This window comes from Scyliorhinus canicula, chromosome 12, assembly GCF_902713615.1.
Source record: "Scyliorhinus canicula chromosome 12, sScyCan1.1, whole genome shotgun sequence".
In the NCBI taxonomy this organism is placed as follows: domain Eukaryota; kingdom Metazoa; phylum Chordata; class Chondrichthyes; order Carcharhiniformes; family Scyliorhinidae; genus Scyliorhinus; species Scyliorhinus canicula.
In genome coordinates, this window is record NC_052157.1 from 146,081,383 (window position 1) to 146,369,740 (window position 288,358).

A 288,358-nucleotide genomic window follows, 5' to 3' on the forward strand; every position below is an offset into this window, starting at 1 on the left:
ACCCCGCCCCTTTCCACAGACCAACATCGACAGAGTGAGGCAGGGCGTATCCTCAGCATCACACCCCAGCACGTGGCTTAGAGCAAGGCTGGTTCAGTTAGACTGAGTTACTACATTTAGATTAGCAGAGAGTCAAACTCATTGAGAACTGTGCTAATAGTTCAATAAAACACATTGAACTCACTTCAAGGTCTGGAGCATCTTTTACTCAAAACTGCATCAAGTGGCAGCTTGTGTTATTCCAAATTACATAACACAACACCATTGACAGCAAAAAACAGATGAATGACTAGTTAAACCAAACAAAAAAACATAAACACTACATCAAAGCAGAAATCAGAAATGGACAAACTAGAAACGCGAAGGTCAGTCAGAAATTTAAGTTAATGAGCGGGATTTTCCGCACCTGCCTACGGCATGATTTACAGGGTCTTCCAGTCCCACCGTTGTCAATAGGGTTTCCCATTGTTCACGCCATCCGCCACTGGGGAATCCGCCACAGAAGCTGTGTGTTCACCGTCAGCAGGATTGGAAGATCCTGCACAGCCCTAGATTCTTGGTCAGAAACGCGAGACCGCGGTCGAGGTGAAGAGTATAGATGCATTTAGAGAGAAACTAGATAAGGAAGATTGAAACTGGGGTTATGCTGGTAACAGTTAGATGGGGAAGGATTGCTGAATACTCGAGTGGAGCATAAACATCAACTCAGACCGATTGGCCCAATTTCCACTGAGTTAGCGAGTGATAATTATTGCATGTTTATAATTAATAGATATAAAATGATGTGATACAACATTCCAACCACCAAACTTTTGTTAGAGATACAAGACAATATTGAAATACAAAGATGAAAAGTAATCATTTATTTAATGCTCAGTATTTATACGGTTAGCTCAGTTGGTTAGGATGGCTGACTTGTGATGTGGGTTCAATTCCTGTACCGGCTGAGGTTATCCATAAAGGCCCCGCCTTCTCAACTTTGCCCTTTACCTGAGGTGTGGTGACCCTCAGGTTAAATCACCACCAGTCAGCTCTGCCCCCATCAAAAAAGGGAGAGCAGCCTCTGGTCCTCGAGAACTATGGCGACTTTAATTTCATTTATATTTGGAGCCACAATTTATAAACACCAAAAAAAAGACAGATCAAAACTTTAAAAGGGAGCTCGTATTTAACTTAACAGCCAAGGGGCAGCACGGTGGCTCAGTAGTTAGCACTGCTGCCTCACATGCTGACGTCCCAGGTTCGATCCCGGCTCTGGGTCACTGTCCGTGTGGAGTTTGCACATTCTCCCCATGTCTGCGTGGGTCTCACCCCCACAACCCAAAGATGTGCAGGGCAGGTGGATAGGCCACGCTAAATGCCCCTTAATTGGAAAAAATGAATTGAGCACACTGAATTTATTAAAAAGAAAACTTAAAAGCCATCGGGTATTGCTGCTTCCATGATAATATGATCATTGAATAAATTATGGGTTATAATTTTCACCCCTTATAAACCATTTGTCACAAAAAAAATCAAACGATCTACTAACTTTCGTGAGAATCTTACATTTCAAGATGCTCAATTAGGCAAGAAAGCCAGTTATTTCCTGCACTTCTTAGCCTGACCTCTTCTCAAGGCCAACAGCCAGGGACTTACTAACACCTGCCACTCTATAGCAGCCTCGCTCAGCATTGAACCACTTTCCGCCCTCACAATATGTGCCTATTTAGTCCACAACCCAAGAGGGAACACCTCAACAGTGACTTTAACGGAACAGTTAGGCAGTGCATGGGGATTGGGTAACGCATTAACAAAATTAATTTCTGAATTTTGACTTACTCTCTGAATGTTTCCAAGTGCCTTTATTAATTAGGGATCACTGGCCTGTAATCTTGGAGTTTTAGTCAAGCGTTTACTTATTGGTTATCACTTTAAATTCAACTATGATTGACCACATAAATTAAGTCTGGCACACATGAGTTCTACTCTCTCCCTCAAAACTGTTTTGTTTTAATCCTTCACCTGGGACTGCAGCAGGTGGTGAGGAAACCAACTCGAGGGAAGAACGTACTTGACCTCATCCTCAACAACTTGCCGGACGCAGGTGGCCATGTCAAGTGAGCAGAAGTGACCACTGCACAGATCTTGTGGAGGCAAAGTCCCATCTTCACATTGAGGATACCCTCCACTGTGTTGTGTTGCACTATCACTGTCCAAAATAGGATAGAATTTGCACTGATCTAACGACTCAAAGCTGGGCATCCATGAGGTGCTGTGGGCCATCAGCAGCAGCAGAATTGTGCTCAACCACAATCTGTAACCTCATGGCTCGGCATATCCTCCACTACACCATTACCAACAAAACAAAAGATCAATCTTGGTTCGTTGAAGAATGCAGGAGGGCATGCCAGGAGCAACATCAGGTATACATAAAAATGAGGTGTCAACTTGTTAAAGCTACGACACAAGACTACATGCATGCGACACAGAACTACATGTGTGTCAAATAGTACGAGCAGCAAGTAATAGGTAGAGCTGAGCGATTCCACAACCAACAGATCAGATCTAAGCTCTGCAGTCCTGCCATTTTCAGCCCTGAATGATGGTAGCCAATTAAACAACTCACTGGAGGAGGAGGCTCCACAAGTATCTCCATCCTCAATGATGGAGGAGCCCAGCACATCTGTGCAAGAGATAACGCTGAAGCATTTGCAATAATCTTCCACCAGAGGTGTCGAGTGGACGATCCGCCTTGGTCTCCTCCAGAGGTCCCCAGCATCACAGATACCAGTCTTCAGCCAATTCGATTCACTCATATCAAGAAATGGCTGAAGGCACTGGTACTGCAAGGGCCCTGACAATATTCCGGCATTAGGCCTGAAGACTTGTGCTCCAGAACTTCTCAATGGGAATCGGGGGGAAACTCCACTGGTTGGAGTCATACCTGGCATCAAGAAAGATAGTTGGGTTGTTGGAGGTCAGTCATCTCAGCTCCAGGACGTCACTGCAGGAGTTCCTTGACGCAGTTTCCTAGGCCCAACCATCTTCAGCTGCTTCATCAATGACTTTCTTTCGATCATAAGGCCAGAAGTGGGGATATTCGTGGATGACTGCACAATGTTCAGCACCAAGTCAGAAGTATCTGACTTCTCAGATACTGAAGCAGTTCCTGTCCAAATGCAGCAAGACCTGGACAATATCCAGGCTTGGGCTAACAAGTAGCAAGTAATATCCATGCCACACAAGTGCCAGGCAATGACCATCTCCAACAAAAGAGGATCTAACCATTGCTCCTTGACATTCAATGGCATTGCCATCGCTGAATTCTCCATTATCCATTGACCAGAAACTGAACGGAACTAGCCATATAAATACTGTGGCGACCAGAGCAGGTCAAAGGTAAGGAATCCTGTGGTGAGTAACTCACTTCCTGAGAACCTCCTCCCGCCCCAAAGCCTGCCCACCATCTCTAAGGCACAAGCCAAGTGTAATGGAATACTCTCCACACTTGGCTGGGTGAGTGCAGCTCCAACAACACTCAAGAAGCTCAACACCATCCAGGACAAAGCAGCCCCGCCTGATTGCTCCTCTTTCCACAAACATTCAATCCTTCCACCACCGATGAACAGTGGCAGCCGTGTGTTCCATCTCGAAGGTGCCCTGCAAAAAATGTTCCCCTGCAGGTCCTTCACCCCACTGACTTGGAAATATATCACCGGTTCTTCACAGTGGCTGGGTCAGGATCGTGCAATTCCCTTCCTAACAGCGCTGTGGGTCTACCTACCCCTCATGGACTGGAGCGGTTCAAGAAGGCAGCTCGCCACCACCTTCTGAAGAAGCATCGAGGGATGGACAATAAATAATGGCCCAACCAGTGAAGCCCACAACCCATAAATTAATTTTTAAAAATGATTGAATTGAATACCGGAAGAGCCTTGAGGAACTGATTGGCCTATTCGTGTTTCTGTGTGGTATGTTCACTACTATCTGAGGCGAGGGGTTTGAGCTCTTCATTCTCTCATGACTGATTTCCCTCTTTGCCACCCCAGCAAGGGGGAGGGGCACAACCCTTTTGGTGGTCACCATTCATTTAGAAGAGAACACAATACCCCACTGGATAGAAACATTGGCACTGCCAACCTTCTCCCAGTGTGAGGAGGGGGGAAATTAATGGAATGCTGGTGGAAGGGTGTGGGGGGGGGGGGGGGGGGGGGGGGGGGGGGGGGGTAGTATTTTCCATTTCACACATATGTTTAAAATCTGCACTGTTCTAAATAAGCTCCCGGTGAAGAGGTCCAGCAAGTTTATGGCGGAGAAAAGGACGGATGATTAATTAAAGGCTGGGGTGAGAGTAGACTGGTTTTAATTAGCCTGTGGTGCCTCCATTCTCACAGAACCTGTTGAATCATTGACTCACTACAACCATTAATACATAGTTGAGGATGAGCAATTTTTACGTTTCATTTCAAGTGAAACATTTTGTTCTCCCCTTTGTCTGCTGACGGTCAAGAACTGTGAGCCTGCTTTTGGCGTCTTGTTTTTTTTTTAATAAACGTTCTGTCGCCTATTGTTTGGGATGAGGAATTTAAGAGGTACGTTCCCCTGGCACTCTCGTTTCCTGGTGCGGAGAGCGTTTCGGTTACCGGCCACTGGGTCCGCTGACTCGGAGTGTCACGTGCCCCGTGGACTAATGTTTATTTAAACCTCAACGACCTGGCCAACAAAGTTGCATCTTTAGAAGCTGAAAAGCGTCAGACACTTCTCCGCCGCCATGGACTACAGACTGCCAAGTTAAGAAATATAATTGAAGGTTAGAGAATCGGTGACCTGATCCAAAACTGTCAGATTTGATGGCATGACAGGGCTAAGACTTTGTGGCACTGCATAACAAGCACGGACACACTGTGTGATCCGGACCTTGCTCTGTTTCCACACACGGAGAGCGAGCCAGCTAATTGACTTCCTTCGATAATGCCTGCTGCTCCACCTCCCCTCCACTGCTGCCTTTCAGCTCCTCTGGTTGGCTGCCTGTTGTCTCGATTGGCCTTTTCCCATCACTATCCCTCACGCTCCATTAATTTCTTCGCAGCGGATGGTCAGGATGCTTCGGTCAGGAAACTGGACAGCTGCCTTGAGGGAGCTAATGGATACACATTTTCCCAGAAGCTCCTTTCACGGGATGTGATCCCAAGGTGAAACCTTTGGCAGCAGGGACGGTCTTTAAAAAAAAACACACACACACACACACACACAGAAGGTATTAACCTTTGACTCGAAATGCTGATGGGACAGAAAGCCATCGTAATAACTGCTTACTCAGTTCTAAAGGTGGTGTAACTCCCAGTGCAGACAGATCAGGGGGTAATTTTTTGGGGAGAATTAGGCTCAAATTGATTGCTTGACGTTGACAGCTTCTGGTGGGCCACACTCATTAGGCCGAAATTTCCTTTACCTTTACCCCAGGCAAGTGCTTCCTTACTCTGCCTTCACGCCAGTGCATCGCTCTGCTTCCTTCAGCGCTTTGCCCAAGGGGCCATACCTCACGTGTGAGCGGAGAACTTGTGGGTGGGATACTTGGCGACGAGCTTCTTGGATAAGGGCCTGGAGTGGTCAAGGTTGAATCCCACCCCACCCTCCTCCCGGGCACACTGTCCAGCAATAGTCACCACACAGTAAACATGAGCAAAAACTCAATGGCAAAGACCTTCCTTCATATCAGAAGATCTGTTAGGCATTTTAAAGTTAGATACTGTTAACAATTAATGGGCTTCCAAATATCCATTAATAAAAATGATGCATCTGAAGTCTCTGGTGGTTTATTCCGGAAACACTGTCTTCAAGGCACCTGATAGTTCTGAATATTTAAATACATATACCTATGCGTACAATGTATGATTACCTACATTACAATAGTGACTAAACTTCAAAAGTAATTCATTGGCCCTAAAGTGCTTTGGCATGTCTGGTGGGGTGGGATGGGGCCGGGGGGGGGGGGGGGGGGGGGGGGGGGCTGTCAAAGGTGTGATATGAATGCAATATCTGTCGGAATAAGTGAGGGAGAGTTTTTTTTTTGTCTTTGATGGATTTTAATTCTGCTTGATACAGATCAAAAGGAAAGGATGTTGGACGGAACTTTTCCCATATCTTTTCAAAGTTTTGGTCCTGGCTGGGGGGGGGGGGGGGGGGGGCAGGAGGGGGCAGGGGGGGGGAACTCGCCATATATTCAGCCTCTTCATCAAAAACCAATGGACTCCATAAGGGTGACTGCCCAAAGAAGATGAATAACCTTCTTCGTGCAGAGTCAGGGTAAGTCTGCCTCCTCATATCTCCCGATGCACCTCCTAACACACCGATCTCACTCCCCGCCACCTCATGGGGTCCCAACACTTGTCCTACTGCTCTCCCCTCTCCCACTCTCCATGTTCCCTCCAGTAGATAATCTGCTCCTCATATCCCTGCTCCCACTCACTTCCCACACATGCCAGACTTCATTAATCATCTCAGCTGGCAGGACTCCAGCCTACACTCTCCCCGCCTGTCTCATTGCAGGACAAGCTCGAGCACAGCCGGTGGAGCGAGCACAGCCGGCTGGAGTCATGACTGAGCTGAGATGCCTCACACCCTTTGAGGAGGGAGCCCTTAGGCAGTGAGGAGCAGGACTACACCGGTGCAGAGGGCGAGGTGGGGGGCACCAGACAAAACTGAGAACCCCTCAACACATGCAGCCATGGTGCAAGCCTCACGCGAGGTCATTTACTCCCATCAGTCTGCCCCGCGATACACTAATGCCATCTCGCTTCCCTTGCAGGCCAATCAGTAGACAGCCCGCACCACCCTCACGCCGTCTGGAGACCACAGACCCGAGCAGCTCCCAGGGTGACATCTCGGAGGCAAGCTTGAGGAGGCGTCACAGCTGTCATCCGCACCCTCCACCAGTGCAGAGACTCACAGTCGGTGGGATTGACGAGTAGGCAGGTTTCAGGGTCACTGACTGGTCAGCACCTCACAGCTGAAGACCCACAGCAAATGGAGGAAGGAATGTCCTCGTGGTCCGGTACTGGGAGGGATACCGGAGCGCAGGATTCTGCTGAGCCCCTGGTTGATGATGAATCCTGGGCCTTGTTGTTCCAGAGATGCTGGAGCTAAAAAGGCAGAGTCGCGAGCATCAGAAGGGGATTTCATAGCATTTACAGTGCAGAAGGAGGCCATTCGGCCCATCGAGTTTACACCGGCTCTTGGAATGAGCACCCTACCCAAGCCCATACCTCCACCCTATCCCCATAACCCAGTAACCCCACCCAACACTAAGGGCAATTTAGCACGGCCAATCCACCTAACCTGCACATCTTTGGACTGTGGGAGGAAACCGGAGCACCCGGAGGAAACCCACGCACACACGGGGAGAACGTGCAGACTCCACACAGACAGTGACCCAAGCCTGGATTCGAACCTGGGACCCTGGAGCTGTGAAGCATTTGTGCAATCCACTATGCTACCGTGCTGCCCTCCTTGGACAGCATCCCTCCTTGGACTGCAAGGCCGACTGGGAGATTCCCATTGCCTTCTGTCCGAGAAGGTGGGGCCGTCACTCCCGCACAACAAGGCCAACACTGCGAAGGTGGCAGCTGCAGTGGCGATCTTGGAGCAGGACGTGCACTCCATGGCAGGGGATGTCCGTTCCACGGTTCAGCTCATGACCTCCATGGCCGAGGGCTACAACTGCAGGGTGCAATCACTTGTGGGAATCCACGAGTCTCAGTGCCAGAGGACAGCGGAGCTTCGGATCTAACTCTAGCTGCCCCTCTACCCACGGAGGAGCCCTGCGGATATCGGGCACCTGGAGGGAGGAGGATTGGCAGGAGCGCAGCCTGGGGCCTTACCCCCCAGGAGACTCGGTAGGTGTCCGGTCCATCTGACAACACCCCCCCTCCCTCTGAGCGACACAGGTCCAGCCCTGCACACCGAAGAAGGCAGCCCTACAACACCCATGCTGCTCGAAGGTAGGCCCCAACCCTCCAGGTCCAGGTCCCCTGAGGGACGGAGCAGGAGGAAGAGTAAGAAACAATAGGCACCTAATGGGCACAGGTGAACGTAGGCAATGGTAGAGGTAAGCCACCATTGTAAAAGCGCATTTAGATTAAAAATCACTTTGTTCTCCCATACAGATCCTCCATGATGCCCTGTCATGGCTCCGCAAACTCCGGGCAAACACAGCACTTCCTCCCCGTGCAGTGTGCCTGTGTCCTCTCCGGTGCCCCCTCTGCAATTGACATCCTGGAATTATGAGCGTTCACCTCCCACCTCCCCTTCGGAGGTGAGGGCGCCAGGGTCTCGCTTTTACACAGCTGTTGGAATTCACGTCGGCGACTGATCAATATTCAGTGAAGGGAGAAAGTCCAGTCGGGCGGGGGGTGGGGGGCGGGGGGGAGGGGGGGGGGGGGGGGTTGTCAATAATGAGGTGCTAATGTAATTAAATCAGGTTCACAACCTCCCGTTATGTCACCGGCGAGGGGCTCAGAAAACAGGATCTCGCCAGCGAGAATGGGGAAACACGGCTAACGCAGGCTGGAATCGCCCCCGTTGTATATTTTGTTGCATCTTTGGTTTATTGGCTTCTCCATGAGTGGTGGTGCTCTTCAATATTCAGCCAGCAGGAGGCAGAGTTCAGGTAAAACTGCGATTCAGCATGTGTTTCGCTTCTTTGCTCTGTTTCAGAGCAGAGTTTGCAAGGGTCATCCCGATCTACCCCGGGGACCAGGGCATTATTACCCCCATCCCGCCCACTTCCTCTTGCACTAGATCATTTCCAATAAAGTATCAAATGCTATCAGGTGTATTAGATTTTAAGCAACAATGATATATGGCTCAACAAACAGTAGCAACCCAGCACGGTAGCAGGTTTAATACCTGCTCTTTAATAACTTGATTTGGTAAGTGTTAAAGACACTACAATTGACTTTGCTGTCTCTGAGCACCAATTGGCCAGAAATTCTGCTCAGGGGCGCTATCTTTGCTGGCGGTAGCTGCGTTATGTAGGGACGTTGGAAGCGGAGAGGCTATGACAGCTCTGTGATTGAATGGCCTCTACACTGACGATTAAAACTCACCCAGCAGTGATGCTCGCCAGGGCTAGGTGCCAACCAGGGCCCATGAAAGAGAATTTTAAAGTTATGAAAGGCTTTACAGAGTCAATACAGAATAACACTTCCTCTCATGAGGAAAAGCATAACTTGAGTCCATCAAGAAATGATAGTGAGCAAGAGATCTGATAGGGAATTCTCAAGAAACTTCCTTCCCCAGAGAATGGTGAGAATGTAGAACTCAGAACCACAGCGAGTGGCCGAAGTGTATAATATGGATGCATTGAAGGGGAAACTGGACAAGCACATGAGGGAGAAGGGAATCAATGGTCACAATGATAAATTTAGACCAGAGGCTTGAGTGGAAGGCCAGCAGGGACCGGTCGGGCCGAATGGCTTGTTTCTGTTCCCATATTCTATGGAATCCTTTGTGAAAAATATCCCAGAAAGGAATCATCACGTTTGGGAAAGAAAGGGAGAAAGATAAAAAAGAAAACAATATACAATAATTTTGAAAGGCTTCGATTGAATTTGGCAGCACAGAAGCAGGCAAGTTGGCCAATAGGTGTTTGCTGGTGAACTCAGACGGTACTCAATACATATTATGTTCAAGTGACCTACTAACATTTCATGAGTTGCATATAGAATCACAGAATCCCTACAAGTGCAGAAGGAGGCCATTTGGCCCATCTAGTCAGCACAAACCCTCCGAAACAGAGCCTGACCTAGGCCAACCATAACTCCACTTAACCTTTGGTTGTGAAGGGTCAATTGAGCAGTGGCCAACCCTCCTAGCCTGCACATCTTTGGATTGTGGGAGGGAATCGGAGCAGCCGGCGGAAACCCACGTAGTCACGGGGAGAATGTGCAAACTCCACGCAGACAGTCACCCAAGGCCGGAATCGAACCCGGGGCCCTGGCGCTGTGAGGCAGGAGTGCTAGCCACTGTGCCATCGGGCTGCCCCATATGGCCCACCCGTGACTGGCGTGAGGCCATTGACTGCTTTGTTCAATTGTCGCTTTCTGATGCCCCACCTTCATGTCAGAGATACGGAATAACAGAGGATGTGACCAGCTAGAACAATATCAGGCAGTCTTCCCTTCATACTGACCTGTATGATTGACACATTTTTCATTTATTATACTTCATTAAGCATATAAAAATAAATTAGCAATTTTTAAAAATATAAATTTAGAGTACCCAATTATTATTTTTTCCAATTAAGGGGCAATATAGTGTTGCCAATCCACCACCCTACACATCTTTGTGTTGCGGGGGTGAGACCCACACAGACACGGGGAGAATGTGCAAACTCCACACGGACAGTGACCGGAGCCGGGATTGAACCTGGGACCTCGGCGGCATGAGGCAGCAGAGTTAACCACTGCGCCACCGAGCTGCCCCACATTTGCAATTATATGACATCTTTGACAGTCTCAGGGGTTTTACAGGTAGTGAAATACTTTAAAATGCAGTCACTGTGGGAATGTGGGAAACACAGCAACAAGATCCCGCCAATAGCAACGGTCAAATTATCAGGTTTTTAATTTGTGATGTCGGTTGAGGGATACATGTTGGCCAGAGCACTGGGGGGAACTGCCCTGCTCTTCTACAAAATCACGGGCACCATCTTCCGGTCCGGCCAATGGTACATCCCCACCTTGGGTTTCCCGGCAACGTGGGCTGGATTCGATGGGAAATCCGATTGACAACGAAGGGACCAGGAGATCCTGCTATCAGCCAATGGGCGAGCTGCCTCCCACCGCGAAGAAGCACGCCGTGGGGACACCAGAGAATCTCAGCCCACATCTGGAGACCGTTAACATTCACCAAAGGAGCCCGACCTTGGCCTGATATCTCATCTGAAAGATGGCGAGCGACATTCTATGTTTGAGAGACTAAGTGTTGACGCCGGGACTGAAGGGCCATTTGGGGTGCTATTTCTCGAGCAATTCATGACACGTTAATGGGCCAAAACTCTGCCCACATGAATCGAGAACAATTCTCATTCCCGCCAATGTCAGATTCGCTGGGGCCGGAATTGGCGCTGGAGAGCTTGACAAACTGTAGCTGCTTATATGCACTCACTCCACTTCCCACACACTCTCATTCCAGCCAAGAGAAGATGGCTCCACGAAGAGCTGCCCCCGCCTCCCCCCCCCCCCCCCCCCCCCCCCCCCCCCCCCCCCCCCCCCCCCCCCCCCCCCCCACCACCCCGATTTGTGGACGCGGAGCTTGACCGAATGTTGGATGCAGTGGAGGAGAGGCGGGACACCCTCTGTCCCAGGGTGGGTCGGAGGCGCCCGCCCGCGGTCATCAACCCAGCCTGTTCGGACGTGTCCGAGGCGCACAGCATGGTGAGCCCCACCAGGCAGACTGGCGCGCAGTCCCGCAGGAAGATGGATGACCTCCTTAGGGCAGCACGGGTGAGTCACCACTTCTGTTCTCCTGACATCACTCTCATCCCTCACTTCAAGGGCAGCATGGTAGCATTGTGGATAGCACAATTGCTTCACAGCTCCAGGGTCCCAGGTTCGATTCCCGGCTTGGGTCACTGTCTGTGCTGAGCCTGCACATCCTTCCAGTGTCTGCGTGGGTTTCCTCCGGGTGCCCCGGTTTCTCCCACAGTCCAAAGATGTGCAGGTAAGGTGGATTGGCCATGATAAATTGCCCTCAGTGTCCAAAATTGCCCTTAGTGTTGAGTGGGGTTACTGGGTTATGGGGATAGGGTGGAGGTGTTGACCTTGGGTAGGGTGCTCTTTCCAAGAGCCGGTGCAGACTCAATGGGCCGAATGGCCTCCTTCTGCACTGTAAATTCCATGAAACCACACCACCATTCCCTCCCCAGAGGCCAATCAAAACCCATATGCCCGCATCTTCCTCACATCACTCCCTGCACCAAACCCCAACAGCTGTATTGTCCTCCTTGGTCACGTGTCTTGCCCAGACATGCCACCAGCTACAGACCGCTCTCTGAAACTACCCAGTGTAACTTGCCTCCCTGCATCTCACCTTGTCCTATATGTGTCCCTGAGGAAAAAACAGTCCATAATAGAAGGGAGCAGGAAAAAAACCCAGAGGGGGCATGCTGGACCTCCGGGCCCTCAGCCCCACTCAGCAGAGGGTGAGGGCATTATCCAGGGAGGAGCAGGAGAGGGCTATTCCCAAGGCGGAGGTCGGTATGCGACAACCAAGTGAGTCCCTAATTCAAAATGATATCCCTATAGCAAGTGAGTCACCCATCTCCCCTTAACCACTCCTTCCCAAGATCTCACCATGTGTCTTGTCTTTCGTCTTGCAGAATCACCATCAGACCAGGCCGACCCACCCAGGCTACCTCACCCCCAGCCAGATCCCCAGCACACCCTGGAAGACGAGTTCGGGGATGACACCGACTTCCCTGCTCTGCATTCACCTGCACCCTCCACGATCGGAGAGACAACCACCTCAGTGGGGCATTTTAGTGAAGAGGTTCCTGGGTCACCTTCTGGTGCGCACATCACACATGTTGGAGCCCATCAGGTGGAGGTAGGGACTCCTGAGGGAGCGGGTGGTTGGATGGCTGCCCGATCCCAGGTACCAGCTGTAATCCGGACAGATATTGTGCTTCTCGGAAGTATCATTGGTGGAGAAGCAGACAAAGAGCCAGGATCTGCAGGAGGGATTGTCAGCGATGTTCCAGGATCTGCAGGTTCAGTTGGAGGATCCAACTGCCTTCAAGTGCAGGAGATGGTGCCGACAATGCGTGGTTCCCAGGTCAACACTGATCAGGTGACATCCACCGTGGAAGTCTTGGGTCAAAAATGTCAGCCATGGGTCAAGATGCCCGAGGCTTGGGGCACACTGTGCGATCGATGGCTGAGGCTCAGGACAGGGGAGTGCAGCCACAGGGAGACATGTACCAGGCCCACATGGCACCCTAGAGCTTTCCCAGTCACAAAGAGTCATGGCTGAGGGTGTCACTGACTGACCTGGGCCAGTCACAGAGGGACATGACTGAGATCCAGAGGGACATGACTCACTCGCTGAGGGACGTGGCCCAATCTCTATGCTCCATGGTTGAGGGCATCGAGACCCTGGTTGAGACGAGAGCGAGCCTCCAAGGACTGGCAGTGCCAGGTGATGGTGGAGCCTCTAGAGCTCACTCCAGCCTCACCATCATGGAGCAGTCTGGGGGCCATTGAGCACCCCGAGGGAGAATGAAGTGATAGAGCCTCTGCCAGTGCCTCCCGCAGGGGAGATGCTGGAATAACTCAACTCTTCTGAATTCCCCCCCCCCCCCCCAACCCCCCACCTGACACTGGCGCATCTCATGGGCAGCAGGCAGCACAAGGTGGCACCTTCTCACCAGTTACACCTGAAAGTCGGCCGGGCCCATCCAGGCCCAGGGCCCTCCAGAGAATGACTGCCAAAGACACCTCAGGTCAGAGGGTAACATACGCCCTCTGCACGTCCTCCCCGTGTGTGCGTGGGTTTCCTCCGGGTGCTCCGGTTTCCTCCCACAGTCCAAAGATGTGCGGGTTAGGTGGATTGGCCATGCTAAATTGCCCGTAGTGTAAGGTTAATGGGGGGATTGTTGGGTTACGGGTATACGGGTTACGTGGGTTTAAGTAGGGTGATCATTGCTCGGCACAACATCGAGGGCCGAAGGGCCTGTTCTGTGCTGTACTGTTCTATGTTCTATACGCAGGGGGCCACCTCGATATCTGATGTGCATCTGGGATCACACCTAGAAGGAACGATACATCAAGTAAAATAAGAAAGTTAGGCACCAGTTAAGTTTGCATAGATTAGAGTTAGGGGGTCAGGGCACAATAATGTATATGGTCACTATTAAACCAACCTTTTACCAACATTCCATCCTGCTTCAACCCTCTGTCTGATGGGTTTGAGGGATGGGGTGGGTCCAGCATGGCATGGGGCTATTGAACATTCCACCTGGGGTCACCTGCAGAGACGGCAGGGAATGGGGCCAGATGTGTGAGGCTGCCTGGTAGAACAACTTACCCAGTGAGTCTTTGGCGACACACATGGTCTGGCATGTCCTCGAAGGACAGGCACTGAGGGTATACACGCGGCCTGAAGCAGCGCCTCTCCTTGGCAAGTTGGACGGCTGGGCCCTCTAGCGTCACCGGGTTTCCAGAGGGACGGCCTGGGTGGGCTTGCAAATGATCAGAGGCTCTGTGAATATTTACAGAACACAGTGAGCAGCCAGCATAGTGGGCGGCAAGGGGCCTGTAACCCTTAACTTGTACCAAATGGGTGCGTTTAAAACAAATAACGCGGTAATGGCGGTCTGAGCCAGGCCATCTTGATCCGAGGGAGACACCCAAATCCACAGACCAATCACCAAGTTGTTCTCCGCTACTCCCCCCCCCCTCCCATCACCCTGGCTCTTGCCCTCTCTTCCCCCCCCCCCCCCGCCCGCCAAACTTTGTTGACCTTCTTTCTCCCCCTCAGCTGCCTTGGGCCCAGTCCCCATTTGTAAATACCTGTAGTAAACCGTGCCAGCGTGACCTCTTGCCTGAGAGGGGTGGATCATTGCCGAGGCCCAGAGCATCGTGGGTCAAACCCGCTAATTACATTCAAATGAATGCAAATGCCGGGTTTTGCGTGCCGCCGCTGGCGGGGGGGGGGGGGGGGGGGGGGCACAAACCCTGGTATCGCCACCAGCGAGGGACCAGAGCGTGACGGCCGCTGGGTGCAGACCTCGATTTTCGGTGCACGCCCGATTGCCCGCCCAAGCGCGGTTCACGTTTGCTGTGTTGCGAGGCGGTGAATTTCGCACATCACCCCATGGCGGCGGTAATCCTTCAGAACTGCACTGAATTGTCAGCCCGGGTTTTGTGCTCAAGGCTCTTAAACGAGAAATGAACCCACAGCCTTCTCCATCAGAGGGGAGATTGTAAACACAGAGCTGGGGCTGACATCACAACCAGATACACATGGGTTTTGGCACCTACTTAAATAAATGAGCATGGATACATTTATAACATCCGGTGTACAGTTATTAAACTTTTAATGTTCCAGGGGAGACGGTGGCATAGTGATATTATCCCTGGACTAGTAAACCAGAAATCCAGCGGAATGCTCGAAGAACCCGGGTTCGAATCCCACTCTGGCAGGTGGTGACATTTGAATTCAGTAGAAATCTGGAATCAAAAGTCTAATGATGATCATGAAACCATTGTCGATTGTCATAGAAACCCATCTGGTTCATTAATATCCTTTAGGGAAGGAAATCTGCCATCCTTACCTGGTCTGGCCTACATGTCATATAGAACAGTACAGCACAGAACAGGCCCTTCGGCCCTCGATGTTGTGCCGAGCAATGATCACCTACTCAAACCCACGTATCCACCCTATACCCATAACCCAACAACCCCCCCCCCCTTAACCTTACTTATTAGGACACTACGGGCAATTTAGCATGGCCAATCCACCTAACCCGCACATCTTTGGACTGTGGGAGGAAACCGGAGCACCCGGAGGAAACCCACGCACACACGGGGAGGACGTGCAGACTCCGCACAGACAGTGACCCAGCCGGGAATCGAACCTGGGACCTCCCCGAACAGGTGCCAGAATGTGATGACTAGGGGCTTTTCACAGTAACTTCATTGAAGCCTACTTGTGACAATAAGCGATTATTATTAGTATTATCAAGTTGCTGACTCACAAACAGGCCTTGATGTTTTGTTTTCCTATTGATCTATCAGCGAGGCAGTAGCGTTACAAATGACCCTCGTAAAAACTCAAAATGGGACAAATCAGAATGCAATGTAAGTAATCAGAAAGAATTCATTTAGTTAGCGCCTGTCACAACCTCAGGGCAGCCCAAAGTGCTTTTTAGCCAATTAAGTGTTTCTGAACCGCAATCCTGTGGGAAAGATAAACAAAATAGGAACTGGCTGAAGTTCTAAACAATTGTATGGATAAATATGTGCATTGGGGGAATTGGAGATTCTCCCAGAGAAATGGGACTCTCTCAAACGTCCGTTCTTGTGACAGATCGTAGGACCAGTTTTGATAACAGATGAGGACAAATGGGCTTTTGTCGAGGGAGCATCATTCAGAATTCAACATCCACCACCCCTGATAGCTGGAACCAGAACAATTTACCAATGCTCGCAGTTTTATTTTTTTAACTACAGTAGCGATTGTGGAATGGACCCGTCACTGGGTAAACTAGTTAATCTGTCTGTAATTGATTCATCTGTTTTTTGTCTAAACCCACTAGCATATGATGGAACCTGCGCTTCATGCTCAAATGAAACAGTTAATGGATCAGCAACCCCGCTCAAGAAGTAAACGGACTACAGCCACTGCCACAGTGTTTCAATACTTCCGGATTCTGCAATTGAAAGAAACGTGATGATGTTATTTAGATTTATGAGCCCAAGAGATGCTGCTGATAACTTGCAGGAGAATTTCTCGAGATGGGAAAAGGTGAAAAAAAAGATAGAGGCAAGAAGAGATCGAATGAGATTGATTGAGAGGGACTAAGAGATGGAATTAAGCAGAGCGAAGTGAGAGAAAAGAGAAAGAGGAAACAAGAAAAAAGCAAGTTAACTAAAGAGGGAGAAAGAAAGAATGGGGAATGGAGAGATAATGAGCAAAGCCAACTGAGGCAGACGGACAGAGGAAATGAGAAAAAGAAAATTGAGACAAGGAGGGAGGAAATGAGAGAGAGAGATTGGCACAGAGAGAAAGAAAGCTCGTCAAGAATTGGGGGAAACAAATATATGGGTAGCTAGGATTTAGGGCGGGGGGGGGGAAGTTGGGCATGTTACTGTGGCATTTTGTGTGTGTTGGCCCGTTCTGTTATTTAGAATGTTAATATGTGAAAATGTTAAAATTATAAATGCCTCAATAAAATGTTTCCCAAAAAAAAATGAATTGAGGCAAGCGGCAGACAGTCCGAGTCTAAAACAAGTATGGAATTAAACATATTTAGACAGGTATCGATTGAGATTACGAAAGAAATGGCGATTCTGAGGTAGAGGAAATGAAAGTAAGGGAAGGAATGAAAAGCAGAATGGGAGGCAGGGGGGACTACAAGGACCAATCAAAGCGGGGATAGGGAGTGGTCCTGGGTAGGGTTCTCCTTCAGAGGGTCGGTGCAGACTCGATGGGCCGAATGGCCCTTTTCTGCACTGTTTGAATTCTATGGTTCTATGGTAAAATGTCGACGCTGTCACTAGTAATCTCAGTGTTAACATAATGGTCGAATGGCTACGAGCCTTCTCCGTGTTTATAAGAAAATACACTTTTGGAAGGATGCAAAGGCATTGCAAGAGGGTGTAGCAAGGATGGTTTGAGAAGCACAGAGCACTGATTCTGGTAAGAGAACCAATGGCCATATGGGGAAACATTTTTCTGGCATGCACTGCCTGGGAGTGTGGTGGAGGCAGATTCAATCATGGCATCCAAAAGAGAATTGGGTCATTATCTGAAAAGGAAAAGATTGCAGGGTGACAGGGCAAAGGTAGGGGCATTGCTCAGGGTGAATTTCTCTTGCAGAGGGCCAGCATGGACATGGGCTTAATGGCCTCCTTCTGTGCTGTAACCATTCTTTGACTCAATGAACCTTTCAATCAATTCAATTTAGATCCACCTTTCCTGCTAATTTCAAAAGAGTTGACTCCTGATATTAGAATGACACAGTGGGCCATCCATCTGCGCATACAACCTGGCCCAACTAACATTTCCTCTTCCTCATAGTTTCACAAGATTCTTTCACAAGAGCCCAGACTCGGCACAGCCGGCTGTAAAGGGAGTGGAAGATGCACAAGAGGCAAATATTGGAGGAGCACAGAGTTCCCAGTTGGCTGAAGGGCTGGGGAAGATTGCAGAAATAGGGATGGGCGAGGCTATAAAGGGATTTAAGCCTGGGATGAGAAATCCAAATTACGCTTGAAGTGCAATGATTGTTCTGACATAAGCAAAAACAGTGGCCAATTTACCCGTAGGAAGATGTCACAACAGCAGTGAGATTATAGCCAGCGAATCTATTTTTTGATGATTTTCATTGAGGGATTGAGTACTCTGTGTTCCACGGGAGCCATGGGATCCTTAAATCCACTCAAGAGGTAGGCAGAACCATGGATTTAACGATTTACCTGAAAGGCAGCCCAGCTGAGACATGCAGCACTCCCCCTGTATACCAGCCAAGGTATGTGTTCAAGTCCTGGAGTGGGTCTTGAAGTCACATGTGCGATCATGAAGCCAGGCTGATACTAAGCAGTAAAGTTATATTCAACTTCACGAGTAGTAATGAAATTATATCTTGAGGCTGATTAAGCTACTCTCTCATAACGCCTAATTAAGGTTAGCTTTCAAAACGTTGGGAGAAAATCATTAATTGTAATAGGAACTGTTATAGAAATTGAGGGGCACTTGCTCCTGTGAGCCTTGATGCTTCTGTTGTAAGATGTGAATAGCTCAGAGGGCTGATGAACAGGTTCTGAGTTTGGTAGAGTTTAGCAGTGAGACTGGGATTTTCTGGCCCACTGTGGCGAGATTCCCCATCGGGAATGTGGGAAGCCAGCCGAAACTCCATTGATTTTCAGCATGGCCGGATGATCCCAACGGCAGGTGGGAGCTGGAAAATCCCACCTTCAGTGTTTATTAACTACTTCTAATTAAGTGCATATGTACAGTGTACGGTCTAAGCATGGAGCTGTGTCCGTGCTTGCCTCTACACATGTCTCTGTCCAGTAGAAGACTGCCCTCTAGACCCGGGTCATGTGTTCCTTTACATCACACTGTGGGTGGTACTGTACCCAGTGAAGTGTTGGGCAGTGTAGACTTGTGAAGCAGACATATGCCACCAACACTGAAGAAGGTTCAACTCTATTTTTATTAACTACTTATAAAATAATAGACATACGAGAACTGTGGGTTTAAACGATGCTAGTTTAACTAGAGACCTGTGCCTGTCCGAACCAGTTGAATCTCTCAGCACGTGGTGAGAGTCTGTACTGTACTTGATGAGCTCTTGTGCTTCTGAGAGGCAGCACCCAGAATGAGCGGGAAAAGTGATGCCCTCTGCCTGTATAGTGTGTGTGTTCTAACTGGTGATTGGCTGCGGTGTTTGTGCATGTTGATTGGTCCTAGTGTATGTCCCTCAGTATGTGTCTGCACCATGATATACTGGTGTATATTATGACACCCAGTCCCACGTTAACCCTTTCTACACCAGACCCTCATACCACAGCTGCCACCCTAGCTAACCAGATCACCACATTAAGAATGGCTATTCTCAAGCAGATTCAGGAGAGAAGTGCAAGGACAAAAAAACATTGAAAAGCTTACAGGAGAAGAATTCTGACTGGCCTTAGAAGCTAACTGATGAACGGATAGTGACCCCCCCCCCCCCCCCATCCCCCCCCCCCCCCCCCCCCCCCACCACCACCTCCATCACCAACACCTGTAGAATGATGTTACCAATTGCCTCCCTGGAGCAAACTACCCAAATGTTTGGTGAGTTATTTACAGACGTGCCTCTCGGACCCCGCAACTGTGACCTTATAATTGGCCGGGACTGACTCAAGATAACAAGCTGCATACCAGCTGCCTTCCTCACCAAGCCTGGCCATCTGACTGTGAAATGTGACTCAGGTGACGTAATATTGGCCAACACCTTTATCAAATATGACCTGCGTTTGATCTCTAGTTTTGCACAAGGGAAACAGTGGATGGAAAAAAAAAAGAGAACCTCACACGAATGGAGTCTGCCAAGTCTCGGTGTGAGGCTGGTAAACATTCAGTCAGCCAGGTTGATGCGTCCCTGACCCCTTGGTATTGTCAGGTGTTTACTTAAACATACATGCCCCACACATTTTTTGTCACACGGCTTTGAGCGCTGTTGAGACAGGAGCAGCCGGCAAGAAAGAATAACACAGTAAAAGAGAAAGTATTTTCCTTCAACTGAAACACTCCCTCCTGTCAAGCTGGTGCTGTTTGCAGCCTGGGCCCAGGTTACAGTCTTGCTTGGAAACATAAAACAAAAGCACTGCCCCCCCTGTTGGCCGCCGAGCAGACTACACTGTACAATGGAGCCCTACAGACAGCAAAGACACCTTTATGACTGAAACACATCACCTGACTTTGGTTTCGGACAATGCTCGGCGCAGCATCGAGGGCTGAAGGGCCTGTTCTGTGCTGTACTGTTCTATGTTCTATGGTCATTATCATATTGCTTGTGGGATCCTGCCCTGTGCCAATTGGCTGTCACGTTTACCACATTGCAACAGCAACGCCACTTCAACGAGTATTTGATTGGCTGTCAGGAGCTTTCGGAGATCACAAGGTCACAGTAGGGCGCTATATAAATGGAAGTCAGTTTCTTTTTCTTCAATGTAGCCAAACGGTCCCGGTTTGATCTCAACCTTCTGCAGGTGCTGGAAATCTAAAATAAAAGTCAAACCTGTTGGATGCCACTCAGTCCGTCAGGCAGCATCTGTGGAGAGAGAATTAGAGTTATTATTTCAGGTCTGTTACCTTTCATTTAAACCAGACCTGAAATGCTAACTCTCGCCACAGATGTTGCCTGACCTGCTGAGTATTTCCGGCATTTTCTATTTTTATTTGACCTGTACTGAAAGGCGAATAAAAATACGAATAGGCCATTCAGCCCCTTCAACCTGTTGTGCTAGCCATTCTATGGCTAAGCTGTTACCTAGCTCCCCACGCCTAGCCCTGCTGCAAATCCTTCGATGCCTTTCGCGAACAAAATCTATTTTTTTAAATTGCTGATGCGTCGATCGCCGTTTGTGGAACAGTTTCAACCTTCTACCACCCTTCGTGTGAAGAAGTTTAATCATTTCACTCCTGAAAGGTCTCGCTCTACATTTTTGATTATGCCCCGAGACTCCCCAACCAATGGAATCAACTTCTCACCCAATCTGTTTCCCTTAATACATTGAAAACCTTGATTAAATCATACCTCAAACTTCGAAATTGCAGGGAACACAACCCTAGTTTGTGAAAAGGCACCTCATAATTTAACACTTGCTGGCAGCACGGTGGCACAGTGGTTAGCATTGCTGCCTACGGCGCTGAGGACCCAGGTTCGATCCTGGCCCTGGGTCACTGTCCGTGTGGAGTTTGCACATTCTCCCCGTGTCTGCGTGGGTTTCACCCCCACAACCCAAAGATGTGCAGGTTAGGTGGATTGGCCATGTTAAAATTACCCCTTAATTGGAAAAAATGAATTGGATATTCTAAATTTATTTATTTTTTAAAAATAATAATTTAACACTTGCCGAGTCCAGGTATCATTCTGCACTCCCTCCAATGCCGATGTTAGAATTTTGCCTTTAGTGCCCTGGGCTCCCAGATCTAATCAGTGAACACTGCGGGAAATTGGGTGACCAACGAAACTTTGCACTTGAAATGTTGCTATTGTTCGCCTATTTTGCAATGTGTTCCAAGGGGTTACAAAATTAAAACAGAACAGCAGAGAAAGGGTTAATCAAAAGGGGAGCAATCCCATATCATCATTTAGCGTTGGAGATCAGGGGCGGCATTCTCTGCTGTTCCGACACCAAAATGTTAGCGATCGGGCGGAGAATCCCAATTCCGACCGAATCGGGGTCGGCGCCGTTTTTCGGATGCTCCGCCCCCTCCAAATCGGCATCATCGAGGCGCGTGCCGCACGCCGTTGCAAGAGGCCCTTCCCCGATGCTCTGCCCCCAATGGGCCAAGTTCCTGACCGCGCGGGTCGCGTGTGGTCAGAGTTTTCAAAAGCCCAGTGTGGTGGCTGCAGACTGCGTCCAGCGCCGCCACAATCGGGAGGGGAGGGCAGGCTGCGGGCGGGGGAGGGGGGGGGGGGGTTTCGGCGAGGGCTGGGGGGTACTGGTGGGAGGTGTCCAGGAGGTGGCGAGGGGGTGTCCAGGGGGACACCATTTGGCCGGGTCCATGCGCGGCCGACGCCATGTTGTACGGCGCGACCGGTGCATGCGTGGCCAAGGACCCGGAAATTCTCCGGCCGTTTATGTCGGAAATATCGGGGGTTTTACGTGGTGTGGCTGCTCGGCCCCCCCGCTGGGCGGAGCATCGATCCCGGGGGGTGCTGCCGACATTTTCATTGAAAAACTAGACACTTCCTCCGGACATAGCCTCACAGCCGGAGAATCGGAGGATAAAGTGCAGTTGAACACGTGGCTAAAGAACTGGTGCAGGAGGCAGGGCTTCAGTTTCTTGGGTCACTGAGATGTCTTCCAGAGAATAGAACTCCTCAGGCTATTTGGCAGAATCTCTTTAGTATCCCTTACTTTTGCTGGAGTGACTTTGGTTTAAAAAAAAGGATACAAATTAGGTAAATTGTTTTTCCACATGATTTATGCATTTTGGCCCTAATAATGAAAACCCATTCCTTAAGCCAATGATAGAATGTCAATAGTGCAGAAGGCCATTCGGCCCATCGAGTCTCTGAAAGAGCACCCTACCTAGGCCCACTCCCCTGCACTATTCCCATAACCTCTCTAACCTGCATATTGTTGAACACTAAGGGTCATTTTAACATGGCCGATCCACCTAACCGGCATGTCTTCGGACTGTGGAAGGAAACTCACGCAGACACGGGGAGGACATGCAAACTCCACACAGACAGCCACCCAGTGCCAGAATGGAACCGAGACCCTGGTGCTGTGAGGCAGCAGTGCTAACTACTGTGACACCGTGCCACCTCTATAACATATTGTTCACTAGTTGTGGCTGGGGAAGTGTTGATCTGGCAGATATACATACCTAGTTGTGCCAAAGAGACGGAGTGAGAAAGTGATGCCTGTTCATGGAAAAAAACAGTAAGAAGTCTTACAACACCAGGTCAAAGTCCAACAGGTTTGCTTCCAATCACTAGCTTTCGGAGCGCAGCTCCTTCACGTTTTTAACAATCATTTTCAGGAGGACAAAAGACAACAGAACAAATAACACCCATCCAACCAACAACCAAACCTAGCCAATGTGCCTTACACACACAATTCCCCCGCCCCCTTACCCACTAACTATTTCCCACCTCAACCAACCCCACCTGCCTCCCTCTTTCCATTTACTCCACCGCCCCCCCCTCCCCGCTTACATCTGCTGCCAGCTTAATTTTCCCCAAAGAAATCGATAAACGGCTGCCACCTCCGGGCGAACCCTAACATCGATCCCCTCAGGGTGAACTTGATCTTCTCAAGCCTGAGAAACCCGGCCATGCCACTGACCCAAACCCTCAATATTAGAGGTTCCGAGTCCTTCCACACCAGTAAGATCCATCTCCGGGCTACCAGGGAGGCAAAGGCCAAAACGTCAGCCTCTCTCGCCCCCTGGACTCCAGGGTCTTCCGAAACACCAACAATTGCCACCTCTGGACTCGGAACCACCTGTACCTTCAATACCGTGGACATGACATCGGCAAATCCTTGCTAAAATCCCCTAATTTTCGGACACACCCAAAACATGGGGACCTGATTCGCGGGCCCTCCCGCACAGCGCCCACATCTATCCTCCACCCCTTCTAAGAACCTGCTCATTCGGGTCACAGTCATATGCGCCCTGTGGACCACCTTGAATTGTATCAGGCTGAGCCTGGCACATGGCGAGGGTGAGTTAACCCTACTCGAGGCATCCTCCCACAACCCTGCCTCTAATTCCTTGCCCAACTCTTCCTCCCATTTTAGCTTTACCTCCCCTATCGGGGTTACCTCCCATTCCATGAGTTCTTTATACATTTCTGAGACCTTCCCCTCCCCCACTCCCGTTTTCGACACTACCTTGTCCTGTATTCCCTGGGGCGGTAGGTGCGGAAAGGTCGCAAACTGCCTCCGTGCAAAGTCCCTCACCTGCCGGTAGCGGAACCCATTCCCACCTGGCAGCTCAAACCTCTCCTCCAAGCACGGAAAGCTGCCGTCAACAAACAGGTCCCCAAACCGCTCGATCCCAGCTCGCTGCCACCTCCGAAATCCTCCATCCAACCCCCCCCGGTACAAACCAGTGGTTGCCACAAATAGGTGTTCGTACCGACACCCCACCACTCCAATGTACTTCCGCCACTGTCCCCACACTCTCAAGGCCACCACTACCACTGGGCTTGTTGAGTATCGAGCCAGCAAGGACGCAGAGGTGCCATTACCAGTGCCCCTAAACCTGTGCCTCTATATGAGGCCGCCTCCACCGCTTTAAGTAATTTCTATCTGTATCGTGTGTGTTACAAATAAGATTAAGTTTAAATTTAAGCTCAAGCTCAATATTATGTTTCTGTATTTACGTGTTAAGAAAGTTAAAGACTCCAGGTTTAGTTTCACTTCTAACTTTGCCTGCATTCATAGAACTAAACCATCAAACCATAGAATCCCGACAGTGCAGGAGGCCATTCGGCCCACTGAGACTGCACTGACCCTCCGAAAGAGCATTCTACCTAGGTCCAATCTCTGTAACCCCACTAGGGGCAGCTTAACATAGCCAATCCACCTAACCTGCACATCTTTGGACTGTGGGAGGAAACCAGAGCACCCGGAGGAAACCCAGGCAGACAAGGAACGAATGCGAAAACTCCGCACAGACACCCATTCTGGCTCGGAATTGAACTCAGGTAAAACCCAGCTGAGAGACCCTCGTGTGAATGACAGAATTTCAGCTAGAGCAATTGGTTCAGAGTGTAACAAGATGAGGCGAATTGATGAGAAAATCAGAAACATTTAATTGGTTGACATCTGTCACATGGCTTCAAAGTGTCTGATTCTATTTCACCGATTGGTTGACATGGACTATGTATTAATGAGAACATTAGGATATAAGTTACATTTTGGAACGTATCCTTACAGACCTGTGTATATCTATAAAGGTACAGCTGGGATGAAGGAGCAGTGGGTATTATAGTTCACCTTTACTTCTTTAATATATCTTTTTATTCTTTTGATAAAAGTTCATTAACAGTCCCGTGACAGTTCATCCACGTATCTAAGCAAAAAATAAAAGTCAAGCTGCGGGATTCCCCGTCGGCGGGAACTTCTGCCTCGCTGGCATCGCACTCACGCCCGCAAATTTTTTGACAGCATGGGGTGGCCCACAATGGGAAACCTCATTGGCCGGCTGTGGGAATGGAGAATCCTGCTACCGGTGCGCCGTGCTGGAAAACGGGATTGGCGGGACGGAGAACCCCGCCCAGGATCTATCAAGCCAGGTTCCATCCTGGAATATGACTTGTCCGGTAGTAACATCAGCCGGGATCATAACAACAGACAAACACTAATCAACAGGATTCACTGAGGCCAATTTGATACGTCCCATTCACTGACCTGGCTAAGATCAGCAGAGGCAGTATTCAAATATAGAGCCTTCGCCGCCTCAATTGTGCTAACTCTCTCTTGTCCAGACGTTGATAAAATTAACATTTTGAAATGCATTCTTGAAACGCTCATTTAAATTCTTGTGGCTGATATGAGAGCATAATGTTGGTTGGTAGTGTGTAGTTGGTAGTTGGTAGACAGTTTGGTATTTGGAACGTTGAATCACCTTCTCTCTTCAAACCCACCTCACCTGCGACCCCTCACATAAGTAACATTTGTGTCATGCAAGTGCCAGGCAATGACCACTTCCAATTAGAAAGGATCTATCCGTCACCCTTTGATGTTACCGCCGCTGAATCCCCCACTATCACCATCCTGGGGGTTACCATTGACCAGAAACTGAAGTGGACTAGCCTTATCAATACTATGGCTACAAGAGCAGGTCAAAGACTAGAAATCTTGCAACGAGCAACCCTCCTCCTGACATCCCCAAAGCCTGTCTACCATCTACAAGGCACAAGTCAGGAGTGTGATGGAATACTCCCCACTTGCTGGATGAGTGTAGCTCCAACAACACTCAAGAAGCTCGACACCATCCCTTAAGGTAGCAGGGCAGCTGGATAAAGTGGTTAAGGAGGCATATGGTTGGCATCGCCACCTGGGGTAGTGGCTTGGTTGGGTGACCTGTACGACCTCCTCCGGTTGGAGAAGATAAAGTATGAATTAAGGGGCTCTGCAAAGGGGTTTGCGAAAAGGTGGGGGATGTTTATGACCGTGTCTGAGGAGCTGTTCGTCGCAGGGCGGCGTGAATCTCCGCACCCCACGCCGGGGGGGGGGGGAGAATCACGGGAGGGCCAGGGTAATCATGACACGCCACCCTGGCACCCCCCGCGATTCTCCCATCCCACCCAAAATGGCATGTCGCGTTTTTCGACAGGCCGCTCGGAGAATCGCCGCTTGCCGTTTCTCACGGCGATTCTCCAGCCCGGTTGGGCCGAGCGGCCTGCCGAACCCGACCGGTTCACGCCGGCGCCAACCACACCTGGTCGCTGCCGCGTGAACAGCGTGCGACCGGTGTTTGTGGGGCCTGTGGGGGGCGGAGGGAGGATCGAGTACCACGGGCATGCTCATGAGATGTCTGGCCCGCGATCGGTGCCCACCGATCGTCGGGCTGGCGTCTCTAAGAGACGCACTCTTTTCCCTCCGCCGCCCCGCAAGATCAAGCCGCCATGTCTTGCGGGGTAGCGGAGGGGAAGACGGCAACCCCGCATGCGCGGGTTGGCGCCGGCCAACCTGCGCATGCGCAGCTGACGTCACTTAGGCGCCGCCGGCCGCGTCATTCCCGGCACGCCGCTTTGACACAAGCGTCAAGGCCCGGTGCCCGAGATTCACGCGCCGCCGCTCCTAGCCCCCCCGGCGGGCAGGAGAATAGGCGGCAAGGAGCAGCCTCCGACGCCGGAGTGAAACACTCCGGGTTTCACTCCGGCGTCGGCTTTTTGTCTCCCTTTGGGAGAATCGCGACCATGGTATACTTGCCTTTATTAGCACAGTGAACCACGCCATCGGGAAGTCGGCCCACCGGAGGCGGAGCATCAAGGAGGCCCCGGAGAATACTGGGTCGGGCCTGCTAATGATATGCAAACGGTGTTTACTGTGCCTGCGTTCTGGGCCGCATTGACCCCACTGTCGGGAATTGCGATTTGGCGTCAAATGGGTGCTCACCACAATTTTAACGTCGGAAACTATTCCCCTCCCAAACGCGTTTCACGATTTTGCCGTCACCCAATGGAGAATCCCACTCATAGAACATAGAACAGTACAGCACAGAACAGGCCCTTCGGCCCTCGATGTTGTGCCGAGCATTGTCCGAAACCAAGATCAAGCTATCCCACTCCCTGTCATTCTGGTGTGCTCCATGTGCCTATCCAATAACCACTTGAAAGTTCCTAAAGTGTCCGACTCCACTATCACAGCAGGCAGTCCATTCCACACCCTAACCACTCTCTGAGTAAAGAACCTACCTCGGACATCCCTCCTATATCTCCCACCCTGAATCTTATAGTTATGCCCCCTTGTAACAGCTACATCCACCTGAGGAAATAGTCTCTGAACGTCCACTCTATCATTCCTTCACTATCGCTGGGTGAAAATCCTGGCATTCTCTCCCTAACAGGTCCCACCAAAAAAATAACTGTCTTTGAAATAAAAAGGTCTTGACGAGAACTATTCAACATCTTCCACTGTTATGTTTTTAACATTTGTCTTTTGGGTACAGTACTTTCACGGATTGCTCTATTGTTGTTCTTTTGTCAGTAATCAAATCTTCGACAGCCTTGGGCATCAGACTGGTTAAAGGTACCTGAGTTAAGCTGCAATGTTTCACATCAGTGTGCACCCGAAGTTACTGTACTTCATTGCCCAATGTTACTGAAGTGAAAGAGAATCTGTTCTTTCCAATATGCGCATCAGGGGGAGGGGGCAGGTTGCTCAGTTGGTGAGGTGGCGAGCATGTGAACCAGACTAATGCCAACAGCATGGGCTTCAATCTAGACAGAGGAGTCCCAGCTGGGACCTGTATTGTGACCTATACATAGTTTGCTTTAACAATAAATAGTTTTCATTATGCTCTCGTACCTGTACACCGCCCTCCCCTCCTTCTCCTGGATAGAGAGCTCAAACAGATGACGTATCTGGAAGAAGTATTAGAGTGTCACCTCTTCCCGTACATTTAGCCTGATCAAATGTATGACCTCCAATTTCCAATTAGACCCAGGCTTTGGTAGCTCCCCCACTGAGACCTATCCTCTCCACTGCACACAGTTGGGTTCTGCAGAAGCACTCCCTCCAAACATCCAGGCCAAAGAGTTTCAGTGCAATGTCAAGGTCAAGGAGATCTGGCACATGTGTGTGCTGGCCATTCCGACATGCCCTGTGGTGGACATAGACAAGAACAGCCGTGGATACCTGAGGCCTGAAAAGGAAATCTCGCGCCTCCAGTAAGAGAGTGTGCAATGCCTAATCAGGCCAGTATCACCGATCTGGAAAATTCAATAGTTTGGTGCGGAAACTCTTTAAGTTGACCAACCTGGTAAAGGAATGATGGCGCTGTTTGATTGGGTGGTGCGAGGGGACAGTGTCTCTCTCAGCATTAATACTGGGCAGCACGTTAGCACACTGGTTAGCACTGTTGCTTCACAGCACCAGGGTCCCAGGTTCGATTCCCAGCTTGGGTCACTGTCTGTGCGGAGTCTGCACGTTCTCCCCGTGCCTGCGTGGCTTTCCTCCGGGTGCTCCGGTTTCCTCCCACAAGTCTCGAAAGACGTGCTTGTTAGGTGAATTGGACATTCTGAATTCTCCCTCAGCGTACCCCAACAGGCGCCCAGAATGTGGCGACTAGGGGGTTTTCACAGTAACTTCATTGCAGTGCTAATGTGAGCCTACTTGTGACAATAATAAAGATTATTATTAAATCCCAGCTTTGTCAAAATGGCAGCAACATCACTGACACCATGTGCGCAGATTGGAGCAAAATGGTGCTTTTCCGAGTGGGAATCCGAGTGGGATAGTGACATTAGCTGTCTCACAAATATGCCCAAATAAGTCCAATCTAAAGTTCCACGGCTAATTGCTCCCAGGGACTGCCTGAGGGCAATTAGAGGGTACTTTCTTTCCATCGACTGGGGAATTTTCTCTGAAACTTGCAAGAAATGACTGGCTTATCCTTTATAATTTTTTCTGCTGTTGCATACTTTAAGTGGGAACCTGAAGTCTGAGTGTTTAACCATGCCATGTGTGTGGGATCAGAGTCACATGCAGGTCGTTTAGCAACTCATAAAATTGTCTCAGTGACCCTGGGTGGCAGCAATCGCCCCCGACTACAGTGGTGACTCACTAAAATACAACCAATTCATATGCAAGTGGCTGCACTCTTCACCAGTCAAGCCTGGTCAATGAAAAGCAGCAGTGAATATCTCGCCCAGATTTTATGTTCCTGTTCCTCACCGTTTCTCGATAGGGGAGCAGGCTAGGAGGGAACGGGATCGACGTACATCAACGTCTCTCTGCGCTAGTAACCTATGTTTCCCCTCAGTTTGACACACAAATTGGATCACAATTTCTACAGCCTTCCGGGGAAAACGTCGAGCGTCAATGCCACCGCGAAGATCAACGATACAATAAACAATGCAGAATGGGCCGCGCCCATCCGGGAACGGCCTCCCAGCCACCAGAGGGCGAAAACATACAACACCGCTTACACAGTGAATGCCCAGAAAAAAGGGGAAAGGCTGAATTTAATTAATTAAGCAGTTAACGTTGTTTAGCCTACATTACATCATTTTCCGTCACCAGCTATTCAGGCACAAAATATGTGGTACTTTCCTGCTCTGGCCCGCAGTACAGGAAATGACAAGTTCTTCTATTCCAGGAAATATTTAACATTTGCTAATTATTCAAAGCTTGTCTTTAATAAAATCAGTTATGGCGCACACTTTGCTGATGTGCTGTCCTGTTAAAACCATGGGAGGTTGAAACCAGGCAACACGTTTGATTGGATGGTACACATTGACTGTTTTTATCTCTTGGTGCCACTTTTGGGAGAGAATGCGGCCTTGAAACCTGGGAAAACAAAACGCAGGGATTGTTTAATCAATACACCATGCAGAGTTCCACCTGCGTTCCATCGCAACTGGACGCTTGAGCTCAATATTCCCACATAACTGAGGTTTATATATATTTTTTAATTGAGGCCAATTGAAAGCTCGATGCCTCTGGCAGATGCCACTAACTTTTGAAACGAGTTGGTGAGAATCAACAAGCTTGGATTTTAAAGCATTTAATCTCCACCCCCCCACCCCCTTACAATTCATGTGGCTATGTATTATAACCCAACATTTAATCTGGGTGTTCAGAGTCAACCACTGGCCTCGCGAGTAAACCAGGCCTGGTGTCCTTTGGTGAAGGACAATTTTTTTAAAATGTTAAGTTTGTACACCAATTCAATACCTTTCATGGTCACCTTAATTGGTGCCAGCCATGAAGTACTCAATATGCCATGGTGGTATTTTGAGGGCAGCACAGTAGCACAGTTCCTTCACAGCGCCAGGGCCCCAGGTTCGATTCCGGCTTGGGCCACTGTCTGTGCGGAGTCCGCACGTTCTCCCCGTGTCTGCGTGGGTTTCCTCCGGGTGCTCCAGTTTCCTCCCACAAGCCCCCGGAAGGCGTGCTTGTTGGGTGAATTGGACATTCTGAATTCTCCCTCTGTGTACCCGAACAGGTGCTGGAATGTGGCGACTCGCCGATTTTCACAGTAACCTAATTGCAGTGTTAATGTAAGCCCACTTGTGACAATAAAGATTATTATTATAAACTAGAGCCGTGAATCCAATATCATAACCATTCGGCTACCATACACAAGCTTGGATGCATAACAAAGTGTCCAGAATTTAGACTGATAATTTCCTTTAAATTGTAAAATATACAAATAGATATCCTGCTCATAGTAGATCAAACAGTGCCCTGTATCTAGTGACAGTGCATTATACCTTGTCACATACACTGCTGCTGGAGCGGCACGGTGGTGGTTGTAAGCACTGCTGCCCCCACACACCCCCTGGAAACAATGCCAGAGTGGAGCAGACATGCTCCACACCGACCCGCCCACAGCCAGAAAGAGCTGCGGGTCAGACTAATGAGGGCCGAGTGGGACCTCCGCCTCTTATTGGGCCAATCCAATAGGCCAACTGCTCCATCAGTCGCGGCAGCGCCAGCAAAGCATCAGTGGCCGCTGCCGGGACTACAGGAGAAGAAGATTAAGGTCCATAGATTCCAGAAGAGGGTAGAACATAAAACATAGAACATAGAACAGTACAGCACAGAACAGGTCCTTCGGCCCTCGATGTTGTGCCGAGCCATGATCACCCTACTCAAACCCACGTATCCACCCTATACCCGTAACCCAACAATCCCCCCCCCCCCCCCTTAACCTTACTTTTTAGGACACTACGGGCAATTTAGCATGGCCAATCCACCTAACCTGCACATCTTTGGACTGTGGGAGGAAACCGGAGCACCCGGAGGAAACCCACGCACACACGGGGAGGACGTGCAGACTCCGCACAGACAGTGACCCAGCCGGGAATCGAACCTGGGACCCTGGAGCTGTGAAGCATTTATGCTAACCACCATGCTACCGTGCTGCCCATCAGGGGTTTTAGGCCAGGAATGTTTGGGAAAGTTAGGGAGGGGGCAAGAGCAGATAGCAAGAAAGACAGGTTCAACCTAAGGGGGGGACGGGAGGAGGGGGCATCAGCAAACGGCAGCCCCCCCCCCCCCCCCCCCCCCCCCCCCCCCCTTCCTTGCTGCCCTTTAAGCATCTGAGTTCAATAAAGTTGGCTTCCTATTCCTGCCTGGCTACACAAGCCAACCACTTAACGGTGCGGGCATCGTATTATCAGGGTCAATTGACGTGATAACAAGTCTAATTGCCCCTTGATTATTCATTTCAATATGGTGGGCGGGCTGACAATTTCGGGCCCCACTTCCCCCATCCCCTCATATTGTAGGAGAGTTCTCAGGAGAGGACATGGAATCTGCAATTAGGGCTGAGGTTGATGCCTTCAGTTCATTTGTACACGTAATAGAGGTTTCCACACGGGTTTAGTGGAGCCGCTCCAAGGAAAGATCCTCGAACTCAGGACTCCTTCAGAGATGGGAGCCTACAATCCCAAATTAGTCTGGCCTACATATGACCCCGATCCCACACCACCTGGTTCATTCTTAATGTCCTCAGGCAACTGGGGATGGACAATAAATCCTGCCATTGTCGTGCACATCCCAGGACAGGTTTTGTTTTTTAACAAGTTTCCTTCGTCGGGGTTTCTTATTACAGATGAGATTCGCCAGAGCCACGAGATCCTTTTATTACTCGTAAAGTACAGTCATGTGCAAGGAATAAATCAGGCCTGCGTTAGTTATCACATTTTCACGGTGCAGTAATTGAACAATTTCGCAATCCTGCGAATCGGGTGGCGTGGGAAAAGTGTTTGTAGCAAAAACAAAATGGCTGCCAGTCAGGGACAGAGTCAAGTCTCACCGTCAAACAGTGACACAGGGTTTTGGGGGGCATTTTGTGCTGTAAAGGTATGTCTCGGTTGGAGCTGTATGTATACGCTCCCAAGCGAAGCACGTTGGGAGACATGGGGCAGCTATTCCTACCCGATGTGGGGGACAGGAATGGAGGCAGGTGGGTGCACCATTTCCCGCCGTGTCAAGCTTACCAATACCATCCCGCCACGGAGCTAATTTTGGGAAGGCCAGATGGAGTGGGGCATAGCCGTCCACCCTCAAGCAGCAGCTGTTTAAGATGATTAAAAAGCCGTTAATTATTAATCAAAGGCCCCTGTGGGAGCTCCTGGCAAGGACAACACGACTGCTGCCAGGAGAAGGTCTCCCATCTCCCACCTTTTCTGAGCGGTTTCCCCATTCCACAATGGTGGACCAGCAGCTGTGGCCATATTTTAGTTCACTTTTGTTTCAAGTGCTGGAGTGCATAAAGAACAAAGAACAGTACAGCACATGAACAGACCCTTCGACCCTCCAAGCCTGTAACGGTCATGATACCAATCTTTGCCAAAACCCTCAGCACTTCCTTGTGCCCTATCCCTCCAAACCCATCCTATCCATGTGTTCCTCAAGATGCCTTTTGAATACCGTTAATGTATTGATGTGACCATCAATTCACTAGAGACACGATTGGAAGTAAACTGTGGTTTTAATAGTCTTACAACTGAGCCTGCCTGCGACCAGAAGAACTGAGAGCAGGCTTACGGCTGCAGCACTTTATACTTCCGGTAGTGGGAGGGGCCATGGGCAGAGCCATGGGCGGAGCCAAGGGTAGAGCCCTGTACAAGCTCCTCATCTCCCCCTATGGGCAGAGCCGCGCAACGGCTCACAGACAGAGCCCACAAGGACACAATACAATGCAATGCAATTCAGTGTGAATTACAATACAGTATGAATTCACCACATTCACCCCCTGTAAAAAATCAAGGCCGGCGAGGGTGACGGGTCTACAGGTTGAGCCGGTCCGGTGGCCGAGTTGTCCTTTGGGATCGGCAGAGCACCGGGGTTGTAGCCTCTTCGGGTGGCTGGGTGGTGATGATCGGTGTGGGTATGAGGGTGGACTCCGGGGGTGTTTCGGCCCGAGCTTCATTCCTGATCGGTGCGACGGGTGACGGGTGGCGCAGGAAACCTATAGGTGCGGGGGCGCCAAGCGTGGGCAGGGAACCTATAGGCGCGGGGGCACAGGGCATGGGGGGTTGGGTGGGGTGTAGTGTGAGGGATACCTCGGCGGTGGTGGTGGTGGTGTATAAATAAAGGCATATCAATAAAGGCGTATTGGTGGTTCGAATGAAGCAGTAGCACTCTCTCCACTAGCAGGTCTGTTTTGTGTGTCCGAACGTGCTTCCGGAGGAGAACCAGGCCCAGTGTCCTCAACCAGGATGGGAGCGAAGCCCCCGTGGTAGTGCCCCTAGAGAAACAAATAGTCGTTCGTGAGGGGTCTGGTTGGTGGCTGTGCATAGGAGGGACGTAATAGCATGGAGCGCGTCGGGGAGGACCTCCTGCCAATGGGAGGTCGGGAGATTCCTGGACCGGAGGGTCAGTAGGACGGTCTTCCAGACCGTCGCATTCTCCCTCTCCCCTGCCCGTTCCCCCTGGGCTTGTAGCTGGTAGTCCTGCTCGAGGCAATGCCCTTGTCAAGCAGGTACTGACGCAGCTCGACTCTCATGAAGGACGAACCCCTGTCGCTGTGTACGTAGCTGGGGAAACCGAACAGGGTGAAGACACTGTGCAGGGCTCTGATGACTGTGTGGGAGGTCATATCGGGGCATGGGATAGCAAAGGGGAAGCGGGAGAATTCGTCGATGACGTTAAGAATGTACACATTTCGATTGGTCGAGGGGAGTGGCCCTTTGAAATCGATGCTCAAGCGTTCAAAGGGCCGGGAAGCCTTTACCAGGTGGGCCTTGTCTGGTCTAAAGAAGTGCGGTTTGCATTCTGCGCAGATCGGGCAATCCCTGGTGATGGCTTTTACCTCCTCGGTGGAGAAGGACAGATTTCGGGCTTTGACGTAGTGGGCGAGCCGGGTGACCCCCGGGTGGCAGAGGTCATTGTGGATAACCTTCAGGCGGTCGACTTGCGCGCTGGCGCACGTGCCGCGGGACAGGGCATTTGGGGACTCGTTGTGCTTCCCCGGTCTATATATGATATCGTAATTATAAGTGGAGAGTTCGATCCTCCACCACAAGATTTTATCATTTTTAATTTTGCCCCTTTGCGAGTTGTCAAACATGAAGGCAACCGATCTCTGGTCGGTGATGAGGGTAAACCTCCTACCTGCGAGGTAGTGCCTCCAGTGCCGTACGGCTTCCACAATGGCTTGAGGTCCCTTTTCGACTGAGGAGTGTCGAAGTTCCGAAGCGGAGAGGGTTCGGGAGAAAAAGGCGACTGGTCTCCCTGCCTGATTCAGAGTGGCGGCGAGAGCGACCTCTGAGGCATCGCTCTCCACCTGAAAGGGGATGGATTCATCCACCGCCAGCATGGCGGCTTTGGCGATGTCCTCCTTGATGCAGTTGAAGGCCTGGCGGGCCTCAGCTGACAGTGGGAAGAGTGTGGCCTTAAATAGTGGGCGGGCTTTGTCCGCATACTGGGGGACCCACTGGGCGTAATACGAGAGGAATCCCAGGCACATCTTGAGGGCCCTGGGACTATGAGGGAGAGGGAGTTGTAAGAGGGGGCGCATACGGTCCGGGTCGAGGCCCAGGACTCCGTTTTCCACGACATAGCCGAGGATGGCTAGTCTGGTAGTGCGGAAAACGCATTTCTCCGTATTGTAAGTGAGATTGAGTTTCTGGGCGGTTTGGAGAAATCGGTGGAGGTTGGTATCGTGGTCCTGCTGGTCATTGTCGCAGATGGTGACATTGTCCAAGTACGGGAACATGACCCGCAGCCCGTACTGGTCCACCATTCGGTCCATGGTTCGTTGGAACACCGAGACCCAATACGTGACGCCAAAGAGGACCCGGAGGAAGTGGAAGAGGCGGTCGTCTGCCTCGAACGCCTTGTAGTGCCGGTCCTCCGGGCGGATTGGGAGCTGGTGGTAAGCAGACTTCAGATCCACCGTGGAGAATATGCGGTACTGGGCGATCTGATTGACCATGTCTGCAATTCTGGGGAGGGGGTACGCATCGAGGTGCATGAACCGGTTAATGGTTTGGCTATAATCAACCATCATCCGGAACTTTTCCCTGGTCTTGACGACCACCATCTGAGCTCTCTAGGGGCTGTTACTGGCCTCTATGACTTCCTCACGTAGGTGCCGCACGTGTCGGGCGGAGGCGGAGTCGGCAGACACACTGCAACATTACGGGGCCTGCGGGCCTGCGAGTTTGGGAGGCGAGTGCTCTGGACTGCGGGGGAGTTAGAACGTTTCGATTTTGCCAATGTATCATGGCCAATTCACCTAACCTGCACATCTTTGGACTGTGGGAGGAAACTGGAGCACCCGGAGGAAACCCACGTAGACAGGGGGAGAAAGTACAAACTCCACACAGACAGTGACCTGAGGTCGGAATCGAACCCGGGCCCTGCTGCTGTGAGGCTGCAGTGCTAACCATTGTGCCACCGTGCCACCCCAAACATAAGGGGTGGGATTCTCCGTCCTGCCAGCCCCCTTTTCTCGCGTGGCATGCCCCCGCTGGGAGTGGGTTCCTCTGTTCCGCCAGCAGGCCAATGCGGTTTCCCATTGTGGCCATCCCGCTCCATCAGGAGGCCCACGGGTGTGGGTACACTGCCGGCGAGCCGGAGGGTCCTGCCGACCGAGAATCCCGCAGTGGGACTTTATCCCATAGCATTGCAGTGCTCACATGCAGTGGTCACATGAAGGGACCTCACAGTGGTTAGCACTGCTGCCTCACAGCTCCAGGGTCCCTGTTCAATTTCAGCCTCGGGTCACTGTCTGTGTGGAGTCTGCACGTTCTCCCCGTGTCTGCGTGGGTTTCCTCCGGGTGCTCCGGTTTCCTCCCACAGTCCAAAAGATGTGCGGGTTAGGTGGATTAGCCGTAATAAACTGTCCCTTAACATCCCGGGAAGTGTAAGTTAGGTTATGGGATTACAGGGATGATGGGGGAGCAGACGTGGGTCAGTGTTCATTCAAAGGGTCAGTGCATATTTGATGGGCCGAATGGCCTCCTTCTGCAATGAGGGGATTCTATGAGCCTATTCTATGATTCCAAGGTGCCTTTGAACTGTGGTTCTAATGAAGCAGACTGAAATTTAACATTCATTTTGTTAATTTTCCCTTCTCTGATGTTTGGGGCTGAGGGATTGTGCGTGACTTGTCAATGTGAGACCATCTACTTAACTGACGTGAGGTCGCGACCAAGTCAATATTTGCCTTCCCTGGAAGCAAAATACATTCTACTATTGTGAACATTTTAGTGGCGCAATATAGCCAACGACCAATTGAAAGTAGAAGGTAGACTGGGGAGACAACGTTCAAGAAAACTGAAGTCAACAAGGGGTGTGGTTGGGAAATCACTGATCTAATCGTGTAGTCCAATCTCACTTTTTCCTTTTTCCATCCACCCCTTCTCTGCTCCTCCATTCCGGTAGGCCGCCAAAGCCCGGGATAACTTTAAATCCAAGTAGACCCGTGCATGGTCAAGGTTTTATTTCCATGGTATGTGGCCGCTGACGGCATTCGTCGCCCGTCCCTAATTGCCCTCGACACCAGCTAAGGTTCAACTACACTGGGAGTCACATGTAGGCCAGACCAGGGAAGGACGGCAGATTTCCTTCCCTAAAGCGATGCCAGTGAACCAGACAGACGATTATAGTGGCATGGCCGCCATTACTGAGACGGGCCTTCAATTCCAGATGTTTTTTGAAAAGTTAATGGAGTTTAAATCCTACCAGTTGCCACGGTGGGATTTGAACCTGTTTCCTCAGAGCAGTGGCCTTGGTCAACTGGAACTGCCAGACCAGTGACACTACCACTACACCACCATCTTCTCGTGCAACATCCATATGAGTACCAAACAGTAAGGGTACTGGGCTACAACAAGGAGCAGGAACATAGGTTGAACTTGTTATTTGAACCTGGCGCTTTCAGAGTCTTCAGGCATCCTTGTGAGGCTGTATCACTTGGATTTTTAAAAAAAATTAAAAATACCACCAGGGGAGGGAGCTGATGAATTGACTTTTAAGTATGTTCACCCATGCAAGAAGGTTACTACCAACACTCCAGAGATACCTGCACGACGCGGGGAATATTCAGACAGGACAACACATTGGGGGTAGGGAGGGGGTGAGGGAGGGCAGAGAGGGGAGGGGAACTGCGAAAATAACTAACCCGCCCTCAATCCATCAAATTGATTTGTTTACCCAGCTCTAAGTGACATTGCTTCCCCTGTGCCTCCCCAGGGCAGTCAAACCCTGGCTCCATCTGCGGGAAGGGAGCAGGTGAACGTGAGCAGTTAGAGATAGAGAGTGGAGGCAGAGTGGTTAAAAAAAAAGGAGGCACGGAAACCGGGGAGTGGGGTGGGGGGGGGGGGGGGGGGGAATAAATCATCCATTTTCGCTCAAGAGTGTGCGGGCTGAAGCGAAATGGAGGCAGCAGACAGATCCACTCTCCCAGAACCTTGAGAAACAGGTGCACACTGCCACATTGAAACTTCCCAGCCCCAGCCGAAGGCCCCAAAAAACCAGTGAGGTCTCGGAGAGGCCACCAGAAAATTCAAAGGAAAATTGCAAAGATCAATGGCCTGGAACTAGACAGACTCAGCAACTCCAGTGTGACTTTGATTCCCTATCATAACTCTGAATTAAAAATTGAAACAATTATCTGCTTGGCTTCCTCCTGATTAGGCCGGGCAAGAACCTCATTAATGCGCAGGCACAGAACCCAGGCCATTCAAGCTTGTGAAATGGAATGTTTCACTGAGAAAGTTCCGCATGAGGGAGCAGCCCACACCAGTTACATTTAACACTGTTTTGGAGTTTTCCAGGCACAGGTTGGAAATACGAAGCGGACTAAAAAAGGGCAGAAATGCTTGTCACTCGTGGACTTTGCCCCATGGTGATCGATGACCGCCTCCAATTTGATTGATAAACAAAGCAAATAAATTTCGTGAAACCACTATCCCCTGCTACTTTTGAGATATTCTTTTTTTTTCCGAACGTGTGAAATAATTAAAGAAAAATAAGTCTGCCCGGGTGAATTTCCACCCCCTCCCCCCGCTATCACCTCCCCATCTCTCTCTCGCTCTCCCTTCCCCGTCCACATTAACATTCCTGACTCCTGCTGTTTTCATTCAGCTGGAGTACACAAGAGGGCACCAACACTCAGACTGATCCAAGATTGTCTAATGCTGTATAAGGTGAGGGTGGGGGGAGGGGGGGAGGGGGTCCCTAAAATCAACTATTGCTGGTGGGCGAGGTGCCAACATCAAATGCCTATTCCGACCCACTCTGCCCGCCTCTCCTCCGACCAGCTGGAGGCCGTCAGGCTACTGTAAAAAAAGCTGTCTTCCAAGTCCACCCAAATTGGGGTCATTGAGTTCAAATGCTGGTCGAGGCTGGAATTTGAACGCGGAGCTTCAGACTGGAGATGCAGCAGGAGAGGTTTATCCAAAAGACAATCTTACTGAATTTTGTGACCTGCAGAGTGTCAGTACATTTTATGGAAAATCCATACCGACTATGGGGTAGGCCTTTGGTCTCGGACGCTGAGGGAAAACAGGCAGTGTCGTGTTGGGGGCCCATTATACACCCCACTCACTATCCAATCCCATGGGTTTCAATAGAACTGGATTTCAGTCAGCGACCTTTGCAGGTAACTCATGCAATCCAGCTAATTTTATAATACTGCCCAAGATCAGTGTCTCACCCCAAATCTCTCCTTCAGTTAAATCTTGGTGGTGTAGACTTGTACGAGCACCACACATTTCCGCAATCTCGCCCAAATGGCACTACCTCAGGTGCGGGTCCACTGAGGTGAACGGTTGCCACTTCACGACCGCAGACCAAGGGTGACGTCGACAAGATGGAGGAGAGGGTGGCAAGGCAGGGCAGGATACCTGCTGTCTAAAAGGTCAACCAGAAAACAATTGTTGGGAGTTGTGGTGATGTGTGGCAGCTAGGCCCTGGTAGAGGAGAGTGGGGGGGGGGGGGGGGGGGGGGGGGGGGGTGTGCATGGAGAATGGGAAGTTATAGTTGGATTTTGACTGTTAGTGATGGGGGGCGATTAGGGGAGTGAGTGGGTGGTGGGTAATCAGTGTGGTTTGACACTCGGATACATCAGGTAATCTATGGTCCGTGCTTAATTACCGAAATTCAGCTGTGGAGTTTCAGCACCATTGGGGTATCAGTCAGAATCACCACCCTCCCCCCACCTCCCAAGCCCACGAAGTAGTGGCCCCATGCTGGGACTATAGCCCAGCAAGCATCAGTGCCTTAAGAGGGGTTCAATACCTGAAGGGAAATTTCTGTATTTCAAAGTTATATGAGCCAAACTAGAACTTAATTTTCTGATAATATAAAAACATAGCTCAAGTCCTGATTGAAAATTATGCACAATCTGGAGCAGGACTCCTGGTAACCTTTCCTTTTATATGACAGAGGTTCAATAACTCTCTCAAGCCGAGGCGGGTAAGTGCACCATTGAACATGGTACTGAATCGCACAGATCAAGAAACTTGTGTATTCAATCCTTACTTTGCAACGGGCGTTAATGGGGTTGCTACATAGAACATAGAACATAGAACAGTACAGCACAGAACAGGCCCTTCGGCCCTCGATGTTGTGCCGAGCAATGATCACCCTACTCAAACCCACGTATCCACCCTATACCCGTAACCCAAACAACCCCCCTTAACCTTACTTTTTAGGACACTACGGGCAATTTAGCATGGCCAATCCACCTAACCCGCACACCTTTGGACTGTGGGAGAAAACCGGAGCACCCGGAGGAAACACACGGGGAGGACGTGCAGATTCCGCACAGACAGTGACCCAGCCGGGAACCGAACCTGGGACCCTGGAGCTGTCCACTGAGGTAAGGAAGGGCTCATGGGTCAGTCTATTGTTAACACAGGGAGACGAGTAGGCCATTCAGCCCCTCGAGCCTGCTTTGCCGATTTTTTTTCGAACATGGCTGATTTATAGAATAGAATAGAACAGTACAGCACAGAACAGGCCCTTCGGCCCTCGATGTTGTGCCGAGCAATGATCACCCTACTTAAACCCACGTAACCCGTATACCCGTAACCCAACAATCCCCCATTAACCTTACACTACGGGCAATTTAGCATGGCCAATCCACCTAACCCGCACATCTTTTGGACTGTGGGAGGAAACCGGAGCACCCGGAGGAAACCCACGCACACACAGGGAGGACGTGCAGACTCCACACAGACAGTGACCCAGCCGGGAATCGAACCTGGGACCCTGGAGCTGTGAAGCATTGATGCTAACCACCATGCTACCGTGAAGTATCTCATCTTCGCTCATCTTCCTTGGCTCCTTATCCCTCGACGTCCTGAACAAAAATATCCTCTCGGAAGAGAAAATTCTCAGATTTCTACTCGAAGAAGCGCTTCCTGAATTCTCTCCTGATCAGTCTAGCTCTACTTTAAAAGGTTCCCCTCAGACTTGGATTTCCCCATCACTGGAAATGGCATCTCCATATCGACTTCAACGTTATAAAAAAAAATCACTGAATGGTTATTTGGCGTGTTGTGCCTGTTCCGGTTCTTTGGGAGAACCAGCCAATTGGTCATGTTTCTATGTTCATTCCGGATGGCGCGGCATGGTGGCACAGTGGTTGGCACTGCTGTCTCACAGTGACAGGGACCCGGGTTCAATTCCGGCCTTGGGGGACTGCTTGTGTGGAGTTTGCACATTCTTTCCGTGTCTGCGTGAGTTTCCTCCGGGTGTTCCGGTTTCCTCCCACAGTCCAAAAATGTGCAGTTTAGGTGGCTAAATTGCCCCTTAGTGTCCAAAAGGTTAGGTGGGGTTACGGGGATAGGGTTGGGCCGACCCTAGGTAGGGTACCTTTCAGAGGGTCGATGGGCTGAATGGCCTCCTTTGGCCCTATAGAGAATCTATGATTTTATACCCCTGTGTATTATGCCCTTTGAGTACTTAGCAAACGCCTTGTGAAAGTTATTATTGAACCTGCTTTCGCCAACCTGTCAGATTCTGCGTCATTTGGTAGTTGATCCTTCTGTCACGTTAGTCACTCTATCAAAACCATTCCTAATTTTGAACAGCTCCGACGAATCTCCCCTTAACCTTCTCTACTCCAAGGAGAACAAATCCAGCTTCTCTGGCCTGCCGAGGTATCTGATGGCTTTCATCACGGGTCCTGTGCCCCAGCCTGGCCAACGTCTGGGTGACATTCATTCCGGACGCCAGCGGGAAGCGCAGGGATGGTGTTGTTACGTAGAAAGATTCATCGCAGTTCAGGAGACAACTGGGGGGGGTGGGGGGGTTTGGAGGCTGTGTGGATGGAGAAAGGTATAAAAATCAACCTGTTCCTGTGTCCTAGTCTCTGAGGCTGCTGCAGGTGCTAAATGAAGCATAGGCCCCTGTTGGTACCTCACTGAGTTAAGTGTGCTCAGGAATATAAGACCAGGATACCCAGGTCCTGCCGACAGCGCACGCCTGCCAGTGGGTTTCCTGGGAATGTGGGGTGGTTTCAATGGGAAATGCTACTGACAAACGGCGGGAGTGCAGAAACCCGCCACCAACGAACGGCGTGCCGCCAAATTCTCCATCCTAGCTAGCGGCGGCAGCGGGGCGGACACAGCAGGCAAAACCCCACCTCAGATATAACCGCACAGATTGGCTACAATCTGGACTGTCTGGCCTTCCTCCCCATTCTAGCAAATCTCCTCTAAGCCCTTCCGCAAGCCATGCCATCCTTCCTAAAGTTGTGGTGCCCAGAATTGGATACAATATTGCAGCTGGGGCCTCGCCAGTGATTTCTCAAGGCCTCACCAAACTTCCTTGCTCGTCCAACCTCATCGCACCCATTTTACATTTTAAACAATCAGATTAGCCCTCAACCTTCGAAACTCAAAGTAATACAAGCCAAGCGGAGGCAACCTGTCCTCATAATTTAACCCCCGACGGGGCGCCCTCTTCCCACAGTACAAACCTCCTGATGACACAGGCGTGGCAGGAAATGTCTTCGCAGGGAAGGTCAGCAGTTAAAACCGGCCCTGATACCGACCCAGAGTCACAGGTTGGAAAATCTGAAATCAGGGAACTGGTGCCTCAATCGCTTAATACCAATGAGTGCTTAAGTGTTTTTTTTTCTCTCTCTCTCTCTCACTCTAGACGCTATTGAAACCACCTTTGTACCACAACAGCTCTTTGATCAAAGATCCTTTGAAGCATTTCATAAGGTAGAGGAAATGTTACAATATAAAGATGTGTGTGCCACTGGCATTAAATATGACAGGCCACTGAATACCACAGCGCTGATTTATCAGGTTCTCTTTGTGGTGGTATAATACCTGAGTAAACACACTCGAGGCCCTTCAGCTCTCACAGTCTTTAATGGCCGAACTTTGCCCCCGACAATCTGAAAACCGTATGCAGCCTCAAATTGCAAAACGTTGAAAAGTGCAGCAGGCAATTACAAAAAAAAAAAAAATGCCTCGAGCAAAAAGGGAAAAGACTGATAAACAAATCTTTGCCCGCACAAGGGCTCTCAATTTTGGCAAAAGCGAAGGTTGTGAAAATTTTGCAGGGTTGAGCTGATGATCTACACGCTTCCCAGCTCAGAAATGGGGTTCCGGAGTTTTGCTCAGAGTATTGACAGGTCAAGGGGCCATTTACAGCTTGAGACCTGCCTGAAGCTTTTCTCTCTCCACATCCAAAAGCGCGAGCCCCTCCTCTGGGGCAAGTTGGGGTCCTGGCCGGACGTCAGCATGAATTGGCACATCGGCCACAATTTTCCAATGGTGTGGACTGGGGAAAGTTACCCTCTTTGTTTTGTTTTTCGAACTTCCTTTATCGAAGGTGCCGGAGTACCACAGCTGCTGGAAGCTCTCCCAGGTATCCATTATTCCTCCCAAGAACACGTGGGTCTTAAAACTATTTCACCTCTTCAATCATCCTGAACTGGTTCTGCACACTCACCATTTCCAGAAGTCAGTCAGTGGATAGTGAACATGGAATTTAGAAGGATGAGGGGGGATCTTATAGAAACATTTAAAATTATGAAGGGAATAGATAGGATAGATGCGGGCAGGTTGTTTCCACTGGCGGATGACAGCAGAACTAGGGGACATAGCCTGAAAATAAGGGGAAGTAGATTTAGGACTGAGTTTAGGAGGAACTTCTTCACCCAAAGGGTTGTGAATCTATGGAATTCCTTGCCCAGTGAAGCAGTTGAGGCTCCTTCATTACATGTTTTTAAGGTAAAGATAGATAGTTTTTTGAAGAATAAAGGGATTAAGGGTTATGGTGTTCGGGCCGGAAAGTGGAGCTGAGTCCACAAAAGATCAGCCATGATCTAATTGAATGTCGGAGCAGGCTCGATGGGCCAGATGGCCTACTCCTGCTCCTAGTTCTTATGTTCTTATGTTCTTATAAGTGATATCCATTCCTGATTAACTCTACTCCAACTGTAGTCTCCCAAGTATTTTTTTAATATAAATTTAGAGTACCCTGTGGTGAATGTGATTCACACTATATATAGTTGCCAATATCACTCCATGTATACATGTTCGTTATCTACCCGTTGTAAGATCAATGCTGTATATATTTGCCAATATAACTCCGTGTATATATGTTCACTATCCACCATTCTAAGTGCAGTTGCACTATCCGACCACCAGGGGGAGTCGCTCTGGGAGTACGCGACAGTTTGTACTGGGCTCCTCCCTTGGCTCCGCCCAGGACTCCTCCCCCTGGGTCCGATGTATAAAGGTCAGTGCCTTAGAGCCAGCCTGGAGTCATCTGGAGTTCAACAACGAATAGGCTGGCTCTGTTGTAAGTGTATTAAAGCCTCTGTTCAGATCCAACTACACGTGTTCGCTGAATTGATGGTTCCATCATACCCAATTAATTTTTTCCAATTAAGGGCAATTTAGCGTGGCCAATCCACCTACCCTGCACATTTTTTTGGGTTGTGGGGGCGAAACCCATGCAAACACGGGGAGAATGTGCAAACTCCACCCAGACAGTGACCCAGAGCCGGGATCGAACATGGGACCTCGGCGCCGTGATGCAGCAGGGCTAACCCACTGCGCCACCGTGTTGCCCTATAGTCTCCCAAGTATTTGGATCAGCAACTCAACATTGACCAAGAAACAAGGCTGGGGCCTTCTAACATAGATGGTAGGGCAGGTGTGTCATTTCTGTGGCCTCCTGTGGCTTGTAACCAGCCCTTGGAACAAAGGTTCTTTCTGCACTTGTTGCTTTATGGGTTGTCCGCTTTGAAATGGAAATTTGAAATCCGATCTGCAGGTTGTAAAATGCTGGTGTTGTCTCAAACGTGGGCAAGCACAACACCAGAATGCCGTGATGTGTTAGCGTCAGCCTCTGGAGATCTCGGCACTCCTCTGATTCCGGCCCCTTGAACATCTGGGCCGGAATTCTCCGGCTGTTGGGAATCTCTCTCCCTGCTGTCAGCAGAACCCCGCCCACGGGTTTCCGGGCGGCGTGGGGTGGCTTCAACGGGAAATCCCATTGACAAGCGGTGGGAAGAGAGAATCCCGCCGTCAGCGAACGGCGCGCCGCCCAGAAACACAGGGGCTGGGGGACCGGAGGATCCCACTCCCTGATGTTAATCACTCCACCATTGGTGGTCGTGCCTACAGCTAGGCCCGACTACATCTCTCCGCCTCTCTACCTCGCATTCCTTCTTTAATACATTCCTTTAAACCCAGCCCTTTGACAAACTTGTGTTCCTCTCACCTCAGAGTGGCCGGTGAACAACGCAAAATGTCGTAGACATTGGCGGGAGCAGCAGAATATCCCACGGGGGGCTAATGGTGAGCTCCCTCCGCCACTAGGTAACATGCCACGTGGGTAGGCGGGGGGGGGGGGGGGGGGGGGGGGGGGAGGGAGGGGGTGCTCAGTCTCAAATTTAATTTTCTAATGTTCCTGTGGAACACTTTGAGACATTTCACTACGTTAACGGCGCAATATAAATGTAAGTTGGTCTCGTCATGCATGCAAATTAATGGTGACATGGATTTAAACTTGGCAGGTGGCCCTCAAATCTCCATGTTAGCCACAACTATTTCATTTAAGACCTTTTCATAGCTCCTTCTTGTATTTACTACACTGTTTGATTCCATATTAATCAGTCAGAATGATATTAAAAATGTACTGAACGCCCCCTGATATGCTCCAGGGATGAGGTATTATGGAGGTATTATGTTAGGTTTGTCAGCAGGGAGGAATAATTGGAGTGTTCAGAAAACGGTGGTGGGGGGGGGGGGAGAAGAGGGGTTGAAGGAGTAGCTGAGGAGCGCAAAGGCACTGTCATCAAGAACAACGCTTTCCCCCAGCAACGTAACGCAGTAAATGCTGTGAGGTGTTTCAAGAACGCGAGATGGTTAGTCAGAGAGCTGGGCAAACTGATGAAAACAGCCTAAGGGGTAGAGTCGAGGCTTTTACTAACAGGGGGAGAAGCTCCGATGTGAAGAGGTTTAGGGAGGTTTTCTCTAAACTTGTTCATGGGATGTGGGCTCGGCCCAGTGTTCATTGTCCAGTCCTGGTTGCCCTCGAGAAGGTGCTGGTGGTGGCCTTCTTGAACGGCTGCAGTCCCCGGGGTGTAGGTACACTCACTGTGTTTGTGTGACTTTCTGGGAGCAGTTTGAGACAATCGGATGGCTTGCAGTTAAAAATTCATTGCTGCGGACCTGGAGTTACGCGTAGGACAGACCAGGTGTAAAGTTGCAGGCGAGCCAACACACGGACTGTATTGTACCTGCTATGTTACAACCCCCACTCCTCGAAGGCTCTCCCATGCCCTGCCCACACTCGGGGCGGGGTATTTATGTCCCATGAGGCCCTTGGCTTCAGTATGTAGCTCCGCCCTTTCATCTCGGGGGAACCATACTCAGGTGTGGCCACAGCGACTCTGATGTTGCAGACCCCATGGCCAACGATCAGGTTTCAACACCAGGTAAAGAAGGATGTTAGTGAACCAGATGGGTTCTTATGACAATCTGGGATCTCCATAACCACCATTAATATTTCAGACTTCTTAACTGAGTTAATTTAAATTCCTCCAGATATCAAGGCAGGATTGAAACCCAATGTCTCCAGAGCATTAGTCCGGGCGTCTGGATTGCTATTCCAGTAACATTTTCATAATGCTCACTCTCTCCCCTCCATCTCGCCCCATAGAGAGCAACATGAGTGGGGCAGAGAGCAGGAGGAACATGCGTGTGACTATCAGGCGAGAGCGGGATTGGGCCTTCCCCCCACAGTCGAATATGATTCTTAAAGCTCTCGGCTTGTCAGTAACAGACATCAGAAAATAACCCTCAGTACCCAGGTTGTGTGCGGAGTGTGTCACGAGGAGCAGAAGCCAGACAAAAGGCCCATTAAGCCCACTTCTTAATAATAATCTTTATTAGTGTCACAAGTAGGCTTACATTAACACTGCAATGAAGTTGCTGTGAAAATCCCCTAGTCGCCACATTCTGGCACTTGTGGGTACATTGAGGGAGAATTCAGAATGTCCAATTCACCTAACAGCACTCCTTTCTGGACATGTGTGAGGAAACCGGAGCATCCGGAGGAAAGCCACGTAGACACGGGGAGAACGTGCAGACTCCGCACAGACAGTGACCCAAGCTGGGAATCGAACCTGGGATCCAGGCGCTGTGAAGCAACAGTGCTAACCACTGTGCTACCGTCTCCACAAAGTGTAACTGCCCCATCGCAAGCTCAATCCCTAACCTCCTGAGGGATTGTGAGGTCAATTTCTCCCAGGCACCAACATCAATCTGGCAAAACCTCTGAACAAGCACAGTGTGGGGGGGCTATCAGAACGAATGGCGGGGAAATGCAAAGTTAAAAGAAGCTGTTCACTACACGTCTTAATTTGATTTTTGCAAAGCCACCTCTTCCATCAGACAGTGATGCATGGAGAAGCTTGTTATCCACTGTGGCAACTGATTAGAGTATGGGAATATGAAAGGGAGACTTGCATTTATATAGCATCTTTTCTTACCTCAGGACATCCCATTGTGGTTTAAAGCCAATGAGCTGCTTTTCAAGGGCAATGCAGGAAATACAGTAATCAAAGGAGCCAATTGCTAATAGCAATTAAATAAATGAACTGATCATCTGCTTAAGCTGTCACCAAAGTAAACAAGAGTTTAGGTAGTTCATTAAATTAAATAAAAGAAGCTGAGAGTATAGGCTATTCGAACCAGGTTTACCAGTGAACCATCTCATTGAGAAGCGAAGGTCGGAGGAAAGTAGTCAGAACTAGTTTTATAAGCAGATGGACAGGGCCATCTAGTGGTGACATGGTTTGAGAAGGACAGCCAGTGGAGGACATCGGATACTGCAGTGGAAGCTATTTAAAACGCAGTTACTCCCTGCCTCAGGAAACCGATGGGAGAGCGCGCCAGGAATTTGAGGGGGAGGGTGGGAGATGTAGTGTTGCCTGGTCTAACACCGTGACATTCGTTCTGACACTAAGATCCTCCCGCCAGGGACCCGGGATCGATTTCCGGCTTGGGTCACTGTCTGTGCAGAGTCTGCACGTTCTCCCCGTGTCTGCGTGGGTTTCCTCTGGGTGCTCCGGTTTCTTCCCACATGTCCCGAAAGACGTGTTTGTTAGGTGAATTGGACATTCTGAATTTTCCCTCAGTGTATACGAACAGGCGTCGGAAGATGGCGACTAGGGGCTTTTCACAGTAACTTCATTGCAGTGTTAATGCAAGCCTATTTGTGACATTAATAAAAGATTGATGGTTTACAGGGCAGTCGTCCTCTCGACTCTTCTCTACAACTCAGAAACTTGGACTATGTACACCTCAGGGCCCTGGAGAGGTACGAGCAACGCTATCTGAGACGGATTCTCCAGATCAGCTGGGAGGACAGGTGTACAAACATCAACATCCCTGAAGGAGCCAAGAGCATCAATCATGGTCATAATCATCCAAAACCAACTCCGCTGGGCCAGTCATGTGCTTAGAATGTCAGAGTCCCGACTGCCGAGGCAAATCTTCTTCACCCAGCTCAAGGAAGGTTCCTGAACAAGAGCAGGACAAAGGAAGTGCTTCGAAGACACCCTGACAGCCGACTTCAAGCAATGCAACACAGACGGCAATGCCTCATTGCTCAGAAGAGACCTACTGGAAGAACATCCTGATTAAAGGAACACTATTCTTCGAGGACGGTAAGAGGAGGCCCAGAAAAGGAGCCTGGGAAAGGAATAACGGCAATCGAGAGTCCAAGGGCCGATGCCACCTCCTGGAAACACCTGCCAAGTGTGTGGTCTAAGGTGCGGCTCTGGGATCAGATGCATCAACCATGCAAGGACCCACAGAACCCAGTAACACGGAGTTTCTTAGGTGGACAGTCATACTCGTTAGCGAGTGATCACCAATGAAGAAGTTAGCAAACTATCTACCATTTTGTGCTTGTTTCTGATTATATGGGTGTTAATTGCAATACATCCAGATAGCGCCCTTTCTGGTATCAATATTATACATTTTGATCTGATATAAAATATGCCGTGTTGTGTGGTGGTATAACTAGGAGGTTTACGGTACCTATCTGCCATTGGTGCAGAGCACTCGCTGCCCATTGGCTCAGGACAGTCATGTGCCTCTCTGCTGATTGGTTGAGGCTAGTCATGTGACTGCTCACCCATTGGCCGAGAGGCAAGTAGACCCGCCTACGAGGCGGGGTATAAGAACCCGTAGGACCCGGCAGTCGGCCTTTCTCTGTAAGTCGACTGTCGGGCACACAACTAGTTGATTAAAGCCTGATATATGAAACTTTTTCACAACTCGAGTCCAATTGATGGTATAACATGTTGTTAATTATTCCTTCTCGCTGAATCTAAAACCAGACTCTCACATGTTTCCTTCACCTCTGTCAGTCATTGGTTTGTAAATTTTATTCTTTTGTTCCGAGAATAATATGTTAGCATTCAAATCCTTTTTAAAAACTGCATTTCCATTCAGGGAATTCTACTTGTTTCTTTTTCTGTTTCATTGAAGTTGCTGTGATCAGTACTTGAATGATTTTTTTCTTGCTCCTAGCTTACAGACATATCGTCCATTTTATGCATCTTCTCCTGCCTACACCTTCGCTTTGTTGAAACCAGAACTTGTTTTTATTCTGTACCCAGAACCTCAAAACATTGGCATGCACGATTTGCTTCAGTCTTCCCTTCCTCCAACTATCTTTAGCCTGCAAAACGAATACTGGAGATTACTTTATTCCAACATCGTCACCTCAGCAGAAACCCCTGTTATATTACCATTCGTGGTAATATGTTATGTTCTTTGTCTTTTGTTCCAGAATGATCCAATATGTTGTTGATAAAAAATTCACCAATCCAAAAATTGAAACAAAACTAATTTATTGTAACACTATTAATTAAATGTGGTTCGCACACTCTACTGAGCTACAGATAATAATTAAGTAATATTGAATCTGTCTCGCAGTACTCAATAATCTAAATAGTCACTAACTACACTATGATCTAACCTCTGTCTACTCTAATCTTCTTCTGATGCTTTCACCATGCTTTCTCCTTATGCTACTCCCAGAATTCCCTCAGGGTCTGACTTAAATAGAGAGATGTGGGGCAGCACGGTGGCCTAGTGGTTAGCACAACCGCCTCACGGCACTGAGGTCCCAGGTTTGATCCCGGCTCTGGGTCACTGTCCGTGTGGAGTTTGCACATTCTCCCCGTGTCTGCGTGGGTTTCGCCCCCACAACCCAAAAAAATGTGCAGAGTAGGTGGATTGGCCACGCTAAATTGCCCCTTAATTAGAAAAAATAATTGGGTAATCTAAATTTATTTTTAAAAAATAGAGAGATGTGGTAGCGCCCTCTAGTGTTTGATTTACACAGAGAAATAATTAAACCTTCACTAACCTGACTATATACATATCATTAAAACCCCCAGGTCAGATTTTTGTTTTGGGGTCAGCGGAGTATCCTGTCCCCAACATGATTTCTGTAGAGATGGCCAATCAGTGGCCAGGGAGTGTGCCCCCATCCCTCCCCACATCCAGTGAAGGGGAGTGGACGGACTCCTGAGGTTTGAGGGCCAATAGGAAGCCTCCAGCATTGGCTCACTGGCAGCTCCACTGTCTGAGGTGGGAACTACCCAGGTAGGTAAGAGAGAAAGAGAGAGAGTGGGTCTCTCGCAATCGAGGCAGCCACTGAAGAGAAGGTAACAATATTTCACTTAAGAAAGGCCACTGGGGCCAGGCCCGTCATTCCAATTGGGCAACGCCTTCATTGGACAGTTAGTCGCCACAGCTGTGGCCTGATGGCCATTGCAGGGGAGCGGGGGGGTGGGGGGTTGTTTGTCCTAGTGACGTCCACCCCAAATCACCGCACCCCCGGCCCCCCTGGTCTGTCACTCCCAGGTTCCCTCCGGATGTCCCCTGGCAGTGTTTCAGTTCCAGTGGGGAAACTGAGTGGGAAATTCCAGTCGGTTTCTGCTGAGTGGTCTTAATAAACACTCAAATTCCGTAATATGTTACACGCTACACGTGGGATATTATCCATCATCTTCCACGCCCCTACCCTGGGCATGCCAGCAATCCCGCATAGTGGCTCTCTCAGACGCCAATTGACAGGAATCCAGTCCTGCCTCGCAAGAAAATACTAAATTCTGATCCCCAGAATTGGGGCTTGCTTCAACATTACGGGAGCGCAGAAGGATTAGCAAGGTGGAGAATGTGGTGTCCGACCAGAGCGATTTGATCGAGGCCTTGGAGGTGGAGGTGGGGATCCTGGGATGATCTATGCAAGTCGTTGAGAGTGAACGTGGAGGAGCAGAAAATGGATCCAGGCAGCAGAACCTGCGAATTGTGGGGCTGCCAGAGGGCATGGGAGGAACGAGCGCCACAAAATATGTGTCGAGGGTGCTGGCCGGATTGGTGGAGAAGGGGGTGGTGGACAAGGCCCCAGGAGTGGACAAGGCCGCAGAGGTGTTTAAGACAGAGGCTGAGAGCGGGGCAGCCGCCACGGATGGTGATTGTATGCTCGCACAAATTTGTTGAGAAGGAGAAGATTCTACAATGGGCCAGGGAGAAGCAGGATTGTGAATAGGAAGGGAATCGTGTCCGAATATATCAAGATATCGGAGCTGGTGAAGAGGCGTGCAGGATTCAACAGGGCCAAGGCGGCATTGTACCCAATGAAGATTAGTTTTTTACGCACCTGAGTAGTTTGAAGGTGGAGGTGATCTTTTTACAGGAGACCCACCTCCGGGTGAAGGACCAGGTTAGGTTGAGGAAGGGATGGGTGGGACAAATATTTCACTTGGGGCTTGACTCAAAGTCGCGGGGGTTGGCCATTTTGTTCAACAAAATAACGGGGTGTGTGGGGGCTGAGGAAATGCGGACTGGGGGGGGGGGTAGATAAATGATACTGAGTGGGGTGCTGGAGAGGACGCCGGTGATGCTAGTCAATGTATATGTGCTGAATTGGGATATTGTGGATTTTATGAAAGGGTTTACTGGGAGCAATCCCAGACCTAGATACGCCCCAATTGATTATGTGCGGAGATTTTAACTGCTTGATGGAACCGAGGGTCAAGCCCCAAGTCAATGGGAAGAGTGAGGGTGTGAAGGAGTTGGGAGGGTATATGTAGAGCATATGGGAATGGTTGACCATGGAGATTTAAAGGGGGGGGGGGCGGGTTAGTATTCCTTCATCTCACAGTGCATAAGGTGTCCTCGAGAATTGATTTCTTTGTGGTGAGCCGAGTGCTGTTGTTAGGGGTAGTGGGGGCAGAGGATGCGGGGATTGTGATATGTGATCATGCTCCACATTGGCTGGAGGTGAGGCTCAATGCGGGACAGGTGCAGAGGCCAAGGTGGAGGCTAGATTCAGGTCTGTTGGCTGATAAGGGGTTTTGTGAAAAGGTGAGGTCGGGGATTGAGGATTATGTGGAGATTAACCTGAACGTGCAAGTGTTGGCGGCCACATTCTGGGAGGCTTTGAAGGCGGTGTGGTCGGAGGTGGGATTATCCCATTCGAGGTGCACAGGGACAGGAGGAGGAGGGAAGAGCATGGACGGTTGTTGGATGAGATAGTTTAGGTGGACAGGAGATAAGTGGGGGACCCCACTAAAGAGTTGTTGGCAGTTGGCACTGCGTCTGCTTTGTGTAGCCTGGTGACAATGGGAGGAGTTCACAGAATTTTGGGCTACATAGGAGAACGGGACAGGGGTGTCTGCTGTCGGCGTTGTTCACGCTGGCGATTGAGCCTTTGGCGATGGCCCTTAGGGGGGTCTGCGGAGTGGCAGGAGATCGTAAGGGAGAGCAGGGAGCACCGGGCGTCACTGTCCCTGGACTCGACCTGCGGTCGTTTGTGTCGGACCCGTTGCAGAGTATGGGTAAGAACGTTAGAGAGGTTTGGAGCCTTCTCTTGGTATAAACCGAATGCCGGGGAGAGCAAAATGTTTCCGGTGAATGCGGCGGAGTGGGGGGGCCAACTTGAGGATGTTGCTATGTAAGGTTGCTAGGGAAAGGTTCAGGTACTTGGGGATTCAGGTGACGAGGGAATGGGCTATGATGCACAGGTGGATTTTGACAACATTGATGGAGAAGATGTATGACATTCTTGTGGTGCCATCAATTTACATCACAGCTACAAAAAAAGACACGCCATTTTCTTGGACCGACCATTCATCCAATCAGAGCAGGGGCAATAATCATTGCGTCGAAATTTGCCCGGCTGTGATTCTGGGTGCGCATTGATGCCCTCTAGCTCTGGCCCTGCAGCCTTACATTCGTCCATATTAAAACCCACTTGTTACTCCTTAGTTTCTTTACGTAATTGGTCTAAATCCATCTGAACTTTTTATTAAATACGTCATTAGATACATAGCCAAGCATCATCAGTACATGATATGAGGAAGCCCTGTTAATAATAATCCAAAAATCTTTATTAGTGTCACAAGTAGGCTTACATTAACACTGCAATGAAGTTACTGTGAAAATCCCCTAGTCGCCACACTCCAGCGCCTGTTCAGGTACACAGAGGGAGAATTCAGAATGTCCAATTCACCTAACAACACGTCTTTCAGGACTTGTGGGAGGAAACCGGAGCGCCCGGAGGAAACCCACACAGACACGGGGAGAATGTGCAGACTCCGCACAGACAGTGACCTAAGCCGGAATCGAACCCGGGTCCCTGGTGCTGTGAAGCAACATTGCTAACCACTTTGCCACCATGCCGCCCACAGCACCTTTACTGCTAGAGTTATCCTCGGAAGGTATTATTGCAGGCTGGAAAGACGTATTTACCAGACGGACAGAATCAAAAAGTACATTACCTCAGGTTTCACTTTGATGTTTACTTGTTACTAAGAAGTGGAATCAATCACAAAAACAAACATATTAAACTTATACACGTAACATAATAAAAATAGTACAGTGATTTACTAGAGTAATGCCAGTTATAAACCACAGTGGTAGCAGAAATCCCGTGCTGATAGTGACTGAATTATTGCTATGGATGGGCACTTTAACTGTTAATAGGTAACTGAAATGGCAAACTGATTGGAAAGTTGCTAACTTGTACCCATGCTGTTAAAGGAACTTTTCACCATTAATACAGCTCACCTAATAATGTTTCTTGCAATAATGTTAAAAGGAGATTCGATGGAGCTGTTCAAACTCATGAAGGTTTCGACAGAGTAAATCAGGAGAAGCTGTTTCCGGCGACAGAAGAGGTCGGTCATCAGAGGGCACAGACCAAGCAGAATTGGCAAAAGATCTGGAAGCAACATTGAGGGGAAAAAAAGTAATTAAGCAGCGAATTTCTGTGATCTGGGATTGCCTGGGAGGAAGGTGGAAGGCAGATTCAGCGGTAACTTTCAAAAGGGATTTGGCTAAGGGCAGCATGGTGGCCTAGTGGTTAGCACAACCGCCTCACGGCGCTGAGGTCCCAGGTTCGATCCCGGCTCTGGGTCACTGTCCGTGTGGAGTTTGCACATTCTCCCCGTGTCTGCGTGGGTTTCGCCCCCACAACCCAAAAATGTGCAGAGTAGGTGGATTGGCCACGCTAAATTGCCCCTTAATAGAAAAAATAATTGGGTAATCTAAATTTTAAAAAAAAAAGGGATTTGGCTAAATACTTGCAAAGAAAAGCTTTGAAGGGTTACGACCCGAGAGCGGGCGAGGCGGGAAAATCTGGAAGCTCTTTCAAAGAGCAGGCAGAGAGACAATGGGCCGAATGGCTCTTTCGGCGCCGAATTGCTCAGTAATTTTGTGAATAGAAGCAGTACTTTGTGCGAAATAAGCCGCACTGTTCTAAAATCTCTCGCCGCATCAACTGCAAGTTTGCAAGCCGGAAAGTCGGGTGTTAGAAAAGGACTTGACAAGTTGGAAAGTGGCAGTGGTTGTCCAAGTCTGTCTTGGCTTGCAATGGGCGATGCTCCCGACCTGCTGCAATTAACGTCATCTGGTTCAGATCCTCGCTGGGCGTGAAGCAGTTTAGCATATTTAAATCAACATTTAAATGTGCTGGGACATGGAGGCCCACCCCCGCCAGATTATCCGGTCATTATCACATGGCTGTTTCTGGGAGCTTGCTGTGCACAAATAATTTCCTACATGACAACAGTGACAACGTTTCAAAAATACTTCACTGGCTGCAAAACAGTTTGTTGTGTCCTGGGGTCACGAATAACGTTACAGAAATACAAATCTTCCTTTTCTTTACCAGCTGTGAACAGATGCTGACTGCAGTGAAAATTGATGGGCTCTGTGTAGTGGCCTATTGCATAGCTGCGAGTTCTGATGGACCTGGCACGTATTACGGACGGTCAGTGCTGCTGGGAGCAGATAGAGGCCAAAGCTGGGATGGTGGAACTTTGCAAACAAAGACCTGAAAGAAGAGTAGATAGCTTGCGGGAATTGAAAGAGGGCAGCGTGCAGTGGTGAGGCACTGTGGTATTAACCATTAGTTATGATTATGACAATTCACTCTCTTGCTGGAGAGGACAGTTTTGACCAATTTTCACTCCCGGTTTTATTTCCTTGCATTGGATGTTGGCTGACCTTCGATAGCTTGTGTAGTTCATACAAACTCAACACTCAGGGGTTGAATTTCCACGGGGGATCTTCTCGTTTAAATTCAACCACTTCATGAGAATTAACCCTCAGTTTGAACATTGTCATTCATCAACAATACAGTAAATACTGGCTAAGGTTGTCCACCGGTGATAGGGCATTGACCCTGGTGATAGAGCGATGACCCTAGTAATAGAGCAATGACTCCCATTGACAGAGCGATGACCCCAGTGATAGAGCGGCGAACCAGTGATAGAGCGATGACCCCAGTGCTAAAGCGGTGACTCCCATTGATAGAGCGATGACTCCCATTGATAGAGCGATGACCCCAGTGATAGAGCGATAACACCAGTGATAGAGCAATGAATCTGATTATGGAGTGATGACCCCATTGATAGAGCGATGGCCCCAGTGATAGAGCAATGAATCTGATTATGGAGTGATGACCCCATTGATAGAGCGATGGCCCCAGTGATAGAGCAATGAATCTGATTATGGAGTGATGACCCCATTGATAGAGCGATGGCCCCATTGATAGAGCGATGACCCCAGTGATAGAGCAATGAATCTGATTATGGAGTGATGACCCCATTGATAGAGCGATGGCCCCATTGATAGAGCGATGACCCCAGTGGTAGAGCAATGAATCTGATTATGGAGTGATGACCCCAGTGATAGAGCGATGGCCCCATTGATAGAGCGATGACCCCAGTGATAGAGCAATGACCCTGATGGTGGAGTGATGACCCCAGTGATAGAGCGATGGCCCCATTGATAGAGCGATGACACGAATGATAGAGCAATGACCCCAGTGATATAGCGATGACCCCAGTGATAGAGCAATGACTCCCACTGATAGACCGGTGACCCTGATGATGGAGTGATGTCCTCAGTGATAGAGCAATGGTCGCAGTGGTATAGCGATGACCCCAGTGATAGAACGATGACCCCAGTAATAGAGCAATGACCCTGATGATAGAGCAATGACCCCATTGATAGAGCGATGACACCAGTGTTAGAGTGATGACCCTGATGATAGAGCAATGACCCCAGTGATAGAGCAATGACCCCAGTGATAGAGCGATGACCCCAGTGATAAAGCGATGACCCTGATGATGGAACGATGACCTCAGTGATAGAGTGGTGACCCCAGTGATAGAGCGATGACGAGGGGGTGACCCCAGTGATAGAGCGATGACCCCAGTGATAGAGCGATGACCCCAGTGATAGAGCGATGACCCCATTGATAGACCGATGACTCTGATGATGGAGTGATGACCCCAGTGATAGAACGATTACCCCAGTGATAGAACGATGACCCCAGTGATAGAGTGATGACCCCAGTGATAGGGCGATGACCCCAGTGATAGAGGGATGACCCCAGTGATATAGCAATTACCCCAGTCATAGAGCAATGACTCCCATTGATAGACCGGTGATCCTGATGATGGAGTGATGACCTCAGTGATAGAGCGATGAACCTGATGATACAGTGATGACACCAGTGATAGAGCGATGCCCCCAGTGATGGAGCGATGACTCCCATTGATAGAGCGATGACCCCAGTGACAGAGCGATAACCCCAGTGATAGAGAGATAACTCCAGTGATAGAGCAATGACTCCCATTGATAGAGCGATGAGCCTGATGCTGGAGTGATGACCCCAGTGCAAGAGCGATGACCCCAGTGATAGAGCCATGACCCCAGTGATAGAGCATTGACCCCAGTGATAGAGCCATGACCCCAGTGATAGAGCAATGACCCCAGTGATAGAACAATGAGCAATGTAGGAAATGAAATAAGGTGGGATTAATCAAGCTGGTGCAGCTGAGGCGTAGTGATATTGTTGCTCAATTAATAATCTAGCGACCCAGGGCCTCAAATACCTGGGCTTGTATCCACCGTGCCAGATGCCAATATTTGAATTAATTCAAAGTCTATTGATGCATTAAAAGTTTGTTGTAAGACCATAACTGGTTGACGAATGTCCTTCAGGGAAGGTAGTTTGCCGTCCTTACCTGCCTGGCCTACATGTGACTCCAAATCCACAACAATGCGGTTGACTCATAAATGGCTTTGCAACCAATTCAGTTGCATCAAACTGAGAAATTCAATCAGAAATGAAACGAGACAGACTACCCGGCATCGAGGTAAGCACTGGAAACAACAATGGCAAACTCAGCCATGTTGACCTTGCAAAGTTATCCTCACTAATATCTGGGGGCTTGTGTTAAATTTGGGAGAGCTGTCTCAAAGACTAGTCAAGCAACAGCCTGACATAGCCATACTCAGGGAATTATACCTTACAGATAATGTCCCAGACACCACCATCACCATCCCTGGGTATGTCCTATCTCATCAGACCCAGCAGAGGTGGCGGCACTGTGGTATACAGTCAGAAGAGTGTTACCCTGGGAGTCCTCAACATCAACTCCGGGCCCCATGAAGTCTTGAGGCATCAGGTCAAACATGGGCTATGAAACCTCCTGCTGATTTCCACTTAGCAAATCGCACCCTCCCCTAAACTGATCAATCAATGCTCCTTTATTGTAGCCAATGATGAGTCCCGAAAAGGTGAGTCAAAAGTAGTTTATTTCCTACTCACAGTTAAGAAATACAGCAACTAAGCAACAGTCCAAGTCCCAGCCGGGACCATCCTGAGATGCCGGCTCCTTTCTGGGCTGACCTTTCTCACGGGCCCGCTGTTGGTTCTCCACCCACTAGCGGGGGAGTTTGTATTCCACGGGGAGATCAATCGGACTGTCCCCATGCTGGAACTGTATAAAACCTTGGTTAGGTCACAGCTAGAGTATTGTGTGCAGTTCTGGAATCCGCATTACAGGAGGGATGTGATAGCACTGGAAAGGGTGCAGAGGAGACTTACCAGGATGTTGTCTGGGCTGAAGAGCTTTAGTTATGAAGGGAGATTGGATAGACTGGGGTTATTTTCCTTGGAATAGAGAAGAAGGGTCCCAGGTTCGATTCCCGGCTGGGTCACTGTCTGTGTGGAGTCTGCACGTCCTCCCGGTGTGTGCGTGGGTTTCCTCCGGGTACTCCGGTTTCCTCCCACAGTCCAAAGATGTGCGGGTTAGGTGGATTGGCCATGCTAAATTGCCCGTAGTGTAAGGTTAATGGGGGGATTGTTGGGTTACGGGTATACGGGTTACGTGGGTTTAAGTAGGGTGATCATTGCTCGGCACAACATCGAGGGCCGAAGGGCCTGTTCTGTGCTGTACTGTTCTATGTTCTAATGAGGGGGGGATATGATTGAGATGTATAAAATTATGAGTAGACAGGAAGAAACGTTTCCCCTTGGTGGAGGGATCAATGACCAGGGGGAAAAGATTTAGATTTAAGGTCAGGAGGTTTAGAGAGGATGTGTGGAAAAGCTTTTTCACCCAGAGGGTGGTGGGATTCTTGAACTCACCTCCTGAAAGGGTCGTGGAGGCAGAGACCCTCATAACATTCAAGAAGTATTTAGATGTGCACTTGCGATGCCCAGGCAGACAAGGCTACGGGCCAAGTGCTGTAAAATGGGATTAGAATAGTTAGGTGGTTGTTTTTGACCTGCGCAAATGTGATGGGCTGAAGGGTCTTTTCTGTGCTGTAGATCTCTATGACTCTATTCCCATCCTGGACAAAGCAGCTCACTTGTTTGCAGACCCATCTGCAAACGCCGCCGATGAACAGTGGCAGCAGTGTGAACCATCTACAAGATGTACTGCAGCAACTCATCAAGGCTCCCTAGGCAGCACCTTCCAATCTCATCAGGGCCGGTGCTAGGAATTGCTGGCCCAATTAGAAAAGTGATGGCGGGGCCCCTACTCTACAAAAGTAAAAATTTATGTATGTTCATATTTCGTGTAGTATGCTCATCTTTAACCAAAAAAAAACATTAAATGCTTGATATACTAAAATTTTGAAACTTACTTACCAGGGCGGAAGGATTTGGCGGCGCAGGGCTGAAGGATTTGTCGACGGTAATGCGGTGCGTTCCCCAAAAGTAAAAACTACCCTATAGTTCCTCTTAGAATACAGAAAAGGCTTCAAACGGTAACTCTGTTGCCGCTGGCGCGGGGCCCCCTTAAGGTGCGGGGCCCAATTTGATGAAATTGGTCAAATAGGCTTAAAACCGGCCCTGAATCTCATAAGACCATAAGACATAGGAGCAGAATTATACCACTTGGCCCATTGAATCTACTCCGCCATTCAATCATGGCTGATATTTTCTCATCCCCATTCTCCTGCCTACACCCTGTAACCCCGATCCCCTTATTGATCATGAACCTATCTATCTCTGTCTTAAAGACACTCAGTGAGTACACCCAACGAGTACAGACCCAGAGTCCTCAACTGTTCCTCATACAACAAGTTCTTCATTCCAGGGATCATTCTTGTGAACCTCCTCTAGACCCTTTCCAAGTCCAGCACATCCTTCCTTAGATATGGTGCCCAAAATTGCTCACAATACTCCAAATGGGGTCTGACCAGAGCCTTCTACAGCCTCAGAAGTACATCCCTCGTCTTGTATTCTAGCCCTCTTGAAATGAATGCTAACATTGCATTTACCTTCCTAACTGCCGACTGAACCTGCACATTATGACATGGGTTTACCGTCTAGAAGGGCAGCAGATACATGGGGACACCAGCATCTGGATGTTCTCCCCCAGGTCATTCACCATCCTGACTTGGAAATATATCGCTGCTCCTTCACTGTCGCTGGGTCAAAGTCCTGGAACTCCCTCCCTAACAGCACTGTGGGTGTACCTACACCTCAGGGACTGCAGCGGTTCAAGATGGTAGCTCACCTCCACCTCCTCGAGGGCAATTAGAAACGGGCAAAAATGATGCCCACATCCCTTGAATTCATTTAAAAATATTATCCAAACTTGAAAGGAGATGGATTGGGAGCGCATTTAACAAAGTAGAACTGAAAAAATTAACTTGCAACAATGCTTTCAAAATACACCAACACAATAGGACAAGAGTCCATAAGTTAAAGGTGGTGAAGGGTGCGTTTAGGATAATCGGCCAGCTTGTATACATTTGTAAAGAGGTCGGTCAGCTAACGGAAGCCAACATGCTGCTTCGTCAGAATTGCCAACAAACACTTTAAGGCATGGGAATGGGAGGTCATACTCAATTGCATTCCCTCTTATTCCAGCACAAACACATTCGGGGATGACTTTTGGTCAGTGACCATGACTCCCAGTGTATCGAAAATAGAGGACATAAACATTCTCCGGGGCTAATGTGGCTTTGCCCAAGCTGTAGCTTTTTGACATTTCCAGTTCAATGACTCTTGTCTACCCGCAGAATCACACTGTGCCAGGCAGCTCCTAGTTCACGGGTTTAGGTTGAATAGCTGCAGATGTTCAGCTGTGTGCAACTCAGCACATCCACATCAGACCCCCTCGGTGTTTGGACTCTGAAGCACACTAACAACCTCCATGCTTGATGATTACCCAGACATAATGCATTCTCCTGCTCATCTTAATGACTGCATTTATGATTAACTAAAATTTTCAGGTTTTATTTAAAGAGACAGTGCATTACTGACCACGTCTTAAAAGCTATCCAATGTTTTTAAAGCAGGAAATACTGCAAAATAATGAATTTGTGTTTTGTTTTGACAATCCATCAACGAATGAAGAACATCCAAGTTACAAAATATTAAATATCCCATATAATTTTCTGTTTCTGCTTTTTAAAATAATACTTTTTTGTAAATCCTGACCATTAAGTACAAAAGTGTCTGCCCGTGGCTCAGTTGGAGAATTCTTGCCTGAATCACTCGGGGCGCGATTCTCCACTGCCCACGACAGGTCGGAGAATAGCGGGAGGGCCTTCCCGACAATTTTCACGCCCTCCCGCTATTCTCCCCCCCCCCCCCCCCCCCCCCCCCCCACGACACGAATCGCTGCTCACCGTTTTTTACGGCCAACAGCGATTCTCCCCAGGACGATGGGCCGAGTTCCCAGGCCTTTACGGCCATTTTCATGAACGCGATCACACCTGCTCTCACCGTTCGTGAAAACGGCCGCAAAGTGCCTGTCCCGGACAACCATGGAACCGATTGGCACGGCTGCACCACGGCCATGCCAAGGGTGGCATGGGCCTGCGATCGGTGGGCACCGATCGCGGGCAGCGAGTCCGATACCCGCGCACTATTTGTTCTTCCGCTGCCCCGCAGGATCAGTCCGCGGGGCGGCTGAGGGGTATGACGGCCCGCGCATGCGCGAGTTTGACGCATCTGTGTGATGACATCATCCGCGCATGCGCGGGTTGGAGCCGTCCAACCCGCGCATGCGCGGCTGACGTCATCATGCGCGTCAGCCGGCATGACGCTTGGCGCATGGACTTAGCGACGGTCGCTTTGCCCGCGATGCCGTGCTTCACGGGGCCCCGCTGCTAGCCCCGCCCGGGTGGGAGAATCGGGGCTTGGGGGGGGGGGGGGGGGGCGGAGGCTGCCGTGAAACACGGCCAGTTTCACGGCAGCCTTTACGACTCACCGCATTTGCGGAGAATCGTGCCCAAGGTTCTGGGTTCAAGTCCAACTCCAGGGCATGCGCAGAAAAATCAAGGCCAGGGCAGGACGGTGGCGCAGTGGTTAGCACCGCTGCCTCACAGCGCTGGCCCGGGTTCGATCCTGGCCACGGGTCACTGTCCATGTGGAGTTTGCACATTCTTCCCGTGTCTGCGTGGGTCTCACCCCCACAATCCAAAAGATGTGCAGGGTAGGTGGATTGGCCGTGCTAAATTGCCTCTTAATTTGAAAAGAAAGAGAATTGGGTACTCTAAATTTATGAAGACAAATCAAGGCTAACACTCCAGTGCAGAGCTGGGGGCGTGCTGCACTGTCGGGGCGTATTTCTGACAAAATACTAAATGGAAGCCCCATATAACTGCTTGGGTGGCTGTAGAAGAACCAATGGAACTATTTTGTTATCCCGGTATCTTGGCCTATACAGCACGAAAAAACTTGATGATCTGGTCATTATCACTTTGATCGCTGCACCCCCAAATCAGCTTTTCTACATTACTGTCGTGTTAAGCACACTGAGATAACACGGGCTGCAACTGGATGCAGCTTTAACTGAAAGATACTCTGGACCTTGAAGTTAGTTCAATCTGATTTATTGAACGTGTCACACAGTTTGCACAGTTCTCTGTGAGTTTGACTCTCTGCTAGCCTAAATGTGATTACTCTGACGGAACCAGACTAGCTCTTAGCCACGTGCTGGAGGTGTTATGTGATATATACACCCTGACTCACTCTGTAGATGTCCCCAGTGGAAAGAGGCGGAGTGTGAGTACCTCGTGCCTTTTATAGTGGGAAACCACCCCCAAGTGTTCTGCCTGCTGATTGGTTATGTCCTGTTCTCTGTGTTCATTAGTTGCCTGTCTGTTTCTCATTATGTGCATGTCTGCATATCATGACAATTACTACAGTGACTACTCTTCAAAAAAGTACTTAATTGGCTGTAAAGCACTTTGAGATGCAAGGTGGTTATGAAAAGCACAAGATTTTCTTTCTTGCTTTCTTGTACAAGATTATGAAGGGGCATCGACAGGGCAGAACGGTAGCACAGTGGTTAGCACAGTCGCTTCACAGCTCCAGGGTCCCAAGTTTGATTCCCGCATGGGTCACAGTCTGTGCGGAGTCTGCACGTTCTCCCCGTGTCTGCGTGGGTTTCCTCCGGGTGCTCCGGTTTCCTTCCACAGTCCAAAGATGTGCAGGTTAAGTGGATTGGCTATACTAAATTGCCCCTTTGTGTCCAAAAAAGGGTAGGGGGGGTTACGGAGATAGGGTGAAGGTGTGGGGATAGGGTGGAGGTGTGGGTTTGGGTGGGGTCCTCTTTCCAAGGGCCGGTGCAGACTCACTGGGCAGAATGGCCTCCTTCTCCACTATAAATTCTATGATGTAATCTATGAGGATAGGGAGCAGCTGTTCCCCTGACGAGGGACACAAGTTCAAGGTGAGGGGCAAGAGGTTTAGCGGGGATTTGAGGAAAAACATTTTTACCCAGAGGGTGATGACGTTCTGGAATGCACTGCCTGGGAGGGTGGTAGAGGCAGGTTGCCTCACATCCTTTACAAAATACCTGGATGAGCATTTGGCACGTCTTAACATTCAAGGCTAAGTGCTGGCAAATGGGACTAGGTAGGCAGGTCAGGTGTTTTTCATGCATCGGTGCAGACTCGATGGGTCGAAGGGCCTCTCCTGTGTTGTATTATGCTGTTATTCTGTGATTCTTTCACTGTCCCTATCAAATATCTCATTTCGGGTGTTAAATCAACAGACACTTGAGATTGAAGATCGGTAAGGTTCCTATGCACAACTTGATGGAAACTGTGGTGGTTTTGAATGATCGACTGCAAGCTCCTTCCAGTCATTAATGTCAATGTTGTCGTGTTTCAAGGAGAGCTTCACACTATCTTTAAAGTGTTTTCTTTGACTAACCTTGAACGCTGGCCATTTGAGAGTTGAGAAAACGAGGACTTCGCTGGGGAGATGATTTGTGGCCATCCAGACAAAGTGTCCGGTCCATTGAGGTTGAATTTTCAAGGCTTGTGGAACCGACTTCAAGAAGGACACTGGCGTTTGTTCAATGGTTCTCCCATTAAATCTGGAGGATGCATGAAGGCAGCGTTGATGGAATTTCTCCAGTGCTCTGATACACAGTCCAGGTCTCGCTGCAGTATAGGAGTGTGGTAATGACAAGGGCTCTGCAGTCTAGGACTTTCATTGACTCGTGGAAGTCTTTGTTTCCAAACATTCACTGCCACATTTTGTAGAAGGCTGAACTGGCGAAGCTGATCCGGTGTTGATTCTCCTCGTTAGCGGTGGCCTTTTGAGAGAAGTGGCTGCCAATGTATGGGATGTGCTCTTATTCCAGAACTTGGAATGTTAGAACTCCTGGATAATTTCAAGAATGACTGTGCAGAGAGAAGAAAAGCAATCGCATCACGTGAGCTACTAAGATTCCAAATTGGCATCGCTGCGTTCAGTGAGACCTGTCTTCCTGGGGAGGGGCTGGTGAAAGAAGAAGTGAAAGGAAAGGTCAATGGCGACCCACATGTCCATGGAGTTGGTTTGCCATCCGGAGCAGGATCTTGGGTGCACTGTCAGGATCCCCCAGTTGTATAAATGAAATACTCATGACACTCCACCGACAGCTCAGCCACAACCAATATGCCACCATTTTCAGCGCTTACGTCCCCACCCTTGACTCCGACGAGGATGTTAAAGGAAAGTTTTACTCTTCTTGATGAAGTCCACACTGCCATCCCAAAAGTCGACAAAATCATCGCTATGGGGGGGGGTTTAATGTCCGAGTCGGCCAGGAGTCCAATGTCTGGAGTGGAACCATTGGGGAAAATGGGATGGGAAAACCAATAAAAATGGCGTCCTTCTGCTGACAAATGTGTAGGATTATAATAGATATCCTCTTCCACCAGGAAGACAGTGCAAAACCAGAAGGAGGCATCTTGGATTGTATCATTGGGTCTGTATCACTCAATCCATGTGGGGGACAGGCGTCTGCTGGACAGATCGTGGACTTGTTTGATCGGTGATGAACATGCACCTCATGCCAAGATATCGCAAGATCCAAAGGCCGAAGAGGAAGAAATGCCTCAGTTCTAAAGCACCCCCTGACTGAAGAGAAAAATTCCAAATGCAGCTCATGGCCAGTGTGGAAAACCTTCACACATCCAGCTGAGTTCCAGCACAGTGTGATCAAATAAAGTCCATTGTGCTAGACTCTTGCACCCAGACCAGCCTCCCCGAACAGGCGCCGGAATGTGGCGACTAGGGGCTTTTCACAGTATCTTCATTGAAGCCTACTCGTGACAATAAGCGATTTTCACTTCATGAGGTCTGGAATGTGCTCAGTGTTATGGAGACGGGTCAGTCCTCTACAGGAGAAAACATCTGAAATCGCACATGCAAGATGTGGGGAACGGTGAGCACGGCTTGGTGCCCCATCATTGCATGCGGCAGTCACGGGGAAACGTGTGAGGTGCACCGTTACGGCAGCCCAGGAATATAAATAAACAGGACCAAAAAAATACTCGGTAAAAAGTAACCAAAGCATAAATCTGCAACACTAATAAAGATGTCACCTTCCAGCATTTCTTTTTTCTAAAGCTTCCTTTGTTTGCCGAGGGCTTTCCAGTACTTTGCTGTCGGTGGTCGTTCTTTATACCGTGAACATTGATTAATAGTGGCAAACAGCAGTCTATTTAATAACAAGATGGGGCATCAGAGTGGAACCTAATCCGAGCCTCCCCCACGTTGTGCGCATTCAGAATGGGTCACTGGGTACAGTTCAGCAACGGAAATAGAATCCTGGGTATAATTTCCATCTGGGGTGGGAGGAATTCCAGGATCTCTACATTCCTCCAGGATTTCCGCCAAAGTTACAGCTGACGATCAGGAGAATTCCCACTGGAATTGTGGGCGCTCATGGGGTCCCTGTGCCACCCGGGTTAAGGCGGCCTAACCTGGGTCTTCCCTATTTTGCCTGGCTGAGCTCCACATGAGTCAGTGCATCAGCTCAGTGGGTGCCCCGGTCGCTTTGCTGCCTGAAGGTTGTGGACTCAGGTCTGGAGACGTGAGCACGAGCTAACATTCCAGTGGAATGCGGGACGGTCAGAGGCACTGATTAAACCAAGTTCCGGTTTTCCCTCTCAAGCGATTGGGGAAAGATCCCATGACTACTTTGAAGCGGGGCAGGGGAGTTCTCTCCACTATCCTGCTCAGAATCTTTGGTTTTCAACCAATATCACTGAAAATAAAACCCAGGTTAGCTGATCATTAGCGCTGTGCTGTCTATGGGATCTTGCTATGCACACATTCACAGAATCACACAATTGTTACGGCGCAGGGGGAGACCATTTGGCCCATCTTGTCTGCACTAAATCACCAAATGAGCATCATGTCTTAGAGCTGCTCCCCTGCCCTTTTCCCATATTCCTGCCCACTGTTTCTGTTCAAGTAATCATCTAATGGCCTCCCGAATGCCTCGATTGAACCTGCCTCCACCACACTTTTGGGGCTGTGTGTTCCAGACCACAACCACCTCACATTTGCTTCTTTTTGCAAATCACTTTAAATCTGTAATTTCCTCCGTTAGAACAGTGACATCATTGGCCCTAAAGCGCTTTGGGATGTGCTGAACTTGCAAAGTAATAAATGCAAGTTCTTTTAATGTTGCATTTGGCCACTGAGCAAATATTCCCGTATTAACAACGCTTTTGCTGAAACGTTCCATTGTGCTTGTGTTGAAATATCCTTCTTTAAAATAAAAACAACAGAAGAAAAAGCATTTAGCACACGTCAAACCGATAAGCCACTTTAAAACCCGAGGTCAGAGGGACACAGATGGGCAGCATGAAGAATTCGGCGCAGGTTCAATTCCCGTACCAGCCTCCCCGAACAGGCGGCGGAATGTGGCGACTAGGGGCTTTTCACAGTAACTTCATTTGAAGCCTACTCGTGACAATAAGCGATTTTCATTTCATTTTCATTTTCAATTGTGCTTCCGTCTCAATCAGAGGTGGTCAAACTGCGGCCCGGGGGCTACATGTAGCCTGTCAGGCTTCTGAGTGCGGCCCATGAGACGTTTTGTTGACTGTTCCCCACGCACAGGATTGTCACATTCCGCCGATTCCCGTCCACGTAGTTTATTTCCGGCGGTATGGCTGAATTGATACACACGTAAAGCGAGGGCGAGGGAAGTGAGGAGCGCGCGGATTGCTCACAACATCGACTGTGAGAGCCAAGCACTCCCTCTGCGTCCAATCGAAGCGCGAATACTCATTTTGTTTGCGCCATTTGAAGTTGATGATTGTTCTATTAACATATGAATAATTAAGCATTTTTTAATAACTTGTTATGAAATATTTGGCGCGTGTTAAACGTATTCAAGGGCCATAGTTGGCGAACATGTCCAATCTCAATCTTGCGGCCCACTGAGATGAAGGAGGGTCACTCATGTGGCCCCCTCACCAGCCGAGGTTGCCTATCACTGCTGGGCAGGTAATACAGGCAGCTCCTCCACAGAACGGAAAGAAAATCCAGACAAGAGGTCACTCCCAGGCACCATCCCCTGCCTTACTGCGATGGTGAGCCAACACTGAAGGAGATTATCTGTCTGCCCTCTTGACAAGGGACGTAAGTTTCAAGACTCAGTGCAGCTTCAGCTTGACATGCACTGGGGCACACATCCCAGAATGCAGTTGGCTTGCCTTCCAAGAACCATTCTGAGATTTTGCTATTGTAACCCCTACTGAACAGTGAACAAAGACTTGAGTCTGGGAGCCCCAGTCCTATTTCAAGTTCAAGCAATGGGGCAGTGCTGTAGTAAGGAATAGATTATTTTAGTCACAGCCATATCACTGTACGCTATATACATGGCTGCATGATGTTGTTCACTGTGTATTTGTTCTGCCTTTTTGATCTACAAATTGAACAACAGCTTCAAATAAATTACATTTTGAAACCCCAAAGTCCAGTTCTGTCCAGTAGATGTGCAAGTCACATGGTGTTGCCTTCTTCAGGCCCTCTCCCCCACCATGCTTGCTTGAATATAGGAACAGGGGATGGCCATTCCATCCGATCAAATCACGGTTGGTTTATCTGGACCTCAACTCCAGTGGGTTTCTGAGTGACTTCAGGGTATCAGGGGGCCTGATGGGCTGGTCACCAGTAATCAGGTAAATGGTTAGGGTTAGGAAGGGAGGTGTGGTAGTATGACTAGGGTTATTACGGTACCTGGAAGTGAGCTGCTATTGGTGCAGAGGACTCGCTGCCCATTGGCCCGGGTAAGTCATGTGCCTCTCAGCCGATTGGCTGAGAGGAAGGTAGCTCCGCCTATGAGGCGGGATATAAGAACCCGTGCTTCCCGGCAGTCGGCCTTTCTTCTGTACGTCTGCTGCCGGCCACACATCTTGTGCATTAAAGCCGATCGTTTGGGTTAGGGTGACGACTCGGAGTTCCTGCCACAACTCGCCTCAGTAACATTGGACCAGTCGCGGCCCCGCACGCTGTCCACGGCAACCACGAAGATCCTTCTCAACGGCCACGAGACGAGCTGCCTGCTGGACTCCGGGAGCACAGAGAGTCCCGTCCACCCCGCCACGGTAAGACGCTGCGCACTTCCCGTTTACCCGGTGAAACAAAGAATCGCTCTGGCCTCCGGTTCGCACTCGGTACAGATCACAGGGTGCTGCATAGCGGACCTCACGGTCCAGGAGAGGGAGTTTAAAAACTATAAGCTCTTTGTCCTTCCCCACCTGCGGCAGCATTCCTGGGGTTAGATTTCCAGTGCAACCTCCAGAGTTCAACGTTCAAATTCGGCAGCCCTATCCCCCTCTTATTGTCTGCCGCCTCGCGTCCCTCAATGTCGATCCCCCGTCCTTGTTTGCAAACCTCACCCCGGATTGCAAACCCGTCGCTACCAGGACCAGACGGTACAGTGCCCAGGACTGGACCTTTATCAGGTCCGAAGTCCAAAGGCTTCTGAAGGAAGGGGTTATTGAGGCTAGCAACAGCCCCTGGCGAGCACAAGTGCTGGTGGTTAAGACCGGGGAGAAAAACCGGATGGTCATAGACTACAGTCAGGCCATCAACAGGTTTACGCAGCTGGACGCGTATCCTCTCCCACGTATCTCCGACCTGGTCAACAGGATCGCGCAGTACAAGGTTTTTTCCACGGTGGACCTTAGGTCCGCCTACCACCAGCTCCCCATCCGCACGAGTGACCGAGAGTACAGAGCGTTCAAAGCGGATGGGCGACTCTACCACTTTTTAAGGGTTCCTTTCGGTGTCACAAACGGAGTCTCGGTCTTCCAAAGGGAGATGGACCAAATGGTCAACCAACACGGTTTACGGGCAACCTTCCCGTATCTCGATAATGTCACCATCTGTGGCCACGACCAGCAGGACCATGACGCCAACCTACGCAAATTCCTCCGTACCGCAAAACTCCTTAACCTGACCTACAATAAGGATAAGTGCATGTTTAGCACCGACCGTCTAGCCATCCTCGGCTACGTAGTGCGTAACAGAGTTATAGGCCCCGACCCCGAACGCATGCGCACCCTGATGGAGCTTCCCCTCCCCCACTCCCTCAAAGCCCTCAAGTGCTGTTTGGGCTTTTTTTCATATTACGCCCAGTGGGTCCCCAATTACGCCGACAAAGCCCACCCACTCATCCAGTCCACCACGTTTCCCCGCCAGGCCTTTAGTCGCATCAAAGCAGACATTGCAAAGGCCACGATGCGCGCTATCGACGAGTCCCTCCCCTTTCAAGTCGAGAGCGACGCATCTGATGTTGCTCTGGCGGCCACCCTCAATCAAGCGTGCAGACCCGTGGCCTTCTTTTCCCGTACCCTCCACGCTTCCGAAAACTGCCATTCCTCGGTCGAGAAGGAAGCACAGGCCATAGTCGAAGCTGTGCGACATTGGAGGCACTATCTGGCCGGCAGGAAGTTTACCCTCCTCACAGACCAACGGTCAGTGGCCTTCATGTTCGATAATGCACAGAGGGGCAAGATAAAGAACGATAAGATCTTGCGTTAGAGGATCGAGTTGTCTACGTACAACTACGACATCTTGTATCGTCCTGGGAAGCTAAACAAGCTTCCCGATGCCCTGTCCCGCGGCACCTGTGCCAACGCGCAAGTGGACCGCCTCCGAACCCTCCACGCAGACCTCTGTCACCCGGGAGTCACCCGCTTTTTCCATTTTATAAAGACCCGCAACCTGCCCTACTCCATCGAGGAGGTCAGGACAGCGACCAGGGAATGCCACATCTGCGCGGAGTGCAAGCCGCACTTCTACCTCCCTGAACAAGCGCATCTGATAAAGGCTCTCTGCCCCTTTGAACGTCTCAGCATGGACTTCAAAGGTCCCCTCCCCTCTACCAACCGCAACATGTACTTCCTCAACGTGATTGACGAGTACTCCCGCTTCCCGTTCGCCATCCCCTGCCCCGACATGACCACGACCACCATTATTAAAGCCCTACACACCATCTTCTCCCTGTTCGGTTACCCCACATACATCCATAGCGATCGGGGGTCCTCATTTATGAGTGACGAGCTGCGTCAATTCCTGCTCAGCAGGGGCATCGCCTCCAGCAGGACGACCAGTTACAACCCCAGGGGTAACAGACAGATCGAGAGGGTCTGTAAGACCGTCCTGCTGGCCCTACGGTCCAGAAATCTCCCAGTCTCCCACTGGCAAGAGGTCCTCCCAGACGCCCTCCACTCAATCCGGTCACTTCTCTCTACCTCCACTAACCAAACGCCTCACAAACGTCTTCTTGTTTTTCCTAGGAAGACTTCCTCAGGGACCCCGCTCCCGACCTGGCTGGCTACCCCGGCCCCATTCTGCTCCGGAAACACGTGCGGGTGCACAAGTCGGATCCGTTGGTCGAAAGAATCCAGCTACTCCACGCAAATCCGCAATACGCATATGTGGAGTAACCCGACGGCCGACAGGACACGGTCTCCCTCCGGGACCTGGCACCCGCTGGATCTTGGCCACGCCCCCCAGCACCAGCACACCCCCCTGCCGCAACTGCCGCCAGCAACCCCCCCCCCCCCCCCCCCCCCGGCCCCACCGACACCCCCATGGCCCAGCGGACAGAATGCCCCTCCTCCGGCCTGGCCCCCTCTAGCTCCGACCAGAGGTACGGACACCGGAACAGGATCATCGCTCCCGGAGTCACGGACGACCACCGATCCGACGTCGCCGGCACAGCTACGCAGGTCAAGCAGGACATCAAAGGCGCCCAATCGACTGATTGAATCGATGTGACCTACTGGTGGACTTCTGCCTGCCGATGGACTCTTGTTTCTTTTCCTTGCCTGTTCTCCATTCCCCCCCCCCCCCCCCCCAATTTTATACACTGTACATAGTTGCTGTATTTTGCACATAAGTTGCGGGCCAGTGGGCAGCCATCGATGCAATGGTACGACCTAAACATCTCTAGTCACACTACCAGTCTCACGTACTCACGGAAACGCCCCACCCCCCCGTGTCCGCGTTTCCCGTACCACCCCCCCGCTTATTTTTCAACAAGGGGTGAATGTGGTAGTATGACTAGGGGTATTACGGTACCTGGAAGTGAGCTGCTATTGGTGCAGAGGACTCGCTGCCCATTGGCCCGAGTAAGTCATGTGCCTCTCAGCCGATTGGCTGAGAGGTAGGTAGCTCCACCTACGAGGCGGGATATAAGAACCCGTGCTTCCCGGCAGTCGACCTTTCTTCTGTACGTCTGCTGCCGGGCACACAGCTTGTGCATTAAAGCCTATCGTTTGGATCTCATCTACGTTTCGTGTCCATTGATTGTGCATCAGGAGGATCATCGCAGCCTGCAAGAGGAGGAAAGGGAAAAAAACCTGGAGCAAAGGAGGCCCCAGGCTTCCGTTATGGAGATTGGTTGACCCCCTTTACTCCACAGGGAAATTTTAAAAAAATAAAACAAATAGTCTTATTTTACATGGTGTCTTATGGATTCACTCCTATTAGATGAACCAGCCAATGAAACTCTTACATTAAAGAAGGACCCATGCTGTCTTCTGGCAGGTGTCTTGCTCATTTGCCAAAAACGCAAATTAACTTTGCAATCTGGAGTTAGGCTGGGCAATGTCAGTGAACAAATTGACATGGCGAAGCAACTGTACAAATCCTCTGTAAAGTCACCAGTTCAGTGGGAAAGATTCCATAAATTGCTTCATTCCTTGCGGTTTTCATCACTCATCTATCCCAAAATTAGAGTTATTTCATATTAAAGATTTCATTAAAAGTACCGGCAAAAAACTTCTGAAAACTGGTAAGGTGTGTCTCGGTAACAATACTTGCGTCCATTACTTTGAGTTTTCTGTAGATCTAGAACATTCGCATGCTGTTTTATGTTAATATTAATTCGCATAAACATTTTCTTAAATTCAGTGGACTGGGTTGACTGCACGCTTTGTACATTGTCCAGATGTTGCACACACTTGTCAGCAGAGGGCTTTATGTGGAGTTACATTTTTCGGTTGGATTGTAAAAGAAAATTTTATTGCGAGTGAGACATTGCCATTGGATTGGGTTGGCCTCCATGCCTTGGATGTCTAGTTGGATGTCCGGTGAATCAATGCATCCCTCACGTCCCTGCTCGCCTGAATGTTCCCATCACCCACCTCAAAGTCCTCACCTTGTGTGTTATCCTCCAATCCATCGCTGGAACCATCCTCCCTGACCTGTGGTCCACCCTCACTTTCCTCAGCCTCCACTGCGTCCTCCCTTGAGTGTGCAGGGTGCAGCATGTGATGACCACGAGGGAGACACGCTCTAGTGGATACTGAACCCCCAGATTGGTCAAAGCATTGGAAATGCATCTTGAGCAGCCCGATGATTCTCTTCACCACCACTCTTGTGGGGTTTTAGCTCCTGTTATATTTCTCCTATCCTCAGTTCTTGGGTGATGGAGTAGGATCATCAGCCACCTCTTCAAGGGATAGCCCTCATCACCCAGGAGCCATCCATCCAATCGTGCAGGAGCCACAAACAGCCTTGGTAGTTGGCAGTGCCGCCAGATCGATGTTAGCATCGGGGGAGCTCCCAGTCTAACGGACACAAATCTGGAGAATCTGTGTCCGGAGTTCACAGACGGTCTGTCCATTCATTGCATGGTGCCCCTTTGTATGAAAGTTCCTGGCTCTCCGTCTAGCACCCTGATGGTCACATATGAGCAGACTAAGGCACCCTGCATGCAGGGAAACCCAGCCATTGCTACAAAGTCTCATGCTCTCTCTTGGTGATGAAAGTGCGGGCATGTCCGAAGCTGGCATCAGTCACGAGCTTAACACAACAGTGTGCGGCTAATTGACATGTGCTGCACAGATCCCCCACTGAGCCCTGAAATGAACCGGAGGCACAGAGGTTCAGGACAACTGTGACCATATGACCATAAAACGGTAAGATATAGGAGCAGAACTAGGTCATTTAGCCCATTGAGTGTTCTCCGCCATTCGATCATTGCTGATATGTTTCTCATCTCCATTCTCCTGCTTCTGCCTTCTCCCCATAACCCCTCATCCCCTTATTAATCAAGAACCTATCTACATCTGTATTAAAGACACTCTGTGATTTGGCCTCCACAGCCTTCTGCGGCAAAGAATTCCGGATTCCGCACCCTCTGGCTGAAGAAATTTCTCCTCATCTCAGTTTTAAAGGATCGTCCCTTCAGTCCAAGGCTGTGCCCTCGGGTTCTAAACTCTCATCCCAGTGGAAACATCTTCTCCACATCCACTGTATCTAGGCCTCCCAGTATCCTGTAAGTTTCAAGACATTTCCTCCTCATCCTTTTAAACTCCATCGAGTACAGACACAGAGTCCTCAACTGCTCGTCAGATGAGAAGATCTTCATTCCCAGGACCTCCTCTGCACCCCCTCCAAGGCCAGTGTCATTTAATGCCAGCAGCATGGGGTGGCCTCATGTCGCAAGGGGCTGTTACTCTGTCCCTGGAGATGCGGAGCCTCCTGCGGCACTCAGCCTGTGTACTCTAGCTGGTAGGTACTTGTGTCTGTGGCATCCCCTCCTGCCCTGGACCTGCACCAACTGAGCCTGTGCGTCTCCTCTTTGCTCACCTGGCCTCCCCTCTCTTCCTCTTCAGAGGAGGTCCCACCAGCAGGGTACCCTATCCCCATTGGAGCAGCTGCAGAGGACAGGGCCTTGCAAACGATGGAACGCTCTCCTCCAAAATCCTCAGGAAAACCTTCCAGGGAAATCCTGAAATGCTGAAAGTCAAGCTTCAAACGCTAAACAATAACTAGGGAGCTCTGGAAAACTCGACACTCACACGGCTACGACCTCTGTCACGGAGAAACTGCACCTGCTCCGGCCTTTTGTCCCGGCCTTGGTTGAGGAAATGAAAAAAACGTAATGAGCGCCCACCAGTTTTCCTCGTGCAACAAATAGAAATCGCAGGTGCAGGGTAAAATCCCTGTGAGTGGACTTTTAATGGACTTATTTGGTCCTTTAATTGTTGACGAACTCGCTTGCGCCTGCCGATCTCGAAATCATGCGATTGTACCCACGTCCAGGTTGGGCCCAGCCCAGACCACGTAAAACTCTGGTCTTAGATTCTAATCAACCCTATCTTTCTAATCCATGTTAAGAATGCTATTATTTTGAGTAAGAATGTATTTATGATCCGCAATGCCTGTGTCTCTGTGTACAATTAATCACGAAGAAAAACAATAAAATGTAATTGGTTCTGTCATATCTTTTACTTAAATAGGAAGTGTTAAAACACTGTTTGTTCTTCACTAATAACAGGACAGACCTTTGAACTGACCAAATGTTGGGACTCAGTGACCTTTTAACCCCCTCGAGGGCTGTCCAATGTCTCGGCCTGCCTGGGTTGCTGTGCACTAGCTTGGTTCTGAGTCAATATTTGAAACTCCGATGGCGTTTCAATGTGTGGAAGGTGGGGCTGGGAAACACTGCTCGGTCGGAACGAAACAAAGGCCAGCCCAATTGGTGCGAAAGTCATCGCTGTTCCTGACAACACCACATCAATATTGCAGTCTGAATTATTGAGTTGCCCGATTGCCTAATATTCTTGAGTTGGTGAAGGGGAACAGCGGCGGGGGGGGGGGGGGGGGGGGGGGGTTGGAGGGTTGTGCTGAGAGGGTGGGAGGGTGAAACAAGAAGCCATTTCAGCCAGATGCCCCCTTTTGATTGATGATCACAGAATCACAGAAAATACAGTGCAGATAAGGCCCTTCGGCCCATCGAGTCTGCACCGCCGACTCGGATGTTTCTGATAGATTCTGCCATCGCTTTGATAGATTCTGCCATTGCTTTAACAAGTGAGAGTTCAGCAAAAAGAATTGGTTCACATCTAGTTTGACGTCACCTCGTGTAGTGTTAAGAGTTGGATCAAGTCTCTATTTACTTACGAATATACAAATCAGGGGTAGGCCACTCAGCCCTTCGAGCCCTCTCCGCCACTCAATGAGATCATGGCTGATCTGATTGCGACCTCAAATCCACATTCCCCCCCCGACCCAAGATAACCTTTCACCCTGCCTGCTGACCAAGAATCGATCTAGAATACGCCAAGGTCAAAATTTTCCAGCCCTTCCCACCAGCGGGATCTTGCGAGCCACCTCCGCCGTCGGAAAATACGCATTGGAGGTGGGGTACCTGCAGGAAAATCCCGGCCAAAGATTCTGCTTCCACTGCCTTTTGTGGATGCAGAGTTCCAAAGACACTCGGGCGCGTGCCTGTCTGGGAATCATGGGAAACCGCGCGATAGGATGTCGGGCACGGACATCCTGACATCGACGTGCTCGTGTGCAGCATTATGGTTGGTGGCATCGGGAATCGGAAGCACACCCACCAACAATCAAGGGACAAGCAAAACCATTAAGGAGCCAATTGTCAGCGATTTTAAGTGGGCCGCTAAGCCTTCAACTTTTGCAACAAATTCCATTTCGGGCGGGAGAAAATGTCCAGAGTTAAATAGAATTTTAAGAGACATTTGAAGGTTGAGGTGCCGTGTGGCCTGCTGACGTGCGCTTGAATTTTGCAGAGTTTGCAGCATTTTATGGATCTTCTTTCACTTTTACAATAATGCAGCTCTCTGAGGCGCAGAACGGCTGTCAGCCTTCAGGCGATGCCTGCCTGTACCTTCACCTCTCTGCCTGTCCATCGGCCAACACCTCACCCCAACCCGCCCCCCCCACCAGCTGCCTTTATCAGCCCGCGTTTCACACTGGCTGTCGGTTAATTGGCCAGCCAGCATCGGGGAGGGGGGGGGGGGGGGGGGGGGGTCCTGGAGCTCCAATGTCCCGTGGGTGGGGGAGGGAGGGGACACCACCCCGACTCTGAGGGGGCCCTCGGAGTGAGGTGGCTCCCGCCTGCTTCTTGCCAAAGATGGGGGAATGTTCCTTTCCCACCCTCCCAGCCTCTGCTCCTCCCAGCCTAAACGTTGAGGCTGAGCGGGAAAAGGTCCTTAAATGGCTAATAAGTGGCCACTGAAGGGCCTACATATGTGAATGTGTGGGTTTGTAGCCCGAGGCCCTGGTTGCCCAAGCGTGAAATAGCATCTGGGTTTGGGAAGGGGCGGAATCACATCTGTTCAATTTTACACTCCCCCCCTCCCCCCACCTCCACCTCAGAATCTGCCTTGGGTGGGGGCGGGGGGGGGGGGGGGGGGGGGGGGGTAAAATTATGTCCAAGGGGTCATCCATTTAAGACAGGGATGAGGGCTTGAATCTTCAACTGGTCGGGTGTATGTGATTCGGGTCTGGAGGCGGACGTGTTATGCGCTTTTGGCCGGGATCAGCCCCTGACTCCACCTATGGACCATTGTAAGGGATTACCTGTGATGGATCATGTTGGTGCCTTTGTGGGCTCCTCCCCGGCTCCTCCCCTTGAGGGGAGGTATAAAGAGCAGTAGCCCTGTAGGCGGCTCCCAGTAACAGAGCAGTCACAGGCAGGCACTGTTCTAGTCGATTAAAGCCACAGTTTACTTCAACTCCTTGTTTCGTGTGAATTAATGGTCGCATCGATTTAATCGACTACAACACCACAATGGAATTGGCCCTCAAACCTGACGGACTGGAACTCAACCCACAAGCCGTGGAGGCGAAAGAGATCTTTTCGCACTGGCTCCGCTGTTTCGAGGCCTACATCGCAGCCTCCTCCTCGCCTTCCGTCTCCGACGATCAGAAGCTGAGCCTTCTCCACGCCCGGGTGAGCCATCAAATCTTTGTACAACTCGAGGAAGCTTCCACCTACGCAGACGCCCTCACGATGCTAGAGCGCCTATATGTAAGGCCAGTGAACGAGGTGTGCGCGCAGCATCTCCTCACTACGCGCCGCCAACGCCCCGGGGAATCGCTGGAGGAGTACCTAAGTGACCTCAAAGTCCTTGCGCGAAGTTGCAACTACCAGGCTGTTACGGCCACTCAACATATGGACCTCGCAGTCCGGGACACCTACGTGGCTGGAGTCAGGTCCAACTATGTGAGGCAGCGCCTACTCGAGAAGGGTGCCTTAGACCTGGAAGAGACGGTAAAGCTAGCCTCCTCCCTAGAAGTAGTGTTCCAAAGCCGCGACATGTTCCCGTCTGATCACGCGACCCCCTCGTGGACCCCCGACAAAAGAGTACCTCAGGCCTGTGCCGTGCGGCTGCCCGGCCAACACGGGGGGGGGGGGGGGGGGCTACCCTGCTATTTCTGCGGCCAGCATCAACACCCCAGGCAGCGCTGCCCGGCCCGGAACGCGAACTGCAGTTTGCCTTGCCAGGTCCAAACCCTGAAAATGTCTGGTCCGACCCTCAGACTCACAGGCCCGCAGATCCCACAGTGTAGCAGCTTGCCTGCCGGCTCCGCCCCCGGACGCATCATCGGCCTCGTGCTGTCCGTGGGGGCAGCCATCTTCAAGCCCGCACAACGTGTGCGACTCACGGGGGCCGCCATCTTGGCCATCCTCGCCCACGTGGCCTGGCTCGTGCGACTCGTGGGGGCTGCCATCTTGGACGCCATCTTACTCGCCGCCCGACACGTGTGACCGATGGAGGCCACCATCTTGCCCGCCATCTGCAACGCCGGCCGACACGTGCGACCGATGGGGGCAGCCATCTTGGGACCACCCCAGCACCTCCGACCACGCCGGCTACCCGCAACTCAGCGCGGTCACCCTGGACCAGTCGCGACCCAAACACCTCCGGAGCTCCATGCTGACCATCTGGGTAAATGGACACGAAACACCTTGCCAGTTCGACTTTGGGAGCACGAAGAGCTTTATTCATCCAGGCATGGTAAAACGCTGCTCGCTCCCAATCTTCCCGGCACACCAAACCATCTCCCTCGCTTCTGGGTCGCACTCGTTGCAGATCCGGGGGTGCACTACCGCAACCCTAGCAATACAGGGCGCCGAGTATGCCGATTTTAAGCTTCATGTACTCCCTGACCTCTGCGCTCCTCCCCTGTTGGGACTGGATTTCCAGTGTAACCTCAGGAGCCTAACTCTGAAATTCAGCGGGCCCCTACCCCCCACTTACAGTATGTAGCCTCGCGACACTGAAAGGCGACCCTCCCCCGCTCTTTGCAAATCTCACCGCCGACTGTAAGCCAGTCGTCACTAGAAGCAGGAGGTACAGCATTCAGGACAGGACTTTTATCAGGTCCGAGGTCCAGCGACTCTTGCGGAAGGGGATCATCGAGGCCAACAATATCGAGGTCGTCAGGACCGGGGAAAAGAACCGGATGGTTGGAGATTACAGCCAAACCATAAACCGGTACACGCAACGCGATGCGTACCCCCTTCCCCGGATCGCAGACATGGTTAACCAGATCGCACACTGGCGGGTGTTCTCCACGGTGGATCTGAAGTCTGCGTACCACCAGCTCCTAATCCGCCTGGAGAAACGCAACTACATGGCCTTTGAGGCAGACGGCTGCCTCTTCCACTTCCTCAGGGTCCCCATCAGCGTCACAAACGGAGTCTCGGTCTTTCAAAGAACCATGGACTGAATGGTGGACCAGTGCGGGCTGCGGGCCACATTTCCGTACTTGGACAACGTCACCATCTGCGGCCATGATCAGCAGGAACAAGATGCCAACCTCCAGAGATTTCTCCAAATCGCCCAAACCCTCAACCTCACTTACAACAAGGAGAAATGCGTTTTCCGCACGACCAGACTAGCCATCCTCGGCTACGTCGTGGAAAACGGGGCTCCCAGGACCCGACCCCGACCGTATGCGCCCCTCCTGCAACTCCCCCTCCCCCACTGCCCCAAGGCCATGAAAAGATGCCTCGGGTTCTTTTCCTATTATGCCCAGTGGGTCCCCAACTATGCGGACAAAGCCCGCCCACTGATCAAGGCCACCACCTTCCCGCTGGCGGCCAAGACCCGCCAGGCCTTCAGCTGCATCAAGGCGTACATCGCCAAAGCCGCGATGCACGCGGTGGACAAGTCCGTCCCTTTCCAGGTGGAGAGCGACGCGTCACCCTTACCGCTACCCTCAATCAGGCAGGCAGGCCAGTAGCATTTTTTTCACGTACCCTCACCGCCTCGGAAATTCGACACTCCTGGGTCGAAAACGAAGCCCAAGCCATCGTGGAAGCCGTACGGCACTGGAGGCACTACCTCGCTGGGAGGAGGTTTACCCTCATCACCGACCAACGATCGGTAGCCTTCGGTGCTATGTCTTTTCGTCCGACGTCATTTCGTCCAACGACACTTCGTCCACATCTTTTGGTCCAACGTCTTTTTGTCCGCCCGTCTTTTGGTCCAACGTCACTTCGTCCAATTATCCAATTACAAATAGTTTAATTTAGTTTTTCAATATTACTGCTCAAGGATCCTCTCCACCTATTTCGCCTCTTGAGGTTGAGTTCTGCATTTGTGCTGCTTGATCTCCAGACATTATTAAGATAAGCTGCAGGATATTCACCCATGTATGCTCCAGCGTGATGAGAGCCATTGTATCTGATGGAATATTTGATCATTTCAGACCTGTAATGTCAGAACCCACTGCCAACCAGAGGTTTTAATCACTCGACGGAAATCGAGTTTAAATCTGCTTCTTTCAGAACTGCACTCATTGTCTAAATCCAATTAGACTCCCACTTATATCTGTGCCTGTCGGAATTGTAGAATATCAAATCATCTTGTCCTCTCCCCATTATTCTCTCTCGGGTACAGTTCTGGAAATCTAACTTTTAGGGAATTTCGGGAATTTACAATTTACATCAATTTTAAGTAATTTCGGGAATTTTAAGTAATTAGTAAACTTTTAGATTTTTTAACTGCATTTTTAGATTTTTTAACTTTTTAACTGCATTTTTCAACTTGCATTTTACTTGCATTTTATCAATTACTTGCATTTTAGCAATTAAATTCACTTGCTGTATTGTACTTGCATTTTATCAATTAAATGGTTTTATACGGAGTTAATTTGTAATTGGATAATTGGACGAAGTGACGTTGGACCAAAAGACGGGCGGACAAAAAGACGTTGGACCAAAAGACGTGGACGAAGTGTCGTTGGACGAAGTGACGTCGGACGAAAAGGCGCGACACGGTAGCCTTCATGCTCGACAATACACAGCGGGGCAAAATCAAGAATGATAACATCTTGAGGTGGAGGATCAAACTCTCCATCTATAATTATGATATAGTATATCGCCCTGGGAAGCTCAACAAGCCCCCAGATGCCCTGTCCCGCGGCACATTCGCCAGCGCGCAAGGTGACCGACTACGGGCTATCCACGCTAACCTCTGCCACCCGGGGGTCACCCGGCTTCTCCACTATATTAAGGCCCGCAACCTGCCCCACTCCACCGAGGAGGTCAGAGCCATGACCAGGGACTGCCCAATCTGCAGGGAGTGTAAACCGCACTTCTATCGACCGGATAAGGCCCACCTGGTAAAGGCATCCCGGCCCTTTGACCGCCTCAGTATCGATTTCAAAGGGCCCCTCCCCTCCACCAACTGCAACACACATTTCCTCAATGTTGTTGACAGGTTCTCCTGCTTCCCCTTTGCAATCCCCTGCCCCGACATGACCGCCGCCACCGTCATTAAAGCCCTACATAGTGTCTTCACCTTGTTTGGTTTCCCCACGTATGTTCACAGTGACCGGGGCTCGACGTTCGTGAGCGACGAACTGCGTCAGTACCTGCTCAGTAAGGGCATCGCCTCGAGCAGGACTACCTGTTACAACCCCCAGGGAATCGGGCAGGTGGAGAGGGAAAACGCGAAGGTCCGGAAGGCCGTCCGGAAGGCCCTATGGTCTTGGAATATCCCAGTTTCCCACTGGCAGGAGGTCCTCCCCGATGCGCTCCACTCTATTAGGTCCCTCCTTTGCACGGCCACAAACGAGACCCCTCATGACCGCCTGTTTGATTTCCCCAAGAAATCCACCTCCAGGGCCTCGCTTCCGTCCTGGCTGAGGACACCAGGGCCCGTCCTACTCTGCAAACACGTCAGGAGCCATAAGTCCGACCCCCTGGTCGAGAGGGTCCAGCTCCTACACACCAACCCCCAGTATGCAATCATAGAACACCCCGATGGCCGACAGGATACAGTTTCCCTCTGGGACCTAGCGCCCGCAGGTTCCACTATCACTGCCACCCCAACTTACCCCGCCCAACCTATTCTGACCAGCGCCCCCGCCCCTACATGGCACCCGCACCCCCTCCCACCCCCCATTCCCCCTTCACCGACCCACAGGAACGAAGTTCCAGAAGACACGCTCCCAGAGTCCACGTCTGTACCCGCACGGGCAACTTCACTACCCATGCCCGCACGGATGAGTTTGACACCCGGGACAGCTGCGATACCCGAGCTTCGGCAATCACAGTGAACGATCCGGGCGCCGGACAGGCTGAACTTGTGAACCCTTCACCCCCGCCGGACTTCATTCTTTTAACAGGGGGTGAATGTGGTGAACGTATTGCATTAACCATTCACCATATATGTAACTGTACCACGCTGTTGCCCATGAGGGCTCCACCCCTTGAGGGGAGGTATAAAGAGCAGTAGCCCTGTAGGCGGCTCTCAGTAGCAGAGCAGTTGCAGGCAGGCACTGTTCTAGTCGATTAAAGCCACAGTTTACTTCAACTCCTTGTTTCGCGTGAATTGATGGTCGCATCAATTTACATCCTTCCTTAAATAAGCAGACCAATACCATACACAGTTCCCTAGGTGTGGTCTCACCAATGCCCTGCTTAAGTGAAGCATAGCCTCCCTACTCTTTTATTCAATTCCTCTCGCAATATTAGCTTCCCTAATTACTTGCTGTCCCTGCATTCTCGCCTTTTGTGATTCTTCAATTAGGACACCGAGATCCCTCTGCATCGTATTTGCATAATTGATTACACTTACTGCGTACAAAGTCAGTGCTGGAGGGAAGAATGGAGGCCTTTTGGCTCAGATGAGCGTGAGGCCAGGTGTAATGCCTGGATCTGGTACGTCTCTCTTGTGGGGACCATGAATTGGATTCAATTTGAATTGGTTTTTGGAGCAGGCGAGGAGCTGGATTAGGGGTTTGCCCCTGTCTACACTCTGAGCTCTGGCTTTGTAACTCTGATAAAGTAATTTTAAAAACGAATGGAGGCTTTGGATTTACTTGTACTGAAGGCCCTTGACTCTTTTATCCTCAAAAGTCAAAATTGCTTGTTGATAGAGATTTTGACCATTCCAAGGACAGCACGGTAGCACAGTGGTTAGCACAGTTGCTTCACAGCTCCAGGGTCCCGGGTTCAATTCCCGGCTTCTGCACTGTAAATTCTATGATGATTTTTCCCCACGTATTGGGATCCAGCTCGCAAGCCCCGAGGTTGGCTTTCAGATTGCCTTTATATTTACGTTTGGGACATTCTGTGGTGCGGGTTTGTGTGCTCAGCTGCCGATAGAGCATCATTGGCTTTGGTAAGCGGGAATCCTTCATGTGAACCACGTGTCTGATGTCTGACCCAGTGAATTCTGAGGAGCCCGCTTTCGAGGCCAGGTACACAGCACTTTGCAAGAACCTCAGTATTCGGGTTATTCTGAAATTCTGCTAGCTGGGGGAATGGGCAGAAACAAACACACAGTGAACACCAGGAATATACCTTGGTGGATGGAGGAATCTCTGCCGTTTCCTGAAGAGAATGCCACTGGCAAAACAACAAAATAAAATTGAGAGTTAACTCACCCTTCGTTTCTACTTTGTACGCAAGCGGAAGCTCACCACTACCGTCTCAAGGGCAATTAGGGTGGGAAACAAATGCTGGCCTCGTTAGTGGCACTCATGTCCTGTGACCAAATCTTTTATAAATCCTCGCCCCCCCCCCCCCCCCCGCTCGCTGGAATGGGATCCGCCCTACCCCACACCCGCCAAGGGATGGATGGTCTGCCTGTCCACTGGGAGGTGCACAGAACAACATGGCTGCACAGATAAAGTATTTGAACAAGCACCATCTTGTGAATTTGGACAAGGTTAGGGATGGAGGCAGTGGGCAGGCAGTAATCCTGTTCCGCCCTCCCCTCCTCCCTGGCCCACGTAATATTCACTGGCCCGAGGATTGCACTGCTGATGTTCCAAAGTCATGTTTTTGTATTCACGATTTATAAGACATTTACTCTCAAATAAAGAGTACCTTCAGTTTTCTTCCATCTTCTGTTACCCCATGTTCCTTCGCAGGTGTTGACAGGGAGGGTGAACAGCACCGTGCCAACTTCCTGGAATAATTTGGCCAGTTTAGAGGCACACTTCAAAAACCCAATAATTATTGAAAATGAAATGAAAATCGCTTATTGTCACGAGTAGGCTTCAAATGAAGTTACTGTGAAAAGCCCCTAGTCGCCACATTCTGCCGCCTGTTTGAGGAGGCTGGTACGGGAATCGAACCGTGCTGCTGGCCTGCCTTGGTCTGCTTTCAAAGCCAGCGATTTAGCCCTGTGCTGTTCCTTTCACCACTCTTCCTGCACAGGGATCCCCTAGCTTTCACTGGGCACCTTCCTAGTGAACACAACTCACTCCAGGAGCCAAGTAGTATTGATGAAGTAGAAATTCAGTTGTAACTGGTGAATCGCTCAGGGGAATCAAGTTGTCCCAGGTCCCCGCTGTTTCTGGATGTTTCCTGGTCGCCTGAAGTAGCAGAATCTGCATTCACCCCATACAAGGCAAAGGGAATGCAAGGGGGGGAGCATTCCTTCATCAGGAGGTTCTATCCTTAAACTAGACTGAAGATCCTACCAGGGATCAGGAGAAATTTAAATGATACGAGCTGCATACGAGTCCTCATGTGGGCCACTCCAACACTTAGAAAAATATTTTTTGTCGCAGTAAACGAGCATGCAAGTTTCAAAAGACGTCCAGTATTGAACAAGGTTGGTCTGCCTGGTTTAATTGGTGCAGGAATGGTGGCTGTGCCTTCAAACAGAAGTTTTATTTTAATGTACATCAGCCCCATTTTAAAAGGACCAAAGGGAACCATGGCGAGGATGGGTAGAGTGGCCTGGGTAGCCAGGTAGCCGAGGTAACACCCAGAATGGAGCCTGCACTCGCCAATCCTACGGTAATTATGCGTCTGCCCATTGACTCAATAGATTCCAGTGTTGGTGGGCACATTCAGCTCCATGCCACCTGCAACCCTCCACGAAAATATACATTGTCATGAATCGCAACGCTGTTTTTCAGGCGAGGAATTCTGCTTCACCCCAAAAAAAATTTAATCTTCTTCCTTTGTTGGCCAAATAGTTGAGACCATTATCCACTGCATAATCACAACAACCTAGGTTATCAAGAGATAACCAATCGTAGACTGAGTGATAGCTGTCTAGTCCAGCCTGATAGAATAAAACAGTAGCTTCATCGCTGAGATACTATAACAAGATCCTAGTCTGTACTATTCCCTTCTATATCGGCACCTCACGTGATTCCCAGAGTAATATGAAGTTAGCAGTTTTACAAGTTCAGAATAAAATTTGGCATCTTGCCAAGGTAGGTTGCCGTGCAAGTCACAGGTCGGATAGACGTGAGTCGGTTTAGTCTTCAATGTTATTTATTTGTGGTGGGTTTTGACTTATTTTTGGCTCCATTCTCGTAGAATCATGGAATGATTACAGCATGAGAGGCCATTCAGCCTGTCAGGGAGGGGGTGGTGTAATGGTATTTTCACTGGGCTAGTAATTCCTAGACCCAGGGTAATGCTCTGAGCAGCTGGGTCCGAATCCCACCATGGCAGATGGAGTTAATGACGACCATGAAATCATTGTTGATTGTCATAAAAACTCTTCTAGTTTGCTAATCCCCATCTGGTTGGGCCTATGTGTGACTTCAGATCCACAGCAATGTTGACTCTTTTTAAAAAAATTTAGAGTACCCAATTTTTTTCCAATTAAGGGGCAATTTAACGTTGCCAATCCACCTAGCCTGCACATCTTTGGGTTGTAGGGGCGAAACCCACACAAACATGGAGAGAATGTGCAAACTCCACATGGACAGTGACCCAGAGCCGGGATCGAACATGGGACCTCAGCGCCGTGAGGCAGCAGTGCTACCCACTGCGCCACCGTGCTGCCCAACGTTGACTCTTTACTGCCCTGTGAAATGGCCGAGCAAGCCACTCACTTCAATGGTAATGAAGGATGGACAATAAATGCTTCAATTAATCCCGCTTCAACCACACTTTCAGGCGGTGCATTCCAGATCCTAACTACTCACTGCATCAAAATGTTTTTCCTCGTGTCCCCTTTGATTATTTAGCCAAGCACTTTGTCCTCTGGTTCTTGACCCTCCCGTCAATGGAACCTGTTTTTTCCTACCTCTTCTGTCCAGGCCCCTCATGATTTTGAAGTCAAATCTCCTCTCAATCTTTTCTTCTCCCAGACCTCTCTGCCTCAGAAGGCAGCGGAGGTGGAGTTATTGAATATTGTTTAGATTCTAGTTGGTCAAGGGAATCTAAGTTTATCGAGGGTAGAAGGGAATGTGGAATTTGAAACACAAACAAATCAGTCATAATATTGCATGGCGGAGCAGGCTCGAGGGGCCGAATGGCCTACTTCTGCTCAGGTTTTTGTGAGTTCGCATGAGAGCAGTCGCAGCTTTGCCAACCTATCCATGTAATTGAAGTCTCTCATCCACAGAACCAGCCTCATACATCTTTTTTTCCCCTCTCCAATGCTTTCACATCCTTGCGAAAGTGTGGAGCCCAGAATTCAACACAATACTCCATCTGAAGTCAAACAAGTGTTTTATGAAGGTTCACCAAATTGCTTTTGTACTCTATGCCTCTATTTATAAAACCCTGGATTCCTAATGCTTTACTAATTGTATCTTTCCACCTCCCCTGCCACAGAGGCGCCTCTGCTCCTGCACCACCTTTAGAATTATACCCTTTGTTTTATCTCGCCTTCCCTTGTTCTTGCTGTCAAACGGTACCACTTCACCCTTCCCTGCATCAGGGTGACACTAACTGGTTGGATGCAATGCGGCGCTCCATTTTCCCAATGCCACAAGGATATTAACTTCTCCACTATTGTGTATTCTTCATCTTCTGCCCTGGAACAGTAGCGACTAATTTGTGTTGAAGTACAGGTAATTAAGTCCAGGCTACTACAGCTATAACAACAACTTGCTGGTACTGTATAGTGTTCCTTTAACGTAAGTAAACCTCCGACAGGCCCTTCACAAATAGACAGATAAGATAACAGCAATGATCCTGGGAGGAGAGTTTAGGAATGGTAACCAAGCGTTTGGGCGAGGAGACACAGTTTGAGAAGATTTCTAAAGACAGAGGGCATGATTTAACGGGAAGAAACTTGAGGCCCATTTTGGGCGGGTATAGCAGTGTGTTTCTCCGCACCCGCAGTGCCGAGAATGATCCCGCTATCTAACAGGATTTAGCCAGATTATTTTGCCTCTGTGGGGAACGCACCGCCGAGGTCGTATTTACCTCATTTCCTGCACTGGCAAGATCACCTCACCCGTGCAGGAGCGTGAATTGGGGTGCCAATTTTAAATGCCGCCCAATCTTTCGATCTCACCCCCACCACGCCCTGCAGACCCCCTCTTCCCACTGCCCCAACTTACGTCTTAGGGGGTCCTTGAGCCCCCCCCCCCCTTACCCCACCTCAAGGACAGGGCACCCCCAGGCCCGATCCCTTGCACGGGCAACCTAGCACTTTGGCACCTTGGCATTGCCATCCTGGCAGTGCCATTTAGGCAGACAGGCAGTGTCAGGGCAGCACTGCCATGGTGGCAAAGCCAAAGTGCCAGGTTGGCAGTGCCAAGGTGCCAGTGGGAGTGCCAGGATACCACCCTGCCCTGAGTCTGACCACCCTGGGGCCATTACTCCTGATCCATGTTTGTGTGGACCAGCGCTAAACGTTGCCATGGTGAGGTCTCTCAGGCCTCAGGAGAATTTGGCTCAGACATATTTCAATGGGCCTAATGACTCACATGACTATGTTGGGAGAGATCCAGATCACGACGTCTCGCAAGATCTCATTAGATCTTGTGAGGTGTTCGAGACAAGAGGCCTCTTGGAGATTAAATGGCCTCATCACATCCCCAAATCGGGAGCGACGAGGCCATTAAATCATTGCGCAGTCAAGGGAGGGGATTCCAGACAATAAAACCAAGGCTGTCAATACTTATAGCCGTCCTGTTGACTCTGTACCTCCTGTGACCTCTTTACTCATATAATCTGAATATACTATAAGGACATCTCCAATCCCTGCACCAATGGGAGTGGCCAGGCTGGCCAAGGGTGAAAGTGCACGTGGACTTAGCCGGGCTCTTTCTGGATTCTATGTTTGATACATCACATGGACACCACGACCTCCCACACTACGATTGGGAAACTACGGCAGAGCTATTGCACGCATGGCGTACCGGAAGTTCTGGTTTCCGACTGTCTTCACCAGCGGTGCGTTCCAAAGCTTCATGCTATCCAATGGCAGCAGGCACATTAGAACCGCAGCACACACCACCCATCGTCCAATGAGCTGGCAGAACGGGCGGTGAAGACATTGAAAATCAGTGTGAGAAACAACCGGCAGCATCCACAGCGACCAAATTAGCACGTTTTGTATTTGACTAGAGGACCACTCCTCGCACAGCAACAGGAATCGCCCCAGCGGAACTGTCAATGGGGCGGCGGTTTCCTAGGAGACTAAGCCGACTGTTCCCAAACCCGGGTTGTGGTGGCCACTAGGGACATGAAGGATCGTCAATAGTTCTCCCCGTGGGCTTTGTAGAATATGAATTCCCCTATTCAGCAGGCGGTAATTTTCCCAGTAGGAAATGTACGGCGGGAGTTTAAAAACTGCAGTTCCAACTCGGACCAGCATCTCTGTAGGTCCCTGGGTTTCGACACATGTGTTGTATGTTACTGTAGCAAAGGGATTTGTCGTCGAAAGATTGGCCTTGGAAAAGTTATTACTGTGTCAACCAAACTTTTATATTCTTTCATTCTGGTATGGTCCTCTTCACTCCCTCAAGTCCAAGGGTTACGAACCAAAGCGTATTTGGTGCGTTGCTGACTTATCGATCCCTTGCCAGATCTGGTTTGGCGATGTCAAATCTCCACTGGGCCTCGCCACTCCCAGGCACATCTAGACCCTCTTCCCTGCTCATCCCATCGACACCACTAACAAGGGCAAGGACCACGAGATGTCTTTCAACCCCCATCTGCTCAGCAGCCTTCTCCTGCTTAAGTAAAATAAAAACAATTTGCATTTATGTAGCGCCTTTCACAAATACCAAACATCCCAAAGCATTTTATAGTCAATGAAGTAATTTATGCAATGTCGTCATTGTTGTAACATCAGAAACAAGGCAGCCGTTTTGTATACAGCAAGCTCCCACAAGCGGCAATTCGATACTGGTCAGATAATCGGGTTACACCATGTTGATTGAGGGGTTAGTATTGGCTAGGACTATTGGACGGCATGGTGGCACAGTGGATCGCACAGTTGCTTCACAGCTCCACGGTCCCAGGTTCGATTCCTGGCTTGGGTCGTCTGCACGTTTTTCCCGTGTGTGCGTGGGTTTCCTCCGGGTGCTCCGGTTTCTTTCCACAGTCCAAAGGTTAGGTGGATTGGCCATGTTAAATTGCCCTTAGGTTCGGTGGGGTTACTGGGTTACGGGGATAGGGTGGAGGTGTGGGCTTAAATGGGGTGCTCTTTCCAAGAGCCGGTGCAGAGTCGATGGGCTGAATGGCCCCCTTCTGCACTGTACATATGATTCTAGGACACCAGGGATAACTCCCCTGCTCTTTGAAAGAGTGACATGGAATCTTTTACCTACACATGAGACATGATAAAAAATTGTCGGAGTAGGCCATTCAGCCCATCGAGCCTGCTCCGCCATTCAATAAGATCATTGCTGATCTGATTGTGGCCTTAACTCCACTTTCCTGCCTGCCCCGCCCCCAGAATCTCATGTTTAATTTTAGCGTGTGCTCATTTTATAACCCTGCCAAGATCATTTTAATTTTATTTGTTTTTGGGGCACGGGCAAGGTTGGAGTGGCTACATTTATTGCCATCTTTACTCCGCCCCGAGTAGGTGCTTGGCGTTATGGTAATGATGCTCTCACAAGGGTTTTAGTAGGGAATTGCAGACACCTGGCCTTAAAGTCAGGATGGTGTGACTTGGGAGATGATGATAGTCCAACGACAATGCTACTCTTGTTCCTCTTGCAGGTTCCGGGCGAGAAAAATGCCTTCAAGATAATCTTTGTGTTCTGCAGAATGCACATATTGCACTGCATTGATTATGATTGGTCCATTTTGGCTTCAAATTGATCGTGATATTCCAGGATATTGAGGAGGGGGGGGTGGTGAATTGGTGGTGGTGATAATATTGAATGTCAAAGGGAAATGGCTGAGTTTTCAGTGGTGGGCACCCCCCCTCTGTCATCTCAATGGGCATGCTCACTAACCATGAGGGGAGGCAGTGGTGTGGTAGCATTGTCGCTGGACTAATAATCCAGGGACCCAGGGTAATCCTCTGGGGACCCAGGTGCGAATCCCACTAAGGCAGATGGCCAAATCTGAATTCAATACAAAGATCTGGAACTAGAAGTCTAACGGTTGACCCTTCATTGCCCCTGTGGGCAATAAATGCTGGTCCAGCCAGTGATGCCCACATCTTACAAATGAATAAAGGTAAAATGATCCCATGAATCAGATGGAATACATTTAGCACATGCCAAATATTTCAGAAAGAGTTATAGAAAATGCTTAATCATTCATCTCTGAATAGAACTATCAGCTGCCTGGGCCCCTCCCTCAGGAATTCTTTTCCTCAACCCTTTGGGCTTGGGTTATGGATGAACCGGATTTGACATGTGATTGGGGGGGGGGGGGGGGGGCTGGATTCTTCGGTACCCCAGCCGCGTGTTTTCTGGCAGCGTGCCATTCACTGGTGGCGGGGTTCTATCTTCACGCCACTGGCGCGGCCGGCGGGAAAAGCGAATCGCAGCGGATGGTCAAAACCAACATTGTAAATTTGAAACTGGGTGTCAATTTATAAACGGTGTAAGTGCCGTTCCTCATTGGGGCGCGTTACGGTGGCGCAGTGGTGAGCACGGCGCTGAGGACCCGGGTTCAATGCCGGCCCCGGGTCACTGTCCGTGTGGAGTTTGCACATTCTCCCCGTGTCTGCCTGGGTCTCACCACCTGTGCTGAATCACATTCCTCGTAATTCACACTGTTATTATATGGTATGTGTTGTGTCTATGTAAGCTGGGTATACGAGCAGTTGCGCGGTTCTGCCCATAGGGGGAGATGAGGAGTTTATACTGGGCTCCACCCTTGGCTCCACCCTTGGCTCCGCCCATGGCTCCTCCCACTAACTGGAAGTATAAAGATCTGCGGTTGTGAGCCTGCTGCCAGTTCATCTCGTCGCAGGCAGGCTCTATCGTAAGACTATTAAAACCACGGTTCACTTCCAACCACGTGTCTTGTGAACTGATGGTCACATCACCACCCACAACCTAAAGATGTGCAGGGTAGGTGGATTGGCCATGCTAAATTGCCCTTTAATTGAAATAAAAATAATTGGTGCTCTAAATTTATTTTTTAAGAAGTACCACTCATCATAACTCGAACGTTGCAAAGTCGAGGACTGCTGCTATCCTGATTTACCTTTAGGATTTCCTCAGTCACCATTAGTGGATGCACGATAGAGCAGGTTGAATGTGGCCCGTGAAAGAAATAGCTTTGATGGGCCAAAGGGCCTTTCTTGTTCCACGCATTCTCTTGCCTGTAGCGTCCTATCATTGAGAAACCCGTAACCATTTGCTTTGATAAAGTGGATTTATGAAGAGCATACAGCGTTCAGCTCTGAACATTAGGTTGTAAATGTTGCATTGTAATTCAGATGATAGATGTTGGTATTCCTACAAGCATTAAATTAGTATTTTCTTCAAATCCCTATTTGCATCTTTTTGAACCACTCCTGCCTACATGTACCAGGTGCCGGCTCCCACCAACATTGTACACCTTAGTTCTCTTTTTGACGTGATATTTTGTGAATAGTCCTTGTGGTGCATGTGAGAGACGTGATATTTTGTGAATAGTCCTTGTGGTGCATGTGATTCACACCGGATTGTAATCTGTATATACATGTGCCTGTATTGTAAGTGCAGTTGCACTACCTGTCCTCCAGGGGGAGTAGCTCTGGGAATGCTCGAGTTGTATGGGGCTTCTCCCTTGGCTCTGCCCAGGACTCCTCCCCCGGAAGCTGCTGTATAAAAGGTCAGTGCCACATGGTCAGCCGGCCAGTTCACCAAACGTTCAGTGGCTAATAGGCTGGCTCTGTTGTGAGTATATTAAAACCGCTATTCTAATCCTACAAGCACGTGTCCGTAGAATTGTTGGTTCCAACAGTCCTTGAGCGTGCGATGAAGTGTAGATCAGCTGCTCAAGAAATTCAGCAAGAGGTGGATTATAGGCATGAAAACCCACGCCCAGTGTGACAAATAGAATGGGCTGGGTTTTTTCATGGGGCTTTGAAACCCCAAAGTCAGGAAGAAATAGGGGTCCCAACTCACGCTTGCCGGGAGAGAGACCAGCACAGCAATCTAGCCAGGGGCGGCCTCCGAGTTGGCCACCTCCGTACTCGATGTCCTAAGGGTGGCTGGACACATCCGCGGACAGGTAAAATTTAAATTTAAATTTCGGAGGAGCCCTCTAGGTGGAGGGGGCTACTCCTGTGGATGAGATGAGCCGCTGTTGTGGAATTTCCTGCTGGCTGTCCCCTCTTTGGAGCATGGAGGCTCTGAGGCCCGGAGCGGTGGGAAACTGCTTCCATTGAGCTGGTGGCCTCCGCACACGGTGGCAAAGTGCCAGCAGAGCTACATATCTTCCCCAAACTGGTGTAAATTGGCTACTCACCTCCATGGACAGGGGCTGGTTTAGCTCACTTGGCTAAATCGCTGGCTTTTAAAGCAGACCAAGGCAGGCCAGCAGCACGGTTCAATTCCCGTACCAGCCTCCCCGGACAGGCGCCGGAATGTGGCGACTAGGGGCTTTTCACTGTAACTTCATTGAAGCCTACTCGTGACAATAAGCGATTTTCATTTCATTTAATTTTCATGGACGGGGCAGCCGATGGATTTTGCAAGCTGCCCCTGGGAAAACTCCCCATGTGGCAGAATTGCGTCAGTGAGCCGTTCTCACATGGCTCTCCCAAATATTTCCAAGCCCACCTACGAGCCCACCACAATGGGCGATGGAACATTCCGCAATGTCACTTGTTTTCGGCCTAATTTCAGGCTTATTTCAACTTCACTGAAGCCTACTTGTGACAATAAGCAATTTTCATTTCATTTAATGTTGCCACTATTTACAGATGCAATACCCAAACAAGGGGTGGGTGAAGGCTCAAGTTCTGATGCCCTGTTTGTCGACTTTAAACATTCTTTGAAAATGTCAATAGTTAACGAGGCCATTAACACAGGCACAGAAGTGGGATGGGATGGGGGGTGGGGGGCAATGGGGGAAGAGTAGAGACATGCTTGTAGCTCAGTGCAGCCGTGTAGCTAGGCTATAAAGTGCAGCTTAAGTCTAAAGAGTACCCTGGCTCTCTTATCAGTTTATCAGCAATAAATCTGCTTTTTGATAAGATAATTATCTTCTCCTTGAACAGAACTACTACACAGAGCCGAATGGAATGTTTTACTTGGAAACAGTCCACAGAACTAGAGGATTGCGCTATAAAAGTTCCCCGATGGGTGTGGTGCTGCAGGCACGCATTTTCTGAAGGCTCTTTATCTTCTTGAATGCCATGTGACACTCGGGAATATCAAATGGTTGCTTTATATCTTGTTTTTTTAAAGTAACGCAGGATTTTGGTCAGGGAGACCTGGGATCAATCCTTGTATTGTCCTCTCTGTGCAGTTTAGGCCCACATTCAGCAGGCATCTTAAAACAATTGCAAATTGGATAAGACAGTTTTCCAACCCAGTTTTCCGACTGACTGCAGAGCCAAGAAGGAATGACAGAAGCTGCTCCTTATTCATCACTGCAGTGGCCAAAGTACAAACTGTTTTTAATTTATTCTTTTCATGGGATGTGAAATCACGGGATGGCAAAGCCGGTATTTGTTGCCCATCCCTAATTGCCCTTGAAGTCAATGGCTTGCGAGGGCACCTCAGAGGGCAGTTCAGAGTCAAACACATTGCTGTAGGTTGAGAGTCACATCTAGGTCAGACCGGGTAAGGACGGCAGATTTCCCTCCCGAGAGGGCCTTAGTGAACCAGTTGGGTTTTTAGAACAGTCATGGAGTCATGGTCACCATAACTGAGACTATCTTTCAAATCCAGAATTATCAAATCAAATTTAAATTCCACTGCAGTAACTCCCCAAGGTTCCTCAGACAGCACCTTCCAAACCCACGGCCACTACTATCTGGAAGGACTAAATCAGCAGATACCTAGGAACCCCAACACCTGGAGGTTCCTCTCCAAGCCACTCGTCATCTTGACTTGGAAATATATCGTCGTTCCTTCACTGCCGCTGGGGTATCATCCTGGAACTCCCTCCCTAACAGCACAGTGGGTGTACCTACACCTCAAGGACTGTAGCGATTCAAGAAGGCAACTCACCACCACCTTCTGAAGGGCACCTTAATCTTAATAATCTTTATTGTCACAAGTAGGCTTACATTAACACTGCAATGAAGTTACTGTGAAAAGCCCCTAGTCGCCACACTCCGGCACCTGTTCGGGTACACAGAGGGAGAATTCAGAATGTCCAATTCACCTAACAGCACATCTTTCAGGACTTGTGGGAGGAAACCGGAGCACCCGGAGGAAACCCACGCAGACACGGGGAGAACGTGCAGACTCTGCACAGACAGTGACCCAAGCCGGGAATCGAACCTGGGACTCTGGCTCTGTGAAGCAACTGTGCTAACCAGTGTGCTACCGTGCTGCATGTCGGGATGGGCAATAAATGCTGGCCTAACCAGCGACGCCCACATCCTGTCAAGTAATTTTGTTTAAAAACCACCTTGGTGGGATTTGAACCCGTGTTCCCTGCGCCTGAGCCCCTGCTTTACTAATCCAGCGACAAAAACATTACACCTCTATCTCCCCGTTTTGAACCACGAGTTGAAAAATGTCCATCTCTGAGGGATTTTTTTCCCCTTGTGCATGCATGCAAAAACAAGGGTGGGAGATGGTCATTCCAAGACTTCCTCTTCCCATCAACACATAGGCAATGGCCGCGATCTAACCAAACAAAATCAGAGGCACTGGTGGGGCAAGAACCGGGAATGACCCTGCTGTCGAGCTCTCTGTTGCTATTTTGGGCCCCTCCCACCGATCCCACACATAGTGTCATTTCCTGCATTGAGGAGCTCCAACGACAATAACTCCTCAGTGCAGGAAGAGATCAGGACGCCATTTGTAAATGGCACCCAATTTCTCGATTCCCCCACCCCCGACATGGCCCCAGAGCACCCCAACTCACCTGCTGGGGGGTCCTCGAGCCCCCCCCCCCCCTCACCCGCACCCCACCACATACCGGCAGGTCACCCCCAGGCCTGATTTCCGACCCGGGCAAAATGCCAGCTTGGCATTGCCAGCCTGGCACCCTGGCAGTGTCCCTGCCTGTCTGGCAGTGCCACCTGGCAGTGTTCATTTATGTTGGAAATCCATCAAAACTCAGGATAGCCAAATGGTTAATCAGCGAGTGGCTGGGAAACGCCAGCTCAGCAGATGTAAACTTTGAGGTGTGAACTCCACAGACAGCTGCTGGAATGGATCCATCTCCTTGCCAATTCACTGATCAGGGATATTGAGAGAATGTGCAGAGTACTGGTACGTCTGAGACAGGGGATGGAGAGAGGGTCTGAGTTTGAGGTTAAGACTCTTGAGATTTTCTGAGTTTCTAGAATCATGTGGCGTTTAATGACGCAGCCAGATTTACCATAATAATAATCTCTATTGTTACATTGGCACTGCAATGAAGTGACTGTGAAAAGCCCCTAGTCGCCACATTCCGGCGCCTGTTCGGGTACACGGAGGGAGAATTCAGAATGTCCAATTCACCTAACAGCACGCCTTTCGGGACTTGTGGGAGGAAACCGGAGCACCCGGAGGAAACCCACCCAGACACAGGGAGAACATGCAGACTCCGCACGGACAGTGACCCAAGCCGGGAATTGAACCCGGGACCCCGGAGCGGTGAAGTAACAGTGCTAACCACTGTGCCACCGTGCTGCCCACAAGCAGTTAGGCCAAACATTTATCTGAAGTTTAGGCTAAGATTCCCTGATTGCTTGTGCGTTGGGAAAATAACTTGAATATTAATCAAGGTCCAAAGGTACTAAGACATCTGCTGTCTGCAACTAATAGGGAAATCATGATAACGTATATCAGAAATGTTTGCAACACAGTCATGAATAGTGAAAATCTTCCTCCTTCTTAAGTAAGCTTGCCTCTGCTAATCGTTTGATATTGAATAAAGCAATGATGGCCCACCTATTACTTTAGCACATACTCTAATAATTTACTTCCTCTGTCTTAACCATCTGTTCCACAATACAAAGTGTCTGTTACTCCTACAGAGCCTAACAGTTGCATGCCCTGTACTAATGCACATAATAAAGGCACCTTACAATGCAATACGTTCGACATAAAACACTTTTGAATGCTTTTGAGAGATACTGGCGGCACAATGTCACAGTGGTTAGCACTTCTACTTCACAACGCCAGGGACCCGGGTCTAATTCTGGCCTTGAGTCATTGACTGTGTGGAGATTGTACATTCTCCTGGTGCCTGCGTGGGTTTCCTCCGGGTGCTCCGGTTTACTCCCACAGCCCAAAGATGTGCTGATTAGGTGGATCTGTCGTGCTAAATTGCCCCTTCGTGTCCAGGGATGTGCAGGTTAGGTGGGGTCACGGGGATAGGGAGGGGAACCCTTGGCAGGGTGCTCTTTCAGAGGCTTGGTGCAGACTTGATGGGCCAAAGGGCCTCCTTCTGCTCTGTCGGGATTCTATGTTCTACAAATTATATAAATCAAGTTGTTTCTTTCTCTTTCTTTAACAACTTTCCACCATCGACTGCGCATCAAGCCTTTAAGCTGGAAAATTCTAATCAGGAGACGCCACACAAAGCCAACTCCCCTTAAGCAAACTGATTGCTGACCCCACGAAGTAATGCCCAAACTTCCAATGCACTCCCCTTTTTATCCCACAGAGGCCAGGGCCCATTTGCAGAAGCCTTCTACGCAGCCAAAAGTTAAACTGTCCTGAACAGGACAGTGGAGTCAGACTGGACAGAGCAGTTCTATGCTGGGTAGCAATTGTTTGCTTTCTCTCATTCAGACCACTTGAGTACAGCGGGGAGAGATCAGGACGCCATTTGTAAATGGCACCCCAATGGCACTGGGGGAAATATTGAATCGGCAGCTCATTTTACATCTCTCCTGATTTTTATGTTTGTTGACTTCAGTCGGAAGGAAAGTTGAGATGATGTAAAAGGGGCCAGCAACTCACCATCTACTGTTTTACATCATTGAATAATCAAAATTATTCCCCCTCAACCTTCCCTGTGTGCAGCAATCGGGAATGTATGGGAACAAAGACTCTTGTGTAGCAGTGGCCCCTTTAAGATTGCACATGTGTGGCCATATGGCAATCTTAAAGGAACCGTGTAATGCAGCAATCAGGCTGCATACAGCAAAGAGAAATTAAAGGGACATTGTCTCCAGTACTGCCGTTTTTTTTCAGGATAAGGAAACCTAACCACGTCTATTCCCATGTCCAATGTCTATAATCTAATGAAAGAGTAGTTATCTCTCTGCATACTGAATGTTTCAAATAAAAGAATGGTCCTGAATGTACTTCTCACAGGATTCAAAGTTCGGTGATTCACATGGTCCACTGACAAATTATTGATGCCAATCCATCTCGGAGTTATTGCATGGGGTTTCTTTCTGTGTGAGCAGTTTCAAAAAACACCAAACAATCTGCGTACGGAGACCTTTGAGAGAAATACCCTATTGGATCACTGAGAAAGATTCAAATGCTTCACACAGAATGAATGATATTGTGCAATTACTACAGTATTATGAAGTAAGTAGGTGTGGTAATAAAAATAATAAAGTCTCAAAAAATGAATGAGATGCGACATCTAATTCTTTTTGGTGGCATTGGTTGAGGGAGAAATGTTGGTCAAGACACCAGAACTCCTTGCTCTTCTTCTGATAGTTGTCATGGAATCATTAACATCCATCCAAGCTTGCAAACAGGGGCTTGATTTAATGACTTAGCTAGAGGACAACATTTCCTCAGAACTGTCCTAACATGCCAGCCTTTAGGCGACTTGGTTTTACCCTGTAGGCGAGGCTTGAAGTCACAACCACCAACAACAATAATTCTTCTTGAATAGCTGGTTCTATTAACTGATCACCTCTAGTCGTTGGGGTGAGGGAGTGGTTGGAAACTTACCTCCCGGTCTTTTGTTCCCGGCTCCATGGAGAAAGCTAATTATGCCGTGTTTTGTTTCAACGCTGCTCAGCCCATACCTGAACGTGGGGAAGTCCTTGCTGAGTCTGTGCTCTTCATTGCCAATGGTAATTCGGCAATCCCTATGGAGAGCACTATAGGCTGCTCAAGAGGCAATGTCAGGGAGTATGATCTCTGCATTATACAACATCATCCTGCCTAGTTCCTCCCCAAGACGGCAACAGGTGAATCCTCACAATCAAGAACATTCAAGAATGTACAACTGTCGCATATCCATATTAATAGGATCTGCTCCTATAAATAGTTTGCAAACAAAATATACACCATGCTCAAAAATAACAGTCTAAGTATTGTTTTAAAAAATGCTGTAATAAAAATCTTTAAAAACAAGCTGCCTGGGAATATACTTCCTGGGATGATTTGACCTGTAAAGTTATTCAGGTGGATCATCCAATGAAGGTGTGAATGACTACATAGCCAATCAAAGGAAGAGTAGCAAGATTCCATCCTTCGATTGGCTGCTACGTTTTAAAATCTGATGGGATTCCTCTGCTGATAGGATTCTGAACTGAAGTTTAGTCAACAGCTTGCACTGATCCACGACCCAGGAATGGAAGGGAAACAAATTCAAAGATCCTTGGCGTCAGATTTTACCAGGTGGACTCCTGGGGTGAAATCATTTCTTTCTCATTGAATAGACTTTGATACAAAGTTAAGACTTAAAACAAAGTGCAGAAGCTTTAACAAAATGATGGTGAGTAAGGGCAAGGACTCAAGGCTCCCACAACAGTCTTGTCCAGCAGTTTGATTTTTCTGAACTATTCTGGATTCCCCTCTACCTTTTTACAATGTATATTGAAAGTTGACTATTGTCCCTTCACAAGCATCCATCCAGCAACTACCTCCCTCCTTCTCCTTTGAGAAACGGGTTACATTTCATTTATCCATAATTTTACTTTCAACCAGTTCTATAATTTATCAACTCGCCGTGCGAAAAACTACCAGAAGGGCTGCAACAAGGAGAACCTCTGCTACGTTTAGTAAGAAAATGCATGCCGAGAAAAGGCCATTCAGTCCATCAATAGCATCCTGGTCACTGGCATCATCACGGTTTCGACCCAACCCAACTCATTCGCTCGCCCGAGGAAGATGATTCACCGCAAGGAAAAATTCTAGGAAGATAAAAATGTCTCACTGACCCTCCAGAACGTCAAGGGATTAGACTAACCTGATAACCAACATTAGTCAACACTGACCTGTGGCATTCGACAGAAACCCAACAACCTGTTTCACAAAACGTAACATTGGCTAATACAGTACATTGGAAACCGGGAATCTCTATATTTTTATCTAAAAACTATCTAAGCATTCAAATATCGTTTAAACATCGTAAAGGTGAGCTAGATTTTCTACATTCCGTTGGTTTAGTCACACAAATCGAGAGTCATATACCTTACCTCTTATGAATCCAGAACCTACAGTATCCAGCGATTGCTACATGGAGTGAAGCCCTGGGCAGAGATTTTCTTCTAAACTTGTCACATGTCACTCACAAAGATTTCAAGACCTTGCCAGTGTAGAATCAATAAAAAAGTTTAAAGGTGTAATCACCTGGTTAACAAATAACAGCAACATCTACTCATTAGCTCATGCAAGCACAATATTAATCATTTGTAATTGCCCATTTCAGCTTCCCTTGTCTGCACAGCTGCTGGGCTGCATGCATCTGGAAGCTTGTTTTGCTTCAGGTAGTTTATTTTTATTTCTGTCCCTTCCAATAGGCTCACCGTTCACCAGGCATGCACCATGCTTCTACGCAGTGCCACCTTTTAAGGCGGCTAGTGATGGAGGTCACTTGGCTTGGGATCAAACCGGCTGTGAGAAAACCATAATCAAGCTATTAGCCTACTTTGTATCCTTGTTTTATTTCCCCATTTGTCTCGCCTTCGGCCCTGAATTTGTGCTGGGGGCACTGACCGTCCAATGGGCAGCAATGCAGCACAAGTGGATAGCACTGTGGCTTCACAGCGCCAAGGTCCCAGGTTCGATTCCCCACTGGGTCACTGTCTGTGCAGAGTCTGGACATTCTCCCCGTGTCTGCGTGGGTTTCTTCCGGGTGCTCCGGTTTCCTCCCACAGTCCAAAGACGTGCAGGTTAGGTGGATTGGCCATGATAAATTGCCCTTAGTGACCAAAAAGGTTAGGAGTGGTTACTGGGTTACGGGGATAGGGTGGAAGTGAGGGCATAAGTGGGTTGGTGCAGACTCGATGGGCCGATGCACTGTGTTCTATGTTCTATGTAAAACGCTATGTAATGCAAGGAGCCCCCTGACACCTCACCTGCGGCCATTCTTCATGTGGGATCCTGGTGAGTCTCAAAGGGGATATCCGAGCCAAAACTACGCTGGCCCCACATACTCAGACCTTCCAAAACAGGCCACCTCCATTTCAACATTTTACAAGTTTGGACGATGCTAAATTTAAGCATTTTTTTTTAACCTAGTTCAGATATTTATATAGAACTCGTGACCTGGATATCAATTCAGCACAGTTTGCTAAAATGAAAACTCTGTCCAGTGATCCCAGGTGAAATAACTTGGAACCAGTACGAATCAGCTCATAGCCAGCAAACCCCTATGCTATAAAGTACAAATAATTCAGCACTAATAACCTGCCTCACTTAGAGAAAGCATATAAACAGCTAAAGGCAGATAGAGGGATTCCTGCTGGCACCGGGGGGGGGAGGGGGGGGGGGGGGCTCAATCCACCTGGATTGGCCACGCTAAATTGGCCGCTTAATGTCCAAAGGTGTGCAGGTTACGGGGTTATGGGGATAGGGTGGGGTAGTGGGCCCAGGTAGAATGCTCTTTCAGAAGGTCAGTGCAAACCCAATGGGCTGAATGGCCTCCTCCTGCATTGTTGGGACTCTATGGATTCGGAATGCAAGATATTTTCATCTGTGGTTCAGTTAGTAACACTCTTGTCTCTCAGGTTCTGGGTTCAAGTTCAACTCCAGAGCTTGAGCGCACAGATCAAGATTGACATTGCAGTACAGTAATGAGGGAGTGCTGAAGTGCTGGAGGTGCCGTCTTTTGAGACATTAAACTGAAGCCCCATCAGCCTGCTCGAGTGGATGTAAAAGATCTTCATGGCATAATTTCAAATTATGGGCAGCAGGGTAGCATGCTGGTTAGCATAAATGCTTCACAGCTCCAGGGTCCCAGGTTCGATTCCCGGCTGGGTCACTGTCTGTGTGGAGTCTGCACGTCCTCCCCTGTGTGCGTGGGTTTCCTCCGGGTGCTCCGGTTTCCTCCCACAGTCCAAAGATGTGCGGGTTAGGTGGATTGGCCATGCTAAATTGCCCGTAGTGTCCTAATAAAAGTAGGTTAAGGGGGGGGTTGTTGGGTTACGGGTATAGGGTGGATACGTGGGTTTGAGTAGGGTGATCATGGCTCAGCACAACATTGAGGGCCGAAGGGTCTGTTCTGTGCTGTACTGTTCTATGTTCTATGTTCTAATACAAGAGTTGTGGGAGTCCTGGCCAACATTCGGCCCCCAATCAATATCGCAAAAACAAATTATCTGGTCATTTACCACCTTTCTGTTTATTGGAATTGGCAGATTGCAAATTGACCACCATGTTTCTTATATTACAACAGTCACTACCCGTCTGAAATACATTAGCAGCTGCTTTGGGACATCGTGAAAAGCTCCATATCAATGCAAATCGTTTCTTATCATTCTGCATCCAGCTGACCTCTGAATGCTCGATGCTGACGTTGGATGTCATTTTCATGTGCGTCAAAATATAAACAAACTGTAGAAAGACAGCAACAAATTATTTACTGAATTGAAAAAAAAGGTGTACGATTCCGCAAAGATTTGTGCTAGGTCAGAAAATTAGGAAAGATTTAAAAATTGGCAAAGGATTACAAAAATAAAGATGGAGAAATGTGAGTATGAGAGAAAGATGGCAAGAAATATAATAACAGACGGCAAACGTTTCTAAAAGGGGCGGCACATTGGCACATAATCTTTTGTAAATGAGAGGAATGGAAAGCTGGCGTAATGATGCACGTTCAAAGACTTCATGAGAAACACAAAAGGTATTTATTAATAAGAAAAAATGTACTGAGGACAGGAACCCCCCTTCCCTCCCCCCTCTTCGCCCCCCTCTTCGCCCCCCTCTTCGCCCCCCTCTTTGCCCCCCTCTTCGCCCCCCCTTTTCTCTCCCCCTCTTCTCTCCCCCCTCTTCTCCCTCCCGCTCTTCTCCCCCCCGCTCTTCTCCCCCCTTCCCTCCCCCCTCCCTCCCCCTCCCCCTCCACCCTTCCCTCCCCCTCTTCTCCCCCGCTCTTCTCCCCCCCGCTCTTCTCCCCCCGCTCTTCTCCCCCCCTCTTCTCCCCCCGCTCTTCTCCCCCTTCTTTCCCCCTTCCCCCCTCCCCCCCTTCTCCCCCCTCCTCCCCTTCTCCCCCCTTCTCCCCCCTCCTCCCCTTCTCCCCCCTCCTCCCCCCTCCTCCCCCTCCCCCTCCTCCCCCCTTCTCCTCGCCCCCTTCTCCTCCCCCACCTTCTCCCCCCTCCCCCCATCTCCACTTCCACCCCACCCCACCCCCTTCCCCACCCCACCCCCTTTCCCCCTTCTCCACCCCTTCTCCCCCCACCCCACCCCACCCCCTTTCCCCCTTCTCCGCCCCTTCTCCGCCCCTTCTCCCCCCCACCCCACCCCACCCCCTTTCCCCCTTCTCCGCCCCTTCTCCCCCCCCCCACCCCTTCCCCCACCCCCTTCCGCTTCATCCCCACCCACATCCCCCTTCTCCCCCCCCCTTCTCCCCCACCCCCTTCTCCCTCCCTCTTCCCACCCCCCTTTCCCACCCCCTTTCACCCCAACCCCCTTTCCCACCCCCTTTCACCCCAACCCCCCCTTCTCCCTTCCCCCTCCTCCCTTCCCCATCTCCCTTCCCCCTCCTCCCTTCTCCCCTCCTCCCTTCCCCCTCCTCCCTTCTCCCCTCCTCCCTTCCCCCCTCCTCCCTTCCCCCTCCTCCCTTCCCCCTCCTCCTTCCCCCTCCTGCCTTCCCCCCTCCTGCCTTCCCCCCTCCTGCCTTCCCCCCTCCTGCCTTCCCCCCTCCTGCCTTCCCCCCTCCTGCCTTCCCCCCTCTTCCTCCCCCTCTCCCTTCCCCTTCCTCCCTCCCTCCCTCTCCCTTCCCCCTCTCCCTTCCCCCTCTCCCTTCCCCTTCCTCCCTCCCTCCCTCCCTCCCTCTCCCTTCCCCTTCTCCCTCCCTCTCCCTTCCCCTTCTCCCGCCCTCCCTCTCCCTCCCTCCCCCTCCCCCTCCCCCTCCCCCTCCCCCTCCCCCTCTCTCCCTCCCTCCCCCTCTCCCTTCCCCTTCCCCCCCACTCCCTTCCCCTTCCCCCCCACTCCCTTCCCCTTCCCCCCCACTCCCTTCCCCTTCCCCCCCACTCCCTTCCCCTTCCCCCCCACTCCCTTCCCCTCCCCCCCTCACTCCCTTCCCCTTCCCCCCACTCCCTTCCCCCCCACTCCCTTCCCCTTCCCCCCCACTCCCTTCCCCTTCCCCCCCACTCCCTTCCCCTTCCCCCCACTCCCTTCCCCTTCCCCCTTCTCCCTTCCCCCTTCCCCCCCTTTTCCTTCCCCCTTTTCTCCCTTCTCCCCCTCTCCCTTCCCCCCTTCTCCCCCTCTCCCTACTCCTCCCCTCTTCTTTACCCCCTTCCCATCCTTCCCCCCTTTCCTTCCCCCCTTCCTTCCCCCCCTCTCTTCCCCCCTGCTCCCCCCTCCCCCCCTTCCTTCCCTTTCCTCCCCCCCCTCCCAAAAAAAGGTCGAGTGTATTTGCTCACCTTAACATGCTGATGTGGTGTTTCTGCAGGCGACTCAGAGAGCAGACAAGGTTGTGGAAGGGGCGGGTGGGACATGTTTTTCCATTCAGACTTTGATGGTCAGGCCCGGGCACGGCAACTTTAATCAATAACAGAATTCAATTTCCTGCCTCTAGGATCCTGGCAGACCCCAGTGGGAGACATCTTACTGTTCATGCGTCTCTGCCAGGCACCTCGGTGGTCCTAGTTATTGTCTACGCTCCAAACTGGGACAATACAGGTTTTATTAACAAGCTACTAGTCTCCATCCCTGATTTGGATTCACATCAGCTAACCTTGGTATCAATGGGTAACCTTGGTATCAATGGGTAAGGCTATTGGCCAGCTGCGACGTTCGAGGGTGGTATTTTGTGAACATGGGGGAGAAGGCCAGTCGCCTTTTAGCTCAACGGCTGAGGTGGCAGGCGGCTTCCCGGGAGATGGTGCAGATGGGTGGCAGACTGGTTTCCGTCCTGCTTAGGGTCAACGTGGCTTTTGTAATATTTTGGGCGGAATTCTCTGATCCTGAGGCTAAGTGTTGATGCCATCGTAAACGCCGTCGCGTTTTATGCCGGCGTCAACAGGCCCCCAGGAGCAGCGATTCTGAGCCCTACAGGAGGCCAGCACGGCACTGGAGTGACCCACGCCGCCCCAGCTGCCGATACCAGTCTGCGCATGCGCGGTGGCTTCCTTCTCCACGCCGGCCCCAACGCAACATGGCGTAGGGTTACAAGGGCCGGCGCGGACCAAAAGAGGCCTCCAGCTCGAGAGGCCGGCCCGCCGATCAGTAGGCCCTGATCGCAGGCCAGGCCACAGCGGAGACGCCCCTGGGGTCAGCCCCCCCATGCACGCTGAGGTCCCGCTGGGTAAGACCACACGTGGACGGTGCCAGCGGGACACGGATTTTTTTTGCGCCCACTCGGCCCATCCCGGGTGGAGAATCGCTGGGTTGGGGGGGGGGGGGGGCACGCCGGCACCAGCAGCGCCAATTCTCCGCTCACCAGAGATTCGGCGGACCGGCGTCAGGGTGGTATCACACGATTCGCGCCCAGACCGGCGATTCTCCGGCCCCGGCGTGGGCTGAGAGAATCCCGCCCTTTGTCTCTGTAGATTGGAGCCCCTGGCGGAGAGTTTGGCCATGGATTTTTTTGGATGGGTTGTCCGTCCCAGAGCTGGAGAGGGAGAGGCGGAGGAGTTGAAATCCCTGATGGGCTCAGAGGAAATTTGGAAATGTATTAGGTTGATGCAGATGGGTAAAGTTGCTGACCCTGATAGTTTCTCCATTGGGTTTTAGACGTTTGCGGAACAATTGATCCCTCTAGTTTTAGATATGTTTAATGAGTCCCTAGCCCGGGGTTCATTGCCCTTACCTTAGTCCTCTATTTCCCTGGTGCTTAAGTAGGACAAGGACCCTCCGGAATGTGGGTCATATTGACCTATTTCAATTTTGAACGTGGACGCTACGTTACTCGCAAAAGTGCTGGTTGGAGTCCTGCCTCCCAGAGGTGATCTCAAAAGACTATAGTAAGAAGTCTTACAACACCAGGTTAAAGTCCAACAGGTGTGTTTCAAACACGAGCTTTCGGAGCACTGTTCCTTCCTCTGTCCTTCCCCTGAGGAAGGAGCAGCGCTCCGAAAGCTCGTGTTTGAAACAAACCTGTTGGACTTTAACCTGGTGTTGTAAGACTTCTTACTGTGCTCACTCCAGCCCAACGCCGGCATCTCCACATCATCTCAAAAGACTAGACAGGCTTCATCAAGGGTCAGCAATTGTTGGGCAACATACGTCGGCTATTGAATGTTGTGTTCTCTCTCTCTTCAGTAACCAAACTGGACGCAGAAAGGCGTTTGATAGGATAGAGTGAGGATTTCTCTTTGAGATTCTTGGGAGATTTGGATTTGGGCAAAAGTGCTTACTTCAAAGGGCTCACTCTGCTAGTGTTCACACTACTGCGTTGAACCTGGAACTTCCAGTGGCGACCTGGTGCTAATCAGTCGCACACAGGTTGGCGCCTCCTTGAAGGTTTTGGCCCTTTCTGCCCAATTAATGGGTTCTTTGATCGTAAATTTATGGAACAAGTGGTGGGAATTGAATTCTCCTCCAAGGTGGAATGTTGACGGGTAACAATGACCGACAGTAGCCGAATAAGGCAATGGTTCTGCGTGGCGCAGTTACAGAAGACATGGCAGAGGCAGGGGCGTTGCCATCATCATCCACCCCACTCCAGTGGAGAAATTGATGGGGTTGATTCAGGGAAAGTTTCGGCAGCATCAGCTAGAGATGCAAGAAGATTGGTCAATGGCGATTGAGGGAGCGGCAGCCCCTCTTCACGGGACCATGGAGCAGATGGGGGAAGAGCCTGGAGTCACAAGGTGCGACGATCCAATAAGTGGAAAGGGCGGTCAAGGACCTCAGTGATTGACTTGTGGGGTTGGAGGCAGAGGTGACAATGTTGGGAGCGGTCTGCAAGGAGCTGAAAACAAAGGTGGACCACCAGGAGAATTGGCCCAGGCGACAGAATCTACGCAGTGTAGGCCTGTCGGAGGGGGTGGAGGGAACAAGTGCCACGTCCTACATCTCGAAGATGTTGGCGAAGCTGGTAGATGAGGGGGTCTGTGAGAAGCCCCCGGAGGTGAACTAGACACATCGATCATCAAGGCCGAGAGTGGGGGAACCACTGAGGGAGGTGATAGTGAGAATGCCTCGATTCCAGGTGAAGGAACAGATCTTGAGGTGGGCAAGGACAACGAGAGACTGTACTTGGGAGGGCCAGTGGATCCAAATATACCAGGAGCATAGGTTGGAGGAGGGATGATTGGGGGAATATACTTGATGTTGGGCAGGATTTACCGACCAAGCGGCCTGTGATTTTCGGTGCCAGTGGCGGCCCACCAGGGGGATTTACCGACCCCGCCATTGTCACCCGGGATTTCCCGGTGACTGCACTCCTCGTCGCCAGCATGGAACCGGAATATTCCGCTGGTATGAACCACCAGTAGGTCGCAGCCCCGGGTCACTGTCCATGTGGGATTTGCGCATTCTCCCAGTGCCTGCGCGAGTTTCATCCCCACAACCCAAAGATGTGCAAGTTAGGTGGATTGGCCACGCTAACCTGCCCCTTAATTGGAAAAAACGTAATTGGGTACTCGTATATATATTTTCTTAAATATATATTTAAGAAAAGAGGATAGTGAGTTGGAATTTGCGGGCCAGTGAAGCAATCTAAGGCGTTTGCGCATTTGCAAAGTTTGAATGCAGTGGTAGTGTTTCTTCAGGACACACACTTGCAGGTTATGGACCAGGTGAGGTTGAGAAAGGGGTGGGTGGGTCGGTCCGACGTTCCATTTGGGATTCGAAGTCGATTCCAAGTCGAAAGGGGTTGCTATTCTATTTAGTAAAAGGGTGACATTTGTGATGGTGAGGGAGGTGCGGGGTCGGTTTGTGATGGTCAGCGGGGTTTTGCAGGGGGCATCGGTAGTGCTTGTGAATGTTTAGGTGCTAATTGGGATGATGGGGAGTTTGTTAAGCGAATGGTGGCAGACATCCTGGATCTGGACTCGCATGAATTAATGTTGGGGCAATTCTAAATGCGTGTTGAATCCTCGGTTTGGACCGATTGAGCCCAAGATCACTAGTTAGGTCAGGAATGGCAAAGGAACTGGGGTGTTTATGGACCAGATTGGGGGGTGGGGGGGGCGCTGGATCCTTGAAGGTTTAGGCAGCTGGGTGGGAGTTTTCCTCCTTGCCCCATGCATCGGGGTATATTCCTGTATAGATTTATCGATTCTCCCGGGGATAGTGGGGTTAAATTACAGAGTGATCATGGTTTCGGACCACATGCCGCAGTTTATGGATGTGAGGTTCAGCGTAGGCCAGGCACAGTGGTCCTCATGGACGCTGGATTTGGCGTAACTGGCGGATGAAAGATTTTGTGGAAAGGTGACTTTGGTAATTAAGAATTAAATAGAATTCAATTAGAATGGGGAGATCTTGCACTCCACATTTTGGGAGGCGCTGAAGGTGGTGGTAGGGGTAGGTGATCGCGTAGAAGGTCGAGATGGAGGTTTTTCTTGTCCCTGTTTGCGGACTTGTTTCCAGCCGGTGGGGGAAGGGGGTGTTAAGGGGAGCAAACGGGGAAAAACTGTCAAACTGCGGCGATTGTATTCTGTTTGTTGAATGATTGTGTGTTTGTTTATGTGGGCTCTGGTATGAATAAAAATGTATTTTTTAAAAATCAAATGCATTGAATTCGGGCTACCCTCCGCTGAATTTCCGCCCCTATTTGCTTTATCAATATAACCGCTTGTCATTGTGCTGAGATCTTCCAGTAAGCGGGAAGGATGGAGCAGATGATGTCCTTGTACGCAGATGATCCGCTTCTTTATATTATACAACCAATTGTTTTGTTCAATTTTAGGCCCTCTGGGCCTCACCCTTCACATCCCTGCAACCCACCGCCCAAGCCCCCGGGCTCATATAGCCAACTTATGCCAACCTACGCTTTCCACCCATCCCTTGGGCCCCTTATTGCCCCCAACCAACTTAGTTCCCACTCATGTCAATCCCTGCATCACACTCACCACCCTTTGCAATACACTCTCCATGCCAACTCACCCATGACCTCAGGAGCCATGGTGAGATTACCCCCCCCCCAGTATCTATTTCAGACTTCGCTATAGAAAAGAAAACACTAATCCATGGAAGCCCATTCAATGCATTTAAATCCCTTCAAATATGTAATCCCTTATTATACCACACATCTGTATTCATGATCTCACATTATAGACAATCCTTTAATAGCCTCTTGGAGCTGTCAATCATACAGTAACTTCTAGCCCTCCACTGTGATGATAGCTTATGGAAAGCAGTCAAGCAGTAATAATACTATAATGAAAGCACTCGGGTTTATATCAACAAAGAGCTTTTGAAATTGCAAGCACTGATTTTTTTTTTCAACTCAGAAACAGGCAGTCTGTTTTTTGTCAATTTTTAAGGAACAGGCTATTTAAATAACTTGACAATTTTACGGTCCTACAGAGCTCATCTGCCCTATGAGCATTTACACCACCTGTAAAAATTCATAGCTTTCACACTGTGTGAGTCACAACTCATGCCTATTCCTCCCTCCATCTCCCCCTGCGAAAATGTGATCCATCAGAAATGGGGCAGGAATTCCAAATGCAGGTCCAATCAGCCATTTTTAAAGGTCCCCAGAGTCTCCACAATCTAGCTAAAATCCAAGCCTAAATGAAGGCCTTATCTGCCTGTTCAAGTGAATATTAAAAATTTAAAGATTATTTAAAGAAGATGTACAATAGTTCCTGGTCTCTGAGCCAGTACAGACAAAATTGTAGTTCAATTTGCCATTCAAGTCAGTGATGATTGTGGGATCTTACTGTGTATTCATCATCACAGCAACTGTGACTATAAACCCAAGTGATCCATGTAAAGTGGAAGTGAGGGTTTAAGTGGGTTGGTGCAGACTTGATGGCCCAAGAAGGATTGGGTGATAATTAAACGCAAGCTTTTTTGCCTTAATCTGAGATCTGAGCTAGTGTGTTCCCATTTTATATTTCACTTTGTTAATAAATGTGCTGCCGGTATTTGGTGTCTTTGATGCCGTACATGATACATGGTGGGGCACTGCGCAGCCACACTGCTGCAGAACAATACACAGCCTTCACAACATCATATCATTTCAGTTTTCCATTAACCTTATTGAGAAACATTGTGCAACCACAAATAAAAGCTCACACAAGGACAATTTCAAAGCTGGTAAAATAAGCAAAAATGAGCACAATTTATTGCCTTCACTCTACTTTGTCTCACTGATTAGATAAGATACGTTCCTAAGGTCAATTAAAGGCATTTCTACTAGGACCCTCATTGCCAATCAACTAATCTCGTTTCAATTGATTTCTTCCCTAGTTTTTTTTTAAAGAAGTGTCCTGGCTTTTCTTCCCCCTCTTCTCGTGGCATTGATTCCTCACCACCAGCAACCAACCCCAAGTGGCGTTCTTCATATGCGAGGCCGGGTGTTTCCCTGTGGAGCCTGATTTCATGCTAACCTGCTCACGAGCAATGTCCAGTGAGAGTCACTAGGTTTTTTTTTTCATTTAGAGTGCCCAATTCATTTTTTTCCAATTAAGGGGCAATTTAGCGTGGCCAATCCACCTAGACTGCACATCGAACACAGAACATTTCATAGAATTTACAGTGCAGAAGGAGGCCATTCGGCCCATCGAGTCTGCACCGGCTCTTGGAAAGAGCACCCTACCCAAGGTCAACACCTCCACCCTATCCCCATAACCCAGTAACCCCACCCAATACTAAGGACAATTTTGGACACTAAGGGCAATTTATCACGGCCAATCCACCTAACCTGCACATCTTTGGACTGTGGGAGGAAACCGGAGCACCCGGAGGAAACCCACGCACACACAGGGAGGATGTGCAGACTCCGCACAGACAGTGACCCAAGCCGGAATCGAACCGGGACCCTGGAGCCGTGAAGTGAATGTGCTATCCACAATGCTACCGTGCTGCCTGTACACACAAAGGGCAGCACAGTGGTGCAGTGGGTTAACCCCGCAGCCTCACAGCGCCGAGGTCCTAGGTTCGATCCCAGCTCTGGGTCATTGTCCGTGTGGAGTTTGCACATTCTCCCCGTGCTTGCATGGGTTTCGACCCTTCAACGCAAAAGATGTGCAGGCTGGGTGGATTGGCCACGCTAACTTGCCCCTTCATTGGAAAAAGTGAATTGGGTACTCTAAATTTATTAGAAAAAAAAAACATAGAACATACAGTGCTGAAGGAGGCCATTTGGCCCATCAAGTCTGCACCAACCCACTTAAACCCTCACTTCCACCCTATCCCTGTAACCCAATAACCCCTCCTAACCTTTTTCGTCACTGAGGCAATTTAACATGGCCAATCCACCTAACCTGCACGTATTTGGATTGTGTGAGGAAACCGGAGCACCCGGAGGAAACCCATAGACATGGGGAGAACGTGGAGACTCCGCACAGACAGCGACCCAGCGGGGAATCGAACCTGGGACCCTGGCGCTGTGAAGCCACAGTGTTATCCACTTGTGCTACTGTGCTGCCCTAATCTTTGGGTTGTGGGGGTGAAACCCACGCAAACACGGGGAGAATGTGCATACTCCACACGGTCAGTGACCCAGGGCCGGGATCGAAGCAGGGACCTGGCCGCCGTGAGGCAGCAGCGCTAACCACTGCGACACCATACTGCCCAAGAGTCACTAGTTAACAAGATTACCTAGATTATCAAATCCAGAGGGATGAAAAGGAAGCTAAACTTTGATGTTTTATTTAGTGTGTTGACGAGCTGATCAATGTTCATACTGGAGAATGGAACACCCTCCATTTTGAGCACCAGGTTCTAACGTGAAGCAGTCCCGCGCACACTCAAATGCAGAGTTATGCTCCATTTCACTGCCTACAGCGTAAACAGGGAGAAACTCTTCCCCCTCATAAATGGATCTAGAACAAGAGGGCACAGATTCAAAGTGATTTGAAAAAGAAGTAAATGTGATGTGAGAAAAAGCTTTTTTTGGGTTGGGTCTGGAACACACTGCCTGGAAATATGGTGGAAGCAGGTTCAATCGAGGCATTCAAGAGGGCATTAGGTGATTACTTGAATAGAAACAATGTGCGGGGTTATGGGGAAGAGGCAGGAGAATGGCACTAAGTCATGATGCTCATTTGCTGAGCCAGTGCAGACACAATGGGGCGAACGGCCTCCTTCTTATAGAATTTACAGTGCCGAAGGAGGCCATTTAGCACATCGAGTCTGCACTGGCCCTTGGAAAGAGCACCCTACTTAACCTCCATGCCTCCACCCTATCCCCTTTATCCCGGTAACCCCACCTAACCATTTTGGACACTAAGGGCAATTTATCATGGCCAATCCACCTAACCTGCACATCTTTGGACTGTGGGAGGAAACCGGAGCACCCGGAGAAAACTCACGCACACACGGGCAGCGTCGGCCCTAGGGTTGCTGGCGCCCCGGGCAAGCTGAACTTCGGCACCCTTCGGGGGGGGGGGGGGGGGGGGGGCAGTGGGGGGGCGGAGGAGGAGGGGCGGAGGAGGGGGGGGCGGAGGAGCGGAGGAGGGGCGGAGGAGGAGGGGGGGCAGAGGAGGAGGGGGGGCGGAGGAGGGGGGCAGAGGCGGGGGGGCGGCGGAGGAGGGGGGAGGGGGGCGGCGGAGGAGGGGGCGGAGGAGGGGGGGCCGGAGGTGGGCCGGAGGCAGAGGGGGGCCGGAGGCGGGGGGGGGGGGGGGGGGGCGGAGGGGGGGGGGGGGGAGGGGGCCCGAGGGGGGGGGCAGGGGGGGGGGCGGAGTGACCACCGGCGAGCCTGGATCCATCCGCCATGTTTGTGCGGGGAGCCTGAGGGAGGGCGGCCACCGCGCATGCGCTGGTTGGCACCGGCCCAACTGCGCATGCGCGGGACCCGCACTCCTTGATGGCGCCCCCTAGCACATGGCGCCCCGGGCGACTGCCCGCGTTGCCGGTACCTTGAGCCGGCCCTGCACACGGGGAGAACGTTCAGACTCCACACAGACAGTGGCCCAAGCCAGGAATCGAACCTGGGACCTATGAAGCAATTGTGCTAACCACTATGCTACAGTGCTGCGCCTTAACACTTGCAACATAACTTCTGTGTTTCAAACTCAGAAGAACAGTCCCCAACTGTCATATTATTTCTTAATCCCGCAAAATCCAGGAGGCAATGGAGACCCTTAGAACCAACACACAGAGGAAAATTTTCCATGAATCTGCCTCAAATTCACACCTTGGTTCCAAAGGTAGCCAAAGGCCAGGGCGGAATTTTGCCCATAGGCTTCACGACCTGAGAGTCAGGTTCAAAGTGAGGTTAGAAACCTACACTGTTTGGAAAGTATTTTCTCCAAATTGGCCAGCTAATAGCCAGAGGGCTGGATGAAGCTGGGGAACTGGCGCGCCCACCGGTGGCATGAAATGTCACAACCAACGATCTCTGTTACTGCCCCCAGTAGAAAATCCAATGCCCATGTGGTAGTATGACTAGGGGGTATTACGGTACCTGGGAGAGTGAGCTGCATTGGTGCAGAGGGCTCGCTGCCCATTGGCCCAAGTATCGTGCTCGCCATATTCCTATTGGCTAAGCGGAAGGTAGCTCCGCCTACGAGGCCGGGTATAAGAACCCGTGTTCCCCTGCAGCCAGGCCATTTCCTGTATGTCTGCTGCCGGGCTCACTTCTTGCTAATTAAAGCCTTTCGTTCCGGACTTCACCTACGTTTCGTGTCCATTGATTGTGCATCAGCCCCCCACTCTCATTTCTAACGCCCTCCACAAATACGTGCTTTACAATTTTAAAGAAAGCTTCAGAAAGCAGAGCGGAGAAGCTTCAGTGAAAGGGCTGAGAACAATGGCTAAAATCCGTACCGATACTTTGAGATAGGAGCAATTTGATCTGATGCCAATTCTTATTTTATTTCCTTCAGCCCTTTATAGAGATCTGAAGAGGGACAGAATTAAAAAGAGAAAGAACAAATGTCATCCAAACTAGGCTGCAACAGTCAAGGCATGACCCTCACGCCCGAGTCAGCAGCTCCCAGGACTGAGCAACAGATTTATCATTTGTAACTAACGAGTCCAACAGCGCTAAAGGAGTTTGCTGCCAGTGAGTAGGTACATAACAAAGCATCGTACCGCATTGGCAGATAATGTCCCGCTAAATGCAGAATCAGACTTCCTCAACACAGCCGCAACAATATTCATCAGCCCCAGACTCAAGACAACTTTTTTCTTTAGAGTTGAGTGGATCTTTAACCAATTAGGAAATCACATTTGGAGGGTGGCACAGTGGTTAGCACTGCTGCCTCATGGCACTGAGGACCCGGGTTCGATCCCGGCCCCGGGTCACTGTCCGTGTGTGGAGTTTGCACATTCTCCCAGTGTTTGCGTGGTTGTCACCCCCAAAGAGGTGCAGAGTAGGTGGATTGGCCACGCTAAATTGCCCTTTAATTGGAAAAAGAAATCGGGTACCCTATTGAAATGAAATGAAAATCGCTTATTGTCACGAGTAGGCTTTAATGAAGTTACTGTGAAAAGCCCCTAGTCGCCACATTCCGGCGCCTGTCCGGGGAGGCTGGTACGGGAATTGAACCGTGCTGCTGGCCTGCCATGGTCTGCTTTAAAAGCCAGCGATTTAGCCCAGTGAGCTAAATTTAAAACATGGAAATCACATTTGAAATGGCCACATTTGCTGAGGAGTAAATTCTGAATCAAGCCTCTCGACTTAACGCCACGTTCATAAGTGTATTTCTACCAGCACAGCATTCTTCAGAGATAGGTTTACTGCATGGGACACTTCAACCTCAAAGCAGGTTGTGGAGCTAGCGGCAATAACCAAAACCTCAACATTATTGCTCTCTTTTGGTTTATACCAAGGACTAAAATATCCCCGAGCACAAGGACAAACAAAATATTTTGCCTTCCTTTCATCGAAACATCGAGCAATCGAAAGGTATTAGCTTTTGGGTTAGTTTTAGCTCCTCTCTTCTCTCGCTCTTTCTCAAGGGGCTCAGGGCAACGACATCACCATGTGTAGTGTCAAGCCATCCAGTTTCGAGTGTGCAGCCAGGTGGCAGCTGCAGCGCTACAGGATCTCTCAAGTAATGAGGGAAGGCAATCAAAGAGGGATTCCTATTCCTGATGACTAGTCAGTCACTGGTGCTGAAGATTACACTTGTGAGCATCAGCAAAGGGTAGATTAGGCTCTCGTGCGATGTCTTATACTGTTTGGTAGCCTGTCACCATTTTGAGTATCTGCCATGAAGGGTGGGTCACCTTACTGAGGTATTGGGGAGGGGGCTGGACATGCTACAGCAAGGCTCAATGGTTTACAGAGAGGGGGAAGAAAACTAGGAACCAAACACCCCAAAAAAGCGAGAAGAAAATAGAGCAAATCAGCATCAAATATTGCGCCAATGAAATTCTTAGACAAGTAACAGAACTGTGGATTGGATTCAATTGATCGATCATTAAACTGAAAACCAACAAATGTTTGGCTGGTGACGGATCTGCTGGTGTATCCACCATGGGGTATCTTAATCAAGTTTCATCTTCTGTCTGTCCAACGCGCCCTGTAAACTCAATGCACGGTGAACAAGTCTAGGAACCAGGAATTCATATTTTATTTCTTCATCCCTTGCCCAGGCTAACTGAAGATGATCATAGAATCGACAGTGCAGAAGGAGGTCATTCGACTCATCGAGTCTGCACCAGCCCTTGGAAAGAGCACTCTACTTAAGCTACGCCGCCACCATATCCCCTGTAACCCAATAACTCCAGCTAACCCTTTGGACATTAAGGGGCAATTTATCATGGCCAATCCACCTAACCTGCTCATCATGGGAGGAAACCGGAGCACCCGGGGAAAACCCACGCAGGCACGGGGAGAACGTGCAAACTCCACACAGTCAACCGAGGCCGGAATTGAACCCAGGTCCCTGGAGCTGTGAGTCAGCAGTGCTAACCACTGTGCCACCCATCACTCCACCAGTTCAGAGGTATGAATTAATGGTCAGTGGGGTGAAATGGGGGAGAAAACTTGCGGAATGTTTCTGTACTGGCAGCGGTTGAAACATACTGCAGTGTGCACAACGCAAGCCTTCAGGAGACAGCACGGTGGTTAGCATAAATGCTTCACAGCTCCAGGGTCCCAGGTTCGATTCCCGGCTGGGTCACTGTCTGTGCGGATTCTGCACGTCCTCCCCGTGTGTGCGTGGGTTTCCTCCGGGTGCTCCGATTTCCTCCCACAGTCCAAAGATGTGCGGGTTAGGTGGATTGGCTATGCTAAATTGCCCGTAGTATCCTAAAATGTAAGGTTAAGGGGGGGTTGTTGGGTTACGGGTATGGGGTGGATACGTGGGTTTGAGTGGGGTGATCATTGCTCGGCACAACATCGAGGGCCGAAGGGCCTGTTCTGCGCTGTACTGTTCTGTGAGACGGGAAAGCATTCAAAAAGTTAACCTTTTAATGGTTTACCTCTGCAAAGAAGAAATGGCACTTTTTAAGACTTTGAATAGTTTGGTTTCTCCTCTATATGTAAAGCCAAGTAAGAGTTTGGAACTCACTTCTGCAAAGGAGTTGCTGCTGAACCAATTGTTAATTTTAAATCTGAGATTGATAGGTTTTTATTAACCGAAGGCATAAAGGAATATGGGACAAAGGCAGACATGTGGAGCTACAATCTGACTGAATTCTGAAATTGGCTCAATGGCTAAACAGCCTCCTTCTGTTCCCATGCCCGAGATCTAGGACGAAAATATCATTGTGATAGAGGTGGTCTGATGGTCCACCAAGTGGCGTTAAAAGGAAAAGCAACTTTAACTCCTTAACTCTCGCCACACTGTCAGATCATAAACAGACTCTCTACGTTTTACAGGGAGGCGCTGTGGTAGTGATCAGCAACGCTGCCTCACATCGCCAGGGACCTGGGTTCGATTCCAACCTTGGATGACCGCCTGAGTGGAGTTTGGGCATCCCCCCTTTGTGGGTTTCCTCCGGGTGCTCCGGTTTCCACCCACAGTCCAAAAATGTGCAGGTTAGGTGGATTGCCCTCAAGTGTCCAAAGATTAGGTGGAGTTACGGTGATAGTACGGGGGATTAGACCTAGGTAGAGTGCTTTTTTGGAGGGTCAGTGCAGACTCGATGGGCCAGATGGCCTCCTTCTGCACCGTAGGGCTTCTATGATTTTTCCAGTGCGTCCTTGGACACTGGCTCAAAACAAAGAAGTAAGGAAGCAGCTGCAGTATTTTTCCAAGTGGTAAATAAATAAAAGGGGTGACTCCGAGATCTGAAAATTCTAGCTGGAGCAGTGAGCGTCCAACTTTCGTTTTCTCCTCATCAGCAATGGATGGTAAATCATGGGCTGTTCCCTTCTGGGAAACTCACCTCAGTCCCATTTCCTGTCTCCAGCCTGTGCGGAGTGAATGATCTCAGCAAGGACAACAATCAGGCACTACTGTATAATATGTCACAGTCTTCCTGGGATAGGGAGGGCAGAAGAAAAACCGATTTCCTTCCCCTGGTCACAGGACACGAGTGGAACTTGCTCATTTTTATTCACTCATTCTGGGGATGTGAACATCACCGGCATTTATTGTCCATCTCCAATTGCCCTGGACCTGGCGACAGTGATCCACCCAAAACAAAATGGCTCGTGAGGCCATTTAAGTGTCAACCATTGTTGCGGGTCTGGAGTCACATGTTGGTCAGACTGGGTGGAGGCAGCAGATTTTCCTCCCCGAGGGCCTTTTTCATTCATGGGATGCGGGCGTCGCTGGCTGGACCAGCATTTAATGCCCATCCCTAATTGCCCTTGAACTCAGTGGCTTGCTTGGGTCATTTCAGAGGACGGTTTAGAGTCAACCACATTGCTTTGGATCTGGAGTCATACAATGGCCAGACCAAGTACGGATGGCAGAATTCCCCCCCCCTAAAGGGGCATTAGGTGAACTAGATGGGTCTCCTACAACAATCGAGAACGCTTTCACAGTCATCAGTTTTTTTTAAAAATTGCATTCAAATTTACCATCTGCCAGGGTGGGATTTAAACCCACAGCCTCCAGAGCATTAACTGGGACTCTGGATTACTAGTCCAGTGACAATATATGCCACAAGGGGGCATGGTGGCACAGTGATTAGCACTGCTGCATCACGGCACCGAGGAGCCGGGTTCGATCCCGGCAACGGGTCACTGTCCATGTGGAGTTTGCACATTCTCCCCGTCGTCTGCGTGGGTCTCACCCCACAACCCAAAGATGTGCAGGTTAGGCGGATTGGCCACTTTAAATTGCCCCTTAAAATGGAAAAAAAATTATTGGGTACTCTAAATTTATTTTTTTGTGAAAAAGACGTGTGGCGGCCATGGAGTGAGTGGTCGCACATGTGGTGGCTCCCCCTCGTGGCTGTTTTTTTCAGACCTTTTCCCCGGTTAACAGGTGTATGGGAGAGTGAGTGGAAGAGATTGGCCCTCTCGTGTATGGAGCGGAGGGCCAGAAGCGGTTGAAAAAGAGGGAATCAGTCGGTTGGAGCTGGTGCGGCGTCTGCGACGCACGTGGAGATGGCGGAGGGGTAGGGAGCGGCACTGCTGCTGAGCTTCCTGAACGAGAAGTTCACCCAGCAACGCAAGGAGAGCCTGGAGGACCTGGCCCGGGCGGTGGATTCGATCAAGGAGATGGTTGACCGCATGGACCGAAGCTGGCGGCCGAGGGTCAGGCAATCCAGAAGATGGAGGAGGTGGCGGGGGAACACGAGGAGCAGTTTGCCTCCATGGCAATGGAGATGTGGGCTGATGCAGGACCAGCAGAGGCGACTCCGGGAAAAGGTTGAAGACCTGGAGAACCGGTCACGCAGGCAGAACATAAGGATCATGGAGAACGTACAGATTCCGCACAGATAGTGACACAAGCCGGGAATCGAACCTGGGACCCCGAGGCTGTGAAGCAATAGTGCTAACCACTGTGCTACCGTGCCGCCCTAGGCCTTCCTAAAGTGCCAGTTCAGACTTCATCAGCAATTGTACGAAAATTGGAAGCACTGGAGCTACCAGCAGACGTTGTAATCCAAGCATCATTCAAATTCAGCGGCAAGAACAACAGAGTGGCAATTGAGCCATTAAAAAGACCTCGAAGTCCTGAGGGAAATTGAAACTGTCCCGAAAGAGAAATACGGTGACAAAGCAATGCAAGAAATGGACGCCTCCAGTGAATTCTTGGATATACAATGGTCAGGCATTAATCAGCCCACAAAACCAAAACTAGTAAATACGCAGCATGGAGGGAGGTTGAATTCATTCAGTGGACCAAGCTCCAATGTCAAAGAATGGGCAACGAATTCCACGCTAAAGATTACATGTCAAACATCTGGCTGAAAACCCATTGCCACATCAAACAGTCAAGGCTAATCAGTCTACTTTCATGTTGTAACCTTTACCCTACCAGATCCACAATGTCACGGGACACCCAAACACCCCAAGTCATGCAGAAGATGCAAGGCCCCTTTCAAACCCCTGATGCACATCTACATGGTGTAACCATTCGTCAAAAACGCCTGAATTAAGTCACAGGATCCTGGACCAACTGCAGCAATTCATAGAACTCCTTGTGCAGAAGGAGGCTATTGAGCCCATTGAGTCTGCACTGATCCTCTGAAAATGCACCCTATCTAAACTTACTCCCTGCAACCCCGCCTAACCTGCACATATTTGGAAACTAAGGGGCAATTTAGCATGTCTAATCCACCTAATCTGCACCTTTTTGGACTGTGGGAGGAAACCAGATCACCTGGAGGAAACCCATGCAGACACGGGGAGAAAGTGCAAACTCCATCTCCAAATTTGGCTAGAGATCCTACCTTGAGCCAATCAATCTCAAGAAAGGTCTGGCCACGATGGAAACCAGTCCTTGTGGTGAGCAGTCGCTGTCGTGGATGTGACTATCCGATAAGAGGGCAACAACAAATCACTAGAGAATGCTTGCGCAGAGTAACAATAAAAATACCAAAGGAAAGACAAAATTACTGCCACATCGGTACAAGTTCTTTGCATTCATAATGGGTATGCGAGGGAAGTAGACGGAAGGTAACCACAGTCTCATGCATTTCCTGGGAATAAGGATGTACAAGTCCTTCACCCAGCTTGTCTCCAGACTATAAATATCTTTGGTCACTTGAACTTTATCAAACTGTCCAAAGGATTGCCTGGGAGAAGTTACCTGAAGCAGAAACCAGACGTGCATTAATAACCGGTATAGAACATAGAGCATTACAGCGCAGTACAGGCCCTTCGGCCCACGATGTTGCACCGTCCTGTGAAACCCTTCTAAAGTCCCTCTGCACTATTCCCTTATCGTCCATATGCCTATCCAATGACCATTTGAATGCCCTTAGTGCTGGTGAGTCCACTACTGTTGCAGGCAGGGCATTCCACTCCCTTACTACTCTCTGAGTAAAGAACCTACCTCTGACATTTGTCCTATATCTATCTCCCCTCAATTTAAAGCTGTGTCCCCTCGTGCTGGACATCACCATCCGAGGAAAAAGGCTCTCGATGTCCACCCTATCTAATCCTCTGATCATCTTGTATGCCTCAATTAAGTCCCCTCTTAACCTTCTTCTCTCTAACGAAAACAGCCTCAAATCCTTCAGCCTTTCCTCATATGATCTTCCCTCCATACCAGGCAAAATTCTTGTAAATCTCCTCTGTACCCTTTCCAATGCTTCCACATCCTTCCTATAATGTGGCTACCAGAGCTGCACACAATACTCCAAATGCGGCCGCACCAGAGTTTTGTACAACTGCAACATGACCTCATGGCTCCGAAACTCAATTCCTCTACCAATAAAAGCTAACACACCTTCTTAACAACCCTCTCAACCTGGGTGGCAACTTTCAGGGATCTATGGACGGATCTATGGATCTCTCTGCTTGTCCACACTACCAAGAATCTTACCATTAGCCCAGTACTCTGCCTTTCTGTTATTCCTTCCAAAATGAATCACCTCATACTTTTCTGCATTAAACTCCATTTGCCACCTGTCAGCCCAGCTCTGCAGCTTATCTATGTCCCTCTGTAACTTGTAACATCCTTCTGCACTGTCCACAACTCCACCGACTTTAGTGTCATCTGCAAATTTACTCACCCATCCTTCTACACCCTCCTCCAGGTCATTTATAAAAATGACAAACAGCAACGGCCCCAAAACAGATCCTTGTGGCACACCACTAGTAACGGGACACCAGTCAGAGCATTTCCCATCAACCACCACTCTTTGTCTTCTATCAGCTAGCCAATTTCTGATCCAAACTGGTAAATCACCCTGAATCCCATGCCTCTGTATTTTCTGCAATAGCCTACCATGGGGAACCTTATCAAACGCTTTACTGAAATCCATATACACCACATCAAATGCTTTACCCTCCTCCACCTGTTTGGTCACCTTCTCGAAGAACTCAATGAGGTTTGTGAGGCACGACCTACCCTTCACAAAACCATGTTGACTATCTCTAATCAAATTATTCCTTTCCAGATGATTATACATCCTATCTCTTATAAACCTTTCCAAGACTTTTCCCACAACAGAAGTAAGGCTCACTGGTCTATAGTTACCGGGGTTATCTCTACTCCCCTTCTTGTACAAGGGAACATTTGCTATCCTCCAGTCCTCTGGCACTATTCCTGTAGACAAAGATGACTTAAAGATCAAAGCCAAAGGCTCAGCAATCTCCTCCCTAGCTTCCCAGAGAATCCTAGGATAAATCCCATCCGGCCCAGGGGACTTATCTATTTTCACTCTTTCCAGAATCGCTAACACCTCCTCCTTATGAACCCCAAGCCCTTCTAGTCTAGTAGCCTGTATCTCAGTATTCTCCTCGACAACTTTGTCTTTTTCCTGTGTGAATACTGACGAAAAATACTCATTTAGCACCTCTCCTATCTCCTCGGACTCTACGCACAACTTCCCACTACTGTCCTTGACTGGCCCTACTCTTACCTTAGTCATTCTTTTATTCCTGACATACCTATAGAAAGCTTTAGGGTTATCCTTGATCCTACCTGCCAAAGACTTCTCATGTCCTCGCTTGGCTCTTCTTAGCTCTCTCTTTAGAGCCTTCCTAGCTAACTTGTAACTCTCAAGCGACCCAACTGAACCATCACGTCTCATCTTCACATAAGCCTCCTTCTTCCTCTTGACAAGTGATTCAACTGCTTTAGTAACCCATGGTTCCCTCACTCGACCACTTCCTACCTGCCTAACAGGTACATACTTATCAAGGACACGCAGTAGCTGTTCCTTGAACATGCTCCACATTTCCATTGTGTCCATCCCCTGCAGTTTTCCTCTCCAGGCGATGCATCCTAAGACTTGCCTCATCGCATCATAATGGCCTTTCCCCCAGCAATAACTCTTGCCCTGCGGTTTATACCTATCCCTTTCCATCGCTAAAGTAAACGTAATCGAATTGTGGTCACTATCACCAAAATGCTCACCTACCTCCAAATCTAACACCTGTCCTGGTTCACTACCCAGTACCAAATCCAATACGGCCTCGCCTCTTGTTGGCCTAACTTGTTGGCTGGTATGGTACAAAACCAGCGTGGAGGGGACATCTATCAACACCTGAACCCAGAGGGCTGGTGTGTCGTTTCAGTTGACTGTTAGCTGGGATAGCTTTGTGTATAGTTTGCAAACACCTATTTGGTTTAATTCTTGGTGGTGGGTGCATGGCCTACATTCTTTATAAATGAGATGGCAACACAATCCTTTGGGTAGGTCCTTGGACCAGTAACAATGCAGGACGGATTCCCAGTAACTAGTACCTTTAGAGTTGGACACCTTATGCCTCGACTCCAACACCATGGCCCCATCTGTTGTGGTGCATCACAGAGTCCCAACGTGAACGAGCCATGTTAATACCCGGATTGGGCGATACATATTGTGCCTCAATATATTAGCGTTGCAGGACGTCCTTCCTGTTGCTGAACCAATGTTCAGCTGTGTGCTGTTCAGCGACAGTTAGTTGGAGTGTTGCGTTCCAAATCAGTGTTCCAAATCAGTGTTACCAGCTGACTGACATCACAATCTACCCACTCTGGATCTACCTGGCAGGCATTCCTCGTGCACACAAATACCCTGACCAAAATGGCGCCAGTATGGCTTGCACTGGAATTGCGCGCACATGCGAGTCACGGACACCATTTTGGAGAAACATCACACATGAAGCACACATGAATACTTAAGCAGCTGAATTTTGCAGTCCTCGTGCTCCATCCAATCAGCCAGTAATGCTGGTGATGGACGGTAAGTGCACTCGCTGCTGACCATGAAGAAATAGCTCTAGTTATCGCTGCAGTGCAGACATCCCCTTTCTCATCGATGTATTCTCACCAACAGGTAAACAGGACATTAAAAACACTGCTCATCCTTCACTTTTAATTTAAATTTTCAGCAAAACAAAATTATGAATGGATTAAGACAGAAACTAAAATATCATAAACTTTAAAAATTATTTTAAAAATGTGTAATTTATCACAGCAGAGACATTTGGCATTCCACAAACATAAAATTAGCCTTTAGGGCCAGAGAGGGTGTTTAGCAGTCAGTCAAAAATTCAGTTACACCGCATTCAACAAGGTGCAACTTTCTCAAGCATTTTTTAGAGTGAGACTAAAAGCATAAGTAAGGGTGGAAGCTCTCATCAATTAACTGATTGCTGAGGGATTGCACTCTGGGGGACACTGCAGCACACCCTCTTAAGTATAGAATCACTGATGGAAATGTTTGGATTTCTATATTATTCTGTGCAGACTCCCAAAGTTGCCGTCACTTCAGTGGAGTAATGACGGCGAACTCTTGACATTTTCGCCATCCCAAAATAATTGTTATTGCTTAATATAGAACATTAAATATGATGTGACCATAACCTAGCACCCGTGCAGCTTCCCCAACCAAACAATTTTTTTTAAACATTGGGTGAACGAATGGCCGACATGTAGACTGGGCGACAGTGGCAGAGCGGTTAGCACTGCTGCCTACGGCGCAGAGGACCAGGGTTTGATCCCGGCCCCGGGTCACTGTCTATGTGGAGTTTGCACATTCTCCCCGTTTCTGTGCGGGTCCCACTCCCACAACCCAAAGATGTGCAGGGTAGGTGGATTGGCCACGCTAAATTGCCCCTTAATTGGAAAACAATAATAATTGGGTACTCTAAATTTATTTTTAAAAAGACGTAGGCTTTTTCCGAAGTAACATTGTCTCAAACTCTGTGTTGTGGCAAGCAGCTTTGAGGCAGGAAAGAGGGAAATTTTACCTAAACTTCATAAGGAAAACCATATTCTATCAATTCAAAAAAAAATGCATTTGTTCCTCTGGGCTGCCGTGTCAAATGAGAGGCTTGTAGATTTTGTGCAGGTGGGCGAAAGGATTTATCCATTTTGTCTCTTACAAGTCCAGCAACGGTACACCTGTGAAAAATCTTCCTGCTTCTCAGCAGCTGTAAACCCCACAAATGCTTTGAGTGGCTGCTAGGAGTCAACGGTTGGGATTGAGCAACCATTGAAAGGAACGGTCGGCGGCCCAGCACGTGCTAACACTCCCACCGTTGCAACTCGAATGCTGGTTGGCGAATAGGAAATTGGGATCGGCAATCGTTCACACGTGCAGAATTAAACAGTGAAACCTTACTGTGGCTGTGGGGTTCCTGTGAGAAAATGCAAATCCCTTCGCAGAATGTAAAATCAAGTCTTTGGGAGATCAGATGCCTCACTGAATCCTACTTAAATGCACAGCATTTGTGACTTTAACCGACTGATGTTGGGAAATTGAGCAGAGCTGAAAATGTGCTTCGGAATAACAGCTCTGGAGCAAAAGTGGAACTCCAGGGCAAACGGACTCTCTGCATGTGCCTGGAATTCAAGAGCGATTCACGCTCAGTTCCTTTTGTGGAATGGTCTTATTCCAACTCCCCGTGGGTCCGATCGATCAACCTCTGAGAAAGGCAATGACTCCAGCTTTCCCTGGCAATAAGATTACGTTGTTGAAGGACGGGGCAGTGGAAGTTCTGTGTTGCTGCTACAAGGTTTTTCAAAAACAAAAAATTGCAAATAGAAATGCTTCACTGACCTACCGCCCGAGAGCAATCAGTACAGTCATTAGATACATAGTGAAAATATTCCACTCCACAGCACTGCCACCCACTTGCTCCGAATATACTGCGGTGCATCTGTGGCATTTCAGTTTATTCAATATTCCACCCACACTTTTAACAAAAAATCATTTGTCAAATGGAGGATGTTAGTGTTGACGAACCATTGCCCTTTCTATCTCAGGCACCCTATGTCACCGTCAGGCAATCACTCCCACGTCAGCTTAGACACAAAGTGGCACTCCCTGTACTCTGGTTATAACTCCAGAAGAACTCCTGCACCAGTGTGACACTTTTCTTATTCTCACACCAGCCTCAATTATATTAGCGGGGAATTTGGGGCAGTTCTCACTTGATCAGGACGCATGCCCACGGGAGCCAGTTTAGAAGCGGCAAAGACTGTAGGAGCTTTGGTGCCTGTGGCAGATGGGACTTTCAACCTGCCTGCCTGCACTGAATGTGATCCCAAAGTCTCAGAGGTGGAATGGAACGGTCTAAAGCATGGAAACATTCAGTTCCCAGGGCAACCCACCATCTTAAAATAATCAGCAATAAGCAAAACAGACAGAGCTATTGAAATGTACATCAGCATAAGACATGGAGAAATGGGTCTGCTCCTTCAAACACAACTCTTCACTCCCGTGTATCTTTCAGAACACTCTGTGGTTCTGTGGATTCTGTGCAATGTTTCAAGATACCATCCAGATATTTGACAACCAGCTCTTTCTCCTCCGCAGGCACCTCCTGAAGGTCGTGGACGTGCTGAAAAGCCCTTTGCAACATCCTGACCCTATCCTGGGGGTCCGTCCGAGTTGCCGTTTCATCAGCCTCCACCCCCGATGTCAGAAAGCGCTGGACAAAGGTTCGGATCAAGTCGCCTTTCTCCGAGATAGTTTTGCTGACGCAGGAGTGGTCTTCTGCAGTGATGAGACGGAGGAGGTGCAACAGTGTCTGGCAGATCTGAGTCCTCAGACTGGCACAGTACTTGAACTCCAGGAAGTCCTCGGTCTCCTCGCTCTTTTCCAAGGCTAGCACCAGCGCGCACCAAATCTCGCTGAACTGTTTCCTGTCCCCGTAGCGCTCACGGCTGTTTGGGATCGAAAGCGCTGTGGCCGATTTGATGCGCACTTTGAAGTTCTTGCAGGTTTTCACCACGGAGGTCAAGGCGCTGAATGCCTGTGCTGCCCAGGGAGCTGCGTCTGCAAAGAACCATCACTATGAAACAAATGGAGCAACGGCAACATGACACATCCTTATTTCACTAGGGACCCTTTGGTAAAAGATACCTTTGGGCAATCCAGATTCTGGGCTCTAAAAACTGCAGGACTTTAAAATTAAAAATAATAATACCAAGGCACGCTTTCAGCAAAGTCCTAAATTACTGCAACACAGTGATAGCATGTGGCTCTTCAGTCACTATTCCCCATAGGTGCTGGCTCAATCATGTATCTGTGGGCAGTCACTGACACAAATACAGTACTTGAAAGGAAGGAAAATATATGTGAGTATAGGAGATTCTGAAAACTACAAATCCTCTATTTTAACAAGCTGCTTTTAATTTCCTGTAGACACTGGCTGAGCATTCTAATGCCTGATTTAACTGGAGTGCAAAGAAAGCGTAATCCTGTGGAGCCACAGTCCCTCAGCTGGAAACTTTATGGGGGTCCACTGACCAGCATTCCTTGCAAGTGGCAATAGGTGCTGTCATTTCGAAATGTCACTTCAAATGGGTGCACCACTAGGTGGCGCAGCTCATGCTTGCCAACTCCGATCAGGGAAAGAGAACACATTTTATTTCTATAGCAAATGCCAAATCTTTCAGAAAGCACAGTGAGGTCTCACAGCGCCAGGGACGCCGGGTTCAATTCCAAGCCCTGGGTGACTGCCAGTGTGGAGTTTGCACGTTCCCCCGGTGCCAGCGTGGGTTTCCTCCGGGTGCACCAGTTTCCTCCCACAGTCCAAAGATGTGCAGGTTAGGTGGGGTTATGGGGATAGGACGGGGGAGTGGGCCTGCGTAGGGTTCTTTTTCAGAGGGCCTGTGCAGACGCTTTGGGCCGAATGGCCTCCTGCTGCACTGCAGGGATTCTATGAAAGCTACCAAAATCCATCACACACGACGGGCAGCACAGTGGTTAGCACTGTGGCTTCACTGCGCCAGGTTTCCAGGTTTGATTCCTGGCTTGGGTCGCTGTCTGTGTGGAGTTTGCACATTTTCCCCGTGTGCGCGTGGGTTTCCTCTGGGTGCTCTGGTTTCCTCCCACAGTCCAAAAGATGTGCAGTGTAGGTGGATTGGCCATGCTACATTGTCCCTTAGTGTCCCAAAAAAAAAGTTAGGTGGGGGTTACTGGGTTATGGGGAGAGGTTGGAGGTGTTGGGCTTAAATGGGTGCTCTTTCCAGGGGCTGCTGCAGACTCGATGGGCCGAATGGCCTCCTTCTGCACTGTAAATTCTATGAACAAATCTCATTGAAATCAATCTCATCGTCAATTCTGTAGCATTTTTTGCATAGGGCAACATTCCACAAACAGCAATGCGATTAAAGTCAATATGATTGGTGAAAGTGGAACTGGGAACGCCACCAAATTATAGAACGGTTACAGCACTGGGTGCAGCCATACTGCCTGCGTCGGCAGTACAAATTGGGCAGTACCTCCCTGTTCTTTGAATCATTAGCATCCATCTGAAACAGCAGAAAAGTGGTGTTTGATTAACATCGCATCTGAAGGTTGTCACCTCTGATAGTGCAGCTCACTACTGATCTGAAGTGGTCAGGTTACATTATGCACTCAAATCCTGGAGTGATGCTTGAACCCATGACTTTCTGACTTAACGGTAAGAGCTCCAAACTGAGCTAACATTCAGTGCAAGAGGAACATAAATATGGCATGTAAAACATAAAATCAGTTCGGGGGAGGTGGAATACTGCAGATCAAGGCCACCTGAAGGCCACTTGGAATTTGAAGACCCAAGGTTTTAAAATCTTCACCTTAAATAAAAAATTATAAAAAGGAAGAAAGGTAATTTTGAAAAGGGACAGAAGAATGATTTTAAAATAAAACATTTATTTCTGCTCCCTTCAATGGCTCAGTCAGTAAGTGGTCTGGTACTCGAGAGAGTGGAGTGTGTAAAAAGGACTAGGGAGATGCCAGGTTTAAACCCCAGTCTGTTCTGAATTTGTTAATCAAGCCAGTGACAGGATACAACAACCGGCCTCAAATGTTCTTAATGACTGTGGGGACAAAGAGAGAGGTAGGGGGAGTTAGTAGGCAGGTACAGAGAGTGATTAGGAAGGCAAATGGAATGTTGGCATTTATTGCAAGGGGAATGGAATATAAAAGGAGGGGCGTTTTACTGCAGCTGTATAGGGCCTTGGCAAGACCATTCTGAAGTACTGTGTATAGCTTTGGGCATCATATTTGAAAAAATATATCATTGTGTTGGAAGCAGTTCAGGAATGGTTCACTCAATTCATTTCGGAGACGAGAGGCTTATCCTGTGAAGAAAGGTTGGACAAGTTGTGTTCATACACATTGGGAGTTTAGAAGAATGGGAGGTGATCTTATTGAAACCCCCGAGGGGATTTGATAGGGTAGATACCAGGGGGACGTTTTAAACTTGTAGGAGATGGTAGAACCAGGGGTCACCAGTTCAGCAGTTAAGAGGTCTACCATTTAAGATGAAGGATAAATTTATACTCTTGCGGGATCATTAGTCTGCAGAACTCTATTCCCCAGAGAGCAGTGGATGCTGGGTCGTGGAATTTATTTAAGGCTGAGTTAGGCAGATTTTTGATAGACAAGGGAGTCAAGGGTTATGGGGAACAGACAGAAAAGTGGAGTTCAGACCACAACCAGAATCTTATTGAATGGTACAGCAGGTTTGAGGGCTCAATGGCCTACTCCTGCTCTCAAGTCCTAAGCTGCAAGTACTCATCACCCAATTTTGCATATGAAGAATGCCACGTGGGTATTTGTTTTCTGTTCAGAGAGAGTTATTAAGATCGCGAATGAGCTGCATGAAAGGGCTAGTTTGACAGTAACTTGCAAAAAATAAATTGGGTAAATGCTTGAAGAGAAACATTTGGAGAAAGGCAGGGGAATGGTCTTAATTGGACAGTTCTGTCAAAGAGTTGGTCCAGGCACCATTGGCCGAGTGGCCCCCTTCTATGCTATACCATTCTATACATGATTAGATTTGCGTCACAGCAGACAATTGGTACGTGTCTCTGCTGCAAAAGACAAACCAACCCCAGTGAGTAAATTCTACTGAAAACACAAGAAACTGCAGATGTAAAGAGTTCAAACAGATCAAGAGCTCTATGGGTCAGGTTAGTGGGCCCAGAAGCTGGGAACGGTCAGGATAAGTACATACCGAGTGGAATAGCTGGATTTTTGAACATATTTCCCAGCGCGTAACATGCGTTCCACCGCACCTTCATGGTCGCCTCGCTCTGAACAGTGCGGATTAAGGCTTGGATTGACTCCTCAATTCCCGGCTTGAACTGTGGTTTGGAGATGTGGTGAGGCTGCAGGAAATGCAGTAGATTTCCTAGAGCTCGCACTGCATTGCTCTTTACCTGCAATATAAATGCAGAAAGATATTCAGCTTGATTAAAACACAATTGGGATCAGAGGGGTGGGTCGGTGCTTAGTTAGTGTGGAGACACTGATCAAAGCTCTTCACAAAGGAAAATGGAGAAATTCGCTCTCCTGGCCATCCTCATTCATCCCTGACACCCAGTTTCACAGCAGTCTCGACAGAGACCTTGAAGCAGAGGTTAACCGCAGTCAAGCATCGGGCAATTGATTTATTCATATACACCACAGAGCCTTTGTCTTTGCAGAACTGTGGAAGATGGGCAGCAAATCACACCTCATGCAATCAGTGTAGAAATCCGCAGGCTATTGCCTCAAGGCAAACCCACCTTCCCTGCCATGCACCTCAGTGATAACCTAACCCCCATAGTCACAAACATTCATCCCTTAAATAAAAAAAAAATGGTAAAAAGCGTGTTTAGAACAGCTAAGAGCTGTACAGTGAAAATGATGACTCACAACTCCCATTTCTGTCACATTAATTCTAAATGACCAGCACCGAAGAGACAAATGTGAACCTAATACTCAAATAGTCTCTGCAGCATCGAGAGCAATCTTAAAATTTAACCTCCTGTGAAGCAGTCTGCATATAAACCTGGAGAGACACTTTTCAAAACAGCACAATTATTGTATTTCTGTGATTTTACAGATATTTATTGCAAATTGCTGCAACATTTCCTTCTGGTCACTTCGGAGGTTCGATTGTTTTCACTTTGGAATCCTCAACTTTCCCCTCCCGCCTCCTACAATCATAGAACAGTAGATGCAAAAGGAGGCCATTCAGGCCATCATTCCCATGCCAGCCTTTTGAAAGAGCTATCAAAATATCCCCATTCCTTCGCTGTTTCCTCATAGCCCTGTAATTTGTCCGTTTCAAGTATATATTCTATCACATTCCCTTTTCAAAGTTACTATTAAATTTTCCACATTGTATTCCATCTGCCACTTCTTTGCCCACTCTCCTAGCCTGCCCAGGTCCTTCTGCAGCCTCCCCACTTCCTCAGCACCACCTGTCCCTCTACATATCTTTGTATCATCTGCAAACTTAGCAACAATGCCCTCAGTTCCTTCTTCCAGGTTGTTAATGTATATCGTGAATAGCTGTGGTGCCAACACTGACACGTGCGAGACACCACTAGTCAGGGTAGTGATCTCTATGTGCATGCACATAAGGGGTTAATGTGTAATCAGTAGCACCAGATGATCACTAGAGGGCCAGAACAACAGGGGTATAAAAGCAACCGCATTGTGCCTCTCTCTCATTTGGGTGTACTGTGACCAGGACAGGAGTATAAGATTAGCTCAGATGTTAGTGTAGTTAAGCATAGTTACTGTAGTTAGATATAGTTGACCTTATCACTAGTAACAATGTTAAAGTAAAGAACTCACGCAATTATTGTTATAGTTACTCAATAAATCTTTTGTTACTACAGGACGAGTTAGAGTCTTCTTCATCGAGATTTAGAAAACCGCATCGGCAACCAAGGTTTGGGTAACACATGTTACACTCCGTAGTATATCAAAACACACAAAGAAGTGTAATAAAAGATGATACAGGAGTGTAATAAAAAAAAGTCACCGGCTGCCATCCTGAAAAAGACCCCTTTAACCCCACTCTCTGCCTTCTGCCAGTCAGCACATGAAACATGTGTTTCAGCACGTTATAAACGGGTGCCCTAAATATCTATACCATGTGCTCATTAAAACTGTCCATATTTAAAACAAGCCTGTAATCACGAGGTAGAACATCAGAGAAACATTTTTTTTTTAAATTTAGAGCGCCCAATAATTTTTTCCAATTAAGGGGCAATTTAGCGTGACCAATCCACCTATCCTGCACATCTTTGGGTTGAGGGGGTGAAACCCACGCAAACACGGGGAGAATGTGCAAACTCCACACAGACAGTGACCCAGGGCCGGGATTCAAACCCGGGTCCTCAGCGCCGTAGGCAGCAATGCTAACCCCTGTGCCACCGTGCCGCCCTACATCAGAGAAACATAATGAAAAGTCGGAGATGTTCAGATGGCTACATTTGATTTCTTCATCACAGCTGTCTGATGGATTTCTCTGTCCGCAGAATAGTTTCTTGTTGTTTTAAAAGCAGGCATCAAACATGGACTACCTTACCATGTGACCGAGAACAAGTCCAAAGTCCTTTTCCAAATAAGGTGGATGGCTAGGCCTATTTTGCAACCAATGCAATGGCTCTGACACCTCGAGAGTTTGGGCAGCTGGTGTCTTTGTGTGCAGCCGGACGGCCGTGTTGCACCCAGCGCAGATCCATGAGAGCCAGTTAGACCGCGGGAGATGTCAAAATCGGATCCACGTCAGGCGTCGATCGATCTAACTGGCCTGTTCCACTTGGCGGGATCCAGATCCCGCCTATATATGACAAGAAACCAATGACCACCAATTAGGCCCATCTACATATCGTTAACAGGACGGATCCCCAATTGAATGGCGTCCCAGGATCTAACCGGCTCCCAAGCGAGTGGTCACGTGCCTGTCCTTTAGCACACATATTTTAAAATGTAAAGCCAGCTCAATGGCTGCTGTGCGGACTGGAGGAGGTGAATAACCATCTCTGAAAATGAGATCCAGCCCAGGGGAACTTGAGCTGCTCCCCCAGTGCTCGGGGGGGGGGGGGGGGGGGGGGGGGGGGGGGGGGGGGGGGGGGGGGGGGGGGGGGGGGGGGGAGGGGGGGGGAGGGGGGGGGGGGGGGGGTCAGCCTCCAGCGGTTAGGGACTGCCCCTGGGCTGGGGAGGGGGTGCGCTCACCACCTGTGGGTCTAAAATGCCAGCCCCCCGGATAGTGTATACCCACAACGGGGACAATCTCAGCTGCCTGTCCACCACCCCCCCAGTCCCCCCCCCCCCAATAACCACCGAATGCCCCTAGGACAGAGCCCTGGTGACGGTCACTGTAACTCCCTCTGACTGTGGCGGCCTCTGCCTGCATAGCTGAAGGCGGTTGCCAATAGGGAATTGCCATTGTTAGTTACATGAATATTTCACAACTCCCAAGTGAATTCCCATGGGTAGACCAGTGTTACTGCCTAGCATCCCAAACAGACGGTCAGGACTGGACATTTTGCCAGAACCCTGGAGGCCTCAACACCAGAGGCAGCATCCAACAATCAAATACCCAAATGCCGGGCGGCAGCACTGGGGATATCCCCACGGCCAGCAGGTGGGTACATTGATCAGGGAAGGAAGCTGAGCCTGATGCCAGTAGTGTTCCTGGCGAGTATCTGGTGCCCAAGAACCCATGCTGTGGCCAGGGGTGTGTGCGCAGGGAGGGTCCCCAATCCCACACAACTGGCTTGTTAGATGGCACCCTGACAGATGGCAGGGAATGTAAGGGTGGAGGAGACCTGGGGAACCAGAGGTCCTGGGGTGAAGCTCTAACTGATTGTGGGTTTCTCACCCTCTCCAATTCCTTACAGACATAACATAACGGATGATATTGTGAACCCCGGATGACCCCTGCTGGTGGCAAGTCAGGCGGCCTGGTGTCGGAGATGGTAGCGGCGTCGACAGAGGCTCCATCCCATGTGCAGGAATCTGCCCCACACCCCAAGGACCCGGCCGATAATCAGGCCGGAGAGGGACCCAGATGGAGAGGCCAGAGCCGGGAGGCGATGTCAGACAGTATGTGCCACAGGAGGCTCCGCCTCAACAAGGGGACTGTGCAGCACCTCTGCCATGTCCTTGCGGACTTGGCACCATGTGAGGAGGTGGATGATACCTGCTCCTGGGTGGCCGTCGAGGTCACTGCAGCCCCGAACTTTTACGCTTTGGTTCATTCCAGGGCTCGAGCGGGGACCTGTGCAGCATTCCCCAGCCTACAGCCCACAAGTGCATCCATGTGTAGGTTTTTTTTCCTTAAATTTAGAGTACCCAATTAATTTTTTCCAATTAAGGGACAATTTAGCGTGGCCAATCCACCTAGCCTGCACATTTTTTGGGTTGTGGGGGCGAAACTCACGCAAACACGGGGAGAATGTGCAAACTCCACACGGACAGTGACCCAGAGCCGGGATCGAACCTGGGACCTCAGCGCCGTGAGGCAGCAGGGCTAACCCACTGCGCCACCGTGCTGCCCTACAAGTGCATCCATGAAGCCACGGATTTGTTTGCCTGTTTGCCAGGGCAGCTGACTACATAAACTTTGACCTGGACCAAGCCTATGAAGATGCCCAGGCAGCAGGCTCATCCGCCATCACCGGGATGGTTGCAGTGTAAAATAACGTTAACAAAGGATTTTGGGTTTAACGTGTTTTAATGGTAGACAGTAGTGAGTCTAACTGTCCCTGGCTACCAGCACCCCCCCCCCCCCCCCCCCCCCCCCCCCGAGTGCCCTCTCAGTGATCCTCAAACTGTTTAGTCTCCGTGCTCTGCCGCTACGTCTAGGTATGTCCCAGGATGCACATCGGAGGTCGAGGCAGCCTACTGCTTGCAGTTTAAGAGCCCCTCCCGCCCCAACCCCATTTTCCCGGGCAGCTGCCGGGCACGGTCCAGGCAGATCAGCTGGCAGGACAGCCATTTCTGATGTGAAGCCCATGGGACATCATTCCCAGCCCCAACTGGGAAGCACCCAGCAATTCGCTACCGCACCTAGGGCTTCGGTCAGATCATGCCCTTTGTCTGAATGACCATTGAATCTGAATTACCCTTCTGAATTGGTTTCAGGGAAAAGTCAACATTAGTCAGTAAGGGTCGGCACAGTGGCGCAGTTGTTAGCACTGCTGCCTCAGGCGTTGAGGACCCGGGTTCAATCCCGGCTCCGGGTCACTGTCTGTGTGGAGTTTGCGCATTCTCCCCGTCTGCATGCGTCTCACCCCCACAACCCAAAGATGTGCAGGTTAGGTGGATTTGTCTCGCTAAATTGCCCCTTAATTGGAAAAGTAATAATTGGGCACTCTAAATTTAATTAAAAAAACATTAGTCAGTAAAGTTTCTTGTGTTCCCTCCTGAGACAGAGAAATGCTTCTATCCACAAGAGAAGTCAGGTGATCTTCAGGCAGACATCCTTTTTGGGTTTTCAGGGATGTAAAGTATTGACTGGAAGTTCATAATCTACAAGATCATGGCAATTCTTTTAAATCTGTTGTGCGATACAGAAGATTTTTCCAGAAGAGAAGGTTCCCTCTTGTGCTGTTGTTTTGGCAGTGAATCCCCAAAGAGCAACTATTGCTGGAGAGGACTGAACTGGATCGTATACTCGCCTTAATTGGGTTGCATTGGCTGGGATAGTAACACAAGTTTTTTTGCGAAGTCATATGGAATACCTATATTACATGTGGCACCACTGACATCATTATGCTGGAGTGGACACCAGTTTGGTGATGGAGAGAGAGCGGAGAAAAGTAAATTACAGACTGCCTTTCTCTCATCTTCTAGTACTTGGGCACTTTGATGATGCAAGTCTTTTACATGTATTTACTAATCAATCTCCTTCGGCATTTCATACACAGAATCAACATCTATTCTTCAGAAGAAGCGAGTTAGAAATCGGGGTACATTTGGATCAGTTCATGCAAATATATTTTAAGCCATACATTTTATCCTTATTGGTATATATTTACGTGATAAATATATCACGTGTCACTCCGTTCAAGGACAATTAGGGATGGCCAACAAATTCTGGCCTTGACTGCGATACCCACATCCCATGAAAGAATAAATTAAATTCAGAGATGATGCTGTGTTATAAAGACAGAATTGTTCTAGTAAATCTTGCTAGTAAGAAGGCACTCTATCCCTTTAAGGCAGCAAAGTCAAATGGTAAAGAGTTTCAGCTCATTCTGAGTTGAACTGTTGTTTGATCAGAAACTTCTCTAATAATAATCTTTATTATTGTCACAAGTAGGCTTACATTAACACTGCAATGAAGTTACTGTGAAAAGCACCTAGTCGCCACAGTCCGTGCCTGTTCGGATACACAGAGGGAGAATTCAGAATGTTCAAATTATCTATCAGCACATCTTTCGGGTCTTGTGGGAGGAAACCCACGCAGACACGGGGAGAACGTGCAGACTCCGCACAGACAGTGACCCAAGCCGAGAATCGAACCTGGCGCTGTGAAGCCATAGTGCTAACCACTATGCTACTTAACGTGCTTGTTAGTTTCAGGCAGCAGGCGAAAATCATACTTTCTATTTTGCATCTACAAGGTACTGTAAGGCTGTAACCCATGAACACCCCCAATAATCAATTTTACCATATCACTGACTGATTTCCCATGGCATGGACCATGGTGAATTGGAGATTGTGCTGCTTTATAATAATCAGGATGATATCGAGAGCGCAATGGTGAAAGTAAGCAAAGGACTTACAGGAAGGGCACACTATACACTAGATTTTAGTGCGACAGGCAGCTGGAGAAACAGAGAAAGAAAGAGGCAGAGGGAGAGATAGAATTCGATAAAGAGAGTGTGAACGCAAGACAAATGGAATGCTATTATGGATCAAACTCTCACCTTGTCTTTATCATTGGATGCATGTGTGGCTGATTTCAACATCTTAAGTAGCAGAACATCCGAGAACTCCTCCTGGAAGCCTAGGCCCAGTGACTCCCTGAGAGGGTGAAAGGTAACACAAGTGAATCATTGACCAATAGGCCAAAGCCTTAAATATCTGTCTATTCGATATCCGTCAACCCAAAGCCTTGCAGAAGTTGTAGCCTCACTTCACCTCTCGTTTTGCTCTCTGCATTTTAATCTCCTTTCTCTGGCAAATAAAACATTTTTTATTAATTGTATTATATATTTGTCTTAATTTCCACATCTAGGGTATTACTGGATCCTACATCAATGACCTAATTTTGGCAAGTCCTGATTATCCACAAATACCCATAATCCACCAGCAAGGTATCTGAAGGTTTCACTCTCCATCCTAGGGTCTCCGGTTTTTCTTAACTTCACAGGACATCAATACAGTACTCACTGACAGGGCATCATTGGAAATAACTCACATCCATTGCATGGCACCTTCTAATCACTCTTATCATTGATGGCTGCTTCTTCAGTCACCTAGGCCCTAATCTTGGCAATACCCTCCCAACATCTCTCTACCGCACTTCCCTCCTTTAAAACCCAACTCTTTGACCAAAATGTCAATCTTCTGGCCTAATATCTCCTTGCATGCCTTGGCACCATATTTTATTAATGTCCCTGAGAAGCACCGTGGGAAGTTTAATTATGTCAAAGGCGCTAAGATCAAGTATTTGCCGCTATCTACTGGCAGCTCCTCACACTGGCTTACTTTTGGCTCATCAACAAATCTCAGCAAGTCATGCCAGCTTGGTGCGGTTACCAAAGGGAACAGCAGATACATACATGTTCGCAATTAAGGTGTCTGTGAGATTGCCCAGTGACCAGGCTGCTTTGGTACGAACGTTTAGGGACTTGTCATCCAACGAAGTCAAGATGGCATTCGCAGTGTCAGCCACAAACATCACATCCTGTTACATGAAGAAAAAAAGTAAAAGTTCAGTGCTCCTTTAAGCAAATCTGGAGGAAACACCAGCTAACAAATCCCATATAATTCAAAATGCAACCATTTTAATTTTAATGAAGAATCCACTGCATTATTGAATTTTCAGAGAGAGGCTCCTCTTGGCTGCCATATTTCCAAACTCAGAAAGCATGCCAGTGAAAAATTTTACAAACTAGTTTTGTTTCTACTGTTAGTGAGACTGCCATTGCATATCAATTTGTGTCTGTGAGTAGACCAATACAGGGTAATAGCCAGGCACACTTGCTCTTCTGAGTCAGAAGGTTGTGGGTTCAAATCCCATGAGCACAAAATTTAGATTGATGCTCCAGGGTAGTACTGAGGGTTGCTGCACCGTTGGAGAACCTGTCTTTTGGATAAGGTTAGCAGAGGCTCCATCTTCCCTTACAAATTAGGGTAAAAGATCTCTCAGCACTATTCTGAAGAGCTACAGGATTCTCCCCGATATCCTGGCCAATACTTACCCCTCAACCAACAAGACTAAAACAGGTTACCTGGTCATTAGCACAGCCCCATTGTGGGAGCTTGCTGCATTTCCTCCGACTGTCACTACACTTCAAAAGTGCTTAATTGGCTGTTACACTCGTTGCGGTGTTCTGAGACCGTGGATGGTGCTATATACATGCAAGTTATTTTCTTTATTTGCTATCAACCTCAAAACTATTGGGGATTGCGTTTAGAATGCCCGAACTCACTTCCTGTAGACAGGGAAGACTTTTATCTCATCCAAACCAGGAACACAAAAGTAAAAGGATAGTGCTTAACCTACTGCACCATTTGTTCCCTCGAATAACTTCTGACAGCAAACTTTCAGCTCAAGTTATTCAAAATGCATTGCTGCCATCTTGTGTGATACTGCACAAACCACAACCACACCTACCAAGGGCAGCCATGTGCAATAGAGCTTTTGCCCACCAATCAGTTTCCAAAGAAAGGATTAATGCTGGACAGAAGGGGCCACAGGCAAGACTTTAACAAGAATAGGGAGGAGGAATTATAATGAGACAAACTACAGTGAGAGTCTCATTTAAGCTTATATGGATCAAAGATAAATTCAGAGGCCAAGGACATTGCAGTCAAGTGTACAGGTTATTGATTTAATTTTGCTTTGATGAAGTGCTGTACCCAGCAGAACAAGTCACAATATAAACTGCATTATACAGGAGCAAGAGTGAGATCAAATGTGGAAAATTTACCAGGCTATAACTTACATAGTTAACAATATTTATGAACAAGAAAAATTGTAAGCGGTATCCATGCTTTCAAGTGTAGCTCACATTAATTTCCATTACAATATCTACATGTGCATGTCAGAAACACTGACAATTTCATACTGAACACATTTTAAAATCTAGCCAACATGTGCTGCGAGGAATGTGAAATGCAAAACTTGCAGGGAATACAGAGCAGAAATCTATTTTTAGTCCCAGCTTTGAAGTTGATCACAAATGACCATATACTAGCAGGTATTTTTGAGTAGAATTATTGCAATTCTCCTGGCCCACATCATTTCTGTTTATTTTTCAGGAACCCAGGCTTTTTTTTTTTAAATCTCTCTGCCCCTACCTTTCCTGACGTTCCACAGGCAGCAGTCATCCCCCCAAAGCAGCAGTCTCCCCCTCCCCCCCCCCCCCCGCCCAAACAGCAGTCTCTCTCCTCCTCTCTCTCTCTCCCCCCCCCCCCCCCCCCCCCCCCCCCAAAGCCTTCATCCATGCAGTTATTAAGAAGAGCATCTCAATACCTCATGAGCATTTGTAGATTTCTTTCTCGGGCTCATGCCTGTACACCAGTTCATGCCTGGACACCAGTTCATGCGAAGCACTCATAGTCGATTTTACATTGTGTGGTGCCACATGGATACACAATCTATCACCTTTTAAGAAGAATTATCTGTGGGTAGAACTGCAGACTGTGCATCTAACTGTGTAACTGCAAGGTATACTGACCTGTCGGAGTGAGGGGAAGAGGATGTAAACGCCAAGAGCTCGTACGGCAGCTGCCTTGACCAGGGGATGCTCACTGTGATTGAGTCCGAGCAGCATAGTTATGCACAGAATCTGCTTCTCGTTCTAACAAAACAATTCCAATACATCAATGTTAAAATTCACAGTTGAACAGCACACTCAGTTACAAACGCTGGCAATCATCAAAAGGCTTTGCATTTCTTCACTGATTAATTTTACTTTCAGAGAACTGAAATTCTCTCTGCTCATTTCAGTGTATGTTTGCCAATGTTCTCTTTTCTAAAAGTATTAGGTCATGCTGGGGTAAAGTTTCATAGCGACTGATAGCCCTCTAACACCTTGCCCAAGTGGTTGTTCCACATGTGAGTCTAGACAGTCAATTCCAAAACGCTCTTCAATCACAAGAGTCCTTCTCAAGTCCCGTCTTCTCTCCTGGCAGTTTTCGGTACAAGTCGAAATGGGAGCTGTTAGCCTCCCTCTCTGGTGCATGGGCACAGTGGCCAATTGCAGTGTGCCCAACACAGTGCTGCCAATTTGGACAGCAAACAACCCAAGTGCAAAATTGGTATCTTTCCGGTGCATGCTGCAATGGCAAACTGAACAGTATTCATTTATACATCATCCTGCTGTCTGGCTATGTAGCCATGCTGGACCTTTTGTAAGTGGATGTTGCGGGCTTTGCGAGTACCCATGGTTGTAGTCATAGACCCTCCCCCTCTTTAATCCCTCCAAGTTCCTCTGTACCGCACACCAGGACAGGCGAGTAAAATACTCTCAGATCATTGCTGTGCCATTCTGGAAATAGACATTACCACATCTGTGATTACTGGTCACCCAAGTACAGATTAGCAGCTCTGGGAAACTTGCGCGTGTGAATCTTCCCAAAATAGTAAGACATGAAATTCCATAACTTTGCGTTTGCAGCTTTTCATACTTCACCCATTTCACTTGAAGCTTAGTTACGCAAGCAAAGATGAGAGGAAACTGTGCAATCATCTAAACCACCTGCAGCACACCCAGCCTAGTTTTTACCGGAGCTAAAAAAAAAAATGTTTTGCTGCTTTGAGAGGGCAGAAGGATCAGTTGGGCTAAAGAAGTAATAGTCTTGCTCGTGTAATTGAGACTTTCAGTTTGTGTCCCTTTTCAGGACTTGAATTTATAATCTGGGCTGGTACTCCAGTGAAGACCTGAGGGAGTGCCACATGGTCACAGATAAATCCTTTAGAGGTGACCGCAAACCAATGTTTCTGCTGCTGGTTCAGGTTTATGATGAGCAGTCAGTTCTCCTCATACCCTGACCAACATCCTCCCTTCAATCAAAACCACCAAATGCACATTAACACATTAATTCATCTCTTACTCTATGTAAAATGGCTAAAGTATTTATCTCTATAACAGTAGTCACTCTACTTCATATCAATTTACATTTTAGAGAGGTGTGTTGACAATATAAATTCCATTTAAAAAAAAAAAAATAGTGGATATAAAAAAAGAGCCTTTATCCCAACAAACCCGTGATTAAATACAATAGGGAAGGAAATGTAGCCGACTGTATGTCTCGGCCATTCTTACCGGAAGACTATTAAAAGCGGCTGGTAAAATTGAGGATGCTGCATCACAGGTACTGGTCTGGAGTGTAGGATGCTCATCATTCTGTAACGCCCCTGGCAAAGGACCATTCAACATCCTGGACCAAAACGTCACAACCTGTATCGGGAGAGATTATCCCATCTCAACATAGGCTCTGGACAGGAAAAGCTAGTGGTGAACAATCTGATCAATAGCGGAGTTAGAAACCCCACAATTAATGAGCTTTTAGTTTATTAATTCGTGGTGGTATTAATCTGCTGTGATGAGATTCAAGCCCAGCTCCTCAGAGCATTATCTTGGGTCTCTGGATTACTAGATCAGTGACAGTACCACTATGCCATCACCTGCCGTGTTTTACTTGAAGAAGAAAACTCTGAATGAAGTTTTGATCCTCTCGTATCTCTGATCATAAGATGTGCTATGTAGATTCTGTTTTGGGCCCAAATCTGTTGTTCTTTCTTGCTTTCTCTTTCACACAGGTTCTACAATAGTAATATCTCCGTTTTGTTCTTAGTCAGCCTGCCACACATCGATTTCAGCCATGCCATCTTGAGAGCAGCAGCAGGCAGCAGCTGAGCACTGCCCCACTCTAATAGAGAGTGACAGCACCAGAGGCAGACTTATCCCAAGCTAATCTTGCACACCTCATAGGAGCTGCTCAAAGATCAATACTATTTTGCTCAATCCATGATTGTTGCTAAGCTCATTGGTATGAGATAGCTGTGGAGATGGTGTAATCTACGGGAGCAATTTAGAAAAAGGTAAATCGGCCAGAATTCCCAATCCTGAAGAGTACTGAACGGAGATGACCATTTATGTGGGAGTCAGGTGAAACTGGATCTGGAACAGTCAAATAGCCTTTCACGGCTGTCATATGAATAATATTCAGCATGTGCTGATCTCGGGGGTGGTGGATCCCATGGATCTTTCACGTTTGAAGGGAAGTCAGTACAATTAGGAGCAATTAGTCCAGAAATCTCAGGGAAAGGATAGCAATATTATAAAGAAAAATGATCAATGGGAAAAAATACATTTTAAACAGTTTCAATCTACCCATATATCAATTCTTTATTAAATTGTCACAGCGAATAATCACAGCTGTCCCAAGGCAACAGCTATTTGACGAGCAGTATAAAATGAACTTATCCATTTTTAAAATAAATTTAAAGTACCCCAATTTTTTCCCCCCCAGTTAAGGGGCAATTTAGCCCCACCTACCCTGCACATCTTTGGGTTGTGGGGGTGAAACCCACGCAGACACGGGAGAGCGTGCAAACTCCACACGGACAGTGACCCGGGGCCGAGATCAAACCCGGGTCCTCGGCGCTGTGAGGCAGCAGTGCTAACCACTGCGCCGTCATGCCGCCCATGACAAAACAGCAACGGCTAGAGAAAGAACAACAACCTACCTGGCTGACTGGTACTCTTTGATTGAGGGGTGTGGGCGAATCCGGTTTGTGTTGTTGCACAATCCCGGAACCAGTCTCCTCCAGCAGCTGAAAGCACACAACGGGATTATCACAGTTATTTGTTCCCGCAAGGCAACCGTTAGCAGGATTGGATGTTTGGAGGCGGCTATCTCTGCAGGAGGAGATGCACAGGCCGAAGGAGACGGGAATCAGAGAGCAAAAGATGGGGCCATACTTTTGAGGTCAGGGCACATTGTGACTCTCTGATGTGGTCCTTTTACCCTCAAATTTTCTTTCTGTAGCCTGGAGGATGATGATTCCTTTGATGGGGTGCAGTTTACGAGCAGCGGTCACTTTGCAGTGTTTCGTTATTTCATTGGCGATTCTCAACAATCAGCCTTGACCCAGGAGGATAAGCCTGACCCTGTCCTCAGCAGAGCACACTTTCAGGAGTGGAGTCACTGCAATCAGAATTTTAGTCCATTTCCTCTTCACTAATCCAGGGTACTGTGACCAATTTTAGAATAATTGGCCCAGCCAATGCAGCACAGATCAGGCGTCAGACCAGAGAGCTGTCTGCTGGTCCAGTTCTATTTCAACAGGCACGTTTCAGGCTGACTCAGTCCCATCTTTTCAAGACCAAATCAGGACTGAATTCCTCCCATTCTGCACCCCTCTCACAGCTGCAATGCTCCATCTGCCTCAAGTTTTTCTTTTTAAATTCCAGCAATGCCTGGTGCACAAATGTATGCGTCAAGCTGACAGAAACCCCATAGAACACGAGCAGATCTGCTCTATTGCTCCTGGCATGTGAAATGATGGACTGTTTTATAACAACATGAACATTTTAACTGCATAACACACATTCAGTGCCAGAGGTAGAATTACATTAGCTTTCCTAACAGCGGTAAATAGGCACAATTTTAAATCGGTGTTGGTGAGGGAACTTTGTACATTAACAGCAGGTTTTACATTCATACCCCAAGTCAAATAAAAGTACCGCCAAGAAAGAGAGAGAGAGAGAGAAGGAGAGAGAGAGAAGGAGAGAGAGAGAAGGAGAGAGAGAGAAGGAGAGAGAGAGAAGGAGAGAGAGAGAAGGAGCGAGAAGGAGAGAGAAGGAGCGAGAAGGAGAGAGAAGGAGAGAGAGAGAGAGAAGGAGAGAGAGAGAGAGAGAGAAGGAGAGAGAGAGAGAGAAGGAGAGAGAGAGAGAGAAGGAGAGAGAGAGAGAGAAGGAGAGAGAGAGGAGAGAGAGAAGGAGAGAGAGAGAGAGAAGGAGAGAGAGAGAGAGAGAGAGGCTGACATAGACCAGGGAGGTACCGAGTTCCACTGTGAATCTGTGTTTAATTGATCCCAACTGGAACTGCAACAGAAGCATTCCAATTGGCAACATGAACCCTGGACTAGGGACAAAACATATCCGGCAGTGGCCAGAATCCTCATCGACTCCAACTGCAGAACATGGCTGGTGAAGACAAGAGCTGATTTATCAGTGACTTCCTCACGATCAAAACGGTCACCATCAAGGATCACGCAGAAGCAGTGGCCGTTCTGTGAGGTACTAACATTAAAGAGTGGATGTGTGCCCCTCCGGACAGGAAGGTAGAAAATGGGACAGGAGAAAAGTTTTGAAAATTGGATAGCTCCATTCAGGCTAAAGGTGCAGGTTCCTATTTTGAGTCTGGATTGTCCAATGGAATCGCAGTACAACTAAAACATGGAGCTGAACTGCAATAAAAACTATCGGGGTGAAATCCATTTTCGGTCTTCCCCATATGACCCATATGAAATGAGAATTTAACCATCTTTCTATCAGTTTGCAGTTGGCAAGGGTACTGCACGAAACTGCGAAATCTGACAATTTCATGAGAAGAGGCCACAAAGAGGTTTGGTGTTGGAAATACAAACCTGGAGTGGAGGTGGTTTGTTGGGACATTTAACCCAGTAATACTTAAGTGATGCTAAATTTTCATTGAGTTTTTCCTGATCTTCTGTGGCAGATTGGCAAAGCGCACGAGAAACAATGCAATGGCCATTTAATTTTTAAGCTGTTTCTCGTTGAGTTTCTGCCAAAATCACAGAGTAGCTGAGGAAAAACCCCACGGAAATTCCAGGCAGCCGTCCCACTTCCTAACTCCATCATCCCTCACTGGTTAAGAACAAAAAGCCCACAGGACAAAAAAAAAGGCAAAACTAGCTTTAGTGTTCTCCTTACCCTGGCTCCGTGTAATTGAATAGATGGATCTGGTTCCTCCATACATTTACAAGCAACTTCTCCCAGCTCCAACAAGCTGGTTTGCGCCAGTGTGAAGTAGCCTTTGACAAGTAGTGCCAACACCTACAGGACAAACAAGCAAAGAGAAAGCAGTCAAGTCCCATTCATATTTCCAAATAATAGAGCCTGAGAGAGGACAGAATGCACTTTGTGGCATTACAGAAACAACAAAGGTTGTGCCTTCTCAGCAGGAAAGCATTCTAGGCCATGCTGCCATTCCTGTGCACAAAAAAACTTTAGAGTTGTTATTAATTGTTTTACCAATAGATGACTTAACCTGTGTCAAAAGATTTGTTCTCTTAAAAAAAGCATGTGACTGAAGTCATCTGTTTCCAATCACAAAGTGGACTGATTGTGGAACAGATTAATAAGAGCAGCTTCATTCAGTTCCATAAAACTTATGCCACAGAGTGACAGATTGGCACAACCCCCAATCCCACCCTCACCACCATTTCCCAACAAGTGAACAACCTGTCACAGCTGTATGCGGGCACGAAATACATTGATGAATCAACCGACTTGCCCAATCAGAAATCTCGAAAGAGGACTGAAATGCAGCCTCCTCAAGACTCCAGTTTGAATGAGGCACCAAGGTATCCTTTGAGAACTCAAGTTTGGGACTTGCTGTGGGGAGGCACCAGTGAAGGCTTAGGAGCAGATCTTCAGTCTGCCCCTTCCTGAGAAAGTCAATGGGCCAGAGAGACTATAGCAGGGGGAAAGAGAAGGCCAGCAAAGGCTAAAAACATTGTAAAGTGGTTAGATTTACAAATAAAATGGGCTGGTTTAGCACAGGGCTAAATAGCTGGCTTTTAAAGCAGACCAAGGCAGGCCCACCCAGCAGCGCGCGTTCCAATTCCCGTACCAGTCTCCCCGAACAGGCGCCGGAATGTGGCGACTAGGGGCTTTTCAAAGTAACTTAATTTGAAGCCTACTTGTGACAATAAGCAATTTTCTTCATTTTTTTCATTTAAAAGCCAGCCCTGTAATCAATAAACTGATAAGGCCTCACCTGTAGTGCTTCGACTCGCACTGGAGAGGGCTCATACAAGCTATTTGCTGCCCCTGTGTTGGTGTCACTGTCTGAATGTGGTTCCTGCTTTGGCAAGGTAATGATGGAAATACACAGCTGAAGCAGCCAGCCGAGCTCGAACTGTGGACTTTCCGAGTTCTCCTTTTCGCCGTCACGGTTTCCTGCTTGTTGGGGTTTCCGCCAGGAGTCTGTGTCGCTGAGACGGTGCGGTGTCCCCGAGCCACTGCTCGAGAGGCCCGAGGAGCTGGGCTGCTGCAGGAGCAGTTGTACCTCAGGAAGAGGAGCCTGCACAGAAATGATTGCCCCAAGCAGAGTCAGGGTGCACACACGCACATTGACATCTGAAGTTTATAGAAGGAAAAAGCACAATAGCTCGAGATTAAGAATACTGACATCGATCAGCTTTACTAAAATTAGAGGCAGATTCAAGGTTTATGACTGACTGTAGAACTGAAATTGTCTGGGATACAAGTGATGACTTGTGCAGTGCCAACTCTATCATAGTCAGCAGGTAAAGAAACTCTGCAGGTTTAATCTCAAATCTCTGGTACCTCCTGCAAGAGGCCACTGACATCGAGGGAGTCTGGATATTTGTCCTTCTGACAAGGGGAAATCTCAGCCAAACCTGACTGCGTCCAACATCAGGCACGTGTGCTTCCCTGTAGGAGTCATTAGACATGGGAACTAGCAGATACCCTGGCTGGTTTGTATTGGCTCCATAGACCAGCCCAGGTGGTGGGGACTCAACATTTGCTGTAACTGCACTTGGACTAGGAAGGACCTAAAATGACACACACGGTAATTGGCTAGGGTTCACATTGTAATCAGCATCCTGAGCTGCGAAACGTGCAGGAAAGTGAGAAATGCAACTGGGAAGCTCCCCCGATCAAATTAGCTGCTCAACCTAAATGCCGAGATACCGGTGAAGAATGATCAGATGGGTCATAGGTTCATACTGTGGTATGAATCAGGAGTCTAGAAATTCAATAACATAGGATCATAGGAGCAGTAGGCCATTTGGCCCATCGAGCCCGCTCCGCCATTCACATAGATAATGGACGGGCAGCACGGTGGCGCAGCCGGTTAGCCCTGCTGCCTCACGGCGCCAAGGTCCCAGGTTCAATCCCAGCCCTGGATCACTGTCCATGTGGAACATTCTCCCCGTGTTTGCATGGGTTTCGCCCCCACAACCCAAAGATATGCAGGGTAGATGGATTGGCAGCGCTAAATTTCCCCTTAATTGGAAAAAATGAATTGGGTACTATTATTTTTTTTAAAAACAGATCATGACTGATCATATACCTCTTATTTCATTTCATGCCATCCCTTGGTGTCATTACTATTGATTTCTGTTTTGAACATACTCAATTATTGAGCTACCACAGCCCATCAGGGGTAGCAGAGAATTCCAAAGATTCACCTCCCTCAAGAGTGAAGAAATTCCTCATCTCAGTCATAGCCTGCCCCTTATTCTGACACTGTGTCACTTTGTTCTAGATACACCAGCCAGGGGAAACATCCTACCTACATCTATCCTATCCCACCCCGTATGAATCTGGTAAGCTTCAATGAGATCACCTCCTATTCTTCTGGCATTCAGGAATTTTTTTTCCAAGTGCACAACTAGCAGCTAAGTATCCAATGTGGTGGGACACATATGCTCATTACGTGTTGGAACTGGCCCCCCCACATTGCTAACGGCAGAACCAGAGATATCCAGTGCCCCTTCCTGAACGAAGTCCTTTGCACATGTAAATGGTAACCTAATGCCTGTTCCGGGCTCCTTTTCAGAATTACGCTGCCTTGAATGCAGCTGGCATGAACTGTATGAAAGATAGAGAAGGAGATTAAAAATAGAAATTGATTAACAGGATTCCAGCAGTTAGTGAAAGGGTGGGATTGCAAGTAGATCACCTGCCCATTATCTCATCCAGGAAATTATACAAAACATGAAGATAGCGAGAAAAGATAACTAAAACCCAAAATGCCAGCAAAAAAATACATATGATAATTTGTGCTGCTGGGCCAGGGGAGGAAGGGTCTGCATTAATTTATTTTGTCTGAAACGATTGGTTCGTGCCCCAGTGTTCCGACTGTCCCGGTGTTTCTACCGTGATAAAGCAGCCAGATACGCAAGGAATTGTAAAAAAATAAAACCTTCTGAACTCCTCTTTCAGCCATCATAAGAAATTCCACTCATCCTGGGAATATAGAAAAACACAGACAGAAACTATAATCCCTTTAATTCCACCTGATCTGCTTGCACTTTCTATTTTCTGCTTTTCCTTTTGAAGTTGCCGTTTCTCCATGCAACACGTATCTGCCCCACCTACATCACAAAAGCGACCAAACCATCAAAACTATTTTGTTGGCTGAAAAGCACTTTGTGACATCCCAAGTCCAATAATCAACAGTTCTTCCTTTCGTCCCTGCTTCTGCTCATCATTCCTAGTTGTCTTGGCCCACAAACAACACCGGAGAAGTACTGGTAAGCATGCAACTAAATGAGGTGCACAAACCTTTGCGGCGGTTGTACGGTTTAATCTGGTTCCAAACATGGGTAAGGAGTCCGGGTTTGAGGCGACTGTATGGCACATTGGTTACCAGATTAGCAAGGCACTAATTCAAAAATAGAAAAAATAAAAACGAAGATTAAAACCTTAAACTGATTGAGAAGGGCCTCAGCAAAACATTTCAAGTAAAAGTTGGCACCCCTGTAATTTGGCACCATCAGAATTGCACTGAATCCGAGATTGTGGACTCAAATCCTGAAGTCAGGCTTGAACCCACACTTCTCGGAGGTGAGCATACCATCACTGAGGTAAACCATCAATTATACACCAAAGAAATATAGCCATGTAAGTGGATGTGTAATTGCCAATATCACAGTTCTGTCATGTAAAAATGTGAGCAGATAATTGGAGTGCCATTGCGTACTGGACCAAAACACAGACATTGGCCCACGTCAATAGGCAAAATAGAGGCCTTTACGTCACATAGCGTTTCTTAAAACCAAATATTCTAAATGAGACATATGGGAACTCTTGGACTCAAGTGATGAAAGATATTTAATGCTCCTGGCTGTAGAAAGCATAGATTTGCTTTACCTTGATTATCTGTGTAAGTGTCTGTGGGGAGGATTCCGCTACTAGAGCAATCAGCAGGCATCTATGAAGCTCCCGGATGCTGGAAGCCAAGGTTGCAGAGAAAGGTGTAAAAGCTCTCCGGTGATCATTGGCGTCTTCTGCGACAGATAGGAACTGCTTAGATCCTTCCAAAATGGCCGACAAGACTTGGAGGGCACCAGCACGGACCTGACACATACAAAAACAGCACTGTGGTAGCTCATACATGGTTCTGCAGTGTCCCAAGCTTTTACCTGCTGGCTACATAGAATTGTGACATGTACTCCGAGAGCCAGATATAATGGGTCATAACCACCTCGGGGTGGTATCACGTCAGATTGCCACACCTCACCCACTTACCTGCGCTAAAATTCTTGAGTGCCTGCGTCGCCCGACCTTTCTGACTCAAGGCAGGAGACGTTTAAGCAACACAACAGATCCCTGGGTCCAGCGTTGGGAGTCGACAAGAAACAGAGCAAAGGAGGACCCACCCCTTTAATATGGCGCTAGCTGTTTTAAAGCAGGTGAGGTTAAAGGTCCCGTTGAAAATAACAGGCCAGGAGTCAAGTCAGGTCAGGTCGGGTCAGCAGTGTGTGGGTAACAGTCTGGGTCTTTAAAATAGTTATAATGAAGTTAGAAATATTTTTATTTCATCTAACCCTTTCAGAGTAACTATAGGCGTAATACTGACAGGACCATGCAAAGTTTGCAATTTAAATTGCTTTGTCGGATGGCTCACAGCGCAGTGCAATTATCCAGGGGAAGATGGCGCTTTTGGGCAATTGCCACATAAACCCTTACCTGGAAACACCGGAGAGGGGATTCTCTAGTGCATTTTTGGGGTGCCGGCCCCCAAATCCAAAGCTGGGGAGTTAGGAAGTTTTTTTAAAATTCTTTTAGAAATTTATAATTTATAAATTTTATAATTTTTTTCCAATTAAGGAGCAATTTAGCATTGCCAATCCACCTACCTTGCACATCTTTGGGTTGTGGGGACGAAATCCACGCAAACACGGGGAGAATGTGCAAACTCCACACGGACAGTGACCCAGAGCTGGGAGGGGAATTAGGAAGTTATGGACCAATATTTTATTTAATTTTCTTCTTTCATTGGATGTGAGTATCACTGGCAAGACCACCATTTGTTCCTCATCCCTAATTGCCTGTGACGAGCCTCCATCTTGACCAACTGCAGTCAATGTGGTGTAGGTACACCCACAGTGCTGTTATGGAGGGAGTGCCAAGAGTTTGACCCAGTGACAGTGAAGGAACGACGATATATTTTCAGGTCAGGTTGGTGTTTACAGTGCAGAAGGAGGCCATTTGGCCCATCGTGTCTGCCGGCCCTTGGAAAGAGCACCCTACTTAAGCTCACACCTCCACCCTATTAGGGCCGGTTTACCTCAGTGGGCTGGGCAGCTAGTTTGTGATGCAGAACCAGGCCAGGAGCGCGGGTTCAATTCCCGTACCGACTGAGAATTCCGAATTCTCCCTCCGTGTACCCGAACAGGCGCTGAAATGTGGCGACCCGGGGCTTTTCACAGTAACTTCATTGCAGTGTTAATGTAAGTCTACTTGTGACAATAAAAAGATTATTATTATCCCTGTAACCCAGCAACTCCATCTAACCTTTTTGGACACTAAGGGACACCTAACCTGCATATCTTTGGATTGTGGGAGGAAACCGGAGCACCCGGAGGAAACCCACGCAGTTACGGGGAGAATGTGCAGACTGCACACAGACAGTGACCCAGTAAATCCTGTCTTGAAGAATCCTTTCCAATAATATATATTTTTTTATTTTTTAATAAATTTAAAGTACCCAATTCATTTTATCCAATTAAGGGGCAATTTAGCGTGGCCAATCCACCTACCCTGCACATCTTTTGGGTTGTGGGGACGAAACCCACGCAAACATGGGGAGAATGTGCAAAGTCCACACAGACAGTGACCCAGAGCCGGGATCGAACCGGGGACCTCAGTGCCGTAAGGCAGCAATGCTAACCACTGCGGCAGCGTGCTGCCCCCTTGCTACCCTTCTTAAACAAAGGAACAACATCAGCTATTCTCCAGTCCTCCAGAATTAACACTTTCATAAATTTGGTTCTATGTGACGTTGTTGGTGTGAACAGGCTTGGGTCTTCTGATTTAGGATTTCTCCATCGATGAAGCAGCAGTGCTAAATTAACAGATCACAAATTTCCAGATACACAAACCAGCAAATAAGAAATGCGTGTATAAGAAGGACTTTGGGTGGGCCAGATTACCAAGGCTCAGTGAATACAAACGGTTTGCATAAACCAGGCAGGTCAGCAAGGTACACGAGTCGGTTCTTGGCTTGTCCTGAACTAACTGATCTCTTTCAGAGTGGCAGAAGTGGCATGCACTTCGCTGGAATAGAAAATCAAAATTCACACTCTTGATCATTATCCGGTGATCCCTGGCTTGGCACTCAGGCCAACACAGCAAGGTGAATGACACCCTCACTGCTTTTCACACCTTGGAATCCAACGAAAGGATTTTTTAATTTTTTAATTTAGAATACCCAATTCATTTTTCCAATTAAGGGGCAATTTAATGTGGGCAATCCACCTAGCCTGCACATCTTTGTGTTGCGGGGGCGAAACCCACGCAAACACGGGGGGGGGGGGGAAATGTGCAAACTCCACATGGACAGTGACCCAGAGCCGGGATCGAACCTGGGACCTAGGCGCCGTGACAACGAAAGGATTTAAAGGTAATACAGGACGAAAGAAAATAAATTCCTAAACATGTGGGTGGGATTATCCAGCCCCCAGCCACGTGTTTCTTGGTGGCGTGCTGTTCATTGGCAGCAGGATTCTCTACTCCCACCGCTAGTCAATAGCATTTTGCATTGAAGCCACCCAATGCCGCCAGGGAACCCACGGGCAGTGGTGCACTGCTGTCGGGAACAGAGGGCTGGAATCTCCAGAAATGGGGCTATGACCCCACGCCGGCGTTAAAACTCTGGCGATTCACTCCCCAGTTTCCTGCAAAAAATAAAGAGCGATTCACTTACCTGCAGGGGGCTAGCAGGGACCGGGGAGCTTCACGCAGCTTTGGTTGCGGATACAGGCCCCCGCACTTCCAGTTCAGAGTCCGCAGATGGCAGCAATCTCCAGCGGCCGTGCTGAGCGCGATGGCGGACTCGGACCGCAAACCAGCACGAAGAAACAAGGTCCCCCCGATCGGCCCTGCGCCCCTACATCGGAACGGCCCGATCGCTGCCCCAGCCACCCATAAGTCCCCCCTCCCCCAGATCCCCCGCCCCCCACCAGGGCGGCCACGCACCGAGTCCGCAACTGCCGTACGAGAGGCCCGACTGGCAATACCACATTAGTTCCACGCCGTTGGGAACTCGGCCGGTCGGGTTTGGAGTATCGCTGGGTCTCTGGCAATGACCCCCCCCCCCCCAGCCGCGCAGCGTAATACTCGGGCGAGCGATTCTCTGGTCCCAGAATCGCCGGAGCGGTGCCGGGCTCGATTCGGACGGGAACTTCGATTCTCCCTCTGCCCACACACCAAACTCTATTTCGCCGCGGGGTTGCGGAGAATCCAGTCCAGAGAATCCCAACAGCGGGAGTATTCCGGCCATGATTAGGACATGCAGATCCTTTACCTTTGGTGATGGATCTTTCAAAGCAATCGTCATCAAGGACACGGCTTGTGGACCTCCAATGCCAGGGGCATCTGCAATGAATGATGACCAGTAGCCGTACAGAACTTTCTTCTCTACTGATTTTATAGTTGAAAGGAAGCTGGCCAAAGCCCCCTGACGCACTTTCGCTTGAAGTGATCTATAATCAGAATGGTAAATTGTAGGAATACACTTATTTTATTTCCACCTCTCTTCTGTAATTTCCCCCCTAAAGATAGTGACTACTGGAAACTTTACAGAGCGCAAGCTGGGCACTCAGATGTACAATGCAGTGAATTGTTTGATATGTGCTTTTGGCGGGCTTGGCTCCTAGTCACGAAAGCAACGCTGAAAAATGGTCCGAATGATTTTGATCATCAGTTTAAGGTGGCACAACAAATTCAGTGACCACTATTCAGTAATCAGGGCACCATGACAAAGGCCACTATCTGGTTCTAATTGGGCAGGACCATTTTTATGCCAATTTGTACGTTGAAAACACAGAGTAGGGAATTCAATACAGGAACATTTTAGATTTTCCTCTGTTCTTTCTTGGGATAGGGACATCGCCGGCAAGGCCAACATTTGGTTGTCCACCCTGAATTGCCCTTGAACTGGGTACTTTCTAGGTCATTCCAGAGGGCAGTTAAGAGTCAACCACATTACTGTGGGTCTGGAGTCACATGTAGGCCAGACCAGCTAAGGTAAGGACAGCAGGTTTTCTTGCTAAAGGACATTAGTGAACCAGATGGGGTTTTACGACAATTGATGATAGTTTCATGGTCACCATTACCAAGACTGGCTTTCGATTCCAGATTTATTACTGAATTTAAATTCCACCAGTCGCCATGGTGGGATCTGAAACCGTGCCCCCAGAGAATTAGCCTGGGCCTCCGGAGGACTGGTCCAGTGACACTACCACTATGTCACCACCTCCCCCAGTTTTAGATTGTAAATCACAACCAAATACATGATTAAAAAATACTCACCTCACCTGTGAGAGAGGAAGACGGCTTTTGCATTATGTTTATAATTGTATTTACACTGTTCCTTCTGTTACGGTTATAAAACCATAAATACCTCAATAAAATGTTTATTAAAAAAAATACTCACCTCAGTTTGCTCTGGATTCCTCCCTCAGTATCTGAATACTCAGAGTCCGAGCTATTTATCTTTTTCCAGCTAGGATAGAAAGAATTTGAGGGATCTTTTCCATCTAAAGACGACACAGTCTTGTCCGAATAATTCTTCGGGCCCTGGAGGAGGCTGAAAGTTGAGTCACCTCCGCTCTGCCCCCCAGTCTCTGGTCCACAGAGGGTTTCTGGCTGTGCTGCCTCTCTCCGGTCTTCCTTTTGATCCTCTGATTGTTCCTTCTTGTTTTTGGATCGAGGTTTCTTTTTTTTCTGCTGTTTTTAAGAAAAGGACATTTAAAAATGTAACTTTTTTTATAAAAGCAACACTTTCTGTGCCTGATGAATCTCCCAACCTGAAACATATTTCCAAACCAGAACACGATTTTTCAGCCAGAATGTAAAATGCAGCTGTGCTTTTTTGCCTTTCTTAGAGGCTGGAAAACGGTTTCCAGGGTATAAACAATCCTCCGAGAGACCATTCGTCATTTATAATCATAGAATTTACATAGAATTTACAGTGCAGGAGGCCATTCAGCCCATCGAGTCTGCACCGGCTCTTGGAAAGAGCACCCTACCCAAGGTCAACAACTCCACTCTATCCCCATAACCCAGTAACCCCACCCAACACTAAGGGCAATTTTGGACACTAAGGGCAATTTATCATGGCCAATCCACCTAACCTGCACATCTTTGGACTGTGGGAGGAAACCGGAGCACCCGGAGGAAACCCACGCACACACGGGGAGGATGTGCAGACTCCGCACAGACAGTGACCCAAGCCGGAATCGAACCTGGGACCCTGGAGCTGTGAAGCGATTGTGCTATCCACAATGCTACCGTGCTGGCCTTATAATAAGCATTATGGGCTTACCCTGGAACTTAGAGCACCCCTGATTTTAATCACTGCACCAATGGTGGCCACGTTTTTATTTGCTAAGGCCCTAATCTCTGGAACACCCTCCCTACACCTCTTCACCTTGCTCTCCTGCTTTGAGAGCTCCTCACCACCTCCTTCTGACAAAGCGTTTGTTCAGCTGACCTATTATCTCCTTATGTGACTCTGAGTAACATTTTATTTTATAATGCTCCTGTGAAGCACCTTGGGGTGTTTTATTATGTGAAGAACCTATATGAATATAAGTTGTTGTTCTGTTTGCTGCTGTTGTTGTTGTTGGACCACCACTTGACTGAGAACTCATGTGGATTTTCTTCCTCCCTCCAGCCCAGCCCTCAGCAACAGCCTTAGGTCGAGATCAGCGAATTCAGCACAGATCTGGGATCATCCTGTAACACTCAGATGAGCACTAGCTGATGCACGTACCCACTGAGTCATTGGGGGATAATTTCCCCTGGAGCAGAGTTGTTCAGTAACAACTTCATTGATTCGTTTATGTGAGTTTAAACATGCTGTTCTGATTTAATCAATTTTCACTCCACACATCTTCTGATAGACACTTCCGTTATCCTTCATTCACAAAGGAATCAAACAACTAAGGGACAAGATCGAAACTGTCAGCTTAAACTCCTCCCAGCTATTTGCATCATGAAAACTGATGGATATATAAGTAAAGCGGCCCAATTTAAGTCTACCTGCAAGGAAACTGAAGTAGAGAGCACTAATACTCTTCATATGGGACAGGACCACTTGCATCTGTGCTTCACCTCAAAAGGCAGGTTTGGATAATGATGGCTCTTTGGTCCATTCAATCTCATCCTTCCTGTTCTTTGTAGCAGCCCTAACGGCGTCCTTTGCAGCCACCATTGGCGTTTCAAATTATCAACAGTGGTTTAGGGGAGGCTGCTCCCCAGCAAAGACAGACCAGACATGACATTGGTTGAAAATGCAGGTTTGAGCTGTGGGATGCTGCTCTCCATTCAGGGGCTCTATGATACTCACAAGACATCCTTCCCCCACAGATTCCACAAAACACTCCCCGGGCCCAGAAATGCCACACGAGAAAAAGAAACATTGATTTCTATGTAACACCGTACCAACGTTTCTCAGAAAAACCTCAAGAGTGCTTTGTGTACAACCCATGATTTTAAAGTGCAGTGCCTGACTGTGTAGACACACAGCGGCAGCCATTTTGTACACAGTGATATCATATAATCAGCACCAAGGTGATTAACCAATCTTTTTTCCATGTCTCAGGCTTGATCCTTGTGGTACAAAACATCAGTTAAACACTTTGGCTGTAATTTTGACCATCAGTGTTAGTGTAAAAGGGATGATATAATTTTAACCATCCATTACACATGGCAACCAATTCTCCTCTCCACTGAAGGAAAGGGAAGAGAAAACTGGCATGTGTTTGCAATAGGTAAACAATTCAACATCATCCATGCAGCTAAAATTATCACTCTTCATGTGTTGCTGCTTTACAACATGGAGCTCCAGTGTAGCAGGCGCCACTTGCCCAGACCAATAAAGATTTTTAAAATGTACGTAATCTTTCATCCTTAATCATATCATTGAGAATATGTTATTACCCCCACTTGCTTTGAAGAGTTTGTCGCGCCTCCTGTTTGCTCCTTTGAGGGTGGGCTCCCTTCATACTGGGGCAGAGGGGCTGGATAAAGAACAACTGGAACTTCAATGTTCACACCTGGAAAACCATAGAACATGTATGTCTGGGAAGAAATAAACACAAGAAAAATAAGATGCTTGCTTAGGAGATACAGTAACCATGCAGTGCACATCAAGCTAACCTTCATTTTGCTATCATTCAACAGAGTTTAAAGGGAATATGGATAGCTCTATGTTCACAATCTCCCAGGAGACTGCACCCTCCAACACTTCCAAGCGGACAGACTGCAGGGATGCATCTTGCCCTGAGTCACTCCAACATGCCAGCTCCACTATGCATACATGGTTCTCGTTTAAATTAGGCCATTAAAGGGCAGCACGGTGGCCTAGTGGTTAGCACAACCGCCTCACGGCGCTGAGGTCCCAGGTTCGATCCTGGCTCTGGGTCACTGTCCGTGTGGAGTTTGCACGTTCTCCCCGTGTCTGCGTAGGTTTCGCCCCCACAACCCAAAAATGTGCAGAGTAGGTGGATTGGCCACACTAAATTGCCCCTTAATTGGAAAAAAAAATTGGCTAATCTAAATTTAAAAAAAAAAAATTAGGCCATTAAATTAGGGCGTAGTTTGTGGATAAGTACTGGCCAGCAATGGTTCTTCTCTAGATTTATCTTCTCTGTTGACAAAGAAGTTGTTCAATCATGTAAATAAAATTATACTGCTGTTAATTTACATCTATTTACCTTTAAAGCTGCCAGGAGAGTTCCCAGTTGATCGGTTTGAGTCAGATTAATTCGCCCTGCATTCAGAATGGATTGGATGCCCTTCAATGCATTTTGCAACAACTGAAACAAGAATTATAAGCAAATCATTTGTCAACCAAAGAATATGAAGGATTCAGAGTCTTCACAGAGACACGAGAAGTGGAGTACAGTGGTACGGTGAGTTGGAGCATTAACACACAAAGTGCAAGGGTGCTGGGAAACATATAGTCAGTTCCAACAGAGCTACATTCCAAATCTTAACCATGCTATTGAGAGAAGCCAGGCATCAGTCCATTGAGAGGAGTGAAAAATAACAGCAAAAATCATCAAGCCACAAATCTCCAAGAAATGTCAGAGACCCAAGGCCTGCAGAAGAAAACAAATCCATGAGACAAATTCACAAACATTTCCTGCTTAAAAAGTCACGATAGAAGTCCTTTCAGGATCCAGTCAGTGGCTCGTTGGATACAGTATAAACACAAACTGGAATTGGGGGTGGGGGGCAACAAAAAAGAAATGTTTCCACCTCCTGATCGCTCTCCAATGGTCCCTCCTGGAAAATGCACATATTGTGGTCATTGGACAAGGAAAGCATCAGGCTGACACAACCGTAAATAACCACTAGTCTTTTTCAGAAGGTAAAATCAAGTAAACCAGAGACTCTATTTATATAGTTTTATATTTCCTTATTGTACACTGGACAATCAGATCACAAAGCTTGTGGAGAATACTGTGATTACTAATGGCCATTGGGCTAGATTCTCCAGCTACCCAGCCTCGTGACGCAGCGCGCCATTCGCTGGCAGCGGGATTCTCTACTCCCCCCGCTATCAACGGGATTTCCCAGTGAAGCCACCCCATGCCACCGGGAAACCCATGGGTGGGGGTGCAGTAAACAATCACGCCACCAGCAAACAGCCAGAGAATTCCAACTATAGTCAACTCTGCTAAGTTTGTGGAGAATACTGGGGTTACTAAAGGCCATCATCAACTCTGCTGAGATTCCCTTTCTCTGCTCCTCCCCAGAAAGCACCGACTCTTTGCAGCTCAATTGGTACCAGGTACCTTACAGTTTCTTCCACGTTTCTATTCTCTGTGTGAGACACGTTCACTCTCTTTGGGCTTTCTCCACCTCGACGCCGCTTATATTCTAAAGTATTAATCAGCCAAGCTTTTGTTGGAGCTCAACTGAGCTGCCCTTCACAAATGTTGCCAAAATTTGGCATGTGTGTGTAAGAGATTGATGGCAGGGTTAAACCTGGATTGCCTCTCAAACTTAATTCTGCTCAATATCGGTGTGAAACAACTTAGCCCATCTTGACCTTTATGACTTGTATGGTCTTGATCAGTCCTCAGAAACGTTACTTTTTCTGCCAACCCATACAGCATAACTTTGTTTAATAACAAATTCTGTCGTTCAAGTCCTTGTGCATATCAGCAACCACATGATACACTTTGAAACATTATCGTAGACTAGAGGCCTTTCATCACCTCATGGGCACTTCCCTCAATCTATGGGAACAGAAACATTGTGACCTGATTCGGAGTGAATACAAAACAAAGGAGATATCTGTTGAGGCAGCAAATCGGAGATCCCCACTGGGACCAAGATCTGACCACCTCCAAACAGTCAGCTACATGGTCCGTCTCAGTGGTCTACGGACAGGTGGCGGCACTGAGAGGCTGCTAAGAAAGCAGGAGGTTCATAAATAATATGATTTTTGCATTATTTCTTAAATTATGTCAAGAAGGGCAGCACGGTGGCCTAGTGGTTAGCACATCTGCCTCACGGCGCTGAGGTCCCAGGTTCAACCCCGGCTCTGGGTCACTGTCCGTGTGGAGTTTGCACATTCTCCCCGTGTCTGCGTGGGTTTCGCCCCCCACAACCTAAAAATGTGCAGAGTAGGTGGATTGGCCACACTAAATTGCCACTTAATTGGAAAAAATAATTGGATAATCTAAATTTATAATAAAAAAAAAAAAAATTATGTCAAGAAGCTTAACCATTTCTGCTGTGATACTGGCCTTTTCTGCTGTAATACTTGCCTGAAACTGGAAGCTCACATCTAGCAACACCCATGTAATAAAGCAGGCTGTCCCCGACTATGAATCATAATCTGGGCACCATGAGCCATGCTTTTTGCCATTAAATTGTGAACGTTTTGAGAGCACAGACAGAAGCTTTCACACTCATTGCTGGCTCATGCCTATGATTTCCCACATGGAGAATTCACAAATGGCACAAGTATAAGACATATATGTATATATATATAAAAATAGAGTGCCTTTCACAACCTCAGGACATCACATAGCTCTTTACAACTGAAAGTATTTTTGAAGTCTACTTACCATCGTAATGTAGGAAACACAGCAGCCATTTGAGCGCAGCAAAATCCCACAAACAGCAATCAAACGATGAGCAGGTCATCTGTTCTACTTGTTGGTTGAGGGATAAATGTTGGCCTGGGGAACCTTTTTGCTTTTCTTTGAATCACACCATGAAATCTTTCACTTTCACCCGAGAGCGTAGTCAAGGCCTCAGTTAATGGTTCATCAGAAAGGCAGCAGTTCCAACAGTGCTGCACCTCCTCAGGACTGGGGGTGCCAGCTTGAAATATGTGCTCAAGTCTCCGGAACAGGATTTCACCCCCGCAATACTGCAGTCATGCTGAGGCATTAAGTGGAGGCCAGGCACTTCCCTTCCAGGAAGGAAGGGAAGGCAAGAAGACAGGTTAACCTGGCTGCTCAAATACATCTCCCAGAAATTGGGGATTTGGCAGCAGCCGCCAAACTCCATTTTGATTTAAAAAATAAATGTGTAACGGTGCCCCTAGATGCCCACTGGCATACCTTACAAAGCGTAACATCGTCAACCTCAGGAGACTTTGGGTTCCTCATCACAACGAGAAAGGTCTGCAGAGACACGGTTTTGTACTGTTCCTCCAGGTAAGGCTGTCCAGGTATACTATTGGCAAGAAATGGAAGCAATTCATGAAGACTATTAGTGCATTAACAGTTGGCATATATCATGGATATACATGTTCAGTTTATAACACACATAATTCAGTGTGCATTTATTCCTCTCTTCCTAAAGTAGAATAGTTTAAAGTACTTCGATATTATGCTCTTGCTGCTGAAAACCTAGACCTCAGGTATATTTGCCATAAAGGGAATGCAACAAAGGTTCTCCAGACTGACTCCTGGGATAACGGGATCATCCTAAGAACAGAGCTAGAAGAGACTGGGCCTGTATTCTCTAGAATTCAGAAGAATATGAGGTGATCTCATTGAAGCATACAAAATTCTTACAGGAGCTTGACAAAGTAGATGGAGAAATTATGTTTCCCCCGACTGGGAATTGCGAAAGGGGACACGGTCTCAGCATAAGGGTTAGGCCACTTAGGACGGAGATGAGGAACAATGGTTTCAATCAAGATGCTGGTGCATCTTTAGAATTCTCTACCCCAGAGAGCTCAGGAGGCCCTGCCATCGAGTATGTTCAGGACAGAGGTCGATACATTTCTACACATCAAGTGCATCAAGGGATATGGGGATGGTGCTGGAAAATGATGCTGAGGTAGAATATCAGTCATGATCTTGTTGAATGGCAGAGTAGACTCAATGGGCCGAATGGCCTATTCCTGCTCCTATTTCCAAGACAGCTCACAATGACAGCAGAGATAATTCTGCCAAATTTGCTACGGCCAGCTGTCATTAACACCCAAGGCCCAATGTCTTCTCAACCTTGAAAGGTATTTCTACTGTGTATCAGGAGGTGGCAGGGGATTGGAATACATCACAAAACTATCTGCCTGGTCTTCATCCCACTACATGGATAAATTGAACTAAACTTTTAAGGAATGATGATCAATATTGATTGCAGTGAATGGCTCTTCTAATCCCCACCAACACAAAACATACTTGCCCTTAATTGTCCAAAAAGGTTCAATGGGGTTACTGCATTATGGGGATTGGGTGGAGACATGGGCTTGGGTAGGGTGCTCTTTCCAAGGGCCGGTGCAGACTCGATGGACCGAATGGCCTCCTTCTGCACAGTAAATTCTATGAACTATACAGGTGAACCTCCTTCCATCAATGGCTCAAGCTGGTAGCGGTGTGCACCATATACAAGATGCACTGCAGCAACACACCAAGGCTTCTTTAGCAGTACCTTCACAACCCTTGATCTCTACCACTCTGAAGAAAAAGAGCAGCAGGCACATAGGAACACCATCACTTCTTCAAGGTTCCCTCCACGTAACGCATCATCCTTACTTGGAAATGTATCACCGTTCTTTCATCACCACTGGGTCAGAATCCTGGAATTCCCTCCCGAGCAGCACTGTGGAAGAATCATCGGCTGGACTGCAGCAGTTCAAGAAGATAACTCACCATCACTTTCTCGGGGTCAATTCGGACTGGTAATAAATGCTGGCCTTGCCAGCAATGTCCAGATAATGGGAATTAATAATTTAAGAAGAAATATAAAATTGCACCGGCATGCCAGGAAAGTACAAAATCAGTCATCGTTTTGTCGTCAAACAATTCTCCAGCTTGACCACTAGATGGGAAGTTGCACTTGAACAGGACAGAACAACGCATCTGAGATAAACAGACTATTTAATTCTGCCTCAAATTCATCTTCTGTCAGCCAACCACGGAGCTGCTTCGATGACGGTCTTCGGAGAAGAACTCGTCTAAATTCTGACCCTCCTTCCCTTGGACTAAAATAGCACAGGCTAGCAAGGAAAACGGGTGATTTATGGGTTCAATATTCGCTACGTTACAAATTAGCATGTGCCAAATTACTTAAGATTTGAAAGCCTACCCAAGACAAAGATTGGCCATGCAGTACACTGCAGCCCTCCGCAGATCCATATCTGGCTGTGTCGGTGCGCTAAGCTGCAGTAAGATTCCTTTTTTCCCCAGCAGGTCTGGAAGGAACTGGAAGAAAATACAAAATAGAAAACACGTCTCAAATCGGTCAGTACCCTTAATTGAATCAAGTTACAGACCTTCAAAGCTCTCAGCGCTGTATTAAAGGGCAGAAATAAAAGTACTTCATACCAAAGTAAGAGTTTCATGATTCAACATTAATTCCATAGAATCCATACAGAGCAGAAGGAGGCCATTCGGTCCATCAGGTTTGCATCAATGCTCTGAAACAGCATCCTACCTAGGTCCACTCCCCCACCCTATCCTCACAACTCCACCTAACCTGCACATCTTTGGACACGAAGGGACAATTTACCATGGCCAATTCACCTTATCTGCACATCTTTGGACTGTCGGAGGAAACCAGAGCACTAGGAAGAAACCCAAGCAGATACAGGGAGAATGTTCAAACTCCACACAGCCATTTACCCAAGGCTGGAATTGAACCCGCGTCCCTGGCGTTGCGAGGCAGCAGTGCTAACCACTGTGCCACCATGCCGAGACATAAAACCGGAAATGCAGGAAATAGGCACCAGGCCTGTCAACATTTGCAATGTGAAAGGTCAGGTTGATATTTTAGCCAGACAGATAGGTAGAAAAGATGTGCCCTGAGGAGTATGAGACAAGGAATTTTGCCAAAACTCATGGCACAATTTGAGGCATCCCATTCAAACTAAATTCCCACTCCATTCAGTTTACATAGATAATCTAAATTTCAAACACGAGTGCTTCTTCGCCTGTCCCTCCTCATGCCTTGGCAGCAGTTTTGGAAGGGTGTCCAGAACAGCTAGACATCTCTGTGAGCGCCATCAGGATTACCTTTTGCTAGGTCCAACTATAGGATGCCTGTTGAAAGCCCCAGTATCACACCATTTCTCAACAGGCCCGCGTCTTCAAGGGAAAAATGTTTTTTTAAACTCCTATTGACCCGGGCCGGGATTCTCGCCTACCCGGCAGGGTGGGGGGTCGCGGCGTGTTGGAGTGGCGTGAACCACTCCGGCGTCGGCCACCCCAAAGGTGCGGAGACTTCCTGCTCCGCCGGCTGGCGTGAACGGCCTTTGCCGCCACACCAGCCAGGGCCGAAAGGACTTCGCCGGCGCATGCGCCGGAGCATCAGTGGCTGCTGACGTCATCCCGGCGCATGTGCAGTGGAGGGGGTCTCTTCCGCCTCCGCCATGGTGAAGACCATGCCAAAGGCGGAAAAAAAAAGACCACCGCACAGGCCCGCTGGCCGATCGGTGGGCCCCGATCGCGGGCCATGCCACCGTGGGGGCACCCCCCGGGGGTCAGATCGCCCCACGCCCCCCCAGGACCCCAGCGCCCACCCGCGCCACCAATTCTGCCGGTCAGGTAGGTGTTTTGATTTCTGCCGGCTGGAGAGGCTTGTCAGCTTGGGGACTTCGGCCCATCGCGGGCCGGAGAATCGCCGCGGGGGGCCCGCTGACCGGCGCGGCTTGATTCCCGCCCCCCACAAAATCTCGGGTGGCAGAGAATTCGGGACACGGTGGGGGCGGTATTGATGCCGGCCACGGGCGATTCTCCGACCCGGCCAGGGCCAGGTTCGATCCTGGCCCTGGGTCACTGTCCGTGTGGAGTTTGCACGTTCTCCCAGTGTCTGCATGGGTTTCACCCCCACAACCCAAAAATGTGCAGGCTAGGTGGATTGGCCACCCTAAATTGCCCCTTAATTGGAAAAAATAACTGGGTAATCTAAATTTATAAAAAAGGAAAAAATAAATAAATTCGAGTTACAAAGCCATTGTGCAGAGTAGACAGGGCAAACCCTTAATCCCATCACATTGTTTACTCCAAAAAACTCAAATTCAAGCCAATTCATGGTCTCCACAAGAGAGACATACAAGATCCAAGCTGACAGGAAAAGGCGTTGCACCTCATTTTGGGCTTGATCTGATGCTTGATCTTAACCAAAAGGCCTCAAGCGATCTTGCTCTGGGTTTCTGCTACCTTCACAGGGCGAGAGGCTCAGGAACCTGTCCTTTTTCAGCCTAGCAACAACATCCCCAGGATTTGGAGCAGTGTCACTATTGAAATTTAGGAGAGGGTGGAGGTTCCACCCCACTTCACTTCATATAGCACGACCGCATCATGATTTCTCTTCCCAAAACATTAACCTGACTTTTTTTTCCCCCCAGATGTTGACAGATCTGCTGCGTATTTCCAGCATTTTCTGGATTTTAGCACTCGCAATTTCTTCTTCCATTTCCATGGTAACATAGAAAAACTGACTGAACGGGAGCACAACAATATTCATTATTAACATGACCAGGTAAGCCAAAATCTCAGCATCCAAATTTTTCTTAATATTTTGTCCAATTTCTCCCCTTATGTTCAAAGAATCATACAGCACAGAAGGAAGCCATTCAGCCCAAAAGTGCCTGTGCTATATCTTTGAAAGAGCTATCTGATTCATGATGCCAATATTGTGTACACCACCACACACACCCCTCAACCCTGCTCATAACTCTGCAATTTGTTTTCCTTTTTAATTATATATCCAATTCTCTTTTAAATATTGCTACTTAATCTGCCTCCTCTTACCTTTCAGACAGGACATTCCAGATCCTGACAACTCACTGTTCAAGATCATTTCTCCTCATTGCCCCTCGTTGACTCACTTAACACAGGTCAGGAATTGAACTTCAGCTGGTCTGCATGGTTCTACCACACACTGTATAAATTAGCAGCAGACATCTGCAACATAGCATTGCTCTTAAACAAATAAAAAAAACAGACGCACCTTCTGGCACCTTGGTCCATTGCCATAGACGAGAGCAGCCACCGCCTGCAATATTTCTACATGTGTCCAGGAATTGCATTGCTGAAGCGCTCGAATGCAATAGGAGAGTAGAAGATCCAAACTCTGCTCGTCCACAGTCACCTTGGGACACAACAAAACCAATGAGTTCTCGAAGTGTCACAGCCAACATTCCTTTTTTTTTTTTACAAAGTATTTTTATTCAACAAATTTTCAATATTTTCATAATACAACACCCAAACAGCCCTAAGCAATCCCCAAACAAACAAGACGTCCCCTCCCACCTCCTCCCTCTTCTTTTTTTTTAAAAAATAATTTTTATTGAAAACTTTGATTTTATACAACATTGACGCACCTTAGTAAAATACCGAAAATAACAATAATATTAACAATCATATACATTCGCCCCATCCCCATGAACAACCCAGCATTTTAACAACAACGCAAATTAACACACTATAAAGTTACAGAATAAACACTACAATAATGCCCCCCCCCCCCCCCGGGGTTGCTGCTGCTATTGACCAAGTTACCTATCTCTGAGCCAGGAAGTCCAGAAAAGGCTGCCATCGTTTATAGAACCCTTGTATTGATCCTCTCAGGGCAAATTTGACCCTCTCCAATTTTATAAATCCCGCCATGTCACTGATCCAGGTCTCCACGCTTGGGGGCCTTGCATCCTTCCATTGTAACAGAATCCTTCGACGGGCTACAAGGGACGCAAAGGCCAGGACACCGGCCTCTTTCACCTCCTGCACTCCCGGCTCTACCGCAACTCCAAAAATCGCGAGTCCCCACCCTGGCTTGACCCTGGATCCAACCACCCTCGACACCGTCCCCGCCACCCCCTTCCAGAATTCTTCCAGTGCTGGGCATGCCCAGAACTTATGGGCGTGGTTCGCAGGACTCCCTGAACATCTGGTGCACCTGTCCTCACCCCCGAAGAACCTACTCATCCTAGTCCCGGACATGTGGGCCCGGTGCAGCACCTTAAATTGGATGAGACTAAGCCTCGCACATGAGGAGGAAGAGTTGACTCTCTCCAAGGCCTCCGCCCAAGTCCCGTCTTCTATCTGCTCCCCGAGTTCCTCCTCCCATTTAGCCTTCAGCTCCTCCACTGACGACTCCTCCACCTCCTGCATTACCTTATAGATGTCAGACACCTTCCCCTCTCCTACCCACACCCACCTCCTCCCTCTTCAATAGTCAATGGTAACCAACTCCTGAAAATGCACAATAACCAAACCCCAGCAATTGTAGAACACCTCCTTTATCCCCCTCAGTTCAAACTATACGTTCTCTAGAGTCAAAAACTCCAGTAGATTCCCTCCACCACGCCGAAGCACAGGGCGGAGAGGCTGACATCCACCCCATCAAAGTCCGCCTTCAAGCGATGAACGAGGCGAAGGCTAAGACATTTGTCCCCGCGCCCGCCTGCAGCTTGAGCTGGTCCAAAACCCCAAATATGGCTTCTCGGGGGCCGGGCTTCACATCCACAGGTAGGAACCCTGAAATTGTCCTGAATACCGACCTCCAAACACTTTCTAGTTTCGGAAAGAGTACCCAATTCATTTTTTCCAATTATGGGGCAATTTAGTGTGGCCAATCCACCTAACCTGGACCCTTGGAGGTTCCTGCACCCGAGGGAACGGGAGTACTCGTTTTTCTCAGCAGTCCATAAGGTATACTCGCGGATCGACTTTTTCATGGTGGGGAAGGCTTTGTTGGCTGGGGTTAAGGGGTCAGAATACTCGGCAATTGCAGTGTCATATCATGCTCCGCATTGGGTGGATATGGTACTGGAGAAGGGGGTAGCGCAGAGGCCGGGGTGGAAACTGGATGTGGGGCTTTTGGGGAACCAATTGTTCTGTGAGAAAATTGAAAAGGTAATTAAGGAATATGTAGGTTTCAACTGTACAGGTGAGATGTCGAAGGCAGTTGTCTGGGAGGCTCTAAAGGCGGTGGTGAGGGGGTGAGGTAATTTTGTTTAAGGCCAGGGTGGACAAAGAGGAGAGGTTGGAGCGGCAGAGGGTAATAGATGAGATGTTGGAGGTAGATAGGAGTTATGCAGAAGATGGGGACCCAGCGAAGCTGGAAAAGAGGAAGGAACTACAGGAGAGCTTCGACCGTCTGTTCACCAGGAAGGCGGTGCGCCAACTGAGACGAGCAAGGGGGCAGCAGGGTAGCATGGTGGTTAGCATAAATGCTTCACAGCTCCAGGGTCCCAGGTTCGATTCCCGGCTAGGTCACTGTCTGTGTGGAGTCTGCACGTCCTCCCCCTGTGTGCGTGGGTTTCCTCCGGGTGCTCCGGTTTCCTCCCACAGTCCAAAGATGTGCGGGTTAGGTGGATTGGCCATGCTAAATTGCCCGTAGTGTCCTAATAAAAGTAAGGTTAAGGGGGGGGATTGTTGGGTTACGGGTATAGGGTGGATGAGTAGGGTGATCATTGTTCGGCACAACATTGAGGGCCGAAGGGCCTGTTCTGTGCTGTACTGTTCTATGCTCTATGTTCTATGCTCTATGCTCTAAGGGGTGCAGTTTATGAACATGGCGAAAGGTCAGGTCATAGCAGGTCAGCTCCAGAGGGAAGCAGAGGCAAGGGAAATTCTCCAGGTGAGAGATAGGGCAGGGAAGTTGGTGGTGGCCCCAGAGCTGATTAACAAGGTTTTTGAAGAGTTTTATGAGAGGTTATACAGGTCAGAGCCACCCGAGGGAGACCGAGATGCAGGAATTTCTAGATGGGTTGGAGTACCCAAGGCTAGGGGAGGGGGGCATGGCAACATTAGAAGAAGCAATAGTGGAGCAGGAGATAAAGGATGCGATTGGGAGGATGCAGTCGGGGAAGGTGGCAGGGCCGGATGGGTTTCCGGTGAAATATTATAAAACATTAGAGGATAAGCTGGCATCCCTGGTGGTGGGGATGTTTGAAGAGGCGACAGGGAAGGGGGTGTTGCCACAAACCTTGAGGCAGGCATCAATTTCACTGTTGCTAAAAAAGATATGGATCCGACGGAGTATGGGTCGTATAGGTCCATATCACTTCTGAATATGGAGGCTAAATATTGGCCAATGTACTGACGGGTAGGCTGGAGGAGTGCCTCCCGAAGGTGATAGGTGAAGATCAGATGGGGGTTCGTGAGAGGGAGGCAGCTTTTTTCGAACATTAGGAGGGGTTTGAACGTGGTTATGCATAGGGCAGATAGAGCATAGGGTGTCCTTATATGCCGATGACTTGCTGCTGTATGTGTCGGAACTGAGTGTGTCGATAGGGGGAATATTGGAGCTACTGCGAGTATTTAGGTCTTTCTCGGGGTACAAGCTGAACCTGGACAAGAGAGTATTTTGTGGTGTCTCGGCCGGGGGTGGGGCAGGGGCTCACTTTAGGTACCTGGGGGTGCAGGTTGCCCGGGAATGGGGGAGGGTTCGCAGGTATAATATCACTAGTTAGGTGGGGAGAGTGAAAGCCGATCTAGCAAGGTGGGATGGTCTCACTCTGTCACTGGCGTGTCGGGTTCAGGCGGTTAAAATGAATGTGTTGCCGCGATTTCCGTTTATTTTTCAATGCCTATCGATTTTCCTGCCAAAGGCTTTTTTTAGGGAGATTGAGGGAAGGATTACCTCATTCATATAGGGAGGGAAGGTGGCCAGAGTGAGAAAGGTGCTGCTACAGAGGGGGAGGCAGGCAGGGGGTTTGGGTCTCCCGAACCGGATGTACTACTACTGGGCGGCGAATGTGGAGAAGGTGCGGAGCTGGGTCAGAGGGGTTGATTCCCAGTGGGTCAGAATGGAGGAGAGTTTGTGCAGGGGGTCGGGACTGAAAGCACGAGCAACAGCGCCACTCCCGATAGCTCCGGGGAAATACTCAGGGAGGCTGGTTATAATAGCTTCATTGAAAATCTGGAGGCAGTTTCGCCACACTTCGGGTTGGGGGCAGGGTCGAGGGAAATGCCGATTCGGGGGAACCACAGATTTGAGCCAGGGAGGTGGGAAGGAAATTTTCGGAAATAGGAGGAGAAGGGGATTAGGACACTAAAAGATTTGTTTCTTAGGGGTCGGTTTACAGGATTGAGGGAGCTGGAAGCGAAGTATGGGCTGGAGCAGGGAGAAATGTTTAGGTACATGCAGGTTCGAGATTTTGCCAGGAAGGAGATGCAGAGCTTCCCGGAGGAACCGGCCTCCACATTGCTGGAGGAGGTGCTGACGACAAGAGGACTGGAGAAGGGGACAGTGTCAGCGGTGTACGCAGCTATTTTGGAAGAGGATAAGGCACCACTGGAAGGGATTAAAGCAAGGTGGGAGGAAGAGTTGGGAGAGGTTATAGAGGAGGGGGTCTGGTGTGAGGTGCTCCAGAGAGTAAATGCCTCCACCTCATGTGCGAGGTTGGGGCTGTTACAGCTGAAGGTGGTATACAGAGCACACCTCACGAGAGCGAGGATGAACCGATTCTTTGAAGGAGTAGAAGATGTGTGAGAGCGTTGCGGGGGAGACATTTTGTCCTGTCCAAAGCTAGAGGATTACTGGAAGGAGGTTTTTAGGGTAATTTCCAAGGTGGTACATGTGAAACTGGACCCAGGTCCCCGGGAGGCCATATTCGGGGTGTCGGACCAGCCAAGGTTAGAAACGGATGCGGAGGCAGATGTTGTAGCCTTCGCCTCGTTAATCACCCGAATGCGGATCCTGCTGGGATGGAGAGCAGCCTCTCCACCCTGTGCCCTGGCGTGGCGAGGGGACCTGTTGGAATACTTGACCCTTGAGAAGGTTAAGTTTGAACTGAGGGGAAGAACGGAGGGGTTCTACAAGTCATGGGCATTATTCATTATGCACTTTCAAGAACTGGATAACATCGAACATTAGTTTGAGGGGGGGGATGCTGTGTATATTAAGGGTGGCTATGGGTAACCCCGATTCCTCTTTGTCATTTGTTTATGTAAATATGTGGGCTGATGTTTGGGGGTTAGTGGGAGGATGGGATCGTTGTTATTGTTATGGGCATTGACATATTTGTTGCTGATTATTATTTATTGTTGGTGGGTGTAAATTCAGGAGAAAATGTGAAAAAGGAGAATAAAAATATATCTTTTTTTTAATTCACCAGACATCACTCCAATCAAAGAATCTGCCCCGAGATGAGCGGAGCCACACTCTGCTCCTCCCCCCCACCATATTTTTTTCCGCCTGGAACATCGAAGACGAATTATCGGTGGCCCCTTTCTTTCTGCCGGTCTTCCTCTGGGCATTTGGACATCGCACCCCTATGAAAAGTCTTCCAAAACCAATTGTTATAAAAATCGCCCCTGGGAACAGACTATAAAGATCGAAAACTTCAGGTAGGAGCTTCCCCATGCACGACCTCCACTTATATGACATCACCGGAAGTTCCCCCAGCCAACATTCCTCCCGCAAACAACTGCTCTGAAAACAGATTGGCTGGTCACACATCGCACACATGGACGGCTCTCCAGAATAACTAGTCACTTAATATCTGCTCCGTACCTGAAAAAGAGACAAATCTTCAACTACTTCTTCACTTCTCTTTTAAAACCATCAATGAATATTCTTCCATAATTGTTTCTATTAGGGCATCCCATGCCTAAGCAGCCAATTAAAAGGAGAAAAAAAAACATTTCTTGCTTCTCTCCTTTGAGGAAGATTCTGAATTGATGTTCTCTAGTAACCATTATCACTTGGACAAATATGAACTGATCAGAGGGAGCCGGTATTGGGTTTATAGTCACATTGGGCTAACCTAGCTGAATTTTTTGACAAGGTTACCGGTTATGAGGTTAAGGAGTCCTTGGATGTACATAGATACATAGAAGATAGGAGCAGAAGGAGGCCTTTTGGCCCTTCGAGTCTGCTCCACAATTCATCACGATCATGGCTGATCATCCAACTCAATAGTCTAATCCTGCTTTCTCCCCATAGCCTTTGATCCCATTCTCCCCAAGTGCTATATCCAGCCGCCTCTTGAATATATTCAAAATTTTAGCATCAACTACTTGGTAGTGGTAATGAATTCCACAGGCTCACCACTCTTTGGGTGAAGAAATGTCTCCTTATCTGTGTCCAAAATGGTTTACCCCGAATCCTCAAATTGAGACCCCTGGTTCTGGACACACCCATCATTGGGAGCATCTACCCTGTCTAGTCCTGTTAGAATTTTATAAGTCTCAATGAGATCCCCCCTCATTCTTCTGAACTCCAGCGAGAACAATCCCAACCTAGTTAATCTCTCCTCATATGACAGTCCCACCATCCCTGGAATCAGTCTGGTAAACCTTCGCTGCACTCCCTCGAGAGCAAGAACATCCTTCCTCAGAGAAGGAGACCAAATCTGCACACAATACTCCAAGTGTGGCCTCACCATGGCGTACAATTGCAGCAACACAACCCTGCTTCTATAGTCAAAACCTCTTGCAATGAAGGCCAACATACCATTAGCCTTCTTTACCGCCTGCTGCACCTGCATGCTTACCTTCAGCGAATGGTGCACAAGGACACCCAGGTCCCGCTACATTCAGGTAGTAATCTGCCTTCCTGTTTTTGCTTCCAAAATGAATAACCTCACACTTATCCAAATTATACTGCATCTGCCATTGGTTTGCCCACTCGCCCAGCCTGTCCAGATCTTGCTGTAGGATCCCTGCATCCTCGTCACAATTCACCCTCCCACCTAATTTGGTATCACCTGCAAACTTTTAGATGTTACATTTTGTTCCCTCATCCAAATCATTAATATATATAGTGAATAGCTGGGGTCCCAGCACCCATCCATGTGGTACCCCACTGGTTACTGCCTGCCAATTTGAAAAGGACCCATTAATCCCTACTCTTTGTTTCCTCTCTGCCAACCAGTTTCTTATCCACCTCAATACATTCCCCCAATCCCATGCGCTTTAATTTTGCACAATAATCTCTTATGCAGGACTTTGTCAAACGCCTTCTGAAAGTCCAAATATACCACATCGACTGGTCCCCCCTTGTCGACTGTACTGGTTACCTCTTCAAAGAATTTCAACAGATTTGTCAAGCATGATTGTCCCTTCATAAATCTATGCTGACTCTGACTGATCCTGCCACTACTTTTTAAATGTTCCGCTATAAAGTCCTTGATAATGGATTCAAGCATTTTCCCCACTATCGATGTTAGGCTTACTGGTCTACAATTCCATGCTTTCTCTCTACCTCCCTTTTTGAATATCAGAGTGACGTGAGCTACCCTCCAATCTGCAGGGACAGTTCCACAGTCTATAAAGTCTGGAAGATGACCACCAATGCATCCATTATTTCCAGAGCCACCTCCTTCAGCACTCTGGAATGCAGGTTCTCAGGCCCTGGGGATCTGTCGGCCTTCAATCCTATCAGTTTTCCCAGCACCATTTCTCTACTAATGTTGATCACCCTCAGTTTTTCCCTCTCACTAAATCTTTCATTCTCCAGCATTTTTGGGATCTGATTTGTGAAGACAGAACCAAAGTATGTATTCAATTGCTCAGCCATTTCTTTGTCCCTTATTATGTATTCCCCTGTTTCTGTCTGTCGGGTGCCTACATTTCTCTTTACTAATCTCTTTCTCTTCACATATCTATAGAAACTCTTAGTGTCAGTCTTTATGTTCCCTGCAAGCTTCTTTTCGTACTGTACTTTCCCCTTCTTAATCCCTTCGTCCTTCTTTGCTGAATTCTAAACTGCTCCCAATCCTCAAGACCTATTATTTACACTGACAGCAAGAAGATATTCGATAAGATTCCAAACAAGCAACGTTTGTAAAAACAAAAGCGCAGAGCATTGGTGACAACCTCTTGTCATGGGTAGTGTAAAGAAGTATAATTTCTTTCCAATATTACTGTGGTATACTGTGAAGCAGACTTATGGGGGGCTGTATATTTTTGTGTGTAAGTGTGTGACTAATTTAATTAAGCGGAAGACAAATAGTTCATCAGAGTATTTTCTAAATTATAGGCAATGGGGAACTGTGGAAAAGCAGAGATTTAGGGGTCAATGTACAGAAAGCACTAAAGGCTGGTCAACAGGTACAGAATATGATTAAATAGACTAATGGAATGTTAGCTTTTATCTCAAAGGGCTTTTATCTTGAAGGGCTAGACTACAAAGTGATGGATACTTTGCTAGAGTTGTATAAAGTTCTGGTTTGACTTCATTTGAAGGATTGTGTTCAGTTCTGGGCATCACACATCAGGAAAGGCTTCCTGGGAGTACTGCACAGATTCACCAGAATCATAATGTAGCTAAAGGAGTTGAATGAAGAAAACTATTGCACAGGCTAAGCTCCTATTTCCTTAACCATAGAAGATTAAGGGGTAGTCTAATTCAGATGTTTAAGATGATTCGATAAGTAGGAACTATTTCCTCTGCTTGGGGGATCTGGAACAAGGAGATATAAAGTTAAAATTAGAGCTGGATCATTCGGGGGTGATGTCAAAAAACATTTCTTCACATAAAGGGTGGTGGAAATCTGGAAGCTTTCCCCCAAAAAGATGCTGTCAATTGAAAATTTCAAAATTGAGAGATGGACAGACTAATGTTTATATTCAACTATGACTCTTTTAAACTTCAGTTAGCATCAACTTAAAATGTTAACTCGTTTCTCTCTCCACAGATGCAGCCAGATTGGCCTCTGGGAAGTTCCCACATGAAGAGTTTACCTGGCAATTGCCCAGAAGTATGTTGGAAAAAGCAGCTATTAGTTTTATTTATGTTCATACCTGTAAGCAGTTGAGCAGATGATGGATTAGTTGACACATTTTGCTTACAAGGTGCTCCTGGCTCAACTGGACAAGTCGACAGGCTTGGACGAGTAAGGAACACACATGCTGCAATTGGAAATGAGACAAGAGGAAGATGTGATCACAGAGACTTCGCAAAGCTCATTGTTCAGCTAATGGAGCTTTCAATTCATTCACCCTCACAGTTGATGGTTAATTTAGAATTTGCACCGATACAGGTTCAAAAACCTACTACAATAGAGATAAGGCCTGTGCATCGGTCCTGCAGCAAACGGCTTCTTGCACCTTCAGAGTATGAGTTGCTGGCAGCATATTGAGATGATTCACGTTATTTGCCTTTCAGCAACTTGCACCTATACTCCGAGATCATAAATTAGATTGCAGTTTTCTGATTTTTTTTTTCTTTACTCTTCCACATCAGGTACTATCTTAAACACTGCCAGAAGGTATCCCCTTAATCACCTCCTTTGACATGCAGCTCTTGTAATGCAGTGATATTTGGAATGTAAAATTGACTGGTTTCCATTTAGCAGCACCTTCTGCAGAGTCTCCAGATCTGCCACTGATGCCACCACCATCCCCCAGCATTCTAATTGCCCTGAGCTCGATCAGTGCTCCGATGTGTTTATGTTGGGTTGCAGGTTTGCATCATTATGCAATTGCATGTTCCTTTTCTAGGCCAGGGTTATTTTTTAAATGCTTGAAATATGTATGTTCTGCTATAACAGAAAGAGGTCAGTACGTCCACTGGTTCAGTATAGGGCAATTAGAGGAGATTTATTTAAAGAACCAGATGTGTACAAAAGGCTGACTTTCCATTTTCTAAATCAGCATCCTCCAATGGGTGTACAGCAGGACAGTGTAACTGGAAAGTATAATAATAATCTTTATTAGTGTCACAAGTAGGTTTACATTAACACTGCAATGAAGTTACTGTGAAAATCCCCTCGTCGTCACACTCCAGTGCCTGTTCAGGCACACTGAAGGAGAATTCAGAACATCCAATTCACCGAACAAGCATGTCTTTCGGGACTTGTGGGAGAAAACCGGAGCACCCGGAGGAAACCCACGCACACACTGGAGAACGTGCAGACTCTGCATAGACAGTGACCCAAGCGAGAATCGAACCTGGGACTCTGGCGCTGTGAAGCAACAGTGCTAACCACTGTGCTAACCATATATATGTTCACTAACTCTGTGCAGTACATGGCCCGATGGATGAGACCATATATGTGATCATACACACCACTACAGAGTTTATACGAAAAAGACCAGATGTGCATTTTCCAAATTGACCACCTCTGACAAGCCTACAGTGAAACACTGGGACTAGATGAGAAAAGACAGTGACTCACAAATGAAGGACTGGCATGACTCTCCCAAAAGCCAGTTAAATATAGAAGTGTGATCACCCAGCCTACAGCATATCACAACATAAAGGCTATTGAAAGGAGCGGTATAATGATTTCACTTGCTCACCATTCCAACTTACTGAAATCTTTGTGAAAACATTCACATTCCCAGCATGATGGGAATATGTTCTGTGCGTTATATCATTGTGACTAATATGTGGTTGAAAAGTCCTAATAATACTCCTGCATTTACAAATAAGGTGTTGACTTCAGTTCACCTTAACTCTAATACTGGTAGAGCACCTCACATCTGGCAACCTCAGGATCCAGTCCATGTTGGATTTTGAAACTTACTGCTTTTTGGGAAAAATAATGGAACACCTTAATTCAGTGAATAGGGAGGAGCAGCACGGTAGCACAGTGGTTAGCAATGGTTCCTCACAGCACGGAGGACCCGGGTTCTATCCCGGCCCCAGGTCTCTGTTCGTGTGGAGTTTGCACATTCGCCGTGTCTGCGTGGGTCTCACGCCCACAATTCAAAAGATGTGCAGGGTAGGTGAATTGGACATGCTAAATTGCCCCAGGTTAATGGACACATCGATGCAGATATTGATTCGCTTCTCATGAACTGGATTTAATAACTCCCCCAATTCAGCGCACCCTGATTAAAATGAGAAAAGATCAATCAAACTGAAATTGTTATAAAACACCTCACGGTGCTGAGGTCCCAGGTTCGATCCCGGCCCTGGGTCACTGTCTATATGGAGTTTGCACATTCTCCCCATGTCTGCGTGGGTCTCACCCCCACAACCCAAAGATGTGCAGGGTAGGTGAACTGGCCATGTTAAATTGCCGCTTAATTGGGGGAAAAAAATGTTAAATAAAAAAATAAAAAACACCCTGCAGTTGTAACTGAAAACAATTGTTTTTTTTATTTACTCTCAATCCTGCAGTTCTCTTTAATAAAACTCTTTCAACAGATGGGTCAGCTGCAAGAGGGTAATCAGTGCCCGTGGAACTTAATGTTTGAATTTAAGCCTGTGGACTTCTATTTGGGTGGCCTTAATGGCATCCAAATTCAATAGGTACTCTGTACAGGAGCAAGAATAGGCTCTGCTCCCAAGTACAAAGCATAGCTAAATAGTCTACCTCATTGGATCCTGCAAGAGATTTTTGATTTTCCTGGATGAGTTCACTCGGGCAGCTGTGGTCAAGGATTGCTGGAACACAGGAGATGTCAAGTAAGCAAGACCCATCAGTTCTCAGCAACTCCCCGAACATTTTCAAGCTGGGTCGGACGGGGTCAAGGTTTGTTTGAGGCCGGGAATAAAGAATGTCCAGTTTTCAGACACTCATGGTTTTTGGGTAGCCAGAGTTGAGATACTCTACCTGCACCATGTTGCCTTGACATTATGACACTGGCACATAACTAGGCAGTTCTTAATTCAGCAGCACTGGATCCTAGCACTGCATATTAATGAAAACTAAAACTTCACAGACACTTTTGTCATGATAATAAGCACATGACAAGAGTGAAATATGTATGAAACTCTTTATTTGGAGAACTAGAGAAAAAAAAGAGCCCTCGGTACCCATATTTCAATTTTACCTTAAACCTCATATTCTATGTGACCTCGCAAATCTTGTTTCAAGGAGAAATTGCACTAAAGAGTGCAGAAAATGCTTTTTGTTCCCCCCCCCCCCAACATATAATCAACGTACAGCAACTGAAATCACTAATGATTCGGTAAGTGCATAATAAAATTTAGATGTGAAACTTGCAAGATGCAATGCTTCCCGCTTGCAACATATTCAATCCCAAATCTGGTGACTGTGAAACCTTCAGAGATCCCAGAGTCCAGTTTTAAAAACAATATCCGACAACATCAACAATAGGTTTTCCACAATTCTCAACCGATTAGTGATGTACCATCTGCTCTTGCTTCTTGGGTGCAAGGAGTAGATAAACAAGTCAATACAAGTACCAAATCTTGTGCTAATATGGTAGGTTTTAGGAATATAGGAACAGGAGCTGGCCATTCTGTCCAACCTGCTCCATCATTCAAAACAACCATGGCTGATCAGACACTTCAATGCCTTTTACCCACACTATCCCCATAACTCTTTTGTTATTGTTAATCAGAAATCTATCAATCTCACTTTTAAACATACTCAATGAGCTTCCAGAGCCCTTCGAGGTAGATAATTCCAAAGATTCACAACCCTCTTGTGTAAAGAAATTTCTCCTCATCTCGGTCCTAAGTGGCATTCCCCTCATTTTGAAATTGTGCCTCCTGGTTCTAGACACTCCAACTAAGGGGTGTCTAGAACTAAGCTGCACCTACCCTGTCTATTCCTTTCAGTATTTTATAGGTTTCAATGAGATCACCTCTCACAGGGCAGCACGGTGGCAGTGTTTAGCACTGCTTCCTCACAGCGCCAGGGACCAGGATTCGATTCCGGCCTCGGGTGTCTGTGTGGAGTTTGCACATTCTCCCAGTGTCTGCAAGGGTTTCCTCCAGGTGTCCCAGTTTCCTCCCACAGTCCATAGATGTGCAGATTAGGTGGATTGGCCAATGCTAAATTGCACATCAGTGTCCAGGGATATGCAGGTTAGGTGGGGCACTGCTGCTCAAAGTGTCGAGGACCCGTTTCGACCCCAGCTCTGGGTCACTGTCAGTGTGGAGTTTGCACATTCTCCCCGTGTCTGTGTGGGTCTCACCCCCACAACCCAAAGGTGTGCAGGGTAGGTGGATTGGCCCTGCTAAATTGCCCCTTAATTGGAAAAAATGATTAGGTACTCTACCCATACTCAACACATATTCTCGCCTAGCTTTGTATCATCCACAAACTTGGAAATCTAACATTTAGCCCCATATCCAAATCATTGATTTGTGAACAGTTGGGGTACAATTACTGATAAGGCTGGTCCAGTTCAGTTTCTGATCAATGGTAACCCCCAGGATGTTGATTATGACGGATTCAGCAATGCTAAAGCCATTGAATATATACAGAGATTGAATATGATGGTTAGATCCTCTCTTGTAGGAGATGGTCATTTCCTGGCACTTGTGTGGCGCGAATGTAACTTTCCACTTGCTAGTCAACCTCCTGTGGCGCTATATGTTTGCAGTCAATTCCCTGTTGAGCAAGCATCTGGTCATGACTTTGCTTCACATGAAAGCTCCAGAGTCTGGAATCAGGGCCCTGTCTAACACCAAACGGAAACAGAATTAGTCTTAAAGATTGCACTGTCATCTGTCATGGGATTCTGCTGTGTCTCCCATTTTTGCTGAAATGTAATTGTAGTACAAGGATCTTTGAGGTATTTTGGCATGAAAAGCATTATATAAATTCAAGTATTGTTATTAGAATCTAACCACCCAGCTTCATAATGCAGTAACATCTCTGAAAGCCCCAAAGTTTCAGTCTGAGCATTAGGAAAGTGGAAAAGATAGGAAGGGATAATGGTGGCATAGTGGTAACTGGACTAGTAATCCAGAGGCCCAGGCGAAATGCTGAAATACCACCACGGAATTCAGTTAATTAGTAAATGTGGAACTGAAAGCTAGTCAGTGGCCATGAAGCTATCATCAATAGGCGTAAAATCCCAGCTGGCTCACGAATGTTCCTTTAGGGAAGGAAATCTGCCACCTGTACCTAGTCTGGCCTACCTGTGACTCCAGACCCACAGCAATGTGGTTGCCTCTTGACTGCCCTGTAAAAGGGCCTAGAAAGCCACTCAATTGAAGATCAATTCGGGATAGGCAACGCAGTTTATGAGAGTTTTTAAAAAAGGCCCATAAATGTAAGCTTTTGAAAAGTGAAAGTTACAACAAAGTTTTAAAAAGTGAAAGTTACAGGATGCAAGCATGCTCCTTTCCCAGGGTAAATGCACATCCTCAGACTGGAACACTGAATCGGACTAAAACGTCCCGGGATGTCTAATGAAATGGAAATGATAACATCAAGGAGGCGGGTCATGTGCAGCTAATACTGGATTAGAATTAGCAAAGGGTTGCAGTGATGGGAGAAGATCATATACGCTTTACAGCGAAACAGTTTTCAACGGCCAATGACAACTGCACCTCCAATGTAGGTGAGAGTGAACTGAAGCAGCAACAAAACATTCCCAAGATAGATGTCTGAGAATCTACACCCAGTGGCTCTTGATGGAAACAAGTTAATGGGGAAGATGTGAAGTAGAGACCACTGGATATATTGTGGTCTTGGGTCTCCAGCCCAACTGCGTCATGGGGACAGTGCATCATGTGAGGAAACCTCTTGTGAAAATTAAATATCCTCTCCAAAAATATTGACCACTCTGGCAATCATTAAAGGATAGAAACAAATGAAAGAAAAACCCAGGATAGAGTGGCCGGAGGCAGAAGGTGATGGTCGAGGGGTGTTTTTCTGACTGGAAGCCTGTGCCCAGTGGGGTCTTGCAGGGATCAGTGGTGGGGCCCTTGCTGTTTGTGGTTTATATAAATGATTTAGATGTGAATGTAAGAGGGTTGATCAGTAAGTTCACAGATGATATGAAAATTAGTGGGGTGGTAAATAGTGAGGAAGATAGCCTTCGATTACAGGAGGGTATAGACGAACTGGTGAGATGGGCTGATCAGCGGCAAACAGAATTCAATCCGGGTAAGTGTGAGGTTATGCCCTTGGGCAGGACAAACAAGGCAAGGGAAACACGATGAATGGCAGGATTCTAGGAAAGACCGAGGATCAGAAGGACTCTGGTGTGCATATACACCGGTCCTTTAAGGTAGCAGGGCAGGCGTATCAGGTGGTTAAAAAGGCATATAGTATACTTGCCTTTATTAGCTGAGGCATAGCAGGGAGGTTATGCTGAAACTGTACAGAACATTGGTTAGGCCACAGCTAGAATATTGTGTGCAGTTCTGGAATCCACATTTACGGAGGGATGTGATGGCACTGGAAAGGGTGGGGAGATTTACCAGGGTGTTGCCTGGGCTGCAGAGTTTTAGTTAGGAAGAAGATTGGATAGACATGGGTTATTTTCCTTAGAGCAGAGAAGACCGAAGGGGAACATGATTTAGATGTAATTGAGGCGCATAGATACAGTAGACAGGAAGAAACATTTCCCCTTGGTGGAGGGATAAATTACATGGGGCCATAGATTTAAGATAAGGGGCATGAGGTTTAGAGGGGATGGGAGGGGAAAGTTTTTCACCCAGAGCATGGTGGGAGCTTGGAACTTGCTGCCTGAAAGGGTGGCGGAGGCAGAGATCCTCATAACATTTAAGAAGTTTTTAGATGTGCACTTGCGATGCCAAGGCATACAAGATTATGGCTAAGTGCTGGAAAATGGGATTAGAATACTGAAGTGGTTATTTTTTTTTTATAAATTTAGATTACCCAATTATTTTTTCCAATTAAGGGGCAATTTAGCGTGGCCAATCCACCTACTCTGCACATTTTTTTTTGGGTTGTGGGGGCGAAACCCACGCAGACACGGGGAGAATGTGCAAACTCCACACGGACAGTGACCCAGAGCCGGGATCGAACCTGGGACCTCAGCGCCGTGAGGCGGTTGTGCTAACCACTAGGCCACCGTGCTGCCCTGAAGTGGTTATTTTTGACCGGCACAGAAACAACAGGCTGAAGAGCCTTTTCTGTGCTGTCGACCTCTATGACTCTACAGTTTTCAGCTGAGTTATGCGAGGCCATATACTAGAGGTCAGTGATGGTCAAATCTTTGATGAAATACATTAACAATCTGGAAGAAGGAACTGAGGGCATTGTTGCTAAATTTGCAGATGATACAAAGATATGTAGAGGGATAGGTTGCGCTGAGGAAGCAGGGAGGCTGCCGGAGGACTTGGACAGGCGAGGAGAGTGGACAAAGAAGTGGCAGATGGAATACAATATGGAAAAGTGTGAGGTTATGCACTTTGGTAGAAAGAATAGAGACATAGACTATTTTCAAAATGGGAAAATCTGAAGCACAAATGGACTTAGGAGTCCTTACAGGATTACGGTTAACATGCAGGTTCAGCTGGCAGTTACAAAGGCAAGTACAATGTTAGCATTAATTTTGAGAGGGCTAGAATACAAGAGCAGGGATGTACTGCTGAGGCTGTATAGGGCTCTGGTCAGACCCCAATTGGAATATTATGAGCAGTTTTGGGCCCCGTATCTAAGGATGTGATGGCCTGCGAGAGGGTCCAGAGGAGGTTCACAAGAATGAACACCCCGGAATGAAGGGCTTGTCATTCAAAGAGCCTTTAAGGACTCTGGGTCTGTACTCAATGAAGTTTAGAAGGATGAAGAGGAATCTTACTGAAACTTATAGAATATTGAGAGGCCTAGATAGAGTGGACATGGAGAGGTTTCCAGTTGCAGGAGAGACTAGAACGCGAGAGCACAGTCTAAAACTGAAATGAGGAAAAGCTGCCTCAGCCAGAGGGTGGTGAATTGTGGAACTCATTGCCGCAGAAGGCTGCAGAGGCCAAGTCACTGAGTGTCTTTGAGACAGTTAGATAGGTTCTTGATTACTAAGGGGATCAGGAGAAGGCAGAAGAATGGGGATCAGAAACATATCAGCCACGATCGATAAGCGGGGCAGTTTCGGTGGGCTGAATGGCCTAATTGTGCTCCTAAATCTTATGGTCTTCTAATTTCTCAGACATGTATCGTGATACCTGCAATCATATCAGACTAACTGCATGGTAAAAATATCAGTACTGTTCTGCCCTGGAACAAACAATAAGAAGCCTTGAATCAAATGCTGATCTTAAGGCCTCCCTCTGAGCAATCACCAAGCTCGCCACCATCTGTTTATCAGAACTCTGCCTTAAATATATCACCTTTAAAGCTAAAGCACAATAGGAGTTAAAGGCATAGTCAAGGAGGAGAGGGACAGCACTGGCAGCACAGAGAAGTGATGGTGGTTGGATTTGTGACTTCAATTCCAATTCTTATTGAAAATTATCTGGAATCCTTATACGCAAAATTGTCCACACCTCAGGTGACCTTTAGGAGAGCAAAGTGAGAGGGGAAATAATTGGAGGAAGTAAAATAAATAATGGAAGATTTCCGGATCATCCTTCAATTGGCTGTAATTAGCTGAGACTGACATGCAGGCCTTACTCAATAAATAGTTTGTTGTTTTTAAAATACATTTGTCAAGCTGAAAATGTCCTGAACTAATGTTATCCAAATACCAGATGTTTTTCTCCGCAGAATGAGATCCTGTTTTTGCATCTGTAAGCTGAATTAATCGTATAAGCCAGCAACTTTGGGACAATATGATAAACTACATAAGACCCAGCACTGCACTGACTCAGTGAAATGTAAATAAGGCCTCCTGTCATGCTAGGTAATCTATAAAGACAGTGCAAATTAGTACAGAGTCCTAACAGAAATAATGACAGGATAATGATATTCTACCTAATGTTAACCTAACTTTAAAGCTGATTTATTACCATATTGATAGTCGTGGCTATTTGGGCAATGTCTACTTCCGTTCATAAAAGCCATTAGGGATGAGACATGACAGTAAATCTCAACAGTTAAAAATATCAATTGAACCAATTATTCAGGGATGTAGGCAATTAAACATACAGCCAATTCCAACTGGTTATATTATCATGATTTATTAGAGTTATAGTTCACAACTGGACCAGGATGGAAGTCATACAACTCCAACCGCTTCCTCATGACATTCCATGGCGTTCCCATCACGCACCACCAACATCCTGGAAGTCACCACTGATCAGAATTCCCGTACCAGCCTCCCCGGATAGGCGCCGGAATGTGGCGACTAGGGGCTTTTCACAGTAACTTCATTGAAGCCTACTCGTGGCAATAAGCGATTTTCATTTTTCATTCATTTCATCAGAAGCTTAACTTGACCAGCTCCATAAATATTGTAGCTACAAGAGCAGATCAGAGGCTGGAAATTCTGTTGCAGATAACTCACCTCCCGACTCCCCAAAGCTTGTCCACCATCTACAAGGCACAAGCCAGGAGAGTGATAGAATACTCTTGACTTGTCTGGATGACTGCAACTCTTAACGACACTAAAGAAGTTAGATATCATCCAGGACAAAGCAGCCCGCTTTATTGGCCCAATGGTGGATGGGGCACCAATGCCTCTGCAATGTCTACCATCTACAAGTTGCACTGCAACAACTCACTAAGGCTTCTTCACCTCCCAAGCCTGCGATCTCTACTGCCTAGAACAAGGACAGCAGATATATGGGAATACTGCCAACTACACGTTCACCTCCTAGTCACACACCATGCTCGTTTAGAAATATAATCTCTGTTCCTTCACTGTCACTAGTGGATCAAGATTTTGGAGCTCTTATCCAATTAGGACTGTCGAAATAGCTGCATCATACAGACTACTGCAGCGCAAGAAGGTAGCTCACCACCATCTGCTCAAGGGCAATTAAGGATGGGCAATAAATTCTGGCCTCACTGGTGACAACCACTTGCTGTGACCGTGTTAAACAAAAACTGGCTATCTGACTCTGGGAGAATCTATCCATTTAAGGGATGTTTCACTGGGCGATGTTCTGGACTGGTACCAGTTCCATCACAAGATTAAATGGGTGATGGTCCCATGGTCAGAGTTAAGAGTTTTTCACCAGTGTTCCAATTGACTGGAATGCCAACCAACCTTGTTAATTGTGTCCATTCCAATATTATGCAGTCTAACTCTGTCAGTGTACTCCTCATAACACAAGAGTCGACAGAAGATATCGAGAGATTAGATTAGTTGGCAAAAGGGCAGCACGGTGGCGCTGTGGGTCAGCCCTATTGCCTCATGGCGCCAAAATCCCAGATTCAATCCCGGCTCTGGGTCACTGTCTGTGTGGAGTTTGCACATTCTTCCCGTGTCTGTGTGGGTTTGGCCCCACAACCCAAAGATGTGCAGGCTAGGTGGATTGGCCACACTAAATTTCCCCTTAATTGGAAAAATAAATGAATTGAGGGTAGTGAATCTGTGGAATCTTTACTGCAGAGGGCTATAGAGGCTTGGTCGTTAAGTATGTTCAAGGCTGAGATAAACAGAATGTTAATCAGTAAGGGAATCAGGGGTTATGGGGTAAGGCGGGAAATTGGAGTTGAAGATTATATGAAATCAGCCACGGTCTCATTGAATTGCAGAACAGACACGATCTGCTAAGCGGCCTACTTCTGCACTTATGTCTTATGGTCTCCTGTGGACTGGCACACACAAGTACAACTGTCCCATTTCACATGGTTTACCCAAAGGCACTGTACAATTATTGCATAAATATAGCCTTCAAGTGTTCGAAACTACTGGATATTTCCCACAATGTTTTTCCGTTGTGCTTGATTCAATAAACTCCCTTTTAAAAAAGCAATGAAGGGCAGCACGGTGGCACAGTGGTTAGTCCTGCTGCCTCACGGCACCAAGGTCCCAGGTTCGATCCCAGCTCTGGGTCACTGTCCGTGTGGAGTTTGCGCATTCTCCCCATTTTTGCGCGAGTTTCACCCCCACAACCCAAAGATGTGCTGGGTAGGTGGATTGGCCACGCTAAATTGCCCCTTAATTGGAAAAAATGAATTGGGTACTCTAAATTTATTTTTAAAAAGCAATGAAAACGTTAGAATATTTATAATCAGAATCTCCTTCGAAGGTTGAAATTTGAACATAATTAAACACACACCATCCTTTTTGCAGTTAAGAACGTAAAGTGTAAAACAGGACAAGCCTACTGGGCCTCTCAAAACTATTTCTTGCAATTTGCATTTCCATAGCCTCTTATTAACATTTACTGAGGACAGTGATCAAACAGAATGAAACTTTCAGCTCCAAATAATAGCTGTCCTAAAGTATTTGTTGTCTCACTAACCAAGTCTTAACTCACCTATAACCTTCAGTCCCATTTCTATCCATATAATTGTACAATTCCTTTTAAAAGACGTCATTAAAAAGGGCAGCACGGTGGCCCAGGGGGTTGCACTGCTGCCTCACGGCACCAAGGACCCGGGTTCAATCCCGGCCCTGGGTCACTGTCTGTGTGGAGTTTGCACATTCTCCCCGTGTTTGCGTGGGTTTGGCCCCCACAACCCAAAGATGTGCAGGGTAGGTGGATTGGCACCGCTAAATTGCCCCTTAATTGGAAAAAATGAATTGGGTGCTCTAAAATTTTTTTTTTTTTAATTTATACAAATACAACAGCCTATATCCATGCGGGACTCGAAAATGTAATTTTTGATCCATCTGATTAGTCCCACAATTCAAAATGAGGATGCACTACCCATATCCCTTAACAAAGGTGCTGAAATACATTTCCTTGGCTGCTGGCTACTCTCCAATAAATTATCTAAGTTATTATTCTTCAATCTATTTATCCAGTGAGCAGGTTGTCTACCACTTAACCATTGAGCAAGTTGACACTTTTTGACACAAGAACAGAAGCTTCACTGTTGCACTACGCATTTTCCAAATGAACAATCAAAAAATTGCTATGCATTACTGAATGGGTAAATGTACTGCATGATACAGTGCTGAACTCCATACCCTAGTCAACCCAAGGGTCAATCTCCAGGTTATACCTCATTCAGGTTTGTAGTACAGTCTCTACCCCTGGTCTTAGGGAGGAGGGAAAGACACCATTTGCCAAGATCATACCCCTAACATAATTTAGTGGACCTTGTTTGAAAGTGTGCGCTTGCATGCTTGATGCTCTCAACATCCAAATATTCTGACAACACTCATTGTCTTAAGAAATAATCGCATCTGTACAGTAGTGCCTCAGGACGCCCCGAAGAGCATTAAAGCCAATGAAATCATTTTAAAAACGTAGTCACTGTGGGTCAAATTCAACCAGATTTCAAATGACGCTTGGCAAAAATGCCCAACTTCAAGAAGATGAGAAACCTGTCTTTGGCTTGGGGAGGATTACAAGGCTGTACCCCTTAAATATACCAGCCAAGGCAGAGAGTTATATTTTGCTAATATAAAAGCAAAATACTGCGGATGCTGAAAATCTGAAACAAAATCATAAAATACTGGATTAACTCAGTAGATCTGGCAGCATCTGTGGAGAGAGAAATGTTGAGTCCCTATGACTTCTTCAGAACTGAAGAGGGATAGAAATGTAATGGATTATATAGTTGGAGAGTCGGGGTAAAACAGAAGGTCAGCAATAGGCTGGAGCTATGGATAGATTGACAAAGATGTCATGGACATGAGACAAAGGGGGTGTAAATGGTGACATTAAGGACTAAATATAGATTAATGATTTAGATGAGGGAACAAAATGTAATATCTCCAAATTTGCAGATGACACAATGTTGGGTGGGAGGGTGAACTGTGAGGAAAATGCAGAGATGCTTCAGTGTGATTTGGACAAGTTGAGTGAGTGGGCAAATGAATGGCAGATGCAGTATAATTTGGATAAATGTGAGGTGATCACCTTTGATAGCAAACGGAAAGCAGACTATTATCTGAATGGCCAAAAATTAGGAGAAGGAAATGTGCAATGAGACCTGGGTGTCCTCATACACCAGTTGCTGAAAGTAAGCATGTAGCAGCTGGCGGTAAAGAAGGCAAATGGTATGTTGGCCTTCATAGCGAGAGGATTTGAATACAGAAGAGGGATGTCTTGCTGCAATTATACAGGGCCTTGGTGAAGCCACACCTGGAATATTGTGTGCAGTTTTGGTCTCCTTATCCGAGGAAGGGTGTTCTCGCTCTAGAGGGAGTGCAGCGAATGTTTACCATTCCTGGGATGGCAGGACGGACATATGAAGAGAGATTGAATCGGTTAGGATTGTATTCACTGGAATTCAAAAACGAGCAGGGAAATCTCAGAGAAACCTATAAAATTCTAACAGGACCAGATCAGGTTGATGCAAGGAGAATTTTCCTGATGGCAGGCGTGTCCAGAACTAAGGGGTCAGAGTCTGAAGACACGGGATGGACCATTTGGGACTGAGATTAGGAGAAATGTCTTCACCCAGGGAGTGGTCAACCTGTGGAATTTGTGAGCACAGAAAGCCGTTGAGGCCAGGGGCAATTTTTGTGACCGTCCATGCTACACCTTTTTTAACAATGGTTTCTCCGCTTGTAGGGGGATTGGGGATTGGATTGAGGGGGGGGGATGGGATTGGGGCTGGGGGGGATTGGATTGGGGCTGGGGGGGGATTGGATTGGGGCTGAGGGGGGATTGGATTGGGGCTGGGGGGGATTGGATTGGGGTGGGGGGGGAGAGGCGCTGGTGGGGGGGGGAGAGGGGGGGGGAAGACGAGGGTGGTTGGGGGGGGAGAGGGGGACTGCGAGGGCGTGGGGGTTGGAGAGGGGGTGGCAGAGCGGGTGGTGGGGGGCGAATGGAGGAGAGGAGAGGGTGGTGGGGGGAAGAGAAGAGGGTTGGTGGGCGGGGAAGAAGAGGGTGGTGGGGGGAAGAGAGGGTGGTGGGGGGAAGAGAGGGTGGTGGTGGGGAAGAGAGGGTGGTGGGGCGGGGATGAAGAGGGGGGGGGGAAGAGAGGGTGGTGGGGGGGGGGGAGGGGGGGGAAGAGAGGAGAGGGCGCGGCAATAACGAACAAGAGCAGTTGGCAGTTTGACCACACCAAATGAGGGGTCAGGAACGGGCCGAGGACCAGCCCCCACCCCCGCCCTCACCTCGCGGCTCACGCTGGCATCGTCCAGGTAATTCTCCGAGATGAGCTGGTCGAACACCAGGTTGAGCTCGGTTTTGAAATTCTCGTCGTCCGTCGCCCTGATGGTGAAGAGTTTGCTGTAGAAGCGGTGAAAGTCGCGGTCCGGGAGTATGAGGGGGTGAGATGATGCTGCCACGGCCGCTCTCTCCCTCTGCCCTTCCTCAGCAGCCATAGCCATGGCCATCCCCATTGACTCACTTCCTTCAACCTCGATCCTCTCTATGGTAACGCGCCACGCAACCAACTACTTCTTCCGGGTCAAAGGGCCCGTGTGTCCCGTCCCCCCCCATATGTACAATTGAGGAAAGTTTCACTCTATGTTCTTTTTTTGGTCAGGGCCCAAGAGGTTTCAATCCCTTTTTGTTCTCACCCCTACAACCCCCCCCCCCCCCCCCCATGGCAGAGAGGGTTGCCAGTTGGACATTATTTGTGGAGAAAATGGGCAACACGCTAGCACAGTGGTTAGCACTATGGCTTCACAGCTCCAGGGTCCCAGGTTCCATTCCCCGCTGGATCACTGTCTGTGCGGAGTCTGCACGTTCTCCCTGTGTCTGTGTGGGTTTCCTCCGGGTGCTCCGGTTTCCTCCCACAAATCTCAAAAGAGGTGAATTGGACATTCTACAAACTCCCTCTGTGTAACCGAATAGGCGCCGGAGTGTGGCGACTAGGGGATTTTCACAATAACTACATTGCAGTGTTAATGTAAGCCTATTGGGGCATGTGTACAAGGAGGATTTAATATAAGTTTTACTTTTATTCAATGTTTTTGAGTGTGAGATTAGGAGCCCCTATGCCCCAGTTGGACATCAGTGGCAAAGGTTTAATTCATTTATGAAGGTTTATTCGTTTATAACCATTGTTCTTCTCTATAACAAAGTCTTACAACTCCAGGTAAAAGTCCAACAGGTTTATTTGGAATCACTAGCTTTCAGAGCATGGCTCCTTTTCAGGTGAGTCACCTGATGAAGGGGCTGTGCTCCGAAAGCTAGTAATTCCAAATAAACTTGTTGTACTTTAACCTGGTGTTGGAAGACTTCTTACTGTGCCCACCCCAGTCCAAGACCGGCATCTCCACATCATTATTCTTCTCAGTCAAATATGGAAAAACTTTTTTTCTATGAAGTTAGAGTGCCCAATTCTTTTCTTTTCCGAATAAGGGGCAGTTTAGCATGGCCAATCCACTTACCTACCCTGCACATCTTTTTGGGTTGCGGAGGGTGAGACCCACGCAGACACGGGAAGAGTGTGCAAACTCCACGCGGACGGTGACCCGGGGCCAGGATTGAACCTGGATCCTTGGGCTGTGAGGCAGCTGTGCTAACCACTGTGCCACATCAAACCTGGCTCTGATTCTGAGTGTAACCCAGGTGCGGTGTTCTATAGGCTGGACTCTCTCCCGGAGACATGGAGCTCCTTCAGTCACTTGAGTCTGGGTGTGACCCACTCTCAGAGAAACGGTTTATTTTGCCCACATGAAAAACAATCTCTCTTTTATAACCCTTTCAAGTTTAGCTCCAAATGGTGGTGCAGTGGTTAGCACTGCTGCCTTAAGGCGCCGAGGTCCCAGGTTCAATCCCGGCTCTGGGTCGCTGTCCATGTGAGGTTTGCACATTCTCCCCGTATTTGTGTGGATTTCGCCCCCACAACCCAGAGATGTGTAGGGTAGGTGGATTGGCCACGCTAAATTGCCCCTTAATGGAAAAAAATGAATTGGGTAATTTGTTTAGCTCCACAAATGTGTATTGTATTTTTTAATTCCAGTTGACCTCTGGTTACAACGTTACACTCCTAGTACATGATACATCAAGGTAGCGAGTAGGCTTGACTGGGTGACTGGTGACTGGGTACTCCAGTTGGAGATAGTGGTGTCACTCACTGTGTATTGTGCTTGATCACTGTACCAGACCTGGTACATTTGGGTTCTGCTGCCAGGGCTCGCTGACTGTTACTTTGTGGCAGAGGAGATGCAGTGTGTCCAGGTGCTTGGCAAACGATTGGGCAGCACGGTAGCCTTGTGGTTAGCACAATTGCTTCACAGCTCCAGGGTCCCCGGTTCGATTCCAGCTTGGGTCACTGTCTGTGCGGAGTCTGCACATCCTCCCCGTGTGTGCGTGGGTTTCCTCCGGGTGCTCCGGTTTCCTCCCACAGTCCAAAGATGTGCAGGTTAGGTGGATTGGCCATGATAAATTGCCCTTAGTGTCCAAAATTGCCCTTAGTGGGGTTACTGGGTTGTGGGGATAAGGTGGAGGTGTTGACCTTGGGTAGGGTGCTCTTTCCAAGAGCCGGTGCAGACTCGATGGGCCGAATGGCCTCCTTCTGCACTGTAAATTCTATGATATCTATGATTTATGTTAATAATTTGATGTGTCAACAAATTGTTGATGGCATACTGGACAAAATCATTCGTACGGGTGGTACGTAGACCACCTAACTGCAGTGGTAATATTGGGACTAGCATTAGACAGGAAATCAGAGATGCACATGTTAAACGAACATCTGTGATTACGGGTGACTTTAATCTGCATATGGATTGGATGAGTCAAATTAGAAACAGTACAATAGAGGAGGAATTTCTGGAGGATGTATAGGATGGTTTTCTGGACCAATACATTGAGGAACCATCTTGTACTGGGGTGTTGTGCAATGGGAACAGGATTAGTTGGCAATCCTTGGAGATGAGTGACCATAATATGATAGAATTCTTTATCATGGTGGATAGTGAGATAGGTGATACTGAGACTAGGGTTCGGAATCTCAATATGGTGGTATGAGGCATGAATTGGCTATGATGGACAGGGAAACATTACTGAAAGGAAGGACAGTGGACAGGTAATGGCAGGCATTCAAGGAACAAATCGGTGAACTCCAAAAGTTGTTTATTCCTATTTGGTGCAAGAGGAGAAAGGGAACCATAGCCAAACCATGGCTTACAAGGGAAATTAGAGATAGTATTAGATTCATGGTGAGGCATACAAATTAACAAGAAAAGGTAATAGACCTGAGGATTGGGAACCTGCAAGATGCCCTGTACCAACTCAGCAAGGCTTCTTTGACAGCATCTCCCAAACCCATGATCTCTGTCACTTAGAAGAACAAGTGCAGAAAACAGAGGGAAGCAGCACTTCCCTTCCCATGCTGACAAATATATCACCATTCCTTCATTACTGCTGAGTAAATATCCTGAAACTCCCCACCTAATAGTACTGTGGGTAAACCTACACCACACAGACTGCAGCAGTTTAAGGTAACTCACCACCACCTTCTCAAGGGCAATCAGAGATGGACAATAAATACTCAACTTGCCAGTGACATCCCCATCCCATGAATGAATTTTTAAAAATGGACTGCATCAGTTGCTTCACAGCTCCAGGGTCCCAGGTTCGATTCTGGCTTGGGTCACTGTCTGTGCGGAGTCTGCATGTTCTCCCTGTGTCTGCGTGAGTTTTCCTCCCACAGACTAAAGATGTGCAGGTTAGGTGGATTGGTCACACTAAATTGCCCTTAGTGTTCAAAAAAAAAGTTGAGGTGGGGGTTACTGGGTTACGGGGATAGGTTCAAAGTGTGGGTTTCAATGGGGTGCTCTTTCCAAGGGCCGGTGTGGACTCGATGGGCCGAATAGCCTCCTTCTGCATTGTAAATTCTATGATCAGTTTGGCAGCATGGTGGCGCAGAGGTTAGCACTGCTGCCTCTCGGCACCGAGGACCCGGGTTCGATCCCAGCCTCGGGTCACTGTCCGTGTGGAGTTTGCGCATTCTCCCCGAGTCTGCATGGGACTCACCCCCACAACCCAAAAAAGAAAGATGCTCATTGTAGGTGGATTGGCCATGCTAAATTGCCCCTTAAATTTGAAAAAGAAAATGAATTGGGTACGCTAAATGTATAAGTAAAAAAAAGAACTGCATCAGTTCAATGAGAAGGGCCTTGCCCAGAATCATCCACATCACAAAGGCATGTTTTTGTAAATTAAAAGTTATGTTTTTACTAATTATCTTGGCAAAACTTCAATTCGGGCATCAAAATAATTTTCCTCAGCTAGGACATTAACGAGTAAACTTTAGTTTGCTCATTATCTCCCCTCACCCTCTGTCGAGAGAGGGTATGTGTTGCCATTCCTGAATGCCAACAAGTACCCCTTTATGTATGGGCAGTGGATTAGAAACAGGATTGAGTTTAGCTGTGATATCCCTCATAATTAATTGGCATTCACTGAGTATATTCTCAGGTGGAATATCCATTTTGAGTTAAGAACGCAACACAAGAATGAGGAGTCGGAGTAGGCCATTTAGCTCCTTGAGCCTGCTCCACCATTCGATAAGGTCATGGCTGATTGTGACCTCAACTGTCTTGTCTGCCCTACATAACCCTTGACTCCCTTGAAGATCAAAAATCTAATTAACGCTGCCTTGAACATATTTAATGACCAAGCCTCCACTGCTCTCTGGGGAAGAGAATTCCTCATCGACTAATGACCCTCTGAGAGAAAAAAAAACTCTCCTCATCTTAGTCTTAAATGGACAACCTCTTATTTTTAAACTGTGACCCCTAGTTCTAGATTCTCCCGCAAGAGGAAACATCCTCTCCGCATCCACCCTGTCAAGACCCCTCAGGATTTTATGTTTTAAGAAGATCGCTTCTCATTCTTCTGAACTGCAATGGATATAGGCTCAACCTACTCAACTTTCCTTCATAAGATAACCTCTTTATCCCACTAATTAGTCAAGTGAACCTTCTCTGAACTACTTCTAATGGAATTATGTCCTTATGTCAGGAGACTAAGGGCAGCATGGTGGCACAGTGGGTTAGCCCTGCTGCCTCACGGCGCCAAGGTCCCAGGTTCAATCCCGGCTCTGGGTCACTGTCCGGCTTTGCACATTCTCCCTGTGTTTGCGTGGGTTTCACCCCCACAACCCAAAGATGTGCAGGGTAGGTGGATTGGCCACACTAAATTGCCCCTTAATTGGTAAAAAATGAATTGGGTATTCTAAAAAAATTTTTTTTTTTTTTTTTTAAATGTCAGGAGACTAAAACTGTACACAGTATTCCTGATGTAGTCTAACCATGGCTCTGCTCAGCTATTGCCACACTTACCAACTTTTATACTCTATTCTCCTTGCAGTAATAACCAACATTCAATTTGACTTCCCAATCACATGCTGTACCTGCAGAGTAACTTTCTGTGATCCATGTACTAGGATACCCAGATCCCACGTACTGTAGCGTTCTGCATTCTCTCTCCATTCAAATAATACACTGCTTTTCTTTCTTTCCTGCCAAAGTGGGCAAGTTCACCTTTGTCCACATTATGCTCCATCTGACAAATCTGTGGCCACTCAGTTAACCTATTTAAATTTGTAGACTCCTTCTGTCCTCTTGACAACTTATTTTCCCACCTACCTTTGTGTCATTGGCAAATATAGTAACCAAATATTCAGTGCCTTCATCAAGTCATTGATATTGGTTGCAGGTAGTTGAGGCCTGATGCACTATCAATTTGGATGAGACGAGAGTAGAGAGTAATCGAGGCTTTATTAAGCAGAGATGTGTTCCCTCCTGCAGCTGCTGCCGAAATGGCTGCAGCTCGGTGAGCACACACATTTATACCCCGCCTACTGGGCGGAGCCTGCAGGCAGGGATCTACCCCCGTACCTGTAGTACAGGAGCCTTACTGTATTACTTGTCATATACGTAATATAGGGGCAGCATGGTGGCACAGTGGTTAGCATTGCGGCCTACGACGCTGAGTACCCGGGTTCGAATCCCGGCCCTGGGTCACTGTCCGTGTGGAGTTTGCACATTCTCCCCGTGTCTGCGTGGGTTTCACCCCCACAACCCAAAGATGTGCAGGATAGGTAGATTGGCCATTCTAAATTGCCCCTTAATTGGAAAAAATAATTGGGTACTCTAAATTTATTTTTTTAAAAATATACGTAATATATACAAACAGTGGTGACTACCACAAAGCCCAAGCAGTGATCCAGTGACACTCCACTAATAAGAGCTTGCCAACCCAAAAATTACACATTTATCCCTACTATGCTTCCTGTTAGCTAACCAACCCTCTTATGCATGTTAATATATAACTCACTGTACCATGAGCTCTTACTTTGTACCGTAAATACTAGACTGCTGTTGGCAACTATGGAACTGCGCCCCAGAATATCACCTCCTTCAGAAAGGAGCACCAAAATGAGACAATTGAGGGAGCAGAGTTTTGTCAGCACCTGACTAAGGTCTTACCCCAGATTAGTACAATGTTTAAAATGTAGATATGAATTTATAATCAACTCCATTGACTTATGGAATTTGAATAAATCAAATTCCACTTTATTGCATGGAACTCCAGGATTTCTATCAGTGTATTGGGATCACACTACATCAGTGCATCTCAAACTATCTGATGTGGCGTATCGGCAGTTTTTTTTTTCAATGTGCCAGGGACCGGTGAGCGAAACAAGCCAATCCAGGATTACTGTCTCTTTCTTTTCTGGAAACACTCCAAGTACCGGCAGACGATGGCTCGCGTACCGGCACCAGTACGCGTACCACACTTTGAGAAGCACTGCACTACATGATTCCATTCATTTTTCTGTATTAAGTGGACATCTGTGACCTGCTATGTGTTCATAGTTGTGTTATCTCAAGGTACAGGTTAGATTCCTGTACCTGTGTGGCATGGAGCACAGAAATAATCCAGCTATTTCACATCACCATATTGATGTATGTTGCTAGAAACATGAATGTTGTTGAGTTTAATGTGTTTCCATTAATAGAGACCTTGATAACTTGAAGAGGCTCTACAGATTTTACAGTGTGATTTTATGTAAAATAGTATCGTTAATGATATAATTTTATGTAAAATTGGATCCATACAGGCTGGCCAGTGGCTTAGCAAGTTTATCCATTGAGTAACTGAGTCATAGAACATAACAGCGCAGTACAGGCCCTTCAGCCCTCGATATTGCGCCGACCTGTGAAACCACTCTAAAGCTCATTGGAACTATTCCCTTATCATCCATATGCCTATCCAATGACCATTTGAATGCATTTAGTGTTGGCGAGTCCACTACTGTTGCAGACAGGGCATTCCACGCCCTTACTACTCTCTGAGTAAAGAACCTACCTCTGACATTTGTCCTATATCTATCTCCCCTCAATTTAAAGCTATGTCCCTTCATGCTAGACATCACCATCTGAGGAAAAAGGCTCTCACTGTCCACCCTATCTAATCCTCTGATCATCTTGTATGCCTCAATTAAGTCACCTTTTAACCTTCTTCTCTCTAACGAAAACAGCCTCAGGTCCCTCAGCCTTCCCTCATAAGATCTTCCCTCCATACCAGGCAACATCCTGGTAAATCTCCTCTGCACCCTTTCCAATGCTTCCACATCCTTCCTATAATGCAGCGACCAGAACTGCACGCAATACTCCAAATGTGGCCGCATCAGAGTTTTGTACAGCTGCAACATGACCTCATGGCTCAGAAACTCAATCCCTCTATCAATAAAAGCTAACACACCGTACGCCTTATTAACAACCCTCTCAACCTGGGTGGCAACTTTCAGGGATCTATGCACACGGACACCGAGATCTCTCTGCTCATCCACACTACCAAGAATCTTACCATTAGCCCAGTACTGTCTTCCTGTTATTCTTTCCAAAATGAATCACCTCACACTTTTCTGTCTTAAACTTCATTTGCCACCTCTCAGCCCAGCTCTGCAGCTTATCTATGTCCCTCTGTAACTTGTAACATCCTTCCGCACTGTCCACAACTCCACTGACTTTAGTGTCATCTGCAAATTTACTCACCCATCTTTCTACGCCCTCCTCCAGGTCATTTATAAAAATGACAAACAGCAGTGGCCCCAAAACAGATCCTTGTGGTATACCACTAGTAACTGGACTCCAGTCTGAACATTTCCCATCAACCACCACCCTTTGTCTTCTTCCAACTAGCCAATTTCTGATCCAAACTGCTAAATCACCCTGAATCCCATGCCTCCGTATTTTCTGAAGTAGCCTACCGTGGGGAACCTTATCAAACGCTTTACTGAAATCCATATATACCACATCAACTGCTTTACCCTCATCCACCTGTTTGGTCACCTTCTCAAAGGACTCAATAAGGTTTGTGAGGCACGACCTACCCTTCACAAAATCGTGTTGACTATCTCTAATAAAATTATTCCTTTCCAGGGTAGCACGGTAGCATGGGAGGGGGCAGCAGGGTAGCATGGGGGGGCAGCAGGGTAGCATGGTGGTTAGCATAAATGCTTCACAGCTCCAGGGTCCCAGGTTCGATTCCCGGCTGGGTCACTGTCTGTGTGGAGTCTGCACGTCCTCCCCCTGTGTGCGTGGGTTTCCTCCGGGTGCTCCGGTTTCCTCCCACAGTCCAAAGATGTGCGGGTTAGGTGGATTGGCCATGCTAAATTGCCCGTAGTGTTAAAAGTAGGGTTAAGGGGGAGGTTGTTCAGTTACCGGTATAGGGTGGATACGTGGGTTTGAGTAGGGTGATCATGGCTCGGCACAACATTGAGGGCCGAAGGGCCTGTTCTGTGCTGTACTGTTCTATGTTCTATGTTCTATGTTCTATGGTGGTTAGCATAAATGCTTCACAGCTTCAGGGTCCCAGGTTTGATTCCCGGCTGGGTCACTGTCTGTGTGGAGTCTGCACGTCCTCCCCGTGTGTGCGTGGGTTTCCTCCGGGTGCTCCGGTTTCCTCCCACAGTCCAAAGATGTGCGGGTTAGGTGGATTGGCCATGCTAAATTGCCCGTAGTGTCCTAAAAAGTAAGGGGGGGGGGGGGTTGTTGGGTTACGGGTGGATACGTGGGTTTGAGTAGGGTGATCATTGCTCGGCGCAACATTGAGGGCCGAAGGGCCTGTTCTGTGCTGTACTGTTCTATCTATTCTATCTATCTATCTATGATTATATATCCTATCTTTTATAAACCTTTCCAAGACTTTGCCCACAACAGAAGTAAGGCTCACTGGTCTATAGTCATGCAGTACAATATTGATCCTTGATTTCCGCTGCAGTTGATCACAGCTGGTTGGGAAAAACTGGCTAGTATTTTTACTCCTTATTGCTATCCAAAAATTAATTCTTGGAAGTACACAGTTGTGGACATTGAATTAGAACAGAATCTGCTTTGCCTAATCCATAAGACATAGGAGGAGCAGAAAAAGACCATTCGGCCAATCGAGTCTGCTCCACCATTCAATGAGATCATGACCTCTGGGGACGGGGACAGGGACGGACACACATGCACACACGTTTTGAAGAACAGCAATGTGGCTGGAATGCTACAGGGTAATCTGCCCATCAGTGCACCAGTACCTGCAAAAAAGGAAAAGTATTCATGAGAAAAGTTAGCATAGAAATGCACAACTTTCTCTCCTTTTCTGAATGTCTTTCATTGTGCTAGGGTATGGTTCTATTGGTGTGAGCCATCCTCTTTTTATTCATTTACAGGATGGGGGTGTTACTGACAAACCCAGCTTTTATTAACCATCCCTGTGCAACTGAGTGGCTTGCTAGGTTGTCTCAGAGGGCAGTTAAGAGCCAACCACATTGTTGTAGGTCTGGAGTCACACATAGGTCTGATTTTGCCAGCGACTTTTGTTATTTAAAAGACGTTAGATGATAAAGTGTGTAAATTCAAATGAGCTCAAAATTGTCCTTATTCATTGTCTATGTTTTTCAACAATGAGCATTGGATGAAGACGAGAAAGCCTGACTAATGGTTTATTTTCTCTCCGCTCCACAACACAAGAATGAAGAAACCAATTATACCACTCCGACTGAGAACAGATAACTCGCCAGAGAATGATGATTGAACCTATAAATTAACCTGGTCTGGTTCTGAGCAAAGAAGATCAACCTGAAACTATAACTCTGTTACTCACAGAGCAGCATGGTGGCGCAGTGGTTAGCATGGGAGGGTAAGGACAGGAGAACCAGTGGAAAGGGGACTGGGGAAGGTGGTCCTGTTTGAGTAAGCCAGGTTGGGGCTTGTTAGTGGGGGGGTGGGGCTGTTGGTTATATTATTTTGTTCTTGTTGAAACCTGATGTTTAAAATTGTTAAAATTATAAATGCCTTAATAAAATATTTTCAAAAAAAAGACAGGGAATCATTTATTGGGAGTACCCAGTCTCCGATGATCCCCGAAATGTTGATAATGGATGACTCGGCGATAGTGGTGTCATTAACAGTCTTTAGAAAAGGTTGGGAATTATTTTGTTTAGCACGTTATCCCGGTCCAGCTATGGTCTGGCCTTGGTTGCTTCATTATTTTGAAGAGTTGCAAATACAGCTGAACACTGTGGAATCATCAGCAAGCAGCACCACTCCTGACCTTATAACTGGATAGAGGACATTTTCCTCATAGATGCGTAAAACAGACAGTGCAGAAGCAGGCCATTCGACCCATTGAGTCTTCACCGACCCACTTAAGCCCTCACTTCCATCCTATCCCCATAACCCAATAACCGTTTTGGTCACTAAGGGCAATTTGGCATGGCCAATCCACCTAACCTGCACGCCTCTGGACTGTGGGAGGAAACCCACGCACACACAGGGAGAACGTGCAGACTCTGCACAGACAGCGACACAGCAGGGAATCGAACCTGGGACCCTGGCGCTGTGAAGCCACATTGCTAGCCACATGTGCTACCGAGCTGCCCTGCAGTGCTGGTCAGGGGCACCCATAACAAGCATCCAACAATCAAGATCATCTTTCTGTTTGACCAGTTTGATTCCAGCCATTGAAGAAATTGACTCCCAGTGGCCTATTTTACTATGGCTGCTTATTGCCATGTTTGGTTAATCCTACCTTGGTTTTAAGGGTAGAAATTCTCAGCTCTCGACCGACATTCAGCTTACACCCATACCTGACTCAAGGCTGTGATGAAGTCTGGAGCTAAGCAGTATTTATGGAATCTGATCTTACCATTGGGAAACCAATTTCCCTAATTTACTGAGATTTGGGAGGAGGCTGTTGGAGCATAATTGGCTAGGTAAACTGATCTTGTTTTTTGTGAATGGAATACACCTGAGCAATTTTCTACATGGCCAGGTAAATGTCAGTGGCACAATTGTACCAAGACAGCTTAGCGATGAGACTGGCTAGCTCTGGTACTGATTGTCAACATTGAAAGCAATATGTTATTAAGGCCGTTAACCTTTGTAGTGTCTGGTGCACATAATTGCTTTTTAATGTCACATAGGAGTTGGCTGCAATTAGCATTTATGATGTGGGTCCTTGGGATGGGGCCGAAAGGGATCATACACCCAGTCCTTTTGATTGAAGACAGTTGCAATCACTACGGCCTCGTCTCTTGCATTTCCACTTTGGGTTCCACATTGGTTAAAGCTTTGAATATTCATGGATATCCTGCTTTATGCCCAAGTCCCCACCTCCATACTCAAGTAAATATAATTGGATCAAAGAACTTCACTCTGATCTCTTAGGCTGTGGGGCCAATATAACTGTGCTAACAGGATGCTATTATTAGTGGCTAGTTGGTAAACAGCTCTTTGCAAGATTAATAGATCATTATATCTGGTGCCAGTTCTGATATACTATCTACACTGAACCAAGCTTGATCTCCTGTCTTGGTAAGAAACAGAAGCACAGATGTGCCAGGCCATGTTATTAACATTTGTGGTATATAGTGCATGTGCTGATGATCCACTACTCCTGGATGGCTAGTTTTGGATTATAAAATGTGGACTTTCTCCAGTGTATTAAGGGGATCAGACTATGCCCCCTCCTTTGTTTCTTCAGCATCTTATGCAAACTGAGTCTGGTAGCATCTCCTCCAAGATTTGACCAGTGGTACCACTGAACCACCCTTCATGAACATCAAAATCACAACCTAATGCAGTTTTGTTCCCTTGATTTCCTCAACATGGAAGAATACGTTTTATATGGCAGCCCCTCTGCCACTAAAATAGGTCATTAATAATTTCATACATAGTGCCAGATCACCTTACCTACCATGCAAAAACATCGGTCTTCCTGATTTCCCTCCTAAACAGCCCAGTTCCATTTTCTAAAAATAAAATCCACTATCCAATTAAGTCATGGCACTTTGTTAGTGTTGTGGGTATCTGCAGCACCATTATATGGAAAAGGTACAATGGAGATTAATTGGTTAACTATATATTTAACAAAGGAAGCTCATTGTACATTTGCAATTACATTAGGCAAAGAGAGAGATACAGCGTGAGAAAATAAGTCATTCCAATTTCATAAATTGCTGCAATAGCCAGTTTAAGTTAATTACCAAAAATAGCTACCAATGCCACTTTTCTTTCCTACAAACCCGTGTGTTTTTATTCCTCCCCATTCTTAGGATGTGGTGCTTCTTGGCAAGGCTGCCATTTATTAAAAAGGCATTTAATAGCCAACTCTCTGATTACGGGAGTAGTATTCACTATGTACCTTTACTAATGCCATAGAGATTTTATGCTTCATCTGCTTTTCTGGGCATATTCCTCACACCATAAATGACCACTTTCATATGATAAGTTGAAATGAGAAAAAAAAAATACTATAATGAATGCGTATATGCATTGGGGAAGCAGTAACTAGGAGAGTTTCACAGAGGGCATTCCTACATCCACCGCTGTCCACTCATCTAAGAGCTGCAATGGTGCAAGTCGCGCAACTGGAAAAAAAAAGACAACCCAAACCCTAAAGCAAGTGGCTTTGATGGTCATGGGACCAACTATGGAATGTTACATATGCATTCATAAATTACACTGTTAAAATTGTGTAGAAAGTATCCAGACAGCTTATGCATAATGTCCATTCCAAAATTGTCATCCCGAACATGTGCCATGATGATTAAAGAAAAGACAGCAAAACAACTCCTATAACTGACAGAGGTCTGACACTTTCCATTTATTGGCAATTACATTGACAATTAGCTTATTGACAGGTATGAACCAGGAGTGAAGCGTTTCCATGCTTTAATCACAAGCTATGTACATACACAAATATCAGTATGGGAGTTAAAAAAAAATCAGATGAAATTTGTTTTAGACATCAGTTGAGAAGACGGAAGACAAAAATCACACCTTTAATAAAGAATATTGTTTGCTTATATTAAAAGAGGATCAGCTTATAGTGCTAAATGTTTTTTTTTAAGAAAGACAATACAGCACAGACACCTTGGTGAACATGCAAAACAGAAAAACTTCAGGATAGTGTACAAACTGCCTGGTAGCATCTGTACATGTTCAGCAAGTTAGAGCAACTTCAGCTGTTGCTAGTTTAATAATGACCTTGCACAGAATTACAAGTTTATTGTAGGTTTCCCCACTCTTGGCAATTTACAATACAGGGACGGGAGGGGGTACCAATTTGTTTGCCCTGCTTTAAGGTGCAATCAAGCCATCTTTGACATTCTGGTACGCCAGCCTTTTACATGTTTCTATGTAGCGGATTTTTAAAAATAAAGTCTCACTTTTAGCATCAGACAGTGGTGAATCAGACACATTACTTTTTTTAAAAGAAAAAATTACTAATGGAACTGAGTGCAATAGCAATTTTGCTATTAAAAACAAATAGCTTAAAGAAAGCCAATAAGTATGTTACACTCAACATCTGCAGTACAACTGCCCTCTCTTTCAAGTAGAAAAGAATTGATGTGAAAAAATAGGATGGTTTCCGAACAAAAAAAAATATACAAATTGCTTCTGTAGAACTTGATCCAGTCTTCAAGTAGAACCATTCCAGTTTATTTTAAAGGCCACTGTTAAGCTTTTATCCATTTCAGTGCAATACAAAAGAAAAAAGCCTTTTTGGGCAACTAAAGCAAGTTTACTGCTACATATACACAAGATAAAGTCCATGCAGCTGTTTAGCCATTAAAGGGACTGTGGCTCCAGCCGTCAGTGCATTAGTTCATTTTTATCCCCTTCTTTTTAGCCAGACTTGAATAGAAGAATTGCAACCTGACCCAGGTAAAAATAGATGAAATGTTTTGTCTCATGTGTGACGTAACTACCGAAGTTTCTGCCAACAATGCAGTGCCATGTTGGATTGTATTTCTTGTCAAACTCCTGTCGAGAAAAGAAAACAAAAAGTGACAAGTTATCAAAAAAAAAAAGACCCCCCCCCCCCCCCGATTACAACCATAGCTCAATCCTGTGGTACAACATCTGCAGTAAAAGCTTACAGGTAATGGTATGGAGAAGGCATGTATTGCAATAGTGAAGCAAAGCCATTGTAATCCCAGATAGTCATAGACTGCTTTCCCTGGGGGAAAGAGAAAGAGAAAGAGAGAGAGAGAGAGAGAGAGAGGAGAGAGAGAGAGAGAGAGAGAGGATGAGCTGGAGGGTTACCAACACCTCAGACTAGGGGCAAGGTGAAAGCACGCCTTCATTAATATTCTCCAGCCAGTACGGGAATAGAACCCACACCGTTGGCCTCGCTCTGCGTCATGAACCAGCTGTCCAGCCAACTGAGCTAAACAATCCTCCCTGTTGAAATAGTGGGGCAAGCAGGTTGCAATTGCCCACAACATTCCAGATTGATTTAATGGAAAAGCTGAAATACAGCAGACGTGGAATTCAGGAGAGAAAAAAAACAACCGTGGGTATATTTATTTTTATTGGTCCAATTCAGTCAGGTTTGAAATTTAACAATACCTTGAGTGACATGTAGAAATGTTTTAAATGATTCCAGAGAAAGGGGACAACAGAGAATATGCAATCAACATTGAAGTCCCCTAGCCTCCCCAAATCAATCAATCATTCTGGGCATCCATGCCTATTATTTAAGGCACGTGCTCCAAGCATCATAGAACATAGAACAGTACAGCACAGAACAGGCCCTTCGGCCCTCAATGTTGTGCCGAGCCATGATCACCCTACTCAAACCCACGTATCCACCCTATACCCGTAACCCAACAACCCCCCCCTTAACCTTACTTTAATTAGGACACTACGGGCAATTTAGCATGGCCAATCCACCTAACCCACACATCTTTGGACTGTGGGAGGAAACCGGAGGAAACCCACGCACACAGGGGGAGGACGTGCAGACTCCACACAGACAGTGACCCAGCCGGGAATCGAACCTGGGACCCTGGAGCTGTGAAGCATTTATGCTAACCACCATGCTACCCTATTTTTATGTACCAAAACCAAGAAAGGTGTGCTCTGTGTCCTTTAAAAAGCAGACAGCCACTGATGATTACAACATTACTGAGTGAATCTAATCACTTGGGTGCCAAACCTCACTTGACTTGGACATGTACAAAAATAAAACAACAACTTGTAAACGTTCAGACAAGACAGGAGAGAATCTTGCACATTGCAAGAGTCTGACTTGTTACTTCTGATCTTATTATAGTTGAATATCAAAGTCAGTTTCGTTGCCAATGTCTTCCAGGTCCCGCTTGTTGAATAAATGAATAAAATAAAGATTGGGGGGGGGGGGGGGGGGAAGGTTGTATGGAGAGCACCAGGTGTTGAATTATAAAACAACGGGAAGACAATTGGACACTGGTAGTCCATCTTCCTGCAGCTTTAGCAGCCGATACACTTGAACCTCTTATGCTCAAGTGAACAGCAAAAAGATACCTTTTTGATAAAGGCAGCAATGTCCTTTTCGATGTTATATTTCTCCATCGCTTGTGTGGCACAGTCTACCGCGTCTTGTTGCATATCTTCCGACATGTCAGCATTTTTGATCACAGCCTTCCTATCGGACATGGTGCCTGCCTTGCAAAACAAAAAACGGGGAAAAAAAAGAAACAACGTCGTGCTCACATTTAGGGGAAAAAAAACATGCACAGCGTTAGTCTTCCAACGCACTGAAGCAGCCAAACAAACGCACACACGTCTAAGGAGACACAAATACTTGACCATGGCTGAACTTCAACATTTAACCCTTGGATTGAGACATGCCGCCCAGCCCCGCCGCACACGCATATCGTTCCAAACTTCCCGCTTTTTAAAGAGAAACTGAACACTCATGCTGAGCACTGATGGAGCTCATTCATTGGGGATTTGCAGCGCCCTCTGCTCATTATTCACGCTAGACCAGAGAACCTCCATTTGGAGGAGGAGGGGAAAAAAACAAATCCACAAACGGCTAGAAAAAGGTGTTTGGGGGGGGGGGGGGGGGGTTAAGTTCTGAAGATGGCTTTTACAAAAAACTGGCATTAGCAGACAAGGTTATTGCATTTTTACGCTAGTGTCTCAAATGCAGATTGTCAAAAATAAACATTTGGGAAGAGAACAGGAACTGCACACAGGAGGGGGCGGGTTGAAGAATAAAATCACCGTAGGTATTAAAAAAAAAATAAAGGCCAGAAAATACTTGACAGCAGTGCATTGCATTTCAGGGTTACTTGCAATAAATAATCCTCGCGGGCCCAGGGTCATCATTATCTCCATAAATAACCACACATCAAAAAAAAAATTGGTGCACGTTCGATTACATGGAATTCTTGAAAGATGAGACAATCGGATTGGAAGATGGAGCTCGCTCATCTCTGCGGAGAACCCGAATCTCACCCCTCCAATAATAATAATGGCAAAAACAAAACCCAAAATGATTCGAATTTCACTCACCGTCGCACGTCCCCCTCCCCTCTCCCAATCATCCACTTCAATTCAACGAAACCATCAGTTTGTACCAATGAATTCAACTCGTAGATTTACACTATGCACCCCACATACACAGCAATCCCCGCACACACACAAAAATCGCAGGTTCACGCAAAAGTAAAACATGTTTGCTCTAATTAAAACGGCTTGTCAGCACATAATATACATTGTCTATTCCTCCCCCCTCCTCCTCCTCCCGCGAAGCTGCAGTAAATACGTGCATTAGCAGTAACACCTTGAAAAAGCTTTCCTTTTTAAAAGAGCTTAGGTCATTTTAAGGTAACCCCCAAAACATCGTGATATTGCTAAATCAGAACAGAAATTGCAAAAAAAAAGCATGAAGCAAACAGTTATATATGCCTTGCGAGACGTCATCTCACCTTCTCGATGTTAATCTCCCAATCGCTCCAGCAAAGCTTTGTATTTTCCTCTTCCCCCCACCCCCTCTTGCGTGTCTGTCTCCCTCTTTATTATTTTTTCCCCCCCGTAAACCGCTTGGTTCCCCGATGTGATCCTCTATTTTGTGTCGCCCCTCCCCTCTCTGCCTTCCTGAAATACCGCCTCGTCCCTCCGCAATGGCTGGGCTGCCGGCCGCCTCCATTGGCTCAAAGCAGCTTGCGCTCTCCCTCTCTGCATTTTCCCCTTGCCTGACTATTCCTGCATCCTATTTCATCCCACAATGCAATGTGAGCAAGGGGGGGAGAGCACCTCATGAAAATTACTCGCCAGCGTTTAGCCAGACACAGAAAATGAAATATCTGCAAAACACACACAGAAGAACTGACATCCCAGGTACAGCCCCAGAGAGTGACGGACATCCCAGACACAACACACACCCAGAGAGAGAGACTGACATCTCAGGAATAACACCCAGAGAGAGAAACTGACATCCTAGCAACAACACACACCCAGAGAGAGACTGACATACCAGCAACAACACCCAGAGAGAAACTGACATCCCAGCAACAACACACAGAGAGAGAAACTGACATCCCAACAACAACACCCAGATAGAGAGACTGACATCCCAGCAACAACACCCAGAGAGAAACTGACATCCCAGTAACAACACACACCCAGAGAGAAACTGACATCCCAGGAACAACAACCAGAGAGAGAAACTGACATCCCAGCAACAACACCCAGAGACTGAAACTGACATCCCAGCAACAACACCCAGAGAGAGAGACTGACATCCCAGCAACAACACTCAGAGAGAAACTGACAAACCAGCAACAACACCCAGAGACTGAAACTGACATCCCAGCAACAACACCCAGAGAGAAACTGACATCCCAGCAACAACACCCAGAGAGAGAAACTGACATCCCAGCAACAACACCCAGAGAGAGAAACTGACATCCCAGCAACAACACACACCCAGAGAGAGAGAATGACATCCCAGCAACAACACCCAGAGAGAGAAACTGACATCCCAGCAACTACACCCAGAGAGAAACTGACATCCCAGCAACAACACACACCCAGACAGAGACTGAAATACCAGCAACAACACCCAGAGAGAAACTGATATCCCAGCAACAACACACAGAGAGAGAAACTGACATCCCAACAACAACACCCAGATAGAGAGACTGACATCCCAGCAACAACACCCAGAGAGAGAGACTTACATCCCAACAACAACACCCAAAGAGAGAGACTGACATCCCACCAACAACACCCAGAGAGAGAGACTGACATCCCAGCAACAAAACACAGAGAGAGAAACTGACATCCCAACAACAACACCCAGAGAGAGAGACTGACATCCCAGCAACATCACCCAGAGAGAGAGACTGACATCCCAGCAACAACAGAGAGAGTGAAACTGACATCCCAGCAACAAAACCCAGAGAGAGACTGACATCCCAGCAACAATACACACCCAGAGAGAGAGACTGACATCCCAGCAACAACACCCAGAGAGAGAGACTGACATCCCAGCAACAACACAGAGAGAGAGACTGACATCCCAGCAACAACACAGAGTGAGAGAAACTGACATCCCAGCAACAACACCCAGAGAGAAACTGACATCCCAGCAACAAAACCCAGAGAGAGAGACTGACATCCCAGCAACAACACCCAGAGAGAAACTGACATCCCAGCAACAACACCCAGAGAGAGAAACTGACATCCCAGCAACAACACCCAGAGAGAAACTGACATCCCAGCAACAAAACCCAGAGAGAGAGACTGACATCCCAGCAACAACACCCAGAGAGAGAGACTGACATCCCAGCAACAATACACACCCAGAGAGAGAGACTGACATCCCAGCAACAACACCCAGAGAGAGAGACTGACATCCCAGCAACAACACCCAGAGAGAGAAAGTGACATCCCAGCAACAACACCCAGAGAGAAACTGACATCCGAGCAACAACACCCAGAGAGATAGACGGACATCCCAGCAACAACACCCAGAGAGAGAAACTGACATTCCAGCAACAACACCCAGAGAGAGAAACTGACATCCCAGCAACAACACCCAGAGAGAGAAACTGACATCCCAGCAACAACACCCAGAGAGAAACTGACATCCCAGCAACATCACCCAGAGAGAGAGACTGACATCCCAGCAACAACACCCAGAGAGAGAGACTGACATCCCAGCAACAACACCAGAGAGAGAGACGGACATCCCAGCAACAACACCCAGAGAGAGAGACTGACATCCCAGCAACAACACCCAGAGAGAGAGACGGACATCCCAGCAACAACACCCAGAGAGAGAAACTGACATCCCAGCAACAACACAGAGAGAGAGACTGACATCCCAGCAACAACACCCAGAGAGAGAAACAGACAACCCAGCAACAACATCCAGAGAGAGAGACTGACATCCCAGCAACAACACCCAGAGAGAGAAACTGACGTCCCAGCAACAACACCCAGAGAGAGACTGACATTGCAGCAACAACACCCAGAGAGAAACTGACATCCCAGCAACAGCACATAGAGAGAAACTGACATCCCAGCAACAACACCCAGAGAGAGTGACTGACATCTCAGCAACAACACACAGAGAGAGAAACTGACATTCCAGCAACAACACCCAGAGAGAGTGACTGACATCCCAGCAACAACACCCAGAGAGAGTGACTGACATCCCAGCAACAACACCCAGAGAGAGTGACTGACATCCCAGCAACAACACCCAGAGAGAGAAACTGACATTCCAGCAACAACACCCAGAGAAACTGACATCCCAGAAACAACACCCAGAGAGAGACTGACATCCAGCAACAAAACCCAGAGATAAACTGACATCACAGCAACAACACCCAGAGAGAGAGACTGACATCCCAGCAACAACACCCAGAGAGAGTGACTGACATCTCAGCAACAACACACAGAGAGAGACTGACATCCCAGCAACAACACCCAGAGAGAGAAACTGACATTCCAGCAACAACACCCAGAGAAACTGACATCCCAGAAACAACACCTAGAGAGAGACTGACATCCCAGCAACAACACCCAGAGAGAGACTGACATCCCAGCAACAAAACCCAGAGAGAGAGACTGACTTCCCAGCAACAACACCCAGAGAGAGAGACTGACATCCCAGCAACAACACAGAGAGAGAGACTGACATCCCAGCAACAACACCCAGAGAGAGAGACGGACATCCCTGCAACAACACCCAGAGAGAAACTGACATTCCAGCAACAACACCCAGAGAAACTGACATCCCAGCAACAACACCCAGAGAGAGTGACTGACATCTCAGCAACAACACACAGAGAGAGAAACTGACATTCCAGCAACAACACCCAGAGAGAGTGACTGACATCCCAGCAACAACACCCAGAGAGAGTGACTGACATCCCAGCAACAACACCCAGAGAGAGTGACTGACATCCCAGCAACAACACCCAGAGAGAGAAACTGACATTCCAGCAACAACACCCAGAGAGAGACTGACATCCCAGCAACAAAACCCAGAGATAAACTGACATCACAGCAACAACACCCAGAGAGAGAGACTGACATCCCAGCAACAACACCCAGAGAGAGTGACTGACATCTCAGCAACAACACACAGAGAGAGACTGACATCCCAGCAACAACACCCAGAGAGAGAAACTGACATTCCAGCAACAACACCCAGAGAAACTAACATCCCAGAAACAACACCTAGAGAGAGACTGACATCCCAGCAACAACACCCAGAGAGAGACTGACATCCCAGCAACAAAACCCAGAGAGAGAGACTGACATCCCAGCAACAACACCCAGAGAGAGAGACTGACATCCCAGCAACAACACAGAGAGAGAGACTGACATCCCAGCAACAACACCCAGAGAGAGAGACGGACATCCCTGCAACAACACCCAGAGAGAAACTGACATTCCAGCAACAACACCCAGAGAAACTGACATCCCAGAAACAACACCCAGAGAGAGACTGACATCCCAGCAACAACACCCAGAGAGAGAGACTGACATCCCAGCAACAACACCCAGAGAGAGTGACTGACATCCCAGCAACAACACACAGAGAGAGACTGACATCCCAGCATCAACACCCAGAGAGAGACTGACATCCCAGCAACAACATCACATCCACAGAAAGACTGACATATCAGCAACAACACCCAGAGAGAAACTGACATCCCAGCAACAACACACAGAGCGAGAAACTGACATCCCAGCAACAACACCCAGAGAGAAACTGACATCCCAGCAACAACACCCAGAGAGAGTGACTGACATCTCAGCAACAACACACAGAGAGAGACTGACATCCCAGCAACAACACCCAGAGAGAGAAACTGACCTTCCAGCAACAACACCCAGAGAAACTGACATCCCAGAAACAACACCCAGAGAGAGACTGACATCCCAGCAACAACACCCAGAGAGAGACTGACATCCCAGCAACAAAACCCAGAGAGAGAAACTGACATCACAGCAACAACACCCAGAGAGAAACTGACATCCGAGCAACAACACCCAGAGAGAGAAACTGACATCCCAGCAACAACACCCAGAGAGAAACTAACATCCCATCAACAACACCCAGAGAGAGAGACTGACATCCCAGCAACAACACCCAGAGAGAGAGACTGACATCCCAGCAACAACACCCAGAGAGAGAGACTGACATCCCAGCAACAACACAGAGAGAGAGACTGACATCCCAGCAACAACACCCAGAGAGAGAGACGGACATCCCTGCAACAACACCCAGAGAGAAACTGACATCCCAGCAACATCACCCAGAGAGAGAGACTGACATCCCAGCAACAACACCCAGAGAGAGAGACTGACATCCCAGCAACAACACCCAGAGAGAGAAACAGACAACCCAGCAACAACATCCAGAGAGAAACTGACATCCCAGCAACAACACCCAGAGAGAGAAACTGACGTCCCAGCAACAACACCCAGAGAGAGATTGACATTGCAGCAACAACACCCAGAGAGAAACTGACATCCCAGCAACAGCACATAGAGAGAAACTGACATCCCAGCAACAACACCCAGAGAGAGAGACTGACATCTCAGCAACAACACACAGAGAGAGACTGACATCCCAGCAACAACACCCAGAGAGAGAAACTGACATTCCAGCAACAACACCCAGAGAAACTGACATCCCAGAAACAACACCCAGAGAGAGACTGACATCCCAGCAACACCCAGAGAGAGAAACTGACATCTCAGCAACAACACCCAGAGAGAGTGACTGACATCTCAGCAACAACACCCAGAGAGAGACTGACATCCCAGCAACAAAACCCAGAGATAAACTGACATCCCAGCAACAACACCCAGAGAGAGAGACTGACTTCCCAGCAACAACACCCAGAGAGAGAGACTGACATCCCAGCAACAACACCCAGAGAGAGAGACTGACATCCCAGCAACAACACCCAGATAGAGAGACTGACATCCCAGCAACAACACAGAGAGAGAGACTGACATCCCAGCAACACACCCAGAGAGAGAGACGGACATCCCTGCAACAACACCCAGAGAGAAACTGACATTCCAGCAACAACACCCAGAGAAACTGACATCCCAGAAACAACACCCAGAGAGAGACTGACATCCCAGCAACAACACCCAGAGAGAGAGACTGACATCCCAGCAACACCACCCAGAGAGAAACTGACATTCCAGCAACAACACCCAGAGAAACTGACATCCCAGCAACAACACCCAGAGAAACTGACATCCCAGCAACAACACCCAGTGAGACTGACATCCCAACAACAACACCCAGAGAGAGAGACTGACATCCTGACATCCCAGCAACAACACAGAGAGAGAGACTGACATCCCAGCAACAACACCCAGAGAGAGAAACTGACATCCCAGCGACAACACACACAGAGAAACTGACATCCCAGCAACAACACCCAGAGAGAAACTGACATCCCAGCAACAACATCCAGATAGAGAGACTGACATCCCAGCAACAACACCCAGAGAGGGACTGACATCCCAGCAACAACACCCAGAGAGAAACTGACATCCCATCAACAACACCCAGAGAGAGTGACTGACATCTCAGCAACAACACACAGAGAGAGACTGACATCCCAGCAACAACACCCAGAGAGAGACTGACATCCCAGCAACAACATCACATCCACAGAAAGACTGACATATCAGCAACAACACCCAGAGAGAAACTGACATCCCAGCAACAACACACAGAGCGAGAAACTGACATCCCAGCAACAACACAAAGAGAGAAACTGACATTCCAGCAACAACACCCAGAGAAACTGACATCTCAGCAACAACACACAGAGAGAGACTGACATCCCAGCAACAACACCCAGAGAGAGAGACTGACATCCCAGCAACAACACACAGAGAGAGACTGACATCTCAGCAACAACACACAGAGAGAGACTGACATCCCAGCAACAACACCCAGAGAGAGAGACTGACATCCCAGCAACAACACACAGAGAGAGACTGACATCCCAGCAACAACACCCAGAGAGAGAAACTGACCTTCCAGCAACAACACCCAGAGAAACTGACATCCCAGAAACAACACCCAGAGAGAGACTGACATCCCAGCAACAACACGCAGAGAGAGACTGACATCCCAGCAACAAAACCCAGAGAGAAACTGACATCACAGCAACAACACCCAGAGAGAAAATGACATCCCAGCAACAACACCCAGAGAGAAACTGACATCCGAGCAACAACACCCAGAGAGAGAAACTGACATCCCAGCAACAACACCCAGAGAGAAACTAACATCCCAGCAACAACACCCAGAGAGAAACTAACATCCCATCAACAACACCCAGAGATGGGCAGCACGGTGGCTCAGTGAGTAGCACTGCAGTCTCACGGCGCCGAGGTCCCAGGTTCGATCCCGGCTCTGGGTCACTGTCCGTGTGGAGTTTGCACATTCTCCCCGTGTTTGCGTGGGTTTCACCCCCACAACCCAAAGATGTGCAGGCTAGGTGGATTGAACACGCTAAATTGCCCCTTAATTGGAAAAAATGAATTGGGTACTCTAAATTTATTAAAAAAAAAAAAACAACACCCAGAGAGAGAGACTGACATCCCAGCAACAACACCCAGAGAGAGAGACTGACATCCCAGCAACAACACCCAGAGAGAGAGACTGACATCCCAGCAACAACACCCAGAGAGAGAGACTGACATCCCAGCAACAACACAGAGAGAGAAACTGACATCCCAGCAACAACACCCAGAGAGAGAAACTGACATCCCAGCAACAATACCCAGAGAGAGAAACTGACATCCCAGCAACATCACCCAGAGAGAGAAACCGACGTCCCAGCAACAACACCCAGAGAGAGAGACGGACATCCCTGCAACAACACCCAGAGAGAAACTGACATCCCAGCAACATCACCCAGAGAGGGAGACTGACATCCCAGCAACAACACCCAGAGAGAGAAACAGACAACCCAGCAACAACATCCAGAGAGAGAGACTGACATCCCAGCAACAACACCCAGAGAGAGAGACTGACATCCCAGCAACAACACCCAGAGAGAAACTGACATCACAGCAACAATACATAGAGAGAAACTGACATCCCAGCAACAACACCCAGAGAGAAACTGACATCCCAGCAACAGCACCCAGAGATAAAAATGACATCCCAGCAACAACACCCAGAGAGAGAAACTGACATCCCAGCAACAACACCCAGAGAGAAACTGACATCCCAGCAACAACACCCAGAGAGAGAAACTGACATCCCAGCAACAGCACCCAGAGATAAAAATGACATCCCAGCAACAACACCCAGAGAGAGACAGACATTCCAGCAAGAACAGAGAGAGAGAAACTGACATCCCAGCAACAACATCCAGAGAGAGACTGACATCCCAGCAACAACACCCAGAGAGAGAAACTGACATCCCAGCAACAACACCCAGAGAGAGAGACGGACAACCCAGCAACAACATCCAGAGAGAAACTGACATCCCAGCAACATCACCCAGAGAGAGAAACTGACATCCCAACAACAACATCCAGAGAGGGAGACTGACATCCCAGCAACAACACCCAAAGAGACAGACTGACATCCCAGCAAAAACACCCAGAGAGAGAAACTCACATCGCAGCAACAACACCCAGAGAGAGACTGGCATCCCAGCAACATCACACAGAGAGAGACTGACATCCCAGAAACAACACCTAGAGAGAAACCGACATCGCAGCAACAACACACACACATACACACAGAAACTTAGGGGGCATCGTGATTTGATTTGATTTATTTCTGAGCTCCTATCTTGTTTCTTTCTATGTACAACTTCAATGATTGTGTCGGCTCCCATTCGATTAATTGAAAGGAAACGCGGCTCAGCCAGGGGTGAACATTTAACTTGGTGACAAGCATGTATCAGCTGATGAGGGCGGACGTGTGGCACCGTCGCTCTTGTAGTTTTAAGTGTTCTGCAGAGAGGGAACGCTCTGATTGTTTTGTTAATGCCAGTTGCTGGACGTGATGCAATGAGTATGTCAAACTTACCAGCTTAATCGCAGTCTCTCCTTGAAATGTGAGGTAATGAAATTCAACTCGCCAGTGTTTGCAACTTTCATATATCTTTCCGGAAAACAATTAACGTGATGGTTGGGGCGGGGGGGGGGGGGGGGGAGATAAATTCACGATTCCACAACTGTACCCCTCCCCCACCACCACCACACATTCAAGTCTCTTTCACCAATTCTACCTTAAGGACCTTGGGGGAAACATTGCACACCTCACACCCTCTGTTTCCTCACCCAGATGGTCATTATTTGTGAGAAAAAGGATTTATATTTCAATTTAGTAAAAGCAAAATACTGCAGATGCCAGAAATGTTGCCCTTTATTTCAAAGGGAAAGGAGTATAAAATTAGGAAAGTCTTGCTAAAACTATACAAGCCGCTATTTAGAACACACTAGGAAGTCTGAGAAAAGTTTTGGTTCCCTTTTCTAAGGACAAATAAGGGCAGCACGGTGGTGGAGCGGTTAGCACTGCTGCCTCAGTCGCAGCGGACCCGGGTTTGACCCCGGCCCCGGGTCACTGTCTGTGTGGAGTTTGCACATTCTCCCAGTGTCTGCTTGGGTCTCACCCCCACAACCGAAAGATGTGCAGGGTGGGTGGATTGGCCACGCTAAATTGCCCCTTAATTGGAAAAAATAATTGGGTACTCTGAATTTGGAAAAATACACTGGCATTGAGGCAGTCCAAAGAAGATTAACTTAGGGTTTTTCAAAGTACGGGTCGTGGAATGATTGATGGCGGCATTCCCGTAATAGGCTGTAAAGCACATGTTAGCACTGTTGCTTCACAGCGCCAGGTTCCCAGGTTCGATTCCCCAGCTTGGGTCCAGGGGCGGATCTACTATGAAACTAATGAAGCTTAAGCTTCAGGGCCCCTAATCCCGGAGGGGCCCCAGAAGCGACTTTAGTCCACGTTGCTTAAAAATTTTGCGTCTACTATATGCGAAGGGGTTTTTAAAAAATAATAATATTAATAATATAGTATAATTCAATGCAAAATAATAGTTAAAATAAAAATTAAAAGGTTATTAACATATCATGTAGGCTAGCCGTAAATGAAAAAAACGTTCAAATTAAGGATGTTTCATTCTAAATATATTTAATATAAAATGATTATAAATAATTTAAAACACTATTAACATTTATGACTGAAATACAAACAGTAGATGACGTGTTGTGACAAAAAAGGGGAGCTGTTGGAAAGGCAATCACAATGCTATCGTGAATTTTCAGTGTGATAGCACTCGTGATAGCGATCTAGACAAGAATTTTTTTCAATAAAGTGTTCATAAGGATACAATATTTAATTACCCCTACTCAAAAATAAATGTTATATTTAGAAAAGTAAGGCCAGTAATAAAGGTGAAATAGTGTTAGATTAGCCTAAGCCTAATGTGTTACATTACCTTAGCCTTTGAGTTTTGGTGGCCTAGTCTTGCCTAACTTAGTTTAGCCTAGTGTAGGCTGGCTTGAACATAGCCTAGTTTAGCCTATTTAGCTTATTTATTATAAATCTTTTAAAAATGGCTATCATGAGCTGTGAAGCAGAAAGGAATTTTTCAAAGCTATCCTTTATAAAGTACAAATTTTGGTCTACCATGACTGAAGAGCGCTTAAATTCTTTATGCCTATTGTCTCGAGAAAATGACATTACAAGGAAGCTCTCATATGACAAAACTGTACGTGAATATGTTGCGAGAAAAAAACAGAAAAAAAGAGTACTTTGTAAAATGTGCTTCATGTAGTATGTATTCTTATAGGTGTCTAAAATAAAAGATTATATTGACTGTGGTCTTTTCTATGTTTTATTTCATCATTCTATGATGCATCATGCATGTATATAACATTTCCCTCATTTTCATCCCCCCCATATCTCGAAAACTACAAGGCATAGGAAACTTTTATTCACAACAGTGACTTTGACATGTGAGATAATCCAGTGCAGCAATTTTAATCGAAATCTGAGATGTAGTGGTTAATTTTTTTAAAAGTTTGTGGTGATCTGTCATGGAACAACCCCATTGACGAATATAACAGTGGTTACCCAGACCTCGTTGCTGGTTGCGAAGGGGTCCCCATCACAGTTCAAGCTTCAGGGCCCCAAAAATGTAGGTCCGCCACTGCTTGGGTCACTGTCTGTGCGGAGTCTGCACATTCTATAGGCTTCAGATGGTTTCACAGGTCGGCGCAACATCGAGGGCCGAAGGGCCCGTACTGCGCTGTAATGTTGTATGTTGTATGTTCTATGTCTGTGTGGGTTTCCTCCGGGTGCACCAGTTTCCTCCCACAAGTCCCGAAAGATGTGCTTGGTTAGGTGAATTGGACATTCTGAATTATCCCTCAGTGTACCCGGAATGTGGTGACTAGGGGACTTTCACAGTAACTTCATTGCAGTGTTAATGTCAGCCTACTTGTGGCATTAATAATGATTATTACAAAGGATGGATGAAAAACTATTTATAATTATAATGTAAAGAAAGGGCCTGAAAATATACATCCATCTGAAAGGCATTAAAGCATTACATAATATTTCAACATATTCTAATGTATTTAACCAAATTGCATGTGGTTTAGATATTGGCCTTTCACAGGTGAGTCCAAATCCATCCCAAACAAGATGAAGATTTCCTTTGTGTGCCCGCTGCATGATCCTATGTGAAAATGAGTTTGGGGCGGCACGGTGGTTAGCACTGCTGCCTCACAGAGCCAGCGACCCAGCTCCAATTCTGGCCTTGGGTCACTGTCTGTGTGGAGTTTGCACGTTCTCCACATGTCTGCGTGGGTTTCCTCTGGGTGCTCCGGTTTCCTCCCGCAGTCCAAAGATGTACAGGTTAGGTAGGGCTACTGGGTTACGGGAATAGGGTGGGGGCATGGGCCTATGTTTGGGTGCTCTTTCCAAGGGTCGGTGCAGACCCGATGGACGGAATGGCCTCCTTTTGCACTATAGGGATTCTAATATATAAGACTCTTCTAAGAAATGTCAATGCAGTTCCTATGAGACAGACATGGCATCAACTGCTCGAAACCTGGCCTTATGTTAAGCTACAGGGAGGCTAGCTAGTGTGAATGAGGAAAACCTGTCAGACAGGTGCAATCAGAGCCACTACTCTGAGATTGGCATACTATTATTGACCCAAGCCGGGAATTGAACCTGGGAACCTGGCGCTGTAAAGCAACAGTGCTAACGTGTGCTTTACAGCCTATTAAGTAGTGTTGGAATTGTTGTCACTGTTGCATTGGAGGAAACACAGTGTGCAATTTGCACACAGCAATATTATGTGAGATTTTTACTGCTTTTAATTTAAAAAATATTTCCAATTAAGAATCAGTTTAGCGTGGCCAATCCACCTAGCCCACACATCTTTGGGTTGTGGGGGTGAGGCCCACGCAGACACAGGGAGAATGCGCAAACTCCACATGGACAGTGACCTGGGGCTGGAATCGAACCCAGGTCCTCGGCGCTGTAGAGGCAGGAGTGCTAACCACTGTGCCACCATGCCATCCTTTACCGACTTTAAGGCTGTTGTGAGCTCACCTGATCACGCAAGAACTGGGACGAGTTGAGATGAAAAATACGCAACAGGACGTGTTCCAATCACATACAATAAGCTTATGAAATTCTCAAGTCCTCTGTATTGTGTCAAGTAACATCAACTGAAAATTCAATTCTTAGAGAAAGAGTTCTACAATGCTCTGGGTAATCTGCATCCAGAGCGTCAATGTCAGAGTCATGCAAAGAGCAAATGGGCAGCCTAAAAAGTGGTTGAATTGGGGCTGCAAGTGAGTTACACAAGTATGTGCAATATGCTCAAATCTCCTCCCTCTTTCATGATTATCCTTTTGATTCCACTCCGCAAATGCATCTCCGTTTTATTGGCCCCTCACCTGTACGCTTGCTGCAATTTTACTTGTTAAGGTCCCCGCTGATGTTACCTGCGAGGGTGTCTCAAAACCCCGAAGGATAAATTGAAACACTGGTTCTCAGTGGTGTATTTTTGTTTGGAATAATGTGAGGAACTACGTACAACCCAGTGAGGAACCAGTCCAGTTGTTGTGTGAACAATTAATAAAGAATATTTATTGAAGTAAAAGAAAAAAAGAAAGGCACGGCAATCAAATACACATTATGACACTTACATATAGGAATAACTAAACACTTTATCTTAAACCAAAGAGAAAATGTTGGAAAATCTCAGCAGGTCTGACAGCATCTGTAGGGAGAGAAAAGAGCTAACATTTCAAGTCCAGATGACCCTTTGTCAAAGCTCCCCAAAATATACCCACGTTCCCTGAACATCACTTGAGTCACCCCTTTTCCCAAGCAACACTCAATGTTCGTAACCCTATAGGTCAAATACAGCTCATTGTTACCACATAGTACCACTTAGGTGACCAAGTCTCTGAAAAAGTCTCTTCTTGGTTCAGCAAAGGTACAAAACTACGTCTTTTAGAGGGGAATATCTGCAATCTGCCGGGGCTCTAAGTGTTAGCTTGAACAGACCTCCGTGGCTCGAATCATAGATGGAACTGGGCTGTCTGGCTTTTGGATGGAGAAATAGCCTCCTTCCCGATGAGGGTGCGAGCAGTTGTACTGTTCAATCTCTTAGATAGTCCCCTCCATGAATTCTGCTGTCTATCGCACTCAGAGTCCTTGCCTTTAGAAGTTATCATTTGTATAGCCCAGTGATCTCTGATAGAAAATGGTTTTGATATGGCCATTTGCACCTCAATGTCTATGGAGTCCTGCTAATCTTGTTACTGGGCACATCACAGCTCATTATTCCTCTAGGTGCCTGCTAGTGTTCTGTTATTTTTCTGTTATTTTATTTTCATCTCAAGTTCACTGTTAATCTCATTAAGTTTCCACATTCCTGACATACTTGCTTGCAATCTTTTTGCAATAAATTGCAATTGGATGTCCAAGGGAATTTAAAATCAATTAATTAAATAGATCATTATTAAAAAAAACAAGCTAGTATCAGTTGTGGTGAGCATGAAGTTAAATAATTTTCATTCAAAAACCTCAAAAACCTCACTATTGCCCTTTAGGGAAAGAAATCTGTCATCCTTATCCAATCTGGCCTGTGGGTGAGTCCAGGCCCTCTTCAATGATCTAACAAGTTAGTCAGTTGCACTCAGGAAGGTAGCTCCCCACTACCTCCTGAAGGTAAATTAGGAATGGACAATAAAGGGCAGCATGGTGGCGCAGTGGGTTAGTCCTGTTGTCTCACGGCACCGAGGTTCCCGGTTCTGGGTCACTGTCCATGTGGAGTTTGCACATTCTCCCCGTGTTTGCGTGGGTTTCGCCCCCACATCCCAAAATATGTGCAGGGTAGGTGGATTGGCCATGCTAAATTGCCCCTTAATTGGAAAAAATCAATTGGGTTCTCTAAATTTATTTTTAAAAAGGAATGGATAATAAATAGGTTTAATAGGATTGACCATTTAATGATTCTTTCACTAAGTTGGGATGTCATTCACTGTACTAATTAAAATCGGATTTAGGCCAATTTAGTAAATGGGGTAATAAGAAATGTATCTACTAATGTCCACTGTATTGGGTGTATACATTGCTCAAGGGTAGTTATTGTGAAGCCCCAGGGAAAAAATGGTAAAATTCAGGAGGAGCAATTTTAAAAATCTTAAATAAAGCAGCAGCTTCTTTTTAAATGGCACTACTATAATTTTTTAAGTTATTAAAATAATTTTACTTTTAGCTTCCCTCCCTTTGCATCTGAATGTGTTGAATCCTGGTTCCATAGGAAGTCTCAATACTTTGTCAAAGTTACCGCTCTTCATCTATGAACTTTGGCATTAAATCTCAGCAATGATGGGGCCATTTTGGCCAAGCTCCGCTTCATTGTCCGTGCATATATAATTCCAACAGGAAGTTTAGAAGGATGAGGGGGGATCTTATAGAAACATTTAAAATTATGAAGGGAATAGATAGGATAGATGCGGGCAGGTTGTTTCCACTGGTGGGTGACAGCAGAACTAGGGGACATAGCCTCAAAATAAGGGGAAGTAGATTTAGGACTGAGTTTAGGAGGAACTTCTTCACCCAAAGGGTTGTGAATCTATGGAATTCCTTGCCCAGTGAAGCAGTTGAGGTTCCTTCATTACATGTTTTTAAGGTAAAGATAGATAGTTTTTTGAAGAATAAAGGGATTAAGGGTTATGGTGTTCGGGCCGGAAAGTGGAGCTGAGTCCACAAAAGATCAGCCATGATCTAATTGAATGGCGGAGCAGGCTCGAGGGGCCAGATGGCCTACTCCTGCTCCTAGTTCTTATGTTCTTATGAAGCAATCGGGAGGGTAACTATGATCAGGAGCAAGAGTCCTGTCTGGTATTCCCCTCTCCCTAACCCAAGGACTTTGAAGCCAAATTTATGGTCTCTCCTGGCACCCCTGCTGAGGTCAGCTGTCATAACTGGGTCTGTGAGTGTCTGCTGCCGCTTGTAAACGTGCTGCGCCACTGGTGAAACCTTTTACATTACACATTTTAAAGATGGCTTTGGGAAACCATTCTGCAGACACACAATCTCAACTAGCATATTCAGGAAATACAAATGTAACAAAAAGAGCCTGGGAAAGAAATGTTGTTAAAAATGATAACCGGGAAGCATTGTGTGAAACAGCGCATACAATCTCCACTTGTAACACACTCGAAGAAGGACAGATGAAGAAAATTTGCCTCATGTGATGCCCTCCCTCTTGTCTGTGAAAATGCGTTGGGCAAATCCCTGGGTGAATGATGACAAAACTAGGAATAAAGAGAAAAATAGAACTTGCATTTATCCAGCACTTTTCATGACCTCAACACTTCTTTTTTTTAAATAAATTTAGAGTACCCAATTCATTTTTTCCAATCAAGAGGCAATTTAGCGTGGCCAATCCACTTACTCTACACCTCTTTGGGTTGTGGGGGCGAAACCCACGCAAATACGGGGAGAATGTGCGAACTCTACACGGACAGTGACCCAGAGCTGGGATCGAACCTGGGACCTCGGCGCCATGAGGCAACAGGGCTAACCCACTGCACCACCGTGCTGCCCCCTGACCTCAACACTTTACCCCAAAACACTTTACAGTTAACTAAGCATTTACAGAGTGTAGTCACGTTTTCAAAGTAGGAAACGCAGCGGCCAGTTTGTGCATATGGAAATTCCCACAAATAACAACACAAAATGAAGTAACAGATTGTGTTTTAGGAATTTGGTTGAGTGATAAATGTGAGCCACAACACTGGCAGAGCTCCCCTAAAGGCGCTCTGGATATCCCCCAATAATCATGTCCTGCTCTCGTTGCGTGGTAGCGCAGACAGAAAAAGATATGCCTACATCAAACGGTAAAATGTAAAATTTGAGGACAGGCAAGCGGACCACCTTCCAGCCCACCTACGGGTATTCCCTATAACAATTCCCTGTCGGCAGAAGCCAATATTGTTAGCCAGCCCACCAGATTTAAATAAATAATTAAAAAAAAAATTTTTTTAAGAGTACCCTGCTCATCTTTTGCGTTGTGGGGCAAACACGGGGAGAATGTGCAAACTCCACACGGACAGCATGTGGGCAGCACGGTAGCACAAGTGGCTAGCACTGAGGCTTCACAGCGCCAGGATCCCAGGTTCGATTCCCCACTGGGTCACTGTCTGTGCGGAGTCTGCACATTCTCCCAGTGTCTGCGTGGGTTTCTTCCGGGTGCTCCGGTTTCCTTCCACAGTCCAAAGACCTGCAGGTTAGGTGGATTGGAGATGATAAATTGCCCCTATTGACCAAAAAGGTCAGGAGGGGTTATTGGGTTACGGGGATAGTGTGGAAGTGAGGGCTTAAGCGGGTCGGTGCAGTCTCGATGGGCCGAATCGACTCCTTCTGCACTGTATGTTCTATGACAGTGCCCCAGAGCCGGGATCGAACCTGGGACCTCAGTGCCGTCAGGCAGCAGTGCTAACCACTGCGCCACCAGGCTGCCCTTTAAATAAATAGTTAACCATCAGTTGTAACCATCTGTTACCCCAAGCCAATTGACCAGAAGAATATGCTACCCACATCATAGTGGGGACAGGTGGGTGGGAGTGGCCGACCATTAAAAAAAATCTGTTGACAAGGCAGGAAGGGAGTACATCCTTTGTGGGGCGCACTGTGCGTATCAGGGACAACCCCCATGATGATACCCCCCTTTGTTCCTCTCCGCCCTTCCTCCAAACGCCCCCCCTCCTCATCCTCTTACTGGGCTCTCCGGTCTCTCCCTGGCAATATCCCGACTTACCATTCTTCAGGATCCATGTCCTCGTCATCTGTGGGCCTTCATGCAGACACAACGGCACCCACTACTGAGCTATGGTGCTGCTGAGACTGCTAGAGCTGCCAGCCAGTCTGAATGGCCTGCGGCTCCTGAGAGTGGGTCTTCCTCCCACTGATGTGGTAGAAGTCTCACTCACTCTCTGCCAGTTTAACCCACTGGCAGCACATTGTGGCTGTGGTGCAGGTTTCTGTTAGGTGTGTGTCGGCTGCCGGCTGATCCTTGCAAGGGGTGGGTGGCAAGCAATACGCCACTCCCCACAACCCCCCCCCCCCCCCCCCCCCCCCCCCACCCACCTCGCCCCTTCGTGAAGTCCACGAGACCTCTGGGCCTCCTGTGCCCAGACTTACTGTCAGGCATCCTCCAGCATTTCATTTTCTCTTCACTGCAGCACTGTCACTGCAAGGACTGGAGAGCTCTAAGATGAGACATCCTCCCGATTGAGGAGCAGAAGACCCGCTTGCAATCACTTAACACTCATTCGAGCAAGAACTGGCCGTGTGGCACTCGGAGGTGGAGGGGATGGGTTACCCACCGACTCTTCGGATGGCTGGAGGCCATCAAAAATCCAGGCCCATGTTGTGAGGGCATCCTCTGGTTTATAGTATACATTCCCTTACAACTCTCTCGGGGACCTTGTGGGCAATTTTATGAGACACCGCTCCCACACTTTTCTCTCTCACACAGCAGTGTGGCAACTACATCCAGCAGGACATACTCAAAGTGAAAGTAAACGCTTCTGAGTGTTATTATTGAATCTAACATCAGAGAATGACTGTAACAGAATTGAGGTATCTTTACCTGACACCATAGGTTGTGACATCAGGGCCTTAAGTATTGTAACTACATTCTGAGATCCTATTGTAACCTTTTTTCGGGGAATAACTTCTATTTAGTTATCATTGGATTTCATCAGTACGTACACACTTTGTCAAAGTAGATTACAAAATAACAGCGTATGTGTTGCTTTTTCAGGCTACGTGGGAATGCACAGGGGTGGGAAAGGCCATTATGCTTTATCGAGCTGGTTCAATGGCACAGATTGTCCGCAGATGCACATATTAAGAGTCCCTGCAGTGAATATTTCTTTGTATTTGTAAAAGGTTATGAGCGAGAAGGTCAGGGACCTACCCTGTAAAGAGGCTCACCCTTAACACTCCCCTTGCTGTTTGTTACTTTATATAACATTGTAGCGCAGGCAATTATTTGTAGATCTGTGGCGCATGACAGTGCTGATGAGATACTGTTCAGCTTCTCTCTGCGATAGCATTATCGTGATATCATGTGATGGGCAGATGCTTAAGAGTATTTGCGCAGATTGCTAATGACAGGGTATTATTTGTTAATTTGCTGTCTTGCATAGAGTTTTACATTAAAAAGCCAATATATTTGTCTTATAAAAGGGCAAATATTAAAAAGATTATATTTCTGCATATGTTAGTGATACCTAATAAATACTTGCACATAAATACCGCATTCTTAAATAGAATTTGTTTTCTTAAACTGATTTTTCAATAAGTAATTTTCAGGGAAGTACTGTAAGTGGATGATTATCAGTACTTTAAAAATATTGAAGCACGTTGTCCAAGTTTTTAAACATATAATGACCATTAAGATTGTCAACAGTTAGAGAATATTATTCAGCTTCTATAATGTATATTTAATGTGATTCTGATAGGTTTACCATCAGTTTTTAAAAAATCAATGGCAGATGCTGATAAAGTGTGAGGTTATTCACTTTGGAAGCAAAAACAGAAAGGCAGATTACTACCTGAATAGTTGTAAATTGGGAGAGGGGTGTGTGCGCAGGACCTGGATGTCCTTGTGCACCATTCACTGAAGGTAAGCATGCAGGTGCAGCAGGCGGTAAAGAAGGCTAATGGTATGTTGGCCTTCATTGCAAGAGGTTTCAAGTATAGGAGCAGGGATGTGTTGCTGCAATTGTACAGGGCCATGGTGAGGCCACACTTGGAGTCTTGTGTGCAGTTTTGATCTCCTTCTCTCGAGGGAGTGCAGCGAAGGTTTACCAGACTGATTCCAGGGATGGCGGGACTGTCATATGAGGAGAGATTGACTAGGTTGGGATTGTTCTCACTGGAGTTCAGAAGAATGAGGGGGGATCTCCTAGAGACTTATAAAATTCTAACAGGACTAGACAGGGCAGATGCAGGGAAGATGTTACCAATGATGGGTGTGTCCATAACCAGGGGTCTCAATCTGAGGATTCAGGGTAAACCATTTCGGACACAGATAAGGAGACATTTCTTCACCCAAAGAGTAGTGAGCCTGTTGAATTCATTACCACAGGAAGTAGTTGATGCTAAAACTTTGAATATATTCAAGAGGCGGCTGGATATAGCACTTAGAACATAGAACAGTACAGCACAGAACAGGCCCTTCAGCCCTCGATGTTGTGCCGAGCAATGATCACCCTACTCAAACCCACGTATCCACCCTATACCCGTAACCCAACAACCCCCCCCCTAACCTTACTTTTTTAGGACACTACGGGCAATTTAGCATGGCCAATCCACCTAACCCGCACATCTTTGGACTGTGGGAGGAAACCGGAGCACCCGGAGGAAACCCACGCACACACGGGGAGGACATGCAGACTCCGCACAGACAGTGACCCAGTCGGGAACTGAACCTGGGACCCTGGAGCTGTGAAGCATTTATGCTAACCACCATGCTACCCACTTGGGGAGAATGGGATCAAAGGCTATGGGGAGAAAGCAGGATTAGGCTATTGAGTTGGATGATCAGCCATGATCGTGATGAATTGCGGAGCAGGCTCTAAGGGCCAAAAGGCCTCCTCCTGCTCCTATCCTTTATGTATCTATGTATATGTATTCCTCCATAAACACATAATGAGGTGGCATAATTCACAAAGAAATGTTGAACTCTGTTTTTAAGATGTCATTATAAACCAGGCACATATAATCATAGAATCCCTTGTTCCTTTTACCCTTTATGTGAACCACAAACTGTTTCTTATATTGATTAAAATGACCACACAACCAGTATGTTAGCTCAAAAACACAGTTTATTAAAAACACAAGACTTGGATCTCTATGCAATAATACACGCGGCTCCGTAATAAGCTACACCTAACAACTAAGATGACCTTTACTTAACTTCGAGTGACTGGCACTGTGCAAGATAAGGCCTTTATCCGGGTCCATGTGGTCGGTTGAAAGTTGATGGGTTTGTCTCAGCTGGGCTCGCCCTTCAGGAATGATCGCGGGTCCTTGAACTTGGTTGTTCTGCTACAGTTGGTTGCGCACAGGCCGGTCCCAAAAGAGACCGATCTCTAGTGCAAAGGGCTTTCTATCCTTCGTGTCTTTCACGGCTTTTTGGGCGGTCCTTACTCCAGGTCTAATGGATCGATAGGGTTTCGATCACCCTTATCGATCTTAGCCAATTAGGGGGCAGATACCTCGATGGCTGGGCGGGTCCTTGCTATCATTGTCCCAGGCACATAGGCCTTTCCAAATAAGGGGGGGTGGTACCGGTTAGTCTGCTATCGTTGATGGTCCTTAGTGCGATTGCTATTGTCTTGGGGAAAATGGTAATTGATTCTCAATGGATGCGAGTTTCAGTCAAGTTTCTTTGCACAATACACAAAGTCTGTCTACTTGTCTGTGTCCCAATTTAAAAAAAAATTTAGAGTACCCAATTCATTTTTTCCAATTAAGGGGCAATTTAGCGTGGCCAATCCACCTAGTCTGCACATCTTTGGGTTGTGGGGGTGAAACCCACGCAGACACAGGGAGAATGTGCAAACTCTACACGGACGGTGACCCAGAGCCAGGATCGAACCTGGGACCTCGGCGCAGTGAGGCTGCAGGGCTAACCCACTGCGCCACCGTGCTGCCCCGTGTCCCAAATTGACCACAATTCCCATGGTCCTTTGCAGGTGGCCATTTTACATGGCTACACCCTACAGTTCAGAAGGAGGCCATGCAGCCCATCGAGCCTGCGTCCATACCAGTAGCCCGTAACCTAACCAGCACATCCCTGGAGATGAAAAGGCAATTGATCATGGCCAATCCACCTAACCTGCACATCTTTGGTCCGTGGGAGGAAACCAGAGCACCTGGAGGAAACCCACGCAGACAGGGGGAGAACATGCAAATTCCACACTGTCACCAAGGCCGGAATTTTACCTGGGTCCCTGGTGCTGTGAGGCGGCAGTGCTGACCACAGTGCCACCCTATTGTGACAGTGGGATTCTTCTCCTACGAAATGGGAGCAATCCTCTGCCTTCAAAAGAACAGGGACATGCATGGAACGTTCAGCCTTACGAGTTTGTTTCGCCATTCAATTAGGCCATGCTTTGTGTTAGCTTAATGCCATTTACCTGTCTCAGTCCAGTAACTCTTAATACCCACCTCCTGACAAAAATCAATATTGTGATGCACAGTATGGGCTCAATTCTGCGGCCTCATTACTCTCTCTCTCAAGCGCAACGAGGCCGGTGAATGGGGGAGAGGCTGAAAATAAGAACCGAGCCAGGCACCAAACAGTTTGCAATGCAACCGGTGTGGTGATATGCATCACTGTAAACACACAAGGGGTTAATGTAAATACATGTAGACTAGATAGACACTAGAGGGAGCACCAGAGACATCATGACACAGACATTCAACCAATAGGCCAGTAAGATAGGACACGACCAATGGGCACGATACACACAGAAATGACACTACCACAGGAGGGCATTACACCAACCCATATAAAAGGACACAGCACACATGATCTTCCTCTTTCCAGTGGAGACTCTCAGTGAGTACACAGGGTTGATTTGAAATACATCACACCCACCACGTGGATTGTAGCAGACTGGTTAGATAGTCTGAGTAGCTGTAATGAACTCCAATTGGCTTTATTGGTTGGCCAATTGGAGTATGAGCTCCCTCAATGATAGCTCATTGAGGGGGCCCATATAATCACCTGTGTAGGCTTTGTGAGCCAGTCTTAAGTTGACTGGACTGCTAGCAGCGCTGTTTGTAGCTGCTCCTGTAATATCGTTATTGTAAATAAATATTGATGTGGTGACGGAACTCCTGCCTCCCGTGGATTACTACAGTGGTGACGAGGTAAACTACGAATTTTGCGGAGACCAGCTGCCGCACTTGGAGGGTAAGCCTTGCCATTTTAAAAATGCCGTTTTTTGGGAGGTTAGAGGCATTTGACCCGGCTATTGAGGACTGGTCCCATTATGTGGAGAGAATGTGTTACTTCTTCTGGGCAAATGATATACTGACGGACGAAAGGAGACGGCTTATCCTGCTGTCGGCGTGCGGACCCTCCGCTTTCGCCATTATACGTAGTCTGACTTATCCCGATGCGCCGGACACGAAAACTTTCCAAGAAGTAACGGAATTGGTGAAAGAGCACTACGACCCAAAACCACCCCTCATTTTGCGTAGGTACAGATTCTACACAGCGAAGCGGGAAGACAGGGAGTCAGTTACGAAGTTCTTGACCCGCCTGAGAAGGCTGGCGGAAAAATGTGAGTTCGGCCCGACGCTAAATGAAATGCTTCGGGACCAGTTAGTGTGTGGTATAAACGACCTTACAATACAGAAACGCCTGTTGGTGGAAACGGAGCTAGACTGCAGGCAGGCGTTGCAGCTCGCACTGTCCCTAGAAAAGGCAGCAAGTGGGGCGCAGGAACTACAGGGCACGCCAATGGAGGTAGATACCTGTGAGAGGGACTACCACAACGGGACCTGCTACCAGATAGCCGCTCTCAGGAAAAACCTCAGGAATAGAGGGAAAAAGGAAAACCCGAGAACTGCCCCCAAGTCTGCCAGGACTAACTGGAGACAGAGGGAAGTACCGGCTGAGGCTCCCCCAACAGAGAAGGACCGTTTCTGGCACCAGACAGAGTGGGGTAACAACGACAGAAACCCTAGAAGGAGGTGGCAAAAGAGGAATAGCAGGTGGGGACACAGGGAAGTACACAACCTAGACGCCCCATCCTCCTCCGAAGGGGAACAATTATATAATATTACAACGAAGAAAGCAGAACCCATTAGGATTACCCCACGGGTGAACGGGTGGCCGACAATAATGGAAATAGACACGGTGCGGCCGTATCAGTAATGGGAGTGGCAGCATTTAGAAAAATCAAAGATGGACTCCAGCCACTAACCCTAACAAAAACATCGACAAAACTTAAAACCTACACGGGGGAACCCCTGGAAGTTCTAGGCACGACTCATGTACCTGTGGAATATGAGAAACAATTGCTCAGATTACCGTTGACGATAGTAGAGGGCTCCGGACCGAGCTTAATTGGACGGAACTGGCTGAAAGACCTAAAATTAGACTGGATGAAAATTTTCCAGAGTGGAAGCGGGAAGTTGAGTGGAGTACTCCAGAAATACCCGGAGGTCTTCCAGGAAGGTTTGGGGGAAATCGTAGGCGCCAAAGCAACTTTGCACGTGGACCCAGAAGCCCTTCCGAAATTCTGTAAGGCCAGGCTGGTACCTTTTGCATTAAGGAAGAAAGTAGATGACGAAATAGAAAGGTTACGGCGCGACGGCATTATCAGACCAGTACAGTTCTCGGAATGGACAGCGCCGGTGGTACCAATTTTGAAGCCAGACGGATCAATACTTCTCTGTGGAGATTTCAAACAGACAGTAAACAAAAACGCACTGCTGGATAAATACCCAATCCCGAAAATAGACGACCTATATGCCAAATTGGCAGGTGGGCTGTTGTTCACGAAACTAGACATGAGCCACACCTACCTGCAGTTAAAACTGGACAAGGGCTCCCAGAAGTTCGCTACGATCAACACCCTGAAGGGTCTTTTTTGTTATACTAGGCTACCTTTTGGAGTGTCATTAGCCTGCGCTATATTCCAGCGTACGATGGAAAATATTCTGCAGGGACTACCGCAGGTGGCGATTTATTTGGACGATGTCTTAATCACGGGTAGGACAAACAGGGAACACTTAAGGAACCTGGAGGAAGTGCTCAGGCGTTTCACAAAGGCAGGCGTACGGCTAAAAAGGGAAAAATGTGTTTTTCTGGCCCCACAAGTGATGCACCTGGGATATAAAGTAGACGAGTCAGGCTTACATCCATTAGAAGACAGAGTAAGGGCAATAAAAGAAGCCCCAGCTCCCACCACGGTCCAGGAGTTACAATAATTTCTAGGGTTGGTAACCTATTATGGAAAATTTATTGAAAATAGGGCGTCCATCCTAGAACCCTTCCACCAGCTACTAAAAAAGGGGCAAGAATGGAAATGGTCCGCCCGCCAAAACCGAGCATTTAGGGACATTAAGGAACAGCTGTCGTCCGAAAATGTCGTAGAGCATTATGACCCAAGGAAGGAGTTGGTGGTCACTTGTAATGCATCCCCCTACGGGGTATGAGCCATCTTAGCCCATAGAGGAAGGAATGGGGAAGAACGGCCAATAGCCTATGCTTCGAGGACCTTGGCGATGGCTGAGAGGAAGTACGCCCAAATCGAGAAGGAAGGACTGGCGGTGATATTCGCAGTAAACAAATTTCACCAGTATCTGTACGGGCGGAAATTCACCATAGTGACGGACCATAAGCCATTATTAGGGTTATTAAAAGAAGACAAGTCAATACCCCCGATTGCATCAGCTAGAATCCAACGCTGGGCGTTGCTACTGGCGGCGTATAGATACGTTCTGGAGCACAGACCGGGAACGCGAGTAGCACATGCAGATGCTTTGAGCAGACTTCCCCTCCCGGACACTCCGCCGCAAATACCAAAAGTAGAGGGGATAGTAATGACTCTAAATTTTTTGGACACTCTACCAGTAGACACACAACATATTCGGTTGTGGACGCAAAAAGACCCAGTTTTAGCCAAGATGAAGCATTTACTGCTAACAGGGGAACTGGAAAGACCAGTGGAGCCCCAGATGCACTCATACTGGAGCAGAAGGGACCAAATAACTGTAGAAGACGGTATCCTATTATGGGGAGCCCGGGTAATCGTCCCAGCTCAGGGCCGTCAGGCAATCTTAACTGAGTTACATCACGGACACCCAGGGGTGTCTAAAATGAAGATGCTAGCTCGAAGCTACGTTTGGTGGCCAGGTTTGGACACAGACATAGCAGCCTTGGTGCCAGGAGTGCCAACAGGGGCAAAGAGTGCCACCAGCGGCGCCATTGCACCCGTGGGAATGGCCAGGCAGACCGTGGACCCACCTGCATATTGACCACGCCGGCCCTTTCATGGGCTCAATGTTTTTGGTGATAGTGGACGCCCACTCCAAATGGTTGGACGTCCACCGGGTAAACACGGCAAGCACAGCATCGACAATTGAAAAGCTCAGGGCCTCGTTTGCAACACGTGGACGTCCGGAGGTATTGGTGTCGGACAACGGAACGGCATTCACAAGTGGGGAATTTGGAAAATTCCTGAAGGAAAACGGAGTCCGTCACATCAAAACGGCCCCTTACCACCCAGCGACCAACGGCCTGGCAGAGAGCGTGGTCCACGCACTTAAAGCGGGACTCAAGAAGCAGCCGGCAGCGTCAATAGACACAAAGCTCTCCCGCTGGCTGTTTGATTACAGGACCACACCGCATTCCACAACGGGCAGACCGCCAGCTGAACTCTTAATGGGAAGGCGGCTGCGAACGAGGCTAAGTCTCCTTTTCCAAAATTTAACAGGGAAATTGGAGAAATAACAGGAGGCCCAACGCAGGGGGCATGATAATAGTCGGCAGCAAAGACATTTCCAGGTGGGGGCACCGGTTTGGGTCAAGAATTATGGGAATGGACCAACGTGGGTCAAAGGCACGGTAGAGTCCCAAACAGGGCCCATATCCTATGAGGTTTCAATAGGAGGTAAGGTGCTGAAGAAACACCTAGACCAAATAAGGGCAGCGGAACCACACCTAGAGGCAGGTGAAGCAGGACCGCCTCAAGCTGGGATAGCCCAGACGGAAAGGATACCCACACCCCAGCCCCGAGCAATTTCTCCAGACCCCGGCATCCAGTCGTCAGAGTCGGAGATGGACACACTCGATGAGGCCACCGCGACACCTCTCCCCGAGGAGGAGGAAGAACAACTTCCAAGGAGGTCGTCAAGGAAAAGACGGGCACCTATAAGGTACACCCCGCCCACTTCGGAGAACGACCCGGCGGACGACACAGAGGTGACAGACCCAGACATGAGGAGCAGGGAGAAGCTCAGAGGAATGCCAGCTGGCAGAAATTTCTCGGACCTTGGGGGGAGGGGTGTAATGAACTCCAATTGGCTTTATTGGTTGGCCAATTGGAGTATGAGCTCCCTCAATGATAGCTCTTTGAGGGGGCCCATATAATCACCTGTGTAGGCTTTGTGAGCCAGTCTTAAGTTGACTGGACTGCTAGCAGCACTGTTTGTAGCTGCTCCTGTAATATCGTTATTGTAAATAAATATTGGTGTGGTGATGGAACTCCTGCCTCCCGTGGATTACTACAGTAGCTATAGCAAGATTAACAGAAGATTCGAATCCAAGTAGGAGAATTGTTAACAGTTTAAATAAATGTGTTAAAGCTATCACAAAGTCTGAACCTTCCTTTGTCAGAGTGCACATCAAGGAAGCAGCTTATGCTACGTCTAGAGCATAACAAAACAACCGGCCAACTCCCGTAGGCAAAATCGGGGACCCGCGGTAGCATTGTGAGAAGCCAATTAACACCACTTAAGCCCTATTTCCATACAATTAACGGGAGCCATCCCATATCCAACGGGCTCCCGTGATCCAGTGGCCTCCCCAGCAAGTGCCAATTAGTACTCCTTTTGAAAAACATGAACCTGGTGGAAGGGCTTCTGCGGTGAGCCGAGGAGGTGAGTAGCCATCTTTGCTCACAGTCAAAGAGCCTGGGGCATTGGGCTTGCTGCCCCAGTGCTTGGCGGAGGCTGGGGGTGCATCTTGGCTGGGGTGGGGGGCTGCCATGGGGGGGGGGGGGGGTAACTGCACACGGTTCCACCATACCACCCCGGATCGTGTTTACCTGTTCCAGGGGCAAACCTTGTCTCTGCCCGTCTGTCCCACTGACCACTCATAACCCCCACCGACTGCTGAGGCCTCTGGCCGTGTGGCTGAGGGTTGTTGCTGAATTAGCTACTGTCGTTAAGTCAGCACTTCACACATCCCAAGTGGATTCCCATGGTTGGGCGGGCACTGTAGCAAGTTGGAGTCATTGTCTAGCATCCCAATCAGACCATGGTGCCTGGACAATGTGCCTGAACACTGCGGGAAGCAACACCACAGACGCAGCCGCAACACCCAGGGAATAGAACACAGCTCCGGGGACATGTACACGGCCGGAGGGTGGGTGAGCGCTACTGGGAGAGGACAAGCGCCTGTTCCAGGTAACGTTATGTGTGGGTGTCGGGGGTACAGGGTCTGGGGTCTGTTGAGGGGGTTCCTCTGTGGCTGGGAGTGCATGGGCTAGGCGTTCTGGGTGTGGGGGAGGGGGTGAAGGGGGCCTATGGAGGGTCACGAGGTGGGAACTACCGCTGTTTGTCAGTCTAACACCCTCTCCCAATTCCTTACAGACATTAACAGTATGGACGGGTATTTTGGACCCCGCAGAACAGGACATAGTGGTGCTGCTGGTCGGCCGGGCAGCCAGACATCACAGGCAGCGGTAGCAGCAGCAGCGTCTTCAGAGGCTCGAAGCGGCGGCCCATGTGCTGGATCCCGCCCCACACCCTGATCGCGGGCCAGACCCCATTGGAACCCCCCCCCCCCCCCTTTCCCCCCGGTGAGGAGCACTTTTCCCCGCCTCACAGGCCCCCCCGACCATTCGCGCAGAGTTCCCGCCGGCAGCAACCAGGGGTGAACAGCGCCGTCGGGACTCTGCCGTTTCCACAGGGCCGCTCGGCCCGTCCGGGCCGGAGAATCGGCGGCCTGGCCGCGGACAGCAGCCCGCGACCGGCGCCATGCCAAACGTGCCGGCGCAAATGGCGCCGATTCTCCGCACCTCGGGGAATCGTGCGCGGCGTCGGGGCAGCGTGGCGCGGTTGCAGCGATTCTCTGGCCCAGCACGGGGCTGGGAGAATCGTGCCTCGGGCTTCTCCACCATTGTCGGGATGCCCAGGTCCAGGGTGTAACAGATGCCACACATGCCGCCTTCTGCGTTCCAGGCCAGCTGGGAGTGCCCTACATTAACAGGAAGGAGTTCTGCTCCCTGAACATACAGCTCATGTGTGACCACCACATTATCATGCACATGTGTGCACGCTTCCCTGGGAGTATCCATGATAGCTACATGCTGGGGCAGCCAGACAATGCCGGCCTCTTCGAGGACCACCCCAGGATGCCAGGCATGTTAAATAGACCTGATGCATGGGATTGTTGGCTTCTGGGTGAAAAGAGTTACCCTTTGAAGAAATGGATCATGATGCCAGCAAGGGCCCGTAGAACAAACAGAGAGAAGAGCTATAACAACAGTCAAAGAACCGCCAGAGCCATCAAGAGGTAGACAATTGGGCTGCTAAAGATGAGGTTCCGGTGCCTGAATAGGTCAGGAGAGCCTTCCTGTGTGCGTCATCCAGAGTTTTACTCATGGTGGTTGTGTGCTACACTCTGCACAACTTTGCAATTCAGAGAGGCAATTCCCCAGAGGAAGAGGACGCAAGATAGCGGCATTCCTCTCATGACGAGGTCGATGAGGGCGTGAGGGAACACCCCAATGGAGGCGGGCCTGGACAGGTGTGCATAGATGGTTGTGACACAGAGGTAGCCTCAATAATGCAGAGGTTCCAGTAGGTTCAGCATTCTTGCCCTCAGAGATGTGTGTACTCCCTGTGTCTGAACGTCGCTCCATCTGCACTGCAATCTTTGAGAGGAAATCCTGTCTTCACACACACTGCCTCGATACTTTAGCCTTGGTGCATCTTGCCAAAGTTCACTGATGAAAACATACAAATCTTTTCTCCAGACTCAATTAGAGATAAACTCAACCTCTGCATGAGGGATAATAAATATGGACAAATGGTCCATATGCTGAAAAGATTATCAGAATGCACTCATGTGACTTGGTTTGTGGCTCTTGTGGATTTTTCTCAATTATTTTCTGTATGCTGCAGTTCAGTGCTCCCCCCGCCCCTCCCTCCACCCTCGTTTTCTACGGCACTGGAGAGAGGCTGCTGGCCCCTTTCCCTTGGTGATTTTGGGAGGAGGCCTCTGTGTGGCTGAGACCGTGAAGGGCCCGCCATGTTTGAAGTCTCCTACTGAGTGGCAGGAGGACTTTCTATCACCATGGGAATCGAGGTGGAATGTGCCAATGGCAGAGGAGGGGTGCAGATGAGACTGCTCTTACCAGAGGTGCCCTGGGAGGTGCTTTCAGATGGTGGTAACTAATGCTCATCCTTTGTCATGGGGCCCAATTCCTGTGAGGTTCCAGCTCAGTGCCCAGGGCTCCCAGGTTTCTGTCGCCCTGGTTCTGGGCCCCTGGGCCCCACAACCAGGGCGATGGTGTGCAGCTCAGTGCAATTCCCCACGACTGCTTCTGCAATCTGCTGGGTTTGTCCCATTCAAGACAGTCAGCAGTCTGTCCATGGGTGAAGCTTGGTGCTTTGAAGTGGGTGATCGCAGTGCGCGGGGCCAAGATGGATACCCCCGCAGTTCGGGTCAGAGCATGCAACCCCTCTGGTATACCTCCGTGTACCTCACACTGGTCATCCAGCACCTGCCGCTCACAGGTGACTCCAGAGGCTCTTCATCCAACTCGGACTCAGTCTCTGTCTCACTTTGAGCACTCCTCTGACTGCCCGATGGCTGTTGTGCCACGCTCTCTGGCAGCTGTACGTGCAAATGTGAAGTGGCTTCACCAGATTGTGCTTGCCCTCGTTCCGACATGCTAATCCCTGACCAGTTACCAGTATCTGGGCTGTTGTTTGCTGCAGGGTAAGGATGTGGCCCTGCTTTCTCCGAGACTTCCTCTTCATCCTCAGAGGCTAGTGTGGGTCACTCAGGGCTGGCGGGGTCAGCAGACCAATGTTCACCTGCACAGGTGACACAGAAGAAAGGGGTTAAGGGGCCTGTCACAGCTGTCATGGAGTGTGTAAGAACATAATATAGCACTATAGAGATTATGAGACATGACACTTTGCAACCATTAAACCACTTGTAACATTCTCACAAGGTTTCTACCAGGAAGCATTCCAGCCTTTGAATGTACAAACCATCAATTTACATTTCGTGTAACTATGCCAGGCATCATTCACCCTCCCACGGGCCCACATCCCATCTGTGTCTCATGTTTGAATAAAGGCCTTTGCAATCTTACCACCACGAGCCCTTCCTCCAATTTCACCTCTGCCAACTGACTGGCTCCATTCCACGGAGGACAACTACAGAATGTCCTCCTCCAGTGGCATGAGGATTGCCAGCTCAAGCACAACGCCTGCCATCCTGTTTCTCTCCTGGGCATTGTGGGCCTGCTTTCTCTGCCATGAGGTATGACGTTGCTGTGATGTTTATTCTCAGGTACATAATTTAAACACGTGCCCAAGTTCTGTGAGGAACAATGATTGACAGCCAATACGCAGTGTACCTAACCTTCTCAGGTCTAAGGCCAACCATCCCCTCACCCCCTCCCTCCCCGGAATATAAGAACACTACGGAGGCACCAAGGCCACAAACAGTGTCATTGGTGCAGAATACTGCCTTGAATATCTCAGGTACTTACAAAGCTTGAGTCCTATCGAGCCTTCCCTATACCTTCCAGGTACACTGATAGACAGAGTGGAGACTTACTCACCCTTGACTTAAAGATGTTATTCAAACATATTGGCGGCCACAGTGGCACAGTGGTTAGCACTGCTGCCTCATGGCGCCGAGGACCTGGGTTCGATCCGGACCTTGGGTCACTGGCCTTGTGTTGTTTGCACATTCTCCCCGTGTCTGCGTGGGTTTCACCCCCACAACCCAAAGATGTGCAGGCTAGGTGGATTGGCCACACTAAATTGCCCCTTAATTGGAAAAAAATTATTGGGTACTCTGAATTTAAAACATTGTGGCAACAGGAAGTGAAATTGGAGGTGAACGGTGGTAATGATCCCACAATGAAGTTGCCATAGTCCCAGCTGACCACAGGCTTCTTTCCCCTTTGAGGAGGAGAGCTGACTGCTGGTGATTTAACCTGAGGATCACCACAACTCAGGCGAGGGGCAAGGCCGAGGAGGCGGGGCCTTCATGAATAATCTCAACCGGTTCGGGAATTGAATCTGTCCTATTGGCCTCACTCTGCATCACGAACCAGCTGTCCAGCCTATTGAGCTAAACATCCCCCCCCCCCTTCCCCCACCTTCGCACAATAAAACCATATGATGTAGGAGCAGAAGTAGGACATTCAGTCCATCAAGTTTGCTCTGCCATTCAACGAGATCATTGCTGACATAGTCCTGTTACTCAAGGGAGATATTAGGAAATTGGGTCCAGAAATGAGACCCCATTGTAGGGGTGAAACATACTAAGGGAAAAGAAAACCTGCTGGTACAGAGTCAGAGGGATAAGCCCACCCCTGGCCGACTTACATTGTCCCAGACAGACTTAAACCCATTAGTGGGAAGACGCAAGATATCCCAGATACATTGTTCTTTAGGACTCTCTTGCCTGACCAGCTATTACCTCATTACAGAGTCTGATGGCCTCTTTGTCCATCAATGGGAGGTTAGTTGCATATTAATAGCATAGCTCTGTTCTTTTCTTTAAGTAAACAATCAAACAGCCACGGTAACGCTGATGGGTTCAAGCCTGGAAACCCTGGCAGGGAACCTTTGTTTGAGGGGTGGGCGGAGCTCAGAGAGAGAGGAGGAGGCTTTGGAAATCGAATGAGAAAGTTCATGAAAGTTACAGAGTAGAAGGCTTTGGAAATTGAGATAGGTCATGACACTGGGGCAGGTTTTGGAAATGGGTTCTGAACGGATGTCCCTAACAGAAGAAAAATAGTATCGTCAATGAAAGCATTGCCTTTGTCTGCCGGTTTAAGAGGCATGAAAGCTGCATGTTCTGTAAGTATAATAATAATAATCTTTTATTGTCACAAGTATGAAGTTACTGTGAAAAGCCCCGAGTCGCTACATTCCGGCGCCTGTTCAGGTAAGCTGGTATGGGAATTGAACCTGCGCTGTTGGCGTTGTTCTGCATTACAAATCATCTAGCCCACTGAGCTAAACCAGTATTGTTTAATGGGAACGAATGTGTTCAGGTTAAGAAACTACATGTAATCAGCTATTGTTGGGGTTTAAGTTGAGAAGTTTTAATATTGTTTTCTTTTCTTTTGTTTTAATAAAGTTTGTGTATAAAATATCCACGCCCTATTTCTTATATTATCACTCCTGGAATGAACCAATCTTTTCGCACCTCTTAAAACTGGTCCAGTCTCTTGCCACTGTTGAGAGCTAACCAGGCATCTATAACAGTCCTCAACTCCTTTTTCCCGCCTTATTCTTATAACCCTTGATTCCCTTACTGATTAAAAATTTGTCTGTCTCTGCCTTGAACATTTTTTTTTTCTTTTTTTAATTTAGAGTATCCAATTTTTTTTCAAATTAAGGGGCAATTTAGCGTGGCCAATCCACCTACCCTGCACATCTTTGGGTTATGGGGGTGAGACCCACGCAGACACGAGGAGAATGTGCAAACTCCATATGGACAGTGACCCGGGGCAGGATTGAACCCAGGTCCTCAGTGCTGTGAGGCAGCAGTGCTAACCACTGCACCACCGTGCCACCCCAGCCTTGAGTATACTTAACGCCCTAGCCTCTACAGCTCTCTGTGGTACTACTCTCTGAGAGAAGAAATTCCTCCAATGGCAGTACATCTTTCCTTAGATAAGGGGGCCAAAAGTAATTATTTTTGCGCTTCTCAGTGCTAGAGCTTTCAGGGGAGGAAGATGCTGTTGATTCGCCCTCAGTGGTTTGCTGCAGTGCACTCTGTGAATTGTACCAACTGCTAGTCGTGGAAGGTGTGGCAAATGGCAAATGCACTGTGCCCAATGAAAGATAAAGAGAAAGCGATTTGTGAGAAACCAGTATCCGGATTGTACATTCTCAGTTGTACAGGAGAAAAAGGGTAGATTTGGGATATATGCGGATATAACAAAAAGCTAACATAGAATGTCTGTCAAAAACATACCAATGGGAAGCAAAAGTGTGCAGACAGGAAATGCATGTAAATGTAAAATGTTTCAATTAGGTTATACAGGTTGATTATTTAGGTTCCATAATGGGATGGGACTGAGTCACATGGAGCAGGACATTCCAGCTTCATTGCCACTGGGAAAAGTGGCAATCTTTGTTGCAGAAGGCAGTCAATCAGGAACACTGTGGGTGCGATTTAATGGTTCCAGTGGTCACCAGCTGGAAAACCGGTGGTAACCCCACCACCCCATTCCCTGGAAGCCCGATGGGATTTAATGCTTACTGGGCAGCAAACTGGTACTGGGCTTTCCGGATCATGTCAGGGGAATCTTAGCCCTGAAATCATGCTCAGCGGCAGGTATCCTGCCACCCAGAGCTGCCAACCAACCAGAGGCCGACACTGCTGCGGATGACGTTGGAGCCCCAGGAAAAAGGTGAATGCGGCATGTTCACCAGTCCAGGCAGAGAGGTCCCAGCGAGGGGAGCATGTGGGGGAAGGGACGCATGACAATTTGAAAGGCAGGGAGGTTTCTTACTCTAGGTTTCTCCATTCCCATCGACTGTGGCTCCGTCAGGCCCGACAAGGAGGGACCTCTCCCTCCAAGCCCCCATGCAGGCCCCTCCACCAGGGTTTTGCTGGTGGTAGACCCCCCCTCCCCCTGACATGGCTCCCGCCTGATGTTGGTTAAACAGCAGTTGGTTAGCACTGCTACCCCACGGCGCCGAATATCCGGGTTCGATCCCGGCCCCGGGTTACTGTCCGTGTGGAGTTTGCACATTCTCCCAGTGTCTGCGTGGGTCTCATCCCCACAACCCAAAGATTGGCCACGCTAAAATCGCCCCTTAATTGGAAATTTTCAAAAAAGAATTTGAATAGCAGTTGGATGAGATCTTTTAAGTATAGCTCAATTGGGTTCAGGGCAGGAAGGTTATTGACGAGCCTGCCCATCTTGGACAAAATCAGAGGGAGGTGGAACTTTTCCCGGCACATTCCATCCCAATCAGATATGCATTTCCCACCTCCAGAGGGAAAGGGGAGGACATTAAATTTTTCCTTGTGTCCTTTGCAATGGAAGGCCATGAGAAAATGATCTCTCTAGGACTTACTAAAACAGGGAAGGCAACTGAACATAAGGGAACACTTGTGCTATGTTCACACCCCACAATCAACTCACACAGCATCCTGCCCCATCAGCACTATAGTTTGCAAAGCACTTTCTCCACACATCGCCTCTTATACACGCCAAAGCTGCCCTTCCAGCTTAGTGGCTACCGATGGGACAGGCTTCAATTTACTGGCTTGTTTCCTTAGCAACTCACTTTGAAACCTGCAGACTACTTGTGTGCTGTCTGGTCCTCTTCCACGCAGGTGCAGCGTATAAGTAGATCGTGAGATGATCATGAAAAGAAGCGAAGGAGGCCAGCAGAACTGGCCAGTTTGTAAAGATCCCCGACACCCACTCGCTCGAAGTGTCTGCTCTCTTGCACGCTGAGACTGAGTGGCTGCTGGCAGCACTCACTGAAAGGGAGGAGAAAACAAGCTGAACAGTAACAAAATAGCACAGGAGTCACATTTGACAAGTGTATCAAATTACATCAGAGTCATTACAGAATAAATGCAACTGCTGCTTGCGCAGTACGTCACCAAATCCTGATTCTTAATAAGTGTGCTCCATTTTTAAAAAAATTAGTCAGTAGATCCAGCAAGTTCTATTAGGCTATGTTTATGGTTGTGTTTTTAAGGAAGTAGAGTAATCGTGTATTTTTGGATTGTGTGAAACTGGGCGTGCAAGGTGCTGATGAGATTTTTTCTCTCAGTTGGAGTGTGGATATTGATGTACGAGCTAGGTGAAGGTCATTGTGGAACTCGGGAGACAGTTTGGCTGAGAGAACTAACAGATTGGTAATAAATAAATAAAATGGTGATGTAGCGGTAATGTCAGTGGGCTAGTATCATCATAGAACCCCTACAGTGCGGAAGGAGGCCATTTGGCCCATCGAGTCTGCCCCGACCCTCAGAAAGAGCCCCCTGCCCAGGTCCACTCCCCCATCCTCCCTGCCCCATCCCCTTAACCTAACCTGTACATCCATGAACACAATTTAGCATGGCCTATCCATGTAACCTGCACAGCTTTGGACTGTGGGAGGAAACCGGAGCACCCAGAGGATACCCATGCAGACGCGGGGAGATGGAGCAAACTCTACACAAAGCAGTCACCCAAGGCCAGAAATGAACCCGGCGGACAGCACGGTGGCGCAGTGGGTTAACACTGCAGCCTCACGGCGCCGAGGTCCCAGGTTCGATCCCGGCTCTGGATCACTGTCCGTGTGTAGTTTGCACATTCTCCCCGTGTTTGATTGGGTTTGGCTCCCACAACCCAAAGATGTGCAGGGTAGGTGGATTGAACACGCTAAATTGCCCCTTAATTGGAAAAAATGAATTGGGTACTCTAAATTTTTTTTTTTTAATTGAACCCGGGTCCCTGGTGCTGTGATGCAGCAGTGCTAACCACTGTGCCGACCATAATCTAGAGGCCAAGGAGATCTGAGGACATGGGTTCATGTCCCGAAAGGAGTGCTTGTTAGGTGAATTGGACATTCTGAATTCTCCCTCAGTGTCCCCGAACAGGCGCTGCAGTGTGGCGACTAGGGGCTTTTCACAGTAACTTCATTGCAGCGTTAATGTAAGCCTACGTGTGACACTATTAAAGATTATCATTATAAATCCCACCACAGATCTGGCAGAATTTAAGTTCAATTCAATTGGTCTGGAATTGAAAGCCAGTCTTGTAATGGTGACCACAAAACGATTGTTGTAAAAATCCATCACTAATGTCCTTTTTTAAAAAAATATTTTTATTCTCCTCCTTTTTCACATTTTCTCCCAAATTGACAGTCACCAACAATAAACAATAATCAGTAACGAATAAGTCGATCCTCATATCAATAACAACGATCCCATCCTCTGAACAGGAAGAGGATCCTGGGCAGCACGTTCATTAAAAAAAAATAAATTTAGTGCACCCAATTAATTTTTTCCAATTAAGGGGCAATTTAGCGTGGTCAATCCACCTACTCTGCCCATCTTTGGGTTGTGGGGGCGAAACCCACCCAAACACGGGGAGAATGTGCAAACTCCACACGGACGGTGACCCAGAGCCGGGATCGAACCTGGGGCCTCGGCGCCGTGAGGCAGCAGGGCTAACCCACTGTGCCACCGTGCTGCCCTAGCACATTCATTTTGATCGTCTGTATCCTCCCTGAGAGGGAGAGTGGGTGTGAGCCGCACCTCTGCAGGTCCTTTTTAACTTCCTCCACCAGACTTGTGTTGCACGTTTTACTATGGGCGTAAAACGCGTTTATTGGAGTGTATTAACACGCCTCCGAGTTCGACGTGTGCTTAACACTGCTAGGCTCTGTTCTATGTAATTATTTAGCTCTGGAGTCGCCAGTTGCCGTATAGGCAACGTCACAAGTATTCCAAGGTCAAATTCAAAGTAATAAAGACGATACACCGATTAGTAAAGTTCAAACGATCAATATTTATTATACAGTTAATAATAAATACTCATGCACACACTAAGAGACTAAGCTACAACTAAACATAAGCAAACAGAATACTTATCTAACAGGAACAGGCAAGGTCAGAGAACGAGGCCTTCGTCCTGGTTTTGTCTGCAGCCTTCAGCAAGCGTTCTGGCACTTGGGAGTCTAGTGGGCTTGGATCGCGTAGCGAGCGTTGAACTTACGGTTTCGGCGGCTGGTGCTCAACGGCTGGAGTCAGGATACCAGGTGTCAGTCGGAGCCGGAGCACGGGTTTAACAGACCGGACAACACGAGGTCCCTATCTTTTATAGGGGTTCCGTTGTCCTTCCCTCTTCTCGGGCGGGCTCTACCTATTGGATCAATTTCTTATCGATACTGGATTAATTCCCCAATGCGAGGGGGTCTCCGTGATGGAGGGGGCGTTTCTTATGTCCTTTTGTTTGGAGGTTTCTGGTGCCTCGATGTCTGGGTCTTGATTGGAATGTGTCCATTCAGAACCAAATGTATCTATTGTGTGGGTGTTCAAGTCTGATGGCCTCATTAGCATGCAAAGCGTTTTGCCATTTGCACCTAGCTAAGGTCTTTTCACCTGAGCCCAAACTGGTTTCTGCTGCTGCAGAATGCAAACTGCTCTTTGCAGACTGCTGTTCTGGCTGAACTGTCTGTTTCCCAGCAGCCTTCCATTTTAGTTTGGCTCAGTGTCCATTTTGCGTGGCCAGCATGGCTACATTCCCTCCTTGTGATCCTCACAATCGTACTATTGTGAAGGATCACCTATGTACTTTGCCTCCTTGTGTTCTGACCTCTTGCCAGTTCCTGTTCTACTCTGTTCTAAACTATGGGAAGAAGAGAAAAAAAATTTTTAACTAACATTTCTACTTGGCCCTATGTCAAAAGGGACATGCATTACTACAATTGGGAACCTCTACCTATCACTATTAACCTTAACCTTAACTTAAACATTTAATCACTCTAAACCTTAACCATTCACACCACAACATCACACTTCCCAACTCGGCAGTCGAGTATGGAACAATATAATACATGGCTGAATTTTATTTACAGAGTGTTGTAATCAGTGAGGGGTTGAGGGGTTTGGTGGAATCCGAAGATGGGGGATTGCACTCTATAGATGGGTGAGGTGCTGGAACGAGAGGCTCTCCTCTTCCATTTCCTCAACCTGAGGGTCTGCACTAGGATGATGAGGATCGCGATCACCAACAGTGATTCGATTATGTAGGACATGAAGTACCACGTCATGAATTTAGTACACCAGGTCTGAACCTCGCTGATCAGAGCTGAGCACTGGGGGTTTGTTGTACTAACATTTACGGTGGGGGTTGTGGGGGAAACGTGTCTTGTTTCCACACATATACATATGACATTAAACAGTAATAAGTGGGCTTCCATCATTTTGCTGTTCTTCTTCTTTCTCTTCCTTCTTCCTCCGGTATTGACAATCCTGGCTTCGACCTCTGTCTCGTCCTTTGAAACCTTTGGGATCAAGCACAGTATCTGTCAATACACAGTTTAAGACCTTTACTTGTTAGTGCATCTGTCTTTCAAAACCCAATTGACCCTTTAAAATGACTGGCTAAGTCACACCCTGTGACTCCCCTCATTTTTTTTTTTCAAAAAGCGAATTTAAAGACCAGCATACACCTAACAATCCTTCCTTCTGCGAGCCGTCTCGCAGGCTTTGCTGATTTACCATCCGAATGTTTCCGGATGTAAATAGCATGTGGGATGGTGGCCGAAGGGCTACCTAACCTAAAATGAAAACAAACTTGGAAATAAACATCCGAATGAGTTGCGTATGGGCCGCTACGGGTACGAGTTGGATGGGATCCCCGGGTAGGGCGTGCTGTGCCATACCCGAGCTTGGCTGACCAAGGGTTGGTTCTCAGACAGGGCGGGTCCTCAGTGCCGTTTGTCCACTGCCTGAGTAACCTGGAGAAAAACGGGTACGAATGTGTTTACCATGACTTGCAGCCTCTATTTCGCCGAATAGAGGGGCACCTGAAAAAAACCAAGGGAGCCAAGATGCTCCAACTGAGGACATGAGCTGGTCTTCAGATATTTTAGACGATATGGTGAGCTGCTCACCAGGCTGTCACAAGTGTTACAACTTTGGAAAAGATCTCCAATCAAACCGAAGTTCTCAAAAGTATCTGCGGACAAACTAACGTGCATGTGAGGTGGTCACAATCTTTTCAGCTGAAAAGAAGATGTCCATCCTCCAGCTGAACAATGTACAAACCTGAGACAAACAAACATAAAACGAAGACAAACATACGTGCAGGTTCCATCAGAAAAGACATCGTTTCCCTCAAACGATTCCTATCTTACATCATCTGGACACCTCACTTTGATTCTGCCTCTGTGAACAGGGTCACAAAGGGGTTGCCGTGTCGGGAGTCAGACACCGTGTCGTCCTGCTCTCCCGGATCCCACACCCTTGTGTGGATCAGGCATGCTATTTTGGAATTGTGTGACCGGGGGTCACTCTCGTCATTGCGGACAAGTCTGTAGGAATTGTCCCTGTGCCATTGTATAGCGTCGAGTGTGTTGTCGGGGTAGTCGGGGTCGGGTGGTGGTTCTGGATATTTGAGGTAGGTGACTTCCATGGGGTCACTGGAGTCGGGGTCGTAGTTGGTGCAGTGTGGGCTGTATGGCTGTGTGCTGTCGCTGTCTTCAGAGGCAGTGTCTGTCCTACTGTCTCTGCTGTGGCAGCTTGTGGGCGTGTCGGGGCGTGGTCTGTAGTGGTCTGTGGGCGGAGTCGTGGGCGAGTCCGTGGATGAACTGGTCTGTGAGGGGGATGGTGGAAAAGTGTCTCTGGTGGGCGGGGTGAAGTGTTCTGCTGCATCCAGCAGGACATGGTGAGCATGGTTGGCCTGTGTTCCATATGCCTTCAACTGGTTTATATGGAACCACGCGGTCTTCCCATTAGGATATTTGATCCTGTAAACGGAGGGGCTAATTTTGTCCGAAATTGAGTAGGGACCGGAATATTTTGGAGCCAAAAAACTGCTGGGGTTATAAACAGATAACATTACCTGTTGCCCAACCTGGAATTCTGTGGTGTGGACGGTCTTATTGAAACAGGCAGTCCGTTGCTGTCGGCGTTTCCCTAGCTGGACTGCGAGCTGTGCAGACCTCACAGTCTCAACTAGATCTTTAACTGCCTTTTCATGTGTGAGGGCCGTCACTTCGGGGCTTGTCATGTCCAGTCCTAAAAGGAATTCTGTACCTTTCATAGGGCGTCCGGTCATGAGTGTATGTGGTGTGTATCCTGTCGATGTGGAGACAGTGTTCCTTATGAACATAAGTGCAAATGGGAGCACTGAATCCCATGTGGAATTGTTCTCTTGGACCATTTTCCTGAGGGTAGTTTTTAGGGTCCGATTCATGCGCTCCACAATCTCGCTGGACTGTGGATGATACGCAATGTGGAAGTTCTGTTTGATTCCGAATATTGTCAGGACGTTCCTCATGACCCGTCCTGTAAAGTGAGATCCCTGGTCCGAATCGATACTTCGGGGTAAACCCCATCTCGTGAAGATGTGGTGGGTCAGGATCTTTGCAGCTGTCTTAGCTGTGTTTGTTCGCGAGGGAAATGCCTCTACCCATTTGGTAAAGGTATCTATCACCACCAGAACGTATTTATAGCCATTCCTACAAGGGGGCAATGGACCTATAAAATCGATCTGGAGGTTTGTCCAAGGGCCGTTAACTGGGCGAGTATGCCGAAGTTGTGCCTTCTTAGAATACCTCTCCGGGTTATTCTGAGCACAAATCAGGCAATTCTCTATGTAGTGCGTTACATCATTCCTGAGATTAGGCCACCAACAGAGTTGCCTGAGGTGCCTCGTTGTTGCATCAATTCCCTGATGCCCGTGTCCGTCATGGAACAAGGCAATCATCTGATTCCTGTCCTGCTGTGGGACCACATAAAGTTGGTCCTTAATGATCACACCCTCATGTGTGGTCAGTGCGTGTTTAAAGTGCTCGTAAGCAGGCACAAAGTTTCCCTTGAAAACCTCCCTGAGGTCTCCGTCCTGTTTCTGTGCTGCCACGAGATCTTTAATATCAGTCTGTGAGACTTGGACTGCGCTCACAGGGGCGCTAGCTGGTGCGCTAGCTGGGGGGGTCCATAAGTGTCCTCTCCTGGAACCTGCCTTAGCCAATGCGTCGGCTTTTACATTCCCAGGGGGTGATGACCTATGGTGACTTCTTACTTTTATTATGCCGAAGGTCCTGTCCTTCGCTTTTTCTAGGATATGCTGGAGTAAGGGGGCTGATGGAAGGGGTTTTCCGTCTGCGGAGACAAAACCTCGTGTCCTCCACAGGGGCAGAAAATCGGTTAAACTGTTACAGACATATAAGCTGTCTGAATATATGTCTGCTGGGCTGGGGAAAGAATCGGGGTGGTCCACTATGTACGCTATGGCTGCTAGCTCTGCTGCCTGCGCGCCTAAGTGACCTGGTAACTTAAGAGCTATCTCTTCGAGAGCGCGCCCCTGCGCGTCCTCTACATAGATGCCGCATCCTGTGATACGCTCACCATTTAAAACTGTGGAGGAACCGTCTACATAAATCCTCAAGGGTCCACACGTGTCTGTGGGCTGGGGGCTTTGTTTCGGGTTCCCTATCTTCCTGGGGGGTGTTTTTGCTAAAAAGGGTCCTGTGTTATGCAGGGGAGCTACAATTTCACAGTCATGGGGCTGTCCGGGGTATTGGAGGTTGTCTGCTAAGTATGTGTGGGTGCGTGTCCGTTTCACTGTAATGTCCCGTCCTTGTAAAAGTAGGGTCCACCTAGCTGCCCTAATCTGGCTAACTGAACCGTCCTTCAGTCGACCGTCTAGTAGTAGCTGTGTGGGTGTATGTTCGGTCAGAATGGTGATGGGGTTGAGTCCGGTGATGTACGAGAAATACTGCACTGCCCAGAAGACAGCAAGGAGGTGCCTCTCACAGGCTGAAAATCCTTGCTCTACCGGGTCTAACAGTCGGGAGGCATAAGCCACTGGTCTTAGCTGCTCGTGCCGTTCCTGAAGCAACACGGCCGAGAGGGTCAGATCGGTGCTCGCTACCTCGATTGCGTACGGTGAAAGTTGGTCGGGGACTAGCAGCGCGGGTGCTGCACTAAGGGCTCGTTTCAACTCTTCCACAGCGCCTGTATGCTGCGGAAGCCATTCCCAGGGGGCTCCTTTCTTAAGGAGGTCTGAAAGTGGGGCGGCTTTTGTCGCGAATCCGTCGATGTGGTTCCGACAATAGCCAACCAGTCCTAAAAACGACCGGAGGGCTGAAACATTCTGGGGAAGGGGCAATTTGACAATCGAATCAATTCTTTTGAATTCGATCTCGCGTTTGCCGTGCGTGATGACTGATCCCAAATACATCACTTTACTTTCCAATATTTGGGCCTTTTTCGGGTTAACTTTACAGCCAATTTCAGTTAAGAGTTCCAGGAGTTCGGCCAGAAGCGAAATGTGCTCTGCCTTTGTGTCTGTCTGCAGTAGTAGGTCGTCTACATACTGTACCAGACATTCGGGTCGGGAAAATTTTTCTAATCCACTTGCCAGCTGTCGGTGGAAAATGGAGGGGGAATTGTGGAATCCTTGTGGGAGGCATGTCCACGTGTACTGCTGTGTTTTAAAAGTGAATGCGAATTTGTATTGGCACGCTTTTGCCAATGGTATTGACCAGAATCCGTTACTGATGTCCAATACCGTGAAGTACTTGGCGTTGAGACCCTGTTTGAGCATGGTCTCGGGACTAGTAGCTACCGTTGGGGCTACTGCGGGGGTTACTTTGTTGAGTTCCCGATAATCGATGGTCAGACGCCATGATCCATCGGGCTTCCTCACTGGCCAAATAGGGGCATTGTTGGTGGAGGCTACCGTTCTCAGTACACCTTGTTCCAACAAGCTGCCTATAACTTTTTCTATTTCCACCTCTGCCTCGAGGGGAAATCTATACTGCTTTTGCGGTCGGGGGTCCTGTCCGGTAACATGAACTTGTCCAGTCATTCTGCCACAGTCATGACGGTGACTTGCAAATGCTGTCCTGTGTTTGTTTAGTAGGGCCTTAATTTGTCTGTCGGTGTGGAGTGTAGTCAGGTCGAAGGAGTACTCTCCCACTGCGCTAATCCGATTAGCGTAGTCTCCTACTGTGAGGGTGGCTGGGGCTCTGTCTGATCTAGCCATTCGCCAGACACACTGGTTCACTGGGTCGAACGACAAGCTGTGAGCGTTCATAAAATCTATCCCCAGGATGTGCTCTGCTGTCCGGGGAAGATTTACTAAAACTACGGCGTGCCTTGTGGAAATGTTCCCTAGCTGGATCGCTACGGGTGCTGTGATATGTCCCTGCTGCGAGTGTCCGGTGAACCCGCTAAGTGTGATGGTGGAGGTGGTCGGCCACGTGTCTGAGTGTGCCGTGGTTGTGGAGTTAATGGTGGTGCGGGATCCTCCTGTGTCCCACAGTAACTCTATGGGCTTCCCTTTGACTTTTGCCGTGACTACGGGCCTCCCTGATGAGTCCCATAGTGTGTCACAGACCCAAGTGGGGGAGCCCGAACACCGTCAGTTCGTCTCGTCCACATTGGTGGGTCCTGACTGTACTGTTACATTGTGGATGGGTTTTGCCTTGTTGCGGTTCAGAGTGCCTGTCTGCTGGCCTCTCTGAGATCGCTGGGGTGCATTACACTCTTTTGCCCAATGCCCTAACTGTCCACAGTTATAGCATTCCTGTCCTTTCTGTTGAGGGCTGCTCTTGCCTTCATTTACCCATGCGGGCTTCTGGTGCTCTCTGACTGCTTGGATATCTGCAGCAGCCTGAGCCTCTTCTGGGGATCTAACTTTTCCTTTTGCCTGAAGCGATTGCTCCCAAGCGCGGGACAATCTTTTCAGGACCCATTTTTCGTTATGGGCCTCTTCTGAGGGGTCGTAATTATTGCAAGCGCTCTGTCCTGCTTCTGTTGCGTGTGAGATAATTGTGCGCGTCCACTTAACCATGTTTTCGCGGGTTAAATGCGCTCTATCTAGCTGTCCGAAAACTGCGCTGAAGTGAATCCACAGCCTTCCTGCGAATGCTGTGGGGTGTTCGGATCTCTTCTGCCTGCACTTATTCAATCCTTCTACGGGGTCACCTCTATTGTACCCGATGGCATCTAAAATGGCAGTGTGCATCTCCTCTAGGCTGCCTCCTGCCACGTTCTGTGGGTCGGGGAGGGCTGCCACTACACTCTGGTCTAAGCTCAGCACGGTGAGCTTAACCTGCTCTCTCTCATCCAGGCCGTACATGGTAGCCTGCTGTTTTACTTTAGCAAAGAACTGGTGGGGGTCTGCGGTGGGGAGGAACGGAGTGATCTTTTCACAAGCGTCCCTTAGCTGGGTTACTGTTAACGGGGTGGTGTAAGTTATGTCTGGGGCGCCTTCTGATTCGGCTTTCCTCTGTGTGGTTACGGGATTCATGGGTGCGGTTATGATCTGAGCTGTGGGGGGTTGGGGTGCCTGTCGTTTCTGCTGAGCGGCGGGCGCACATGTTCCCTGAACATAACGCTGCGCTGTCTCGCTTAATTCCTGCCAATCTGGGGCATTTTCCCCATCTAACTGTGCTCCAAAGGTGCTTTGGAAGCCATTCTGCACCGAAAGCAGAGATTGCAGTTCCGCAATCTGTTTCCTGCATTTCGCGTGGTCAACTGTGCTTTGTCTTTGTTCGGTCGTTGCAGCGTGGAGTGCTCTCAAAGCTGCTTTGAGATCGGAACATTGCCTCTGCAATGCCTCCACCTGCTTTTCCGATTCCTGTCTTATCAGAACGGCACGTTGCACGTCCTGATAGGCTTTCTCATACTGGGTCTGGGAACTGTTCAGATGAGCTAGACAAGACTGGTGAGCCCTCTTGGCATCATCCACCTCTCTATCCTTCTCTGCCAACTTCCCTTTTAATTCCAGGTTTTCTTTCTCGACGTCCCTGACATCGACCTTACTCATTCGGTTCCTTTCCTCTAAATCTGCCCGGAGCATCCTGATGACCTCCTCTGCGCCTCGCAACTGTGCCAAGCAGGACACAATCGCCATCGGCTTGCGTGCTTTACCTAAACTCTTTTTGTGTATCTGAGAGAGGTTCTCCCACCAAGTATGACCTATACTTCCGGGACCTGTCTCCTCATTTGCACAAAACTCTTTCCAAAGGGGCCATCCATTTCCCTGCAGATATTTGCGGAGTTCCAGCTCCCACGTGGGACACTGGCCTACTCTGCTACTGCTGCTGGTCGCTGCGACCACAAACTTTGCTGGATCCATCAGACGTTCCATTGCCTGCATGGCCATTTCCTCTGACTCTCTTTTTATAATTTGGAACAGGGGGTTGCTGGGGTGGTGTTTCGTAAAAAGGGTACGGCTTACGCTATTTTCCGATCACAAAACTACCGAAAGTTTGTCGCAACAAAAAGCTTTCAGTTTTACCTTACAGCCCTGTTAGTACGCATGCACTAAACACACTTCCGAATTTCGCTTATTATTTTGAACACCTTGAATACTTGTGATCTCTTTCTTTCTCTGCAATTTGGAGTTCTAATTCAAATTTCAGGGTCCTGGACACTGTGGTGTTTCCACTTACAACAGGGTCCCGGCGGAGTCGCCACTAAATGTTGCACGTTTTACTATGGGCGTAAAACGCGTTTATTGGAGTGTATTAACACGCCTCCGAGTTCGACGTGTGCTTAACACTGCTAGGCTCTGTTCTATGTAATTATTTAGCTCTGGAGTCGCCAGTTGCCGTATAGGCAACGTCACAAGTATTCCAAGGTCAAATTCAAAGTAATAAAGACGATACACCGATTAGTAAAGTTCAAACGATCAATATTTATTATACAGTTAATAATAAATACTCATGCACACACTAAGAGACTAAGCTACAACTAAACATAAGCAAACAGAATACTTATCTAACAGGAACAGGCAAGGTCAGAGAACGAGGCCTTCGTCCTGGTTTTGTCTGCAGCCTTCAGCAAGCGTTCTGGCACTTGGGAGTCTCGTGGGCTTGGATCGCGTAGCGAGCGTTGAACTTACGGTTTCGGCGGCTGGTGCTCAACGGCTGGAGTCAGGATACCAGGTGTCAGTCGGAGCCGGAGCACGGGTTTAACAGACCGGACAACACGAGGTCCCTATCTTTTATAGGGGTTCCGTTGTCCTTCCCTCTTCTCGGGCGGGCTCTACCTATTGGATCAATTTCTTATCGATACTGGATTAATTCCCCAATGCGAGGGGGTCTCCGTGATGGAGGGGGCGTTTCTTATGTCCTTTTGTTTGGAGGTTTCTGGTGCCTCGATGTCTGGGTCTTGATTGGAATGTGTCCATTCAGAACCAAATGTATCTATTGTGTGGGTGTTCAAGTCTGATGGCCTCATTAGCATGCAAAGCGTTTTGCCATTTGCACCTAGCTAAGGTCTTTTCACCTGAGCCCAAACTGGTTTCTGCTGCTGCAGAATGCAAACTGCTCTTTGCAGACTGCTGTTCTGGCTGAACTGTCTGTTTCCCAGCAGCCTTCCATTTTAGTTTGGCTCAGTGTCCATTTTGCGTGGCCAGCATGGCTACACTTGGCAGGTTCCATTTATGGATCCGTGTTCAGTCGTGGGCTATTTGGGTGCCCTAGGTAGAGGAATTTGGTCTGGGCCAGTTTTAACAACAGTCCCTCCAGCTCTGTCCCACCCCCCTGTGGGTTTACAGGGAAGATCTCGCCCTTACTCAGATTGAGCTTGCAGCCTGAGAAAGTTCCAAACTCATTATCCCTTCCATGCTGGTCAGGGCATTCGATATGTAGAGGAGCAAGTCATCTGCAGTCACCGGTTAGATGAATTGGCCACGCTAAAATTGCTCCTTAATTGGAAAAAAAAAGAATTGGGTACTTGAAATTTATAAACAAATTTTAGAGTTGAAAAGTTCTTCAAGTGCAACTATACTAATGGCCTAGTTTTTGTTCCCAGAGGTAAGGGACTGGCATTCACGGTGACCTCACATGCAGCTGTTCACAAACGTTTTGCAGGCTTGTTGGTGGAGATTTCTACCAATCCAGCGTGTGTTTCAATGCGGAGATGTCTACAGGGGATCCGTGGCATTGTCTACAGGGGAAACAACTGCTAGACTCCTCAACCAATCAGGTGGAAAGTATCTGCACAGAACCACTCAGTAGAAACCAGGAAGTAAAAAACAGGAACTACAAATTACATGTACAGAAATAAAAATAAAGATTGGGAAATACGAAAGGGATTATGGGGGAAAGAGATTGAAGAGACAAACGGAAAAAGTTTTAAATATATATCTTTTTGGGGCAGTCAGTGGCGTAGTGGTTAGCACTGCTGCCACATGGCTCCGAGCACCCAGGTTCAATTCCAGCCTCATTGTCCATGTGGAGTTTGCACATTCCCCCCGTGTCTGTGTGGGCTCACCCCCACAACCCAAAAAGATCTGTGTGGAGTCTGCACGTCCTCCCTGTGTGTGCGTGGGTTTCCTCCGGGTGCTCCGGTTTCCTCCCACAGTCCAAAGATGTGCAGGTTAGGTGGATTGGCCATTCTAAATTGCCCGTAGTGTAAGGTTAATGGGGGGATTGTTGGGATACAGGTTACGTGGGTTTAAGTAGGGTGATCATTGCTCGGCACAACATCGAGGGCCGAAGGGCCTGTTCTGTGCTGTACTGTTCTATCTATGTTAGGTGAATTGGCCATGCTAAATTGCCCCTTAATTGGGAAAAAAATAATTGGCTATTCTAAATTTAATTTTAAAAATCTGCTGAGTCCACATGTTAATTATTCAGAGCCAGAGAGGTTGTTCGGTGGAAATGACCATATCACACCGTTAAAAACTCACTTATTCTTAAATGTACAAGCTTAGTTTTTTTGTTTGTTTTTAGTCCTGAATTAGTGGGTAAATTACCCCAAGGTCACATCACCATAACAACTTATATTTTTATAGCACCTTTAATGTAATGAAACGGCACGAGTGTTTCACAGGAGCATTATAAAACAAAGATGGCCGGCTTAGTTCAATTGGCTGGACAGCTAGTTTGTGATGCAGAGTAAAGCCAATGGCATGGGTTCAATTCCTGCACTGGCTGAGGCTATTCATGAATTTAAAAAAAATAATTTTTGAGTACCCAATTCATTTTTCTCCAATTAAGGGGCAATTTAGCGTGGCCAATCCACCTAGCCTGCACATCTTTGCATTGTGGGGTCGAAACCCACGCAAACAAGGGGGAGAATGTGCAAACTCCACACGGACAGTGACCCAGAGCTGGGATCGAACCTGGGACCTCGGCGCCGTGAGGCAGCAGTGCTAACCACTGTGCCACCTTGCTGCCCTATGAAGGCTCTGCCTTGCCCCTCGCCTGAGATGCGGTGATCCTCAGGTTAAATCATCACCAGTCAGCTCTTCCCCTCAAAGGGGAAAGTAGCTTATGGTCATCTGGGTCTATGGTGACTTTACTTATAAAATAAAGTATTACGCCGAGCCATGGCGGCCAGGTAGCACATTGGTTAGCACTGTTGCTTCACAGCGCCAGGGTCCCAGGTTTGATTCCGGCTTGGGTCACTGTCTGTGCGGAATCTGCACGTTCTCCCCGTGTCTGCGTGGGTTTCCTCCGGCTTCCTCCCACAAGTCCCGAAAGACGTGCTTGTTAGGCGAATTGGTCATTCTGAATTCTCCCTCAGTGTACCCGAATAGGCGCCAGAGTGTGGCGACTAGGGGCTTTTTACAGTAACTTCTCTGTAAGCCTACTTGTAACAATAACAAAGATTATTATTATTATGTCAGGGGTTTTTAGGTAAGATGATCAAACACAGGCTCAAAGAGATAGGTTCAAGAAGTGCGTGAAGAGGAAAGTGTAGTCGAGAGGCGGAGCGGTGTAGGGGAAGGAATCCCAGAGCTTGAGGCCTAGGCAACTGAAGGCATGGCCACAAATGGTGGAGCAACTATGATTGGGAATGGACAAGATGCCAGAAACAGAGGGCACGGGGGTTGGAGGTTACAGAGATATGGAGAGGCCAGGCCTTGGTGGGATTTGAAAACGAAGAGAATTTTAAAATCCCAACATTGCTTGACAGGGAGCAAATAAAGGTCAGCAAGCACAGAGAGGTGATAAAGGAACGGGACGTGGTGCGGGTTGGGACACGGGCAGCAGTTTGCAGGGCTGCGGCATTTTACACTCCATGCAGATAGGAGACATGCACTCTGCCAGATCATACAAGTTGAAGGCAGTGTGGAAGTCTGAGAATCAATATAAGAGTCTGTTGCAGGAGACTGCCCTGTGTAACTCCCTCTATGCCAAATACCCAGTGACAAAGGGGGGGACTACAGCAGAGAGGGGACCCCATCCCTCTTCTCATCTGGATGGTGTGCCACTGGTGAGGGGTCCATCGGTGATGACCTTGTGGAGTGCCAGAGAATCTCTGACAGCAACTTTAAATTTCCATGTTTAACTGTGCGTTCACAGGTGCAGATGATGCGAACAGAATTGCCCAACAATATAGCCTCATCATTGGGGTGGCCGGTGACGCAGTGGTTAGCACTGTTGCCTCACGGCGCTGAGGACCCAGGTTCAATCCCGGCCCCGGGTCACTGTCCGTGTGGTTTGCACATTCACCCCGTGTCTGCGTGGGTCTCACCTCCACACCCCAAAGACGTGCCTGGTAGGTGAATTGAACATGCTAAGTTGCCACTTAATTGGAAAAAAAATTGTGTACTCTAGATTTATATTTTAAAAGTATAGCCTCACCATTATTACAGCATAATCCAATTTTGTCGGTGAAGTAGGGCAAATGTGGAAGCATCATTAAAGTTTGATACAGTTTAATGGTCAGCACCTGGAATAAAGTGGCCTCACAAGATATGACCAAACTTGATAAAGGCGCCCATTTTTAATCACAAATTAAAATCTCGCTCCCAAAAGGAAATGCCATCTCCTGGCAAAGTTTGGCAAACCCTGAAATGAAAAAAAATGAACAGTTAAAAAAATAAACTGTTCAGCCTCAGACAATCTCAGCAGGTCTGGCAGCATCTGTGGCAGAGCGAAAAGGGAGCTAACGTTTCGAGTCTGGATGGCTTTGGCAAAGAGTCATCCAGACTCGAAACATCAGCTCCCTTCTCTCTCCACAGATGCTGTCAGACCTCCTGAGATTGTCCAGCATTTTCTGTTTCAGATTCCAGCATCGGCAGTCATTTGCTTTTATCTTGCTGTTCGGTCTTGGTCTGCCCAGCAAAGTGCTGGTGCAGAAACTACAGATGTGGACTGCCAACTGAAATTTTGGGCAAATAAAGTAATCCGAATTTGATCGGTTACACTTCCTTGGGTCGAGGGGGGGGGGGGGGGGGTGGAGAGGCCCATACCTCACTCTAAGTGGCATTGTTTTCACCCTTGCCAGCTCTTGTTCTGCCTAGTTTAAAATTAAACGTTATTGAAAGTACCCAGCCCTGGTTTGATCATAGAATTTACAGAGCAGGAGGAGGCCATTCGGCCCATCGAGTCTGCACCGGCTCTTGGAAAGAGCACCCTACTCAAGCCCACACCTCCATCCTATCCCCATAACCCAGCAACCCCACCCAACACTAAGGGCAATTTTGGACACTAAGGGCAATTTAGCACGGCCAAACCTGCACATCTTTGTACACTTTGGAAGCCGTAAGTGCAGCTTGTAGTGGATCATGTCAAGCATCCCTGCAAAGCGTGAGGTCAATTTCACTCCCTGGATCACTGTCCATGTGGAGTTTGCACATTCTCCCTCCCTGTTTGTGTGGGTGGGTGGATCGGTCACACCAAATTGCCCCTTAATTGGAAAAAAATAATTGGGTACTCTAAATTTATTTTTAAAATAATGAAAAAGCTCAATTTCACTCTGCCCAGTGAGTGAGTGTGGAGGGGGTGGGAAAGGGACCCTTCAGGAAAGCGCAATGGGGCCGGGAGCGCGCGCGAAGCCCCGCACGTCATGGCCGCATTACCGCCCTGAAGTCGCCATCTCATTCCGCCCCCGCTGACGAAAGGGCACCCGGCCGGACGGATCGCCGGCACGTCGGAGAGCGGGCAGAAGGATGGACAGAAAGAGCCAGGCGCGCCGACCCCAGCCGCAGTCGGAAGGGCGGGAAATCCCCACCGGGGCGGGCTGAATGGGCAGCTGGAAGCGGGGAACTCTTTGGTCGGCCGCGTGGTCGTCCGCGCCCGCCGGCACTACTTTGTGCCGTTGGCCTGCCTGGAATGAGGCGAGGGAAGCGGCCGCCATTTTGATCTGCTCTCGGCGAGAGGCGGTTGGCCGGCCGCTAGTTTCTCAACGCGCGACTCGGAGATTCTCCTCGAATAATCCATCGTCCGAGCGCAACCCCCCCCTTTAATCTTTTTAAAAGTCTCGTCTTAATTTTAACACAAAACCGTTGGCGGTTTCTTCCCCGATCCAGCCCCATCCCAGCTCGAAGTCTCTCCGCACCCCGCCCCGGCCTCCCGTTATCCTCGTCTATCTCTTTTTTTCTCACCCTGCGAAGTCTCACCAACCGCCAGGATGGAGGGGAACGGGATGCAGAACCACAGCGGCGTGATCCGGGGCCCGGCCGGCAACAACGACTGCCGCATCTACGTGGGGAACCTGCCGCCTGACATCCGCACCAAGGACATCGAGGACGTCTTCTACAAGTACGGCAGCATCAGGGACATCGACCTGAAGAACCGCCGCGGAGGTCCGCCGTTCGCCTTCGTCGAGTTCGAAGACCCGAGGTACAGGCAGGGTCGGGTCGGGGCGAGCGGACATGGCTCTCCCTCCCCCAGCGCCGCTGCATGGGCTCCGCGGCCCGTGCACCACGTGGGGCCCAGATTCCAGCCACTCCAGATTTTATTTGCTGTTAAAAGAGATTGTATTTGGTGCATCTTAATTTTGCGGGATTGCGTTTGGTAGAACTCACTTTGGGGAGGGGAGTTCGCGGTTTTGCGCAATTTTTTTTGAGGGGGGGAGGTTGCATTTGGTGCAAGTGCCTTTTTGGGGTGTCGCATTTGGTGCAAATTTTAGGGGGGGTTTGTATTTGGAGCAAATGTTTTGGGGGATTACGTTTGGTGCAACTTTTTTAGGGCTATTTGCTGCGAACGTTTGTGGGTTGAGTGGTACAATTCTTGGGGGGGGGGTTGCATTTGGTGCAACTTTTTTTAGGGGGGTACATTTAAACAACTTGTTTTCGGGGGGTACATTTGGTACAACAAGTTTTGGGGGGGGGGGGTGTCCGTTGCCTACTGTTTGGAGCTGCACTCTGCTGAATTAGGCGAGAAATCGAAGTAACTTGTACGAGTCAATGGCAGACTTTCAGAGCACGGTTTGTGGAGTGTTAAAATAACCGCGGTGTCGATGCACTGCAATTTAATTCGCTGTATGCAGTCGTTTTTTTAAGCTTTTTGATCTTACAAGCGTGTAATTGGAGGCATGTACATCTGTTCGCCATTTTGCTGCAGAACTCGAAGGACGCCACGCAAGCCCTTTGTTTGGCGGGTTTTTGCTGCAGACCCGCGTAAACAGGAGAGGAGGGCGCCGCAGGTTGTGGGTGGGGGGAGAGAGAAGAAGAGACACTCGTTTAAGTCGGAACAGTGGGTTCAATTTGTTGGTATGTTGTATTTGGGTCGCTGTAATCTTAGACTTGACAGCAGAACACACGGCAAGCCCGAAATGTGCCCAGTCGGATTCAGTCCTCATACATAGGTCCTCTTCATAGCGGCGCCTGTTTTGCCAGGTTTTCGATTTCTAAATTATTGATGCCCCAGTTGAAAATGGTTAAATCACCACTACCCATTACCTTAACAAGTGGATTTTAAACGTTTTTGTGCTTTTCAGGGATGCCGAGGATGCTGTATATGGTCGAGATGGTTACGATTACGATGGTTACCGTCTGCGTGTTGAATTTCCAAGGAGTGGGCGAGGGACTGGAAGAGGGGGTGGTGGAGGAGGAGGTGGTGGCGGCGGCGGTGGGCAGACCCCCAGAGGAAGGTACGGGCCCCCCTCTAGGCGCTCAGAATATAGAGTGGTAGTATCAGGTGAGTCAACATGTGGAGTGATTACTTTTCATTTTGACTTTGGTCGAGCGGCCTGAAGTTCTTATTAATATACTTTTTTTTCAGGGCTTCCTCCAAGTGGTAGTTGGCAGGATTTGAAAGATCACATGCGGGAAGCAGGTGATGTATGTTACGCTGATGTTTTCCGTGATGGAACTGGTGTCGTGGAGTTTGTTCGCAAAGAAGATATGAGCTATGCAGTACGAAAGCTGGATAACACAAAATTCCGATCTCACGAGGTATGTGACCTAATTCTGAAAACCTTAACAGATGATGATTAAGAGCCATAACTTAACTATTCATTTGGACCTTCAGGTAAGACTGGTCAAGAAATTGACTCCCAACGAATGGCTCGAGCAAATTGGTTTCTGTTTATGGCTAATACCTTAAGACACTACCTGAAGGGTGGGTGATGGACCATTTAAATTTTTAATTAAGGGTGAACATACTGTATTGATTTTTACGATTAAACAACATTTTCTGCCTTTATCATGGTCCAAAAACTTCAATATACTGTATATTGAAAGAGGCTATTTTGGTTGAAAGTTTGCCATTGAATGAACTAAGGAGGTAATCTTTCAGCAGAAAAGAAACTTGACGTAGTATTAGCCTTACTCAGTGGCTTTCCTGATTTAACGTTTGAAAGTAGTGAACATTTCTCTTCACGTATTCAATAGGGAGAAACAGCATATATCCGTGTGAAAGTTGATGGTCCAAGAAGTCCAAGCTATGGAAGATCTCGTTCACGTAGCCGCAGTCGAACCAGAAGCCGTAGCCGAAGTCGCAGCAGAAGCCGTAGTTACTCTCCCAGACGAAGCAGAGGATCTCCCCGCTACTCGCCCCGTCATAGCAGATCACGCTCGCGTAGCTAGATCGTAAATCCATTGATGGAATTCCTTGTAGTACACCACCACTCTTTTTCCCTAAACAGAACGAATTCTTTATTTTTAAATCCACGTTAACCTGTTTTATTCAAGTTTAGTGCACAATTTAAATTGAAATCCATTTAAAGAGGTTTGCTTCTCTTCGTTGTTAACATTCCCTCCTATGTCATTATCGAAGTCTGATAATTGTATAGACAGAGTAGGTTTGGAGTTTGGAAGATTTCAAAATGGTGTCAACATGACTTGGATTAACAGTAAACTGTTGCAGTAATTTGTTAATGTTTATAGTTGATTTCATTTCAATTGAATAAATCCTAATGTGAGAATTGTAGGAGGCTATGTAGATAGGACTGTTGTGAACATTTTTGTGAAAACCTTGTGTTGTACCTTATCTTACCTTTTCATGTATTTTCCTATAGACATATCTCAACTGAGGATGGATTAAGCATTCTTTGGATTAAAGGATTGTGGAGATCATTTCAGTCATATTAGGAATGTCAAATCGTGTCTAATTGGAGGAGGAGGAGGAATCTGATCATTTATGGAGGCAATGGTATGACTCCAAGTGCTATTGTCACAATTAAACTTGGCAGTATTGAAGTTGTGCTTCTCTTGTACAAATGGTTGTATAATCCATGAGCTATGGTGTTACTGTGCCGGGTTACGAAGTTCTGTGCGGCATCAATACTGCTGAGCTTGCATGTTCTGTGTGACTAGTCTGGCATTGGTTTTCACCATTTTGAACAGAAGTCCTATTGATTAAAACTTTTTTTGAAACTTAAAAAAGAATTAAAAAGTAAATGGCTGTCTTTCAGCAGTTTGGTTACCTGGATCAAAAATTCATCAATCTAGTTTGTAAGCAGTTAAGTGGTGAATTAAATGTACAGTACAACTCAATTGCTAGATTTCACATGGTAACTAGAAATGAAGGTGTCAATGAAAGTAATTACTGCACCAGTAAATTTTGTGCTAACTGAAGTGTGTAGTAATGCTATCAGGGCTTAAATTGATATCCACTAGTCCAACATCTTGTTCCTTCATGTACATCCTAAATAAACTAAACAGTATCCATGACATACTTTAATGTAGTTAAGTATGCTGAATGTATGGCTTCTATCATGTGTGCCCATTAGTGGACTACTATGATGTTGGGTTAGTGAATACTTAACTACAATAGTAAGTTGTCATTTTTTAAAATGGTATTGTGGAATAAAGTTTCTTGTTAAAATATGTAACAACGTTCACATTGACTGTGGGGGTGTGGATGCAGTTTATGCTGTTCATCTGTCAAAACATCTGTAAATATTGGCCAGATGATAGCTATAACTGTCCCACCCCATATTATCTTTGTTGTTTGTTATATCTAACGTTTGCCTCCTTTTTTGGTTTTGCTGGTTATTAAAGGTTTGGATTGGAGAGGGCTCATTGGATCCCAATCCTTGGAGCTGGATCTATGGATTCAATTCATTGTGAGGATAGGATAGGGAGGATCATAACATGGATTCATGGAGCGGGATCATATTACCAGGAGCTGTAGGAGTGGATTCCTGCCCCAATCAAATCGTGTATTTGTGGATTTTTTTGTTTTGTTATGTTCTCTTTTTTTTTTTGTTTTTTCCCCCCCTGTACCCACAATTGATTATTCCAAAAAATCATCCTGTTGATTTTTGTCAGTTGGAGTCCAATGGATCCCCGTGGGATTGGCTTTTTTTTTTGCCTTTTTTTCGTAAACGGAGTGAAACCAGGACCAGGAGAGGTACGCTGGAGCAATCTCCTTGGATGGATTCGGCATTCAGGATTTGGTAACAATTTAAGGAGGATGATATCTTAACTTTTTGTAACTATGAATAAGGGGTATTTTGTTAAATATTAAGTCTGAATTGGCTGTGCATACTAAAATTAAGGGAATAGATAAAATTGATTTTTGGCCCAAATTAATTACTTTTACTCATAGCTTAAATGTTTAACCTCCATTTTGACAATAAATTCTTTTCTAATTGTATGTGAGTTTGTGATTTTGTGAACAGGTGTTTGATTTCCATTTTGTATAATTTTCAGGAATATTAAATAATCCTCAAACTGTTCACATTGAAATGCTGAATAATACGCATTTTATATATTCCCATTGTTGCATTGCCACGTTGCTTATGCAAGTTCCTGTTTTTGGTAATTAACAAGGATGATGTCTTGGTCTTTGTCACGCTGGCATCTATCTACCAGTAGTTACCCTGACATTTTGGTTAGCGACAGAATTGAAATCTAAAGTCCCAACAGAACAAATCAAGATAATTCCACAACTAAATTGATGCCCTTAAAAAATCAAGTATGCTAAAACATGACACAATTTCTCATTTTCACAAACTGATCTGTTAGATGGACGCTGATTTCCAAAAATAAAGACAGGGATTTGTTGGGTTGGCTTTCATTTTTTCTTCCCGGAAATGGTTTCTTTCATTTAAAGGGGAAGGAAGATGTTGCCAGTAGTTGCTCCTAAAGCATGCACTTGAAGTAGTGTAGAGACATTTTGTGGTTAGCATAGTTTGATATACTTCATATGTTCAGCAGTGCATACATTTTTATTTTTTTTCCAACTCCCTGAGACATTAGATAACACGTTCCTGATGAGTGTACTGGCTAAACACAGTGAGTCAAAGAATGTTGTGAATTTTAATAAAGGATCAACAAACACGTTGCTGTTTTTTTTTCACATTTCATTTCAATGGAGTTTTCTATCTTGGTTGATATACACGTTCCCTGTGTCAAATATTGCAAAATGGCACGTTCTTTCCTTACTAGACATAACTTATCTCCACAACTTCTGCACATTGGTTTTTCATTGCTGTTTGAAACAAAATGTTTGCTCATTGATCCCGGCCACCTGTGACTTAATTTGTATAGCAGATTTTGGTAGCCTGAGTATTTTGGTAAGTGACTAGAATAAATGATTTACAGACAAATTGTATTCCTGTCCCATACATCTGTGATGTTGCACAAAGCAATTATACAGTATTCTGCATAAAATGTTGTCTAGCTGCTTCTACAAATAGGTGCCAATTTAACGTCAAGTAATAGAGCTGGACTATGCTACACTACATCACTTGCTTAACCACCGACAGTTGCTTAACTCTTAATTTGACCCCCAGATGGCTGGGAATCAAATGCTCACATGCTATTGCACAGCCTAAATACACTTCCCCATTAATTACCTGAAGTGCTGAAGGCTTAATTTGTCACTTACCAGCTTTTTGTTGATGACTGATTTTCTCTTGTTCTGAAAGACATAGCATAGACAAATCTGAGCTTTCATTACTGTTCTTTAATTGTGAAAAGGCTAGATAATGCATCACAATAATTGACCTTTCACTGTGCTATAGTTGAAGCTTCCACCTGGAAGCTTGAAATTTAGTGTTAATGAATTTTTAACTGCATTTGGCGGTGCCGTGAAATGAATATCTAGTTCATCACAAGCGGGCTCTTGCATGTTTATAGAATTAGTCTGCTGCCCTAACTCCTGATATCTCATACCCTTGCAGAACTGATTCAAAGCAATGCAAGTTTTAATGGTTGGCATATTATTTTATTTTGGGTGACTATTCCAGGTGCAACACCAGAACATACTGATACAGAATAGAGTACCAATATTTTTCTCCCAATTAAGGGGTAATTTAGCGTGACCTCTCCTACTCATGAACGCAAACTGCATACAGACAGTGACCCAGGATTGAACCCGAATCCTCAGCACCGTGAGGCCACAGTGCTTCCCTCAGTTCTTTATTATACATGGGGAATAATTGTAGTTTAATCTCGAAGAACAATCTGTACCATATCTGAAAGTTAAAAATGGGAATAATTTTATCACTGAATGTACATTATTGTTTAATGCAGATGGTATTTGGCTTCCACAAATTTGTGACCCTCTTCAGCAAAATGAGCGACCTAATCACTCAATTGATCCCCAGCATATTCCATCCACTTAATGTGACCACTCTCATCCCTTTATGATACAGCATTTGAACTCTATGGTTGTTGTCCACAGTATTGCATTTAGAATGTAACTACATGGAACCTTGTACTCTTGTTCAGCCACTGTTCACATTCATGGTACTAAGGAACCCTGCAGTTTTGCGTTAGTGCATTGTGAACATCTGGGATCTTGGTTTGGGAGGGAAATTTACCAGTAGTCTCTTTGATTGATGCAATGCCAGACCCATTTCTACCCCTCCAAGAAATGTCGGCCTCTGCCAGTTTCCTGTTGCTAGTTGGCATTTGGTATTGGTGGCAGCATTGTTGAACCCCATTTGTTCTTGTGACGATGTTTCCATAGTGGAACTTTGGGATTTTTGCCCATTTTGTGTGTTTATGCTCAACACAAACAATATTCTTAATCCCATGTGTGCACAGTTTCCATATCCCTTTATTGCTGCACATTGATATGTATTAACTACTAGTTTGTTCTTAAAGGGTTTCTGCATTTCACACTTTTTCTGCCTGTTGCATGCCAGATCTTATGCATTTGATCCTTTTTCAATGCTCCCCGATTCCTGACCTGCGGGAAGGCACCATATTTTTTTCAAAACAAAAGAATCACCATGTAATCTTAAAACAATTTCCATTCAGGGTGGCTCACAATTGGTATGTAGATAGAAAGTTTCCACAGCTAATTATTAAGTCAATTTTATTTTGGCTGTCTAAGTACCATTGAAGAGGCTATGGGTTTTGGCTTAGGGATGTGTTATTTACTACATTGCAGCATTTCCCCATAATCCGAAACATCAATGATGATGGGATTTTAAATGGCAGTGGGTCAACAGTTCTACCAGCTCTAGAACTTGGGGGGGGGGGGGGACTAAATATTTTTTTCTTGGCTTAACTATGCCCTAAATAAAATGAGTGAGATGTTTTGAATCCTTTAGTTTTATGCATTTCATTCCGCCAAACAATTCTTTGGCAGGGGCAAAATGTTTGATTTGTTAGAAGGCACAATTAAGTGAGAAATTTATGATGGGAGGGGGAATGAGGTCAAGAACAACTGGCAGTGATTACAAGGCAGTGATCTTTAAGAGTTTGTAACTTAGATTCTTTTGCCTTTGAATTATTCCAGTATAGGTACTTTAGTATACAATATGCTGTGGTTTTATTCTGTTTTGGGACTTTTTTTGCAGGTGTCATGGATGGTGATGGCCATTATGCTCCATGTAGTTGATGCGTGATGACGTCAACACTGAAGGATTAACAATTCTGACGTGATTACTGCAAGTTTGAGTGATAATCAGCAGTTGATTGCCAGGAAATGGAGCACTTGCATCTAGCATGGATACCTAGTAGTGAGTTAGCCTGATATATAATCTCTTGGTTCAGTTGACATGAATATTTTTGAACACTATCTGAACCCTGAGATTAATTGCAGAATATAACTCGTTACATCTGTCAAATCTTAAGCAGTTTGCAATCAACTTTGCCAGATAGCTTGATATTGTTAGAATTCAGTTCCGCATTGTACTTTTCAATGAGGGTACTCCCATCCAATCCATTAAACAGAAAGCCAAACTAGGCATTTCCGTTATAAACTGCTGTTCTTTAGTAGTTTTTGAAATAAATTCCTATTAAGGGCAAGTTTAGTGTGGCCAGTCCACCTTGCATATCTTTGGGTTGTGGGGGTGAGACCCATACAGACATGGGCAGAGTGTGCAAACTCCACACGGGCAGTGCTGTTCAACAGTAGGAAGAAATACTGAAGCTGACAAAAGTTACCTGGGAAAGATAAATTCGTTTAGTGTCAGCTAGCATTGTAAACCGGTCAATCAATAGTAATTTTTAACAAAAAGGCTTCCCAAACATGAACAGATAGCTGTGGTACTGAGACTCAATCGTGCCCCAATTTACACCTCTGCAGGCGATGGTTTGATTCTTTAGGCACCAGAAAACATCAACTTTGGCAAATTTGGTTTTTCGTGTGTGAACCTTAGCCAAGTGAAATTGGGATGTCTTGAGGCTGGGGTGGGGGATGCTAAATGAGGTTTCATGCAGTGGACTTTTGCTCACCATTGACGATACATTTCCCATAATTCATTAACCATATTACAAAATAAAAAGGTAAGTGTTTACTCTGAAGAAAATTGCAAGTCATAAGTATCAATACCTCTGCAATATAACCGAATTTCTGAACTCATAGTTGAAATATTTCAGGATTAATATCACCGTGGTCATTTTTAATGGTTAAACTTGCTCTTTCCTTCCAGTGCCTAGATTCTTTTTATTCTAATACAAAAGGCAAGGTACTTGTGTTCCAAGAAATACAATCTGACCATAGTTCTGCTGTAGACTGATACCAGAGGTGCTTGATCTCTACCCATCTAAACAATATTAGAGCAGTTCAGGGGATTAATGATTTGTGGCTTTTAAGTTTGACTTTGAACTAAATGTGCAGTTAATTAAGCATTATCCAGTAATGGGTGTTCAAATTATCTAGCAAAAATTAAACTGGCCGTAGCGTTAGTTTACTTTTTTTTCCATTTGGGGACCGTTGAAAGCTTTTTGGTAATTTTAATTATTAATGGCATCACCATGGGGTAGTGTGGATAATTGCAGCTGGTGTGAAGAGGGTGGTTTCAGGTTTATCAGATGGAAGGGTTGGAGGCCAGTAAGTAACCGTTAATTTTTGACGCAGGTGGTAGGTTGGATAGGGTGAAAGGGGGGGGGGGGGGGGGGGGGGCGATTCAATCTGGGAGATGCAAATCCAGAAGAGCTGAAAGCTAACAGTGGGGAATTTAAACTTCACTTTCAAATCAACCAGATGTGAAATTAACCATTGTCTGCTGTACACACCTTAATGTTGTACAATTACTAGCACAATTACAGCCTGTGGTGGAGTGCGTTGGGATGTGGATAGGGACGTTGATGTGTGGAGATAATTTGAAATTGATTGGTTCTGGTATACGTTTCTGCCAAATATTTACATTGAGAAAAATTGGCTTTTTAAAATCAGTAAGTAATTAAGAGTCACAAATTGCAATGGGGTCAGGTCCTGAAATTTGGCAACCCTGGTTAGGGGTGGTGGGTCTTTTGTTGGGGGGGGGGGGGGGGGGGGGTGGAGAGAAGAGGAGCTCAATATTTTGCCAGTATGAGTGAGGGATGGAATTTGGTTTAATGTCCGATTGCTGAGATTGAGGTTCGGACTCAGTTTGGTAAATTTCTAGTCTCTAGAAATCTGCGATGGGTTCAAAAAATGTTTCACGCAACCTTTTTCCTACCCTTTCTCATCAATATATTTCATGCCCCTTTGCCTTGTATTCAGCTTCACTTTGCATCTATGCTATTTACGTTAACTATTAACACTTCCAGCAAATGCATCTGAAAGCTTTCACCAGACGTACGGTTTTTTCTCCATATAACCTGAAGGATATAAGGATTGATATCGCCATGCAAAAACACTACATAGTTGCAAATTTGAACTCCATACAGTGCATGAACAATTGTGATATTAAATGAGTCAGCTTGGCAACTTTCTGAAATTAAATAAACTTTCAAAAACAGTTTTGAGAAAAATGGGGGTTCACAAGTGAAAGATGTGTAAATTAGAATATAGAACATAGTGCAGAATGAGGTCATTTGGCCAATCGAGTCTGCACCGGCCTACTTAAACCCTCACTTGCACCCTATCCCAGTCAACGATGACCCCTCCTAACCTTTTTGGACATGGGGGCAATTTAGCATGGCCAATCCACCTACTCTGCACGTCTTTGGACTGTGGGAGGAACCCGGAGGAAACCCATGCAGACATGGGAAAATGTGCAGACTCTGCACAAACTGACCCAGTGGGGGAATTGAACCTGGGTCCCTGCTGCTGTGAAGCAACAGTACTGACCACCGTGCTGCCCTTGCATTGAATATTTTTAATATTGCATAAGCACAAGGTTAACTGAAGAAAGCTTTTGAAATCTTCTCTAGTGTATCAATGTTCAAAAAGTTAGCTGTACAGAAGCGTCATACCAGCTTGATGCTAAGCTGCAAACTACGAAATTGCATCTGTAGGGTGGCTTGTGGCACAGTGGATAGCACTGGGACTGTGGCGCTGAGAACCCGGATCGAATCCTGGACCTGGGTCACTCCACTCCCCATGTTTGCACATTCTCCCCATGTCTGCCTGGGTTTCACCCTCACAACCCAAAGATATGCAGTTTATGTGGATTGGCCACGCTAAAAAATTGCCCCTTAATTGGGTACTCTAAATTTAAAAAAAATAAATTGCATCTGTGTGTGCACACATATAGATAGTAAATCTCTAGTATGGACTTGACGGGGCTTCGGGGAGATACTTTTAAGTTCTCCACATAAGACAATGTTTTGGTGAAGTTCAACTCTGAAATATGTTTTCAATATTTGGGCAACATGGTAGTGCAGTGGTTGGCACAGTTGCTTCACAGCTCCAGGTTCCAATTCCTGGTTTGGGTCACTCGAGTCTGCACGATCTCCCCGTGTCTATGTGGGCTTCCTCCAGGTGCTCCGGTTTCCTCCCACAGTCCAAAGATGTGCAGGTCAGATGGATTGGCCATGCTAAAGTGTGAAAGGGTGGATGCTCTTTCCCAGGGCTGGTGTAGACCCAATGGGCCGAATGGCGTCCTGCACTAAATTCTATGAAATATGATTTACAAGGGTGAACGTGGGTGGGGCGGGAATAAGAGAACTTGTGCTGTTTAGCTTTTAGGTAAGATTGTTTATTGGTCATCCAGGATTAGTTTTCATAGGTCTGCTGTAGTTTATAACATTCTAACTTTCCTTTTTTGTTTGAAAAGATGGTGCCTTCATTAATGACCACTTTAGGAAATGTTCTGTCCACGACCAGGGCAAGAATCACGCTTTCCAGATGAAGCAGTGATTTACTTCTGCTTTCAATTTAGTGTACTCTATTTGCTACTTGTGATCTGTACAAGGGGGAGACCAAACACAGGATTGGGTGGTCACTGCTGAACGTTGAACCTCCCATTTTGTCCCCCAATCTGACTGAACTTCCAGTCACTTGCCACTTTAATTCCAGACCCCACTTGTGCTCTGATGCTTTTTCTCCTCGGCCTGTAACTCAATTTGTGAAGATCAAGAAATGTATCTCTTTGGATCAGGCAACTTCCATCACTTTGGATCCAGCACTGATTTCAACAGCGTCAGGCCATAACTTTCCATTTGTTGGTGGTGCTAATTGGTTTGCTGGTTTCATTCCACAGTTAATATTGCTATTTTCAGCCTTGTCGGAGACCTTTTCTTTACTTTTTCCCTGCCTAGTCTATTTGTTTAAAGATTGAATCTCCAACTTGCAGTACTGTCAAAATGATAATTGACCTGGAATATTAACTGTCTCCACAGATGCTGTCTGATTTGAGTATTTCCAATGTACACAACTTATGCCTTCAACTTCTCAGCATGAGTGCATGTGTGGTTAAAAATCTGAGGCCCCAGAACAGACTCTTGAGGAACACCACTTCTAATATCGTGCCAATTAGTCACCTACCCCCCCCCCCCCAAAAAAAATATCAATTACTGACCTATGTCACAAAGTTGTCGAATTCCATGCACTTTTCCTAGGTGCATTTGTTATCAACTGACTTGAAACAGGGATTTCAGTGATGAAAGTTCAAATAACAATTGGACATATTTATAATGTATGTATGTATTTATTCGGATGCATATCAAGACTGAAGATGGAAGATTTTTATTAAAGATTAATATACACCTAACCTTCGCCTATGCATTTAAGAGGAAGATTGTGAGAGTTGGTGGGATCATTGTCCACCTCCGCTTGCAGTCTAGCCTCCCCAAGTCAGAAGTTCGGATTCAAGTTCCAGTGACGGACTGGAGTGCAAAAAAAAATCAAGGGTGGCCCTCCAGTGAAGCCCTGAGGTGAGTGCTGCATTGTCTGAAGTGCTGACTTTTGGATTAAAGGACCTGATCTCAAGCTGTTTATTTTAAAAAACGTCGCATTTGTGTTTGGGGGGGGGGGGGCGTAGCTAATCCTCCACATGAAAAATACTTTCGCTATCACGTTGCTGTTGGGAGCTTGCTATATGAATGTTGCGTTTCCATTTTAATCATGATATCTAATTGCCAGTTAGAATGTCCACTGGTTGTGAAAGGTGCTACACAATGTTTTCGCTAAGGATGCGATAACGGTTTGAAAGTTATTCAATAATTTGATAAAAGCAAACCGATTTTAAAACGTTTTGGAGAAACCGTTCCTTAGTTGCAATGTAATTCTTTAGCTCATCTCGGTAACTGGGAGGGTGAACATTTCTTTGTTGGCAAGGACTTCAATGTTTGACTTATTAAAGAAAGTTCGATTGAAATGAATACAACGTACTGTATAGTAACTGTTCAGCTCGTGTGAAATAAAGTAGGTTAAGGACTTGTAAGAAGTGTTGCATTGTCAAATGTTTTGTCTGCTTTCTATCACATGGAGTCTTAATGTTGCATTCGGTTATGCTATTATACAAGTAGCTACACGTTTGAGAACTAACTCCCATATTGATAGGACTAAACTTGTATAATACCTTTTCATTACATAGGGACATTACACAGTAAAGTATTTTTGAAGTGTAGTGAGTGTAAATGATTTAAGTGTCGACTTTCAGGTGCGAGTACTACTGAACCAATGAAATTCTTCGAGCCTTGAGCACATACTAGACTGCAATTTTAGCTCACGCTGAGGGAGTCCGCACTGACAACCAGTTATAGGAGTGCCACGGAATTCAGGAGTGTCTACAGCACATCTAAATTGTACAGTAACATTCTGTTTTGGTTTTCTCCTTTGATGCAGCCAGATATAGCAATTGGAATTTGTTTAACGACATGGACCAATATTTCACAATTATCCCATCTAATTTGCTAACTGTTAAAAGTATTATTTTGAATACTCAAGATGGCTTTCAATCTGACGTAACGTTGGCAAACTGATTTATAAATTTTGAGCTATGGACTTCTGGTTGTGGCTACGTCGCACGTTACGCAGCTCTCGCCAGGAACGGACTTTTGGGCTCTTTTTAGGGCCCCCAGTGGTACTATTTAGACGTTTCCCGACATGGGAAGGAGCCAGCAACATTTCCCCGGCAGTATATGGCCTGGACCAGGAGTGGGGTGAGTAAGAAAGTGGTTGCAGCGCCAAAGCAGAAGCGAGGGAAGAAGCACAAGATGGCGGCGGGTGCAGGAGCAGCAGGAGACTCCAGCGCTGCTTCAGGGAGCTTAAAGCAGAGCTGCTGGAGCCGTTGAAGGCTTTAATTGACGAGGTGCTGACGGCCTGGGGGTAGCGATACGAGAGATCCGGCAAAAGGCCTCCGAAAGAGGACGAGACCTTAGGCCTCGCGGTGAAGGTGGAGATGCACGAGGCGCTCCATTAAAAAATGACGAGAGGTTCGAGGAGATGGAGAACTGGTCGAGGCGGGAAAATCTGCGGATCCTGGGCCTTCTGGAAGGGTCAGACATGGGGGCCTATGTGGCCATCATGTTCAATTCGCTGATGGGAGCTGGGTCCTTTCAGGGGCAGCTGGAGGGGGCCCATCGAATATTTGCACCCAAGCCGAATGAGCCACCACGGGCGGTGCTGGTGCGGTTCCACCAGTTTGCTGACCGGGAGTGTTCACAGGTGGGCCAAGAAGGAGCGGAGCAGCAGGTGGGAGAATGCAGTGGTGCGGATCTACCAGGACTGAGTGCGGAGGTGGCAAAGAAGAGGGCCGGGTACAATCGGACGAAGGCGGTGCTGCACAGGAGGGGAGTGAAGTTCGGCATGCTACAGCCAGCACGTTTGTGGGTCACCTACAAGGACCGGCACTTTTACCTTGAGTCCCCGGAGGAGATGTGGGCCTTTGTGCAGGCCGAGAAGTTGGACTCAAACTGAGGGCTGGGTGCGGGGGTCTGCATGTAACTGTTATATTTTGAGGGGGGGGGTTCTCTGTTTAATGTTGGTTCTTTGTTGTTTTCAGGGTGGGTGGGGCACTGTTTTCTGCTTGGGTTTGTTGGATGGGCTCGAGGAGAGGGGCAGACATGCAGTGGAGGGGGGGTGGCCCCCCCCCCCCCCCCCCCCCCCCCCGCGAGGGGAGCGCAGGCTTTTTCCCGCTTGAGAGCGGGAGGAGGAAAGCCTGCTGGTGGACACAGGGGAGGAGGGGAAGCCCCACGCTGAGGGGGGTCGGGATGGGGGTCTGCAGCCTTGGGGAACGGGCTGAGGAAGGGTAATGGCTAGTCGGCGGGGAAGGGGGCAGGTAGCCCCCTGATCCGTCTGATAACCCCCTGATCCGTCTGATAACCTGGAATGTGAGGGGACTGAATGGGCCGGTCAAACGGGCCCGCGTGTTTGCGCACCTGAAGGGGCTGAAGGCGGACGTGGCAATGCTCCAGGAGACGCTCCTGAAGATGGCGGATCAGGTTAGATTGAGGAAGGGATGGGTAGGCCAGGTGTTTCATTCGGGGCTGGATGCAAAAAATCAGGGTGGCGATCCTGGTGGGGAAGAGGGTGTCGTTTGAGGCGTCGAATCTGGTGGCAGACAGTGGCGGGAGGTATGTGATGGTAAGCGGTAAGCTGCAGGGGGAGCGGGTGGTGCTGGTCAATGTATACGCCCCGAATTGGGGCGATGCGGGTTTCATGTGGCGCATGTTGGGCCGGATTCCAGATTTGGAGGCGGGGGCGATTTCAATACGGCACTGGATCGATCCAGATCCAGGACGGGGAGGAGGCCAGCGGCGGCTAAGGTGTTGAGGGGGTTTATGGACCAGATGGGAGGGGTGAATCCATGGAGGTTTGCGAGGCCGAGGGCCAGGGAATTTTCATACTTCTCCCATGTGCATAAGGCCTATTCCCGGATTGATTTTTTCATTATGAGTAGGGCGCTGATTGCGAGGGTGGAGAATGCTGAGTATTCGGCGATCGCCATTTCTGACCATGCCCCGCACTGGGTGGACCTCGAGCTGGGGGAGGAGAGGGACCAGCGCCCGCTTTGGCGCTTGGAGGTGGGGCTGCTGGCGGATGAGGAGGTACCTGGAGGCCAATGACAATGGGGAGGTCCGGGTGGGGATGGTCATGGGAGGGCCTGAAGGCGGTGGTTAGGGGGGAGTTGATCTCCATTCGAGCCCACAGGGAGAGGGAGAGATGGTGAGGGTGGACAGGAGATACGCGGAGGCTCCGGAGGAGGGATTGCTGAGGGAGCGGCGTAGCCTCCAGGCTGAGTTTCACTTGTTGACCACCAGAAAGGCGGGAGCTCAGTGGAGGAAGGCACAGGGAGCGGTGTATGAATATGGGGAGAAGGCGAGCAGGATGCTGGCGCACCAGCTCCGTAAGCGGGATGCAGCCAGGGAGATTGGTGGAGTTAAGGATAGGGGAGGGATGTGGTGCGAAGGGGGGGTAGACATTAATGGGGTCTTCAGGGACTTTTATGAGGAACTGTATCGGTCCAAACCCCCAGCAGAGGAGGGGGGATGGGGCGCTTCTTGGACCTGTTGAGATCCCGAGGGTGGAGGAGGGACTGGGGGTGCCGGTTGAGCTGGTCAAAGGGACAAAGGGATAGGGAGCATGCAGTCGGGGAAGGTGCCGGGGCCGGATAGGTTCCCGGTAGAATTTTATAAAATGTATGCAGACCTGTTGGATCCCCTGTTCTTTCCTTGATTCTTAAGCGGGACAAGGATCCCCTGCAGTGAGGGTCATACAGGCCGATCTCACTCTTAAATGTGGACGGCAAGCTGTTGGCGAAGATCTTGGCCACGAGGATAGAGGGCTGTGTGCCGCAGGTTATCCGCGAGGATCAAATGGGGTTCGTGAAGGGGAGGCAGCTGAACACTAACATAAGGAGGCTCTTGAATGTTATAATGATGCCGGCGGTAGAAGGGGATTCGGAGATAGTGGTGGCGTTGGACGCGGAGAAGGCCTTTGATTGGGTTGAGTGGGGGTACTTGTGGGAGGTGTTAGAGAGGTTCGGTTTGGGGAGGGGTTTGTCAGGTGCGTGAGGCTGTTATATGAGGCCCCGATGGCGAGCGTGGCCACGAATAGGAGGAGGTCGGAGTATTTTCGGTTATACTGAGGGACGAGGCAGGGGTGTCCCTTGTCCCCCCCCTGCTTTTTGTGCTGGCAATTGAACCCCTGGCCATGGCACTGAGGGAGTCGAGGAACTGGAAGGGGCTGGTGCGAGGTGAGGAGGAACACTGAGTGTCGCTCTATGCGGATGACCTATTGTTGTATGTGGCGGACTCGGTGGGGGGAATGCCGGAGGTGATGAGGATTCTCAGGGAATTTGGGGATTTCTCAGGGTACAAGCTCAACTTGGGGAAGAGCGAGCTGTTCGTTGTACACCCGGGGGACCAGGAGGGGGGGGATTGGTAGGCTCCCACTAAAAAGGGAGGAGAGGAGCTTCAGGTACTTTGGGGTCCAGGTGGCCAGGAGCTGAGGGGCCTTGCATAAGATTAACCTCACGAGGATGGTGGAGCAAATGGAGGAGGAGTTTAAGAGGTGGGACATGCTGCCGCTGTCTGGCGGGTAGGGTGCAATCAGTCAAGATGACGGTGCTCCCGAAATTTCTGTTCCTGTTCCAGTGTGGGTGAGTTGGAGAGGGGAGGATCTCGGCAACGTACCAAGTGATGCAGGAGGTAGACGAGGCCTTGGTGGAGGAGCTGAAGGGTAAATGGGAGGAGGAGCTGGGTGAGGAGGGGACGTGGGCGGACGCCCTAGGAAGGGTGAAGTCCTCTTCTTGTGTGAGGCTTAGCCTCATACAGTTTAAGTTGCTGCATAGGGCTCACATGACCGGGACAAGGATGAGCCGGTTTTTTGGGAACGTGGACAGGTGTATTAGGTGCTCAGGGAGCCCAGCAAACCATGCCCATGTGTTCTGGGCATGCCCAGCCCTGGGGGAATTTTGGAAGGGCGTAGCAAGGACGGTGTCGAGGGTGGTAGGATCCAGGGTCAAACCGGGCTGGGGGCTCGCAATATTTGGAGTTGCAGAGGAGCCGGGAGTGCAGGAGGCGAAAGAGGCCGGCATTCTGGCCTTTGCGTCCCTAGTAGCCCGGCGGAGGATTCTTCTTCAGTGGAAGGATGCGAGACCCCCAAGCATGGAGGCCTGGATCAACGATATGGCGGGGTTTATTAAATTGGAGAGGGTGAAATTTGCCCTAAGGGGGTCAGTGCAGGGGTTCTTCAAGAGGTGGCAACCATTCCTGGATTTCCTGGCAGAACGGTAGAAAAAGGCCAGCAGCAGCAACCTGGGAGGGAGGGGGGACGGGGACGTTTTCTTTGTTTTGTGCTGCAGGGACATGTATATTTGTTCATTGCTAATGACGGTTGTTAATTTATTTTTATTTTTTGTATACATGGGGGGGGGGGGGGGGGGGGGGTTTGTTCTTTTCTTGCTATTTTCTGTTATTGATATTTTGTGAAAATTTGAATAAAAATTATTTTTTTAAAATAAATAAATTTTGAGCTATATTGAGACGTTCAATATCTTAAACTTTTTTCTATTCTACGTTTTATAAAGTACTTGCTCATTACTAGTTTGTAAGAAGACAATGGGAGTGTTATTATCTTTGTCTCACAATTCACACTTAAATACAGCATGTTTATTTTTCTAATTTGAGTGCTAGCTTCATGAAATAAAAAAAAACACCCGTGTTTACTTGTTGCTGCCTTTGTTCACATTTTGGTCCAGTGGTCATTTGAACTTTCGTGGCCTTGGTCGTACATGATTGATTTTAACCAGTAATAAAATAAGTATGTGCCACCTGGAGACCAGAGTGTAATTTCGGAGTTTGGATGTGACATAATTAAGTGTAACACTTTTCAACTAAAGCTTTCAGCCAAATAATCTCCATAGTTTATAATTATGGCCTAGCTGTCAGGTTTTCTTCTGTGGTTCAGCGGCACCAGTCACTTGCATAAGTAGACCTTGTGTCCTGTATGATAGAGCTCAAATTACAGATACATGAAATCGAAACCCAAGGATGGTCAGAGAAAGTATCACGTGGCAAAATATTGCCCACGTGTTTATCTTGCAGTCACCTCCTCCCAAGTTGTTTTATCTAACTTTGTCAGCAAACTTCTTTATTTCTCCCTTGTATATTTATTTTGGTCCCCTTAATTGCTCCTATGCTTTTTGCCTCAACTATGACATATGATTAGCAAGTTCCATATGCCAACACCCTGGGTGAAAAGTTCCTCCGAAATTCCCTATTGAATTTATTACTGGCTCTTGTATTTGTGACCCCAATTCTGGATCCTCCCACATGTGGAAACTTCTCTTTCTTCATTAAATCCCTTCATATTTTAAACACCTTTTATTAGGGTACCCCTCGGCCTTTTCCAGAGAAGAGTCCCAGTTTGCTCAGTCCTTTCTGATGTTTTTTTTAATAAATTTAGATTACCCAATTATTTTTTCCAATTAAGGGGCAATTTAGCGTGGCCAATCTACCTACCCTGCACATTTTTGTTTTGGGTTGTGGGGGTGAAACCCACGCAGACACAGGGAGAATGTGCAAACTCCACACGGACAGTGACCCAGAGCCGGGATCGAACCTGGGACCTCAGCGCCGTGAGGCAGCTGTGCTAACCACTAGGCCACCGTGCTGCCCTGTCCTTTCTGATGTTTAAAATTCTTAGTTCTGGTGTAATTTTAAATATTTCTCCCCCTTTCTCCAATACTTTGATACCCTTCTTAATATGCGTTCAGAATTGCACAAGAATGGTTCAAACACGGTTCCATATGAGTTTAACATAATGGCTTTTAAAATCTGTTCCCTAGAAACTTCTGCTTTTGTTGAAAAGCAAACCTGTAAATGGTGGAATAAGAGTGAATCAGACCAAAAACTTTACATAATATGTATCAAACAATTAGCATTAAAAATAATCCTTTGTAAATTCTATGATAATCTATGATTAATCTAGGACAAAGGTTTGGCACAACATCGTGGGCCGAAGGGCCTGTTCTGTGCTGTATTTTTTTTTACCATCACCCTTTCCGGTATAATGAAACAATTTGCAATTGCATGATTGACCTTTAGGTCAACAGTAAGCCTATGATAATGGTACGGATGTTTGCTTCCCCTTTTTGATCGAACTGTTAAGCACAAATATATATTTTTCCATTGGAAACCACTGCCCAGATACATATGAATTGAACTTTGCTTTAACATGCATCTTGAATGCTTTTCAGGAACGAGTTGATTGTTGTAATTAGCAAGCGTGAACTGTTCCTAATATGCATAAGTTAAACATTCAATACTGACGAGCTCTTTTATGTCATCCTATCTCTGCTATTATTATACCTTCCCTAGATGGTAAGGTACAGGCTTGGGTTTGTTATGTACATGCAGTTAGATCACACTGCAAAGATTTTTTTTTTAAAATTTAGAGTACCCAATTATTTTTTCCAATTAAGGGGCAATTTAGCATGGCCAATCCACCTATCCTGCACATCCTTTGGGTTGTGGGGGTGAAACCCACACAGACACGGGGAGAATGCAAACGCCACACGGACAGTGACCCAGAGCCGGGATTCGAACCCGGGTCCTCAGCGCCGTAGGCAGCAATGCTAACCACTGTGCCACCGTGCTGCCCCCACATTGCAAAGATAAGGGGGAAATGGTATTTTACAAAGTGTGGTTCTCCCCTCAGATATTTGAGATTGGGTGATTTATTGTTATTTGCCATTTCTGTCTTCAGCTGTTTTTACAAAAAGTTATTTTCTTCTTGAAAACCTACTTATTTCCCATGTTTCCCTGTCCTTGATGCAAAGGGCAAAAAAAAAAACTGTCGGACCCTGCATTCCAACAGCTGTTTAACTAACATAAGAAACTAAACCAGTAAGTTACCTTGCTATGCCTTTATAGAGAGGAATCATAGTAAAAGTAATAGGTACTGCACCTCTCTGCATTGTATTTACATTCTGTGTTTTCGTTATATATCATGCCTTAAGAACGTGGCTTGCCTGGAAGAGTCACTTGCGAGATCAGGTGTCCAGAGGGGAGAAAAACTAGTGAAAGTTGACATTTTAACTATTATCAATGAGATACCTGATTAAATTAGATGTAAATGAATCAAAAACATAACTTGGTCGATGAAATGAGTGAAGGAGGTTGGTTTACTTAGAAAATAATAGTATGATCAGAAAGTCAACATGGTTTTACTAAAGGAAAATAGTCTTCGACAAACTTGTTAAGAGCTTTTTGAAGATGTGACTAGTTGGGCAGATAAAGGGGAACCAGTAGATGTGGTATACTTAGATTTCCAAAAAATAGTTGATACAAAAGATTAATACAAGCTAAGGGCTCATTGAATTATGGGTAATATATTTGCATGGGCGGAGGATTGGTTGGCGGACAAGAAGCAAAGAGTAGGGATAAATGGGGCATTTTCAAGTTGGGAGACTGGCTGGTGAAGCGTTTAAGGATTAGTGCTGGGGCTTCAGCTATTTACAATCTTTATTCCTGACTTAGACAGGAGAATTAGAGATGGTATTCGGTTCAAAGAAGAAACATACAAATTAGCAAAAAAAAACAATAGACCTAAAGATTGGGAACAGTTTAAAATTCAGCAAAGGCAGGCCAAGGGATTAATTAAGGAGGAGAAAATACAATATGAAACAGGTGGCGCGGGACATAAAAACTGACAAAGTTTCTATAGGTGTGTAAAAAGAAAAAGATTGACAAAAAGTAATGTAAGCCCCTTGCAATCAGAAATGGAATTCATAGCAGGAAGCAAATGGCTGAGGAACTAAACTCTTACTTTTGCTTCTGTATTCACAAAGGAAGATATGAATAATGTACCAGAAGTTCTGAGAAACACGAGTTTTATTGAGGAGCTGAAGGCAATTGCTATGAGTAGAGAAATACTTTGGCACAAATTAATGGGATTGAAAGCGGCTAAATCTCCATGGCCTGATAATCTTCATCCCAGAGTACTTCAGTGTCTCTAGCAATGGTAGATCCATTGTTGGTCATTTTCCAAAATTCTGGAATGATTCCTACAGATTGGAGGGTAGCTTATGTAAGCCCACTATTCAAAAAGGGAGGTAGAGATAAAATGGAATTATAGACCAGTGAGCCTCACGTTGGTAACGGAAGTTTCTAGAGTCCATTATCTAGGATTTCATAGCACAGCATTTGGAAAGCAGTGGTACAGTCAGACAAAGTAAACATGGATTAACGAAAGGGAAATCATGCCTGACAAATTACTGGAATTCTTTGAAGATGTAAATAGGGCAGCATAATAGCACAGTGATTAGCACTGTTGCTTCACAGCAGCAGGGACCGGGGTTTGATTCCCGGCTCGGGTCACTGTCTGCGGAGTCTGCACGTTCTCTCTGCGTCTGTGTGGGTTTCCTCCGGGTGCTCCGGTTTCCTCCCACAGTCCAAAGATGAGCGAGTTAGGTGGATTGGTCACGCTAAATTGCCCCCTAGTGTCCAAATGTTAGGTGGGGTTGCTGGGTTACAGGGATAGGGTGGAGGAGTGGGCTTAGGTAGGGTGCTCTTTCAGGAACCGGTGTAGACTCGATGGGCTGAATGCCCTCCTTCTGGACTGTAAATTCTATGAATAGAGTTGACCAGGGATAACCGCTGGATGTGGTTTATATATACTTTGAATGATGGAGCAAGCTCGATGGACCATATGTTCTTCTGTTCCAGTTTCTTCATTTATTTTGGATCCAGGCACTTTTGACATTTTAATACAACACAAAATTACAACCGGAAGTAATATAGCATAATCCCATAGACAAGTAATTAGCAAAAATGTGTTCGAATTAAAATAATTGCCTGTGGGGTGTTGCAATTCCTCTGAGCCACTTTCAGCAGTTCTGTTTCTTTTCTCGTTTCCCATCTGTGCTTGTGGGAGAAGACGGAGTTTTGAGTTTATGTAGATTACCGGGCTTGTGCCTAATTAGCTCTCAAATCTGGCATGCTCCTGTGAATGACCAGCCATTAGTCAAGACGTAAACTGTCAAGACTGCCCAGCTTCCTGCATGCAGATGTGTCCAGCCTCTGGAATCCTGAGTGACGACCAAAGCATGGCAAGAGTTGTTTCTAAGACCTTGCCCCCCCCGTGCGTTTTATTAATGGAAACCATTCATAACTGAAAATCTTGGAAGACAATATTTGGTATATTTGTGTATAAACAATAAAGCACAATATTTCAGACTATTTTTTTCCTTCGAAAATAAGTTGGAACAAGATCTCTTGCATTATTGTGCAAATAACACTGGAATGCCCATATTTTCAGATTATCTTATAAATAAAGTTTACTTTGTTAATTCAAAATAGTAAAAGCCAAAGCGAGTGTCAGATTTCACTGGATTGAAATGGTTACAATTACAATCCAAGTTCTGAAACGGTAAAAGTTCATCAACAAAGTGCCTTCGATGATTCAATATACGTGATTATTGTTCCATATGATTTTTTTTAATTTCGAGTACCCAATTCATTTTTTCCAATTAAGGGGCAATTTACAGAGGCCAATCCACCTACCCTGCACATCTTTGGGTTGTGGGGGTGAAACCCACGCTAACACGGGGAGAATATGCAAACTCCACACGGACAGTGACCCAGAGCCGGGATCGAACCTGGGACCTCGGCGCCGTGAGGAAGCAACGCTAACCACTGTGCCACCGTGCTGCCCTCCATATGATGTTTAAAGGTCCTTGAGCTGTTTTACTGGAATCTGCCATTTCGCTCCTCTCAGGACAGCACCAAGCTTTGAGGGCCTAGTTTTCATGATCCCTGGTGGGACAATTGAATATGTAGCTGAGACAAAACGAAAACGAACAACACAAGCACTGACATGGATTTAACGATTATTTAAGTTTTTAACTGGCCACAACTCATTACTTTCATTCTCGTTAACCTGGAAATGTGCATTATAGATATTCACTTGTTCAAGTATGTTCCCAACCAGAAGTAGTAACTTGTTAACCAGTTTCAAATTCAGAAATGTACAAAATTGCCTTAAGTATGAACAAGTGGAAATCTGCAAAGCAATTGTGGAGTTTAATATCTTGTGTCTAATGTTTCTTCAAATTACATCATTCCATTCTTCCCGTACCTTCCATAGAATCCCTACAGTGCAGAAGGAGGCCATTTGGCCCATCCAGTCTGCAACGACTTTCCGAAAGAGCACCCTACCTCGACCCATAGACCACACGTTGGACATGGCCAATCCACCTAACATGCACATCTCTGGTCTGTGGGAAGAAACTGGAGCACGTAGAGGAAACACACACAGACACAGGGAGAACGTGCAAACTCCACACAGTCATCCAAGGCCGGAATTGAACCCAGGTCCCAGCACAGTCAGGCAGCAGTGATAACCATTGCGCCACCGTGCCACTCCAGGGATGGGCTGGTTAGGTGGATTGGATGTGCTAAATTGCTCCTTAGTGTCCAGGGATGTGTAGGTTAGGTGGAAAACAAAATAAAGAAGAGAGGCCTTTCGGCCCATTGTATCGAGCACCTATCCATTCCAATTCCATTTTCCAGCCTTCCATGCTACGCCGTTTCAAGCGCTCCTCTTAAATGCTTGGGTTTGTTCTGCTTGCTGAACTGACAACTGTTTCTGCAAACTTATTGCTCATTTAGTTTGGGGGCGAGGAGTAAGACTGAATGTCACACTTGCATGCAAAAGCGTGACTTCTGAGACTAGTTATTCAAGTAAGACTAGATCAAAAGGGATATTCCATATATCGGTGGCAGGGTTAGTCCTGTGACAGCTGATTGAAAACCAAGATCACAGCCACACACAATTGGAAGCCAAACTGTCCAAAAATGCAGTTGTATGTATTAATTATTGCTGGATTGGGCTCAGTGTTAAAATTTATGGGATGTTGTTTTGGGGAAAGTATATTCTCGCAGTTTAAGAAGTCTGATTTAAGTTTACTGTGTGAGGAACCACTATTGGAATTAATTGTAATTTGTGTTCTGTATTGTTACCTTCCATGTGTGCTTTACAGTTTTTTTTTAATGATTACAAGACTGGGCCTTTCCTCACTGGTTTTCATCTCTTTCCTCACATTATACTGTATTGTAAAATAAACAGGTAAAAACTGGTGTTCCGGGCTGCACGGTGGCGCAGTGGGTTAGCACTGCTGCCTCACGGTGCCGAGGTCCCAGGTTCGATCCCGGCTCTGGGTCACTGCCCGTGTGGAGTTTGCACATTCTCACCGTGTTTGCATGGGTTTTGCCCCCGCAACCCAAAAATGTGCAAGGTAGGTGAATTGAACATGCTAAATTGCCCCTAAATTGGAATAAATGAATTGGGTACTCTAAATTTATAAGGAAAAAAAACTGGTGTTCCAAGTTTTCATTCTGGGATTCTCTCGCAGTTAACATCAACAGAGTTTTTGCGTGATTTTAAAAAAATATTCCAATTGAAAGGGTGACATTGGGTACCATCTTGTAAAGTCAAATGAGGCAGCAGGCAGTGCGGTAGGACAGTGGTTAGCACTGTGGCTTCACTACACCAGCGTCCCAGGTTCGATTCCTGGCTGGATCGCTGTCTTGTGTGGAGTCTGCACGTTCTCCCCGTGTCTGTGTGGGTTTCCTCCAGGTGCTCCGGTTTCCTCCCACAAGTTCTGAAAGGCGTGCTGTTCGGTGAATTGGACATTCGGAATTCTCCCGCTCTGTACTCGAACAGGTGCCAAAATGTGGCGACTAGGGTCTTTTCACAGTAACTTCAATGCAAGCCTACTTGTGACAATAAAGATTATTATTATAATTTAGTGTGGTCACTACACCTACCCTACCCATCTTTGGGTTGTGGGGCGGGACCCACACAGACACGGGGAAAATTTGTAAACTCAACATGGACAGTGACCCAGGGCCGGTGCCGCCCTGAGGCCTCATTTGACTTTACAAGATGGTACCCCGTGGCATGCTTTCAAGAGCCCCCTGGTATCTGCCTAACCTCAACCAACATCATGAAAACAGATTATCTGGTCACTATTGTATGCTGAGTCTAAATTTGCTGCTGTGGTTTCTACATGACAACAGTGCCAATACTTTAGAGGTTAGCACTGATGCTTCACAGTGCCAGGGACCCGGATTTGATTTCCAGCTTGGGTCACTGTCTTTGCGGAGTCTGCATGTTCTCCCCGTGTCTGCGTGGGTTTCTTCCAGGTGCGGTTTTCTCCCACAACGTCTTGAAAGATGCGCTTGTTAGGTGAACTTTAGAACATTACAGTGCAGTACAGGCCCTTCAGCCCTCGATGTTGCGCCGACACCGACCTGTGAAACCAATCTAAAGCCCATCTACACTATTCCATGATCATCCACATGTTTATCCAGTGACTATTTAAATGCCCTTAATGTTGGCGAGTCCACTACTGTTGCAGGCAGGGCATTCCACACCCCTACTACTCTCTGAGTAAAGAACCTACCTCTGACATCTGTCCTATATCTATCTCCCCTCAATTTAAATCTATGTCCTCGTGCTAGCCATCACCATCTGAGGAAAAGGGTTCTCACTGTCCACCCTATCCAATCCTCTGGTCATCTTGTATACCTCTATTAAGTCACCTTTTAACCTTCTTCTCTCTAATGAAACAGCCTCAAGTCCCTCAGCCTTTCCTCATAAGATCTTCCCTCCATACCAGGCAACATCCTGGTAAATCACTTCTGCACCCTTTCCAATGCTTGCACATTTTTCCTATAATGTGGCGACCAGAACTGCATGCAATACTCCAAATGTGGCCGCACCAGAGTTTTCTACAGCTGCAACATGACCTCATGGCTCCGAAACTCAATCCCTCTACCAATAAAAGCTAACACACCATACGCTTTCTTAACAACCCTATCAACCTGGGTGGCAACTTTCAGGGATACATGTACATGGACACCGAGATCTCTCTGCTCATTCACACTACCAAGAATCTTCCCATTAGCCCAGTACTTTGTATTCCTGTTACTCCTTCCAAAATGAATCACCTCACACTTTTCTGCATTAAACTCCATTTGCCACTTCGCAGCCCAGCTCTGCAGCTTATCTATGTCCCTCTGTAACCTGCAACATCCTCCCGCACTGTCCACAACTCCACCGATTTTAGTGTCATCCGCAAATTTACTCATCCATGCTTCTACACCTTCTTCCAGGTCATTTATAAAAATAACAAACAGCAGTGGCCCCAAAACAGATCCTTGTGGTACACCACTAGTAACTGGACTCCAGTCTGAATATTTCCCATCAACCACCACCCTCTGTCTTCTTCCAGCTAGCCAAATTCTGATCCAAACTGCTAAATCACCCTCAATCCCATGCCTCCGAATTTTCTGCAATAGCCTACCGTGGGGAACCTTATCAAACGCTTTACTGAAATCCATATGCACCACATCAACTGCTTTACCCTCGTCCAACCTGTTTGGTCACCTTCTCAAAGAACTCAATAAGGTTTGTGAGGCACGACCTACCCCTCAGAAAACTGTGTTGAGTATCCCTAATCAAACTATTCCTTTCTAGATGATTATAAATCCTATCTCTTATAATCTCTTATAATCCTTTCCAAGAATTTGCCCACAACAGAAGTAAGGCTCACTGGTCTATAGTTACGGGGTTGTCTCTACTCACCTTCTTGAACAAGGGGACAACATTTGCTATCCTCCAGTCTTCTGGCACTATTCCTGTAGACAATGATGACATAAAGATCAAAGCCAAAGGCTCTGCAATCTCCTCCCTAGCTTCTCAGAGAATCCTAGGATAAATCCCATCGAGCCCAGGGGACTTATCTATTTTCACACTTTCCAGAATTACTAACCCCTCCTTATGAAACTCAATCCCGTTTAGTCTAGTAGCCTATATCTCTGTTTTCTCCTCAACAAGTCTTTTTCCTGTGTGAATACTGTCAGAAAATATTCATTTAGCACCTCTCCTATCTCCTCGGACTCCACGCACAAGTTCCCACTACTGTCCTTGACTGGCCCTACTCTTACCCTAGTCATTCTTTTATTCCTGACATACCTATAGAAAGCTTTAGGGATTTCCTTGATCCTACCTGCCAAGGACTTCTCATGTCCCCTCCTGGCTCTTAGCTCTCTCTTTAGGTCCTTCCCGGTTAACTTGTAACTCTCGGGCAGCACGGTGGCACAGTGGTTAGCATTGCTGCCTACGGCGCTGAGGACCCGGGTTCGAATCCCGGCTCTGGGTTACTGTCCGTGAAGAGTTTGCACATTCTCCCCGTGTCTGCGTGGGTTTCACCCCCACAACCCAAAGATGTGCAGGAAAGGTGGATTAGCCACGCTAAATTGCCCCTTAATTGGAAAAAATAATTGGGTACACTAAATTTATTTTTAAAAAAACAAAAAAAAACTTGTAACTCTCAAGCGCCCTAACTGAATCTTCAAGTCTCATCTTTACATAAGCCTCCTTCTGGGACTGTACTCGTTGGAATTTAGAAGGATGAGGGGGGATCTTATAGAAACATTTAAAATTATGAAGGGAATAGATAGGATAGATGCGGGCAGGTTGTTTCCACTGGCGGGTGACAGCAGAACTAGGGGGCATAGCCTCAAAATAAGGGGAAGTAGATTTAGGACTGAGTTTAGGAGGAACTTCTTCACCCAAAGGGTTGTGAATCTATGGAATTCCTTGCCCAGTGAAGCAGTTGAGGCTCCTTCATTACATGTTTTAAGGTAAAGATAGATAGTTTTTGAAGAATAAAGGGATTAAGGATTATGGTGTTCGGGCCGGAAAGTGGAGCTGAGTCCACAAAAGATCAGCCATGATCTAATTGAATGGCGGAGCAGGCTCGAGGGGCCAGATGGCCTACTCCTGCTCCTAGTTCTTATGTTCTTATGTTCTTCCTCTTGACAAGTGATTCAACTACTTTAGTAAACCACGGTTCCCTCGCTCGACCATTTCCTCCCTGCCTGACAGGTACATACTTATCAAGGACATGCATGTCAAGTTCCTTGAACAAGCTCCACATTTCAATTGTGCCCATCCCCTGCAGTTTCCCTCCCCATCGTATGCATCCTAAGTCTTGGCTAATCGCTTCATAATTGCCTTTCCCCAGCTATAACTCTTGCCCTGCGGTATATACCTATCCATTTTCATCGCTAAAGTAAACGTAACCGAATTGTGGTCACTATTACCAAAGTGCTCACCTACCTCCAAATCTTAACACCTGGCCTGGTTCATTACCTAGTACCAAATCCAATGTGGCCTCGCCTCTTATTCGCCTATCTACATACTGTGTCAGGAAACCCTCCTGCACACATTGGACAAAAACTGACTCATCTAAAGTACTCGAACTATAGTGTTTCCAGTCAATATTTGGAAAGTTAAAGTCCCCCATAACAACTACCCTGTTACTTTCGCTCCTCTGCAGAATCATCTTTGCAATCCTTTCCTCTACATCTCTGGAACTATTCAGAGGCCTACAGAACACTCCCAACAGGGTGACCTCTCCTTTCCTGTTTCTAACCTCAGTAGACGAGTCCTCATCAAACGTCATTTCTGCCAGCGTAATACTGTCCTTGATTAACAATGCCACACCTCCCCCTCTTTTACCACCTTCCCTGAGCTTACTGAAACATCTAAACCCTGGAATCTGCACCATCCATTCCTGTCCCTGCTCTATCCATGTCTCCGAAATGGCCACATCGATGTCCTAGGTACCAACCCATGCTGCAAGTTCACCACTTTATTCCGGATGCTCCTGGCATTGAAGTAGACACTTCAAAGCACCTTCCTGCCTACCGGTACACTCCTGCGACCTTGAAACCTTACTCATGACCTCACTACTCTCAACCTTCTGTACACTGGAGCTACAATTCAGGTTCCCAGCCCACTGCTGAATTAGTTTAAACCCTCCCAAAGAGCGTTAGCAAATTTCCCCCCCAGTATATTGGTACCCCTCTGGTTCAGGTGTAGACCATCCCATTTGCAGAGGTCCCACCTACCCTAGAATGAGCCCCAATTATCCAGGTATCTGAATCCCTCCCTCCTGCACCATCCCTGTAGCCACATGTTCAACTGTTCTCTCTCCCTATTCCTCGTCTCACTAGCACGTGGCATGGGTAACAACCTAGATGTAATAACTCTGTTTGTTCTAGCTCTAAGATTTCACCCTAGTTCCCTGAATACCTGCCTTACATCCCCATCCCTTTTCCTACCTGTCGTTGGTACCTATGTGGACCACGACTTGGGGCTGCTCCCCCTCTCCCTTAAGGATCCCGAAAACACGATCCAAGACATTTTGAATTCTTTGTGTACCCGAACAGGTGCCAGAATGTGGTGACTAGGGGCTTTTCACAGTAACTTCATTGTAGTGTTAATGTAAGTCTACTTGTAACACTAATGAAGATGATTCTTATTATTGGCTGCGCAGTGTTTTGAGATCTTCTAGTCGTTGCGAAAACTGCTATATAAGTACAATCCTTTATTTGATTGTTGTGCTCGTGTGTTGACAATAGAAAAATTACATTTATAATTTTCATGAGTTATACTCACTCTCAAGTGCATTTAAACACATTCTGGGGCCATCTTTATTGTTAAGGGTGGGATTGGAGGGTGAGGTCATCAATTTGAAACTGCCATTGAAAATGAGGAGACAGAGGACAGGGACATAGTATCAATTCAGAGTTGGTCAGAGTGCTTTGCTGCTAGGAGTGTTTGAAGCAGAGGACAAGTCATCTTTCTAAGGCAGTGGTCCTCATATCCAACACTTCTATAATCAATCAACAAGTGTCTTCAGGGCAGCACGGTGGCGCAGTGCTGCCTCACGGCGCCAAGATTCCCAGGTTCGATCAGGGCTCTGGGTCACTGTCCGTGTGGAGTTTGCGCATTCGCCCCGTGTTTACGTGGGTTTTGCCCTCACAAACAAACCAAAGATGTGCAGGGTAGGTGAATTGGCCATGCAAAATTGCCTCTTAATTGGAAAAAATTAATTGGGTACTCTAAATTTATATTTTAAAAAAAACAAGTGTCTTCAAATAAATTGGAAAAAGATGTCTTTTTTTAATGCCCCCCTCAAATTTTTTTTCTCCTATGTTTTCTTGCAGCAGGGTCCAGGAAATGAATCATGGACTGAAGTAGTTCAAGAAGACAGCTCACCACCATCTTCTCAACAGCAATTAGGGATGGACAACAACACATGTTGGCCCAGCCAGCGATGCTCACGTCCCACAGACGAATCATTAAAAAAATAAAATAAAAGGGAAATGCTTTGGATGCTGGAGGTCTGAAGAGAGAGAAGCAAGAGTTAACAGAAATGGAAATAAGCAAAATACCACAGATGCTGTGGAACCTGAAACAAGAACAGGGAACGCTGGGGGGAGGGGGTATCATCAGCAGGTCTGGCAGCATCTGTGGAGAGAGAGAAACAAGTTAACGAATCATAGAATCCCTAAAGTGCTAGAGTGGCACGGTGGTGCAGCGGTTAGCACTGCCGCCTCACGGTACCGAGGACCCAAGTTTGATCACAGCCCCGGGTCACTGTCCGTGTGGAGGTTGCACATTCTCCCCGTGCCAGCTTGGGTCTCACCCCCTCAGCCCAAAAAGATGTGCAGGGTGGGTGGACTGGCCACACTAAATTTCCTCTTAATTGGTAAAACTTAAAAAGAATCCCTAAAGTTCAGAAGGAGGTCATGTGGCCCATCGAGTCTGCGACGACCCTGGATAGAGCACCCCACCTAGGCCCTCATCCCAATAACCACACCTAACCTTTGGACACTAAGGGGCAATTTGGCCTGAGCCAACCTGCCACCCCCACCACGTCCTGGGACTCCTCTTATTGTGACTCCTGTTTCCAACACTACATTGCTTAGGAGGCTCCAGCAGCAATGCTGGTCCAGGCCCACTCCACTGGCCGAGGGCAGACGCAGCCTTTGGGGGGGGGGGGGGAGGGCGGGGACTGCCCCACTGCACCAGCCACCCCCGCGGGGCGCCGCTCACCCCTCTTCTCCTCCGCACGTGGTTGGGCCCAGATGAGGGCGGGAGGCAGGCAGGCAGGGGGCGGGGTGAAAGGTGACAGGAAGTGGCGGCGGCGGCGGCCATGTTGGCCCCAGTACTGTGTCTGCAGCAGCTTTGTTGTGGCCTCTGCTCCCTGTGCGCTGCCCGTCCCGAGGCGAGATGGAAACCACCTGGGGCGCCTTCATATTTCAGGTGAGGCGGCGGGGAGAGGAGAGAGGGAGGATCGGGACACCGCTTCCCCCGCAACAAGGCGCCTGAATCTGGAGCCCCAAAGTCGGCATTTTGAAGTAAAAGATCGGGGAAGTTTCCTCTCCCTCTTGCCCCTTCCTTCTCTCCTCTCCCCCTTCCCTCTCTCCTCTCCCCCTTCCCTCTCTCCTCTCCCCCTTCCCTCTCTCCTCTCCCCCTTCCCTCTCTCCTCTCCCCCTTCCCTCTCTCCTCTCCCTCTTTCCCCCTCTCCTCTGTCTCCCTCTTCCCCCTCTCCTCTCTCCCCCTCTTTCCCCTTTCCTCTCTCCCCTTCCCTCTCTCCCTCTTTCCCCTTTCCTCTCTCCCCTTCTCCCCTTCCCTCTCTCCCTCTTTCCCCTTCCCTTTCTCCTCTCCCTCTTCTCTCTCTCCCCTCTTCCTCAGGTTTAGCATTCCCTGTTATTTCAGATTCCACAGCATCCGTGGCATTTTGCTTATAAACAGTCAGACTTCCTGCTGGTTTCTAACCCGATAGATAGTGTATCACTCACTTAAAATAAACCACCTCTTTTCATAAATATAAAATAATGAACAGCTGAAGAATGCATATATATATATATATATATATGTGTGTGTGTGTATATACTGTAGGTAACAATTGGGAATCCCAATCAATCCAAGGGAATTAGGAATGTAACTTATTTTGTTTTTTAAATCCTCTTTCTTCCCCCCCCCCCCCCCCCCCCCCCAAAAACGATCTAAATGAGCAATAAGTTTGTGGAAACAGTTGTCTGTTCAGCAAGCAGAACAAACCCAAGCATTTAAGAGGAGTCCCTGAAACGCCGTAGCATGCAAGGCTGGAAAATGGGATTGGAATGGTTAGGTGTTTGATGGTTGGCCCAGACCCGATGGGCCGAAAGACCTCCTTCTTTTGTTGCGTTAAAAACTCTGTACGACTCTATTCCTGCCCATTCTCCACGCTAATTATTCACTTTTTTTTTAAAGCAGTTCCTTGCATGCTGTTTATTTTCCCGAAACATTTCTTGCCGCCTGCTGCGCAGTTAAACTTTATCTAATTGCGTGCGGCTTGTTTTGGGTGTAGTACAGGGCAACAATACGATATGTTGGGGTCACTCTACCCAACACCGAGATTATGGTTATTTTAGATGTGGAGATGCCGGCGTTGGACTGGGGTGAGCTCAGGAGGAGTCTTGCAGCACCAGTTAAAGTCCAACAGGTTTGTTTCAAATACTAGCTTTTGGAGCACTGTTCCTTCCTCAGGTGAGCCTTGGTGGGAGAAAGTGCATTTTGCAAATTGTATGAACATTTTTCACTGTGCTTCGGTGGTGGAGGGAGTGAATGCTTGTGAATGGGGTGCAAATCAAGCGGGCCACTTTGTCCTAGATGGTGTTGAACGTCTGGAGTATTGTTGGGGGAGTGTCCCTAGGAGAGTGTTCACCTGAGGAAGGAGCAGTGCTCCGAAAGCTAGTGTTTGAAACAAACCTGTTGGACTTTTAACCTGGTGTTGTAAGACTTCTTACGGTTATTTTAGAGGTTTCCTTTTAAGTCACCTCTTTGTTTCGATGACAGCTGCTCAGCCTACATAGATTTACCTTAAAGCAACGAGGTTTACTATACTTGAATGTGGGATTTTTGGTATTTTTCAGAAAAAAAGTGATCGTCTAGCCAAGCTGTTTTCTTAGATACAAGTTGAAATTTGTGCAGCAGGAGTGTTAATTGGCCTCATTTAAAGTGTTGGGTGATTTGAAGCAAATCAATTTAGATGCTAAGTTTGCTTCCCAACTGTAATGTGCACTACCAAACTGAATTATAGTTTAAAAACAAGAGGAACCCTGAACCAGT

The 288,358-nt window shown here is 47.7% G+C and overlaps 3 protein-coding genes and 2 long non-coding RNA genes across 10 annotated transcripts; 1 reads left to right on the forward strand and 4 right to left on the reverse strand.

Annotated features, from left to right (window-relative positions):
- Positions 1-29,643: 29,643 nt before the first annotated feature.
- On the reverse strand, positions 29,644-122,992 carry LOC119974990. Its single transcript, XR_005462629.1, has 3 exons — positions 122,426-122,992; positions 99,626-99,735; positions 29,644-29,960 (listed from the first exon to the last, which is right to left on the reverse strand). It is a non-coding gene; the product is annotated as an uncharacterized LOC119974990 (long non-coding RNA).
- A 26-nt stretch (positions 122,993-123,018) lies between these two features.
- On the reverse strand, positions 123,019-187,033 carry heatr6 (HEAT repeat containing 6). Of its 2 annotated transcripts, none has more exons than XM_038814411.1 (20): positions 186,775-187,033; positions 172,768-172,875; positions 164,024-164,164; positions 161,159-161,274; positions 159,181-159,295; positions 156,310-156,411; positions 155,534-155,674; positions 153,024-153,313; positions 151,893-152,070; positions 148,235-148,441; positions 147,647-147,746; positions 145,107-145,468; positions 144,038-144,160; positions 141,826-141,912; positions 140,399-140,533; positions 138,809-138,931; positions 136,685-136,809; positions 135,827-135,923; positions 129,121-129,325; positions 123,019-125,948 (listed from the first exon to the last, which is right to left on the reverse strand). In XM_038814411.1, the coding sequence occupies exons 1-20, from the start codon at positions 187,000-187,002 to the stop codon at positions 125,383-125,385; spliced, it is 3,549 nt and encodes a 1,182-aa protein (XP_038670339.1). In that variant the 5' UTR covers positions 187,003-187,033; the 3' UTR covers positions 123,019-125,382. The 2 variants fall into 2 exon arrangements, with proteins under 2 accessions (XP_038670339.1, XP_038670338.1); XM_038814410.1 differs by having other exon boundaries at positions 153,024-153,316.
- A 12,662-nt stretch (positions 187,034-199,695) lies between these two features.
- LOC119974991 (dynein light chain 2, cytoplasmic) lies at positions 199,696-203,992 on the reverse strand. 2 transcript variants are annotated; one of them, XM_038814413.1, is made up of 3 exons: positions 203,823-203,992; positions 202,411-202,551; positions 199,696-200,886 (listed from the first exon to the last, which is right to left on the reverse strand). In XM_038814413.1, exons 2-3 carry the CDS (start codon positions 202,540-202,542, stop codon positions 200,749-200,751), a joined length of 270 nt encoding a protein of 89 aa, XP_038670341.1. In that variant the 5' UTR covers positions 202,543-202,551; positions 203,823-203,992; the 3' UTR covers positions 199,696-200,748. The 2 variants fall into 2 exon arrangements, with proteins under 2 accessions (XP_038670341.1, XP_038670342.1); XM_038814414.1 differs by having other exon boundaries at positions 202,411-202,547; positions 203,823-203,988.
- A 27,778-nt stretch (positions 203,993-231,770) lies between these two features.
- LOC119974994 lies at positions 231,771-253,490 on the reverse strand. Its single transcript, XR_005462634.1, has 3 exons — positions 253,232-253,490; positions 238,235-238,433; positions 231,771-233,773 (listed from the first exon to the last, which is right to left on the reverse strand). It is a non-coding gene; the product is annotated as an uncharacterized LOC119974994 (long non-coding RNA).
- A 1,197-nt stretch (positions 253,491-254,687) lies between these two features.
- On the forward strand, positions 254,688-267,815 carry LOC119974993 (serine/arginine-rich splicing factor 1). 4 transcript variants are annotated; one of them, XR_005462633.1, is made up of 6 exons: positions 254,688-255,214; positions 256,314-256,513; positions 256,598-256,770; positions 257,209-257,968; positions 262,578-262,739; positions 266,773-267,815. XR_005462633.1 is itself a non-coding variant. In XM_038814416.1 (4 exons), the coding sequence occupies exons 1-4, from the start codon at positions 255,003-255,005 to the stop codon at positions 257,401-257,403; spliced, it is 780 nt and encodes a 259-aa protein (XP_038670344.1). In that variant the 5' UTR covers positions 254,688-255,002; the 3' UTR covers positions 257,404-260,103. The 4 variants fall into 4 exon arrangements, 1 of the variants encoding a protein (XP_038670344.1); XR_005462632.1 differs by lacking the exon at positions 266,773-267,815 and having other exon boundaries at positions 262,578-263,501; XR_005462631.1 differs by lacking the exons at positions 262,578-262,739; positions 266,773-267,815 and adding an exon at positions 258,820-260,103.
- The last annotated feature ends 20,543 nt before the right edge of the window (positions 267,816-288,358 follow it).

Excerpts from the sequence above, each read along its gene's own strand:
- heatr6 (XM_038814410.1), bottom strand. The coding sequence starts at position 187,002 with ATGGGGATGGCCATGGCTATGGCTGCTGAGGAAGGGCAGAGGGAGAGA. Across the intron at positions 141,913-144,037 it reads TTCAATTACACGGAGCCAGG|CTGCTGGAGGAGACTGGTTC; the intron begins GTAAGGAGAACA and ends GTGTGCTTTCAG. Across the intron at positions 135,924-136,684 it reads GACACCTTAATTGCGAACAT|GGAGTCACTGGGCCTAGGCT; the intron begins GTATGTATCTGC and ends TCACCCTCTCAG.
- LOC119974991 (XM_038814413.1), bottom strand. The coding sequence starts at position 202,542 with ATGTCCGATAGGAAGGCTGTGATCAAAAATGCTGACATGTCGGAAGAT. Across the intron at positions 200,887-202,410 it reads TTGCTGCCTTTATCAAAAAG|GAGTTTGACAAGAAATACAA; the intron begins GTATCTTTTTGC and ends TTTTCTCGACAG.
- LOC119974993 (XM_038814416.1), top strand. The coding sequence starts at position 255,003 with ATGGAGGGGAACGGGATGCAGAACCACAGCGGCGTGATCCGGGGCCCG. Across the intron at positions 255,215-256,313 it reads GTCGAGTTCGAAGACCCGAG|GGATGCCGAGGATGCTGTAT; the intron begins GTACAGGCAGGG and ends TGTGCTTTTCAG. Across the intron at positions 256,514-256,597 it reads ATATAGAGTGGTAGTATCAG|GGCTTCCTCCAAGTGGTAGT; the intron begins GTGAGTCAACAT and ends CTTTTTTTTCAG.